Source organism: Scyliorhinus torazame, chromosome 5 (genome assembly GCF_047496885.1).
Source record: "Scyliorhinus torazame isolate Kashiwa2021f chromosome 5, sScyTor2.1, whole genome shotgun sequence".
In the NCBI taxonomy this organism is placed as follows: Eukaryota; Metazoa; Chordata; class Chondrichthyes; order Carcharhiniformes; family Scyliorhinidae; genus Scyliorhinus; species Scyliorhinus torazame.
The window spans coordinates 173048951-173261321 of record NC_092711.1 but is presented as its reverse complement, the minus strand read 5'-3'; the positions used below and the strand labels follow the sequence as shown (position 1 = coordinate 173261321).

General features: G+C 46.7%; 5 protein-coding genes and 3 long non-coding RNA genes across 10 annotated transcripts; 4 read left to right on the top strand and 4 right to left on the bottom strand.

Annotated features, from left to right (window-relative positions):
• Positions 1 to 6688: 6688 nt before the first annotated feature.
• Positions 6689 to 11931, bottom strand: LOC140422358 (uncharacterized). The gene is made up of 2 exons (XR_011947404.1): positions 11620 to 11931; positions 6689 to 7979 (listed from the first exon to the last, which is right to left on the bottom strand). It is a non-coding gene; the product is annotated as an uncharacterized lncRNA (long non-coding RNA).
• Positions 11932 to 30248: 18317 nt separating this feature from the next.
• On the bottom strand, positions 30249 to 138649 carry LOC140418046 (uncharacterized). The gene is made up of 4 exons (XM_072501473.1): positions 138575 to 138649; positions 134699 to 135471; positions 130556 to 130699; positions 30249 to 32990 (listed from the first exon to the last, which is right to left on the bottom strand). The coding sequence occupies exons 2-4, from the start codon at positions 135365 to 135367 to the stop codon at positions 32172 to 32174; spliced, it is 1632 nt and encodes a 543-aa protein (XP_072357574.1). The 5' UTR covers positions 135368 to 135471; positions 138575 to 138649; the 3' UTR covers positions 30249 to 32171.
• Positions 35974 to 54223, top strand: LOC140422326 (uncharacterized). 2 transcript variants are annotated; one of them, XR_011947386.1, is made up of 2 exons: positions 35974 to 36732; positions 53668 to 54223. XR_011947386.1 is itself a non-coding variant. In XM_072507354.1 (2 exons), the coding sequence occupies exon 2, from the start codon at positions 42029 to 42031 to the stop codon at positions 43382 to 43384; it is 1356 nt and encodes a 451-aa protein (XP_072363455.1). In that variant the 5' UTR covers positions 36001 to 36732; positions 41637 to 42028; the 3' UTR covers positions 43385 to 44346. The 2 variants fall into 2 exon arrangements, 1 of the variants encoding a protein (XP_072363455.1); XM_072507354.1 differs by lacking the exon at positions 53668 to 54223 and adding an exon at positions 41637 to 44346 and having other exon boundaries at positions 36001 to 36732.
• LOC140422329 (uncharacterized) lies at positions 64280 to 71005 on the top strand. Its single transcript, XM_072507358.1, has 2 exons — positions 64280 to 65038; positions 69343 to 71005. Exon 2 carries the CDS (start codon positions 69698 to 69700, stop codon positions 70955 to 70957), a length of 1260 nt encoding a protein of 419 aa, XP_072363459.1. The 5' UTR covers positions 64280 to 65038; positions 69343 to 69697; the 3' UTR covers positions 70958 to 71005.
• Positions 92852 to 94505, bottom strand: LOC140422348 (uncharacterized). The gene is made up of 2 exons (XR_011947391.1): positions 94316 to 94505; positions 92852 to 93216 (listed from the first exon to the last, which is right to left on the bottom strand). It is a non-coding gene; the product is annotated as an uncharacterized lncRNA (long non-coding RNA).
• Positions 94564 to 103764, top strand: LOC140422334 (uncharacterized). The gene is made up of 2 exons (XM_072507368.1): positions 94564 to 94660; positions 97405 to 103764. Exon 2 carries the CDS (start codon positions 97760 to 97762, stop codon positions 98849 to 98851), a length of 1092 nt encoding a protein of 363 aa, XP_072363469.1. The 5' UTR covers positions 94564 to 94660; positions 97405 to 97759; the 3' UTR covers positions 98852 to 103764.
• Positions 125086 to 131209, top strand: LOC140422370 (uncharacterized). The gene is made up of 3 exons (XR_011947417.1): positions 125086 to 126554; positions 129603 to 129698; positions 130610 to 131209. It is a non-coding gene; the product is annotated as an uncharacterized lncRNA (long non-coding RNA).
• A 13900-nt stretch (positions 138650 to 152549) lies between the features above and the next one.
• On the bottom strand, positions 152550 to 190689 carry LOC140422331 (uncharacterized). 2 transcript variants are annotated; one of them, XM_072507361.1, is made up of 4 exons: positions 190641 to 190687; positions 183948 to 184147; positions 181243 to 182294; positions 152550 to 155547 (listed from the first exon to the last, which is right to left on the bottom strand). In XM_072507361.1, exons 3-4 carry the CDS (start codon positions 181965 to 181967, stop codon positions 154899 to 154901), a joined length of 1374 nt encoding a protein of 457 aa, XP_072363462.1. In that variant the 5' UTR covers positions 181968 to 182294; positions 183948 to 184147; positions 190641 to 190687; the 3' UTR covers positions 152550 to 154898. The 2 variants fall into 2 exon arrangements, with proteins under 2 accessions (XP_072363462.1, XP_072363461.1); XM_072507360.1 differs by lacking the exons at positions 152550 to 155547; positions 183948 to 184147 and having other exon boundaries at positions 175857 to 182294; positions 190641 to 190689.
• Between the last annotated feature and the right edge of the window lie 21682 nt (positions 190690 to 212371).

Below are 212371 nucleotides of genomic sequence, written 5' to 3'. Positions count from 1 at the left end.
GGGTTGACAGGCTCTTTAACAGAAAGTGAGTCTCTCTGAGGTAATTGGCAAAGGAGCCAGAGGGGAGATGAGATTTTATTTTATGACACAGTGAGTTGTTCTGATCTGTCTGAAATCAGATTCAATTGTATATTTCCAAAGAGTAAATACTTGAAAGGGAAGAATTTGCAGGGCTGTGGGGAAAGGGCAGAGCAGTTGGATAAATCAGAGAGTCCTTTCAAAGAGATAGCAGGGACACAATGGGCTGAATGGACTCCTCCTGCAGTCTGTGAATCTGAGCCTCCTGCTTTTGTGCAGGTTAAAAGGGACAGATTTCATTGCAGCCTCTTCCCTGTATATGTATTTGAAGAGACGGGTTTCTCTTTAGCTCTGAGTGATCAATATAACAATTGGTTGGAGGCCCATTTCCCAGTCAGTCCTCCATTAGTGCGACATCCTTGGCAGTTTCTCAACTGGGGTGCAGGTCCCGTTATTCTCAGTTAAATTCAGTCCTCAGCTCCTGCCTGTCATTGACACGAGCAATAGAGACAGAAAGGTGCCCGAGGCTCAAATGGGAAGTTAAAACTTGTGTCTCTAAATCAACACTTCAACATTTGTCAGTCAAATATGTTATTTATACTGGGGTTTTTATTATTATATTTGGGCACTGGAGGCAAAGGGTGGGCGTTTAAAGGGTAACTTTCCCTTTCTAACTTTGAATTGTCGATAGAGCTGCCCACTGAGCCATGGCTGACACTAAGTCTAGGTCAGAAGGTTGTGGGATCAAATCCCAGTCCAGGCACCTGAAGACAAAAATCACATCCAACATTTCTCACCCCAGCACTGAGGGAGTGCTGCACTGTCAGAACAGCCTTCTTTCAAATAAGATGTTAAACTGAGGCCCTGTCTGCCCCTCTCAGGTGGGTGTAAAAGTTCCCACAGCCACTATTTTGAAGAAGAGCAGGGGAGTTATCCCCGGTGTCCTGGTCAATATTTATCCCTCAATCAACATCACCAAAAACACATCATCTGCTCATTATCACATTGCTGTGTGTGGGATCTTGCTGTGTGTAAATTGGCTGCTGCTTTTCCTACATTACAGCAGTGACACTTCAAAAATATTTAATTGACTGGAAAGCACGTTGGGATATCCTGTGGTTGTGAAAGGCGCTATAGAAATGCAAGTTTTTAAATTGAAGATTTTGGTTATCTGATCTTGTTTTCTGGAAATTAATTGTTTTCAGCCACACCACCCAACCTACCATTTAATAAATTAACCAATTAAGACTAAGGCAGAATTCTCTGGATAGTAGATTTTAAAATAGGTTTATTAAATAAATAAGGTTTACTGAACAAAAGACATTGACTTTTACAACTTCATGTGGGTGGTCAGTCTGTAGAAGCGTAACCCTCTCTGGCTCCTTTTTTGACAGTAATTTCCTTGGAACTCGGCCTCAGGAGTCTTCAGTAAAGGAGTCTCCAGCAAGGAAGACCTTCAGAACCTCTACTTTTATCCCCAAAGTGACCATTACCTCACGTCAGAGTTGGGCCTGTTGTAACATGACAATTGGTCAATTTGGTCACTGGATTAATTTAATTGGATCCCCAATTACTGACACCACCTTCTCTCATTATCTTAGACAGGAATACAATAGAACTGTTACATACTATCCCTTTATCTGATTCTATACAATCCCTTATTCATACAGTTTCAAATGTTGAGGCTAATCTGAGTTTGAAGGTCTCTCTTGCCAGTACATTTATCTTCATTTCGCATTTTTTACATACACAGCAATTAACCTTTGACATTTTTACAGCAAATGAGAATCAGGGCACAATCTCATGGCCACGATGCGCAAGGCGCGAATCCAAGTGCGCCAGTTAGATCGCAGGAGAGTCCGAGTCCCCATCGGTCACATGGACGCCGATTAGTATTGGCCCACACAGACATGGGCCAGGCATCACGGTACCTGAGGGGTTCCCGGGCCATTGGAGGCCCCTGAGTGGTCAGGGATAGGGCAGGGTGGCTCTCCAGCCCAGCCCCTGGAACGTGTGCACCTTGACACTGGCAGACTGGCACCTTGGCACCGCAAACCTGGGTATTTCACACTCTTCCCATTCATGAAGATCACTCATAAAGACTGAGTCTTGATTTTGTGTAACAACCATGTCTTTCTCTCCATTTCAAATCCCCCGTGAAAATCCAAACAGCATATCGTAAAATTATTCGATTTAAAACAGAACGAGTTGTTGGGATTCACTGCCTGACAAAGGTGCAGGAAGTAAATTCAACTGTAACTTTAACAAGGGAACTGGACAGATTCTGTAGAAAAAGAAACTCACCGGGCGATGGGACTAATTAGATAACTCATTCAAAGAGCTAGCATGGGAACAATGGACAGAATGGCCTCTTTCTGTGCTCTCTGAGACTCATTTGCATTTGAAGAAAGTGGGAAATACCTGGAAGCCACTTCCTATGATGCGGGTAGAAGTAGAGATGTTGGAATGTTTCCAAAGGGAAATTGGATGGGCTTTTGAGGGAAATAAACTGACAGGGATATGGGGATAGAACGGGGCAATGGTTTGATCTACAGAGATCTACAAGTTGTAAATCTTTGGAATTCTCTACCCCAGAGGGCTGTGGGAGCTCAGTCACTGTGTGTATTTAAAGCAGAGACAGATTTCTAAATACCAATAACACAAATGGATATGGGGATAGTGTGGGGGAAAAGACATTGAAGTGGATGATCAGCCATGATCGTATTGAATGATGAAACAGGCTCGACGGGCTGAATGGCCAACTCCTGCTCCTATGTTCCAATGATACAAAGATAGGTAGGAAAGTAAATTGTGAAGAGGACATATTGAGGTTACAAAGGTAGATGTTAAATGAGTGGAATAAGATCTGTCAATTGGAGAACGTGGGAAAAGGTGTGATTGTCCATGTTGGCCAGAAGAATATAAAAGCTTATTATCTAAATGGTGAGAGATTGCAGAGCTCTGAGATTCAGAGGGATCTGGGTGTCCAAGAGCATGAATCACAAAAGGCGAGTATACAGGTACAGCAAGTAATTAGGAAAGCTAATGGAATGTTATTGTTTATTGTGAGGGGAATTTAATACAAAAGTAGGGAGGTTATGCTTCAGTTATACAGGACATTGGTGAGACCACATCTGGAGCACTGTGTACAGTATTGCTCTCGTTTAAGGAATGATGTAAATGTGTTGGAAGCAGTTCAGAGAAGGTTTACTGGACTCATACCTGGAATTGGAGGCTGGTCTTATGAGGAATGATTGGACAGGCTGGGCTTGTGTCCGATGGAGTTTCGGTGACTTGATTGAACCGTGAAAGATCCTGAGGGGCCTTGACAGGGTGGATGTGGAAAGGATGTTTCCTCTTGTGGGAGAATCTAGAAATTGGAGTCACTTCAAAAGTAATAACTTGCCCATTTAAGGCAGAGGAGAACTTTTTTCTCTGAGAGGGTTGTGAGTCTTTAGAACTCTCTTCCTCAAAGAGCAGTGGAAACAGAGTCTGTGAATATTTTGAAGGCAGAGCTGGATAGATTCTTGAAAAGCAAGGGGGTGAAAATTTATCAGGGGTAGGTGGGAATAAGACCATAAGGAATAGGAGTAGGCCATTCGGCCCTTCCAGCCTGCTGCACATTTCAATCGGATCATGGCTGAAACCAACATTCCTCACGTTCACTTTCCTGCCCTTTCCTCGTAATCCTCGGTTCCCTGACTGATCAAGAATCTATCTCAGCTGGGCAACACGGTGACACAGTGTTTAGCACTGCTGCCTCACGCCGCCGAGGTCCCAGGTTCGATCCCGGCTCTGGGTCACTGTCCGTGTGGTGTTTGCACATTCTCCTCGTGTTTGCGTGGGTTTCGCCCCCACAACCCAAAAGATGTGCAGGGTAGGTGGATTGGCCACGCTAAATTGCCCCTTAATTGGAAAAAATGAATTGGGAACACTAAATTTACATTTTTTTAAAAATCTCTCAGCCTTAATATCTTCAGATTTTCTGAATGTGCTGCTATTACTTCCTCATTTATTCCAACATTTTTTCAATAATAAACGTTAAGCTAAAAAAAACAACAAATAAATAATAAATGTTAGGCTAATCGTCCTATAGTGTCTCATTTTATGCCTCCCTCCCATTCTGAATCGGGGGGTTGTCACATTGGCAGTTTTCCAATCCTCTGGTACTGCTCCAGAATCCAAGGATTTTTTTAAAATTACAATCAATCCACTATCCCTGCAGATCCGAGGATGCAGCCATCCAGGGGACTTATCTTATCCCCATTAGTTTGTCCAATACGACTTCTCCAGTGATGGTACTTAATTGCTCCCTCCGTATTCTTTAATATTAATGGGATATTCGAAGTATCTTGATGCATAATGTCTGTTTAACTCCTCGGCCATTTCCTTGTTCCCCATAACTGACACAGCAGCATGAAGGCACAGTGGTTAGCTCTGTTGCTTCACAGCTCCAGGGACCCGGGTTCAATTCCCGGCTTGGGTCACTGCCTGTGCAGAGTCTGCACGTCCTCCCCAAAACTGCGTAGGTTTCCTCCGGGTGCCTCCCACATGTCCCAAAAGACGTGCTTGTTAGGTGAATTGGACATTCTGAATTCTCCCTCTGTGTACACGAACAGGTGCTGGAGTGTGGTGACTAGCGGATTTTCACAGTAACTTCATTGCAGTGTTAATGTCAGCTTACTTGTGACAATAATAAAGATTATAATAATAAAGAATATTCTTACTATTTCCTCAGACGTATTTTCTAAGGGGCCTCTGTGGAGTTGAGGTTTCAATCAGATCAGCCGGGAACTTATTGAATGGTGGAGCAGGCTCGAGGGGCCGAGTGGCCTAGTCCTGCTCCTAATTCGTATGTTATCACATCCTTTATAATAGAATGTAGCATTTTCCCTCCTACTGATATCAGGCTAATGGGTTTGTGGTTCCCCGTTTTCTCTCTCCCTCCTTAAATAGTGGGGTTACATTTACCACCTTCCAATCTGCAGGAACCATTCCAGAATCTGTAGAATTGTGAAAGATGATCACCAATGTATCCACTATCTCTACAGCCGCCTCTTTCAACACTCTGGGATGGAGAGCAGCAGCTTTTGGAAATTTATTAACTTTCAACCACATTAATTTCTCCAGTACTACTTTCTCACTAATACTAATCTCTTTCAGTTCCTCCTGCTCACTGGTCCCTTGGTTCTCTGATATTTTTCAGACAATTTCTGTATCTTTCTCTGTGAAGACAGACACACATTGTTTAGTTTCTCTGCCATTTCCTTATTCCCCATTATAAACTCTCCTGTCTCTGCCTGGAATGGACCCACATTGGTCTTTGCTAATCTTTTCCTTTTCACATTCCAATAGAAGCTTTTCCAGTTCTCCCCAGTTTGCTCTCATATTCTATTTTCTCTTCATCAGTTTCTTGATCCTTTGCTGAATTCTAAAACAAGTTCCCAATCCCCAGGCTCACTACTATATTGCCTCCTCCATTGATCTAATGGAATCTTTAACATTTCTTGTTAGTCACGATAGCTTCATTTTGCTGTTTAATTTTTGCTTCTTAAAGGTATCTATATTTTATGTAAATAAAATGCGAGTGGTTGCCTGTCTATCGGCATTCAAAGAACAACAAAGAACAAAGGACAGTACAGCACAGGAACAGGCCCTTCGGCCCACCAAGCCTGCTCGGATCATGATGTCTGACTAAACTAAAACCTTCTGTGCTTCCAGGGTCTGTATCCGTCTATTCCTATTCTATTCATGTATTCGTCAAGATGCCTCTTAAACGTCACGATCGTACCTGCTTCCACCACCTCCTCCGGCAGCGAGTTCCAGGCACTCACCACCCTCTGTGTAAAAAAAACTCCCTCGCACATCTCGGCTAAACTTTGCCCCTCGCACCTTAAACCTATGTCACCTGGTAATTGACTTTTACAAACTGGGAAAAAGCTTCTGACTATCCACTCTGTCCATGCCACTCAGTTTTGTAAACTTTTATCAGGTTGTCCCTCAACCTCCGTCGCTCTAGTGAAAACAATCTGACTTTAATCTAACCTCTCCTCACAGCTAATACCCTCCATGCCGGGCAACATCCTGGTAAAACTCCTCTGTACTCTCTCCAAAGCCTCCACATCCTTTAGGTAATGTGGTGACCAGAATTGTAGGCAATATTCCACGTGTGGCCTAACTAAGGTTCTGTACAGCTGCAGCATGACTTGCCAATTTTTAAACTCAATGCCCCGACCAATGAAGACAAGCATGCCGTCTGCCTTCTTAGCTCCTTATCCACTTGCGTTGCCACTTTCAGTGATATGTTTCTTGTAATTTCCCAATCTACCACAGACAACTTGCCCCTCAGACCATGACAGTTTCCTTCTGCGAGAAACACCCAGATAAATTAGACAAAAGAACCCTGTAACCACCATAGCCCATCTTCATGGCAACATGGCTGCTTTGGGAACTAAATATCTTCCAACGTGCAAACACCTTTTCATTCTGTGCTCCTCGACAAACTTGGAACCAGGTAATCGCAACTAGCCTCAAAAATGATCAGCCCACCAGAGGCAGAGGTGTTAGACCGGCCAGTCCAGCAGAAAGAAACCCTCCAATCATCACCATTCACCAGATGTCAATGAGCAGAATGCAGTCCTGGATGTCAGTGAGAGCAGAAACAATAACAGCGGAGCCAACATCTGTAATTTATTGTGAACTTGTTGGAGTCACAAATCACAAAACCCCTCCCCACATTGAGAGCAGATGAATGGTCTCTCCCCAGAATTAACTCGCTAGTGTCTCCGGAGTTGGGACCGATCACTGAATGTCTCCCCTGCTCAGAGCAGGTGAATGGCTTCTTCCAGGTATGAACTCGCTAGTGTTCCTGCAGGGTGTATGGATATCTGAATACCTTCTCTCACGAAGAGCAGGTTAACACCTTCTCCCCTGTGTGAACTCGCTGGTGTCTCTGCAGGTGGGATAACCGAGTGAATCCCTTCTCACACTGAGAGCAGGTGAACGGCCTCACCCCAGTGTGAATTCGCTGGTGTATCTGCATGCTGGATAACCTAGTGAATCCCTTCTCACACTGAGAGCAGGTGAACGGCCTCACCCCAGTGTGAACTCGCTGATGTATCCGCAGGTTCGATAAAGCAATGAATCCCTTCTCACACTGAGAGCAGGTGAACGGCCTCTCCCCAGTGTGCACTCGCTGGTGTGTCAGCAGGTTCGATGAAGTGGTGAATCCCTTCTCACACTGAGAGCAGGTGAATGGCCTCTCCCCAGTGTGCACTCGCTGGTGTGTCAGCAGGTTCGATAAAGCAATGAATCCCTTCTCACACTGAGAGCAGGTGAACGGCCTCTCCCTAGTGTGCACTCGCTGGTGTGTCAGCAGGTTAGATGAAGTAGTGAATCCTTTCTCACACTGAGAGCAGGTGAACGGCTTCTCCCCGGTGTGAACTCGCTGGTGTGACTTCAGGGCGGATAACTGAATGAATCCCTTCCTACACACAGAGCAGGTGAACGGCCTCTCCCCAGTGTGACTGCGTCGATGAGCTTCCAGCTGAGATGGAGCACTAAATCCCTTCCCACAGTGCCCACATTTCCACGGTTTCCCCATGTTTTGGGTGTCCTGGTGTCTCTCCAGGTTTGACAATCAGTTGAAGCCTCGTCCACACACAGAACACGTGTACAGTTTCTCCCCACTGTGAATGGTGTGATGTCTTTTCAGGCTGTGTAACTGGTTAAAGCTCTTTCCACAGTCAGTGCTCTGGAACACTCTCACTCGGTTGTGTGTCTCTCGGTGCTTTTCCAGTCACACTGATGGTTAAAATCTTTTGAAGCCGACAGATTGAGCAAACATTTCTCCTTCGAGATTCAAAGTCCGGTGATATCCAGTTCCAAGGAATTAAGAGGCTCAGCCAGATTGAGACATGAAGTTTGAGATTTCTGTCTGTAATTCCTCCTCTTCTAATATCCTGTAAAAACAATTTACAAAAGACATCACTGTCAATACAGGATAGAAATTCAGAACAGACAATTCTAGTTCCTAGATAACATTCTTTCCTCTCTCATTCCCCAAAATCTCCATCCCACACACTCTCCCTCCATTCTCACCCTGCTGTATCTAATATTCACCCTCCCAATTCTCCTGAAGGTGCTCATTCAGGCTGATTGACAGATCCATGCTCACTGCTTCCTGTCCTGGGCACAGAGATCACAATAAATAGGAGCTGCAGTTGGCCATTTGGCCCATCGAACCTGCTCATTTATTCTGTGGGATCATTGGCCGATCTATGTCAGCGACATTCTCCGTGTTCTTGACCAGAGGCTGGGTGTGCTGACTCAATATCTGTCAGCTCAGGAGGCCGAGCTGAACAACACCATGAAGAGGCTCGACGATCCGGAAGAGAGAATCCTGAACATTGAGCGAGATGCCTCCTCGGAGGAGGCAAGAATTAAATCCTTGGAGAACCAGCTGAGTGGCGTGGGAGAAGCCTGGCGGACTTGGAGAACCGAGGGTCAGAGAAAGAACATCCGAGTCGTCAGCCTGCCAGAAGGTGTGGAGGGTGAAGCTCCCGTTAGGTTCTTCGAGGACCGGCTGCCACGTTTTCCCAAGCTGGATGTGAAGTCTGGGTGTTTCAAATTAGAAAGGGCATTGGATCCTGTCTTTGAGGCCGAAGGATAGTTTTCATCCCAGGCCTGTAATCATTCACTTCCACAACTTGAAAGACAGCAGTAGGTCCTGGAAACGGGTAAGATGAGGTGGGACCTGGCTGCATAAGGAATGAGGATTTTCCTTCTTCCAGGATTTTTCAACAGCAACGCAAACGAAGCATCGAGGCTTCGATGAAGTTTGAAGGGAACTGAAGGCTGCGGGAGTGAATTATGTCGCTTTACCAGCGACCCTGAAAATTGTATCCGACAACTCCGTCAAGACTTTCGATAATCCGACTACTGCCTTTGCCTTCATTAAATCCATGAAGCGCAAGGATTTGGAGGGATGGTTGCAGCTCAGACTAACTTGGGCTCTAATCTGGACTCTTTCCTTATCACTGTTTCGTTGTCTGAATTTGTTATCTTTTATCCTGGTGAAGGGAGTTGTTATTCTGTGAGCGCCATTGAATATCTTCTCCTCAAGTGTTGCAGGGACTCGGATTATCTTATCTCAGTTATGGTAGATGTGCCGTGTGCTTATTATCCGTTGTCTTCTATTATCCGAGCGTTAATCATGGCAAAACCGAGTGGCACCATTGTTGAAGGGTGGATGGTGGATGCAGGTCTTCACAGGTGGGTCTAAAATGCGGGAGGGACATTCGATCCCCATTCCCTTGTTGGCCCTTCTTTTCTTCTCATTTTGGAGAAGATGTCCTGAGGGTAACGACAGTCTGGCCGTGGGGTTAATCCTCCGGGTCCTCAGTCTTATTGAGGAATGTCCCCTTGGATCTATTGTGGTTGTGATTCTTTTGTATTTTTCTTATTATGGGAGGGTTTATGTGTTGTTGACTTTATCCTACTCTGGTACAGACGGGGCTTTTATCCGTGAAAGGAGCAGTTTGAGGAGACTTTGGTGCCTGTGGTGTAAAGTGAGTTGGAGGAGGGGGTAATGGAGCACGCCCGATTGTGGCGTGAAAATCTGTTCTTTTGTTCTCTCTGTCGCCTAACTAATGGCGGCAGTTAATCTATCTCAAATACATAGGCTCCAATTTGACTTACTTGTTCCTCCTGGGCTTTCCATGAGTGAATTCAATTTAACTTAGGCCCAGAGTAGGGCACAGTGGTTAGTACTGCTACCTCAGCGCCTGGGACCCAGGTTTAATTCCAGTCTTGGGGGGCTGTCTGTGTGGAGTTTGCATATTCGCCTCGTCTCTATGTGTGTTTCCTCCGGGTGCTCTGGTTTGCTCCCACAGTCCAAAGATGTGCAGTGAAAGTGGATTGATCACGCTAATTTGCCCCTTAGTGTCCAAGATGTGTAGGTTAGGTGGGTTGACCATGATCAATGCACCGGGTTACGAAGATAGGATGGGGCGTGGTCTAAAGTGAAATGCTCTTTCTGAGGCTCACTGCAGACTTGAAGGGGCAAATGACCTTCTGCACTATAGGAGTTCTATGTCATCTATGTTGTGTGATTCATATTAATTTGTAAAGATCTGTAAAGATTTAATCACCTGCTAATGGTCACATTCCAAGCATTGTTTGGCATCTTTGAATTTGTCTATATATATGTTTCTGGAACAGACCTCTTCATTCACCTGAGGAAGGAGCAGCGCTCCGAAAGCTAATGACATCGAAACAAACCTGTTGGACTTTAACCTGGTGTTGTAAGACTTCGTACCATATTAATTTGATTATGCTGTTAGTCTGTTTGTAATATTTTTGGGTTTACAAACTGAATTAGCACTGCAGCCTCGCGGCGCTGAGGTCCCGGGTTCGATCCCGGCTCTGGGTCGCTGTCCGTGTGGAGGTTGCACATTCTCCCCGTGTTTGAGTGGGTTTCGCCCCCACAACCCAAAGATGTGCAGGCTAAGTGGATTGGTCGGGCAGCACGGTAGCATTGTGGTTAGCACAATTGCTTCACAGCTCCAGGGTCCCAGGTTCGATTCCGGCTTGGGTCACTGTCTGTGCGGAGTCTGCACATCCTCCGCGTGTGCGTGGGTTTACTCCGGGTGCTCCGGTTTCCTCCCACAGTCCAAAGATGTGCAGGTTAGGTGGATTGGCCATGATAAATTGCCCTTAGTGTCCAAAATTGCCCTTAGTGTTGGGTGGGGTTACTGGGTTTGGGGGATAGGGTGAAGGTGTTGACCTTGGGTAGGGTGCTCTTTCCAAGAGCCGGTGCAGACTCGATGGGCCGAATGGCCTCCTTCTGCACTGTAAATTCTATAATAATCTATGAATTGTGATATAATCTTACGTTCTTTCCCCACTCACTACTTTAACCTGTTAACTGGTTGTTCAATTGATCTGGCATTTCATCACTCAAATATCTTGTTCCAAATTAATTCTGCAATGTGTTGCTTGGATTTATGTTGGCAATATCTCTTGTTCTGCTCTGTGCCCATTTCCCACAATTTTTTCTGTTACTCTGTTGCACTCAATGTTTCAAAACGAATTAAAACATAACAATTTATTAAAAATCTGTCCAACTCATCCGTGAATATATTCAATGACTCCCACACCCCACTGGTCCCCGTGGACTAATAACCGGAAATATATTACATAACTACAGTACAATATTACAAGGCTAGAAATAATAATAAATGTACGTTATTACATAACTATAAATAATATATCTAATCTCTACCATATAACAACAGGAGACATGTCTCTGTCTGATATTAATTTACTGTCCCCTTAAATGTCAGCCATTGCCTGGAGAAACCAGTCCTTTAATTGTGAACATTGGGAAAGAGACCATCCTTTTAGCCAGACAAATAAATGTGTCAAGCTGAGGGAGCAAAGGATGTCAATGTCTTTAAGAGGGAGAGACCTGGGCCAAGCTTTGCAGTCTGCACCCTCCCTGGATTCACTTCCTTTCCCTTCAGTTGCTGCAAGTCACCAATTGAAGGTCAGAATGAGAAAAGGAATAGAAAGGAGGAGAAAAGAAAGTGTTTTACTCACAGATGTTGGAGACAGGAGGACGTTTTTCATCTGTGAGGTCCCAGTTTTGCTCAGCGTCCAGCTTCTGCCTTCAGACAACGGGGGAGCTGATTGGATAGGGGATCACCAACTCTTCCGGCGCACGCAAAGGAATCCGCGGAGACGTCTCACGGTTCCAGTGCGCAGGTCCGGCGCGCGGACACTGCAGCTCCTCCCCACTCATTGTTCCCCCTCCTCGAGGCAAGGTTTCCAGGCAACCGCCTGACGGCTCCGGCTGACAGCTGCGGCGAGAGCGAGAAGCCTCTGGATGATTTCCCCTCCCCCTGCACGGGACTGCGCATGTCCAAGAGAGAGGAGAGGCTGCGCATTTGCGACAGAAGGCCCACCCCTGACCTTCCTGCTGAGGTATTGACCAATGGGAAGAATTAGAACCGGAAGGACTCTTGTTCTCCAGCCAATCAGCGCGCGTTTGTGTGAATGGAGACTGAGCTCACACAGACTAAAATGCTCTCCTGTCTTCAACATCTGTGAGTAAAACACTTTATTTTCTCATTCTCACCTTCAATTGGTCACTTGCAGTAACTGAAGGAAAAGGAAGTAATTACAGGGAGGGTGCAGACTCCGGAAAGGTTGGCCCAGGTCTCTCTCTAACACATTTACACCGTTTGCTCCCTCAGCTTGACACATTTATTTGTCTGGTTAAACGAATGGTCTCTTTCATACTGTCCACCATCCCAATATCCCCTGACGCTCTCAGTGCCATCGCAAATGGTTCTATAGCCAGGGCAAACAGCAGTAGGGAGAGCGGGCACCCCTGCCTCGTCCCCCCGTGCAGCCTGAAATAATCTGAACTCAATTGGTTTGTCGGTACACACGACACCGGTGCATGGTATAACAACCGGACCCAGTCCACAAAACACTGTCCAAATCCAAACCGCCCCAGGACCTCCCACAAATAGTCCCACTCCACTCGATCAAAGACCTCTGCATCCATGGCGACCACCACCTCTATCTCTCGTCCCTCTGGAGGTATCGTGATCACATTGAGTAGCCTCCTGATGTTGGCCGCCAGATGCCTCCCCTTCACAAACCCCTCTAGTTATCCCCTATCACCCCTGGGACACAATCCTCTATTCTCGAGGCCAAGATCTTAGCCAATAGTTTGGCATCTACATTTAGCAGGGAAATCGGTCTGTATGACTCGCATTGCCGTTCCAGCCTCCCCGAACAGGTGCCAGAATGTGGCGACTAGGGGCTTTTCACAGTAACTTAATTTGAAGCCTACTTGTGACAATAAGCAATTTTCATTTCATTTCATTGTTCGAGGTCCTTTTCCTGGTTCAAAATGAGGGCGATCGAAGCCTGCGACAACGTTGGGAGAGCACTACCAGCTCCCTTGCCTCGTTAAAATCCCTTACCACCCCTGGCCCCAATACCCCAGAGAATTTCTTATAAAATTTCACCAGGTACCCCTCCAGACCAGGGACCTTGCCCAGTTGCATCACCTCCAGTCCCTCTATCTATCACTTTCTGAAACCTATTTCCTTTACTTGCTTTTGCTAAATCGCCATCTTTCTTTTTTTTAAATCACTCAGTCATTTTATACTGTGTATTATAATTTGAAGAATTATCACAATTTGTAATTGAATGAAAACTCAACTACTGTATTTGCTAAAGACAATCAATCTGACCTAACCTTGTGTTGACAAACAAAGTTTACCAGTGGCACAAGCTGACAAAGTTCAACTGAACTTTGCCAAAAAGCACAGACTTGATCTCTGTTATTTGGGAACTAAGAAGGGATAACGGATATCCAGGATTCCGAATAGACACAGCGATCCATTAGGCTTCTATCTACGGGAAAGGCGCTGGGGCAGTTGAGAAGGGTAAGAAGGGTGGTGTATGAGTAGGGGGAGAAGGCGAGCAGGATGCTAGGGCACCAGTTGAGGAAGCAGGAGACTGCAAGGGAGACCGGGAAAGTGAAGGATGCTTCTACCAGTGCAATTGGGGCCCCCAGGGCCTCCACCTGCTCCTCTTCCATCTTCAGGAACTCCAACCCCTCTAAGGTCTGCCTCATCGCCCCCGCCCCGGCAGGGGGTTCTGACTCGTACAGCTTGCTATAGAAGTCCCAAAACTCCCCATTCTCACCCATCGGCTCCAAGACCATATTCCCTCCTACGTCCTTCACTTTCCCGGTCTCCCTCGCAGCCCCGGGATCAATGAGCCTCTTCATGGTGTTTTGCAGCTCGGCCTCATGAGCTCAATGAGAGGTATTGAATCAGCTCACTCAGCCGCTGGTCAATAACACGGAGAATGTCGGCAGTCGACCTCCGAGAGAGTCCCTGAGAGCGCGGGGTCGAGAGACCTCCTGAGGGTCAGGCCGCCATGTTGAAAAGGCAGCTCCATTTCCACTGAATCAACCTTCCCTCTTTTGTCGACGGATTTCTTAATCTTGCCTTACCTAATCCCAATGTCTTCCAGAGACATGAGAACAAATATTAATTCAAGGATCAGGTAGATGAGTGTCGGGCAATCGGGATAAATTACGGATTCTAGATGAGTGGCATCAGAATCTGCGGAAAAGCAGCTACTCCTGCACCGCATCACATGGTTCCCACCCAGACAGATTTCTGATGACGAGGGAGTCGAGGGTTATGGATAACAGGCAGGAAAATGGAGAGAAAGCAGAGATGAGGAGGGATTTCTTCACTCGTTGTGGAGCAGTGTGAGAATGGAGGGAGAGTGTGTGGGATGGAGATTTACAGCTTTTGCAGAGTGAGAGGGGATAAAATGTTACAGAGAAATAAAAATTGTCTGTTCTGAGTTTCTATCCTTTACTGACAATGATGTCTTTTGTAAATTGTTTTGACAGGATATTAGAAGAGGAGGAATTACAGACAGAAATCTCAAAAGTCACATCTTGATCTGCCAGAGTCGCTCGGTTTGTCGGGGCCTGAATATCATCGGCCTTTGAATCGAGAAGGAGAAATGTTTGTCTGTTCTGTTCGCTACAGACGATTTTAAACATCATTGTGACTGGAAAAGCACCAAGACACACACACCCGAGTGAGAGTGTTCCAGTGCACTGACTGTGGAAAGAGCTTTAACCAGTTACACAGCCGGAAAAAACATTCCTTCACCAAAGAGAAGGAATTGGTAGATGTTGAGTCTGGAGAAGGGGGTGTAGATAGCCTGGGTCACATTGTGATCCAAAAAGACGAGGTGTTGGGTGTCTTAAAAAATATTAAGGTAGATAAGTCCCCAGGGCCGGATGGGATCTACCCCAGAATACTGAAGGAGGCTGGAGACGAAATTGCTGAGGCCTTGACAGAAATCTTTGGATCCTCGCTGTCTTCAGGGGATGTCCCGGAGGACTGGAGAATAGCCAATGTTGTTCCTCTGTTTAAGAAGGGTGGCAGGGATAATCCCGGGAACTACAGGCCGGTGAGCCTTACTTCAGTGGTAGGGAAATTACTGGAGAGAATTCTTCGAGACAGGATCTACTCCCATTTGGAAGCAAATGGACGTATTAGTGAGAGGCAGCACGGTTTTGTGAAGGGGAGGTCGTGTCTCACTAACTTGATAGAGTTTTTCGAGGAGGTCACTAAGATGATTGATGCAGGTAGGGCAGTAGATGTTGTCTATATGGACTTCAGTAAGGCCTTTGACAAGGTCCCTCATGGTAGACTAGTACAAAAGGTGAAGTCACACGGGATCAGGGGTGAACTGGCAAGGTGGATACAGAACTGGCTAGGCCATAGAAGGCAGAGGGTAGCAATGGAGGGATGCTTTTCTAATTGGAGGGCTGTGACCAGTGGTGTTCCACAGGGATCAGTGCTGGGACCTTTGCTCTTTGTAGTATATATAAATGATTTGGAGGAAAATGTAACTGGTCTGATTAGTAAGTTTGCAGACGACACAAAGGTTGGTGGAATTGCGGATAGCGATGAGGACTGTCTGAGGATACAGCAGGATTTAGATTGTCTGGAGACTTGGGCGGAGAGATGGCAGATGGAGTTTAACCTGGACAAATGTGAGGTAATGCATTTTGGAAGGGCTAATGCAGGTAGGGAATATACAGTGAATGGTAGAACCCTCAAGAGTATTGAAAGTCAAAGAGATCTAGGAGTACAGGTCCACAGATCACTGAAAGGGGCTACACAGGTGGAGAAGGTAGTCAAGAAGGCATACGGCATGCTTGCCTTCATTGGCCGGGGCATTGAGTATAAGAATTGGCAAGTCATGTTGCAGCTGTATAGAACCTTAGTTAGGCCACACTTGGAGTATAGTGTTCAATTCTGGTCGCCACACTACCAGAAGGATGTGGAGGCTTTAGAGAGGGTGCAGAAGAGATTTACCAGAATGTTGCCTGGTATGGAGGGCATAAGCTATGAGGAGCGATTGAATAAACTCGGTTTGTTCTCACTGGAACGAAGGAGGTTGAGGGGCGACCTGATAGAGGTATACAAAATTATGAGGGGCATAGACAGAGTGGATAGTCAGAGGCTTTTCCCCAGGGTAGAGGGGTCAATTACTAGGGGGCATAGGTTTAAGGTGAGAGGGGCAAAGTTTAGAGTAGATGTACGAGGCAAGTTTTTTACGCAGAGGGTAGTGGGTGCCTGGAACTCACTACCGGAGGAGGTAGTGGAGGCAGGGACGATAGGGACATTTAAGGGGCATCTTGACAAATATATGAATAGGATGGGAATAGAAGGATACGGACCCAGGAAGTGTAGAAGATTGTAGTTTAGTCGGGCAGTATGGTCGGCACGGGCTTGGAGGGCCGAAGGGCCTGTTCCTGTGCTGTACATTTCTTTGTTCTTTATAACACCATTCACAGCGGGGAGAGACTGTACATGTGTTGTGTGTGTAGTCAAGGCTTCAACTGATTATCTGATCTGGAGAGTTACGACGAGACCCAAAACATGGAGAAACTGTGGAAATGTGAAGTCTGTGGGAAGAGATTCAGAGTCCGATCTAAGCTGGAGATTCATCGACGCAGTCACACTGGAGAGAGGCCATTTACCTGCTCTGTGTGTGGGAAGGGATTCACTGAATTATCCAGCCTGAAGTCACATGCAAGAGTTCACACTGTGGAGAAGCCGTTTATCTGCTCTCGGTGTGGGAAGGGATTCAGACATTCATCCACCCTGAAGTCACATCAGCGAATTCATACTGGGGAGAGACCGTTCACCTGCTCTCAGTGTGAGAAGGGATTCACTGCGTTATCCAGCCTGAAGTCACACCAACGGGTTCACACTGGGGAGAAGCCGTTCACCTGCGATCAGTGTGGGAAGGGATTCACTCAGGTATCCAACCTGAAGACACACCAGCGAATTCACATTGGGGAGAGTCCATTCACCTGCTCTCAGTGTGGGACGGAATTCACTGCGTTATTCAGCCTGAAGTCACACCAACGGGTTCACACTGGGGAGAAGCCATTCACCTGCTCTCAGTGTGGGAAGGGATTCACTGCATTATTCAGCCTGAAGTCACATCAGCGAATTCACACAGGGGAGAGGCCATTCACCTGCTCTCAGTGTGGGAAAGGATTCACTCAGTCACCCCACCTGCAGGCACACCAGCGGGTTCACAGTGGGGAGAAGCCATTCAACTGCTCTCAGTGTGGGAAAGAATTCCGAGATTTATCCACCCTGCGGACACACCAGCGAATTCACACTGGGGAGAGGCCATTCACCTGCTCTCAGTGTGGGAAGGGATTCGCTCAGTTATCCAGCCTGAAGATACACCAGCGGGTTCACACAGGGGAGAGGCCGTTCATCTGTTCTCAGTGTGGGAAGGGATTCGGTCATTCATCCACCCTGTGGAAACATGAGCGAGCTCACACTGGGGAGAAGCCGTTCGCCTGCTCTCAGTGTGGGAAGGGATTCAGTGATTCATCCCACTTGAAGCGTCACCAGCGAGTTCACACTGGGAAGAGGCCGTTCACCTGCTCTCATTGTGGGAAGGGATTCCGACATTTATCCACCCTGCAGAGACATCAGCGAGTTCACACTCCGAGGCCATTCACCTGCTCTGATTAGGGGAGACGTTGAATGATCCATCCCATCTGCTGAGTCACCAACAAGTTCACAATTGATTGCAGGGATTGGATTGTGCTGTTATTGTTTCTACTCTCCATTTCATTCGGACTGCAATTTATTCATCCTGTCAATTGGGATGATCGGGGTTTCTTTCTGCTGGAATGGCTGATCTCACAACTTTTCCTCCAGTGGGCTGATGCTCTTTGAGCTTTGTTGCGACTACGTGATTTCCAATTTCACAAGGGTTACAGAGTGAAAATGTGTGGGAAGTTAAAATATAGTTAATTCCTATTTCTGTTTGCAACCCCCCAAAGCATGCCACGTTGCCATGAAGATGGGATATGGTGGTTATATGTTTCTTTGTTTAATTTTTCTGGGTCTTTCTCAAAGAAGGAAATGTTGAGGTATGAGGGACAGGTTGTCTGTGGTAGGTTGGGAAATTACAATAAAAGGTTGGACAATAGGCAGACAATTGCTCGCATTGAAGAAATTATTACATATTTGCAACAAATACACATTCCTTTCAGGAACACAAATCCACAGGAAAGTGGTGCAGTAATTCTTCACACCTGATTACAGCTTTTGGATTCTGCTGTTACACAAGAGAACCAAGGGAGTAGTGAGCAGGAGGGACTGAAAGAGATTAGTATTCGTGAAAAAGTAGTACTGGAGAATTTATTGGATTAAAAATTAATAAATCCCCAAAAGCTGCTGCTCTACATCCCAGAGTGTTGAAAGAGGTGGCTGTAGAGATAGTGGATACATTGGTGATCATCTTACTAAATTCTATAGATGCTGGATTGGTTCCAGCAGATTGGAAGGTGGTAAATGTAACCCCAATATTTAAGGAGAGAGAGAAAACAGGGAACCACAGACCCATTAACCTGACATCAGTAGGAAGGAAAATGCTACAATCCATTATGACGGATGCAGAGCAGCACGGTAGTGCATTGGTTAGCACTGTTACCTCACGGCGCTGAGGTCCCAGGTTCAATCCTGGCTCTGGGTCACTGTCTGTGTGGAGTTTGCACATTCTCCCCGTGTTTGCGTGGGTTTCACCCCCACAAACCAAAGATGTGCAAGGTAGGTGGATTGGCCACACTAAGTTGGCCCTTAATTGGAGAAAATGAATTGGGCACTCTAAATTTAAAGAAAAAAATATTATGACGAACACGATAGCATACGGCTTAGGAGCAGGAGTAGACCACTCGGCCCCTCGAGCCTGCTGCACCATTCAATAAGTTCCCGGCTGATCTGATTGTAACCTCAACTCCACAGAGACAAGTTGTGAGGGGGATACACACAGTTTGCAATGAGATATTGATAGGTTAAGTAAGTGAGCAAAAAGTTGGAAAATGGAGTATAATGTGGGAAAATGTGAAGTTGATTTTGGAAGGGAGAACAAAAGATCAGTGTTATTTAAATGGAGAAAAACTGCAGAAAGCTGCAACACAAAGGGACTTGGGGGAACTTGTGCACGAAACACAGAAAGCTCGCAGACAGGTGCAGCAGGTAATCAGGAAGGCTAATGGAATGTTGGCCCTGATTCCAAGGGGATTGGAGTATAAGAGTCGGGAAGTCTTGCTCCAGCTGTGGACCAGAGGGACCCGTCTCAGAATAACGAGGTGCCTATTAAGACTGAGATACGGAGAAATTTCTTCACTGAGGGTTGTGAGTCTTTGGAATTGAGAGTTGTGGGGACAGAGTCTTTGTCCATATTTAAGGCTGAGATAGATTATTGATCAGCGAGAGAATCAAGCATTACAGGGAAAGGGCAGGAAAGTGGCCAAGAGAAATGTTGGATCAGCCATGATTGAATGGTGGGGCAGACTCGAAGGGCCGAATGGTCTACTCCTGTTCCTATTTCTGCTGCCCCACCCCCATCCGATAACCTTTCACCCCCTTGATGAACAGGAATCTATCCAGATCTGCCTTGAAAATATTCACAGACTCTGCTTCCACTGCCCTTTGTGGAAGAGAGTTCCAAAGACTCCAAACCTTCGGAGAGAAAAAAGTTATTCTCTGCCTTTAATGGACAAGTTATTACTTTTAAAGTGACTCCAATTTCTAGATGCTCCCACAAGAGGAAACATCCTTTCCACATCCACCCTGTCAAGGCCCCTCAGGATCTTATACGTTCAATCAAGTCACCTAAACTCCATCAGACACAAGCCCAGCCTGTCCAATCATTCCTCATAAGACCAGCCTCCAATTCCAGGTATGAATCCAGTAAACCTTCTCTGAACTGCTTCCAACACATTAACATCATTCCTTAAATGAGAGCAATACTGTACACAGTGCTCCAGATGTGGTCTCACCAATGCCCTGTATAACTGAAACATAACCTCCCTATTTTTGTATTCAATTCCCCTCACAAACAATAACATTCCATTAGCTTTCCTAATTACTTGCTGTACCTGTATACTCTCCTTTTGTGATTCCTGCTCTTGGACATCCAGATCCCTCTGAGTCTCGGAACTTTGCAAACTCTCGCTATTTCGATGAGAAGCTTCTTTTTCTTCCTGCCAAAATGAACAATTTCACATTTTCGCACATTGTTACCCATTTGCCAGATGTTATCCCATTCATTTCAAATATACTTTTTTAACCTCCTTATGTCTTCTTCACAATTTACTTTCTTACCTATCTTTGGCCATTCAGCCCATCGAGCCTGCTCCACCATTCAATACAATCATAGCTGATCATCCACTTCAGTGCCTTTTTACGCACACTATCACCATATCCCTTTGTGTTATTGGTATTTAGATATCTGTCAGTCTCTGCTTTAAACACACTCAATGACTGAGCTTCCACCGCCCTCTGGGGTGGAGAATTTCAAAGATTCACAACTTGTTGATCTATGTAGGTCAAACCATTTCCCTGTTCTCTCCCCGTATCCTTGTCGCTTTATGTCCCTCAAGTGCCCATCAAATTTCCTTTGGGAAACATTCCGTCATCTCTGCTTCTATCCCACACGACGGAAGTGGGTTCCAGATATTTCCCACTTTCTTCAAATGTAAATGAGGTTCAGAGAGCACAGGAGGCCATTCTGCCCATTGTTCCCTTGCTAGCTCTTTGGATTAACTATCAAATTAATTCCACCGCCCTGCAAGTTTATTTTCCTAGTTTATTTCCAAGTTTATTTTGAATCCCAGCTCACAACAACTCGTTCTGTTTTAAATCTAATGGGCAGAATGGCCTCCTGTGCTCTCTGCACAGCATATTGTGAAATTATTAGATTTAAAACAGAACAAGTTGTCGTTATTTGGGATTCTCTGCCTGACAAAGGTGCAGGAAGTAAATTCAACTGTAACTTTCAAAGGGGAACTTTACAGATTCTTTATATAGTCCCATCGCCCGGCAAGTTTCTGTTCCTACAGAATCTGTAAAGTTCCTGCACCTTCATCAGGCAGCGAATCCCAAATCACAACAACTCGTTCTGTTTTAAATCGAATGATTTACAATATGCTGTGTTTGGATTTTCACAGGGGATTTGAAATGGAGAGAAAGACATGATTGTTGCACAAAATCAAGACTCCGTCTTTATTCATGATTTTCATGAGTGGGCTCAGTTTGGGGACCAATACTTGTTTATAATTTTTTTTTTAAAATTCCCATTAAGGCTCAATTTAACGTGGCCAAACCACCTACCCTGCACATCGTTGGGTTGTGGGGGTGAGACCCATGCATACACGGGGAGAATGTGCAAACTCCACATGGACAGTCACCCGGGATCGAACCTGGGTCCGTGGCGCCGTGAGGCAGCAGTGCAAACTACTGTGCCACCTTGTTTAGGGATTAATTCTAAAAATAAATTATATTTCTATCGCATCTTTCATGATCACAGGTTCTCCTAAAGCATTTTACAGCCATTGAAGTACTTTGAGTACTTTTGACAGTACTGTTGTAATGTCAGAAACTGTAGGTATGCCTCAGTTCTAGGGGAGGGGGTGGCGTAGTGGTATTGTCAATTGATTACTTAACCAGAGACCCAGAGTAATGCTCTGGGGGACCCAGGTTCAAATCCCGCACCGCAGATGATGACATTTGAATTCAATAAAAATCTGGAATTAAAAGTCTAATGATGACCGTGAAACCATTGTTGATTGTCATAAAGACCCATCTGGTTCACCAATGTACTTCAGGAAAGGACATCTGCTGTCCTTACCTGGTCTGACCTGCATGTGATTTCAGACACATAGCAATGTGGATGACTCTTAACTGCCCCCTCAAGGGCAATTAGAGATGGGCAATGAATGCTGGCACAACCAACGATGCTCACGCCCCATGAACATATTAAAAAATGATATTTTGTTTTTAAAATCAATGACTCTTCAATGACAATCAATTGTTAAATGTAATAAGGTCAAGGAAGCCATGATAAAATCCAACATGTGACTGGACCTTTATTTTTAAAATTAATACTGTATCAACCAAAATGTTTCCAAAACTTGCTGAACTCGTGGAAATTGTTTAAACTAATATAGTTCCATAATTTTGTGAAGCTTTTGGACATCATATGTTGCTAAAGTCTGGCTCAAGTTCAATCCAATCAAGGTTCATAAGAAAGAAAGGTATTACCTTCCACAAAATAGTTTTTTTTAACTAATGTAACTTGTATTAATCAACAGTATTAATCAAAGATTACTGTATTAATTACCTACCAGTCAGTAACAGATGACTTAATAAGTAATGAACCTTAATCAAGTTACAATTAATGAATCAATAGTTGTAATGAAAGACTGAATTTTATTTGCTGTAAAAATATAAAAGCTTAATTGCTGTGTATGTAAAGAATGTGCAATGAAGATAAATGTACTGGCAAGAGAGACCTTCAAGCTCTTATTAGCCTCAACACTTGAAACTGTATAAATAAGGGATTGCTTGAATCAGATAAAGGGATAGTATGAAACAGTTCTATTACATTCATTGAGATAATGAGAGAAGGTGGTGTCAGTAATTGAAGACCCAATTAAATTAATCTAGTGACCAAATTGACCAATTGTCATATTACAACAGGTCCAACAGTGACGTGAGGTAATGGTCACTTTGGGGATAAAAGTAGAGGTTCTGAAGGTCTTCCTTGCTGGCCAAGTACTGAAGATTCCCGAGGCCGAGTTCCAAAGGAAATTACTGTCAAAAAAGGAGCCAGACTCCTGAGGCTGAATTCCACAAAAATTACTGTCAAAGAAGGAGCCTCAGAGGGTTACGCTTCTACAGACTGATCACCCACATGAAGTCATAAATGTTATATATTTGGGGTTATCGTTGTGTTGTTACGTGATCACTTTAAAAATCTAGTCACATGTATAGTTTGTAATGTCATTGGCTGCTTCGTGGGCTTTATCAAACTTCTAGATCAAACTTTTGTTGAGTTACGGGCGGCACGGTAGTACAGTGGTTAGCACTGTTGCTTCACAGCTCCAGGGTCCCAGTTCGATTCCTGGCTTGGGTCACTGTGTGTTTACAGAGTCTCCACGTTCTACCTGTGACTGTGTGGGTTTCCTCCGGGTGGTCTGGTTTCCTCCCACAAGTCCAGAAAGATGTGCTGTTAGGTAATTTGGACATTCTGAATTCTCCCTCTGTGTACCCAAACAGGCGCCGGAATGTGACAACTCTGGACTTTTCACAGTAACTTCATTGCAGTGTTAATGTAAGCCTACTTGTGACAAGAAAGATTAGTGTAAGATTATGATTATCTCTTCAATAAACCTGCGTTACCTGCATTCAACCCCACATGCTACAGCTTCATTCTTTTGCCCTGAGTGTGCAGAACATAAGATAAAAAGAATACTGGTGAAGAGAAATGGATTAAATTGTTTTCAAGCAAGAAAAGAAAATTGAAGCTTTCGATGTTGAGACAGAATTAACAGCAGGTCAGCCGATTTCACCTGGCATTGGATTTATCAGATGGTTGTGCAGAACAAATAATTAAAACAGGCCCCCCGAGGAGTTCAGGCTGCTGAGCTCACCACGTGTGCAGTTAGATTGAAATGAAAGTCACCGTCGCCCCAGAAGACCATAGGTTTCTCTCCCAGTTTGAGAGAGAGCTGACTGGCGGTGACTTAACCTGAGGGTCACCACACCAAGGATTGGATTCTCCGCGCCCCCGATGCCGGATTCTCTGCCCCACTGCCCCCCCCCCCCCCCCCCCCCCCCCACCCCCGGACACCAAAATCGCATTCGGTGATGGGGCGGAGAATCAGTTTTGGTGTCGAAATCGGGCCTGGCGCCGGTTTTTAAATTCTCCACCCCCCCCCCCCCCAATAATGGCTGTACTCGTGGAGTACGCCGCACCGAGAATCCACCGCCTGAGGCCCACCCCGTGATACTCTGTCCCCGACCGGCCAAATTCCCGAAGGCACGGGACTCTCATGGTCCCAGCCGTACAGGAACCTCGCGAGGCCGCTTTGGACTCAGTCCGGGGTCGCTGCAGTCGGGGAAGGGCCGATTGGCGGGCAGGGGAGTGTTGGGGGCAATGTGTGTGGGCTGTCCGTGGCGGCTGATGCGGGGCACAATTTTGTCGGTCCAGGCCCGCTGTCTGAGTTCGCCATGGAGCACGGCGCGGACGCTGCTGTGCACATGCACATCCTCTGACCCGGAAGTGCTGGGGGCCATATCGGCAGCTAGAGCTGCAAGCTCTATGACGACTGCCTGCTCGCCCCCAGCAAAACGGGGAATCTGTGGCCTTTTGACGCCAGTTTTCCTGGGGTAAAAGACCACAGTTTTCCCGACGGCATGGGGACATCGTCTCCAAAACAGAGAATCCAGCCCGAGGTGAGGGGCAAAGTTGAGAATGTTTATGAAAATGTTTTTATAAAAGTTTTATACAATACAGAATAAACAAATTTGTGCAGAGCAGATAGTTTGCAAAAACCCAACCTTGGAAGGAACCCCCCCCCCCCGAACCCCAACTCCCTAAACACCCCCAAACCCCAATTCCCTAAACACCCCCGCCTCTTCTTTTGATTATTTTGAAGGTTATCCTGAACCCGACAAGTCTGGTGCAAACCCAGAACACGTGGGCATGATTGGCCGAGCCCCCCTGGTAGAGTTCACATTTGTCCTCCACCTCCGGGAAGAACCTGCTCATTCTGGTTCTTGTCAGGTGTTCTCTGTGCACCATAAGACCATTAGACATAGGAGCGGAAGTAAGGCCATTCGGCCCATCGAGTCCACTCCACCATTCAATCATGGCTGATTTCAACTCCATTTACCCGCTCTCTCTCCATAGCCCTTAATTCTTCGAGAAATCAAGAATTTATCTTGATTTCTGTCTTAAAGACACTCAACGTCCCGGCCTCCACCACCTCTGTGGCAATGAATTCCACAGACCCACCACTCTCTGGCTGAAGAAATTTCTCCTCATCTCTGTTCTAAAGTGACTCCCTTTTATTCTAAGGCTGTGCCCCCGGGTCCTAGTCTCCCCTGCTAATGGAAACAACTTCCCAACGTCCACCCTATCTAAGCCATTCATTATCTTGTAAGTTTCTATTAGATCTCCCCTCAACCTCCTAAACTCCAATGAATATAATCCCAGGATCCTCAGACGTTCATCGTATGTTAGGCCTACCATTCCTGGGATTATCCGTGTGAATCTCCGCTGGACCCGCTCCAGTGCCAGTATGTCCTTCCTGAGGTGTGGGGCCCAAAATTGCTCACAGTATTCTAAATGGGGCCTAACTAATGCTTTATAAAGCTTCAGAAGTACATCCCTGCTTTTATATTCCAAGCCTCTTGAGATAAATGACAACATTGCATTTGCTTTCTTAATTACGGACTCAACCTGCAAGTTTACCTTTAGAGAATCCTGGACTAGGACTCCCAAGTCCCTTTGCACTTCAACATTATGAATTTTGTCACCGTTTAGAAAATAGTCCATGCCTCTATTCTTTTTTCCAAAGTGCAAGACCTCGCACTTGCCCACGTTGAATTTCATCAGCCATTTCTTGGACCACTCTCCTAAACTGTCTAAATCTTTCTGCAACCTCCCCACCTCCTCCATACTACCTGTCCCTCCACCTATCTTTGTATCATCGGCAAACGTAGCCAGAATGCCCCCAGTCCCGTCATCTAGATCGTTAATATATAAAAGAGAACAGCTGTGGCCCCAACACTGAACCCTGCGGGACATCACTCGTCACCGGTTGCCATTCCGAAAAAGAACCTTTTATCCCACTCTCTGCCTTCTGCCTGACAGCCAATCGTCAATCCATGTTAGTACCTTGCCTCGAATACCATGGGCCCTTACTTTACTCAGCAGTCTTCCGTGAGGCACCTTATCAAAGGCCTTTTGGAAGTCAAGATAGATAACATCCATTGGCTCTCCTTGGTATAACCTATTTGTTATCTCTTCAAAGAACATCTAAACAGTTTCCTGGCTACTTCGCGCAACACCACACACACAACCACTCAGAGTCCCCCAGTTTTACTGCTACTGAAGAGGAAGCTGAGAACAACATCTGATCAACATTTCCCCTGGAGACGTCTGAGACAGTGGAACACAATCAGCAGTCGCAAACCTGAAGAGAAGGTAATCCCAAAAGGTGCTTGATTGGACAAGGACAGCAAGTATTGGTGCACAGTGGTACCACCAGCGAGAAGTGGGTTCCTGTAACCGTATTGGCATATTACAATAATCATGGGTGACTTTGATATGCAGGTGGACTGCATATTGCAGTCAGGTTGGTAGCAGATCCCAAGAAAGGGAATTTTTGGAGCAGCTTGTGGTAGAGCCCACTGGGGAACAAGCAGTTCTGGATTTGGTGCTATGTAATGAGACAGACCTGATTAGGGAACATAAGGTGAAGGAATCCTTAGGGGGCAGTGACCAAAATATGAACAAATTTACCCTGCAGTTTGCGAGGAAGATGCTGGAATCAGATGTAATGGTATTACAATTGAATAAAGGTAACTACAAAGACATGAGCGAGGAGCTGGCCAGAGTTGATTGGAAGGGGAGCCTAGCAGGGAAAACAGTGGAACAGCAATGGCAGGGGTTTTTGGGGTTATTTAGGAGGCACAACAGAAATTCATTCCAAGAAGGAGGAAAGATGCTAAGGGAAGGATGAGGCAACCGTGGCTGACAAAGAAAGTCAGGGATAGCATAAAAGCAAATGAAAAGCATACAAGCTGGCGAGGGTTAGTGGGAAGCCAGAGGATTGGGATGCCTTTAAAAGTGAGTAGAGGACAACTGAAAAAACAATAAGGGGGCGGGGGGGGGGGGTGGGAGAAGATGAAATATGAATGTTAGCTAGCAAATAATATAAAAGAAGATAACAAGAGTTTTTTTACAATATATAAAAGGGAGCAGCGAGGCAAGAATAGACGTTGGACCACTGGAAAATTAGGTTGGAGACATAGTAACAGGAAACAAAGAAATGGCAGAGGAACTGAAGTTACTTTGTGTGAGTCTTCAAGGTGGAAGACACCAGTGGGATACCAGAACTTCAGGCGAATCAGGGGGCAGAGGTGTAGTGGCTATCACGAAGGAGAAGGTTCTGGGGAAAGTGAAAGGTCTGAAGGTGGATAAATCACCTGGACCAGATGGACTACACTCCAGGGTTATAAAGGAGATAGCTGAAGAGATTGTGGAGGCATTCCTGGTGATCTTTCCGGAATCACTAAAGGCAGGGAGGGTCCCAAAGGACTGGAAAATGGCCAATGTAACACCGCTGTTTAAGAAGGGAGGCAGAAGACGGGAAATCATAGGCCGGTTTCTGACTTCGGTCAGTGATAAGATTTTAAGAGTCCATTATTAAAGATGAGATTGTGGAGTATCTGGAAGTACATGATAAAATAGGGCTGAGTCAGCACAGCTTCGTCAAGGGGAGTCATGTTTAACAAATCTGTTAAGAGTTCTTTGATGATGTAACAAGGAAGTTAAACAAAGGAGAACCAGTGGACGAGATCTATTTAGATTTCCAGAAGGCCTTTGGCAAGATGGCGTATAGGAGGCTGTTAAATAAGTTAAGAGCCCGTGGTGTTAAAGGACAAATACTGGCATTGATAAGAGGATTGGCTGACTGGCAGAAGGCAGAGTGGATAAAGGGGTCTTTTTCAGAATGGCAGCTGATGACCAGTGGTGAGCCTCAGGGGTTTGTGCTGGGACCACAACTTTTCACAATATACATTAATGATCTGGAAGAAGAACTAAGGGCACTGTTGCTAAGTTTGCAGATGATACAAAGCTATGCAGAGGGACAGTTAGTATTGAGGAAGCAGGGGGCTGCAGAAGGACTTGAACAGGCTACGAGAGTGGGCAAAGAAGTGGCTGATGGAATACAATGTGGAAAAGTATGAGGTCATGCACTTTGGCAGGAAGAATGGAGGCATAGACTATTTTCTAAACGGAGAAATGCTGAGGAAATCAGAAGCACAAAGGGACTTTGGAGTCCTTGTTCACGATTCTCTTAAGGATAATGTGCAGGTTCAATTGCCAGTTAGGAAGGCAAATGTAATGTTAGCATTCATGTCGTGAGGGACACAATACAAGAGCAGGGATGTACTTCTGAGGCTGTATAAGGCTCTGGTCAGACCCCATTTGGAGTAATGTGAGCAGTTTTGGGCCCTGTACATAAAGAAGGATGTGCTGGCCTGGGAAAGAGTTCACAAGAATGATCCCTGGAATTAAGAGCTTGACGTATGAGGAGCGGTTGAGGACTCTGGGTCTGTACTTGTTGGAATTTAGAAGGATGAGGGGGGATCTTATTGAAACTTACAGGATACTGAGAGGTCTGGATAGAGTGGACACGGAGAGAATATTTCCCCCAGTAGGAAAAACTAGAACCGGAGGCCGCAGCCTCAGACTTAAGGGAAAATCTCTCAATACTGAGATGAGGAATTTCTTCAGCCAGAGGGTGGTGAATCTGTGGAACACATTGCCGCAGAAGGCTGTGGAGGCCAATTCACGGAGTGTCTTTAAGACACATAGGTTCTTGATTCATAAAGGGATCAGGGGTTATGTGGAGAAGGCAGGAGAATAAGGATGAGAAACATGTCAGCCATGATTGAATGGCAGACCAGACTAGATGGGCCGAATGGCCTAATTCTGCTCCAATGTTTTTTTTAATTCATTTACGGGATGCGGGCTGGTTGGGCCAGTATTTATTGCCCATCCCTAGTCTTATGGAAACTGACCCTGATTCCTATACTGTACAAACTGAACATTTTTTAAAATACAAATTTAGAGTACCCAATTCTTTTTTTTCCAATTAAGGGGCAATTTAACGTGGCCAATCCACCTACCCTGCACATCTTTGGGTTGTGGGGGTGAAATCCAGGCAGACACAGGGAAAAAGTGCAAAGTCCACACGGACAGTGACCCGGAACTGGGATCGAACCCGGGACCTCGGTGCTGTGAGGTAGCAGCGCTAACCACTGTGCCACCGTGCCCCATTGTACAAACTGAAGCCGAGCGAGTGTAGAGACAACACAGATCAGTTGTTAGTGACACCCATCAATGTGCCAGTACCGTGTGTGCTGGAACTACCTCAGGATGAACCGCCATCCATACTATCAGATCATGCGGCTGCGACTTCTGGTCAATCCGCAGAAACTGAGATTGCCAAAGAATTTATGAAAGGGAAATCATGTTTGACAAATCCACTAGAATTATTTGAGATGTAAGCAGTAGATTTTGTAAAAATAAATAAATTTAGAGTGCCCAATTCATTTTTTCCAATTCAGGGGCAATTTAGCATGGCCAATCCACCTATCCTGCTCATCTTTTGGGTAGTGGGGGCAAAACCCACACCAACACGGGGAGAATGTGCAAACTCCACACAGACAGTGATCCAGAGCTGGGATCGAACCTGCGACCTCAGCGCCGTGAGGTAACTAGTAGATTTGACCAGGGAGACCCAATGGATGTGGTTTATTTAGACTTTCGACAATGTCTCCCACAGCAGATTACTGTGTAAAGTTAAAGCATTTGGGATTGCGGGTAGTGTCTTGCAATGGATAGAAAGCTGGTTAGCAGACAGGAATCAAAAAGTTGGAATAAATGGGTCTTTTTCTGATTGGCAGGCAGTAACTACTGGGGTGCCACAGGGATCTGTGCTCAGACCCCAACTGTTCACATTATGTATTCATGATTTGGACGAGGGAAGTAAATGTATTATCTCCAGATTTGCAGATGACACAGTTGGCGGGGAGGGTGAACTGTGAGGATGCAGAGATGCGTCAGCGTGATTTGGACAGGCTGGGTGAGTGGGCAAATGTATCGCAGCTGCAGTCTAACCTGGATAAATGTTAGGTTATCCACTTTGGTAGCAAAGGTAGAAAGGCAGATTATGATTTGAATGGGTGTAAATTGAGAGAGGTGGAGATACAGCGAGAGCTTGGTGTCCTCAGGCATCAGTCACTGAAAGTAAGTGTGCAGGTTCAACGGGCAGTAAAGAAGGCAAATGGTATGTTGGGTGTCATAGTGAGAGGATTGGAGTATAGGAATAGAGATGTTTTATTGCAGTTGTATAGGCCATTGGTGAGGCCACATCTGGAGTATTGTGTGCAGTTTTGTTGTCCTTACCTGAGGAAGGATGTTCTTGCTATGGAGGGAGTGCAGCGAAGGTTTAACAGGCTGGATCCTGGGAACGGACTCTCATATGAGGATTTTGATTTGATTTATTGTCACATGTATACTATACAGTGAAAAGTATTGTTTCTTGCATGCTATACAGACAACGCATACCGTACATAGGGAAGGAAGGAGAGACTGCAGAATGTAATGTTACAGTCATAGCTAGGGTATAGAGAAAAGATCAACTTAATACAAGGCAGGGTCCATTCAAAAGTCTGATGGTAGTAGGGAAGAAGCTGTTCTTGAGTCGGTTGGTACGTGACCTCAAACTTTTGTATCTTTTTCCTGACGGAAGAAGGTGGAATAGAGTAATTATGCTGGCTGCCTTTCTGAGGCAGCGGGAATTATAGACAGAGTCAATGGATGGTAGGCTGGTTTGCATGATGGATTGGTTACATTCACAACCTTTTGTAGTTTGCTGTGGTCTTGGGCAAAGCAGGATCCATACCAAGCTGCGATACAACCAGAAAGAATGCTTTCAATGGTGCATCTGTAAAAGTTGGTGAGAGTCGTAGTTGACATGCTAAATTTCCTCAGTCTTCTAAGAAAGTAGAGTCTTTGGTGGGCTTTCTTAACTATAGTGTCGGCATGGGGGGCCCAGGACAGGTTGTTGGTGATCTGGACACCTAAAAACTTAAAGCTCTCGACCCTTTCTACTTGGTTCCCATTGATGTAGAGGGGCATGTTCTCCACTACGCTTCCTGATGTCGATGACAATCTCCTTCGTTTAGTTGACATTGAGGGAGAGACTAAGTCGGTTAGCATTATATTCATTGGCGTTTAGAAGAGTGAGAGGGGATCTCATAGAAACTTAGAAAGTTCCAACAGGATTAGACAGGGTAGATTCGGAAAGAATGTTCCTGATGGTGGAGGAATCCAGAACTAGGGGTCATAGTTTGAGGATAAGGGGTAAACCTTCTCGGACTGAGGTGAGGAGAAATTTCTTCACCCAGAATCTGTGGAATTCGCTACCACACAAATTAGTTGAGACAACAGCATTGTGTAATTTGATGAAAGAGTTAGTCAAAGCTCTTGTAGCTAAAAGAATATGGGGAGAAGGCAGGGTCAGGGTATTGAGCTTGATGATCACCCAGATCATAATGAAAGGGAGAGCAGGCTCGAAGGGTTGAATCGCCTCCTCCTGCTTCTATTTTCGATGTATCTATGTATGTATTTAGGAGATGGAGAGCTGACTGGTGGTGATTTAACCTGAGGATCACCACACCGCAGGCGAGGGGCAATGTTGAGAAGGCGGGGCTTTCATGGATGACCTCAGCCGGTACGGGAGTTGACCCGCACCGTTGGTGTCATTTCACATCATGAAGCAGTCGTCCAGCCAACTGAGAAAATTGGCCCCCTGGTAAATATGTAATAATTCCGTAAATATTAGCTATTCCCTGTCTCCCATCAGTTTCCCAGTTCACCTCAGACAACTTGCCCCTCATCCTCTGATTATTTCTCACAGACGAAAACACTTAAATAAGTTAAAGAAATAAACCATGTAACGACCATATCCCATCTTCATGGCAAGGTGGCATAATTTTAGGGGTTCCCAAACAGAAATGAGAATGAAATATCTTCTACTTCCAAACACCCCTTCACTCTGTGATCTTTGGTGAAATCTGAAACCAGGTTTTCTCAACAAGACAAAGAGCATCAGCCCACTGGAGGCAAAGTTGTGAGACCAGCCAGTCCAGCAGAAAGAAACCCTCCGACCCTCCCCATTGACCAACTGTCAGAATGAACAAATTGCAGCCCTGGATGTAATTCAGAACAGAAACAATAACAGCAGAATCCAACCCCTGTAATCACTTGTGAACATGTTGGTGTCTCAGCAGGCGCCATGAATCACGGAAACCCTTCCCACATGGAGAGCAGGTGAATGGCCTCTCCCCAGTGTGAAGTTGCCAGTGCCTCTGCAGGTGGGATGGATCAGTGAATCTCTTCTCCTACTCAGAGCAGGCGAATGGCATCTCCATGATGTGAATTCGCTGGTGTTTCCGCAGGTTGCGTTCATGCATGAATCCCTTCCCACATTCAGGACAGAGGAATGGTCTCTCCCCGGTGTGAACTCTATGGTGTGTCAGCAGGATGGATGAAAGAGTGAATCCTTTCCCACACACTGAGCATAGAAATGGCCGCTCGCCAGTGTGAACTCGCTGGTGTGTCTGGAGGGTGGATGAATCACTGAATCCCTTCCCACACTGAGAGCAGGAGAATGGCCTCCCCCCAGTGTGAACTCGGCGGTGTACCCGCAGGTGGGATAACTGAGGGAATCCCTTCCCACACTGAGAGCAGATGAATGGCCTCTCCCCAGTGTGAACTCGCTGGTGTATTCGCAGGCTGGATAATTGAGTGAATCCTTTCCCACACTGAGAGCAGGTGAATGGCCTCTCTCCAGTGTGAATTTGCTGATGTTTCTGCAGGGTGGATGAATGTCTGAATCCCTTCCCACACCTTGAGCAGGTGAATGGCTTCTCTCCAGTGTGAACCCGCTGATGTGTCTGCAGGGTGGATGAACGACTGAATCCCTTCCCACACTGAGAGCAAGTGAACGGCTTCTCTACAGTGTGAACCTGATGGTGCCTCAACAGGTGGGATGAATCACTGAATCCCTTCCCACACTGAGTGCAAATGAATGGCCTCTCCCCAGTGTGACTGCGCCGATGAGCTTCCAGCTCTGATGGGGCCCTGTATCCCTTCCCACAGTCCCCACATTTCCAAGGTTTCTCCATGCTTTGAGTTTCCTTGTATCTCTCCGTGTTGGACAATCAGTTGAAGCCTTAACTACATACAGAACACGTGTACAGTCTCTCCCCGCTGTGAATGGTGTGATGTTTTTTCAGTCTGTGTAACTGGTTAAAGCTCTTTCCGCAGTCAGTGCTCTGGAACACTCTCACTAGGGTGTGTGTTGTCTCGGTGATTTTCAAGTCGCATAAATGTTTAAAATGTTTTGAAGCCTACAGAGCAGTCAAACATTTCTTCAGGATTCAAAGGATGGTATTCGGGTCCCAAGGAATCAAGAGACTGTGTCAGATCTAGACATGATGTTTTGAGATTTCAGTCTGTAATTCCTCCTCTTCTACTGTCCTGTAAAAACATTTTGGAAAGGACATCACTGTCAGTACAGGATAGAAATTCAGAACAGACATTTCTAGTTTCTGTGGAATATTTTTCCCCCTCTCATTCCCAAAAACTGCAAGTCTCCATCCCACATACTCTCCCTCCATTCTCACTCTGCTGTATCTAATATTCATCCTCCCAATTGTCCTGAAGGTGCTGATTCAGGCTGATTGACAGATCCATGCTTCCTCTCCAGGATAGGGAGATCATAACAAATAGGAGCTGCAGTCAGCCATTAGGCCCATCGAACCTCCTCAACCATTTCATGAGATCATTGGCTGATTTACCTCAGCACCATTTTCCCACACTGTCCCCCACATCCCGTGATATCCTCAATATTTAGAAACCTATCAATCTCAGTCTTGAAAATACTTGGATGACTGAAGCTCCACAGTCCTCTGGGGTAGAGAATTCCAAAGCTACACCACATCCTCGAGTGAAGAAATCCCTCCTCCTGCCTGTTCCCCATAAACCTTAACTCCATTGTCAATCAGAAATCTGTCCAACTGATTCTTGAATATATTCAATGACTCCCAGACTCCTCTAGTCCCTTTGGAAGTGAATTCCAGAGATCAACAACCCCCTGAGGAAAGAGATGAATGCAAATATATAATGTAGCTACAGTACAATGTTACACAACTGGAAATATCAATATACTTTATTACAGAACCATGAATAATATTTGTAATCTGCACCTTATAACTAGACATATATCTCTGACCGATATTAATTTATTGTCCCCTTAAATGTCAGCCATCTCCTGGGGAAACCAGCCCATTAATTGGGAACATTAGGAAAGAGACCATCCTTTTAGCCAGACAAACAAATGTGTCAAGCTGAGAGCAAAGGCTATCATTGTCTTTGATGTGGAGATGCCGGAGTTGGACTGGGTGAGAACAGTAAGACGTCTTACAACACCAGGGTAAAGTCCAACATGTTTGTTTCAAACACTAGCTTTCGGAACCTGGGCCAAGTTTTCCAGAGTCTGCACCCTCCCTGGACTCACTTCCTTTCCCTTCAGTTGCTGCAAGTCACCAATTGAAGGTCAGAATGAGCAAATAAATGGAAAGGGGGAGAAAAGAAAGTGTTTTACTCACAGATGTTGGAGACAGGAGGACGTTTCAGTCTGTGTGAAGCCCAATCTCCTTTCACATAAAGCCCGCGCTGATTGGAGGACCAGCGTCCTTCCGGTCCTAACTCTATCCATTAGCCAACACCTCACAGGAAGGTCAGGGGCTGGGCTTTCCTCCACACATGCGCAGCTTCCCCTCACCCTTGGACATGCGCAGTACCTGATCACCCGCCCGTGCGGCGGATAGAGCGGGTTCCCCAGTGCGGGGGATTGTGGGAGCTACGGCCGACACTGTCCAAACTCCTGGGGTGAAAAGTGGAGGAGGCTTGGGCGGTTGTGTGCGAGCTTGGTGTCCGCCCCCGGGCCGATTCGAAAGGCAGGCCGCCTCTGGGAGCTTCCTGGATGGGGTGAAACAGCAACTCGGCGCCCATTGCTCCTGGTCCCCGAGGGAAGGGGAGAAGACCGGTTTCGGAGTACTGCGACCAGTCGTGTTTCAAGTCAGCGGTTGAGCTGCGGAGACGCTGCTTCGGACTGCGAGGTTTGCTGTCGGCGGTTTTGAGTTCGCCCAATGGAGGACGAAGGAATGGAGGAAGGATGGCAGCTGGATAGGCTGCTGGAAGCGGCGGGTCGGAACCGGGAGTGGATACCCGATGGGCGGCCCACGGCCTGCAGCCCGGGGTGGGTTGCTGCCGTTCCTGGGGTCTCCGGGGGTTCGCCCCCCCCTGGACGCCCTGTGGGCGGTTGGGACTGACTCTGGGACTTTCTTCCCCGTTGTCGACTGTTGCCAACATTGGAGCGACTCTGGCCGCTGCCATTGGAGGACTTTGAGGACATGTTGCTCCTTGTGAAATTTTGGCTGGAGCGCCGGGGTCATGATGTGGAACGTGCAAAATTAATGGACTCTTTTTTTATGGACTTTTCTATGAGTACTAAGGGATTTTGTTTTCATGTTTTCTTTGCTTTCGTTTTCTTTAGCAGCCTATGACATTCAACTCATTTCGGGTTTCCATGAAATGGTAATTAGAAATTGTGGTGGAACGCTAGTTGGTGTGAAACTGCTCTCCCTCCGAATGGTCCCGTGACTTTGGGCGGGGTCCAGGAGGGGGGAACCTTCTCTCCTCCGCCGCGCCCGGGTCTGGCTCTCCGGAGGTCTGTGCTCTTAGCGAGGAGGGGCCTTTCCCCCGGGGTGTCGGCTGCAGGGCGGGGTGAACGGGGGTGGGTGAGCGGGGATTAGTGTTCGGTGATTGATTCTATCCTGTTAAATCTTTTCTGGGGTGAATTGAGGCCTGGTGCCTGGTGATTGGGTTTGATATGACACTGTTAAAATGTATCGAGGCCCTGTGGGTCATATTTGATTCCGAAGCGGCCCTATTGTATCGGGGCCTTGTGCCTCGCGACTGCTTGTCTTATGTGTTTAGAGGTCGACACCTTGAAATGTACTCGTGTCTTGTGGTTTCTTGTTCTTTTTTTCTTTGGAATGGTCGTTGGGTTTCGAGGCCTTGTGCCTCACGACTGTTCGTGTTATGTGACTGTTCGATTGTTACTTGAACTATGCGTAGGGCCTGTGCGTTGCGGCTGGTTGTGATAAGTGACTGGTTAATTGGTATCTGGAAACGTATTTCGGCCCTGCGCCTTGCAGCTGTTTGTGTTCAATGACTGTTACAACGTTATTGTGAAATGGAATTGGGCCTTGTGCCTTGCAGCTGTTTTGTGTTAAGTGACTGTTTAATCGTCAATTTGAAGTGTAATGAGGCCTGGAGCCTTGTAAATTGGTTTCTGTAATAATTGTGACGACAATAAAAGAGTTACTCACAGATGTGGGAGACAGGAGGAAGATGCAGTCTGTGTGAAGCTCAATCTTCGCTCAGACACAGAAGCAGCAGCTTTGCTCATTGTCCAGCTTCCGCATTCAAACAATGGGGAAGCTTTAATTGGTTGGAGGAGCAGAGTCCTTCCGGTGCTCCCGATTTCCTATTGGTCAGTCCCCCGCTGACAGATAATGAGGGGCGGAACCCCACGTGGGGGTGGGAGTGACTTTTCCCTCCAGCCGCGCTGAGCTGGTGTCCAATGGGAAAGGCTGGAAGACCCGGACACACAATTGACAGTGCACCGCTTTGTCCCGGCCCCCAGCCAACCTGCACATGCGCATCACCCCCAAAATATGCGCGCGCCTTCAATTCAGAGCTTCTGCCCGGCTCAGGTCAAAGGGAAGACTTGTAGGACCGGAAGGACTCTGGTCCTCCAGTGAATCAGCGCGCGGGCTTTGTGTAGCTGGATATTGAGCTGCACACGGACTGAAACTCCCTCCTGCCTCTGTGAGTAACTCTTTTATTGTCGTCACAATTATTACAGAAACCAATTTACAAGGCTCCAGGCCTCATTACACTTCAAATTGACGATTAAACACACTTCAAATTGACGATTAAACAGTCACTGAACACAAAACAGCTGCAAGGCACAAGGCCCAATTCCATTTCACAATAACGTTGTAACAGTCATTGAACACAAACAGCTGCAAGGCACAGGGCCGAAATACGTTTCCAAATACCAATTAACCAGTCACTTATCACAACCAGCCACAAGGCACAGGCCCTATGCATACTTCAAGTAACAATCGAACAGTCACATAACACGAACAGTCGTGAGGCACAAGGCCTCGAAACCCAACGACCATTCTGTGGTAGTATGTATAGGGCTTCCAGTCCCACATGACCCCCAAATGTCATTGGCTGACAGATCCCGGGTCCTGGTTGGCCGTTGACCTCATGCTCCGCCCTGAAGGCGAAGTATAAGAAGCCGGTGCCTTCCCCCGCAGGCCAGTTTACTATCGGGCTGCTGGGGAACAGACACGCTTAATAAAGCCTCATCGACTTCACTCTATTCGTCTCACGGAGTCTTTGTGCGCCACACATTCCAAAGAAAAAAGGAACAAAAAACCACAAGACACGAGTACATTTTGAGGTAACGGCCTCTAAACACATAAAACAAGCAGTCGCGAGGCACAAGGCCTCGGAACCATACGACCACTCCAAAAGCGATGAAATAAAAAACCAAAAATAAAATCCACAAAACACAAGTACATTTCAAGGTGACGACCTCTAAACACATAAGACAAGCAGTCGCGAGGCACAAGGCCCCGATACAATACGGCCACTTCGGAAACAAATATGACCCACAGGGCCTCGATACATTTTAACAGTGTCATATCAAACCCAATCACCAGGCCTCAATTCACCCCAGAAAAGATTTAACAGGATAGAATCAATCACCGAACACTAATCCCCGCTCACCCACCCCCGTTCACCCCGCCCTGCAGCCGACACCCCGGGGGAAAGGCCCCTCCTCGCTAAGAGCACAGACCTCCGGAGAGCCAGACCCGGGCGCGGCGGAGGAGAGAGGGTTCCCCCCTCCTGGACCCCGCCCAAAGGCACGGGACCATTCGGAGGGAGAGCAGTTTCACACCAACTAGCGTTCCACCACAATTACTAATTACCATTTCAGGGAAAACCCGAAATGAGTTGAATGTCATAGGCTGCTAAAGAAAACGAAAGCAAAGAAAACATGAAAACAAAATCCCTTAGTACTCATAGAAAAGTCCATAAAAAAGAGTCCATTAATTTTGCACGTTCCACATCATGACCCCGGCGCTCCTGCCGAAATTTCACAAGGAACAACATGTCCTCAAAGTCCTCCAATGGCAGCGGCCAGAGTCGCTCCAATGTTGGCAACAGTCGACAACGGGGAAGAAAGTCCCAGAGTCAGTCCCAACCGCCCACAGGGCGTCCAGGGGGGCCAAACCCCCGGAGACCCCAGGAACGGCAGCAACCCACCCCGGGCTGCAGGCCGCGGGCCGCCCATTGGGTATCCACTCCCGGTTCCGACCCGCTGCTTCCAGCAGCCTATCCAGCTGCCATCCTTCCTCCATTCCTTCGTCCTCCATTGGGCGAACTCAAAACCGCCGACAGCAAACCTCGCAGTCCGAAGCAGCGTCTCCGCAGCTCAACCGCTGACTTGAAACACGACTGGTCGCAGTACTCCGAAACCGGTCTTCTCCCCTTCCCTCGGGGACCAGGAGCAATGGGCGCCGAGTTGCTGTTTCACCCCATCCAGGAAGCTCCCAGAGGCGGCCTGCCTTTCGAATCGGCCCGGGGGCGGACACCAAGCTCGCACACAACCGCCCAAGCCTCCTCCACTTTTCACCCCAGGAGTTTGGACAGTGTCGGCCATAGCTCCCACAATCCCCCGCGCTGGGGAACCCGCTCTATCCGCCGCACGGGCGGGTGATCAGGTACTGCGCATGTCCAAGGGTGAGGGGAAGCTGCGCATGTGTGGAGGAAAGCCCAGCCCCTGACCTTCCTGTGAGGTGTTGGCTAATGGATAGAGTTAGGACCGGAAGGACGCTGGTCCTCCAATCAGCGCGGGCTTCATGTGAAAGGAGATTGGGCTTCACACAGACTGAAACGTCCTCCTATCTCCAACATCTGTCTGTAAAACACTTTCTTTTCTCCCTCTTTCCATTTATTGTCTTCAATTGGTGATTTGCAGCAACTGAAGAGAAAGGAAGTGAATCCAGAGAGGGTGCTGACCCTGGAAAGCTTGGCCCAGGTCTCTCTCTCTCTCTCACTCAAAGACATTCACGTCCTTTGCTCCCTCAGCTTGACACATTTATTTGTCTGGGTTAAAGGATGGTCTCTTTCCTAATGTTCAAAATTAAAGGTCTGGTTTCCCCAGGAGATGACGGACATTTAAGATGACAGTAAACAGGGCAAATCCAACTCAGCCAATTACTTCTCTGTAGGTCTACTGTCCATCATCAACAAAGTGATGGAAGGAGTCATCAAAGTTGCTATTAAGTGGCAATTATTCTGCAATAACCTGTTCCTGGACGTTCAGTTTGGGTTCCGCCAGGGTCACTCAGCTCCTGACCTCATTACAGCCTTAGTTGAAACTTGGACGAAAGAGTTGAATGCCAGAAGTGAGGTGAGAGTAACTGCCCTTGACATCAATGCAGCATTTGACCGAGTATGGTATCAAGGAGCCCTAGCTAAACTGGAGTCAATGGGAATCTCCACTGGTTTGAGTCATACCTGGCACAAAGGAAGATGGTTGTCGTGATTGGAGGTCAATCATCTCACCTCCAGGACATCACTGCAGGAGTTCCTCAGGACAGTTTCCTCAGCCCAACCATCTTCAGCTGCTTCATCAATGATCTCCCTTCCATCATAAGGTGAGAAGTGGTGATGTTTGTGGATGACTGCACAATGTTCAGCACCATTCTCAACTCCTCAGATAATGAAGCAGTCCATGTCCAAATTCAGTAAGACCTGGACAATATCCAGGCTTGGCCTAATAAGTGGCAAGTTACATTCGTGCTACACAAGTGCCAGGCAATGACCATCCCCTACAAGAGAGGATCTAACCACCACCCCTTGACATTCAGTGGCATTTTCATTGCTGAATCCCCCACAACCAACATCCTGGGGGTTACCATTGATCAAAACTGAACTGGACTAACCATATTAATACTGTAGCTCCCAGGGCTGGGAATCCTACAGCGCGTAACACACCACCTGATGCCCCAAAGCTTGTCTACCGGACATCTACAAGCACAAGTCAGGAGTGTAATGGAATACGCTCCACTTTGCTGGATGAGTGCAGCTCCAACAACACTCAAGAAGCTGGACACTATCCAGGACAAAGCCGCCTGATTGATTGCGTCGCCTTCCACAAACATTCAAACCGTCCACCACCAACAAACAGTAGCAGCTGTGTATACCATCTACAAGGTATACTGCAATAACTCATAAAGGTTCCTCAGACAGCACCTTCCAAACCCACAGCCACTACCATCTAGAAGGACAAGAGCAGCAGATACCTGGGACCCCACCACCTGGAGGTTCGTTTCCAAGTTAGACACCACCCTGACTTGGAAATATATTGCCATTCCTTCACTGTCCCTGGGGCAACATCCTGGAATTCCCTCCCTAACAGCACAGGGGATGTAGGGCAGCATGGTGGAGCAGTGGTTAGCGCTGCTGCCTCACGGCACCGAGGTCCCAGGTTCGATCCCGGCTCTGGGTCACTGTCCGTGTGTAGTTTGCACACTCTCCCCTTGTTTACGTGGGTTTCGCCCCCACAACCCAAAGATGTGCAGGGAGGTGGGTTGGCCACGCTAAATTGCCCCTTAATTGGAAAAAATGAATTGGGAACTTTAAATATATAAAAAACAATATTTTTTAAAAAACAGCACAGGGGATGTACCTACACCGCAAGTACTGCAGCAGTTCAAGAAGGCAGCTCACCACTACTTCGGAAGGGAAACTGTGAATGGGCAATAAATGCCGGCCTAACCAGTATTGTCCACATCCCGTAAATTTATTTTAAAAAATTTAATATCGGACAGAGATATGTCTAGTGTTGTTATATGGTATGTATTATATATATTATTGATGGTTCTGTAATAAAAGACATGTATTATTATTTCTAGTTTTGTAAATAGTACTGTACCTACATTATATATTTCCAGTCATACAGTCATTGCAGCACTGACAGAATCCATTTGGGAACTCAAGTCAATGCTGACTCTCTGTACAGCGATCCAGTCAGTCCCATTCCCCCTCGATATCCCTGTTCCCCTGAAAGCTTATTTTCTTCAAGTGACCATCCTATTTTATTTTAATTTATTGATCATCTCGACTTCCACAACCCTTGTGGGCAGTGAGTTCCCTGTCATGACCACTCCATGACTAAATAAAATTCTTCCTCAGAATTTCCCCATCTCTAATCAGTAAATATACTTGTATGGAGATTCTCTACTCTTGTACACGTTTTAGTGAGTTTAGATTTGTTGATCAGCACCTTCAGGAAAATTGGGAGGAAAAGTAAGTGAATACAGTCTGTATATTACACACATTTTTCATCCAGTAATATAGACATATATCTGTCTGGCAGCCTGCATGAAGTTTTTCAGGTCTCTGTGACCAGGACAGGAAGCAGTGAGCATGGATCTGTCAATCAGCCTGAATCAGCACCTTCAGGAGAATTGGGAGGGTGAATATTAGATACAGCAGAGTGAGAATGGAGGGAGAGTGTGTGGGATGGAGATTTAGAGCATTTCAGGGAAAGAGAGAGGAAAGAATGTTCGATAGAAACTAGAATTGTCTGTTCTGAGTTTCTATCCTGTACTGACAATGATTACTATTGTAAAATCTGTTCACAGGAAGTTCGAACGAGAGGGGTTTGAGGCCAATATCTCAAACTAAATATCACGTCAAGAACTGACTGAGTCACTCAATTCTTGGGATCATTGGCCTTTGAATCTAGAAGGAGAAATGTTTGTCTATTCTGTCTGTTTCAAGAGATTTTAAACATCAGTGTGTCTGGAAAAGCACTGAGACACACATGCATACCCGTGTGAGACTGTTACAGAGCACTGACTGTGGAAAGAGCATTAACCAGCGACACAGCCTGAAAAAATACTTCACCATTCAGAGCAGGGAGAGACTGTATAGGTGTTCTGTGTGTGGACGAGGCTTCAACTGAACGTCCAACAATAGGAATTCGGTGTGTGGACGAGGCTTCAACTGATCGTCCAACGTGGCGAGAAGCAAAATGATCCGGACCACGGGGAAACCATGGAAATGTGAGGATTGTGGGAAGGGATTCAGAGCCCCGTGCGAGCTGGAAAGGCATCAACGCAGTCACACTGGAGAGAGGCCGTTCACCTGCTCTCAGTGTGAAAAGGGATTCACTGACATTAGCAGCCTGCGGAGACACAAACGAGTTCACACTGGAGAGAGGCCGTTCACCTGCTCTGACTGTGGGAAGGGATTCACTCAGTTATCCAGCCTGCAGGGACACCAGCGAGTTCACACTGGAGAGAGGCCTTTCACCTGCTCTCAGTGTGAAAAGGGATTCACTGACATTGGCAGCCTGCGGAGACATGAACGAGTTCACACTGGAGAGAAGCCTTTCACCTGCTCTCAGTGTGAAAAGGGATTCACTGACATTGGCAGCCTGCGGAAACACGAACGAATTCACACTGGAGAGAGGCCTTTCACCTGCTCTCAGTGTGAAAAGGGATTCACTGACATTGGCAACCTGCGGAGACACGAACGAGTTCACACTGGGGAGAGGCCGTTCACCTGCTCTGACTGTGGGAAGGGATTCACTCAGTTATCCAGCCTGCAGGGACACCAGCGACTTCACACTGGAGAGAGGCCTTTCACCTGCTCTCAGTGTGAAAAGGGATTCACTGACATTGGCAACCTGCAGAGACACGAACGAGTTCACACTGGAGAGAAGCCGTTCACCTGCTCTCAGTGTGAAAAGGGATTCACTGACATTAGCAACCTGCGGAAACACGAACGAATTCACACTGGAGAGAGGCCTTTCACCTGCTCTCAGTGTGAAAAGGAATTCACTCAAATTGGCAACCTGCAGAGACATGAACGAGTTCACACTGGAGAGAGGCCTTTCACCTGCTCTCACTGTGAAAAGGGATTCAATGACATTGGCAACCTGCGGAGACACGAACGAGTTCACACTGGGGAGAGGCCGTTCACCTGCTCTGACTGTGGGAAGGGATTCACTCGGTTATCCAGCCTGCAGAGACACCAGAGTGTTCACACTGGGGAGAAGTCGTTCATCTGCACTGTGTGTGATATGGGATTCACTCAATTATACAGCCTGCTGAAACACAATGTCACTCACACCAAGAGCAGGCCCTTTAAATGCTCTGACTGCAGGAAGGGTTTCAAAAGCTCTCAGCTACTGATGTCCCACCAGCGCGTTCACTCTGAGGAGAGACCGTTCAGCTGCTCTCACTGCACAAAGAGCTTTAGAACCTCATCCAACCTGATGAAACACGAGCGAGGTCACACCGGGGAGAGCCTGTTCACCTCTCCGACTGGGAAAAGATTAACTCGGTCATCACTTGCTGAGCCACAATGTCACTCACACCAATGAGAGACCCTTTAAATGCTCTGACTATGGGAGTGGGATTAAAAGCTCTCAGGTACTGATGTCCCACCAGCGCATTCACACTGAGGAGAGACCGTTCAGCTGCTCTCACTGCACAAAGTGGTTTCAAACATCATCCACATTGCGGAGACACCAGCGAGTTTACACTGGAAACAAGCCATTCACCTGCTCTCACTGTGGGGAGGGATTCACTCAGTCGTCCAACATGCTGAGACACCAAAGGGTTCACAAGTGATGACGGGTTGGATTCTGCTGTTATTCCTGCTGTTAATCACATCCAGGACTGAACCTGGAGTGGGTGGAGGGGTTTGCCTCCTCTTCAAATCCCTCCCTGGGCCTATTTTCTGGTGCGGCCGGCCCCTGAACACCTACTCCATCTTGAGTCAGGAGCGGCGTGCTAAAGAAGTCCCCCGCGCATGCACAGGATGGCGCGGCCCAACTGCGCATGCGTGGGTTGGCGCGGCACCCATTTGGCACCGCGAAAGGAGGCTGGAGCAGCGTGAACTGCTCGAGCGCCGTGCCGGCCCCTATGGGGGGCAGAATCGTACGTAACCGGGCCCGGTTTACGACGGCATTCATGATGGCGCGAACTCTTGGGCCCAATATTGGAGAATCGCCCCCAAGGTGTTCTGCATTAACCTTGCTTGTTGCTAAGGCTTTGCTACATTTTGTGAATGTTTCTGTTAAGGCTGCAAAACTTTTTCATTACGAGATGTATTTGTAGAACAACGGTTTATTCATTACGAGGGCTTTTATGCAACTTTTCTTGAAACCGTGTTAGATTCTGACACGTATTAAGTTGCTGTACAGCAATTCTCATATTTTTATCAGAAACAATGACTTTGCCTTGTGGATATTCCATTTTCTGTCTGTATGTATACTGAATTTAAGAATTATACTGCATTGATTCTTCAAGGTACCAATAAATCAGTGAAGCAATAAATCTGTCATCGATTAATGAGCCTCTTCCTTTGACCTAATGGAATCTTTACTTTTTCTTGTTAACCACGGTTGCGTCACTTTTCCTGTTGGATATTTGTTTCTTAAAGGAATCTATATTTTATGTAAATATGTGATAATTCTTTAAATGCAATTGTATCATTACAAATTTTATTGTAAGTTCCTAACCAACTGCAGACAACTTGCCCCTCATGGCTTGACAGTTTCCTTCTGAGACAGAACCATGTAACCACCAAAGCCTATCTTCATCTGAACTGCATGCTTTGGGGTTCCAAACAGGAACAGGAACTATCTGTCATCTACCTTCCAAACACCCTTTCACTCTGTGATCCTTGTGAAATTTGAAGCCAAGTATTTGCCACAAGGCTCAAGAGCATCAGCCCACTGGAGGCAAAGTCGTGAGACCGGCCAGTCCAGCAGAACAAAATCCCTCCGACCCTCCCCATTGACCAACTGACAGAATGAACACAATGCTGTTCTGGGTGTAATTGAGAGTAGCAACAATAACAGCAGAATCCAACCCCTGTAATCACTTGTGACCTTGTTGGTGTCTCAGCAGGTACAAGGAAACACAGAATCCCTTCTCAATTTGAGTGCAGGTGAATGCTCACTCCCCGGGGTGAACTGGCTGATGTCTCTGCAGGGTGGATAAATGTCTGAATCCCTTCCCACACTGAGAGCAGCTGAATGGCCTCTCCCAGTGTGAATGCGCCAATGAGCTTCCAGTGCAGATGGAGCTTTGAATCTCTTCCCACAGTCCCGGCATTTCCACTGTTTCTCCATGTTTTGGGTCTCCTTGTGTCTCTCCAGGTTAGACAATTGAAGCCTTACTCATACAGAGAACACGTGTACAGTCCCTCCCCGCTGTGAAGCTCTGTAACTGGTTGAAGCTCTTTCCACAGTCAGTGCTCTGGAACACTCTCACTCGGGTGTGTGTGACCCAAAGAATCAAGTGACTGTCAGATCAAGATGTGATGTTTGGGATTTCTGACCGTAATACCTCCTTTTCTAATATCCTGGAAAAACAATTTACAAAATACATCACTGCAAATACAGGATAGAAACTCAGAACAGACCGTTCTAGTTTCTCTGGAACATTCTTCCCTCCCTTATTCCCCAAAAGCTGTAAATCTCCATCCCACACACACTCCCTCCATTCACTGTATCTAATATTCACCCTCCCAATTCTCCAGAAGGTGCTGATTCAGGCTGATTGACAGATCCCTGCTCACTGCTTCCTGTCCTGGACACAGAGATCATAACAAATAGGAGCTGCAGTCGACCATTTGGCCCATTAAACTTGCTCAACCCTTTATTTGTCGTATGAGGAACGGTTGAGGACTCTGGGTCTGTACTCGTTGGAGTTTAGAAGGATCAGGGGGGGATCTTATTGAATCTTACAGGATACTGCGAGGCCTGGATAGAGTGGACATGGGGAGGATGTTTCCACTTGTAGGAAAAACTGGAACCAGAAGACACAATCTCAGACTAAAGGGAGGATCCTTTAAAACAAATGTGAGGAGGAATTTTTTTCAGCCAGAGGGTGGTAAATCTGTGCAACTCTTTGCCCCATTTGAGCTTTCCTCATTTGGGAAGGCCCACGTGCCTCGGACACCAAAGACATGGCCGGTAGCGACAAGCCCCACCATCAAGGTAACGGATTTAATTGGACATTATCGATCAAGGCCAAATCACTGAGTGTCTTTAAGACAGAGATAGATAGATTCTTGATTAATAAGGGGATCAGAGGTTATGGGGAGAAGGCAGGAGAATGGGGATGAGAAAATATCAGCCATGATTGAATGGCGGAGCAGACTCGATGGGCCGAGTGGCCTAATTCAGCACCTGTGTCTTATTAGTGTCACAAGTAGGCTTACATTATATTAACGTTGCAATGAAGTTACTGTGAAAATTAAGGCTGAACCAATCCAACCTTGGCTCCCTTACAGAATTGAAATCCGCACCACCCCCTCCCATAATCAGCTGGTGAGATTTGACCATTTTGAAGGCAGTGCTGGATAGATTCTTGATGAGCAAGGGAGTGAAAGGTTATCGGGGGATCGGTGGGAATGTGGAGTTGAGGTTACAATCAGATCAGCTGTGAACTTATTGAGGGAGCTGCTCCACAGTTTGGTTGTGGGATGCAGAATGTATTGATCCCATAACCCGACTCATTCCACTTCCCTTTCTCTTTCCTCTTTTTGGAGGTCATGTTTGGCTGATCCCACATGCTATTTACACTTATGAACCTTTTGGTGTTTGCTGCTACACAAAATCGGGCTGCCCTAAAATTCGGCCCCTTCAGTGAACCTCTGAGCACCTGGGACAAAACCGAATAGAACCGACCCCGCTAAAATTCGGCCGGTTAAGAAAGCCTCAATCACTGTATTAAGTTGATCTTTTCTCTACACCTTCCTACAACGTAACATTATATTCTGCAGTCTCTCCTTCCTTCCCTATTTACGGTATGCATTGTTTGTACTGCATGCAAGAAACAATACTTTTCACTGTATCCTAATACACGTGACAATAAATCAAATCAAATCAAAAAAACTACATTTACATCATGATCAAAACATATACACAAAAACAGGCAAAGAATTATACAGTCAATAGGAAAGACAATCGGGCGGGTGTCTATTCTGCACTGGTTGCCTGCTCACTTAAGGGATTTGGTTCTTCTTGACCTTGGATGTCCTCCCCGGGTCTTCAGAAGATGTCTCTCCCTTGGAAGGTGTTATCGTCTCTTTTGCAGAAGATTAGGAGCAGCAAGGGGTTCTTCAGCAATCTCGGTTTCTGCAGATTGACCAGAAGTTGCGGTCACATGATCGGGTAGTATGGATGGTGGTTCATCCTGAGGTAGTTCTAGCACACACGGTACTGGCACATTGATGGATGTCTCTAACAACTGATCTGTGTTGTCTCCACACTCGCTCATCTTCAGTTTGCACAATGTGGGAGACAGGGCCAGTTTCAGACAACACAGTTACAGGGACCCTCTTCTCGCTGGTGGAGCAGCTGCAGACCAAAACCTGCTCTCCTAGTCCAAAAAAGCATCTTTTGGAATTCCCTTCTCTTCTTCAGGTTTGTGACTGCTGATTGTGTTCCACTGTCTCAGACGTCTCCAGGGGAAATGTTGGTCAGATGTCGTTCTCAGCTTCGAGGTGCGACGATGCGTTTCCAGCACAGATGGAGATCTGAATCCCTTCCCAGCCACCACATTCTACGGTTTCTTCATGGTGTGGGTGCATTTGTGGCTCAGCAGGTTGGACAATCAGTTCAAATGTCATCCACACACAGAGCACATGTACGGTCTCTCCCCGCTGTGAAGGATGTGATAAATTTCTTCTGCTTTTTAATTAGTAAAAGCTCTTTCCACAGTCAGCGCTCTGGAACACTCTCACTCGGGTGTGTGTGTCTTGGTGCTTTTCCAGTCACACTGATGATTAAAATCTTTTGAAGCCGACAGAACAGAAAACATTTCTCCTTCCAGATTCAAAGGCCGATGATATTCCGGTCTCAAGGAAACGAGTGAATCTATCAGATCGAGGCACATTTGAGATTTCTGTCTGTAATTCCTCCTCTTCTAATATCCTGGAAAAACAATTTACAAAAGACATCACTGTCAGTGCAGGATAGAGATTCAGAACAGACAATTCTAGTTTCTCTGGAACATTCTTTCCTCTCTAATTCCCCAAAAGCTGTAAATCTCCATCCCACACACTCTCCCTCCATTCTCACTCTGCTGTATCTAATATTCACCCTCCCAATTCTCCTGAAGGTGCTGATTCAGGCTGAGTGACAGATCCCTGCTCACTGCTTCCTGTTCTAGACACAGAAACATGAAAATTTAAATGCAGGCTGCCAGACAGATATATGTTTATAATTACTGGACTAAAAACTATAGAATCTACCGTGCAGGAGGCCATTCAGCCCACCGAGTCTGCACCGGCCCTTACAAAGAGCACCCTACTCAAGCCCACGTCTCTACCCTATCCCCGTAATCCATAACCGAGTAACCCCCACTTAATCTTTTTGGACACTAAGGGCAATTTAGCATGGCCAATCCGCCTAACCCACACATCTTTGGACTGTGGGAGGAAATCGGAGCACCCAGAGGAAACCCACGCAGACACGGTGAGAACGTGCAGACTCCGCACAGACAGCGTTTGGTTCATTGATCTGAAAAGGAAAGTCACATAAAGTCAGCACAATTGGGCACAGTTGGGAATGTTTGCAACCAATCCCTTTGCAAACAAACATAGAACATAGAACATAGAACAATACAGCGCAGTACAGGCCCTTCGGCCCACGATGTTGCACCGAAACAAAAGCCATCCAACCTACACTATGCCATTATCATCCATATGTTTATCCAATAAACTTTTAAATGCCCTCAATGTTGGCGAGTTCACTACTGTAGCAGGTAGGGCATTCCACGGCCTCACTACTCTTTGCGTAAAGAACCTACCTCTGACCTCTGTCCTATATCTATTACCCCTCAGTTTAAAGTTATGTCCCCTCGTGCCAGCCATATCCATCCGCGGGAGAAGGCTCTCACTGTCCACCCTATCCAACCCCCTGATCATTTTGTATGCCTCTATTAAGTCTCCTCTTAACCTTCTTCTCTCCAACGAAAACAACCTCAAGTCCATCAGCCTTTCCTCATAAGATTTTCCCTCCATACCAGGCAACATCCTGGTAAATCTCCTCTGCACCCGCTCCAAAGCCTCCACGTCCTTCCTATAATGCGGTGACCAGAACTGTACGCAATACTCCAAATGCGGCCGTACCAGAGTTCTGTACAGCTGTAACATGACCTCCCGACTCCGGAACTCAATCCCTCTACCAATAAAGACCAACACTCCATAGGCCGTCTTCACAACCCTATCAACCTGGGTGGCAACTTTCAGGGATCTATGTACATGGACACCTAGATCCCTCTGCTCATCCACACTTTCAAGAACTTTACCATTAGCCAAATATTCCGCATTCCTGTTATTCCTTCCAAAGTGAATCACCTCACACTTCTCTACATTAAACTCCATTTGCCACCTCTCGGCCCAGCTCTGCAGCTTATCTATATCCCTCTGTAATCTGCTACATCCTTCCACACTATCGACAACACCACCGACTTTAGTATCGTCTGCAAATTTACTCACCCACCCTTCTGCGCCTTCCTCTAGGTCATTGATAAAAATGACAAACAGCAACGGCCCCAGAACAGATCCTTGTGGTACTCCACTTGTGACTGTACTCCATTCTGAACATTTCCCATCAACCACCACCCTCTGGCTTCTTTCAGCTAGCCAATTTCTGATCCACATCTCTAAATCACCCTCAATCCCCAGCCTCCGTATTTTTTGCAATAGCCTACCGTGGGGAACCTTATCAAACGCTTTGCTGAAATCCATATACACCACATCAACTGCTCTACCCTCGTCTACCTGTTCAGTCACCTTCTCAAAGAACTCAATCAGGTTTGTGAGGCATGACCTACCCTTCACAAAGCCATGCTGACTATCCCTGATCATATTATTCCTATCTAGATGATTATAAATCTTGTCTCTTATAATCCCTCTTATAATCCCCTCCAAACAGAGAAGTTAACCCTTTCCACTGACAGCACGGTGACAATTTGCATTTTAAAGATTTGGCTTTATCCCATTTCTTATCTTTCAAAACAGGGTGTTTGAGAACGGGAGATATGGGAGTTATCTCCAAACTGATTTCAAATACTTGTGTCTCTGATATACAAAGACAATATTGTGTGAATGCAATTACTATTGGACAGTAAAGTTTCTCCAGGACTCCTGAATGAGACTGATAATAATTAATAGGATGGCCCACTTAGAATAAGATAAAGAGAAAATCACATCACCCAATGGGAAATGGGATAACTCACCCTGGGGAGAGTTCAATAGAATAGAACGATGTTATATCGATGTACATTCTAGTGAAAATCAGTGTAGATCAGACAAATAAATTGATAACTTTCTCTTGGAGATAAATATGTCCCTGCCTCTGAACTTTAAAAGATAAACTGAATTGATTGGCCATTGACTGAGGCATTGGAGCCATGCAGGGAGAGAGAAGTACAGATCCTCCGACAGAGACCCCACCCCCCCACCCCCCCCACCCACCCCCCCCCCCCCCCCCCCCCCCCCCCCCCCCCCCCCCCCCCCACCCCCCCGGGCCAGACTTTTCAGTGAGAACACCTGAAAGGCCAAGAGTGACGTGTATGGCACATGGAGCCTGATACTGGGATTCCAGGGTGGGTGTGCAGATGTGGAAATGCATGGTGAAGCTGCACTGAAGAACGGGTCCCAGACATACTCAGCTATTCGATAACAGAACAACATCGAGCGATTAATGTGATCAGTAGAATGAGACAACATTTTAAATCATTATGATATTGACTCATATTCCACTGGAAAACTGACTTTAAAACAATCAGAATATAATTATACACACTTATATCTGTCAGAGGGAGTGAAATTAAAGTGAAGAGGGACCTAGAATCTGGATTTAGAAAATATCCACAAGGTGAAGGTAGCTGAACAGAGAGCTGGAGAATCTTTAAAGTCCGTGCATGAACTTCTGTTTGAAGCTGATGTATTTTCAACATGCCAATAATTTGGAATGGTGTGAGATGCTCTGCAGCTGGGAAAGATGAATCTAAGTGAACAGTTATCACAATTTACTGGAAAGGTTTTTACTTTTATTCTTGGCGGCAGCTCAAGCATTTGTGTTGCTGATTCTGATAACTTTAGCAGTTTTAGTATGTTATCTAAGTGTGTTATCGATGTAATCAAGAAATTATGAAAACAAGCTTGTAGTGTAGAAATAGGTGGGTTGATCAGAAATCAGTTGAGAGAAGTCAATAAGGATATTCACTTCTCAAGACGGGAAGATTTGTAAGAAATAAATGATAAAATATTAAGGCATTTATTGAATATTATAGGAATAGCTCACTTCCTTTCTCGCCTGTGAAGAAATCTCCCACAGCAGCTTGCTGGGTGACAAACACAGGACAGACCTGTTCTTTCTGCCCAGGACTGGTCTCTAACACAGGCTCTTAAATTGACATTTCTAATCCTGATATGATTGGATCTCAGGATCCATCCGCAAACCATTTGTCTGTGTAAAGGTTAAAACAGGAAGAGATTTCTAAAAAGATCCATACTGGCTTCACCCAACACCCACACTGGCTCACAGCAGTGAACCATCCAGAGGAGACTGCAGCCACTAGTAATGGAGACCAGTACTCATTCTGCATCATCCGTCTGTCCTCTGGGACTGGGAAATCATTCTCAGGCTGTATGATGTTTTGTGTGTCCATTATGCATCATTTTTAAACTGTTTCTTAATAAACCAGCGTAATATCGCATATTAGCTTGGTCCCATTTTTGGGGTTATCTGTGACTCTTGGATCAAGTATCTCACCGATCACTGCATGCTGTTCTGGTCACGATATTATAAAATGATACCGAGGCACTGAAGAGGGTGCAAAGAAGATTTATAATTGTGAAACCAGAAATGTGTCGGTACATATAAAATATCAGGAAAGGATTGACAGGCTGGGTCTCATCTCTCCTTCGAAATGAAGGCGGAGGGGATAACCTAATAGAAATCTTTAAAATAATGGAAGGTTTTGTGAGAGAGGATATGGAGAGAATGTGGGGAAGAGCGTAACTAGAGAACATCAATACTTTATACACATGATATGGAGACACCAATCCATATCGACATGTGTTCCAGATTTTAATGTAATTGTCCAATACAGAAAACACAGTATTTTGTGTCTGTGTGGGTCTCACCCTCAAACCCAAGGAAGTAATAAGGTATGAGAATTGAAATAATCTAGAGTTAGAAAGGAGAAAAGTCCAAAAAATGGAGCAATCTGTGACAGGACACAAATTAGTTGCCTCTTATCCTGGAGAAATTAAGGACCCAACAAAGTGTGTGTCTGAAACATTAATTCATTTGACAAATATCAAAATATTGAGCTCCAACTGGTAACAGGGATTATTATCAGCAGAAACAAACTCCAGCTGTCAGAATGAACATGGTTCAGTCCTGGATGTGATTAACAGCAGCAATAACAGCAGAATCCAACCCCTGCAGTCACTCGTGAAGTCTCTGGTGTCTCAGCATGTGGAATGACCAAGTGAATCTCTCCCCACACACAGAGCAGATAAACGGCCTCTCCCCAGTGTGAGTGCGTTGGTGTTTCAGCAGATCAGATGTAGTTTACAGCTCTTCTCACAGTCAGAACATTTAAAAGGTTTCTGATCACTGTGAACAAGTTGATGTGTAGCAAGGTTCCATAAGTGAAGGGATCTCTTCCCACACTCGGAGCAGGTGAACGACCTCTCTCCAGTGTGAACTCTCTGGTGTCTCTGCAGGTTAGATAAATGATTAAATCTTTCCCCACACACAGAGGAAGGGAACAGCCTCTACCCAGTGTGAACCTGCTGGTGTGTGAGCAGGTTGGCTGACTGAGTGAATCCCTTCCCACACTCTGAGCAGGTGAATGGCCTCTTTCCGGTGTGAACTTACTGGTGTCTCAGCAGATCCATTTCACTTTTGAAGCTCTTCTCACAGTCAGAACATTTAAAAGATCTCGTATTACTGTGCACAAGTTGATGTTTCATAAGGTGTGCTGACTGAGTAAATCCCTCTCCACACAGGCAGCAGGTGAATGGTCTCTCCCCAGTGTGACTGCGTTGATGAGCTTCCAGCAGGGATGGAGATTTGAACCCCTTCCCACAGTCTCCACATTTCCACCGTTTCTCCATGGTGCCGATGACCTTGTGTCTCTCCAGATTGGAGCCTCATTCACACACAGAACATCGTGTACAGTTTCTCTCTGCTGTGAATGATGTGATGTTTTTTCAGGCTGTGTAACTGGTTAAGGCTCTTTTCACAGTCAGCTCACTGGAACACATTCACTTGCGTATGTATGTGTCTCGGTGCTTTTTCCAGTCACACTGACCTTCCCACAGATAGAAGACCAACATTTCTCTTTCCACATTCAGGGGCCGATGATATTCATATCCTGACAAATCAAAAGGCTCTCAAACTTTGAGTTTGCTGTCTGTAAGTCTTTCCATTCCGATACCCTGTAAAAAGAATCAAAGTAGAATGAAACTCAATAGACAGCACAAAAACAGGTCATTGTACCCAGTGTCAGTGTATATATTCCCCATGAGCCTATCACTTCTCTCTGTCTGTAGGTCTTTCTATTCCTTTCTCTCTTGTGTCTGCAACTTGCTAAGTGCATTCATGTTGTTTTCCTCAACCAGTCCCTGTGGCAGCAAGTTCCACACCCTCTGGATAAAGACATTGAATCTAACCAGTACTATCCTGTGTGGCCGCAGAGCAATGCTGCCTCTTTTCTCAATTTCCTGCAGAGGCTGAAAAAGCGTTGAGCCCAGCAGCATTACTCTTGTCTGATCATCTCTGGAAAGCAGGCGTACCAGAAAAGTCAGCTCAGCCTTCACAACACTCAGAATAAAGCCGATACCTTGTCAAGGAACTGCAATGAACCACAAACAACTATTTGTAGGAATCCCTGTCTGCCTATCCTCCGGTAAAACATCTTGAGATGTTAGTGGCGATATGTGAATAAGATGAGGTGTTTCTTCATTCAAGTTTCTCAATTGGAATTCGACACCCTTGAAGGCTGTGGATGCTCAGTCGCTGAGGATATTCAAGACTGAATTCAAGAGATTATTGGATACAGAGGGAAAGAAGGAAAATGGCGACAAGGAGAAAAAGTGGAGCAGGCTCTATGTCCTCCAACTGCTCCTGTTTATTCTGCTCTTAAGTGGCCCCTGATGGACAGTGTCCTCTTTACATTTAGTAAAATGACCAATAACGATTTCGGATTTTGTTTTGGTTCCATTCAGGTTCCGAGAATCGTAGAGGTGCATTGCACAAGAGGGGGTGGTGGGGGTTGTTCAGCTCATCTTTCCTGTGCTGACTTTTAGAAAGAACGGACTTGTTCAGTCCCTCAGTCCAGTTTCATGTCCCTCGCCTTGCACCTTCTCATCCTCAGGTAACTATCCACCTCTCTTTTAAAATTAATTAGTGAATCGTATCGCTGCCTTTTCAGGCAGATCCTGGAACTCACTGAATTTTGCTCAACTGCCATTGTGATACAGGTAGTTCAGTGAAGGTTTTGCAGTGGGCAGTACGAGAGTATTTCAAAAATATCAACAGAAAAATATGTTTAAATATGAAAATTATTGGATGGGAGGGTAGAGCTGGTCCAGGGTTCAGAATGATTTTTCTCCTGGTCACTGGGACCCTGAAGCCTCCACTTCCTGTTCCCTCACCAAAATGGCCGCACATGCGCCGTTTTTACCAAGTTTCTACTTTGTTTCTACCAAGATGGCGGCCGGTCACCCTGGGTCAGTGGGCCGACACTAGACTCTGGACACTTTGGGAGCAGAAGGGGACAAATAGAAGTGGAGAGGCAGGAGGTAAAGGAGACAAATTTTATACAACTACAACTTGAACAATAACTTTGACAGAATCTCAAACCCCCAACTTTCCCAAAGTAAGAGGTGTATATGAAAACCACCACCTCCAATTCACACATCGTCCTGACTTGTCTGACATCCAGAATTGGGTGAACAGACATTTCCTCCAATTAAACATTGGAAATAGTGAAGTCATTGAGTTTGCACATTCTCCCAGTGTCTGCGTGGGTTTCATCCCCACAACCCAAAGATGTGCAGCGTAGGTGGATTGGCCACGCTAAATTGGAAAATAATAATTGGGAACTCTAAATTTATTTTAAAAAATAAATAGTGAAGCCATTGTCTTATGGCCCTGCTACAAACTCCATTCTCTAGTCACCATCCACCTCCCTGGAAACTGTTTATTTTATCCTTTCACAGGGAGTGGATATTGCTGGGAGAAATCATTGCCCACTCCTAATTGCCCTCGAGAAGATGGTGGTCAGTTGTCTTCTCAAACTGATGTAATGCATGATCTGTAGGTTGAGCCACAGTGTGACCAGGGTGGGAGTTCCAGGATTTTCACCCAACAACAGTGAAGGAACAGGGACATAGTTCCAAGTCAGGATGTTGTGTGGCTTGGAGGGGAACCTGCAGGTGATGGTGTTCTCATGTGTCTGCTGTTCTTGTCGTATGAGGCGGTCACAAGTTGAAAAGTACTGTCCAAAGAGCCTTGTTGAGTTGCTGCAGTGCATCTTGTAGGTGGTACGCGCACTGTGTGTGACTAATGCAGATTTCAATGTCATATTTGACCAGAAGATGAGCTTTTGACTACATATTTGCACCATCACTAAGACTGTTTATATCCAGCTCAATAATATTGCCTGAACTAGCCCACACCTCAGTGTATCTGCTCTGAAACCAACATCTATGCAACTGTTATCTTTAAACTTGATGATTCCAACACACTCCTGAACAGCATCCCAACCTTTATCATCTGTAAACTTGAGATCATTTGCTGCCCATTTTCTCACTCTTACCAATTCACTTTTCACTTGGCGCAGTCTTATCAACTGGTTGAACTGTTGATTACCAGAGGCAGCAGCAACACATCCAGCTCTACCTGGCCCTGCTCGCCTCTGCCTAAACTGATCACTATTTCTGGATTGTTCCTGGAAGCAAGGACAACCCAGATTCTGTTCTTCATGATCATCTTCTTAAATCTCTCTCCTGACTTCGAACAAGTGCAAGGAGCTCATTGATTTCTTTGTCACTGACACTGAGATCATCCGTTCAGCTGAATCTACTCCCAAAAGTTATTTGTGAACTCGCCTGTGTCTCATTAGGTTTTGTGACAGCGTGAATCCCTTCCCACACATGGAGCAGTTGAAAGGCCTCTCCCCGGTGTGAACTCGCTGGTGTGTTAGAAGGTCAGATGAATTAGTAAATCTCTTCCCACACTTGAAGCAGATGGGCGGTCTTTCCCCAGTGTGACCACGCTTGTGTTTCAGCAGGTGTGATGAACTGCTGAATCCCTTCATACACACAGAGCAGATGAATGGCCGCTCTCCAGTGTGAATTCGCTGGTGTGTGCGAAGGTTGAACAATCGATTAAACTGTTTCCCACACATGGAGCAGGTGAAAGGTCTCTCCCCTGAGTGACTACGCAGATGAGTTTCCAGTTGGGATGGAGATATGAATGCCTTCCCACAGGCCCCACATTTCCATGGTTTGTCTATGGTGTGGATGTCCTTGTGTCTCTCCAGGTTGGACGATTTCACACCTGTAAATTTCAAATTTCCCATAAAAAGAGTTTATGAACATCATCATTGTCAATACTGAATAAAAATGAAGGACAGACAATTCTCGTTTGTATGGAACAGGTTTTCTGCACTTCTTTCTGTGAAACAGTAAATCCTCATCACATCCATTCTCCTTCCTCCCTATGCTGGAATCCAAACCCCAGGGTGACAAACCAGCCCACATTTTATGGGCCATATTTGAATCCACTGAGATTTGCTGCTTGGGTGTCTGACTCGTCAACTGGACCTATGTAGAACTCTGTTCCAACCATTCTGGCAGCCAACCACCCCCTCCCTGGCCTCACATTTCTGTCAGCAGCCCACCCAACACCGCCCACCTCTTCACACAGACCCATGCAGGCTTACCTTTAATTTTCACCATGAGAGTTTGTCAGTCTGCCAAATCTTTCAAACCACCTTCAAAATTCCATTCCTTACAGTTTACCCGCTCCCTCCACTCTGGCTGGGTTCAGTTCTCAAGTCCCTCTGTGCAGTGAGAATAAATCGGTAATTTTCTCTCCTGGTCACTGGAATCCTGATGCCCCGCCCACTCTGTTGTTTCACCAAGACAGCCGCAGCTGAAGCAAACAAGCACCGGGAGCTGCAAAATCAGGATCTGCGGGTTCTTCTTGGTGGGTTGGGGCCCCCAGCGGGTGTTTGTGAATCCTCCCTGCGCACCTCCCAGGGTTTCCTTCCTTTCCAGAGATCAGAGTCCTCATTGAATTGAGTGCGGTGTGAGCTCTTATTTATTGTCCCCCCTCCCCCATCTTCTGATGTGAACCATCCTCCAGTCGCTGAAGCTCGATGGTGACCGTTAACCTGGGCTTGTTCGCAGGAGGGAGAAGCCCCGCAGCTGCAAACCAGGGAGCTGACAATGATTGTGAAGGGTTTGCGGATCCTCCCTCCCACCGCCTGATGCTAACTTTGCTTCCCCGGGACAAAGGACTCTCCTCCAGACGAACAATAGCATTGCACCTGCGCGCTACTGTCTCACCTCAGCAACCGCACTGCGCATGCTCCAGATCACAATGCCCAGGGGAATGATTGACGGCGGCTCAGGACCACGAATAATAGGGGGCAGGACTGGAGGACCGAACGGTTGCGGCTGGTCCTACAACCAGTCGGAGCGAATGAGGGGCAGTGAATGAAGCATGCGCAGTGCGGGAAATGGTGAGGGGTGGATGCTTTTTTTCTCGGATCCGTAATTTGTAAGCGGAAAATCACAGATCGGAGCGTATGATGGAACCGGCGTGTGGACGGGAAGATTTCTATACAGATTGTGTGATCTACAAACTCCCTCAAAAACTCATCAATCGCATTTGTACTGAGCGGGGCCAAAGATCCCTTAAATCGTCCCGGTTAATGATCACCATCTTTATTGGGGGCAATGTGCAGCACTGAGCATGTGCAGCCGCCATCACGCTGGGGGCATTATTTTCATAGCTGGGTGGAGCTTGTCCCCCATTGTTTCGAATAGAGACAACCTGTCCATCAAACTGGGTCACCCTTTGAGTCCCAGTGTCTTAATGTGAGACAGGGTGGAAGCAGGGAAGGAAAGAAAAGGATGTAAATCCTGCTCTCTGGATCCTACTACCTCAAGGGACGTCCTGCCTTTTGTGCCCAAAAATCTGTGGCGAAAGTACCCTAAAACATATGGAATTATGTTCACTACTCCCAAAATGTTCCCCTACTGAAACCTCAACCACCTGTCCAGGCTCATTCCCCAATACCAGATCCACTGCCCCTTCCCTCGTTGGACTATCTACATATTGCACCAAGAACGAACTGCTGACAATGTCATGGGGTAAAGTTAAGTTCAGTAGGGCACACGAGTGGTCATCCTAAGTTAGAATTATATTCACACCCAAAGATGTGCTGGTTGGGTGGATTGGCCACGCTAAATTGCCCCTTAATTGGAAAAGAAATATAATTGGCTACTCTAAAATATTCTTTAAAAGTTAGAATTATAGAATCCCTGTTTCTGGAAGGGCAGTTTACGAGCTTTGAGGGGCTGACTGACATGTTTGGGTTGGCATGGGGAGAATGTTTTAGGTATATGCGGGTGCTGGACTTTGCAAGGAAGGTCTTCCTGACCTTCCGAATAGTGCCTGTCTCGTCGCTGTTGGAGGCGGTGCTGTCAACGGACAGGGGGAGGGGAGGGGAGGGGGGGGTGGTGTCATCTCGGTGATTTACAGGAGGGTTTTGGAGGAGGATGGGGTGTCCATGGAGGGGTTAAGGTGAAGTGGGAGGAAAAGCTGGGTGTGGCACTGGAGGAGGGTGTGTGCTGCGGAGGCTAAACGCCTCAACTTTGTGTGCGAGGCTGGGGCTGATACCACTGAAGGTGGTGTACAAGGTGCACCTTACAATGTCTTGTGGTCTTGGCACCTTCAGATGATGCCACCTAAGACAGAGTAAATAAAATTAGGAATACTCAGGAAGTATCAATTCGAGGAGCATAGATCTCTCAGAGATAACAAAGGAATAGATCAGAGTTTTAGCAACAGATGCTCTGAGCCTTGGCTGGAGTCAGGCAATGTTACTGAGGTGGAATCCAGTCTTCAAGATGATGTAAATATGTGGTTGGGTGCAAGTCATAGGGTCAAATATCACACCAACCATTTGGACAATCTCTTTCAATCTCAATCTCAAAACAATGACCAGGGTGAGGGATGGAGTCAGTGGCTAATAAAGGAGTTTGTTACAGGGGCTGAACGCAATGTCTTCCCAATGTTGAAGTGGAGAAAGTTTCTGCTCACCCATTACTTACTGTCAGAACTGTGTGTGCCTTGGAGGGGAACCTGGATGTGATGGTGTTCACAGACCCGATATCCTGGTCCTTCAAGGAGGCGGAGGTTGAGGGTTTGGGAGATTCTGTCAATGTTCTGGTTAGATTTTGGAAAGAGAAATTCCCTCTCCTTCTCCGCCTCTGCTCTCAATCTTTTCTCACTCTTCTCCCCCCACAGAGGCCTGAAACTTTTCTGGCCCAGACCTGTGGAAGGTTCCCTTCCCTGAACTACATCAGTGAATCGGTTGTTGTTTTGTGAAAATCTGGCAGTTTTCAAGGTTACCTTTTCCTAGTGCCGGCCTCACAAATGACCAGATTTCAGCTCAATTTCACAATCCACCTTTGTGTTTTTCTGGATTTTCCCTCACTCCTTTTTTTCTGTCTAAACTGATTTCACAGGATATTGGAAGGGGAAGCTTTGCATTTGGGAAACATCACATCAGGATCTGACGGAGTCGCTTAAGTTATCGTTACTGAATATCAACAGGTTTTGAACATAATATAAGAACATAAGAACTGGAAGCAGGAGTAGGCCACCTGGACCTTCGAGCCTGCTCCGCCATTCAATGAGATCATGGCTGATGTATTGTCGACTCAGCTCCACTTTCCCGCCAGAACACCATAACCCTTTATTCCTTTATTCTTCAAAAAACTATCTATCTTTATCTTGAAAACATTTAATGAAGGAGCCTCAACTGCTTCACTGGGCAGGGAATTCCATCGATTCACATGAAAGGAAAAAACACTGTTCACAGTGGAGAGAAACCATACATGTGTTGTGTGTGTGGACGAGGTTTCAACTAAACTTCTGGCCTGTCAAGACACAAGCGCATTCACACTGGCGCGAAACTGTGGAAATGTGGGGATTGTGAGGCGGCATTTGGTTTCCCGTCTGAGCTGGAAACTCATCGACACACTCACACTGGGGAGAGACCATTCATCTGCTCCGTGTGTGGGAAGGGATCTACTTGGTCATCAAACTTGCTGACACAACAGCGGGTTCACACTGGAGAGAAGTTGTTCACCTGCTGTGTGTGTGGAAAAGGATTGACTGATTCATCCAAGTGGCTGAAACAGCAGCGAGTTCACACCGGGGAGAGACCATTTGCCTGTACTGAGTGTGGGAAGGGATTCACTCATATATCCACCCTGCTGAGACAACAGCGAGTTCACACTGACAAAATACCTTTTAAATGTCTAGACTGTGGGAAATGCTTTAAAAGCTCTGGAAAACAGATGTACCATCAACATGTTTACACTGATGAGAGACCTTTTAAATGCCCAGCCTATGTGAAATGTTATGAAGGCTCCTGGGAGCTGATGTCCCACCAATATATTCATATAGACCGTTCAGGTGCTCTCACTGCGGGGCTGGGTTCAGGCGATCATCTAAACTCACTGTCCACCAGCGAATTCACACTGGGGAGAGGCCATTCATCTGATTGTGGGAAGGGATTTGTCCACCTGGCTGAAACACTAGTGGGATCATATTGGGGTGATACAGTAGCACTGTTGCTTCATAGCGCCAGGGTCCCAGGTTCGATTCACAGCTTGGGTCACTGTCTGTGCGGAGTCTGCACGTTCTCCCCGTGTCTGCGTGGGTTTCCTCCGGATGCTCCGGTTTCCTCCCACAAGTCCCGAAAGAGGTGAACATAGAACAATATGCAAGAGCAGCATGGTGGCGAGTGGTAGCACTGCAGTCTCACGGCACCGAGGTCCCAGGTTCAATCCCAGCTCTGGGTCACTGTCCGTGTGGAGTTTGCACATTCTCCCCGTGTTTGCGTGGGTGTCACCCCCACTACCCAAAAGATGTGCAGGTTAGGTGGATTGAACATGCTAAATTGCCCCTTAATTGCAAAAGATGAATTGGGAACTCTAAATTTAAAAAAAACCCAGAACAATACACCACAGGAACAGGCCCTTCAGCCCTCCAAGCCTGGGTCGATAATGGTACCTGCCTAAACTAAAACTGTCTGCACTTATGGAGTCCATATCCTTCCATTCCCACCCTATTCATATATTTATCTAGTTGTCCCTTAAATGCCGCTACCGTACCGGCTCCCACCACCTCCCCAGGCAGCACGTTCCATATATTTCCCACCCTGTGTAAAAAACCTGCTTTGCACATCTGTTCTGAACTTTTCCCCGCGCACTTTAAACCTATGTCCCCGAGTACTTGACTCTCCTACCCTAGGAAAGAGCATCTGACTATCCACTCTGTCCATACCACTCATAATCTTGTAGACCTCTATCAGCTCGCCTCTCAACCTCCGTTGTTCCAGTGAGAACTGACCAAGTTTATCTAACGTGCTGTTGGGTAATTTGGACATTCTGAATTCTCCCTCCGTGTACCCGAACAGACGGCAGAATGTGGCGACTCGGGGCTTTTCACTTCATTGCAATGTTAATGTGAGCTTACTTGTGACAATAGAGATTATTATTATTAAAGACAGACCTTTCAAATGTTTAAACTGTGGGAAATTCTATACAACGTCCGGTGAACTGATGTCCCATCAGCTTGTTCACACTGATGAGACCGTTCAGGTACTCTCACTGTGGGACTAGATTCAGCAACTCACTGTATACCGGCGAATTCACACTGGGGAGATCCAAACTTTCCTCATAGTTAAAATTCTCCATCCCTGGTAACATCATCATAAATCTTCTCTGCAACGGACAGCATTAGGTACCAGGTTCGATCCCGACTCTGGGTCACTGTCCGTGCGGAGTTTGCACATTCTCCCCCCGTTTGCGTGGGTTTCGCCCCCACAACACAAAGTTGTGCAGGGTAGGTCGATTGGCCACAATAAATTGCCCCTTAATTGGAAAAAATTAATTGGGCACACTAAATTTAAATAAATAAATCTCCTCTGCAGTCTCTCTCGGATGATCACATCCTTCCTGTAATATGGCTGTGGTCTAACTGGTGTTTGATGCAGTTCCAGCACAATCTCCCTGTTCTCATAATGTCAGCCCTCGGCTACCAAAGGAAACTATCCCACCTGCCTTCCTAAGCACTGAAGAGAGTGAGAGGCAGCTGAGAGAGACAGAGAGGAAGCAGAGGGAGTGAGAGGCACCAGAGAGAGAGAGGAACACCAGAGACTGAGAGAGGCAGGAGAGAGAGAGGAGAGAAGAGAGAGACAGTCTAGTCAATAACAAAAATAAGTAATGGAATTGAGATCAGATACGAATCTGCATGAACTGACACCAGTTTATTGACAGATTGACAAGGTAGTCACTGTACTTGAATCAATGTTATTCACTTTTGAAATTGAATGAACAAAGGGTCAGATTAACTATATCACAATCACCCAGTATCAACTAGGTCTGTTTAATACAGAACAGGATTAAACCCAGTGTCCAATATTACAGGTGTCTGTGGCTGTTTGATGCCTGGTTTCATTGTACAGCTGACAAGCCCACAGCTTCAGTGAACTCGTCTATCCAGGGTCTCTTTCTAAACCCTCATCACAACATAATACCGGGTTAGCTATTTATATATGGTCAGTCTGGTTGGACAGCTAACACAAAGCTCAACCAGAAACTATAGTTCTTCTTTCAACTGATTCCAGCTCTGACAAGGGGTCACAGCAACTCCAGCCTTCAGCTCTGTTACTGGGCTGTCATTGACATGAGCAAGAGAGAGAGAGCATGTTGCCTGAGGCTTAAATGGGAAGTTGAAACTTGTGACTCAAAACCAACTGTGTAAGATCTCTGAAAAGATCAGGAATTTTAAAAGATAAATTCTAAACCCAGTGAACAAATTAATGAGTCATAAGACAAAAACTTCAGGTTTTATGACTTTACTGCAACAAACTAGAAGCAACAATGCCTAAACACTATTTTTATAGGGAACGTATCCCTTAAACTACAAATAGAGTGTAGCCCTTTTACTTTTAAGACAATCAAAAATCACACTCCATGGTTACGTCGCTGAAGTTGTCACTCAATTCTCCTGGAACCAGCCCAATGTGATTCTTCGTTCCTGTGTTTACTTCCATTCTGTTCCTTTGCCTGACTGGCAATCCTTAACCCCAGAAGTGTCTTTTGCAGTGATGGTTCTCCTGATGATATTCAGGTCCCGATAAACCAAGTGACTCTTCCAAATCCTGAAGTGGCGTTAGGTTTTTCTCTGCAAATCTTCATCTAATATCCAGTAAAAGGAATGTACAAATGGAAATTGAGAACAGGCAATTCTAGTTTCCATCCAACACTCTGCCCCATTCTCACTCTGCTGTAATATTCATCCTCCTAATTCTCTAAAGGTGCTGATTCAGGCTGACTGACAGATCCCTGCTCCCCGTTTTGGAGAGGCCTGTAAATCTCCATGCAGACTGCCAGACCGAAATATGTCTATGTTACTGAACTCAAAATGTGTGGAACATACAGACTGGATTCACTTCCTTTCTCTTCAGCTGCTGCAAGTCACCATTGTCCCCTCAGAATGAGAAAAGAAATGGAAAGATAAAGTAGACTTGGAGCGGCTGCTGCCTCTTGTGGGGCATTCCAGAACGAGAGGTAATAGTCTTACGATAAGCGGTAGCAAATTCAAAAGTTTAAATTAAAAAATATTTTTTTTAAGAGTACCCAATTTTTTTTTTTCCAATTAAGGGGCAATTTAGTGTGACCAATCCACCTACTCTGCACATCTTTGGGTTGTGGGGGTGAAACCTACACAGACAGTGGGAGAAAGTGCAAATTCCACACAGACAGTGACCCGGGGCCGGGATCGAACCCAGATCCTCAGCGCCGTAGGCAGCAGTGCTAACCATTGGGCCACAGTGCTGCCCTATTCAAAGCAGAGTTGAAGAGAAGCTGCTTCTCCCAAGGGCTGTGAATCTGTGGAATTCACTACCCCAGAGTGTGGAGGAGCTGGGACAATGAGTAAATTTAGGGAGAAGTTAGACAGATTTTTAATTGGGTTGAAGGATTCTGAAGAACTCTCAGGACGGTGGAGATAAGGCCAGGATGAGATCAGCGATGACCGAATGGCGGAGCAGACTCGATGGGCCAAATGGCCTAACTGTTCTTATATCATATGAACTTCTGAAAGGGGCAGACATTGATTTGCTCCCAGATGTTTCCCAGAGGAGGACGTTTTAGTCTGAAACCAATTGTTCAACCTCCACATTGTGACATCACAAAGGTGCTCATCCTCTAAATCAGCCAATAGGAATCCACTCGCTCCGCGGTGACGTCACTGCATTAGTGCGCACACGCTGGCGCGCGGACACGCGAGCACCGCCCCCACCCTCTGTTCCGTCTCCCCCAACACATCCTCGAGACGGTTTCCAGCAACCGGCTGACAGTTCCGGCCTTCGTTGATCTCCCCCTTCCCTGATCCGGGACTGCGCACGTCTCAGGGAGAGGGACTGCTGCGCATGTCTCAGGGAGAGGGACTGCTGCGCATGCGTAGGGGAGCTCACTTCCGCTGACCTTACCTCTCAGGTGTTGACCAATGGGAAGAGTTGGAGGACCGGAAAGACTCTGCCCCTCCGCCAATCAAAGCTCCCCCGTTGTCTCGATGCGAAAGCTGCACATGGAGGTTTCTGCCGAGCAAAGCTGTTGTTCCCCCAACCCTGAATAAGTTTGAGCTGCACACAGACTCCTGTCTCCAACATCTGTGAGTAAAACACTTTATTTTCTCCCCCTTTCCATTTCTTTTCTCATTCTGACCTTCAATTGGTGACTTGCAGCAACTGAAGGGAAAGGAAGTGAATCCAGGGAGGGTGCAGACTCTGCAAAGCTTGGCCCAGGTCTCTCTCTCTCTCTCTCTCTTAAACACATTGACATCCTTTGCCCCCTCAGCTTGACACATTTATTTGTCTGGCTAAAAGGACGATCTCTTTCCTAATGTTCACAATTAAAGGGCTGGTTTCCCCAGGAAATGGCTGACATTTAAGGGGTCAGTAAACAGGCTAAATCTAACTCAGCCAATTACTTCTCAGTAGGAATACTCTCCATCATCAGCAAAGTAATGGAAGGGGTCATCAAAGGTCCTATTAAGTGGCACTTATTCTGCAATAACCTGCTCCTGGACGCTCAGTTTGGGTTCCGCCAGGGCCACTCAGCTCCTGACCTCATTACAGCCTTGGTTCAAACTTGGACAAAAGAGCTGAATGCCAGAAATGAGGTGAGAGTGACTCTCCTTGACATCAAGGCAGCATTTGACTGAGTAGGGCATCAAGGAGCCCCAGCTAAACTGGAGTCAATGGGAATCAGGGGATAACTCTCCACTGGTTGGATTTATACCTGGTACAAAGGAAGATGGTTGTGGTGATTGGAGGTCAGTCATCTCAGCTCCAGGACATCACTGCAGGAGTTCCTCAGGGCAGTATCCTAGGCCCAACCATCTTCAGCTGCTTCATCAATGATCACCCTTCCATCATAAGGTGAGAAATGGTGATGTTTCTGGATCCGCGGGAGAAAGCTCACACTGTCCACCCTATCTAACCCCCTGATCATTTTGTATGCCTCTATTAAGACTCCTCTTAACCTTCTTCGCTCTTAACGAAAACAACCTCAAGTCTATCAGCCTTTCCTCATAAGATTTTCCCTCCATACCAGGCAACATCCTGGTAAATCTCCTCTGCACCCGCTCCAAAGCTTCCACGTCCTTCCTATAATGAGGTGACCAGAACTGTACGCAATACTCCAAATGCAGCTGTACCAGAGTTTTGTACAGCTGCAACATGACCTCATGACTCCGGAACTCAATCCCTCTACCAATAAAGACCAACACTCCATAGGCCGTCTTCACAACCCTATCAACCTGGGTGCCAACTTTCAGGGATCTATGTACATGGACACCTAGATCCCTCTGCTCATCCACACTTCCAAGAACTTTACCATTAGCCAAATATTCCGCATTCCTGTTATTCCTTCCAAAGTGAATCACCTCACACTTCTCTACATTAAACTCCATTTGCCACCTCTCAGCCCAGCTCTGCAGCTTATCTATGTCCCTCTGTAACCTGCAACATCCTTCCGCGCTGTCGACAACACCACCGACTTTAGTGTTGTCTGCAAAATTACTCACCCACCCTTCTGCGCCCTCCTCTAGGTCATTTATAAAAATTACAAACAGCCAACGGCCCCAGAACAGATCCTTGTGGTACGCCACTTGTAACTGAACTCCATTCTGAACATTTCCCATCAACCACCACCCTCTGTCTTCTTTCAGCTAGCCAATTTCTGATCCACATCTCTAAATCACCCTCAATCCCCAGCCTCCGTATTTTCTGCAATAGCCTACCGTGGGGAACCTTATCAAACGCTTTACTGAAATCCACATACACCACATCAACTGCTCTACCCTCATCTACCTGTTCGGTCACCTTCTCAAAGAACTCGATAAGGTTTGTGAGGCATGACCTACCTTTCACAAAGCCATGCTGACTATCCCTAATCATATTATTACTATCTAGATGATTATAAATCTTGTCTCTTAAAATCCCCTCCAAGACTTTACCCACAACAGACGTGAGGCTCACCGGTTGCAGGGGTTGTCTCTACTCCCCTTCTTGAACAAAGGAACCACATTTGCTATCCTCCAGTCCTCTGGCACTATTCCTGTAGCCAATGATGACATAAAAATCAAAGCCAAAGGCTCAGCAATCTCTTCCCTGGCTTCCCAGAGAATCCTTGGATAAATCCCATCAGGCCCCGGGACTTATCTATTTTCAGCCTGTCCAGAATTGTCAACACCTCTTCCCTACGTACCTCAATGCCATCTATTCTAATAGCCTGGGTCTCAGCATTCTCCTCCACAACATTCTCTTTTTCCTGAGTGAATACTGACGAAAAATATTCATTTAGTATCTCGCCTATCTCTTTAGACTCCACACACAACTTCCCATCCCTGTCCTTGACTGGCCCTACTCTTACCCCAGTCATTCTTTTATTCCTGACATACCTATAGAAAGATTTTGGGTTTTCCTTGATCCTACCTGCCAAATACTTCTCATGTCTCCTCCTTGCTCATCGTAGATCTCTCTTTAGATCCTTCCTCGCTACCTTGTAACTATCAAGCGCCCCAACTGAAACTTCACACCTCATCTTCACATAGGCCTCCTTCTTCCTCTTAACAAGAGATTCCACTTCTTTGGTAAACCACGGTTCCCTCGCTCGACGCCTTCCTCCCTGCCTGACCGGTACGTACTTATCAAGAACACGCAGTAGCTGTTCCTTGAACAAGCTTCACATATCCAGTGTGCCTAACACTTGCAGCCTATTTCTCCAACCTATCCCCCCCCCCAAGTCATGTCTAATGGCATCATAATTGCCCTTCCCCATGCCTCCTGATGCCCCAAAGCCTGTCCACCAGACATCTACAAGCACAAGTCAGGAGTGTAATGGAATACACTCCACTTTGCTGGATGAGTGCAGCTCCAACAACACACAAGAAGCTCGACTCTATCCAGACAAAGCAGCCTGATTGATTGCATCGCCTTCCACAAACATTCAAACCTTCCACCACCGACAAACAGTAGCAGCCGTGTATACCATTTACAAGATACACTGCAGTAACTCCGAAAGGTTCCTCAGACAGCACCTTCCAAACCCCCAACCACTACCATCTGGAAGGACAAGAGCAGCAGAAACCTGGGAAGCCCACCACCTGGAGGTTCTCCTCCAAGTTACTCACCACCTTGACTTGGAAATATATTGCCATTCCTTCACTGTCCCTGGGGCAACATCCTGGAATTCCCTCCCTAACAGCACAGGGGATGTAGGGCAGCATGGTGGAGCAGTGGTTAGCGCTGCTGCCTCACGGCTCCGAGGTCCGAGGCTCCATCCCGGCTCTGGGTCACTGTCCGTGTGGAGTTTGCATATTCTCCCCGTGTTTGCTTGCGTTCACTCCCACAACCCAAAGATGTGCAGGGTAGCTGGATTGGTGACGCTAAATTGCCCCATAAGTGTAAAAAATGAATTAGGTACTCTAAATTTATAAAAAAACAAATGAAAAAAAAAAAAACAGCACAGGGGATGTACCTACACCTCAAGGACTGCAGCAGTTCAAGAAGGCAGCTCACCCCTACTTCGGAAGGGCAACTGGGGATGGGCAATAAATGCTGGCCTGACCAGCATTGTCCCCATCCCGTAAATTAATTTTTAAAAATGTAATATCGGACAGAAATATGTCTAGTGTTATATGGTATGTATTATATATATTTTTGATGGTTCTGTGATAAAATACATCCATTATTATTTCTAGTTTTGTAAATAGTACTGTACCTACATCATATATTTCCAGTCATACAGTCATTGCAGCACTTCAGAATCCATTTGGGAACTCGAGTCAATGCTGACTCTCTGTACAGCAATCCAGTCAGTCCCATTCCTGCTCGATATCCCTGTTCCCCTGCAAGTTTATTTTCTTCAAGTAACCATCCTATTTTATTTTAAATTATCGATCATCTGGACTTCCACAACCCTTGTGGGTAGTGAGTTCCCTGTCATGACCACTCCATGACTAAATAAAATTCTTCCTCAGAATTTCCCTATCTCTAATCAGTAAATGTACTTATATGGAGATTCTCTACTCTTGTGCAGGTTTTAGTGAGTTTAGATTTGTTGATCAGCACCTTCAGGAAAATTGGGAGGGAAAGTAAGTGAATACAATCTGTATATTACACACATTTTCCATCCAGTAATATAGATATATATCTGTCTGGCAGCCTGCATGAAGATTTTCAGGTCTGGAGGAAACAGTGAGCTTGGATCTGTCAATCAGCCTGAATCAGTACCTTCAGGAGAATTGGGAGGGTGAATATTAGATCCAGCAGAGTGAGAATGGAGGGAGAGTGTGTGGGATTGAGATTTCGAGCATTTCAGGGAAAGAGAGAGGAAAGAATGTTCGATAGAAACTAGAATTGTTTGTTCTGAATTTCTATCCTGTACTGATATTGTAAAATCTGTTTGCAGGCAGTTCGATCGAGAGGAGTTTGAGGCCGATATCTCAAACTAAATATCACATCAAGAACTGATTGAGTCACTCAATTCTTGGGATCTTCGGCCTGAGAATCTAGAAGGAGAAATGTTTGTCTATTCTGTCTGCTTCACGAGATTTTAAACAACAGTGTGTCTGGAAAAGCACTGAGACACACACACCCGTGTGAGACTGTTATAGAGCACTGACTGTGGAAAGAGCTTCAACCAGTGACACAGCCTGAAAACATACTACACCATTCACAGCAGGGAGAGACTGTGCGGGTGTTCTGTGTGTGGACAAGGCTTCAACTGATCGTCAAACGCGGTGAGACGTAAGATCACCCGGATCATGGCGAAACCATGGAAATGTGAGGATTGTGGGAGGGGATTTAGAGCCCCACACGAGCTGGCAACGCATCAACGCAGTCACACTGGCGAGCGGCCTTTCACCTGCTCTTGGTGTGAAAAGGGATTCGCTCACAATGGCACCCTGCAGAGACACAAACTAATTCACACTGCGGAGAGACCGTTCACCTGCTCTGACTGTGGGAAGGGATTCCCTCAGTTATCCCAGCTGCAGACACACCAGCGGGTTCACACTGGGGAGAGGCCTTTCACCTGCTCTCAGTGTGAAAAGGGATTCACTCAAATTGGCAACCTGCATACACACCAGCGAGTTCACACTGGAGAGAGGCCTTTCACCTGCTCTCAGTGTGAAAAGGGATTCGCTCACAATAGCGCCCTGCAGAGACACAAACTAATTCACACTGCGGAGAGACCGTTCACCTGCTCTGACTTTGGGAAGGGATTCCCTCGGTTATCCCAGCTGCAGACACACCAGCGAGTTCACACTGGAAAGAGTCCTTTCACCTGCTCTCAGTGTGAAAAGGGATTCGCTCAAATTGGCAGCCTGCGGAAACACGACCGAATTCACACTGGAGAGAGGCCTTTCACCTGCCCTCAGTGTGAAAAGAGATTCAATGACATTGGCAACCTGCGGAGACACGAACGAGTTCACACTGGGGAGAGACCGTTCACCTGCTCTGACTGTGGGAAGGGATTCCCTCGGTTAGCCCACCTGCAGAGACACCAGCGACTTCACACTGGAGAGAGACCTTTCACCTGCTCTCAGTGTGAAAAGGGATTCGCTGACAATGGCAGCCTGCGGAAACACGAACGAGTTCACACTGGGGATTATCCATTCAACTGCACTGTGTGTGATAAGGGATTCACTGATATTGGTAACCTTCGGAGACACGAACGAGTTCACACCGGGGAGAGGCCATTCATCTGCTCTGTGTGTGATATGGGATTCGCTAAATTATCCAGCCTGCTGAAACACAATGCCACTCACACCAAGAGCAGGCCCTTTAAATGCCCTGACTGCAGGCGGGGTTTCAAAAGCTCTCAGCTACTGATGTCCCACCAGCGCGTTCACTCTGAGGAGAGACCGTTCAGCTGCTCTCATTGCACAAAGAGCTTTAGAACCCCATCCAACCTGATGAAACACGAGCGAAGTCACACCGGGGAGAGCCCGTTCACCTCTCCGACTGGGAAAAGATTCACTCGGTCATCACTTGCTGAGCCACAATGTCACTCACAGCAATGAGAGATCCTTTAAATGCTCCGACTGTGGGAGTGGGTTTAAAAGCTCTCAGGTACTGATGTCCCACCAGCACATTCACACTGGGGAGAGACCGTTCAGCTGCTCTCACTGCACAAAGAGATTTCAAACATCAATCACGTTGTGGAGACACCAGCAAGTTCACACTGGAAAGAAGCCATTCACCTGCTCTCACTGTGGGGAGGGATTCACTCAGTCGTCCAACATGCTGAGACACCAAAGGGTTCACAAGTGATGTTGGGTTAGATTCTGCTGTTATTCCTGCTGTTAATTACATCCAGGACTGAACCTGGAGTGGGTGGAGGGGTTTGTCTCCTCGTCAACTCCTGGTGCTCGGATGTGGCGACCCTGGCGAACTACTGCTCCCCTGACCTGGAATACCCGACTGAAGTACCGTCCATACTACCTTCCACGGAGTTCACTTCTGCCATCATCACGGCGATCTACATCCCACCCCAGGCGGAAGTGAAGACGCTGCTTGATGAATTGTACACCGCTATAAATAACAATGAAGCAGAATACCCGGAGGCCTTGTTCATCGTGGCCGGAGACTTCAACCAGGCCAACCTCGAGTGTACTGCCAAAATTCCACCAACACCTCTCCTGTCCCAACAGGGGCCCCAACATCCTTGACCACTGCCACACAAACATCAAGGGCGCCTGATGATCCATCCACTGGCTGCACTTCGGAAAATCGGACCACAAGACGGTGCTCCTTCTCCCGGCGTACAAGCAGAAACTTAAGCGGGAGAATCCGGTTAAGAAATGCTGGTCTGAGGCAACAGAAGAGCTCCTGTGCGACTGGTCCATATTCAAGAACTCGGCAGCTAACCTAAACGAGTATGCCAGCACCATCACAGACTTCATCAGCAAGTGTGTAGAAGATTGTGTGTCAAAGAAGGTAGTTCGTACGTTACCCAACCAGAACCCATGGTTTAATCGGGAGATTCAAGGCCATGTCTGAGGCGTTCAAGTCAGGCAACCCTGACCTATACAAAATAAAATCTAGGTACGACTTCTGCAAAGCCAACAGGGTTGCCAAGAGAAAACTGAAGAGTTGTCCAGACTGAGCTAGAATCATGGACTCTCATCGATTGTGGCAAGGCTTAAACAACATAATGCGCTCAGCTGAGTAGGATCTTTAGCAACAGCGCACCCCTTCCCGACAAACTCTAGCATTCTATGCTTATTTCGAGCAGGAAACCAACAAACCTTTGTCATCTGCCCCAGCAGCCTTGGGCACACCCGTGCCCACCGTCACAGCCTCCAAAGTCAGATTGGCCTTCTTGAAAGTGAACTCTCGGAAAGCGGCGGGTCCTGACGGAGTCCCTGCCACGCACCCAGATCCTGCGCGGACCAACTGGCAGGTGTGTTCGCGGACATCCTCAACCTCTCCCTACTCCGTTCTGAGATTCCCACCTGCTTCAAGAAGACCACCATCATACCGGTGCCAAAGAAGAACCAGGCAACGTGCCTCAATGAATACCATTCGATGGCCTTGACATCGATCATTATGGAATGCTTAGACCACAGCTGGAGTAATGTGTGCAGTTTTACTTAGGAAAGGTCTTGCCACAGAGGAACAGCAACAAAGTTTGACCAGACTTGTCCCGGGTATGGCAGGACTGTCCTATGAAAGCAGATTGGGGAAACTGGGCCTCTTTTCTCTAGAGTTTCAAGGAATGAGAGGGGATTTCATTGAAACTTACAAAATCCATAAAGGAATAGACCGGGTGGGTGCAGGTGAGATGTTTCCCCGAGTTGGAGAGTCTGGAACCAGGGGACACAATTTCAAACTAAGGGAGAAGTCACTTAATACGGGTCTCGGAGGAGACATTTCTTTACTCCGAGGGTTGTGAATCTTTGGAATTCTCGACCCCAGAGGTCTGTGGAAGCTCAGTCACTGAGTGTGTTTAAAGCAGCGACTGGCAGATTTCTGTTTCTTTGTTTAATAAATTATGTTTTTCTAATTAAGGGACAGTGAGCTTTGGACTGTGGGAGGAAACCGGAGCACCCGGAGGAAACCCACGCACACACTGGGAGAAAGTGCAAACTCTGCGCAAACTCTGCACAGACAGTGACCCAAGCTGGGAATTGAACGTGGGACCCAGGAGCTGTGAAGCAACTGTGCTAACCACTGTGCTACCGTGAAGTGGATGATCAGCCACGATCATATTGAATGGCGGCACAGGCTCGATGGGCTGAATGGCCATGTTGCCAGAAGGAAAAAAAGGTTTCTGATCTGAATAGTAAGAGATTGTAGAGCTCTGAGACTCCGAGGGATCTGGGTGTCCAAGAGCATGAATCACAAAAAGGGAATTGAATACAAAAGAAGGGAGGTTCTGCATCAGTTATACAGGACATTGATGAGTCCACATCTGGAGCACTGTGTACAGTATTGCTCTCATTTAAGAAATGATGTCAATGTGTTGGAAGCAGTTCAGAGAAGGTTTACTGGACTCATACCTGGAATTGGAGGCTGGGCTTATGAGGAATGATTGGACAGGCTGGGCTTGTGTCCGATGGATTGAATTGATTTGATTGAACCGTATCAGATCCTGAGGGGCCTTGACAGGGTGGATGTGGAAAGGATGTTTCCTCTTGTGGGAGAATCTAGAAATTGGAGTCGCTTTAAAAGTAACAACTTGCCCATTTAAGGCAGAGAACTTCTTTCTCTCAGGGTTGTGAGTCTTTGGAACTCTCTTCCTCAAAGGGCAGTGGAAGCAGAGTCTTTGAATATTTTGAAGACTGAGTTGAATAGATTCTTGATAAGCAAGGGGGTGAAAGGTTATCGGGGGGAATGTGGAGTTGAAGTTACAATCAGATCAACTTATTAAATGGTGGAGCAGGCTCGAGGGGCCTACTCCTGCTCCTAATTTGTATGTTATCACATCCTTCATAATAGATTGTAGCATTTTCCCTCCGACTGATGTAAGGTTAATGGGTCTGTGGTTCTCCGTTTTCTCTCTCCCTCCTTAAATAGTGGGGTTACATTTACCACCATCCAATCTGCAGGAACCATTCCAGAATCTATAGAATTTTGAAAGATGATCACCAATGTATCCACTATCACTACAGCCGCCTCTTTCAACACTCTGGGATGTAGAGCAGCAGCCTTTGGGGATTTATTAACTTTCAATCCCATTAATTTCTCCAGTACTACTTTTTCACTGATACTAATCTCTTTCAGTTCCTCGTGCTCACTGGTCCCTTGGTTCTCTGTTTTTGGGACGATTTCTGTATCCTCCTCCATGAGACAGACACACATTGTTTAGTTTCTCTGTCATTTCCTTATTCCCCATTATAAACTCTCCTGTCTCTGCCTGGAATGGACCCACATTGGTCTTTGCGAATCTTTCCCTTTTCATATTTTACAGGAACTTTTCCAGTCAGTTTTTATGTTTCTCGCCAGTTTGCTCTCATATTCAATTTTCTCTTTATGAGTTTCTTGATCCTCCTTTCCTGAATTCTAAAACAAGTTTCCAATCCTCGGGGTTCCACTTATTTTGGCAACTATGTGCGATGAGATCTCTTATTTTATCTTCAAAAATTAGCCCAAGATCTGGTTGATTGGAGGTGTCCAAAAATGCAACTTTATTGCTAATTATCCACCTTGATTCTCTTACTTAAAAATAAATCAAAATTCAGATGAAATAATACATCAAAACATAATAAAGAGAGTTGCACAAAAACATAAGACAATATTAGGAAATCAATAGATGGTTAAGAATTTCTTAAAGCATGAATACAGAACAAACTTTAGTCATGAAACTTTATTCTTAAATAAATTCTTATCAATGGTCTAACCCCTTATTGGTTTCAAATTCTCAGCTGAGGCTTCCTGATTTATTCAAATAACTCTCTTGTCACTTGGAGCATGATTTGTTATCCAGGCATTGGTCATTACTTAAGATTCATTAATGTCTATCAAATTAATTAAATGTCTACATGCTCCCGCCACATGTACCAATCCTCTGAAGATAAGGCGTTCTGCATCAACCTTGTTTGTCGCTAAGGCTTTGCTACATTTTGTAAATGTTTCTGTTGCTAAGGCTGCGATACTTTTTCATTACTAGATGTATTTGTAGAACAATGGTTTATTCATTACGAGGGCTTTTATGCAACTTTTCTAGAAACCGTGTTAGATTCTGACATATTAAGTTGCTGTACAGCAATTCTCATATTATTATCTGAAACAATGACTATGCCTTGTGGATATTCTATTTTCTGTCTGTATGTCTACTGAATTTAAAGAATTATACTGCATTGATTCTTCAAGGTACCAATAAATCAGTGAAGCAATAAATCTGTAATCGATTAATGAGCCTCTTGGAATCTTTAATTTTTCTTGTTAGTCACGGTTGCGTCACTTTTCCTGTTGGATTTTTGTTTCTTAAAGGAATCTATATTTTATGTAAATATGTGATAATTCCTTAAATGCGACTGCCTGTGTATCATTACACATTTTATTGTAAGTTCCCAATCAACTTGGCCCTCATAGCTTGACCGTTTCCTTCTGAGACAGAACCATGTAACCACCAAAGCCTATCTTTATCTGAACTGCATGCTTTGGGGTTCCAAACAGAAACAGGAACTATCTGTCATCTACCTTCCAAACACCCTTTCACTCTGTGATCCTTGTGAAATTTGAAGCCAAGTATTTGCCACAAGGCTCAAGAGCATCAGCCCACTGGAGGCAAAGTCGTGAGACCGGCCAGTCCAGCAGAACGAAACCCTCCGACCCTCCCCATTGACCAACTGACAGAATGAACACAATGCTGTTCTGGGTGTAATTGAGAGTAGCAACAATAACAGCAGAATCCAACCCCTGTAATCACTTGTGACCTTGTTGGTGTCTCAGCAGGTACAAGGAAACACAGAATCCCTTCCCACATTGAGTGCAGGTGAATGCTCACTCCCCGGGGTGAACTGGCTGATGTCTCCGCAGGGTGGATAAATGTCTGAATCCCTTCCCACACTGAGAGCAGGTGAACGGCTTCTCCTCCGTGTGAATGCGCCGATGAGCTTCCAGTGCAGATGGGGCTTTGAATCCCTTCCCACAGTCCCGGCATTTCCACTGTTTCTCCGTGTTTTGAATCTCCTTGTGTCTCTCCAGGTTAGACAATTGAAGCCTTACTCATACAGAGAACACGTGTACAGTCCCTCCCCACTGTGAAGCTCTGTAACTGGTTGAAGGTCTTTCCACAGTCTGTGCTCTGGAACACTCTCACTCGGGTGTGTGTGTGTCCCAAAGAATCAAGTGACTGTCAGATCAAGATGTGATGTTTGGGATTTCTGACCGTAATACCTCCTTTTCTAATATCCTGGAAAAACAATTTACAAAATACATCACTGCAAATACAGGATAGAAACTCAGAACAGACAGTTCTAGTTTCTCTGGAACATTCTTCCCTCCCTTATTCCCCAAAAGCTGTAAATCTCCATCCCACACACACTCCCTCCATTCACTATCTAATATTCACCCTCCCAATTCTCCTGAAGGTGCTGATTCAGGCTGATTGACAGATCCCTGCTCACTGCTTCCTGTCCTGGACACAGAGATCATAACAAATAGGAGCTGCAGTCGACCATTTGGCCCATTAAACTTGCTCAACCCTTTATTTGTCGTATGAGGAACGGTTGAGGACTCTGGGTCTGTACTCGTTGGAGTTTAGAAGGATCAGGGGGGGATCTTATTGAATCTTACAGGATACTGCGAGGCCTGGATAGAGTGGACATGGGGAGGATGTTTCCACTTGTAGGAAAAACTGGAACCAGAAGACAAAATCACAGACTAAAGGGAGGATCCTTTAAAACAAATGTGAGGAGGAATTTTTTCAGCCAGAGGGTGGTAAATCTGTGCAACTCTTTGCCCCATTTGAGCTTTCCTCATTTGGGAAGGCCCACGTGCCTCGGACACCAAAGACATGGCCGGTAGCGACAAGCCCCGCCATCAAGGTAACGGATTTAATTGGACATTATCGATCAAGGCTAAATCACTGAGTGTCTTTAAGACAGAGATAGATAGATTCTTGATTAATAAGGGGATCAGAGGTTATGGGGAGAAGGCAGGAGAATGGGGATGAGAAAATATCAGCCATGATTGAATGGCGGAGCAGACTCGATGGGCCGAGTGGCCTAATTCAGCACCTGTGTCTTATTCGTGTCACAAGTAGGCTTACATTAACGTTGCAATGAAGTTACTCTGAAAATTAAGGTTGAACCTATCCAACCTTGGCTCCCTTACACAATTGAAATCCGCACCACCCCCTCCCATAATCAGCTGGTGAGATTTGACCATTTTGAAGGCAGTGCTGGATAGATTCTTGAGAAGCAAGGGAGTGAAAGGTTATCGGGGGGTCGATGGGAATGTGGAGTTGAGGTTACAATCAGATCAGCTGTGAACTTATTGAGGGAGCTGCTCCACAGTTTGGTTGTGGGATGCAGAATGTATTGATCCCATAACCCGACTCATTCCACTTCCCTTTCTCTTTCCTCTTTTTCGGAGGTCATGTTTGGCTGATCCCACATGCTATTTACACTTATGAACCTTTTGGTGTTTGCTGCTACACGAAATCGGGCTGCCCTAAAATGTGGCCTCTTCAGTGAACCTCTGAGCACCCGGGACAAAACCGAATAGAACCGACCCCGCTAAAATTCGGCCGGTTAAGAAAGCCTCAATCACTGTATTAAGTTGATCTTTTCTCTCCACCTTGCTACAACGTAACATTATATTCTGCAGTCTCTCCTTCCTTCCCTATTTACGGTATGCATTGTTTGTACTGCATGCAAGAAACAATACTTTTCACTGTATCCTAATACACGTGACAATAATAAATCAAATCAAATCAAAAAAACTACATTTACATCATGATCAAAACATATACACAAAAACAGGCAAAGAATTATACAGTCAATAGGAAAGACAATCGGGCGGGTGTCTATTCTGCACTGGTTGCCTGCTCACTTAAGGGATTTGGTTCTTCTTGATCTTGGATGTCCTCCCCGGGTCTTCAGAAGATGTCTCTCCCCTGGAAGGTGTTGTAGTCTCTTTTGCAGAAGATTAGGAGCAGCAAGGGGTTCTTCAGCAATCTCGGTTTCTGCAGATTGACCAGAAGTTGCAGTCACATGATCGGGTAGTATGGATGGTGGTTCATCCTGAGGTAGTTCTAGCACACACAGTACTGGCACATTGATGGACGTCTCTAACAACTGATCTGTGTCGTCTCCACACTCGCTGATCTTCAATTTGCACAATGTGGGAGACAGGGCCAGTTTCAGACAACACAGTTACAGGGACCCACTTCTCGCTGGTGGAGCAGCTGCACACCAAAACCTGCTCTCCTAGTCCAAAAAAGCATCTTTTGGGATTCCCTTCTCCTCTTCAGGTTTGTGACTGCTGATTGTGTTCCACTGTCTCAGACGTCTCCAGGGGAAATGTTGGTCAGATGTCGTTCTCAGCTTCGAGGTGCGACAATGCGTTTCCAGCACAGATGGAGATCTGAATCCCTTCCCAGCCACCACATTCTACGGTTTCTTCATGGTGTGGGTGCATTTGTGACTCTGCGGGTTGGACAATCAGTTCAAATGTCATCCACACACAGAGCACATGTACGGTCTCTCCCCGCTGTGAAGGATGTGATAAATTTCTTCTGCTTTTTAATTAGTAAAAGCTCTTTCCACAGTCAGCGCTCTGGAACACTCTCACTCGGGTGTGTGTGTCTTGGTGCTTTTCCAGTCACACTGATGATTAAAATCTTTTGAAGCCGACAGAACAGAAAACATCTCTCCTTCCAGATTCAAAGGCCGATGATATTCCGGTCTCAAGGAAACGAGTGAATCTATCAGATCGAGACACATTTGAAATTTCTGTCTGTAATTCCTCCTCTTCTAATATCCTGGAAAAACAATTTACAAAAGACATCACTGTCAGTGCAGGATAGAGATTCAGAACAGACAATTCTAGTTTCTCTGGAACATTCTTTCCTCTCTAATTCCCCAAAAGCTGTAAATCTCCATCCCACACACTCTCCTTCCATTCTCACTCTGCTGTATCTAATATTCACCCTCCCAATTCTCCTGAAGGTGCTGATTCAGGCTGAGTGACAGATCCCTGCTCACTGCTTCCTGTTCTAGACACAGAAACATGAAAATTTAAATGCAGGCTGCCAGACAGATATATGTTTATAATTACTGGACTAAAAACTATAGAATCTACCGTGCAGGAGGCCATTCAGCCCACCGAGTCTGCACCGGCCCTTACAAAGAGCACCCTACTCAAGCCCACGTCTCTACCCTATCCCCGTAATCCATAACCGAGTAACCCCCACTTAATCTTTTTGGACACTAAGGGCAATTTAGCATGGCCAATCCGCCTAACCCACACATCTTTGGACTGTGGGAGGAAATCGGAGCACCCAGAGGAAACCCACGCAGACACGGTGAGAACGTGCAGACTCCGCACAGACAGCGTTTGGTTCATTGATCTGAAAAGGAAAGTCACCTAAAGTCAGCACAATTGGGCACAGTTGGGAATGTTTGCAATCAATCCCTTTGCAAACAAACAGAGAAGTTAACCCTTTCCACTGACAGCACGGTGACAATTTGCCTTTTAAAGATTTGGCTTTATCCCATTTCTTATCTTTCAAAACAGGGTGTTTGAGAACGGGAGATATGGGAGTTATCTCCAAACTGATTTCAAATACTTGTGTCTCTGATATACAAAGACAATATTGTGTGAATGCAATTACTATTGGACAGTAAAGTTTCTCCAGGACTCCTGAATGAGACTGATAATAATTAATAGGATGGCCCACTTAGAATAATATATAGAGAAAATCACATCACCCAATGGGAAATGGGATAACTCACCCTGGGGAGAGTTCAATAGAATAGAACGATGTTATATCGATGTACATTCTAGTGAAAATCAGTGTAGATCAGACAAATAAATTGATAACTTTCTCTTGGAGATAAATATGTCCCTGCCTCTTAACTTTAAAAGATAAACTGAATTGATTGGCCATTGACTGAGGCATTGGAGCCATACAGGGAGAGAGAAGTACAGATCCTCCAACAGAGATCCCCCCGCCAGATTTTTCGGTGAGATCACCTGAAAGTCCAAGAGTGACGTGTATGGCACATGGAGCCTGATACTGGGATACCAGGGTGGGTGTGCTGATGTGGAAATGCATGGTGAAGCTGGAAGCTGCACTGAAGAACGGGTCCCAGACATACTCAGCTATTCGATAACAGAACATCGAGTGATTAATGTGATCAGTAGAATGAGACAACATTTTAATACATTATGATATTGACACATACTCCACTGAAAAACTGACTTTAAAACAATCAGAATATAATTATACACTCTTGTATCTGTCAGTGGGAGTGAAATTAAAGTGAAAAGGGATCTAGAATCTGGATTCAGAAAATATCCACAAGGTGGAGGTAGGTGAACAGAGAGCTGGAGAATCTTTAAAGTCCGTGCATGAACTTCTGTTTGAAGCAGATGTATTTTCAACATGCCAATAATTTGGAATGGTGTGAGATGCTCTGCAGCTGGGAAAGATGAATCTAAGTGAACAGTTATCACATTTTACTGGAAAGGTTTTTACTTTTATTCTTGGCGGCAGCTCAAGCATTTGTGTTGCTGATTCTGATAACTTTAGCAGTTTTAGTATGTTATCGAAATGTGTTATCGATGTAATCAAGAAATTATGAAAACAAACTTGTAGTGTAGAAATAGGTGGGTTGATCAGAAATCAGTTGAGAGAAGTCAATAAGGATATTCACTTCTCAAGACGAGAAGATTTGTAAGAAATAAATGATAAAACATGAAGGCATTTATTGAATATTATAGGAATAGCTCACTTCCTTTCTCGCCTGTGAAGAAATCTTCCACAGCAGCTTGCTGGGTGACAAACACAGGACAGACCTGTTCTTTCTGCCCAGGACTGGTCTCTAACACAGGCTCTTAAATTGACATTTCTAACCCTGATATGATTGGATCTCAGGATCCATCCGCAAACCATTTGTCTGTGTAAAGGTTGAAACAGGAAGAGATTTCTAAAAAGGTCCAGACTGGCTTCACCCAACACCCACACTGGCTCACAGCAGTGAACCATCCAGAGGAGACAGCAGCCACTAGTAATGGAGACCAGTACTCATTCTGCATCATCCGTCTGTCCTCTGGGACTGGGAAATCATTCTCAGGCTGTATGATTTTTTTGTGTCCATTATGCATCATTTTTAAACTCTTGTTTCTCAATAAACCAGCGTAAAATCACATATTGGCTTGGTCCCATTTTTGGGGTTATCTGTGACTCCTGGATCAAGTATCTCACCGATCACTGCATGCTGTTCTGGTCACGATATTATAAAATGATACCGAGGCACTGAAGAGGGTGCAAAGAAGATTTATAATGGTGAAACCAGAAATGTGTAGGTACATATAAAGTATCAGGAAAGGATTGACAGGCTGGGTCTCCTCTCTCCTTCGAAATGAAGGCAGAGGGGATAACCTAATAGAAATCTTTAAAATAATGGAAGGTTTTGTGAGAGAGGATATGGAGAGAATGTGGGGAAGAGCATAACTAGAGAACATCAGTACTTTATACACATGATATGGAGACACCAATCCCTATACATGTGTTCCAGATTTTAATGTAATTGTCCAATACAGAAAACACAGTATTTTGTGTCTGTGTGGGTCTCACCCCCAAACCCAAGGAAGTAATAAGGTATGAGAATTGAAATAATCTAGAGTTAGAAAGGAGAAAAGTCCCCAAAATGGAGCAATCTGTGACAGGACACAAATTAGTTGCCTCTTATCCTGGAGAAATTAAGGTTCCAGCAAAGTGTGTGTCTGAAACATTAATTCATTTGACAAATATCAAAATATTAAACTCCAACTGGTTACAGGGATTATTATCAGCAGAAACAAACTCCAGCTGTCAGAATGAACATGGTTCAGTCCTGGATGTGATTAACAGCAGCAATAACAGCAGAATCCAACCCCTGCAGTCACTCGTGAAGTCTCTGGTGTCTCAGCATGTGGGATGACCAAGTGAATCTCTTCCACACACACAGAGCAGATAAACGGCCTCTCCCCAGTGTGAGTGCATTGGTGTTTCAGCAGATCAGATGTAGTTTTATAGCTCTTCTCACAGTCAGAACATTTAAAAGGTTTCTGATAGATAGTTTTTTGAAGAATAAAGGGATTAAGGGTTATGGTGTTCGGGCCGGAAAGTGGAGCTGAGTCCACAAAAGATCAGCCATGATCTCATTGAATGGCGGAGCAGGCTCGAGGGGCCAGATGGCCGACTACTGCTCCTAGTTCTTATGATCACTGAACAAGTTGATGTGTAGCAAGGTGCCATAAGTGAAGGAATCTCTTCCCACACTTGGAGCAGGTGAACGACCTCTCTCCAGTGTGAACTGTCTGGAGTCTCTGCAGGTTAGATCAATGATTAAATCTTTCCCCACACACAGAGCAAGGGAACAGCCTCTCCCCAGTGTGAACCTGCTGGTGTGTGAGCAGGTTGGCTGACTGAGTGAATCCCTTCCCACACTCGGAGAAGGTGAATGGCCTCTTTCCGGTGTGAACTCGCTGGTGTCTCAGCAGATCCATTTCACTTTTGAAGCTCTTCTCACAGTCAGAACATTTAAAAGATCTCTTATTACTGTGCACAAGTTGATATTTCATAAGGTGTGCTGACTGAGTAAATCCCTTTCCACACAGGGAGCAGGTGAACGGTACCTCACCAGTGTGACTGCGTTGATGAGCTTCCGGCAGGGATGGAGATTTGAACCCCTTCCCACAGTCTCCACATTTCCACCGTTTCTCCATGGTGCCGATGACCTTGTGTCTCTCCAGATTGGAGCCTCATTCACACATAGAACATCGTGTACAGTTTCTCTCTGCTGTGAATGATGTGATGTTTTTTCAGGCTGTGTAACTGGTTAAGGCTCTTTTCACAGTCAGCTCACTGGAACACATTCACTTGCGTATTTATGTGTCTCGGTGCTTTTTCCAGTCACACTGACCTTCCCAGAGATAGAAGACAAACATTTCTCCTTCCACATTCAGGGGCCGATGATATTCATATCCTGACAAATCAAAAGGCTCTCAAACCTTGAGTTTGCTGCCTGTAAGTCTTTCCATTCCATACCCTGTAAAAAGAATCAAAGTAGAATGAAACTCAATGGACAGCACAAAAACAGGTCATTGTATCCAGTGTCAGTGCATATATTCCCCATGAGCCTACCACTTCTCTCTGTCTGTAGGTCTTTCTATTCCTTTCTCTCTTGTGTCTGCAACTTGCTAAGTGCATTCATGCTGTTTTCCTCAACCAGTCCCTGTGGCAGCAAGTTCCACACCCTCTGGACAAAGACATTGAATCTAACCAGTACTATCCTGTGTGGCCGCAGAGCAATGCTGCCTCTTTTCTCAATTTCCTGCAGAGGCTGAATCATTGTTGATGAAAAAGCGTTGAGCCCAGCAGCATTACTCTTGTCTGATCATCTCTGGAAAGCAGGCGTACCAGAAAAGTCAGCTCAGCCTTCACAACACTCAGAATAAAGCCGATACCTTGTCAAGGAACTGCAATGAACCACAAACAACTATTTGTAGGAATCCCTGTCTGCCTATCCTCCGGTAAAACATCTTGAGATGTTAGTGGCGATATGTGAATAAGATGCGGCGTTTCTTCATTCAAGTTTGTGAATTGGAATTCTACACCCTCGAAGGCTGTGGATGCTCAGTCGCTGAGTATATTCAAGACTGAATTCAAGAGATTATTGGATACAGAGGGAAAGAAGGAAAATGGCAACAAGGAGAAAAAGTGGAGCAGGCTCTATGTCCTCCAACTGCTCCTGTTTATTCTGCTCTTAAGTAGCTCTTGATGGACAGTGTATTCTTTACATTTAATAAAATGACCAATAACGATTTCGGATGTTATTTTGGTTCCATTCAGGTTCCGAGAATCGTAGAGGTGCATTGCACAAGAGGGGGCGATGGGGGTTGTTCAGCCCATCTTTCCTGTGCTGACTTTTAGAAAGAACGGACTTGTTCAGTCCCTCAGTCCAGTTTCATGTCCCTCGCCTTGCACCTTCTCATCCTCAGGTAACTATCCACCTCTCTTTTAAAATTAATTCGTGAATCGTATCGCTGCCTTTTCAGGCAGATCCTGGAACTCACTGAGTTTTGCTCAACTGCCATTGTGATACAGGTAGTTCAATGAAGGTTTTGCAGTGGGCAGTCCGAGAGTATTTCAAAAATATCAACAGAAAAATATGTTTGAATATTAAAATTATTGGATGGGAGGGTAGAGCTGGTCCAGGGTTCAGAATGATTTTTCTCCTGGTCACCTTGACCCTGAAGCCTCCACTTCCTGTTCCCTCACCAAAATGGCCGCACATGCGCCATTTCTACCAAGTTTCTACTTTGTTTCTACCAAGATGGCGGCCGGTCACCCTGGGTCAGTGGGCCTACACTAGACTCTGGACACTTTGGGAGCAGAGGGGGACAAATAGAAGTGGAGAGGCAGGAGGTAAAGGAGACAAATTTTATACAACGACAACTTGAACAAGAACTTTGACAGAATCTCAAACCCCCAACTTCCCCAAAGTAAGAGGTGTATATGAAAACCACCACCTCCAATTCACACATCGTCCTGACTTGTCTGACATCCAGAATTGGGTGAACAGAAATTTCCTCCAATTAAACATTGGAAATAGTGAAGTCATTGAGTTTGCACATTCTCCCAGTGTCTGCGTGGGTGTCATCCCCACAACCCAAAGATGTGCAGCGTAGGTGGATTGGCCACGCTAAATTGGAAAATAATAATTGGGAACTCTAAATTTATTTTAAAAAAGAAATAGTGAAGCCATTGTCTTATGGCCCTGCTACAAACTCCATTCTCTAGTCACCATCCACCTCCCTGGCAACTGTGTTTATTTTATCCTTTCACAGGTAGTGGATATTGCTGGGGAAAATCATTGCCCACTCCTAATTGCCCTCGAGAAGATGGTGGTCAGTTGTCTTCTCAAACCGCTGAAACACATGATGTGTAGGTTGAGCCACAGTGTGGCCAGGGTGGGAGTTCCAGGATTTTCACCCAACAACAGTGAAGGAACAGGGACATCGTTCCAAGTCAGGATGTTGTGTGGCTTGGAGGGGAACCTGCAGGTGATGGTGTTCTCATGTGTCTGCTGTGCTTGTCGTATGAGGTGGTCAAGGGTTGAAAAGTACTGTCCAAAGAGCCTTGATGAGTTGCTGCAGTGCATCTTGTAGGTGATACACGCACTGTGTGCGACTAATGCAGATTTCAATGTCATATTTGACCAGATGAGCTTTTGACTACATATTTGCACCATCACTAAGACTGTTTATATCCAGCTCAATAATATTGCCCGCCCTAGCCCTCACCCCAGTGTGTCTGCTCTGAAACCAACATCTATGCAACTGTTATCTTTAAACTTGATGATTGCAACATACTCCTGACCAGCATCCCAACTTTTATCTGTAAACTTGAAGATAATTTGCTGCCCATTTTCTCACTCTTACCAATTCACTTTTCACTTGGCGCAGTCTTATCAACTGGTGGAACTGTTGATTACCAGAGGCAGCAGCAACACATCCAGCTCTACCTGGCCCTGCTCGCCTCTGCCTAAACTGGTCACTATTTCTGGATTGTTCCTGGAAGCAAGGACAACCCAGATTCTGTTCTTCACGATCATCTTCTTAAATCTCTCTCCTGACTTCAAACAAGTGCAAGGAGCTCATTGATTTCTTTGTCACTGACACTGAGATCATCCATTCAGCTGAATCTACTTCCAAAAGTTATTTGAACTCGCCTGTGTCTCATTAGGTTTTGTGACTGCGTGAATCTCTTCCCAAACATGGAGCAGTTGAAAGGCCTCTCCCCGGTGTGAACTCGCTGGTGTGTTAGAAGGTCAGGTGAATTAGTAAATCTCTTCCCACACTTGAAGCAGATGAACGGACTTTCCCCAGTGTGACCACGTTTGTGTTTCAGTAGGTGTGATGAACTGCTGAATCCCTTCATACACACAGAGCAGATGAATGGCCGCTCTCCAGTGTGAATTCGCTGGTGTGTGTAAAGGTTGAACAATCGATTAAATTGTTTCCCACACATGGAGCAGGTGAAAGGTCTCTCCCCTGAGTGACTACGCAGATGAGTTTCCAGTTGGGATGGAGATATGAATGCCTTCCCACAGGCCCCACATTTCCATGGTTTGTCTATGGTGTGGATGTCCTTGTGTCTCTCCAGGTTGGACGATTTCACACCTGCAGATTCCAAATTTCCGATAAAAAGAGTTTATAAACATCATCATTGTCAATACCGAATAAAAATGAAGGACAGACAATTCGCATTTGTATGGAACAGGTTTTCTGCACTTGTTTTTGCGAAACAGTAAATCCTCATCACATCCATTCTCCCTCCTCCCTATGCTGGAATCCAAACCCCAGGGTGACAACCAGCCCACATTTTATGGGCCATATTTGAATCCACTGAGATTTGCTGCTTGGGTGTCTGACTCGTCAACTGGACCTATGTAGAACTCTGTTCCAACCGTTCTGGCAGCCAACCACCCCCTCCCTGGCCTCACATTTCTGTCAGCAGCCCACCCAACACCGCCCACCTCTTCACGCAGACCCATGCAGGCTTACCTTTAATTTTCACCATGAGAGTTTGTCAGTCTGCCAAACCTTTCAAACCACCTTCAAAATTCCATTCCTTACAGTTTACCCGCTCCCTCCACTCTGGCTGGGTTCAGTTCTCAAGTCCCTCTGTGTAGAGTGAGAATAAATCGGTAATTTTCTCTCCTGGTCACTGGAATCCTGATGCCCCGCCCACTCTGTTGTTTCACCAGGACGGCCGCAGCTGAAGCAAACAAGCCCCGGGAGCTGCAAAATCAGGATCTGCGGGTTCTTCTTGGCGGGTTGGGGCCTCCAGCGGGTGTTTGCGAATCCTCCCTGCCCACCTCCCAGGGTTTCCTTCCTTTCCAGAGATCAGAGTCCTCATTGATTTGAATGCAAAGTGTGAGCTCTTATTTATTGTCCCCCCTCCCCCATCTTATGATGTGAACCATCCTCCAGTCGCTGAAGCTGGATGGTGACCGTTAATCTGGGCCTGTTCCTAGGAGGGAGAAGCCCCGCAGCTGCAAACCAGGGAGCTGACAATGATTGTGAAGGGTTTGCGCATCCTCCCTCCCACCGCCTGATGCTAACTTTGCTTCCCTGGGACAAAGGACTCTCCTCCAGACGAACAATAGCATTGCACCTGCGCGCTACTGTCTCACCTCATCAACCGCACTGCGCATGCTCCAGATCACAATGCCCAGGGGAATGATTGACGGCGGCTCAGGACCACTAATAATAGGGGCAGGACTGGAGGACTGAATGGGAGTGGCTGGTCCTCCAACCAATCTGAGCGAATGAGGGGCAGTGAATGAAGCATATGCAGTGCGGGAAATGGTGAGGGGTGGATGCTTTTTTTCTCGGATCCGTAATTTGTAAGCGGAAAATCACAGATCGGAGCGTATGATGGAACCGGCGTGTGGACGGGAAGATTTCTATACAGATTGTGTGATCTACAAACTCCCTCAAAAACTCATCAATCGCATTTGTACTGAGCGGGGCCAAAGATCCCTTAAATCGTCCCGGTTAATGATCACCATCTTTATTGGGGGCAATGTGCAGCACTGAGCATGTGCGGCCGCCATCACGTTGGGGGCAATATTTTCATTGCTGGGTGGAGCTTGTCCCCCATTGTTTCGAATAGAGACAACCTGTCCATCAAACTGGGTCACCCTTTGAGTCCCAGTGTCTTAATGAGGAGGCAGGGTGGAAGCAGGGAAGGAAAGAAAAAGATGTAACTCCTTCTCTCTGGATCCTACTACCTCAAGGGACGTCCTGCCTTTTGTGCCCAAAAATCTGTGGCGAAAGTACCCTAAAACATATGGAATTATGTTCACTACTCCCAAAATGTTCCCCTACTGAAACCTCAACCACCTGTCCAGGCTCATTCCCCAATACCAGATCCAGTACTGCCCCTTCCCTCGTTGGACTATCTACATATTGCACCAAGAAGGGACTGCTGACAATGACAAGGGGTAAAGTTAAGTTCAGTAGGGCACACGAGTGGTCATCCTAAGTTAGAATTATATTCACAACCAAAGATGTGCTGGTTGTGTGGATTGGCCACGCTAAATTGCCCCTTAATTGGAAAAGAATCCCTGTTTCTGGGAGGGCAGTTTACGAGCTTTGAGGGGCTGACTGAGATGTTTGGGTTGGCGTGGGGAGAATGTTTTAGGTATATGCGGGTGCTGGACTTTGCAAGGAAGGTCTTCCCGACCTTCCCAATAGTGCCTGTCTCCTCGCTGTTGGAGGCGGTGCTGTCAGCGGACCAGAGGATGGGGGTGGGGGGGGGTGGGGGGGGGGGTGGTTAGGGCTGGACAGGGGTTTGTCTCGGTGATTTACAGGAGCGTTTTAGGGGTTAAGGCAAAGTGGGAGGAAAAGATGGGTGTGGCGCTGGAGGAGAGGGTGTGCTGCGGAGGCTGAACGCCTCAACTTTGTGTGCGAGGCTGGGGCTGATACCACTGAAGGTGGTGTACAAGGTGCACCTTACAAAGTCTTGTGGTCTTGGCACCTTCAGGTGATGCCACCTAAGACAGAGTAAATAAAATCAGGAATACTCAGGAAGTATCAATTAGAGGAGCATAGATCTCTCAGAGATAACAAAGGAATAGATCAGAGTTTTAGCAACAGATGCTCTGAGCCTTGGCTGGAGTCAGGCAATGTTACTGAGGTGGAATCCAGTCTTCAAGATGATGTAAATATGTGGTTGGGAGCAAGTCACAGGGTCAAATATCACACCAACCATTTGGACAATCTCAATCTCAATCTCAAAACAATGACCAGGGTGAGGGATGGAGTCAGTGGCTAATAAATGGAGTTTGTTACAGGGGCTGAACGCAATGTCTTCCCAATATTGAAGTGGAGAAAGTTTCTGCTCACCCATTACTTACTGTCAGAACTGTGTGTGCCTTGGAGGGGAACCTGGATGTGATGGTGTTCACAGACCCGATATCCTGGTCCTTCAAGGAGGTGGAGATTGAGGGTTTGGGAGATTCTGACAATGTTCTGGTTAGATTTTGGAAATATAAATTCTCTCTCCTTCTCCTCTGCTCTCAATCTTTTCTCACTCTCCTCCCCCCACAGAGGCCTGAAACTTTTCTGGCCCAGACCTGTGGAAGGTTCCCTTCCCTGAACGACATCAGTGAATCAGTTGTTCTTTTGTGAACATCTGGCAGTTTTCAAGGTCACCTTTTCCTAGTGCCGGCCTCACAAATGACCAGATTTCAGCTCAATTTCACAATCCACCTTTGTGTTTTTCTGGATTTTCTCTCACTCCTTTTTTTCTGTCTAAACTGATTTCACAGGATATTGGAAGGGGAAGGTTTGCATTTGGGAAACATCACATCAGGATCTGGCGGAGTCGCTTCAGTTATCGTTACTGAATATCAGCAGGTTTTGAACATAATATAAGAATATAAGAACTAGGAGCAGGAGTAGGCCACCTGGACCTTTGAGCCTGCTCCACCATTCAATGAGATCATGGCTGATGTATTGTCGACTTAGCTCCACTTTCCCGCCAGAACACCATAACCCTTTATTCCTTTATTCTTCAAAAAACTATCTATCTTTATCTTGAAAACATTTAATGAAGGAGCCGCAACTGCTTCACTGGGCAGGGAATTCCATCGATTCACATGGAAGGAAAAAACACCGTTAACAGTGGAGAGAAACCATACATGTGTTGTGTGTGTGGACGAGGTTTCAGCCAATCTTCTGGCCTGTCAAGACACAAGCGCATTCACACTGGCACAAAACCGTGGAAATGTGGGGATTGTGAGACGGCATTTGGTTTCCCGTCTGAGCTGGAAACTCATTGACACACTCACACTGGGGAGAGACCATTCATCTGCTCCGTGTGTGGGAAGGGATCTACTTGGTCATCAAACTTGCTGACACAACAGCGGGTTCACACTGGAGAGAAGTTGTTCACCTGCTGTGTGTGTGGAAAAGGATTGACTGATTCATCCAAACGACTGAAAAGTAGCGAGTTCACACCGGGGAGAGACCATTTGCCTGTACTGAGTGTGGGAAGGGATTCACTCATATATCCACTCTGCCGAGACAACAGCGAGTTCACACTGACAAAATACCTTTTAAATGTCTAGACTGTGGGAAGTGCTTTGAAAGCTCTGGAAAACAGATGTACCATCAACATGTTCACACTGATGAGAGACCTTTTAAATGCCCAGCCTATGTGAAATGTTATGAAGGCTCCTGGGAGCTGATGTCCCACCAATATATTCACACTGATGAGAGACCGTTCAGGTGCTCTCACTGCGGGGCTGGGTTCAGGCGATCATCTCAACTCACTGTCCACCAGCGAATTCACACTGGGGAGAGGCCATTCATCTGATTGTGGGAAGGGATTCGTCCACCTTGCTGAAATACTAGTGGAATCATATTGGGGTGATACAGTAGCACAGTGGTTAGCACTGTTGCTTCATAGCGCCAGGGTCCCAGGTTCGATTCACGGCTTGGGTCACTGTCTGTGCGGTGTCTGCATGTTCTCCCTGTGTCTGCGTGGGTTTCTTCCGGGTGGTCCGGTTTCCTCCCACAAGTCCCGAAAGAGGTGAACATAGAACAATATGCAAGAGCAGCACGGTGGTGCAGTGGTAGCACTGCAGTCTCACGCCACCGAGGTCCCAGGTTCAATCCCAGCTCTGGGTCACTGTCCGTGTGGAGTTTGCACATTCTCCCCATGTTTGCGTGGGTGTCACCCCCACAACCCAAAAGATGTGCAGGATAGGTGGATTGAACATGCTAAATTGCCCCTTAATTGGAAAAGATGAATTGGGAAATCTAAATTAAAAAAAAACCCAGAACAATACAGCACAGGAACAGGCCCTTCGGCCCTCCAAGCCTGCGTCGATAATGGTACCTGCCTAAACTAAAACCGTCTGCACTTATGGAGTCCATATCCTTCCATTCCCACCCTATTCATATATTTATCTAATTGTCCCTTAAATGCCGCTACTGTACCTGCTCCCACCACCTCCCCAGGCAGCACGTTCCATATATTTCCCACCCTGTGTAAAAAACCTGCTTCGCACATCTGTTCTGAACTTTTCCCCGCGCACTTTAAACCTATGTCCCCGAGTACTTGACTCTCCTACACTAGGAAAGAGCATCTGACTATCCACTCTGTCCATACCACTCATAATCTTGTAGACCTCTATCAGCTCGCCTCTCAACCTCCGTTGTTCCAGTGAGAACTGACCGAGTTTATCTAACGTGCTGTTGGGTAATTTGGACATTCTGAATTCTCCTTCCATGTACCCGAACAGACGGCAGAATGTGGCAACTCGGGGCTTTTCACTTCATTGCAATGTTAATGTGAGCTTACTTGTGACAATAGAGATTATTATTATTAAAGACAGACCTTTCAAATGTTTAAACTGTGGGAAATTCTATAAAACGTCCGGGGAACTGATGTCCCATCAGCTTGTACACACTGATGAGACCGTTCAGGTACTCTCACTGTGGGACTAGATTCAGCAACTCACTGTATACCGGCGAATTCACACTGGGGAGATCCAAACTTTCCTCATAGTTAAAATTCTCCATCCCTGGCAACATCATCATAAATCTTCTCTGCAACGGGCAGCATTAGGTCCCAGGTTCGACCCCGACTCTGGGTCACTGTCCGTGGGGAGTTTGCACATTCTCCCCGTGTTTGCGTGGGTTTCACCCCCACAACACAAAGTTGTGCAGGGTAGGTCGATTGGCCACAATAAATTGCCCCTTAATTGGAAAAAATTAATTGGGCACACTAAATTTAAATAAATAAATCTCCTCTGCAGTCTCTCTCGGATGATCACATCCTTCCTGTAATATGGCTGTGGTCTAACTGGTGTTTGATGCAGTTCCAGCACAATCTCCCTGTTCTCATAATCTCAGCCCTCGGCTACCAAAGGAAACTATCCCACCTGCCTTCCTAAGCACTGAAGAGAGAGAGTGAGAGGCAGCTGAGAGAGACAGAGAGGAAGCAGAGGGAGTGAGAGGCACCAGAGAGAGAGAGGAACACCAGAGACTGAGAGAGGCAGGAGAGAGAGAGGAGAGAAGAGAGAGACAGTCTAGTCAGTAACAAAAATAAGTAATGGAATTGAGTTCAGATACGGATCTGCATGAACTGACACCACCTTATTGACAGATTGACAAGGTAGTCACTGTACTTGAATCAATATTATTCACTTTTGGAATTGAATGAACAAAGGGTCAGATTAACTATATCACAATCACCCAGTATCAACTAGGTCTGTTTAATACAGAACAGGATTAAACCCAGTGTCCAATATTACAGGTGTCTGTGGCTGTTTGATGTCTGGTTTCATTGTACAGCTGACAAGCCCACAGCTTCTGTGAACTCGTCTATCCAGGGTCTGTTTCTAAACCCTCATCACAACATAATACCTGGTTAGCTATTTATATATGGTCAGCCTGGTTGGACAGCTAACACAAAGCTCAACCAGAAACTATGGTTCTTCTTTCAACTGATTCCAGCTCCGACAAGGGGTCACAGCATCTCCAGCCTTCAGCTCTGTTACTGGGCTGTCATTGACATGAGCAAGAGAGAGACAGCAAGTTGCCTGAGGCTTAATTGGGAAGTTGAAACTTGTGACTCAAAACCAACTGTGTAAGATCTCTGAAAAGATCAGGAATTTTAAAAGATAAATTCTAAACCCAGTGAACAAATTAATGAGTCATAAGACAAAAACTTCAGGTTGTATGACTTTATTGCAACAAACTAGAAGCAACAATGCCTAAACACTATTTTTATAGGGAACGTATCCCTTAAACTACAAATAGAATGTAGCCCTTTTACTTTTAAGACAATCAAAAATCACACTCCATGGTTACGTCACTGAAGTTGTCACTCAATTCTCCTGGAACCAGCCCAACGTGATTCTTCGTTCCTGTTTACTTCCATTCTGTTCCTTTGCCTGACTGGCAATCCTTCACCCCAGAAGTGGCTTTTGCAGTGATGGTTCTCCTGATGATATTCAGGTCCCGATAAACCAAGTGACTCTTCCAAATCCTGAAGTGGCGTTAGGTTTTTTTCTGCAAATCTTCATCTAATATCCTGTAAAAGGAACTTACAAATGGAAATTGAGAACAGGCAATTCTAGTTTCCATCCAACACTCTCCCTCCATTCTCACTCTGCTGTAATATTCATCCTCCTAATTCTCTAAAGGTGCTGATTCAGGCTGACTGACAGATCCCTGCTCCCCGTTTTGGAGAGGCCTGAAAATCTCCATGCAGACTGCCAGACAGAAATATGTCTATGTTACTGAACTCAAAATGTGTGGAACATACAGACTGGATTTACTTCCTTTCTCTTCAGCTGCTGCAAGTCACCACTGTCCCCTCAGAATGAGAAAAGAAATGGAAAGATAAAGTAGACTTGGAGCGGCTGCTGCCTCTTGTGGGGCATTCCAGAACGAGAGGTAATAGTCTTACGAAAAGCGGCAGCAAATTCAAAACAGTTTTAATTTAAAAAAAATAAAATTTAGAGTACCCAATTATTTTTTTTTCCAATTAAGGGGCAATTTAGTGTGACCAATCCACCTACTCTGCACATCTTTGGGTTGTGGGGGTGAAACCTACGTAGACACGGGGAGAAAGTGCAAATTCCACACAGACAGTGACCCGGGGCCTGGATCGAACCCAGATCCTCAGCGCCGTAGGCAGCAGTGCTAACCATTGGGCCACAGTGCTGCCCTATTCAAAACAGAGTTGATGAGAAGCTGCTTCTCCCAAGGGCTGTGAATCTGTGGAATTCACTACCCCAGAGTGCGGAGGAGCTGGGACAATGAGTAAATTTAGGGAGAAGCAGACAGATTTTTAATTGGGTTGAAGGGTTCTGAAGAACTCTCAGGACGGTGGAGGTAAGGCCAGGATGAGATCAGCGATGGTCGAATGGCGGAGCAGACTCGATGGGCCAAATGGCCTAACTCTTCTTATATCGTATGAACTTCTGAAAGGGGCAGACATTGATTTGCTCCCAGATGTTGCCCAGAGGAGGAAGTCTTAGTCTGAAACCCATTGTTCAACCTCCACATTGTGACATCACAAAGGAGCTCATCCTCTAAATCAGCCAATAGGAATCCACTCGCTCCGTGGTGACGTCACTGCATTAGTGCGCACATGCCGGCGCGGGACACGCGAGCGCCGCCCCCACCCTCAGTTCCGTCTCCCCCAACACATCCTCGAGACGGTTTCCAGCAAACGGCTGACAGTTCCGGCCGTCGGTGTTCTCCCCCTTCCCTGACCCGGGACTGCGCATGTCTCAGGGAGAGGGACTGCTGCGCATGCGTAGGGGAGCTCACTTCCGCTGACCTTACCTCTCAGGTGTTGACCAATGGGAAGAGTTGGAGGACCGGAAAGACTCTGCCCCTCCGCCAATCAAAGCTCCCCCATTGTCTCAATGCGAAAGCTGCACATGGTGGTTTCTGCCGAGCAAAGTTGTTGTTCCCCCAACCCTGAATAAGTTTGAGTTGCACACAGACTCCTGTCTCCAACATCTGTGAGTAAAACACTTTATTTCCTCCCCCTTTCCATTTCTCATTCTGACCTTCAATTGGTCACTTGCAGCAACTGAAGGGAAAGGAAGTGAATCCAGGGAGGGTGCAGACTCTGCAAAGCTTGGCCCAGGTCTCTCTCTCTCTCTCTCTCAAAGACAGTGACATCCTTTGCCCCCTCAGCTTGCCACAATTATTTGCCTGGCTAAAAGGATGGTCTCTTTCCCAATGTTCACAATTAAAGGGCTAGTTTCCCCAGGAAATGGCTGACATTTAAGGGGTCAGTAAACAGGCTAAATCCAACTCAGCCAATTACTTCCCTGTCGGAATACTCTCCATCATCAGCAAAGTAATGGAAGGAGTCATCAAAGGTCCTATTAAGTGGCACTTATTCTGCAATAACCTGCTCCAGGACGCTCAGTTTGGGTTCCACAGGGTCACTCAGCTCCTGACCTCATTACAGCCTTGGTTCAAACTTGGACGAAAGAGCTGAATGCCAGAAATGAGGTGAGAGTGACTCCCCTTGACATCAAGGCAGCATTTGACTGAGTATGGCATCAAGGAGCCCCAGCTAAACTGGAGTCAATGGGAATCGGGGGATAATTCTTCACTGGTTGGATTTATACCTGGCATAAAGGAAGATGGTTGTGGTGATTGGAGGCCAGTCATGTCAGCTCCAGGACATCACTGCAGGAGTTCCTCAGGGCAGTATCCTAGGCCCAACCATCTTCAGCTGCTTCATCAATGATCTCCCTTCCATCATAAGGTGAGAAATGGTGATGTTTGCGGATCCGCAAACATGTTCAGCACCATTCTCAACTCCTCAGATAATGAAGCAGTCCATGTCCAAATTCAGTAAGACCTGGACAATATCCAGACTCGGGCTGATAAATGGCAAGTTACATTCGCGCTACACATGTGCCAGGCAATGATCATCTCTGACGAGAGGATCTAACCACCACCCCTTGACATTCAGTGGCATTCCCATCGGTGAATCCCCCACAACCAACATCCTGGGGGTTACCATTGATCAGAAACTGAACTGGACTAGCCATATTAATACTGTAGCTACCAGGGCAGATCAAGGGCTGGGAATCCTACGACGAGTAACACGCTTCCTGATGCCCCAAAGCCTGTCCACCAGACATCTACAAGCACAAGTCAGGAGTGTAATGGAAAACACTCCACTTTGCTGGATGAGTGCAGCTCCAACAACATACAAGAAGCTCGACTCTATCCAGACAAAGCAGCCTGATTGACTGCATCGCCTTCCACAAACATTCAAACCTTCCACCACCGACAAACAGTAGCAGCCGTGTATACCATTTACAAGATACACTGCAGTAACTCCGAAAGGTTCCTCAGACAGCACCTTCCAAACCCACAACCACTCCCATCTAGAAGGACAAGAGCAGTAGAAACCTGGGAAGCCCACCACCTGGAGGTTCTCCTCCAAGTTACTCACCACCTTGACTGTGAAATATATTGCCATTCCTTCACTGTCCCTGGGGCAACATCCTGGAATTCCCTCCCTAACAGCACAGGGGATGTAGGGCAGCATGGTGGAGCAGTGGTTAGCGCTGCTGCCTCACGGCTCCGAGGTCCCAGTCTCGATCCCGGCTCTGGGTCACTGTCCGTGTGGAGTTTGCACATTCTCCCCGTGTTTGCTTGCGTTCACTCCCACAACCCAAAGATGTGCAGGGTAGCTGGATTGGTGACGCTAAATTGCCCCATAATTGTAAAAAATGAATTAGGTACTCTAAATTTATAAAAAACAAATGAAAAAAAAAACAGCACAGGGGATGTACCTACACCTCAAGGACTGCAGCAGTTCAAGAAGGCAACTCACCACTACTTCGGAAGGGCAACTGGGGATGGGCAATAAATGCTGGCCTGACCATCCCGTAAATTAATTTTTAAAAATTTAATATCGGACAGAAATATGTCTAGTGTTATATGGTATGTATTATATATTATTGATGGTTCTGTGATAACATACATGTATTATTATTTCTAGTTTTGTAAATAGTACTGTACCTACATTATATATTTCCAGTCATACAGTCCTTGCAGCACTGACAGAATCCATTTGGGAACTCAAGTCAATGCTGACTCTCTGTACAGCAATCCAGTCAGTCCCATTCCCCCTCGATATCCCTGTTCCCCCGCAGGTTTATTTTCTTCAAGTAACCGTCCTATTTTATTTTAAATGATTGATCATCTCGACTTCCACAACCCTTGTGGGCAGTGAGTTCCCTGTCATGACCACTCCATGACTAAATAAAATTCTTCCTCAGAATTTCCCTATCTCTAATCAGTAAATGTACTTGTATGGAGATTCTCTACTCTTGTGCAGGTTTTAGTGAGTTTAGATTTGTTGATCAGCACCTTCAGGAAAATTGGGAGGGATAGTAAGTGAATACAGTCTGTTTATTACACACATTTTTCATCCAGTAATATAGACATATATCTGTCTGGCAGCCTGCATGAAGATTTTCAGGTCTCTGTGTCCAGGACAGGAAGCAGTGAGCTTGGATCTGTCAAACAGCCTGAATCAGCACCTTCAGGAGAATTGGGAGGGTGAATATTAGATACAGCAGAGTGAGAATGGAGGGAGAGTGTGTTGGATTGAGATTTAGAGCATTCCAGGGAAAGAGAGAGGAAAGAATGTTCGATAGAAACTAGAATTGTCAGTTCTGAATTTCTATCCTGTACTGACAATGATTACTATTGTAAAATCTGTTTGCAGGCAGTTCGAACGAGAGGAGTTTGAGGCCGATATCTCATACTAAATATCAGGTCAAGAACTGACTGAGTCACTCAATTCTTGGGATCATCGGCCTTAGAATCTAGAAGGAGAAATGTTTGTCTATTCTGTCTGCTTCACGAGATTTTAAACAACAGTGTGTCTGGAAAAGCACTGAGACACACACACACCCGTGTGAGACTGTTACAGAGCACTGACTGTGGAAAGTGCTTCAACCAGTGACACAGCCTGAAAACATACTACACCATTCACAGCAGGGAGAGACTGTGCAGGTGTTTTGTGTGGACAAGGTTTCAACTGATCGTCAAGCGTGGTGAGACGTAAGATCACCCAGATCATGGAGAAACCATGGAAATGTGAGGATTGTGGGAAGGGATTTAGAGCCCCACACGAGCTGGCAACGCATCAACGCAGTCACACTGGCAAGAGGCCTTTCACCTGCTTTCAGTGTGAAAAGGGATTCGCTCAGATTGGCAAGCTGCAGAGACACGAACGAGTTCACACTGGAGAGAGGCCTTTCACCTGCTCTCAGTGTGAAAAGGGATTCGCTCAGATTGGCCACCTGCAGAGACACGAACGACGTCACACTGGAGAGAGGCCATTCATCTGCTCTCAGTGTGCAAAGGGATTCACTGAAATCGGCAGCCTGCGGAAACACGAACAAATTCACACTGGAGAGAGGCCTTTCACCTGCTCTCAGTGTGAAAAGGGATTCACTGAAATGGGCAGCCTGCGGAAACACGAACGAATTCACACTGGCGAGAGACCGTTCACCTGCTCTCAGTGTGAAAAGGGATTCACTGACATTAGCAACCTGCGGAGACACGAACGAGTTCACACCGGGGAGAGGCGGTTCACCTGCTCTGACTGTGGGAAGGGATACACTCGGTTATCCCACCTGCAGAGACACCAGCGAGTTCACACCGGGGAGAGGCCTTTCGCCTGCATTCAGTGTGAAAAGGGATTCACTGACAATGGCAGCCTGCGGAAACATGAACGAGTTCACACTGGGGATTATCCATTCAACTGCGCTGTGTGTGATAAGGGATTCACTAACATTGGTGACCTGAGGAAACACGAACGAGTTCACACCGGGGAGAGGCCATTCATCTGCACTGTGTGTGATAAGGGATTTGCTCGATTATCCACCCTGCTGAACCACAATGTCACTCACACCAAGAGCAGGCCCTTTAAATGCTCTGACTGCAGGAGGGGTTTCAAAAGCTCTCAGCTACTGATGTCCCACCAGCGCATCCACTCTGAGGTGAGACCGTTCAGCTGCTCTCACTGCACAAAGAGTTTTAGAACCTCATCCAACCTGATGAAACACGAGCGAGGTCACACCGGGGAGAGCCCGTTCACCTCTCCAACTGGGAAAAGATTCACTCGGTCATCACTTGCTGAGCCACAATGTCACTCACAGCAATGAGAGACCCTTTAAATGCTCCGACTGTGGGAGTGGGTTTAAAAGCTCTCGGGTACTGATGTCCCACCAGCGCATTCACACTGAGGAGAAACTGTTCAGCTGCTCTCACTGCACAAAGAGATTTCAAACATCGTCCACATTGCGGAGACACCAGCGAGTTCACACTGAAAGGAAGCCAATCCCCTACACTCACTGTGGGGAGGGATTCACTCAGTCGTCCAACATGCTGAGACACCAAAGGGTTCACAAGTGATGATGGGTTAGATTCTGCTGTTATTCCTGCTGTTAATTACATCCAGGACTGAACCTGGAGTGGGTGGAGGGGTTTGTCTCCTCGTCAACTCCTGGTGCTCGGATGTGGCGACCCTGGCGAACTACTGCTCCCCGGATCTGGGATACCTGACTGTGAAGTGCCGCCGATACTACCTTCCACGGAGTTCACCTCTGCCATCAACACGGCAGTCTACATCCCACCCCAGGTGGAAGTGAAGAAGGCGCTTGATGAATTGTAACCGCTATAAATAACAATGAAGCAGAATACCCGGAGGTCTTGTTCATCGTGGCTGGGGACTTTAACCAGGCCAACCTCGAGTGTACTGCCAAAATTCCACCAACACATGTCCTGTCCCGACAGGGACCCCAACATCCTTGACCACTGCTACACAAACATCAAGGGGGCCTGATGATCTATCCCGCCTGCACTTCGGAAAATCGGACCACAAGACGGCGCTCCTTCTCCCGGCATACAAGCAGAAACTTAAGCGGGAGAATCCGGTTAAGAAGGTTGTGCAAATGCTGGTCCGAGGCAACTGAAGAGCTCCCACGTGACTGGTCCATATTTAAGAACTCAGCAGCCAACCTAAATGAGTATGCCAGCACCATCACAGAGTTCATCAGCAAGTGTGTAGAAGATTGTGTGTCAAAGAAGGTAGTACGTACGTTACCCAGCCAGAAACCATGGTTTAATCGGGAGATTCACTCCTGACTGAAGGCCACGTCTGAGGCGTTCAAGTCAGGCAACCCTGACCTATACAAAAAAATCTAGGTACGGCCTCATCAAAGCCAACAGGGATGCCAAGAGACAACAGAAGAGTTGTCCAGACTAAGCGAGAATCATGGACTCTCATCGATTGTGGCAAGGCTTAAACTACATAATGCGCTAAAAAGCAAAGCTGAGTAGAATCTTTAGCAACAGCGCACCCCTTCCTGACATACTCAATGCATTCTATGCTTATTTCGAGCAGGAAACCAACAAACCTTTGTCATCTGCCCCAGCAGCCTTGGGCACACCCATGCCCACCGTCACAGCGTCCAAAGTCAGATTGGCCTTCTTGAAAGTGAACCCTTGGAAAGCGACAGGTCCTGACGGGAGTCCCTGCCATGCACTCAGATCCTGCGCGGACCAACTGGCGGGTGTGTTCGCGGACATCCTCAACCTCCCCCTACTCTGTTCTGAGATTCCCACCTGCTTCAAGAAGACCACCATCATACCGGTGCCAAAGAAGAACCAGGCAATGTGCCTCAGTGAATACCATCCAGTGGCCTTGACATTGATCATTATGAAATGCTTAGACCACAGCTGGAGTAATGTGTGCAGTTTTACTCCCCTTACCTTAGGAAATGTATTGCCAAAGAGGAACAGCAACAAAGTTTCACCAGACTTGTTCTGGATTTGGCAGGACTGTCCCAGGAAGAGAGATTGGGGAAACTAGGCCTCTTTTCTCTCGAGTTTCAAGGAATGAGAGGGGATTTCATTGCAACTTACAAAATCCATAAAGGAATAGACAGGGTGGGTGCAAGTGAGAGGTTTCCCCTGATTGGAGAGTCTGGAACCAGGGGATGCAATTTCAAACTAAGGGGGAAGTCACTTAGGACGGGTCTCAGAGGAGACATTTCTTTACTCAGGGGGTTGTGAATCTTTGGAATTCTCTACCCCAGAGGGCTGTGGAAGCTCAGTCACGGAGTGTGTTTAAAGCAGAAACTGACAGATTTCTGTTTCTTTGTTTAATAAATTAGTTTATTCTTATTAAGGGGCAGTGTGGCGAGGTCAATTCACCAATGCTGCACAACAAGTTCGGATCTGAGACCCACAAGGCACTCGGAGAATGTGCAAACTCCACATGGACAGTGACCCGGGGCCAGGATCGAACTCAGGTTCTTGGTGCCGTGAGGCAACAGTGCTAACCAGTGGGCAACCGTGCCACCCAACTGACAGATTTCTAAATATCAATAACACAAATGGATATGGAGATAGTGTGGGGAAAAAGACATTGAATCATAGAATCATAGAATTTACAGTGCAGAAGGAGGCCATTCGGCCCATTGAGTCTGCACCGGCCCTTGGAAACAGCACCCAACCTAAGTCCACAACCCCACCCTATCCCAGTAACCCCACCCAACCTTTTTGGACACTGAGGGCATTTTAGCATGGCCAATTCACCTAACCTGCACATCTTTGGACTGTGGGAGGAAACCGGAGCACCCGGAGGAAACCCCACGCAGACACAGGGAGAAAGTGCAAACTCCGCACAGACAGTGACCCAAGCCGGGAATCGAACCTGGGACCCTGGAGCTGTGAAGCAACTGTGCTACCGTGAAGTGGATGATCAGCCATGATCGTATTGAATGGTGGTGCAGGCTCGATGGGCTGAATGGCCAACTCCTGCTCCGATGGTATAAAGATAGGTAGGAAAGTAAACTGTGAAGAGGACATAAGGAGACAACAATGGATAGAGATAGGTTACGTGAGTGGGAAAAGATCTGCCAAATGGAGAATAATGTGAGAAAATGTGAAATTGTCCATGTTGCCAGAAGAATAAAAAAGTTTCTGATCTGAATAGTGAGAGATTGTAGAGCTCTGAGACTCAGAGGGATCTGGGTGTCCAAGAGCATGACTCACAAAAAGGGAATTGAATACAAAAGTAGGGATGTTAGGCTTCAGTTATACAAGACATTGACGAGTCCACATCTGGAGCACTGTGTACAGTATTGCTCTCATTTAAGGAATTATGTCAATGTGTTGGAAGCAGTTCAGAGAATGTTTACTGGACTCCTACCTGGAATTGGAGGCTGGTCTTGTGAGGAATGATTGGACAGGCTGGGCTTGTGTCCGATGGAGTTTAGGTGACATGATTGAACCGTATCAGATCCTGAGGGGCCTTGACAGGGTGGATGTGGCAAGGATGTTTCCTCTTGTGGGAGAATCTAGAAATTGGAGTCACTTTAAAAGTAATACTTGCCCATTTATGGCAGAGGTGAACGTTTTTCTGTCAGAGTTGGGAGTCTTTGGAACTCTCTTCCTCAAAGGGCAGTGGAAGCAGTCTTTGAATATTTTGAAGATGGAGTTGAATAGATTCTTTATAAGCAAACTTATCGGGGGGTGGTGGGAGTTGCGGTTGCAATCAGATCAGCCGGGAACTTATTGAATGGTGGAGCAGGCTCGAGGGGCCGAGTGGCCTACTCCTCCTAAATCGTATGTTATTACATCCTTTATAATAGATTATAGCATTTTCTTCCTACTGATGTCAGGTTAATGGGTCTGTGGTTCCCCGTTTTCTCTCTCCCTCCTTAAATATTGGGGTTACATTTACCACCTTCCAATCTGCAGGAACCATTCCAGAATCTATCGAATTGTGAAAGATGATCACCAATGTATCCACTATCTCTACAGCCGCCTCTTTCAACACTCTGGGATGGCGAGCAGCGGCTTTTGGGGATTTATTAACTTTCAACCACATTAATTTCTCCAATACTACTTTTTCACGAATACTAATCTCTTTCAGTTCCTCGTGCTCACTGGTCCCTTGGTTCTCTGTTTTTGGGACGATTTCTGTATCTTCCTCCATGAAGACAGACACTCATTGTTTAGTTTCTCTGTCATTTCCTTATTCTCCATTATAAACTCTCCTGTCTCTGCCTGCAATGAACCCACATTGGTCTTTGCGAATCTTTTCCTTTTCACATTTTGCAGGAACTTTTCCAGTCGTTTTTTTATGTTTCTCGCCAGTTTGCTCTCATATTCTATTTTCTCTTTATGAGTTTCTTGATCCTCCTTTGCTGAATTCTAGAACAAGTTTCCAATCCTCGGTGTTACACTTATTTTGGCAACTATATGAGTGATAAGATCTTTTATTTTATCTTCAAAAATGAGCCCAAGATCTGGTTGATTGGAGGTGTCCAAAAATGCAACTTTATTGCTAATTATCCACCTTGATCCTCTTACATAAAAATAAATCAAAATTCAGATCAAATAATACATCAAAACATAATAAAGAGAGTTAAACAAAAACATAAGAAAATATTAGGAAATGAATAGATGGTTCAGAATTTCTTAAAGCATGAATACAGAATAAACTTTAGTCATGAAACTTTAGTCTTAAATAAATTCTTATCAATGGTCTAACCCCTTATTGGTTTCAAATTCTCAGCTGAGGCTTCCTGATTTATTCAAAAAACTCTTGTCACTTGGAGCATGATTTGTTATCCAGGCATTGGTCATTACTTAAAATTCATTAATGTCTATCAAATTAATTAAATGTCTACATGCTCCCGCCACGTGTACCAATCCTCTGAAGGTAAGGTGTTCTGCATTAACCTTGCTTGTTGCTGAGGTTTTGCTACATTTTGTAAATGTTTCTGTTGCTAAGGCTGCAATACTTTTTCATTACTAGATGTATTTGTAGAACAATGGTTTATTCATTACGAGAGCTTTTATGCAACTTTTCTAGAAACCGTGTTAGATTCTGACACACATTAAGTTGCTGTACAGCAATTCTCATATTTTTATCTGAAACAATGACTTTGCCTTGTGGATATTCCTTTTTCTGTCTGTATGTGTACTGAATTTAAGAATTATACTGCATTGATTCTTCAAGGCACCAATAAATCAGTGAAGCAATAAATCTGTAATCGATTAATGAGCCTCTTCCTTTGACCTGATGGAATCTTTAATTTTTCTTGTTAGTCACGGTTGCGTCACTTTTCCTGTTGGATTTTGTTTCTTAAAGGAATCTATATTTTATGTAAATATGTGATAATTCCTTAAATGCGACTGCCTGTGTATCATTACACATTTTATTGTAAGTTCCCAATCAACTTGGCCCTCATAGCTTGACCGTTTCCTTCTGAGACAGAACCATGTAACCACCATAGCCTATCTTCATCTGAACTGCATGCTTTGGGGTTCCAAACAGAAACAGGAACTATCTGTCATCTACCTTCCAAACACCCTTTCACTCTGTGATCCTGGTGAAATTTGAAGCCAAGTATTTGCCACAAGGCTCAAGAGCATCAGCCCACTGGAGGCAAAGTCGTGAGACCGGCCAGTCCAGCAGAACGAAACCCTCCGACCCTCCCCATTGACCAACTGACAGAATGAACACAATGCTGTTCTGGGTGTAATTGAGAGTAGCAACAATAACAGCAGAATCCAACCCCTGTAATCACTTGTGACCTTGTTGGCGTCTCAGCAGGTCCAAGGAAACACAGAATCCCTTCCCACATTGAGTGCAGGTGAATGTTCACTCCCCGGGGTGAACTGGCTGATGTCTCCGCAGGGTGGATAAATGTCTGAATCCCTTCCCACACTGAGAGCAGGTGAACGGCTTCTCCTCCGTGTGAACTCGCCGGTGGGACGTCAGGCTGGCTGATTGATTGAATCTCTTCCCACACTGAGAGCAGTTCAATGGCCTCTCCCCAGTGTGAACCCTCTGGTGTGTTTGCAGGGTGAATGACTGACTGAATCCTTTCTCACACTGAGAGCAGCTGAATGGCCTCTCCCAGTGTGAATGCGCCAATGAGCTTCGAGTGCAGATGGGGCTTTGAATCCCTTCCCACGGTTCCGGCATTTCCACTGTTTCTCCATGTTTTGGTCTCCTTGTGTCTCTCCAGGTTAGACAATTGAAGCCTTACTCGTACAGAGAACACGTGTACAGTCCCTCCCCGCTGTGAAGCTCTAACTGGTTGAAGCTCTTTTCACAGTCAGTGCTCTGGAACACTCTCACTCGGGTGTGTGTGACCCAAAGAATCAAGTGACTGTCAGATCAAGATGTGATGTTTGGGATTTCTGTCTGTAATTCGTCCTTTTCTAATATCCTGGAAAAACAATTTACAAAATACATCACTGTCAGTACAGGATAGAAACTCGGAACAGGCAGTTCTAGTTTCTATGGAACATTCTTCCCTCTCTCATTCCCCAAAAGCTGTAAATCTCCATCCCACACACTCTCCCTCCATTCACTCTATCTAATATTCACCCTCCCAATTCTGAAGGTGCTGATTCAGGCTGATTGACAGATCCCTGCTCACTGCTTCGTGTCCTGGACACAGAGATCAAAACAAATAGGAGCTGCAGTCGGCCATTTGCCCCATTAAACTTGCTCAACCCTTTATTTGTCGTATGAGGAACGGTTGAGGACTCTGGGTCTGTACTCGCTGGAGTTTAGAAGGATCGGGGGGGGATCTTATTGAAACTTACAGGATACTGCGAGGCCTGGATAGAGTGGACATGGAGAGGGTGTTTCCACTTGTAGGAAAAATGAGAACCAGAGGAGACAATCTCAGACTAAAGGGACGATCCTTTAAAACAAATGTGAGGAGGAATTTCTTCAGCCAGAGGGTGGTGAATCTGTGGAATTCTTTGCCGCATTTGAGTTTTCCTCATTTGGGAAGGCCCATGTGCCTCGGACACCAACGACATGGCCGGTAGGGACAAGCCCCGCCATCAAGGTAGCGGATTTTGTTGGACATTATCGATCAAGGCCAAATCACTGAGTGTGTTTAAGACAGAGATAGATAGGTTGTTGATTATTAAGGGGATCAGGGATTATGGGGAGAAGGCAGGAGAATGGGGATGAGAAAATATCAGCCATGATTGAATGGCGGAGCAGACTCGATGGGCCGAGTGGCCTAATTCGGCTCTTATGTCTTATTAGTGTCACAAGTAGGCAGACATTAACGCTGCAATGAAGTTTCTGTGACAATTAAGGCTGAACCTATCCAACCTTGGCTCCCTTACACAATTGAAATCCACACCACCCATTCCCATAATCAGCTGGTGAGAATCCAAATCCTAGATTTGACTATTTTGAAAGCAGTGCTGGATAGATTCTTGATAAGCAAGGGAGTGAAAGGTTATCGGGGGAGCCGGTGGGAATGTGGAGTTGAGGTTACAATCAGATCAGCTGTGAACTTATTGAGGGGAGCCTGCTCCACAGTTTGGTTGTGGGATGCAGAATGTATTTATCCCATAACCCGACTCATTCCACTTCCCTTTCTTTTTCCTCTTTTTGGAGGTCATGTTTGGCTGATCCCACATGCTATTTACACGTATGAACCTTTTGGTGTTTGCTGGTACACAAAATCGGGCTGCCCTAAAATTCGGCCCCTTAAGTGAACGTCTGAGCACCCGGGACAAAACTGAATAGAACCGACCCCCCTAAAATTCGGCCGGTTAAGAAAGCCTCAATCACTGTATGGTTGTGTTAAAAGATGGCAGTGTTCGAAGACAGTTTCCGACCACTCCAAGCCTCAGCCATTATCAGGCTTTTTGTTTTCTTTGAAATAAGAACAAAAAGAAAGGGGTTTACACATAGTGACACTATAAAATGCAGAGATTAAGCATCAGATAATAACAGAAATGATGCTTGATCTCCCCAGGGCACCAACGGACGACGACACAGGATGAAACCTGGTATTCTCATCATTCTCATCACCGGACTCAAAACGCAGGACATTGTGAACCTTTTATACCCCGGCTATCTGTGGTTTTCTCCACCTGACGCAGGGAATGTGAGGATGGTGGGCAATGGATACACCCGAATAAGAGTATTATGTTCGGGTGTTTAGCACATGGCTAAATCGCTGGCTTTTAAAGCAGACCAAGCAGGCCAGCAGCAAGGTTCAATTCCAGTACCAGCCTCCCCGAACAGGCGCCGGAATGTGGCGACTAGGGGCTTTTCATAGTAACTTCATTGAAGCCTACTTGTGACAATAAGCGATTTTCATTTCAATAATCAGAGGCTTATTTACCAAAAGCCAAAGAGGACCTCGGATGAATGCTGTCTGAGTGTCACCACAAAAGGGGATTGGTGGGGATTTTCAAATAATGGGTGTCCTGAAATTGGATGTCTTGCTTATAGCCTCGAAAAAGGATTAGAACTTGGACAAAAGTGCCCCGGGACACTCCTCGAGGGTCATTTCACTCTAGGTGAGATCAGGACAGGACTAAAGCCAGCACGAGACAATAAATTAAACCCCCGACCTGAGGAAGTGCACTAGATTCGGTTAAAATTGGCTTTTACACAAAAACTTCACTGAAGTGATCCGATTAACCCAGGAGGTAACAAGGCAGATTAAGACAAGTGGAGCCACCATGTGGTGGGATGAGGTTTTGGACTCGGATGTACAGTTACACTCGAGCATTCACCTCATTTTACCCCTGGCTGCAATCCTGATCCTGTTCACACTAATGTACCTCATCATCCTCACAGTCCAATTCCGTAGGTGGGAAGCCAAAATAGCCACACATCGGGACTTGGGACCCATGTTTGTGACACGGGCCCCCCAAATAGCACCAAATTAGAGGACCCTCTGGTACTCCTACTTGTTAGCACCAGTAACTGGAATTACTGTATTTACTTGAATGTGTATTCGTGTACTTGTTTTTTCGTTTTCCCTCTGTTTGTATTTTGTACGGGCATTTTTCATGTTTCTATAACTGCCTGCAGCGCCCCCATACCATCCATCACCTCCCTCAGCCCTGCCTGCATCACCCCCATACCATTCATCACCTCCCTCAGCCCTTCCTGCATCACCCCCACACCATACATCACCTCCCTCAGCCCTGCCTGCATCACCCACATACCATCCATCACCTCCCTCAGCCCTGCCTGCATCGCCCCCATACCATCCATCACCTCCCTCAGCCCTGCCTGCAGCGCCCCCATACCATCCATCACCTCCCTCAGCCCTGCCTGCATCACCCCCATACCATTCATCACCTCCCTCAGCCCTTCCTGCATCACCCCCACACCATACATCACCTCCCTCAGCCCTGCCTGCATCACCCACATACCATCCATCACCTCCCTCAGCCTTGCCTGCATCGCCCCCATACCATCCATCACCTCCCTCAGCCCTGCCTGCATCGCCCCCATACCATCCATCACCTCCCTCAGCCCTGCCTGCATCGCCCCCATACCATCCATCACCTCCCTCAGCCCTGCCTGCATCACCCCCATACCATCCATCACCTCCCTCTGTCCAATTGGGGCCCCCACTCTGAACCAGCCCCTCCTCCACTTTGGGAAACTTGAACCCATCCAGGAACCGCCGCATCCCCTCCTCTCCGTTCGGGTGCTCCGACTCATAGAGCCTCCTCTCAAAAGTCTCAAACACCCCATTCACACCCTCCCGGGTCCATCACCACCTGATCCTTATCATCCCTCACTCTACCACTCTCCCTCGCTGCCTACCGCTTTCTCAGCTGATGGGCCAACATCCTGCTCTCCTTTTCCCTGTACTCATACACTGCCCCTCTGGCCCTCCGCAATGGTCCCATTGCCTTCCCCGTGGAAACTAGCGCAAACTCCATCTGCAGCATCTGCCTCTCCTTCAACAGACCTGCCTCCGGCGCCTCCGAATATCTCCTGTCCACCCGCAAAATCTCATCCAGCAGCCTTGCACTCTCCTCCCGCTCCATTTTCTCCCTGTGCGCCTGAATTGATACAAACTCCCCCCTGATTACAGCCTTAAGTGCCCCCTACAGCATGGTGGCTGTGACCTTCCCCGTGTCTTTCAGCTCCACATAGCCCCAAATAACAGCCCTCACCCCAGTCAATCCGGAGTATACCGAGTGCACATGGGAGAAGTATAAAATCTCCGTCGCTCTCGGCCTCCAAAACCTCCAGAGGTCCCCCCTCCCCTCCCTTCCTCCCCAGAAACCCCCTCAGCTTCTTGGCCACTGTCGACACCCTCGACGACTTGGGATTTAACAGGTCCAAGCTCTGATCTATGACCACAATTTAAATCACCCCCTTAATCAACCGACGGGAGTCCGGAACCTTCCCTGACATCTGCCTCAGAAAATCCACGACATCCCAATTCGGGGCATAAACGTTACCAGAACCACTGGCATCCCTGCCAACTTCCCGCTAATCCTCACATATCATCCCCCCCCCCCTCCGGATCGTCTACAATACTCCCCACCTCGAACACAAACCTCTTATTAACCAATACTGCCATCCCTCTCGTCTTCATATCCAGACCCGAATGGAACATCTGCTCCACCCACTCCTTCCTCAGTCTTGTCTGGTCCCCAGTTTCAGGTGCGTCTTCTGCAAAAAAAGCCACGTCCGCCTTCAGATTCCTCAAACGCATGGACACACGCGACCGTTTCACCGGCCCATTCAACCCCCTCACGTTCCACATGACCAGGAAAATCGGGAGGCTCCCTGCCCCTTTCCCCTGCCGATCAGCCATATTCCTTTTTTGGGCCAGTCCCCAGCCCATATCACGCACCCCTCCAGGCCGTCGGATGTCACCGCCATTCCTTCCCAACTGCGGCAAACCAACCACACCCATGTCAGCAACGCTCCCCCCCCCCCCCCCCCCAAAACAAAAAAAACAACCCCATCCCCCCCTCCCACGCCATCCCCCTACTTCACTCCTACTAACTGGTCCGCCCAGCTAGCATGGCGGCCCCCGCCCAAAGCCTCCAACCACCCTGCCTCCCTCCAATTCCCCTCCCCTCGACCATCTCACCTGTCAACCCCTAAAGAGTAACAAAAGGCACACTCACCATCACTGCCCTCCTGCCAAGACCTGCCCCAGAATACCCACCCCCAGACACTTCAGAAACCACTCACAACTCCTCCAAACTTCAATATCCTCGCACTCCCCTCAGTCCATAGCCTCTCATAAATTCTATCTCTTCCTCTGGCATGTCGAAATAAAGCTCTCGTTCTTGGAAAGTCACCCACAGGTGGGCCAGGTATAATACCCCAAACTTCACCCCCTTTTCAAAGACGGCAGCCTTAATCCGATTAAACCCGGCCTTCCTCTTCCCTAGCTCCGCACCCAGGTCCTGGTACACCTGCAGCTCAGTCCCTTCCCAGGTACATTTTCTGGTCGACCTCACCCATTAAAGGATCTTCTCCTTCACCAGAAAGCGGTGCAACTGCACCAGCATTGCCCTCGGTGGCACGACTGCCTGCGGCCTCCTCCTTATGGCCTGTGCACTCGGTCCACCTCCAGAGGCCATTCGAAGGCCCTCTCCCCCATCCAGAATCCTTGTCACATACACCGCGACCTCTGCACCTTCAATGCCTTCAGGCATCCCTTAAATTTTGCCTGCTAGATTGATTCTTCAGATCCTCCACCTTCTCCCTCAGCCTCTTCAAACTCTCCAGCAACACTCCCATCTCCGGCACCAATGAGGCCAACTGCTCCTCGTGCTTCCCCCACCGTCTCCTCCACTTTCTGGTTCGCCTGGCCCTGGGACTTCAGCCTTTGCTTAACTCGCTCGATCCCAGATCTCAGCAGTTCCATCACCTTGGCCAGGTCTTTCCTCTGTTGTAGGAACTTATTGGTCAGAAACTCTACCAACTGCTCCGTCGACCGCTGGGCAGGCAACGCGCCCCACTTGTCCTCCGTCATCTTTTCCTGTGGCACACCACACAGACTCTCCTGCACCACTCCTTGTCCACAGATTCATCCACCAACCACACCAGAGGAGTATTACCTTCCTCCCGGGCACTCCTGTACCTGTTGCCTTCAAATAACAAGCCCTTCAAGCAGGAAAAGACAACAACAAAAAAATCTTGAGTGGGAGCCACCAAATGTGTGACCACTCATTCCATGGCCTCCATCGGATGCCCCTGGTTGGAGATTCTAAACCTAAGGGCCATATTCTAAAAATTAGGGCAAGACCGTTCAAGAGAGATGTTAGGAAGCACTTCTTCACTCAAAGAGTTGGAGAAGTTTGGAACTCGCTCCCATAAACTGCAGTTGAACATAGATCAGTTGTTAATTTTAAATGAGACAGATAGATTTTTGTAAATCAAAGATATTAAGGGATATGGGCCAAAGGCAAGTATATGGAGTTCAGTCAAAGATAAGCCATGATCTCATTGAATAGCGGGGCAGGCTCCAGGGGCTGAATGGCCTACTCCAGTTCCTATGTTCCTAAAAGTTGTAAATCTCCATCCCACACACTCTCCCTCCATTCTCACTCTGCTGTTTTTAATATTCACCCGTCCAATTTTCCTGAAGGTGCTGATTCAGGCTGTTTGACAAATCCATGCTCCCTGCTTTATAATAATAACCTTTATTGTCACAAGTAGGCTTACATTAACATTGCAATGAAGTTACCGTGAAAAGCCTCGAGTCGCCACATTCCAGCACCTGTTTGAGTACACGAGGGAGAGTTCAGAATGTCCAAATCACCTAAGAGCACGTCTTTCGGGACTTGTGGGAGGAAAAAGGAGCACCCGGAGGAAACCGTCGCAGACACGGGGAGAGTGTACGGACTCCGCACAGACAGTGACCCAAGCCAGGAATCAAACCTGGGACCCTGGAGCTGTGAAGCAACGGTGCTAACCACAATGCTATCATGCGCTTCAAGACAGAACAAATAGGAGCTGCATTTGGCTCATCAAGCCTGCTCAACCATTCGATGAGGTAATTGGCCCCTCCACCTCAGCACCATTTCCCCAGTGTTATAAGGCCAAAGGATCTGCAACCTCACATTCCCTCAGGCCTAACCCGAGTACAATCTACCTGGATGAGGGGGGGGGGGGGGGCAGAGCTACCCCCTTAACCTTTGCGACATAATAACCTCGGCTCAAGTGTGGGTCGGGGACAGGATAACCTTAAGGTGACCGCCGGGGCAAGCACATTGGAACCACCCAGGGGCTCGGTCCAAAAGCCTGGTCCCACTGTCTGTGCGCCGTCTGCACGTTCTCCCCATGTCAAGCTGAGGGAGCAAAGGATGTCAATGTCTTTCAGAGAGAGAGAGAGAAAGACCTGGGCCAAGCTTTCCAGAGTCTGCACCCTCCCTGGATTCACTTCCTTTCCCTTCAGTTGCTGCAAGTGACCAATTGAAGGTCAGAATGAGAAAATGATGTGGAGATGCCGGTGTTGGACTGGGGTGAGCACAGTAAGAAGTCTTACAACACCAGGTTAAAGTCCAACAGGTTTGTTTCAAACACGAGCTTTCGGAGCACTGCTCGTTCCTCAGGTGAAGGAAGGAGCAGTGCTCCGAAAGCTAGTGTTTGAAGCAAACCTGTTGGATTTAACCTGGTGTTGTAAGACTTCTTAGAATGAGTAAAGAAATGGAAAGGGGGAGAAATGAAAGTGTTTTACTCACAGATGTTGGAGACAGGAGGAGGTTTCAGCCTGTGTGAAGCTCAATCTCGCATTTACACAAAGCCCGCGTACTGATTGGCTGGAGGCCCAGAGTCCTTCCGGTCCTCCAAGTCTTTCTATTGGTCAATATTCCATCTAGACGGTCAGGAGGGGGGGCGCTCAGCCGCACATGCGCAGTCCCGGGACGGGGGAAGGTCACTGACTGGGTTGTCCCCCCCCCCGTTAGACCCGCAGCACCGACCGGCGACACCGAGCAGTGAGTCCCGAGGCTCTCGGCAGCTTGACCAGGCTGCACGGAAAGAGCTGAAGCGGCTCCCTGTCGGAAGGGAAGCCGCGCACCTCCCGCCAGACACCCGCAAATGTAAATATTTTTATTACTTTTCTTTTCACCATTTTTCAAACAATGAAAGCAGCAGAAAAACTGGCGGGAAATGGGCCCAGAGAACAAGAGATATTGCCGCAGAAATACAACCAGACATTGAGAATTCATTCAGAACAGGATATCTGAGGGAGCACAGCCTCCAGATCAAATGTCAGCAATTCAACAACCAGTCAACATGTCCACATAGTGAGTGGGGAAAGAGGGTTAGATTCTATAAAAACAGGAGGATAACAATGCAGCTCACACACCCCAAAGTATTGGGGAACTGACTAACAACATAGTCAACTTGAAATGGATAAATTGAATTCGCTCATGGAAAGCCCAGGAGGAGCAAGCCAATGAAATTGAAACATCTGAATCTGAGGTTGGGGTCTCGTGTTACAGAATGGGGAGGGCAAATTTAAAAAAATAAGACAGGATCTGTACAAAAGCAACTTGGAACCGCCACTTGTCAAAAAATCTACATTAGAGCAGTGGGATTCATTCAAAAAGGAAATAGGGAGCACACATGGCGGAACAGTAGCACGGTGGTTAGCGCTTTGGTTCACAGCTCCAGTGTCCCAGGTTCGATTCCCGACTTGGGTCACTGTCTGTGCGGAGTCTGCACGTTCTCCCCGTGTCTGCGTGGGTTTCCTCCCACAGTCCAAAGATGTGTTGGTTGGGTGGATTGGCAATGCTAAATTGCCCTTCGTGTCCAAAAAGGTTAGGTGGGGTGACGGGGATAGGGCAGAGGTGTGGGGTGACGGGGATAGGGCAGAGGTGTGGGCCTCAGTGGGGTTCTCTTTCCAAGGGCCGGTGTAGACTCGATGGGCCAAATGGCCTCCTCCTGTACTGTAAATTCTGTGATTCTATGTTCCCATGATAGTGAAGGATGGGAGCAATAAGTCCAGGGAACCCTGAATGTCAAGGGATATCCAGGGTTGGATAAGGAATTAAAGTGTCTTAACACAGATACCGAGGGCTCAAAGCGGAAGTTCTAGAGGAACATAGAAAGTGTAAAGGATTAATTAAGAAAGGAATTAGGAGAGAAAGAGGGAGCATGGAAAAGCACTGTCGGGTAAAATAAAGGAAAATCCAACAATGTTTTATAAGTATATTTGGAGCAGGAGGTTGACCAGGGTAAGACTACAGACCAATGTGGCAATGTGTGCATGGAACTGGAAGATACAGGTGAGGTTTTAAATGAGTACTTTGCATCTGTGTTCACTACGGAGAAGGGTGATGTAGGTAAAGAAATCATGGAGGCACATTGTGATTTGCTTGAATAACAACATTGAGAGGGAGAAAGTATGAACAGTTTCACCAGGTCTGAAAGTGAATAAATCCCCAGGGCCAGATGAGATGTGTTCCATGCTGCTGTGGGAGGCAAGGAAGAAGATTGCAGAGGCTCTGACAATTTTCAAATCTTCTGTGGCCACAGGAGAGGTGCCTGAGGACTGGAAGACAGCTAATGTGGTGCCATTATTCAAGAAGGCAAGTAGGGACAAACCAGGAAATTACAAGCCAGTGAGTCTAACTTCACTGCCAGCGAAGCTACTGCAATACATTCTGAGGGACAGAATTAATCTCCACTTGGAGAGGCAAGGATTAAACAAGGGAGAGCATGTCTTGCAAATTTGATTGAATTTTTTGAGGAAGTGACTAGGTTGTAGATGTAGGTAGTGCGGTTGATGTAGTCGACATAGACTTTAGTAGGGCTTTTGACAAACTCCCACATGGGAGGCTGATGCAGAAGGTACGAGCCCAGGGGATTCAGGGCAATTTGGCAAACTGGATCCAAAACTGGTTTAGTGGTAGGAGGCAGAGGGTGATGTTTGAAGGTTGTTTTTGTGCCTGGAAGCCTGTGTCCAGCGGTGTTCTGCAGGGATCAGTGCTGGGTCACTTGTTTGTAGTACTCATTAATGATCTGGATGTGAATGTAGGAGGTATGATTAGGAAGTTCACAGATGACACAAAAATTAGTGGTGTAGTAAATGGTGAGGAACAAGGCCTTAGATTACAGGACAATAAAGATGGGCTGGCTAGATGGGCAGAAGAGGGGACAGCAGGGTGGTCCAGAAACTATCCCGGACACATTGCAGAAATTCACTCCCTTTCTGACAGGTGCTTGTCTGCCTCTCCTAATCTGTGTGTCAGTTATAATCCCCCATTAATACTCGTCTGCCTTTGCAACACACTTGCTTAATTTCTGACTTTATACAATCTAGCGCCTCAGAACTGCGACCAGGGGGGGTCAATACACAACACCCATTACAGTTTTAGATTTCTTTTTCTTCCTCAGTTCCACTCCTATGGTCTCCACTGGATGTTTTCCCCTCATTGTTTCCTCCCTCACCATTGAGGTGATAGTATTTCTGATCAGTAAGGCTACTCCACCCCCTCTGCCATATTCTCTGTCCCCCCCTGTAAACTTTATAACCGGTATATTTAGTTCCCAGTCCTGACCATCCTGCAGCTAAGTCTCTGTAATAGCGACAACATCATAATCTTCAACTTGCATTTGCGCCTGCAGCTCGTCTAGTTTATTCCTTACACTCCGTGCATTTGTCTACAGAACTCTTAATCGGACTGTTCCCCCTGACCGCTCCCTCAGCACTGCTTCTTTGTTATTTGCTTCTTTGTTATTTGCTTGTTTGTTATTTGCTTGTTTGTTATTTACTTGTTTTTTACTTTTCACTTTTGCTTTAACCAGTATAGAATCACAGAATTTACAGTGCAGAAGGAGGAGAAGACGACACTGGTCCCAGATTGGTTCAGCAGGAGACCGTCCCAATGGTACAGATCCCTCCTGTCCCAATACTGATGCCAGTGCCCCATGAAATGGAACCCCTCTTTCCCACACCACTCCTTTAGCCACGTGTTTACCTCCCTAATTTTCTCATCCTGATGCCAATTTGCACGTGGCTCGGGGAATAATCCAGAGATTATAATCCTTGGGACCTGTTCTTTAATTTTGTTGCTAGTTCCTGATAATCACCAAAAAGGTCCTCTTTCCGAGTCTTGCCGATGTTGTTTGTCCCAACGTGGACCCCAACAACTGGATCCTCCCCCTCCCTCTCCAATATCCTTTCAAGCCGATTAGAGATGCCCCTCACCTTGGCACCGGGCAGGCAACAGACCATGTGGGACTCTCGGTCCTGCTTCCAAAGGATGTTATCAGTTCCCCTAATTATAGAAACCCCGACAACTACCACTTCCTCCCCCCCGCTTGAATGGCCTCCTGTACCAGGGTGCAGTGGTCAGCCAGCTCATCCTTCTACAGTCACTGCTCCGATACCCTGTCCCTCGGGGCCTGCTCCCTGGAGACTCGGCTGCGAATCCCCGAGATAAGGTTTCTGTACTCACAGCTCCGAAACTCTATCCCTCCGAGTCCACTCCCTGGAGACTAGGTATGGGGAATAGGTATTGGAGATGAGGTATTGGGGAATAAGAGGAAGGAATGTTCCATAGAAACTAGAATTCTCTGTTCTGAATTTCTATCCTGTACTGAGTGTTGACTTTTGTAAACTCCTTTTACAGATATTACAAGAGGAGGAATTACAGACAGAAATCTCAATTGTCACGTCTCGGTCTTACAGACTCACTCGATACCTTGGGATCTGAGTATCATCGGCCTTTGAATCCAGAAGGAGAAATGTTTGCCCAATCTGTCGGCTTCAAAAGATTTTAAACACCAGTGTGACTGGAAAAGCACCGAGTCACGCACATACCCGAGTGAGAGTGTTCCAGAGCACTGACTGTGGAAAGAGCTTTAACCAGTTACACAGCCTGAAAAAAACATCACACTATTCACAGCGGGGCTGTGTGTGGACGAGGTTTCAACTGATTGTCCAAACTGGAGACACACAAGGAGACCCAAAACATGGAGAAACCGTGGAAATGTGGGGATTGTGGGATGGGATACAGATCTCCATCAGAGCTGGAAACTCATCGACGCAGTCACACTGGGGAGAGACCATTCACCTGCTCTCAGTGTAAGAAGGGATTCTCTGAGTTATCCAGCCTGAAGAGACACCAGCGAGTTCACACTGGGGAGAGGCCGTTCACCTGCTCTCAGTGTGGGAAGGGATTCACTGAGTTATCCAGACTGAAGAAACACCAGCAAGTTCACACTGGGATGAGGCCATTCACTTGCTCTCAGTGTGAGTAGGGATTCACTACTTCATCGAACCTGCTGATACACCAGCGAATTCACACTGGGGAGAGGCCGTTCACTTGCTCTCAGTGTGAGAAGGGATTCACTACTTCATCGAGCCTGCTGACACACCAGCAAATTCACACTGGGGAAAGGCCGTTCACTTGCTCTCAGTGTGAGAAGGGATTCACTACTTCATTGAGCCTGCTGACACACCAGCGAGTTCACACTGGGGAGAGGCCGTTCACCTGCTCTGAGTGTGAGAAGGGATTCACTACTTCATCGAGCCTGCTGATACACCAGCGAATTCACACTGGGGAGAGGCCGTTCACCTGCTCTGAGTGTGAGAAGGGATTCACTACTTCATCGAGGCTGAAGAAACACCAGCGAGTTCACACTGGGGAGAGACCGTTCACCTGCTCTCAGTGTGAGAAGAGATTTACTACTTTAAAGAGCCTGCGGATACATCAACGAGTTCACACCAGGGAGAGGCCGTTCACCTGCACTGTGTGTGATAAGGGATTCACTCACTTATCCCCCCTAAAGATACACCAGAGCGCTCACACGGGGGAGAGGCCATTCATCTGCACTGTGTGTGATAAGGGATTCACTCAGTTATTCAACCTGCAGAGACACCAGCGAGTTCACACAGGGGAGAAGGCGCTAACCTGCTCTTAGTGAGAGAAGGGATTCAGATATCCATACACCCTGCAGGAACACGAGCGAGTTCACACCTGGAAGAGGCCATTCGCCTGCTCTGAGCAGGGGAGACATTCAATGATCCATCCCAACTATGGAGACACTAGCGAGTTAATTCTGGGGAGAGACCATTCATCTGCTCTCAATGTGGGGGGGGGGGGGGGGTTGTGATTCATCGCACCTGTTGTGACTCCAACAAGTTCACAATAAATTGCAGATGTTGGCTCCGTTGTTATTGTTTCTGCTCTTACTGACATCCAGGACCGAATTTTGTTTATTCTGACATCTGGTGAATGGTGATGATTGGAGGGTTTCTTTCTGCTGGACTGGCCGGTCTAACACCGCTGCCTCCGGTGGGCTGACCATTTTTGAGGCTAGTTGCGATTACCTGGTTCCAAGTTTGACGAGGAGCACAGAATGAAAAGGTGTTTGCACGTTGGAAGATATTTAGTTCCCAAAGCAGCCATGTTGCCATGAAGATGGGCTATGGTGGTTACAGGGTTCTTTTGCCTAATTTATCTGGGTGTTTCTCGCAGAAGGAAACTGTCATGGTATGAGGGGCAAGTTGTCTGTGGTAGGTTGGGAAATTACAATAAACATATCACTGAAAGTTGTAACGCAGGTGGATAAGGAGCTAAGAAGGCAGACGGCATGCTTGTCTTCATTGGTCGGGGCATTGAGTATAAAAATTGGCAAGTCATGCTGCAGCTGTACAGAACCTTAGTTAGGCCACACGTGGAATATTGCCGACAATTCTGGTCACCACATTACCAAAAGGATGTGGAGGCTTTGGAGAGAGTACAGAGGAGGTTTACCAGAATGTTTCCTGGCCTGGAAGGTATTAGCTATGAGGAGAGGTTGGATAAACTCGGATTGTTTTCAGTAGAGCGACGGAGTTGAGGGACGACCTAATAAAAGTTTACAAAATTGAGTGGCATGTACAGAGTGGATAGTCAGAAGCTTTTTCCCAGGTTGGAAAAGTCAATTAACAGGTGACCTAGGTTTAAGGTGCGAGGGGCAAAGTTTAGAGGAGATGTGTGAGGGAGGTCTTTTTACACAGAGGGTGTTGAGTGCCTGGAACTCGCTGCCGGAGGAGGTGGTGGAAGCAGGTATGATAGCGACGTTTAAGAGGCATCTTGATGAATACATGAATAGGATGGGAATAGACGGATACAGACCCTGGAAGCACAGAAGGTTTTAGTTTAGACCGACATCATGATCCAAGCAGGCTTGGTGGGCCGAAGGGCCTGTTCCTGTGCTGTACTGTCCTTTGTTCTTTGTTGATCTATGTATGATGATAGACAATAGACAGGCAACCGCTCGCATTTTATTGACATAAAATATAGATTCCTTTAAGAAGCAAAAATTAAACAGCAAAATGAAGCTATCGTGGCTAACAAGAAAAGTTAAGGATTCCATTAGATCAATGGAGGAGACTCAAAGTGGCTAAAATATTTGTGAGCCTGAGGATTGGGAACTTGTTTTAGAATTCAGCAAAGGACCAAGAAACTGATAAAGAGAAAATAGAATATGAGAGCAAACTGGGGAAAAACATAAAAACCGACTGGAAAAGCTCCAATAGGAATGTGAAAAAGAAAAGATTAGCAAAGACCAATGTGGGTCCATTCCAGGCAGAGACAGGAGAGTTTATAATGGGGAATAAGGTAATGGCAGAGAAACTAAACAATGTGAATCTGTCTTCACAGAGGAAGATACAGAAATCGTCCTAAAAACACTAGAGAACCAAGGGAGTAGTGAGCACGAGGAACTGAAAGAGATTAGTATTAGTGAAAAAGTAGCACTGGAGGAAATAATGGGATTGAAAGTTAATAAATCCCCAAAAGCTGCTGCTCTACATCCCAGAGTGTTGAAAGAGGCGGCTGTAGAGATAGTGGATACATTGGTGATCATCTTTCACAATTCTGTAGATTCTGGAATGGTTCCTGCAGATTGGAAGGTGGTAAATGTAACCCCACTATTTAAGAAGAGAGAGAAAACGGGGAACCACAGGCCCATTAGCCTGACATCAGTAGGAGGGAAAATGCTACAATCTATTATAAAGGATGTGATAACATACGAATTAGGAGCAGGAGTAGGCCACTCGGCCCCTCGAGCCTGCTCCACCATTCAATAAGTTCACGGCTGATCTGATTCACATCTCAACTCCACAGAGGCTCCTTACAAAATAAATCTTGAGAGAGCGTAATAATATTCTTTATTATAATCATCTTTATTAGTGTCACAAGAAGGCTTACATTAACACTGCAATGAAGTTACTGTGAAAATCCGCTAGTCGCCACACTCCGGCACCTGTTCGGGTACACAGAGGGGGAATTCAGAATGTCCAATTCACCAAACAAGCATGTCTTTTGGGACTTGTGGGAGGAAACCGGAGCACCCGGAGGAAACCCACGCAGTTTTGGGGAGAATGTGCAGACTCCGCACAGACAGTGACCCAAGCCGGAAATTGAACCCAGGTCCCTGGAGCTGTGAAGCAACAGTGCTAACCACCATGTGCCTCCATGCCGCTGTGTCAGTTATGGGGAACAAGGAAATGGCAGAGGAGTTAAACAGATATTTTGAATATCCCATTAATACTAAAGAATACGGAGGAAGCAATTAAATACCATCACTGGAGAAGTTGTATTGGACAAACTAATGGGGATAAGATAAGTCCCCTGGATGGCTGCATCCTAGGATCCTAAAAGAAATGGCTACAGAGATAGTGGATGCATTGATTGTAATTTTCCAAAAATCCTTGGATTCTGGAGAAGTACCAGAGGATTGGAAAACTGTCAATGTGACAACCCCCCGATTCAGAATGGGAGGGAGGAAAAAATGAGACACTATAGGACGATTAGCCTAACATTTATTGTTGAAAAAATGTTGGAATCAATTGTTAGGAAGTAATAGCAGCACATTGAGAAAATCATAATCTAATCAAGCAGAGTCAGCATGGCTTTGTGAAAGGGAAACCGTGTCTGACTAATTTATCAGAGTGTTTCGAGGAAGTCTCAACCAGAGTGGATAGAGAGGGACCAGTAGATGTGTTGTATTTAACCTTCCAGAATGCCTTTGACAAGGTACCTCCCAAAACATTACGTCATGAGATAAGAACCCATGGAGTTGGCCTGGATAGAGAATTAGCTAATGAGCAGGAAACAGCGAGTGGGAATAAGGGGTTCTTTTTCAGGTTGGTGACCTGTAACCAGTGGGGTTCCACAGGGGCAGTGTTGGGACCGCAACTGTGTACAATTTATATTAATGACTTGGAGGAAGGAAGCGAACGTACTGTGCCCAAATTTGCAGACAACACAAAAATAGATGGAAAGGCAAGTTGCGAGGGGGCTACAAACAGCTTGCAAAGAGATATTAAGAGGTTAAGCAAGTGGACAAAAAGTTGTCACATGGAGCATAATGTGGGAAAATGTGAAGTTCATTTTGGAAGGGAGAACAAAAGAACAGTATTATTTAAATGGTGAAAAACTGCAGAAAGCTGCAGCACAAAGGGACTTGGGGAACTTGTGCACGAAACACAGAAAGCTAGCAGACAGGTGCAGCAGGTAATCAGGAAGGCTAATGGAATGTTGGCCCTGATTCCAAGGGGGTTGGAGTGTAAGTCGGGAAGTCTTGCTGCAGCTGTACAAGATACTGGTGAGACCACATCTGGAGAACTGAGAGCAGTTTTGATCCCCTTATGTCAGGAAAGATATTATTTTATTGGAGGCTGTTTAGAGAAGGTTCACGAGGATGATCCCAGGTATGGAGGGTTTGTCTTGGGAGCAAAGGTTAAACAGGTTGGGACTCTACTCATTGGAATTTAGAAGAATGAGAGGTGATCTCATTGAAACATCCAGGATTCTTAAGGAGCTTCACAGGGTAAATGCGGAGAGGATGTTTCCCCTCGTGGGAGAGTTGACCAGAGGGCATAGTCTCAGAATAAAGAGATGTCAATTTAAGACTGAGATGAGGAGGAATTTCTTCTGAGAGTCTTTGGAACTGAGAGTTGTGGGGACAGAGTCCTTGTGTATATTTAAGGCTGAGATAGATTCTTTTTTTTTTTGTTTTGTTTTTTTAAAATGGAAATTTAGAGTGCCGAATTCATTTTTTTCCAATTAAAGGGCAATTTAACGTGGCTAATCCACCTACGCTGCACATCTTTGGGTTGTGGGGGCAAAACCCATGCAAACACGGGGAGAATGTGCAAACTCCACACGGACAGTGACCCAGAGCCGGGATTGAACCTGACCTCGGCGCTGTGAGGCAGCAGTGCTAACCACTGCACCACCGTGTTGCCCAGCTAAGATAGATTATTGATCAGTAAGGGAACCGAGGATTCCGAGGAAAGGGCAGGAAAGTGAACGTGAGGAATGTTGGTTTCAGCCATGATCCTATTGAAAGGTGGAGCAGGCTGGAAGGGCCGAATGGCCTACTCCTATTCCTTATGGTCTTCGTGTGGTCTTATTCCCACCTACCCCGATAAACCTTCACCCCCTTGATTTTCAAGTATCTATCCAGTTCTGCCTTAAAAATATTCAAAGACTCTGCTTCCACTGCCCTTTGAGGAAGAGAGTTCCAAAGACTCCCAACCCTCTGAGAGAAAAAAGTTCTCCTCTGCCTTAAATGGGCAAGTTATTGCTTTTAAATTGACTCCAATTTCTAGATTCTCCCACAAGAGGAAACATCCTTTCCACGTCCACCCTGTCAAGGCCCCTCAGGATCTTATACGGTTCAATCAAGTCACCTAAACTCCATCGGACAGGAGCCCAACCTGTCCAATCATTCCTCATAAGATCAGCCTCCAATTCCAGGTATGAGTCCAGTAAACCTTCGCTGAACTGCTTCCAACACATTTACATCATTCCTTAAATGAGAGCAATACTGTACACAGTGCTTCAGGTGTGGTCTCGCCAATATAGAACATAGAACATACAGTGCAGAAGGAGGACATTCGGCCCATCGAGTCTGCACCGGCCCACTTAAGCCCTATCCCCGGAACCCAATAAGCCCTCCTAACCTTTTTTGGTCACTAAGGGCAATTTATCATGGCAAATCCACCTGACCTGCACGTCTTTGGACTGTGCGAGGAAACCGGAGCACCTGGAGGAAACCCACGCATACACGGTGAGAACATGCAGATTCCACACAGACAAGTGACCCAGTGGGGAATTGATCCTGGGACCCTGGAGCTGTGAAGCCACAGTGCGATCCACTTGTGCTACCATGCTGCCGTGTACACCTGAAGCATAACCACCCTACTTTTGTATTCAATTCCCCTCACAATAAACAATAACATTCTATTGGCTTTCCTAATTACTTGCTGTACCTGTATACTCGCCTTTTGTGATTCATGCTCTTGGACACCCAGATCCCTCTGAATCTCAGAGCTCTGCAATCTCTCACCATTTAGATAATAAGCTTTTTTATTCTTCTGGCCAACATGGACAATTACACATTTTCCCACGTTCTCCATTTGGCAGATCTTATTCCACTCATTTAACATATACCTTTTTAACCTCCTTATGTCCTCAGCACAATTTCTTTCCTCCTTATCTTTGTATCGTTCGAACATAGGAGCAGGGGTTATCCATTCAGCCCATCGAGCCTGCTCCACCATTCAATAGGATCATGGCTGATCATCCACTTCAATGCATTTTTCCCCACACTATCCCATATCCCTTTGTGTTAGAACAAAGAACAAAGAAATGTACAGCACAGGAACAGGCCCTTCGGCCCTCCAAGCCCGTGCCGACCATGCTGCCCGACTAAACTACAATCTTCTACACTTCCTGGGTCCGTATCCCTCTATTCCCATCCTATTCATGTATTTGTCAAGATGCCCCTTAAATGTCACTATCGTCCCTGCTTCCACCACCTCCTCCAGGCACCCACTACCCTCTGCGTAAAAAACTTGCCTCGTACATCTACTCTAAACCTTGCCCCTCTCACCTTAAACCTATGCCCCCTAGTAATTGACCTCTCTACCCTGGGGAAAAGCCTCTGACTATCCACTCTGTCTATGCCCCTCATAATTTTGTATACCTCTATCAGGTCTCCCCTCAACCTCCTTCGTTCCAGTGAGAACAAACCGAGTTTATTCAACCGCTCCTCATAGCTAATGCCCTCCATACCAGGCAACATTCTGGTAAATCTCTTTTGCACCCTCTCTAAAGCCTCCACATCCTTCTGGTAGTGTGGCGACCAGAATTGAACACTATACTCCAAGTGTGGCCTAACTAAGGTTCTATACAGCTGCAACATGACTTGCCAATTCTTATACTCAATGCCCCGGCCAATGAAGGCAAGCATGCCGTATGCCTTCTTGACTACCTTCTCCACCTGTGTTGCCCCTTTCAATGAACTGTGGACCTGTACTCCTAGATCTCTTTGACTTTCAATACTCTTGAGGGTTCTACCATTCACTGTATATTCCCTACCTGCATTAGACCTTCCAAAATGCATTACCTCACATTTGTCCGGATTAAACTCCATCTGCCATCTCTCTGCCCAAGTCTCCAAACAATCTAAATCCTGCTGTATCCTCCGACAGTCCTCATCGCTATCCGCAATTCCACCAACCTTTGTGTCGTCTGCAAACTCACTAATCAGACCAGTTACATTTTCCTCCAAATCATTTATATATACTACAAAGAGCAAAGGTCCCAGCACTGATCCCTGTGGAACACCACTGGTCACAGCCCTCCAATTAGAAAAGCATCCTTCCATTGCTACTCTCTGCCTTCTATGGCCTAGCCAGTTCTGTATCCACCTTGCCAGCTCACCCCTGATCCCGTGTGACTTCACCTTTTGTACTAGTCTACCATGAGGGACCTTGTCAAAGGCCTTACTGAAGTCCATATAGACAACATCCACTGCCCTACCTGCATCAATCATCTTAGTGACCTCCACGAAAAACTCTATCAAGTTAGTGAGACACGACCTTCCCTTCACAAAACCGTGCTGCCTCTCACTAATACGTCCATTTGCTTCCAAATGGGAGTAGATCCTGTCTCGAAGAATTCTCTCCAGTAATTTCCCTACCACTGAAGTAAGGCTCACCGGCCTGTAGTTCCCGGGATTATCCTTGCTACCCTTCTTAAACAGAGGAACAACATTGGCTATTCTCCAGTCCTCTGGGACATCCCCTGAAGACAGTGAGGATCCAAAGATTTCTGTCAAGGCCTCAGCAATTTCCTCTCCAGCCTCCTTCAGTATTCTGGGGTAGATCCCATCAGGCCCTGGGGACTTATCTACCTTAATATTTTTTAAGACACCCAACACCTCATCTTTTTGGATCTCAATGTGACCCAGGCTATCTACACACCCTTCTCCAGACTCAACATCTACCAATTTCTTCTCTTTGGTGAATACTGATGCAAAGTATTCATTTAGTACCTCACCCATTTCCTCTGGCTCCACACATAGATTCCCTTGCCTATCCTTCAGTGGGCCAACCCTTTCCCTGGCTACCCTCTTGCTTTTTATGTATGTGTAAAAAGCCTTGGGATTTTCCTTAACCCTATTTGCCAATGACTTTTCGTGACCCCTTCTAGCCCTCCTGACTCCTGAATAATGCCCTTCCTGTTATCGGAATTTAGAAATCTGTCAGTCTCTGCTTTAAACACACTCAATGACTGAGTTTCCACAGCCCTCTGGGGTAGAGAATCCCAAAGATTCACAATGTGAATAGATCTGTAGATCAAACCATTGCCCTGTTCTATCCCCGTATCCCTGTCAGTTTATTTCCCTTAAAAGCCCATCCAATTTCCCTTTGGTCACATTCCAACATCTCTGCTTCTACCTGCATCGTAGGAAGTGGCTTCCAGGTATTCCCCACTTTCTTCAAATGCAAACGAGTCTCAGTGAGCACAGAAAGAGGCCATCCTGCCCATCATTCCCATGCTAGCTCTTTGAGTGAACTATCTAATTAGTCCCATCGCCCGGCCAGTTTCTTTTCTGACAGAATCTGTCCAGTTTCCTTTTGAAAGTTACAGTTGAATTTCCTTCCTGCACCTTTGTCAGGCAGTGAATCCCAACAACTCATTCTGTTTTAAATCTATTAATTTCACAATACGCTGTGTTTGGATTTTCACAGGGGATTTGAAATCGAGAGAAAGACATGGTTGTTGCACAAAATTAAGACCAGTCTTTATGAATGATCTTAGTGAGTGGGCAGAGTGTGAAATACCCAGATTTGTGATGCCAAGGTGCCAGTTTGGCAGTGCCAAGATGCACACGTTCCAGGGGCTGGACCAGGGGGGCCACCCTACCCTAACCCTCACCACTCATGGGCCTCCAATGGCCCGGGAACCCCTCAGGTACCGTGCCGCCTGACCCTTGTCTGTGAGGGCCAATACTAATCGGTGTTCATGTGACCAACTGGGGAGTCGCTTAAATCAAGGGAGGCCTTTAGATAGGGGGTCCTTCCAGTTAATGCGATGGAGATTGGCCTTAATTGTATCCAGATCTCGCCAATGGGAATAGACTGGTTAGGTTGGAAACCGATTGGTGCTTAGTGCGGTGCCCGATTTCCGACTTCTGCGATCTAACTGGCGCACTTGGATTTGCGCCTTGCGCATCGTGGCTGTTAGATCGTACCCTGATTCTCATTTGCTGTAAAAATGTAAAAGCTTCATTGCTGTGTATGTAAAGAATGTGCAATGAGGATAAATGTACTGGCAAGAAAAACCTTCAAACTGTGATTAGCCTCAATATTTGAAACTGAATAAAGGATTGTATAGAATCAGATAAAAGGATACTATAAAACAGTTCTATTGTATTCCTGTCTCCGATAATGAGAGAAGGCGGATGCAGTAATTGGGGATCCAATTAAATTAATCTAGTGGCCAAATTGACCAATTATCATGTTACAACAGGCACAACTCTGACGTGAGGTTATGGTCACTTTAGGGATAAAAGTAGAGGCTCTGAAGGTCTACCTTGCTGGCCAAGTACTGAAGACTCCCGAGGCCGAGTTCCAAGGAAATTACTGTCAAAGAAAGAGCCAGACTCCCGAGGCTGAATTCCACAAGAATTACTGTCAAAGAAGGAGCCAGAGAGGATTACGCTTCTGCAGACTGATCACACACAGAAAGTTCTAACGGTCAATATCTTCAAGTTGTTCAGTAAGCCTGTTTCATTTAATAAATTTATTTTTAAATTTACTATCCAGTGAATTCTGCCTTTGTCTTAATTGGTTAAAGTCTTGTCTGAACCAAAGTGAATTTATTAAGTGGTAAGTTGGGGGTGGCTGAAATAAATTAAGTTCCAGATAACAGAAATCTTCAATTAAAAAACTTGCATTCCTAGAGCACCTTTCATAACCACAGGACGTCCCAAAGTGCTTTACAGCTAATAAAATATTTCTGAAATGTAATCACTGTTTTAATGAAGGAAATTCAGCAGCCAATTTACCCACAGCAAGATCCCACACACAGCAATGTGACAATGAGCAAATGTTCTGTTTTTAATGATGTTGATTGAGGGATAAATGTTGACCAGGACACCGGGGATAACTCCCCTGCCCTTCTTCAAAATAGTGGCTGTGGGAACTTTTACATCCACCCGAGAGGGGCAGACAGGGCCTCGGTTTAGCATTTTAGGGGCTGGTTTAGCACAGGGCTAAATAGCTGGCTTTTAAAGCAGACCAAAGCAGGCCAGCAGCGCGGGTTCAATTCCCGTTGTCATGTAAGAGTACTCTTTAAGAAATGGGTGTTTAAGAAAAGGAAGCGGGTTTGGTGATAAACCTAGCCAAAAGTGAATTTGGAAAAGCCCAAATCACTTTCCTTGAGGGGTTTTCAATACCCTCGACACGAAGGGAAATTATGCGATTTCTTGGCATGAGTGGATTTGATCGAACATTTGTACAAAAGTTTTGTAGCGTGATTGCTCCACTGATGGACTTGCTTAAGAAACGTCAAAAATTTCAATGGACAGCGGAATTTCAAGAGGCATTTGACTGCCTGAAAGCTGTGATACCCAATGCTCCTGCGTTGGAGTATTGCAAGGGACTCTGTGATCAGATTGTATCTGACTTTAAAGAGAAATGCTGAGGTGTAGAGCAATGGATGGATCGTGCAGAGACCTTCTTGTTCAAAGAGACTGTCAATCGAGACGTATTTCAGTTGGAGAAAGAAGAATGAAAAACAACATGGGACTATATTATACCTGTTTGCGTGTGTTGTTTTTTGAAATGATAAAGTATATTTACTGTGTGCATTTCTTAAAGGATGGTGAAAAGGTGGAAAATGAAACCATCTTGAAGTTGATGGTTTATTTTTTTTTCTTGGGGGAGGGGGGAGGTGTCATGTGAGAATACCCTTTAAGAAATGGGTGTTTAAGAAATGTACCTTTAAGAAATGGAGCTGCTCATGTTACTGGAGTGATGTCAGAGTGTGGGGGGAGCTGAGCTATACTTCTGCTTTTTAGTTTCAGTTTGAGAAAGCTTGGGTGTGTCTGTGTTTTTCAGTGAGCTGAATCTGAAGTTAAAAATGAGCTGCACTGCTATGATCTCTGCCATCCAAAGACTATCTATGGATCATTTGGTGAACTCAGAATTGTAAAATGGTCTCAGTATTAAATGTAAACCTAATGTGTTCCTGTTTGAAAGTTTGTCAAGTCTTTTGGGTGTAGACAGCATACAGGTTACTTAGTGTTGTATTCTTTGGGGAGGGGTGTATTAGATTTACTGGTTGCTAAGATATTCACTGTTTGTTTTAAAAATGTTAACTTGAGTTCACAGAATAAACATTGTTTTGTTTTAAAAAAAACACTGGTCCATTTTCTGCTGTACCATACCTGTAGAGTGAGCCGTGTGCTCCCCATACCACAATCTATTAAATGTTGTGGGTCAGGTGAACTCCATGATACACTTTGGGATTCTCTAAACCATGGCCCGAAACACCGAAACAGCCTCCCCAAACAGGCGCCGGAATGTGGTGACGAGGGGCTTTTCACAGTAACTTCATTTGAAGTCTCACCCACTTTCTCTAAAATGCATCAATCTTAACTTGAAAAGGCCAAAAGTTCAAATATTTTTTACAGATAAATGTTTATCAATGAAACGGGACATGGTTAAAAAAACAGAAAATGACTTGAGATTCAAAGACAACCAGAGTAAAAGGATGTTCACAATGTTCTGGACCCAAGTGGTTTCTCTTTAATTCATCTGTAGCCTGTTCCCTGCCTTCTTTGTGGAACACCTCCGCTCAGTCCACATGCATGACCCTGACCTTCCACTTGCTGCCATTAGAATTCACCAACTTAGGGCAGCACGGTAGCGCAGTGGTTAGCACTGCAGCCTCACAGCACAGAGGTCCCAGGGTTCATCGCGGCTCTGGGTTACTGACCGTGTGGAGTTTGCACATTCACCCCGTGTTTGTGTGGGTTTCGCCCCCACAACCCAAAGATGCGCAGGGTAGGTGGATTGGCCACGTTAAATTGTCCCTAAATTGGAAAAAATGAATTGGGTACTCTAAATTAAAAAAAGAAACACAAGCTGGACGAACAGCCCCTCATCTTCCAATGAGGCACTTTACAGCCTTCTGGACTCAACATTGAGTTCAACAACTTCACGCCCTGAACTCTCTCCTCCATTTTGATTTGTTTTTTTGCCGAGTGCCAGTCTGCACCTTGTTTACCTGTTTTTTTTACTTCCAGACAGAGCTGTCCTTTATTCTGCCATTAACACTTACTCAAAAAATGCTTTATTTCTTTGTTTTTACATTTTTTTCAGAATTCCCAATTATTTTTTTCCAATTAAGGGGCAATTTAGCGTGGCCAATCCACCTACACTGCACATCTTTGGCTTGTGGGGGTGAGACCCACGCAGACACGGGGAGAATGTGCCAACTCCAGACGGACAGTAACCCGGGGCCGGGATCGAACCTGGGACCTCACCGCCATGGGCAGCAGAGCTAACCACTGTGTCACCATGCTGCCGCAATGCTTTGTTTCTTTACTGCAACCAGTACCTCGCCCTTTGTCTTTTGTTCCAGGACACTTTTGTCTATTAATCTCACCCATCCTCTAATCAATCCCTGACTTTCTCTTTTGTTCTACCTGACCCTCCCCCTTTCTCATCAGCATCAAACCCATCACATTTTTCCCTCTCTTTAGTTCTGAAGTAGAGTTACATTGGACGTGAAACATTATCTCTGTTTCTCTCTCCACAGATGCTGTCAGACCTGCTGCGTTTTTCCAGTTCTTTCTGAATTTATTTTCGATCTATGAGGACTGAGATTTGGAGAAAGTTCTTCAACCAGAGAGCGGTGAGTCTGTGGAACTTTCTACCACAGGAAGCAGTTATGGCCAAAGCATTGTATGTTTTCGAGAAGGAGTTAGATAGAGATCTTGGGGTTAAAGGATCAAAGGACACGGGGGGAGGGGGAACAGGTTACTGAGTTGGGTGATCAGCCATGATCAGAATGAATGGTAAAGAATGCTTGACGGGCCGAATGGCCTCCTCTTGCTCCTATTTTCCATGTTTCCATTTCAGTGGAAATTTTCACTCCTGTTCCGATCCCAGTTGACGTTATAACGGAACAGGAAGATCCCATAATGGAACCCTGGCTCAAAAGACTTTAACTTTTTTAAATTAAACAGAGTCACGGGGCTACTGATTAGTTTATCAATAAGAAAAAAATGAAACATAAAAATGGATTATAATACAATCCTCCTTTACACCTCCTTCCGCTTCACCAATACACACAAGTTTTAAGACTAACATGGATGACAAAATACATTTGAAGCCCCAATTGGCACAAAGTTAGTATTTCCGGATTTCTCCTTAGAATCCCCCCAGATGGTTGTCATTCGAAAGTTTCCAAACTTCACTCCCAAAATAATTTTTATAATATTCCCTTATAAGAATACCTTTACTTAGTGATCCACATTCCAAAATCCAATCCAACTTTTCCAAAGGGCCCTTTTGACTCCATTTTTAGCAGTACATCCGTGCCAGGATTTTGGATCAACCCATTTATGATTTCACTGCTTTCATTGACTTTCACTGTTACTCAAATTCTGATATCCAACCAATACTTTGCAATTTGTTCATAGACGGTATTAACACATTTTAACAGTGAGGATTATTTTTAGGAAACGTTTGTCTTGTATTTTCACTAACCAATTCCTTCTCAGCGTTGTCTGATTCTTGAACAGAATCCTGTTCTCTTTCCAGGTTTTCAGACCCAGCTATCCCTGAGTTTCCTCGGAATCTTCTTTCCTGCACATTACTCCAATGTACAGCTTTGCTTTTCTTATAGCAAAGCTGAGAGGTTTTTTCAAAGGTTTCAAAGCTTTCAAAGGTTTATACCAACAAAAAGGAAGGACGGTAAAAAGAGGGAAAATCGACCGTGGATATCTAAGGAAATAAGGGAGAGTATCAAATTGAAGGAAAAAACATACAAAGTAGCAAAGATCAGTGGGAGACTAGAGGACTGGGAAATCTTTAGGGGGCAACAGAAAGCTACTAAAAAAGCTATAAAGAAGAGTAAGATAGATTATGAGAGTAAACTTGCTCAGAATATAAAAACAGATAGTAAAAGTTTCTACAAATACATAAAACAAAAAAGAGTGGCTAAGGTAAATATTGGTCCTTTAGTGGATGATAAGGGAGATTTAATAATGGGAGATGAGGAAGTGGCTGAGGAACTGAACAGGTTTTTTGGGTCGGTCTTCACAGTGGAAGACACAAATAACATGCCAGTGACTGATGGAAATGAGGCTATGACAGGTGAGGACCTTGAGAGGATTGATATCACCAAGGAGGTAGTGATGGGCAAGCTAATGGGGCTAAAGGTAGACAAGTCTCCTGGCCCTGATGGAATGCATCCCAGAGTGCTAAAATAGATGGCTAGGGAAATTGCAAATGCACTAGTGATAATTTACCAAAATTCACTAGACTCTGGGGTGGTCCCGGCGGATTGGAAATTAGCAAACGTGACACCACTGTTTAAAAAAGGAGGTAAGCAGAAAGCGGGTAATTATAGGCCAGTGAGCTTAACTTCGGTAGTAGGGAAGATGCTGGAATCTATCATCAAGGAAGAAATAGCGAGGCATCTGGATGGAAATTGTCCCATTGGACAGATGCAGCATGGGTTCATAAAGGGCAGGTCGTGCCTAACTAATTTAGTGGAATTTTTTGAGGACATTAACAGTGCGGTAGATAAAGGGGAGCCAATGGATGTGGTATATCTGGATTTCCAGAAAGCCTTTGACAAGGTGCCACACAAAAGGTTGTTGCATAAGATAAAGATGCATGGCATTAAGGGGAAAGTAGTAGCATGGATAGAGGATTGGTTAATTAATAGAAAGCAAAGAGTGGGGATTAATGGGTGTTTCTCTGGTTGGCAATCAGTAGCTAGTGGTGTCCCTCAGGGATCAGTGTTGGGCCCACAACTGTTCACAATTTACATAGATGATTTGGAGTTGGGGACCAAGGGCAATGTGTCCAAGTTTGCAGACGACACGAAGATAAGTGGTAAAGCAAAAAGTGCAGAGGATACTGGAAGTCTGCAGAGGGATTTGGATAGGCTAAGTGAATGGGCTAGGGTCTGGCAGATGGAATACAATGTTGACAAATGTGAGGTTATCCATTTTGGTAGGAATAACAGCAAAAGGGATTATTATTTAAATGATAAAATATTAAAACATGCTGCTGTGCAGAGACCTGGGTGTGCTAGTGCATGAGTCGCAAAAAGTTGGTTTTCAGGTGCAACAGGTGATTAAGAAGGCAAATGGAATTTTGTCCTTCATTGCTAGAGGGATGGAGTTTAAGACTAGGGAGGTTCTGCTGCAATTGTATAAGGTGTTAGTGAGGCCACACCTGGAGTATTGTGTTCAGTTTTGGTCTCCTTACTTGAGAAAGGACGTACTGGCACTGGAGGGTGTGCAGAGGAGATTCACTAGGTTAATCCCAGAGCTGAAGGGGTTGGATTACGAGGTTGAGTAGACTGGGACTGTACTCGTTGGAATTTAGAAGGATGAGGGGGGATCTTATAGAAACATATAAGATTATGAAGGGAATAGATAGGATAGATGCGGGCAGGTTGTTTCCACTGGCGGGTGAAAGCAGAACTAGGGGGCATAGCCTCAAAATAAGGGGAAGTAGATTTAGGACTGAGTTTAGGAGGAACTTCTTCACCCAAAGGGTTGTGAATCTATGGAATTCCTTGCCCAGTGAAGCAGTAGAGGCTCCTTCATTAAATGTTTTTAAGATAAAGATAGATAGTTTTTTGAAGAATAAAGGGATTAAGGGTTATGGTGTTTGGGCCGGAAAGTGGAGCTGAGTCCACAAAAGGTCAGCCATGATCTCATTGAATGGTGGAGCAGGCTCAAAGGGGCCTGATGGCCTACTCCTGCTCCTAGTTCTTATGAGAGAGTTGGTTTCTCTCTCCAGCTTCTCTGAGCAGAGTTGGGAGCTGTTCACTGCTCTGTTACCTGATTCCAACTGCCTGCAACGACTGCTAGCTTTCATCTATAAACTAAAGAACAAAAGAATGCTGTTTGCTACTTTACAGGGCCTCTCTAGTTGTTAATCAATTATCTTTCCTTTATGCGGAGCTATCTAAACACAATAGTATCTCAGGATGAAGCTAACCCCCACGCAGACAGCCTTTAACATCTAACTACAGCTCCCTTCGAGGCACAAAACTATAACTTTTTTCTAATGTTTATCCATACAAAAATAAATCCCTTAAAACTACCTTTGGTTACCTAATACTCTCAGTCTCAAAGAGCATCAGCCCACTGGAAGCAAAGTTGTGAGACCGGCCAGTCCAGCAGAGAGAAACCCTCCGACCTTCCCACTTCACCAAATGTCAGAATGAACATGGTTCAGTCCTGGGTGTGATTAACAGCAGCAATAACAGTAGAGTCCAACTCCTGTCATCACTTGTGAATTCACTGGTGTGAAGAACTTTCTCCTAATCTCAGTCCTCAGTGGTTCACCCCGTATCCTCAAAATCCGCTGGTGTTTCAATAGATTGGATGACCGAGTGAATCCCTTCCCACAAACCCTTCCCACAGGGCTACTTCCTGGTGTGAGTGCACTGATGTTCCATCAGTACCAAAGAGCTTTCAAACCCATTCCCACAGTCAGAGCATTTAAAGGGTCTCTCATTGGTTTGGGTGACATTGTGTCTCAACGGGTTGGGTAAATGAGCGAATCCCTTCCCACACTCAGAGCAGGTTAATGGCCTCTCCCTGGTGTGAACTCGCTGGTGTCTCATCAATTGGATTGCAGTAGTGAATCCCTTCCCACACTCAGCAGGTAAATGGTCTCGCCCCAGTGTGAACTCGCTGGTGGATCAGCAGGTCGGGTGACTTAGTGAATGCTCTGTCTTACTTGCTCAATCCAGTTGCTCTTTTCCTTTTTATAAGTTTGTGGAAACTTTTGCTGTTGTTTTTTGATGCACGCTTTCTCTCGGACTCCAATTTCCAAGACATTTAATGATTTTGGAGAGGAAAGGGAGGTTGAAGATGGGGAGGCAGTTTGCACAGAGGGTGGGATCAAGGGCTGGTTCTTCATGGAGAGGGTGATGTTAGCAGTTTGCAGAGTGAGATAGGAAGTGAGGGAACAGTGAAAACAATCAGCTCACATGGGGAACATGTCTGCTCAGTAACTTAGTGAGGATACGGTCAAGGGAGCAGGAGGTGGGTCTCGTGGACAAGGTGAGCTCAGAGGGCAAGAGGAGAGATAGGAGAAAAACTAAAGAAAGGTGGGAGGTCAAGGCTCAGGGAAGGATGAAGTTTCGAGACAGTTTGAGCCGGTGGGTTAGTGGGAGGGAGGCAGCTGATCGATTGTCTCAGTCTCAGTGACAAAGAAGCACCACGAGCTCCTCACACCTGGGGGTGAAGATGGAGGAGACAGGAGAGGGACAGCACTTCAAACTTATGTTGGAGACATTAAAAAGACATGTCACACTACGTTTAACATAAAGCTGATTTATTTATCCTTTATCCAGAATATTAACCCCTAATTGAGCAGGAGTATATTAGCATCAGCAGAAACAGACCCAATGAACACAATTGCATCCTGGATGTTATCCACTGCAGAATCCAATCACAGTAATTACATGTGAACTTGCTGATGTATTAACAGGCTGGACAAACAATCAATCCCTTCCCACACACTGAGGAGGTGAACAGCCTCGCTCCAGCATCAGCACACTGGTGTGTAGTGAGTTGAGGTGATCGCCTGAACCCAGTCCCGTATGAGAGCACCTGAACGGTCGCTTGTCAGTGTGAACACGTGGATGGGATATCAGTTCTCCTGAACCTCTACAGCACTCCCTGGAGGTGAGCGTTCAAACAGGTTATCAGTGTGACTGCGCTGGTGTTTCCGCAGTTTGGATAAATGAGTGAATCCTTCCCCACACTCGGAGCAGGTGAACGGCTTCTCCGCAGTGTGACTGCGTTGGTGTTTCCGCAGGTTGGATAAACGAGTGAATCTTTTTGCACACTCGGAGCAGGTGAACGGCTTCTCCCCAGTGTGAACCCGCTGGTGCGTCAGCAGGTTGGATGAATGAGTAAATCCCATCCCACAGTCAGAGCAGAGGAACGGCCTCTCCCCGCTGTGAACTCTCTGGTGGTTCAGCAGGTTGTATGAATGAGTGAATCGCTTTCCACACTCAGAGCAGATAAATGGCCTCTCCCCGGTGTGAATTCGCTGATGTGTCACCAGAGTGGATGACTGAGTGAATCCCTGCCCACACACGGGACAGTTGAACTGCCTCTCCCCAGTGTGATTGCGCTGATGAGCTTGCAGTTCAGATGGGTATCTGAATACCTTCCCACAATCCCCACATTTATATGGCCTCTCTCCAGTGTGAATATGCTTGTGTTTCAACAGGCCAGAAAATCGCCTGTAGCCTTGTCCACACTCCGAGCACGTGTACGGTTTCTCCCCATTGTTAACGGTGCTTTTTCCTTCCATGTTCAAAATCTGATGATACTGACTTTACAATGAATTGGGCGACTCGGTCAGATCCTGATGTGAGGTTCAAGTTTCCCGACTGCAAATCCTCCCCTTCGAACACCCTGTCAAATTGATTTAAAACAGAAAAAAAGGGAGTGAGAGAGAACCCACAAAAACAGAAAGGCAGGTTGTGAAATTGAGCTGAATGAATCTGGTCATTTGTGGGGCCGGCACTAGGAAAAGTGACCACGAAAACTGGTGGATTGCTATAAAAACACAACTGGTTCACTAATGTCCTCAGGGAAGGGAAGCTGCCACCTGGTCTAGGCCGTGAGAAGACTCTGGGGAGGATAGAGGGAGGTGGAAGACATTTTTAAAATATAAATTTAGAGTACCCAATTCATTTTTTCCAATTAAGAGGCAATTTAGCATGGCCAATCCACCTACCCTGCACATTTTTGGGTGGTAGGGGCGAAACCCACGCAAACACGGGGAGAACGTGCAAACTCCACATGGACGGTGACCCAGAGCCGGAATTGAATCTGGAACCTCAGTGCCGTGAGGCAGCAATGCTAACCACTGCGCCACCGTGCTGCCCCAGGGAGGGGGAAGACTTGAGGGAGTGGATTTTATATATCTTAAACTCGACCAGAGCTTTTATGTTACATCCAAAACCCTTCACCTGGAGGTTATGTGAATGCTATCATCTACAAGTGTCCCTCCAAGTCAGAAAACTTCCCGAATTGTCTGACTCAGTACTGGATAAGCAGAAATGCCCTCCATTTAAACATTGGGAAGAGGAAAGCAATCATCTTCAGTTTCTGTTACAAACCCCACTCCCTAGTTATTCTCTCGATTGCAACTCTGAGGCTGAACCAGTCTGTTCATAATCTGGTTGTCAAATTTCATCCCAAATTGAGTTTCTGACTACACAGCACGAACATTGTCTATTTCCACCTCAGTAACATTGTCCCGATTTGCTGCTGCCTCATCCCATCAGCTGCTGAAATTCATTCATTCCTTTGTCACCTCAAACCTTAACTACTCTAATGTTCCCCTTGCCAGCCTCTCAGATTCAACTCCACATAAGGTCACACCAAACTCTGCTGCTTGTGTGCGTATTCACACTAATACCTGTTTATCCAGCACCTGGAGTGACCAACTCCAATGGAGAAACATAGAAAATAGAAGCAGGGGGAGGCCATTCGGCCCTTCGAACCTGCTCCACCCTTCATTATGATCATGGCTGATCATCAAGTTCAATACCCTGATCCCACCTCCCCCCCCCCCCCCCCCCCCCCCCCCACCCCACCCATATCCCTTCAGCCCCAAGAGCTCTATCTCATTCTTTTTTCAACATTTCACAACGTTTTGGCCTCAACTATTTTCTGTTGTAGCGAATTCCACAGATTCACCACTGCCTGGGTGAAGACATTTCTCATCTCAGTCCTAAAAGGTTTACCCCTTATCCTCAAATTATGAACCCTACTTCGGTCTCCCCCACCATCCGGAACATTCTGAATCTATCCTGTCTAATCCTGTTAGAATTTTCTGAGTTTCTATGAGATCCCCTCTCACTCTTCTAAACTCCAATTAATATAATCCTAACTGACTTATTCTCTACTCATATGAAAATCCCGCCATCCCAGGAATCGGCCTGGTAAACCTCCGCTGCTCTCCCTCCATAGCAAGAACATCCTTCCTCAGATAAGGATACCAAAACTGCACACAATACTCCAGGTGTGGGCTCACCAGTGCCCTATACAATTGCAGTAAAACATCTCTATTCCTACACTCGAATCCTCTCGCTATGAAGACCAACATACCATTTGCCTTCTTTACTGCTTGAATGCCTGCCACTGCCTTGCGAGGTGGGGTAGATGGTGGGAGGTCTTAATGACGAAACCTTTGACAGGTGGAAATGGGAAAAATCTCTTGAGACTGGACTGTGGAAGGATTGTGGAAACTGGAGCCATGAGCGTTTTAGGGGTGCCAAGTGGATACCATTTACATGGTGGAGGAGGCCAAAGAGTTGTCCAAAAACAAAAATATACTCTTGTAACATTCCAGATATAAATATTTGACTTACACTCTGCCTATTCTACCTGCCACCTGCCAACAGTGTGCACACAGCTCCATCGGACCTCATGCCGTTCCCAGACACTCCATGCTGGTCCCCAACATATAAACACTAAACCTCTGTCCAGCTCCACTCCCCTGAACCCTACCTCCCTAACCCTAACTACCTTTGCACAGTCAGAAGTCCCTCTCATCAAACTTCCTCCCCACTCACTCAGAAGCCCTTCAAACCCCCTCCCCTTCTCACTCAGAGGTTCCTCTCTTCAGAAGTGCTCCCCCACTCACTCCAACTGCCCCTGCGCGCTCACAATCTACTTTCCCCAATCTTTGTACCCCATTCCCTGTGGCTATTATTTAGATCCAAAACATTAACTGTTTCTCTCCACAGATGATGCCAGCCCTGCTGAGTTTATCCAGCATTTTGTGTTTTTATTTCACATTAGGGCAGCACAGTAGCACAAGTGGATAGCACTGTGGCTTCACAGCGCCAGGGTCCCAGGTTCGATTCCCTGCTGGGTCACTGTGCGGAGTCTGCACGTTCTCCCCGTGTCTGCATGGGTTTCCTCCGGTTTCCTCTGACAGTCCAAAGACATTCAGGTTAGGTGGATTGGCAATGATAAGTTGCCCTTAGTGACTAAAAAAGGTTAGGAGGGGTCATCGGGGTACGGGGACAGGGTGGAAGTGAGGGCTTAAGTGGGTCAGTGCAGACTCGATGGGCCGAATGGCCTCCTTCTGCACTGTATGTTCTATGTCCTATTACCAACATCTGCAGTATTTTGCTTTAATTTGAACCTTCTGGGCAACCAATAAAGGCAGTGAAAGGCCAATCTGGGCAGTGGAATGTTCTCCAGCTGGCTCTTTCCAGCTGTTTCGTTCTGAGGGTTGTCATCATCCGGGTTCGCTGGCCCCTGAAGCCCCGCCCACTCTTCCCGCAAATCCGCGCGTGCGCATTGCTGCCCACCGAAACAAGATGGCGTGCGCTAACTCGGGCCTGTTCCCGGGAACAAAGCCCTGCAGTAGAAAGTACGGGATCTGCAGGCTTCTTCCGGGTCTTGCAGCCTGAGCGAGTATTTTATAAAGCCTCTGCTCCCTCCCCACCCGGACTCGGTCTCCATTCCTCCCTCCGCCACACCGACTCTCACCTACCGAAAAATCTATCTACTTCATCCGCAGGGTTCCGAGCAAAGTGACACTGCGCATGCTGTCGATAAAGCCTCGCACTGCGCCTGCGCACAGGGCTCCAGTGGGCTGAATAGGGCACATTCACATACGCCGGGGATGCTGGGTAATAACAACACCATTGAAACCCCGAATCGGGAGTAGAAAATGTTACCTAATTGAATTAATTCTGCTATCTTCTATTTTCCAATGTAATTTAATTGGCTGCTCTCCTAAGAGAGTACATTGAGCTTTTAAAGGTTTCCCTCGGCTCCCCTCCACCGCAAAGTAATGAGTCTCGCTGCATTCAATATCAGAATAACTGGTTCCTCTCCTTATTCCTTGATACTGAATATTTTTTCAAAGCACCTCCCAAAGTCACCACCTCCACTACCTAGAAGGACAAGATGTGGAGATGCCGGTGTTGGACTGGGGTGAGCACAGTAAGAAGTCTCACAACACCAGGTTAAACACGTTTGTTTCAAATCACTAGCTTTTGGAGCACTGCTCCTTCCTCAGGTAGAAGGACAAGGGCGGGAAACACATTGGACTTGCAATTTAACTCCAAGCCACACACCAAGTTCCTTCCCTGTCGCTGGGTCAAAATCCTGGCACTCCATCCTAACAGTCTGTGCTTGTACCTTCACCACATACACTGCAGTGGTTCAAGAAGGTAGCTTGACAACATCTTCTCAAGGGCAATTAGGGATTGACAATTTAAAAAACTGGCCTGGCCAGAGATTCCCACACCCTGTGACAAAATAAAAATAATTCACTGCCTTAAAGAATGAGGCAGCATAGATGGAAGTTACTTGGCTATCATGTCTGTGCCAGGTCTATGGAAGATCTATCCAATTAATTCCACAACCTAGCTGTCACTGTCAAAACAATATATCTCGCTGTAGCAATGAAAATTATGGAAACGTTTTTTCAATTGGATACTTCTCAGACACACTCACCCCTGTGTATTAAGCAGAAATCAAGGGTTCACTGCTTAGTTGTTTTTTTAAATTTAAGAGTATCCGATTATTTTTGTCCAATTAAGGGGCAATTTAGCATGGCCAATCCACCTAACCTTCACATCTTTGGGTTGTGGGGATGAAACCCACGCAGACACGGGGAGAATGTCCAAACTCCACACAGGCAGTGACCCGGGGTCAGAATTGGTCCCGGGTCTTCAGCGCCGTGAGGCAGCAGTGCTAACCACTGTACCACCATGCCGCCTGTCTAGTTACTTAAGCATACAAAGTACTTGGTCGAGCTTAATTCAATAATTCTTCAAACCACACATACCATAGTGATATAATGAAGGGCCAAGTAAAGGGAGTGACAGAATAGATTAATTATGGAGTTACAAAGCACATACCATTCAAGTAGGGGCAGCATAAAGACAAGTGGTAGTTGTAGGGAATTCTATAATTACGGGATAGAAAGCATCCTTTGAAAGCAGGATTGAGAGCCCCACATGGTATGTTGCCTGACCGGTGCTAGGGTGAGGGACATCAATAACCAGCTTGAAGACTTCCGGGTGCGGCGATGACCAGCTAAGTCGCACGTTTCGGCAGCTCCCGGTGGAACGGACGTTTGGGCTCTTAATAAGAGCCCCAACGGCAATTTTAACGGCTAAAAGTACTGTGCGGTAAACCAGAAGTGAATCCCCCCTGGATACGGATGGAAAAAGGAGAGGAAAGTGGCCGGATTGCGGTGGATCCTCGAGAGCAGCGGCAAGGAAGGCAAGCAAAAACCAAGATGGCGTCGGAAGGTGGCAGTTTAATATGGGGCCCTGAACAACACGACTTTATGAAACGCTGCGTGGAAGAGCTTAAAAAGGAGATGAAGAAGGAGCTGTTGTTGATTCCCAAATTTCTTTCTCTGTCAGTCTGGCCTCAATAAAAGTTGAGATGGATTCGCACGTAAAAAGAAGTTATTTATTTAGCTTGCAAGCTTGATTCATTTCATAGAAATATAAGAGACATCCAGTTTCCTATATCCCAGAAAGCGAATGAACAAAGAAACAAAGGGATCTCTGCAAATCAATTCAAATGGTATCAAGTTTCACATACTCGACGCCCATAGGACAGCCTATATCCCTCCTGACCTGTTTGATCTATTCTGATTGGCTCACTTCCAATCCCTTTCTCTGGCCCCTATCAATGCAGCATCACTCTCATAGACACACCTCTTCCTGCTTTTTCCATGCGGTCTCAAATCCCTTTCTCCCTAACTGCCAGAATCAAAGTGGCTTATTTCTACATTACATTAACTAGTATCTCTAAAGTAACTATTTTATATCACATTCGTCATTCCCTCCTTTTATCATTCCATGATAACCAAACTATCCAATCCATAGCTACGGTTCCTCATCTAAAAGATCCGTCGCTGCATTTCCAATTCCTGTCTTAGCCCCCCTTCATCTGCCTCACCCTCATGGATTTTAACAGTTAAATTTTTTTTCGGTGATTGGAGCGGTGATCTGATCCAGTGCACCCCGCATTCTACCCATCACACATTTAAGGATGGCCAGGCCCACAAAGATGCAGCCGATAGCTACCACTAGATACATGGCCATATTTATCAACCAGTCCTTCCATCTTCCAAATCCCCAGTTACCCCAAGAGCCAGGATCCTGCATCCCGTCCAAGTGATCCCGTATGCGATCCATAAATTTAGTAATGTTAGCGGTCAAGTCCTGAACACCCATGATACACTTGCCCTGTACTATGGCGCATACGCCACCCTCACGGGCCAGAAGATAGTCAAGAGCATACCGGTTCTGCATTGCAAACAACCGTAGCTGAGACAACTCCTTGGTTATTGCCCCGAGGGCTCCCAAGGTTTACTACCCGGGTTTTCCTCAGTTTGGCCTTTAACTAACTTAAGTGTATCTCCCGGTAACCTACGTTCTAGCTGTACTTCCCTTCTCATACGCCCCGTCCTCTCTCTAGTCCCTTTCTCTTTCTCATAGCCTCTTCCTACACTCTTCTGACAGCCTGATTTTACCTTTATTGTACCACTCTTAACACATCCAAAATCAAATTTACATGTATTCCAAAAACAAGGCAATGTCCATATAATGTTCCCTTCCTATCGCCGGGACCGGTGCAACTGCTTCATGACTCCTGCATTCTCCTTAACTTTGATGACCTTCCATGAGTCGATACCATGTCCTCTTATATGGGGGCAGCGAAGAACATCACCTTTGCATAGGTGATGTATCCTTGTAGATTGGTTGGGGCTACACAGATACATAATATTCCCCTTTTCCATGTCCATCGCCAATAACACGCCAAGCGAAGTGAGGCCAAATATCAGACAGACGATGCGTAGCCACTCCATCATGCTCCACACCTGTAAAATAGCACTGGAGAAGGGAGGCAGGTTAGTATCCGACCTTTTACAGTAGTGGAGATGGACTCAATTTACAGTGATGTAGGTGGACCCAAGAACTTCGCCCCTCCACTTTAACTGCTGTGGGGGTGGTAAGGAGAACTTGGAAGGGCCCGTCCCATCGCGGCTCCGACCCCTTCCTAGTCCAATTTTTGACCATGACATAACTACCGGGCTGGACTGAAAGTGAGCTAGGTACTGGGACAATGGCTGGTGAGCCGCGCGGACTTGGCCATGGAGTTCCTTGAGCACTTGCGTAAGGGCTAGAACATAGGCGGTCATTTCTTCAGTCATCTAATGGAACTGAACCAGTCTGGGAACCTGCAGGCTCCAGGGAGTTCTAAGAGGCCTGCCATAAAGAATCTCGGCGGGAGAGAGCCGGGCCGGTCCCGCAGGTGTAACCCGCAGCTGGAAGAGGGCAACGGGGAGCAACTTAAGCCATGTCAGTCCCGTGTCTGCTCTTAATTTAGCCAATTTAGTTTTGAGGGTCTGATTGTGTCTCTCAACCACCCCGGCCGCCTGCGGTCTGTAAGCACAGTGTAACTGCTGGCGTATGCCCAACTGGGAGCAAAACTCCTTGTTAATTTGTCCAATAAAATGAGGCCCATTATCAGAACTTAACTGAGCTGGTATACCGTACCGGGGAATGATTTCCCTCATCAAGACTTTAACCACATTGGCAGCTTTATAATCGATAGTCGGATACGCCTCGACCCATCTGCTGAACACATCCACAATGACCAAAACATATTTGTAACATTGACACCTTTCCAACTCAATGTAATCCATTTGGAGCGTCTCAAAGGGACCACTGGGCAACGGGGTTTGCCCCTTCCCACAAGGGATCCCTTTTCCGGTGTTATATTGCTGACAAATCAAACACCGATTACTGATACTTTGGGCCAACCCCTGCATTTTAGGGTGCCACCAAGTGTCCAGCAACAAATCACTAGTCCCTCGAGCCCCACAATGAGTTGCAAAGTGTACACATTCAATGACCCATAAAGCCAGCACATCAGACATACAAGTCTGATGTGCAGGCGTGGTCCATAAAGAGGAAACAGAATCATATGTACAACCTAACCGTTTCCACATTTGTTTATCACTCTCAGGAGCGTCCTCCTGTAACCTTATGACGTCTTGGATGGTTGGCATTGACTTGTCAGAAGCAGACATATTTATAGTAGATCGTTTAGTCTGACTTAACATCTTAGGCACCATCACTTGCTGAATTTGCGCGGCTGTCCGCGATGCACAATCTGCTCGTTCATTACCAACGTCAACTGGGGTTGTACCATTCATATGGGCAGCGCATTTAATAACGGAAATCTGCGCGGGCATAAGGAGGGCCTGCAGTAGGTCATTAACTAAACCCCGGTGGGATATTTGACCACACATAATCATGTCAGGTTGTTCTGACGAAATGTCACTCAAATCGCCCCTTATTGTGGTAGTTTCCTGAATCAAGGCTAAACAGTCGTGGCCAGGTGCGTCTTCATGGACAGGGGACCACTAAGAAAACAGGCTGGATTGATAGTGGTACAGTATTTAAATGTCAGACGTGGATTGTTCAAAAGGTATATCTCATACCTATTCTGACGAGCTGCGGTAAGATGCTGAGTCTGCAGTTGCCTCAGTAGTGCGATGACCGAGTGGGAGCTATACACCGTAATATCCTGTTGGAGGGTGAGAGCATATAACGGCTATGCGATGGCATTGATTGAACGTAAATCCTGTACTAATCGGTACTGGTCTGGTTTGGCTGGTTTAGGCACAGCAAGTATGGGGGTGTTACATTCTGATTGGCAAGGGACCAAAATACCCTGTTTCAACAGCTCTTGAATTAATTTATCTATTGATGGAGCAGCTTGAGATTTCAGGGGGTATTGTCGAATGGAAGGTAGCTTTACATGATCCTTAATCATCACCTTAATAGGTGTAACATTTGTCTTTCCCACTTGTGATGGGTATTCCGCCCAGACCTGTGGATTGACATATTCCAACACATCATGTCCCCTGTGATGCTGCAGTCGAGTGTTAATCGTTTCAGGGACCTCAAAATATTTTATGGTAGTGCCGTCCGGCATGACTTGAAGTGCGTAGTCTGTTGGATCCGAATGATCCACTGCCCTCCTGACCATTCGCCCCATATCCCTGGCATGGTACTGGTCATGGACCTGACGTGTAATATGAGGGCTTACCGAAGCTGACTGTGGCCATAAATGTGGTGATATTGTAACAAAATCGGCTGTACCTTCTTTTCCCGTGACTGTGGCTGTAACCTTGACTGGCCATTCGGTCTCAAGTAATGGCCGATATTTGTCCTCCAACTCCCTGTTTCGTCCAGTTCTGTCATAGGCCAGGGTAACGTGATGCAGTGACTGTTCAACGTCTAACGTCCACCACTGGGGGGTGATAGAAATATAGCACTGTTGTCTCATCCTCCTCTTCGCTGATCCACCCACCCAAAGTCACTATATTGGAGCTCCTGCTGGTAAACTACCATTTCTGCCGCTTGTTGGGGTCGCAGATCATCCTTTTTCATTACATACTCAGTCTTAACCTTTGTAACTGAGCCTCCTTCTTGGCCTACACCCTCCTTCCAGTAAAATCTGACTGCCCTTGCCATCTGGGAAGGGCCGTTCTCTGTCCAATTCATGTTATTACATTTCACAGCAGTAACCACAGAAGATGGTAGGCAATGCATTAACATAGCACAGTATTGAGGGGAATTCTGACCATTTTGATACAGCAAATCGCCTGACTGCCCCCGGTAGATTTCATTAAAACGCTCCAGAAATTCCTCTGGCTCTTCAATCTTCCTAGGTTTTAGGTCTAAGATAACAGAAAGATTTATGGGCCTTTGAAATGTGCTATTCAACGCATTCAAGATCTGTGTCCTTCTTTTCTCTATTTGCTCTCTCTTTTTTTTTTAAACTTAAAAATGTTTGAAAATTCAAATTGAATTACTGCAACTTGCAAGCTTAGCTCTGATCTCAACTCAGAACTAAATTTACAATTTGCTTAACACAAACTTGTATAACATTTACAACTTAATTATTTCTTTATCTTAACAATTTTTCTTTTAACAAGTTTTTTTTTTCTTTTACATACACATAAGTATTAGCAAAATCAACTATCATCTCCAGATTGACACTTTTTAAAATGGTGTCCATGATCTTCTTTAAGTTTCTATTAATCTCCAGATAAAATGAGATAAACCTTATTTCAAGTAAGTAAAACTTAAGATTCTGGCAATTTCAATCAATTGCTTTCGAAAATAATAACTTTTATCAAAGAGGTGGAGAAACCCACTGATTTCCTTTAATTAATTCAAAACGTAACTTTGCTGGTGTTCACTGACTCAAAGGAAAGGTATCCGATTACACTACGGCTGCTGCTGTTATCTCAAAGCCTGAGTGAGAAGCACTGTCTGTTTTCAACTCCTCCTGCTGCTGTTAACCCTTTGAGAGACTTCTGCTTCAACCAATATGCAGCATTCCTCACAATCTCAACTAGACCTCGGAACTGCGTTTTTCCGCCAATACAGTCCAAGGAGACAATTTTAGCTTAATCAACTATATATTTAAAACACTCACATATAGAGTTGAACCATCTTCAGATTTAAAAACAGTTATACTGGACTGAACCTTCATTAATGAAGTCACATCAGCCTCTGAACCCTTATACTTGGAATTGAATCATCATTTGAGATGTCCCATCAACCCAAAACCCTAACCCAAGCCGAAACAACAATATGAAATCCCATCAATTAAATTGCTAATCCCCAGACTGACCTGTGATTTCGTCGAGGCGGTCTTTCTGTGCCAACCGCGAGTGACCAGACTAATCAGACGATAAGAAGAGGGGAACAATCAATGCGCGGTCGTTTTCCAGTTCTACATTGATGGCCCTTTGTTCCCCATCCTCCTGTTCATAATCAGTCTAATTCTGATTTCGCAGTTGGATCAGGATCGCCCTGAGAAATCCCGGTTTTCGGCACCAAATGTTGATTCCCAAATTTCTTTCTCTGTCAGTCTGGCCTCAATAAAAGTTGAGATGGATTCGCACGTAAAAAGAAGTTATTTATTTAGCTTGCAAGCTTGATTCATTTCATAGAAATATAAGAGACATCCAGTTTCCTATATCCCAGAAAGCAAATGAACAAAGAAACAAAGGGATCTCTGCAAATCAATTCAAATGGTATCAAGTTTCACATACTCGACGCCCATAGGTCAGCCTATATCCCTCCTGACCTGTTTGATCTATTCTGATTGGCTCACTTCCAATCCCTTTCTCTGGCCCCTATCAATGCAGCATCACTCTCATAGACACACCTCTTCCTGCTTTTTCCATGCGGTCTCAAATCCCTTTCTCCCTAACTGCCAGAATCAAAGTGGCTTATTTCTACATTACATTAACTAGTATCTCTAAAGTAACTATTTTATATCACATTCGTCACTGTTGGCCCCGATATTACAGGTGATTGAAGGGCTAAAAGATGAGCAAAAGACCCAGGAGCGGGAGCTTCGGGTCGTGAAGGCAAAGGCTGCCGAGAACGAGGACGATATACAGGGCCTGGTGGTGAAGACGGAGATGTACGAGGCACACCATAAACGATGTGTGGAAAGGCTGGAGGTGCTGGAGAATAATGCGAGGAGGAAGAATTTAAGGATTCTTGGTCTTCCTGAAGGTGCAGAAGGGGCGGACGTCAGGGCATATGTGAGCACGATGCTGCACTCGTTAATGGGAGCGGAGGCCCCGACGGGTCCGTTGGAGGTGGAGGGAGCATACCGAGTGATGGTGCGAGGACCGAGAGCAGGAGAAGCTCCCAGAGCCATAGTGGTGAGATTCCTCCGTTTCAAGGACAGAGAGATGGTCCTCAGATGGGCAAAGAAAACTCGGAGCAGTAGGTGGGAGAACACGGTGATCCGCGTATATCAAGACTGGAGTGCGGAGGTGGCAAGAAGGAGGGCGAGCTTTAATCGGGCCAAGGCGGTGCTTCATAAAAAGATTAAATTTGGAATGCTGCAGCCGGCAAGACTGTGGGTCACATATCAAGGGAAGCACCACTACTTTGAAACGGCGGATGAGGCGTGGACATTTATTGTTGAAGAGAAATTGGAATAAACGGGTTATTAAAAAAGAACGTTTGAGACAAAGTGGTGGGGCGAATATGGGGGGCGTAGAGGGGGGAAAATGCGGGGAGAGATGATTTTTATGTTGTTAATCCTGCGACCCGGTAACTTTTCTCTCTTCCACAGGTTGTGGGGGAGGGAGGAAGGGAGGTGGAGGAGCTGGGGCATAGGCCATTGGGGGCGGGGCCAAAAGGGAAGCGCGGGCTTTGTTCCCGCGCTCTGATAATTATGGCGGGAATAGGGAAGCAGGAAGGAGGGGGCATCGCACGGTGCAAGCTGAGGTCGGCCAGAGTTTGCTGACTTCTGGGAGCAACATGGGGGGTGTAACTACGCTAGTGGGGGATGTAGCGGGGGGGGGGGGTGGGAGGGGGGATTTACTGGGTTGCTGCTGCTGGGGAGAAGGGGGAGCTGATATGGGGTGGGGTGGGCGGGGCGGGAGGGCACCGCCTGGGGGGGGACACAGCTGCGTGGGAACCGGGTGAGGAGCTGGATAAAAGGGGATGGCTAATCGACAATGGGGTGGGGGGGGGGGGTAAAGAGCCCCCCAACCCGGCTGATCACGTGGAATGTGAGAGGGCTGAACGGGCCGATAAAGAGGGCACGGGTACTCGCACACCTTAAGAAACTTAAGGCAGATGTGGTTATGTTACAGGAGACGCATTTGAAACTGATAGGCCAGGTTAGACTACGCAAAGGATGGGTGGGGCAGGTGTTTCATTCGGTGCTAGATGCGAAAAACAGGGGGGTGGCTATACTAGTGGGGAAGCGGGTAATGTTTGAGGCAAAGACCATAGTGGCGGATAGTGGGGGCAGATACGTGATGGTGAGTGGCAAATTACAGGGGGAGGCGGTGGTCTTGGTGAACGTATATGCCCCGAACTGGGATGATGCCAACTTTATGAGGCGTATGTTAGGACGTATCCCGGACCTAGAGGTGGGGAAGTTGGTAATGGGTGGAGATTTTAACACGGTGCTGGAACCAGGGCTGGACAGATCGAGGTCCAGGACTGGAAGGAGGCCGGCAGCAGCCAAGGTGCTTAAAGACCTTATGGAGCAGATGGGAGGAGTAGACCCATGGAGATTTAGCAGACCTAGGAGCAAGGAGTTTTCGTTTTTCTCCTATGTCCACAAAGTTTATTCGCGAATAGACTTTTTTGTTTTGGGAAGGGCGTTGATCCCGAAGGTGAGGGGGGACGGAGTATACGGCGATAGCTATTTCGGATCACGCTCCACACTGGGTGGACTTGGAGATAGGGGAGGAAAAAGAACGGCGTCCAACCTGGAGAATGGACATGGGACTAATGGCGGATGAGGGGGTGTGTCTAAGGGTGAGGGGGTGTATTGAAAAGTACTTGGAACTCAATGATAATGGGGAGGTCCAGGTGGGAGTGGTCTGGGAGGCGCTGAAGGCAGTGGTTAGAGGGGAGCTGATATCTATTAGGGCACATGAAGGAAAGCAGGAGAGTAGGGAACGGGAGCGGTTGCTGCAAGAACTTCTGAGGGTGGACAGGCAATATGCGGAGGCGCCGGAGGAGGGACTGTACAGGGAAAGGCAAAGGCTACACATAGAATTTGATTTGCTGACAACGGGTACTGCAGAGGCCCAGTGGAGGAAGGCACAGGGTGTACAGTACGAATATGGGGAGAAGGCGAGCAGGTTGCTGGCCCACCAATTGAGGAAAAGGGGAGCAGCGAGGTAAATAGGGGGAGTGAGGGAGAGATGGAGCGGGGAGCGGAGAGAGTGAATGGAGTGTTCAAGGCATTCTATGAAAGATTATATGAAGCTCAGCCCCCGGATGGGAAGGAGAGAATGATGTGTTTTCTGGACTAGCTGGAATTTCCTAAGGTGGAGGAGCAGGAGAGGGTGGGACTGGGAGCACAGATCGAAATGGAGGAAGTAGTGAAAGGAATTAGGAGCAGGCAGGCGGGGAAGGCCCCGGGACCGGATGGATTCCCAGTTGAATTTTACAGGAAATATGTGGACTTGCTCGCCCCGCTACTGATGAGAACTTTTAATGAGGCGAGGGAAAGGGGACAGCTGCCCCCGACTATGTCAGAGGCAACGATATCGCTTCTCCTAAAGAAGGAAAAAGACCCGCTGCAATGCGGGTCCTATAGGCCTATTTCCCTCCTGAACGTAGACGCTAAGATTCTGGCCAAGGTAATGGCAATGAGGATAGAGGATTGTGTCCTGGGGGTGGTCCATGAGGACCAAACTGTGTTTGTGAAGGGGAGACAGCTGAATACGAATATACGGAGGCTGCTCGGGGTAATGAAGATGCCCCCACCAGAGGGGGAAGCGGAGATAGTGGTGGCGATGGATGCCGAGAAAGCATTTGATAGAGTGGAGTGGGATTATTTGTGGGAGGTGTTGAGGAGATTTGGCTTCGGAGATGAGTATATTAGATGGATACAGCTGCTGTATAGGGCCCCGATGGCGAGCGTGGTCACGAATGACGGGGGTCTGCGTATTTTCGGCTCCATAGAGGGAGGAGGCAGGGATGTCCTCTGTCCCCATTATAGAGCCCCTGGCAATAGCATTGAGGGGTTCCAGGAAGTGGAGGGGAGTACTCAGGGGAGGAGAAGAACACCGGGTATCTCTGTATGCGGACGATTTGTTGTTGTATGTGGCGGACCCGGCGGAGGGGATGCCAGAGATAATGTGGATACTTGGGGAGTTTGGAGAATTTTCAGGATATAAACTGAACATGGGGAAAAGTGAGTTGTTTGTGGTGCATCCAGGGGAGCAGAGCAGAGAAATAGAGGACTTACTGCTGAGAAAGGTAACAAGGGACTTTCGCTACTTGGGGATCCAGATAGCCAAGAATTGGGGTACATTGCATAGGTTAAATTTAACGCGGTTGGTGGAACAGATGGAGGAGTACTTCAAGAGATGGGACATGGTATCCCTGTCACTGGCAGGGAGGGTGCAGGCGGTTAAAATGGTGGTCCTCCCGAGATTCCTCTTTGTGTTTCAGTGCCTCCCGGTGGTGATCACGAAGGCTTTTTTCAAAAGGATTGAGAAGAGTATCATGAGTTTTGTGTGGGCCGGAAAGACCCCGAGAGTGAGGAAGGGATTTTTGCAGCGTAGTAGGGATAGGGGGGGGGTCTGGCACTACCGAGCCTAAGTGAGTACTACTGGGCCGCCAATATCTCAATGGTATGTAAGTGGATGGGAGAAGAGGAGGGAGCGGCGTGGAAGAGATTGGAGAGGGCGTCCTGCAGGGGGACCAGCCTACAAGCTATGGTGACGGCGCTGTTGCCGTTCTCACCGAAGAAATACACCACAAGCCCGGTGGTGGTGGCTACTCTGAAAATTTGGGGGCAGTGGAGACGGCATAGGAGAAAGACGGGAGCCTCGGTGTGGTCCCCGATAAGAAATAACCATAGGTTTGCTCCGGGGAGAATGGATGGGGGATTTGGAACATGGCAAAGAGCAGGAGTAACACAATTGAGAGATCTGTTTGTAGATGGGACGTTTGCAAGTCTGGGAGCACTGACCGAAAAATATGGGTTGCCCCAGGGGAATGCATTCCGGTATATGCAACTGAGGGCTTTTGCGAGGCAACAGGTGAGGGAATTCCCGCAGCTCCCGACGCAGGAGATGCAGGACAGAGTGATCTCAAAGACATGGGTGGGGGACGGTAAGGTATCAGACATATATAGGGAAATGAGGGACGAGGGGGAGATTATGGTAGATGAGCTGAAAGGGAAATGGGAAGAAGAGCTGGGGGAGGAGATTGAGGAGGGGCTGTGGGCTGATGCCCTACGTAGGGTAAACTCATCGTCCTCGTGTGCCAGGCGAAGCCTGATACAATTTAAGGTGTTACACAGGGCGCATATGACTGGAGCACGGCTCAGTAAATTTTTTTGAGTAGAGGATAGGTGTGCGAGATGCTCGAGAAGCCCAGCGAATCACACCCACATGTTCTGGTCATGCCCGGCACTACAGGGGTTTTGGGTGGGGGTGACAAAGGTGCTTTCGAAGGTGGTGGGGGTCCAGGTCGAACCAAGCTGGGGGTTGGCTATATTCGGGGTTGCAGAAGAGCCGGGAGTGCAAGAGGCGAAAGAGGCTGATGTTTTGGCCTTTGCGTCCCTAGTAGCCCGGCGCAGGATACTGTTGATGTGGAAGGAAGCCAAGCCCCCGGGTGTGGAGACCTGGATAAATGACATGGCAGGGTTTATAAAGCTGGAACGGATTAAGTTCGTCCTAAGGGGATTGGCTCAAGGGTTCACCAGGCGGTGGCAACCGTTCGTCGAATACCTCACAGAAAGATAGAGGGAATGGAAAAGAAGAAGACAGCAGCAGCAACCCAGGGGGTGGGCGGGGGGGGAGGAACCAGAAGGACTCTCGGGGATGTTAGTGTATAAGTATAATATGTATAGGTTGTTGTTATAGGTAATTGTATACTGGACGGCTGAATTGTATTTTTTTTTTTGGAGGGTATTTATTTGGGACAAGGCAGTTGCCATTTAGTTTTGTTTTTTTATAATTTTGATGTTGTTTATATATTATTTATTTCTTGTTTAAAAAACTGGCCATTGTTATTTATATTGTTATATTACTGTGTGAAAGATACACAATGTACTGTTATGGTTGGCCAAAAATTTTGAATAAAATATATTTGAAAAAATTAAAAATAACCAGCTTGAAAGGATATTGGAGAAGGAGGGGGTGGATCCAGTTGTTGTGGTCCACGTTGGGACAAACAACATAGGCAAGACTGGGAAAGAGGACCTGTTGGGGGAATATCAGGCACTAGGAACTAAATTAAAACAAGTCCTCAAGGGTCATAATCCCTGGATCACTATCTGAGCCATGTGCAAATTGGCATAGGGATTAGAAAATTAGGGAAGTAAACACGTGGCTGAAGGAGTGGTTCGGGAAAGAGCGGTTTCATTTCATGGGGCACTGGCATCAGTATTGGGACAGGAGGTATCTGTACCATTGGGACGGTCTCCACCAGAACCGGTCTGGGACCAGTGTCCACGTGGAAAAGATAAATAGGGAGGTCACAAGGACTTTAAACTAGCTAGTGGGGCGGGTAGTGAAACGGGAAGTAAATGGTTAATGGAAAGCAAAGCAGCAGGTTAGCACATGGGAAGGTGGGTTAAACTACATCGAACGGTATGACAAAAGATAAAGGGAAGAACTCAGATGTTATTAATGGGAGGTGCCTCAAAAATACGGTATTACAACTAGCATTCAAAACAAGACAAATGTGTTGACGGCACAAACCATCGCAAATGAATATGATTTAGTGGCCATTACAGAGACACGGCTGCAAAATGCTCATGACTGGGAGTTAAATATTCAGGTGTATCAGACTATTCGGAAGGACAGACAGGAAGGTAAGGTGTAGCTCTGATATGTAAGGATGGCATCAGGGTGGCAGTGAGAGATGATATAGAGAAGGTTGAATCCATTTGGATAGAAATTAGAAAATAATAATCTTTATTATTGTCACAAGTAGGCTTACATTAACACCGCAACAAAGTTACTGTGAAAATTCCCTAGTCGCCGCACACTGGCGCCTGTTCGGGTACACAGAGGGAGAATTCAGAATGTCCAATTCACCCAACAGCACGTCTTTTGGAACTTGTGGGAGGAAACAGGAGCATCCGGAGGAAACTTATGCAGACCACAGAGAGAACGTGCAGACTCCGCACAGACAGTGACCCAAGCGGGAATTGAACCTGGGACGCTGGTGCTGTGAAGCAATAGTGCTAACCACTGTGCCACCATGCCGCCCATAGTAAGGAGTAAGGCGAATAGTAAGGAGAAACGTTCACTGATAGGCGTAGTCTATAGGCCACCAAATAATAACATCACAGTGGGATGGGCAATAAACAAAGAAATAACCAATGCATGTAAAAATAGGACGACAATTATCATGGGGGATTTTAATCTACATGTCGATTGGTCAAACCAGTCGGCCGGGGCAGCCTTGAGGAGGAGTTCACCGAATGTATCCGCGATAGTTTTCTCGAACAGTATGTAATGGAACCTACGAGAGAGCAAGGTATCCTAGATCTGGTCCTGTGTAATGAGACAGGATTGATTAATGATCTCATAGTTAGGGATCCTCTCGGAAGGAGCGATCATAGTATGGTTGAATTTAAAATACAGATGGAGTATGAGAAGGTAAAGTCAAAAATCAGTGTTTTATGCTTAAACAAAGGAAACTACAATGTGATGAGGGAGGAGTTGGCTAAGGTAGACTGGGAGCAAAGACTTTGTGGTGGGACAATTGAGGAACAGTGGAGGACTTTCAAAGAGATTTTTCACAGTGCTCAGAAAAAATATATACCAGTGAAACGGAAGGGCTGTAGGAAAAAGGAAAATCAGCCATGGATATTTAAGGAAATAAAAGAGGGTATCAAATTGAAAGAAAAGGCATACAAAGTGGTAAAGATTAGTGGGAAACTAGCGGACTGGGAAATCTTTAACGGTCAACAGAAATCCATGAAAAAAGCTATAAAGAAAAGTAAGATAGATTAGGAGAGTAAACCAGCTCAGAATATAAAAACAGACAGCAACGTTTCTCCAAATATATAAAACAAAAAGAGTAGCTAAGGTAAGCATTGGTCTTTTAGAGGATGAGAAGGGGGATTTAACAATGGGAAATGATGAAATGGCTGAGGCATTGAACATGTATTTTGTGTCAGTTTCCAGGCATAATCTCATTGAATAGCAGAGCTGGCTCGAGGGGCCAGATGTCCTACTCCTGCTCCTAGTTCTTATAGGTGGGCCTTATATCCAGGTAGACATGCTGATTAGATATCATTTAGACTCCAAACTTCATTCTATCTTGAAATTAAATATACAATTAAAGTAAAGCCATTTTAAAATTCTTTTTTTTTTTTAAAACATAAATTTAGAGTACCCAATTTTTTTTTTCAAAGTAAGGGGCAATGTAGCATGTTCAATCCACCTACCCTGCACATCTTTGGGCTGTGGGGGTGAAACCCACGCAAACACGGGGAGAATGTGCAAACTCCACACGGACAGTGGCCCAGAGCCAGGATGGAACCTGGTACCTCGGCGCCGTGAGGCAGCAGGGCTAACCACTGCGCCACCGTGCTGCTCACCATTTTCAAATTCTAATATTCTCAACACTTTCCTGGGACATTGGAAACCAAAAGTCGAACCACTTTCAGCAGAGCAGCCTTTCCGCTTGTCGACACAGTCTTCCCAGTCAAATAACCTGAGGCTCCCTTTAATCATGAACCAATCAGGCCACTTCAGGTTTGATAGCAGCAAAATTCAGAGAAGGTCACGTGACTCCCCCTTAATTCCTCCATTTTAATCAAAATTAAAAACAGTTGTACAATATAACAATCTTAGAACACATCACATTTGTCAGTCAAATACATATTATTTATACTGGGGTGTTTATTATGAGATTTAGGCACTGGAGGCAAAGGGTGGGGGTTTCAAAGAGTAACCTTCCCTTCCTAACTCTGTATGTCTATAGTGTCAGCCGTGGCTCAGTGGGTCGCTCTCTGACTTTGGTGTCAGAAGGTTGTGGGTTCAAATCCCAGTCCGGGGACCCGAGGAGAAAAATCAAAACCAATTGTCTGAGTGCCATCACCGAGGGAGTGCTGCACTGTCAGATGGTCTTATGAATGCGTTGTCAAGCAGAGAATCCATCTGCTCTCTCAAGGGGATGTTAAATAAATCACGGAGCCAACATTTTTGACTTGTCGCCAACTATCAGAATGAACAAGTTGCAGTCCTAGATGTGATTAACAGCAGCAGGAACAGCAGAATCCAACCCCTGTCATCACTTGTGAACTCGCTGGTGTGACAGCAGGTGGGATAACTGAGTGAAGCCCTTCCCACATTCAGAGCAGGTGAATGGTCTCTCCCCAGTGTGAACTCGCTGGTGCCTCAGCAAGTGGGATGAATCAAGGAATTGCTTCCCACATTCAAAGCAGCTAAAAGGCTTCTCCCCAGTGTGGATTCGCTGGTGTGTTCGCAGGTCAGATACCTGAGTGAAACTCTTCCCACACTCAGAGCAGGTGAATGGCCTTTCCCCAGTGTGAAATCGCTGGTGTGTGAGCAGGTTAGATGAATCAGTGAATCCCTTCCCACACTGAGAACAGATGAACGGTCTCTCTCCAGTGTGAAGTCGATGGTGTCTCAGCAGGCTGGATGACTGAGTGAATCCCTTCCCACACTCTGAACAGGCGAATGGCCTCTCCCCCGTGTGAACTCGCTGGTGTTTCCGGAGGGTGAATGAAACACTGAATCCTTGCCCACACTGAGAGCAGGTGAATGGCCTCTCCCCAGTGTGAACTCGCTGATGTGTCTGCAGATTGGAAGATGTACTGAATCCTTTCCCACAGGTGGAGCAGGTGAACGGCCTCTCCCCAGTATGAACACGTTGATGTGTTTCCAGGTTAGATAGGGATTTAAATCCCTTCCCACATCTGGAGCAGGCGAACGGCCTCTCATCAGTGTGACTGTGTCGATGTATTTCCAGCACAGATGGGGATCTGAATCCCTTCCCGCAATCCCCACATTTCCACTGTTTCGCCATGTTCGGGTGCCCTGATGTCTCGCCAGGTTAGACAATCAGTTGAAATCTCAAACAAAACATGGGTACGGTCTCTCTCAACTGTGAATGGTGCGATGATTTTTCACGCTGTGTAACTGGTTAAAGCTCTTTCCACAGTCAGTGCACTGGAACACTCTCACTTGGGTTCCTGTGACTCAGTGCGTTTCCAAACACACAAATCTTTTGAGACAGGCAGAACTGACAAATATTCTTCCTTCTAGGTTCAAAGGCGATTATATTCCGTTCCCGATTGTGACACTGTCAGGAGGTGATATTTTGTTTGGAAATTCTCGTCTAATATCCTGTAAAAGGAGTTTTCAAAATTAATTCACTGTCAGTACAGGATAGAAATTTAGAACAGACAATTCTAGTTTCTGCTGAAGATTCTTTCCTCTCTCATAAATCACCATCCCACACACACTCCCTCCATTCTCACTCTCCTGTATCTAATATTCACCCTTCCAGTTCTCTTGAAGGTGCTGATTCAGGCTGATTGACAGATCCCTGCTTCCTATCCTGGACACAGAGACCCGAAAATCTTTGCGCAGGCTAGCCAGACAGATATATGTCTATATTACTGGACTAAAATGATTAATGTATAGAATTGTTTCAGCTGGTTGAGATACAGGGATTGTCATTGATCACGACTTTGAAGTTGTTGCCTATGAGGATAGTCAAGCAAAGACGATCAATAATTTCCCAATTAAATTGGATGGTCGATACAAGGTTGCAGAATGGGGCCCACTCGAGACTGACAGAATTGCTTGACAGAGTTGGCATCGACTCGAGGTGTGCAATGGACTTCTTCAATTACTCTATAACTGGAAATATATAACGCAGCTACAGTACTATATTACAAGACGAAATAATAAATATATTTTATTACACAACCATAAATATCTCATTTGTACAATATAACACTGGACATATCTCCGTCCAATATTGATTTACTGTCCCCTAGGTAAGGTTCTGGGTTTAGGGAGATAGGGCGGGGGGGGGGTAGGTTTAGGTAGGGTGCTCTTCATTGGGTCCGTGCACACTCGATGGGCCAAATGGCCTCCTTCTGCACTGTAGGAATTCAATGGTTCTGTTCTATTCTATCTCCTGGGGAAATCAGCCCTTTCATTGAACATTAGCAAAGAGATCATCCTTTTAGCCCAACAAATAAACGTGTCAAGCTGAGGGAGCAAAGGATGTCAAATTCTTTAAGAGAGAGAGAGAGACCTGGGCCAAGCTTTGCAGAGTCTGCACCCTCCCTGGATTCACTTCCTTTCCCTTCAGTTGCTGCAAGTCACCAATTAAAGGTCAGAATGAGAAAAGAAATGGAAAGGGGGAGAAAAGAAAGTGTTTTACTCACAGATGTTGGAGACAGGAAGATGTTTCAGTTTCTGTGACACATTCGCATTCACACAACGTCCACGTTGATTGGCTGGAGGACCAGAGTCCTTCTGGACCTCCAACTTTTCCCACTGGTGAAGACCTCAGCAGAAAGATCAGGGGTGGGCTAATACCTGCACATGCGCAGCTTCATCCCTGCCTTGGACATGCGCATCACTGCTTCTGGGCTGGGACACGAGTGCGCAAGCGCTGTTGTCGAATTGTTTGGATCATGCACATTGGGCCTGTTCGTCCCGGACAAATCGAAGGACAGCGGCGAGGTGGGTGGGAGACTTTGGAAACAGTTCCGCAAAAGCAATTTAATAATTGGCAACTTCCTGGTTCGCAGCTGCGGGGTTTCTCCCACCCGGTACCAGGCCCAGGTTAACAATCGCCATCTTTATTCAGCGAACGGAGGATGACGGCTGGGAATAAACAATGTCGAAACGTCTCGCCCCTCATTCACTCTGATTGGCTGGAGGACCAGCCGCCTGATTTAGTCCTCCAGGCCCACCCCTCCGTCCTATTGGTCCAGATGGGGGAAGGGAACAAACAACCAGGTTTCAGCCTAAAACTTCCTCCTCTGTGCAACATCTTTTCTCCCCCTTTCCTTTTCTCTTAGTCTGGGAGGACATTGGTGACTTGCACAACTGAAGGGAAAGGAAGTGACTCCAGGTGTCATGATATTCAAACACACACATCATGATGGACACACTAACAGGCAAATCAGAGTACACAACACCACAACCAATCACAGACAAGAACACCAACCACATAAAAAGCACGAGCACGACACCTGGAGGTCAGTAGGTCTGGGGAGAAGGAAGCATGAAAGAGCTGTTGAAACACCACAAGCAGGGAGCCCCCCACGTGCAGAGTGCAAAGACCAAGTTGTAAATAGTGAGTTTAAATAAACAAGTGTTGTACCATATGCAACTGTGTTGGCTCTTCTGTGTGTTAGAACACCCAACACCACATGGTACAGGAGTGGATCGATACCTGCCTACCAACCTGCCATTCTGGACATGGACCACACCGGCAAACCGCAGCCGATGCAAGTCACGGGGAACCTAGGCACCAACTGGAAGCTCTACAGGCAGCGATTTGACCTGTACATCCGTGCCACCGAAAAACAGAATGTCTCGGATGATTCGAAGATTGCAATGCTCCTCTTCTACGCAGGCCCCCACCCAAATGATGTCTTTAATTCACTGGTGTTCGAGGAAGGCGAAAACCAGGCCAAATATGACACGGTCATCCTCAAAATGGACCAGCACTTTCAAACTGAAGTAAACGAAACTTTCGAAAGATACATCTTTCAGCAACGCCTGCAAGGTAAGGAGGAGCTTTTTCAACCCTTTTTGACGCACCTCCGGATTCTAGCGCAGTCCTGCGGTTACGGCACCACCACAGAGTCCATGATCAGGGACCAGATTGTTTTTGGCGTTGCCTCCAGTGGCCTACGCCAGCAGCTTCTTAAAATAAAGAGCCTCACCTTAGCGTCTGCTGTGGAAGCCTGTGTCCTCCATGAAAATGCGACCTGCCGTTTTGCCCGATTCCAGGCGTCCGAGTTGGCACGGAGGGGGTCCCCAGCCGTCGAATCGGCAAGCCAGGCCGCCCACGACGTTGAACGCATCCAGGCCGTCGATTTCTTCCCGCCCCACGGCCCGGACGACAGCGGCCGCTTCCCGCGCTTTTCGCGGTCTCCCGCGCAGGTGCGCGCCAAGAATAACGGCCACAACGAGGGACGCACTGCGCAGGCGCGCCCACCGCAAGATCGCACTGCGCATGCGCAGTGGCGCAACGAACGCCGTGACGTCATGACGTGCAGCAAGTGTGGAGGTCTACACTTAAAAGGGCAATGTCCTGCAAAATACCAACAGTGCAACAGATGTGCCATGATAGGCCACTACGCAGCCCGCTGTCGTGCGGCTCAACCCATGGATCCGGCGCATCCTCGACAACCTCGCACACGAGTCAGGACCGTCCAGCCCACGCATCAAGACTTCCAGTTAAGTGATGCAGATGACCAGGATGACTTCAGAGTTGCCGTCATTGATGTCAACAAGGTCAATGCCATCAATCCAGACGATGAGTGGTGTGCCACCCTGACGGTCAACCGATCGCGCGTCGCCTTCCGTCTGGACACCGGCGCATCCGCCAACCTGATTGCTTACTCTGCAGTCCAGGCCATGAAGGTCAAACCACTCATCACACCATCCCGGCTTAAGATGGTTGACTATAACGGGAACGTTATCCCGTCCGTAGGATCTTGCCAGCTACAGGTGACTCACAAGGGGTACACGGCCACACTCCCCTTCGAAGTTGTGGGCTCATCAAAGGACTCGTTACTGGGCGCACAAGCGTGTAAGGTCCTTCACCTGGTACAGCGCATCATGTCTCTCTCTCCAGATGAGATATCCGACTTCCCGGATGCTGAGTTCCACGCGAATCTCCATTCCCTCCTCGCTCACAACCAGGAGGTTTTTGAAGGCATGGGGACATTGCCACACACGTACAAGATTCGACTCAGACCGGACGCCATCCCTGTCGTTCACGCACCTCGCAGGGTTCCTGCGCCTCTCAAAGACCGCCTCAAGGCACAACTGCAGATTCTTCAGGACCAAGGGGTCCTATCCAAGGTCACGGAGCCCACGCCATGGGTCAGCTCCATGGTCTGTGTAAAGAAGCCCTCTGGCGAGCTCCGTATATGTATAGATCCAAAAGATCTGAACAACAACATCATGCGGGAACACTATCCCATCCCAAAACGAGAAGACCTCACCAGCGAGATGGCGCGAGCCAACATATTCACTAAATTGGATGCGTCCAAAGGATTCTGGCAGATCCAACTGGACCCGGCCAGCCGAAGACTATGCACATTCAACACCCCTTTTGGCAGATTCTGCTACAACCGGATGCCATTCGGCATCATTTCGGCATCTGAAGTATTCCACCGCATTATGGAGCAGATGATGGAAGGCATCGAAGGGGTACGTGTATATGTGGACGATATCATCATTTGGTCCACCACTCCGCAGGAACACATGCATCGTCTTCGACGTGTCTTCACCCGCATACGGCAAAATGGCCTGCGTCTCAACCGTGCGAAGTGTGCTTTCGGCCAGACGGAGCTGAAATTCCTCGGGGACCACATCTCAAGGTCCGGGGTCCGTCCCGATGCAGACAAGGTTAGCGCCATCACAGCCATGCCACGACCGGCTGACAAGAAGGCTGTCTTAAGATTCCTGGGCATGGTCAACTTCCTTGGGAAGTTCATTCCCAACCTGGCTTCTCATACAACAAACATGCGCCATCTCGTAAAAAAATCGACGGAATTCAACTGGCACCAGTCGCATCAGCAGGAATGGGAGGAGCTCAAGCACAAACTGGTCACGGCACCAGTGCTGGCCTTCTTTGACGCGACTCGCCCTACAAAGATCTCAACAGACGCCAGCCAATCTGGTATTGGAGCGGTACTCCTGCAAAAAGACAGCACGTCATCATGGGCCCCGGTTGCGTATGCCTCACGAGCCATGACCCCTACCGAACAGCGCTACGCGCAAATCGAAAAAGAATGCCTGGGCTTGTTAACTGGACTGGACAAGTTCCACGACTATGTGTATGGCCTGCCACGATTCACGGTCGAAACTGACCACCGCCCCCTGGTCAACATCATTAACAAAGACCTGAACGACATGACTCCTCGCCTCCAGCGCATCTTACTCAAACTCAGGAGGTACGATTTTGAACTGATCTACACTCCGGGGAAGGAACTCATAGTGGCGGACACTCTTTCCCGAGCAGTGAGCACACCACCAGATGCGGAGGGGTTCGTGCGTCAAATTGAGGCACACGTGACTCTGACAGCAGCAAATATGCCAGCTGATGATCCTTGTCTGGCCCACATACGCGCAGAGACGGCGACTGACCCTCTGCTGCAGCGAGTGATGCGCCACATGACGGAAGGGTGGCTAAAAGGGCAGTGCCCCCAGTTTTACAATGTGCGAGATGATCTCACCAATATAGACGGGGTCCTTATGAAATCGCATAGGATCGTCATTCCACACAGTGTGCGCCAGATGATTCTTCGTCAACTACACGAAGGCCACTTGGGTGTCGAAAAATGCAGACGAAGGGCCCGGGCGGCGGTATATTGGCCGGGTATTAATGAAGACATAGCCAACATGGTGCTCAACTGCACAACCTGTCAGAGGTTTCAGCCGGCGCAACCTCCGGAAACACTTCTACCACACGAGATGGTGACGTCCCCCTGGGCGAAGGTGGGTGTTGACCTATTTCACGCGCTCGGCAGAGATTACATTGTTATTATAGACTACTTCTCAAACTACCCGGAAGTCATGCCTCTCCATGATCTGACGTCGTCCGCAGTCATTGGGGCCTGCAAGGAAACGTTTGCTCGCCATGGCATTCCAAGGACTGTCATGTCAGACAATGGACCTTGTTTTGCCAGCCGTGAATGGTCGTCCTTTGCCGCAGCATATGGTTTCACTCATGTGACATCCAGCCCTCTGCATCCACAATCGAACGGGAAGGCTGAAAAGGGTGTCCACATCGCAAAGCGGCTCCTGTGCAAGGCGGCTGATGCCGGATCGGACTTTAACCTTGCCTTGCTGGCCTATCGATCGGCCCCGTTATCCACGGGCCTCTCGCCAGCGCAGCTACTAATGGGTCGCTCCCTCAGGACGACGGTACCTTCCGTCCTGGCACCGACAACAGACCATGAGGCGGTTCTTCGGGACATGCAACTGCAGCGTGATCGCCAGAAAGGTCGGTACGACACACGAGCGACGGACCTGCCCCCCCTGTCCTCCGGAGACAAAGTACGCGTCCATCAACCGTATGGTGGCTGGTCAGCACCGGCCGAAGTCCTCCGACAAGTGGCTCCCCGCTCGTTCCTGGTTCGCATGCCGGATGGTTCCGTGCGTCGCCGCAATCGGCGCGCCCTTCGCCGACTTCCACGTTCACAGCCACACAACACGCCAGATCCTCAACAGGCTTCCGAGGATGACTTTGTGGAGCTGCCGCACATCACGCCCTTTCCATCGCCACCCATGGCCATGCCTGCACAGCAGCCGGTGGTTCTTGATCCACCCTTAAGGCGGTCAACCCGAATTCGTCGCAAACCCATTAGAATGGACTTATAATACAGTTCATATGTTTAATAAGTTGGACAATTTTACATGATAACCTGTTGTTGTTTATCGTTCCAGATGTCGTCTGACTGGACAACTGTTCAAAATTTTTTTTCTTCTTCTCTCGTTCGCATTTCTGTTATGTTATGGTACAACTGGATTCATGTGACGCACTCGACATCGCCCCATGTACATAGTTCCGTCATAGACACATGCTGCACACGACACACACACACTCTTAGATGCACTCACGTCACGATCATATTTATTACCACGTAGGCACATATCTTTGTAAAAAGGGGGGATGTCATGATATTCAAACACACACATCATGATGGACACACTAACAGGCAAATCAGAGTACACAACACCACAACCAATCACAGACAAGAACACCAACCACATAAAAAGCACGAGCACGACACCTGGAGGTCAGTAGGTCTGGGGAGAAGGAAGCATGAAAGAGCTGTTGAAACACCACAAGCAGGGAGCCCCCCACGTGCAGAGTGCAAAGACCAAGTTGTAAATAGTGAGTTTAAATAAACAAGTGTTGTACCATATGCAACTGTGTTGGCTCTTCTGTGTGTTAGAACACCCAACACCACACCAGGGATGGTGCAGACTCTGGAAAGGTTGGCCCAGGTCTCTCTCTCTCTTAAAGACATTGACATCCTTTGCAGTGTTCCATAGTTACTAGAATAATCTGTTCTGAATTTCTATCTTGCAATGATAGAGATGGTTTTGGTAAACTCCTTTTACAGGATATTAGAGGGGGAGAATTTACAGACAAAATGTCAAGATGTGACAGAGTCACTTAATTGGTCACTGTGCAGAGTCTGCACGTTCTCCCTGTGGCTGCGCGGCTTTCCTTCGGATGCTCTGGTTTCATCCCACAAGTCCCGAAAAATGTGCTGTTAGGTGAATTGGACATTCTGAATTCTCCCTCTGTGTACCCAAACAGGTGCCGGAGTGAGGCAATTCGGGGATTTTCTCAGCAACTTCATTGCGGTGTTAATGTAAGCCTCCTTGTGACAATTATCAAGATTATTATTAGATTATTATTCTTGGGAGCTGAATATCATCGGCCTTGACGCACAAGGAAGAAAAGTTTGTCCTCTTCAAATGGCTTGAAACATGGTGTTAATGGAAAAACATGAGATAATGAAAAATGAAATGAAATGAAAATCACTTATTGTCACAAGTAGGCTTCAATGAAGTTCCTGTGAAAAGCCCCTAGTCGCCACATTCCAGCGCCTGTTCGGGGAGGCTGTTACGGGAATTAAACCGTGCTGCTGTCTTGTTCTGCATTACAAGCCAGCTGTTTAGCCCACTGTGCTAAACCAGCCCCTGTGCTAAACCAGAATATGCTCTGGGTGGGGTACTTCAATGTCCATCACCAAGAGTGGCTTGGTAATACCACCACAGACCGAGCTGGCTGGGCCCCAAGGGTCATAGCTGCTAGACTGGGACTGCAGCAGGTGGTGAGGGAACCAACAAGTGGGAAACACATACTTGACCTCATCCTCACCAATCTGCCTGCTGCAGATGCATCTGTCCATGACAGTCTCGGTAGAAGTGACCACCACACAGTCCTTGTGGAGACAAAGTCCCGTCTTCACATTGAGGATATACTCTCCATTGTGTTGTGTGGCACTACCACTGTGCTAAATGGAATGGACTTTAAACAGATCTAGCAACTCAAGACTGGGCATCCAGGAGGTGTTGTGGGCCATCGCCAGCAGCAGAATTACATTCAGCCACAATCTGCAACCTCATGGCCCGGCTTAGCCCCCACTCTACTGTGATGATCCTTGTGTAGTCCTCCTAGATGACTAAAAGTCATAGTGTTGACAAAGAACATCAGACTATGTATTTGAAACAAAACTAGTTTACTTTACACTACTTCAAATGGTTCCCACACTTTACTAAGTGTACACACTTTACAATAGCTAATAAAACAACGGTATTAAATCTATGCACAGAAATCTATATCTTTCTAATACAGCTAACACACTACCTCGACCTTTCACTAACCTTCTCAACCTTCTCCCAGAATTCCTGGCGATACCGCCTTTTATATGACTTCTCTGGTGCCATCTAGTGTTGAGATACATGAACATCATCTTGTTAACCCTTTACACTCCTTGCATATCATTACAACATTAACCCAGGATTTTAACCCTTACTGCACCAAATACCTATATTACAATATATCTGAAATACACTCATCACTGGGCTCATTGTCCCAAGTGTCGAATTGATTTATAGAAATCCTGTGGTGTTCTCACTGGGACAGGCACCTATTAATATGTTTTGAAAAATAAACTACTTGTTTATGTTTTCGCAGTGGCTTCAAAAGCTTGCAACACAGTTAATGAAATGGGCACAAACTGTAACATAGCCTTAAACTAATACAGAAATTACAGTCATTTCAGATTAAAATTTATCATCCGTGTGTATAAATTCAGTGCATAAAGATGATCAGGGTGTAAATGTTGAGAGAGCAAATTACAGCATGACACATTCAATGAATACATGTTTGTAAGTAATAGGAGTTAAAATAACTAAAGAACTATGAAAACTGACTGGAGAACTTAAACTCTTTTAAGTTCAGTGAATACAGTGAATGGTAGAACCCTCAAGAGTATTGAAAGTCAAAGAGATCTAGGTGTACAGGTCCACAGGTCATTGAAAGGGGCAACACAGGTGGAGAAGGTTGTCAAGAAGGCATACGGCATGCTTGCCTTCATTGGCCGGGGCATTGAGTATAAGAATTGGCAAGTCATGTTGCAGCTGTATAGAACCTTAATTAGGCCACACTTGGAGTATAGTGTTCAATTCTGGTCGCCACACTACCAGAAGGATGTGGAGGCTTTAGAGAGGGTGCAGAAGAGATTTACCAGAATGTTGCCTGGTATGGAGGGCATTAGCTATGAGGAGCGGTTGAATAAACTCGGTTTGTTCTCACTGGAACGAAGGGGGTTGAGGGGCGACCTGATAGAGGTCTACAAAATTATGAGGGGCATAGACAGAGTGGATAGTCAGAGGCTTTTCCCCAGGGTAGAGGTGTCAATTACTAGGGGGCATAGGTTTAAGGTGTGAGGGGCAAGGTTTAGAGGAGATGTACGAGGCAAGTTTTTTACGCAGAGGGTAGTGGGTGCCTGGAACTCGCTACCGGAGGAGGTGGTGGAAGCTGGGACGATAGTGACATTTAAGGGGCATCTTGACAAATACATGAATAGGATGGGCATAGAGGGATACGGACCCAGGAAGTGTAGAAGATTGTAGTTTAGTCGGGCAGCATGGTCGGCACGGGCTTGGAGGGCCGAAGGGCCTGTTCCTGTGCTGTACATTTCTTTGTTCTTTGTTCACAAACCAAAGGTGGTTATATACTGTGACAGAAAGTGACTGCTTCTTTCCAGAAACTACAAGTTAAAAGTTAAACTAATTTAAGTCACACGGCTGAAGGTTTGAAACCTCACAGTTGTTTTCTTCATACAACAGGGCCTCGAACTGAAGTGTAACTTAATTTTCAATGGCTGGGGAGCTAACGGTTCCAGACCTTAGCTCATCCAACCTTTATGGGATTTGCAGCAGTTGCTCTGTAATTAGACCGTTAAAGTGTAACTTTGTCCTGGTCTCAAGCCATGTGATGTATTTCACTTGTCCACTTTGGCAAGAAGAATAGAAAATCAATATTCTTGTGATCTTATGAGACGAAGTCCCACCTTCATACGGAGGATACCCTCCATTGTCCTGTGTGACACTATCACTGTGCTAAATGGGGTAGATTCAGAACACATCTCGATAAAAACAGGGTACCCATGAGGTGCTGTGGGCCATCAGCAGCTTAATATTCAATCACAACCTAACCTTATAGGCCGGCATATCCTTCACTCTACATTGGGAGCACACGAAGCAAGTGTGGAATACAAGGGAAGTAGAAAGAAACTTAAGCAAGGAGTCTGGAGGGCTAAAAGGGGTCATGAAAAGTCATTGGCCAGCAGGATTAAGGAAAATCTCAAGGCTTTTTAATTTTAATAATCGTCATTGTCACAAATAGGCTTACATTAACACTGCAATGAAGTTACTGTGAAAAGCCCCCAGTCACCACATTCCGCGCCTGTTCGGGTACACAGAGAGAGAATTCAGAATGTCCAAATTACCTAACAGCACATCTTTAGGGACTTGTGGGAGGAAACCGGAGCACCCGGAGGAAACCCACGCAGTTTCAGGGAGAGCATGCAGACTCCGCACAGACGGTCATCCAAGGCGGGAATCGAATCTGGGACCCTGGCGCTGTGAAGCCATAGTGCTAACTACTATGCTACCATGCTCCCCATATATTATACATATATAAAGAGCAAAGGGGTAGCCAGGGAGAAGGTTGACCCACTTAAGGACAGGGGAGGAAATCTATGCGTGGAGTACTTTGCTTCAGTATTCACCAAAGAGAAGGACTTGGTGGGTGATGAGTCTGGGGAATGGTCTGTAAATAGTTTGGGTCATATTAAGTTCAAAAAGGAGGTACTGGGGTCTTGAAAAACATGATGGTAGACAAGTCCCTAGGATCTGATGGGATCTAACCCAGAATACTGTGAGAGGAAGGGAGGAAATTGCTGGGGCCTTGAGATAAATCTTTGTATCCTCACTGGCTAGAGGGGAGATCCCAATGGATTGCAGAATAGCCAATGTTGTTCCTTTGTTTAAGAAGGGTAGCAAGGATAATCCAAGTAATTACAGGCCGGTTTGCAATACGTCAGTGATAGGGAAATTATTGGAGAGGATTCATTGGGATACAATTTATTCCCACTTGGAAATAAGTGGACGTATTGGTGGGAGGCATCATGGTTTTGTGAAGAGGAGGTCATGTCTCACGAACTTGATCGAGTTTTTCGAGGAAGACAAAGATGATTGCTGAGGGTAGGGCAGTGGATGTTGTCTACATGGGCTTCAGTAAGGCCTTTGACAAGGAACCTCATGGCAGATTGGGACAGAAGGTGAAGTCGCACGGGACCAGAGGTGAGCTGACAAGATGGATACAGAAATGGCTCCATCATAGAAGGCAGAGGGCAATAGTGGAAGGGTGCATTTCTGAATGGAAGGCTGTGACTAGTGGCGTTCCTCAGGGATCAGTGCTGGGACCTTTGGTGTTTGTAATTGTATAAATGATTTGGAGGAAAACGTAACTGGTTTGATTCGTAAGTTTGCGGATGACAAAAGGTTGGTGGAATTGCGGATAGCGATGAGGACTGTCAGAGGATACAGCAGGATATAGATCAGTTGTAGACTTGGGCGGAGAGATGGCAGATGGAGTTTATTCCGTACAAATGTGAGGAAATGCATTTTGGAAGGTCTAATACAGGTGGGAAATATACAGTAAATGGCAGAACTCTTAAGACTATTGATAGGCAGAGGTATCTGGGTGTACACGTACACAGGTCACTGAAAGTGGCAATGCAGGTGGAGAAGGTAGTCAAGAAAGCATACAGCATGCTTGCCTTCATCGATCGGGGCACTGAGTTTAAAAATTGTGAAGTCATGTTGCAGCTTTATAGAACCTTAGTTAAGCCGCACTTGGAATATAATGATCAATTCTACCAGAAGGACGTGGAAGCTTTGGAGAGGGTACAGAAAAGATTTACCAGGATGTTGTCTGGTATGGAGGGCATTAGCTATGAGAGGTTGGAGAAACTTAGTTTGTTCTCACTGGAACGACGGAGGTTAAGGGGCGACCTGATAGAAGTCTACACGATTATAAGGGGCATGGACAGAGCGGATGGAAGTTTTTTCCTAGGGTGCAAGGGTCAATTACGCGGTGGCATAGGTTCAAGGTGCGGGGTGCAAGGTTTAAAGGAGAGGGACGAAGCAAGCATTTTGAACAGAGTGTGGTGGGAGCCTGGAACTCGCTGCTGGGGGAGGTAGTGGAAGCAGATACGATAGTGACATCTTAAAAAATACATGAATAGGATGGGAAGAGGGATATGGTCCCCGGAAGCACAAGGGTTTTAATTCAGATGGACAGCATGGTCAGTGCAGGCTTGGAGGGCCGAAGAACCTGTTCCTGTGCTGTAATTTACTTTGTTTTTATAAGACTGGAGGAGCCGGGGATGTTCCTCATGTTTAAATCTCTCAGCAAAAGGCAGTGAAGCCCACACATGAACTGAGGAGTCCACAGTTTTGAGGTCTTAAAGGAAAGTTTTTTTTCAAAAATATTTTAATTACAACAAGCTGCAGCCCCTCTCCCCACCTCACTCCGTTCACGAGCTGAAACTTTACAGCTAGCAAAGGTAACCCCCACCCACGGTGTATGCTCAAAGAACAAAAACAAACTACGCCTTCCAACCCATACAGGCTACGGATGAGCAACCAAAACCCAACACCCTGACAACACTTAAACTCCCCCAGGGGATCATATATTCCCCATTCCGTTGCCCTGCTCCCCGCACCCCCCCCCCACCCCGACAACCATAGCCACCTCAATCCCAAACATACAACAGATACAAACTGCAGCCCCTCTCAAACCAACCCCTCCTAACCATCCCCAATAAAGTCCCAATCAAATCAATTTAATCAAGTCCCAGTCCAGGGACCTGAGGACAGAAATCACATCCAATACTCCTCGGGTCAGCACTGAGGGAGTGCTGCACTGTCAGAGCTTCTTTCAAATAAGATGTTCAACTGAAGCCCTGTCTGCCCCTCTCAGGTTCTGTAAATTTCCCACAGCCACTATTGTGAAGAAGAGTTGGGGAGCTATCCCCGGTGTCCTGACAAATATTTATCCGTCAATCAACATCACCAAAATCAGATCATCTGCTCATTGTCACATTGCGGTGTGTGGGATCTTGCTTTGTGGAAATTTGCTGCTGCGTTTCCTAAAACAGTGACGACACTTCAGAAACACTTTGGCACATGCTGTGGTTGTGAAAGGCGCGACAGAAGTGAAAGTTTTAAATTGAAGATTGATGTTATCTGATCCTTAATAGATTTCAGCCATCCCCAATTGACCATTTAATAAATTTGCTTTGGTTCGGACAAGAATTATAACCAATTAAAGAAAAGGCAGAATTCTCTGGAAATTAAATTTAAAAAGTTTATTAAAAGAAAAAGTTTTACTGAACAACTTGAAGACACGTTTACAACTTCATGCAGGTGATCAGTCTGCAGAAGCGTAACCCTCCCTGGCTCCTTCTTTGACAATAATTTCCTTGGAACTCGGCCGCGAGAGTTTTCAGTACTTGGCCAGCAAGGAAGACCTTCGGAACGTCGACTTTTATCCCCAAAGTGACCATTACGTCATGTCAGCGTTGGGCCTGTTGTAACATAACCATTGGCCAATTGGGCACTCGTTTCATTTAATTGGATCTTTAATTACTGACACCATCTTCTCTCATTACCTTAGACAGGAATACAATAGGACTGTTTCATACAGTTACTTTAATTCCTTATTCATACAGTTTCAAATGTTGAGGCTAATCAGAGTTGGAAGGTCTCTCTTGCTGCTACATTTATCCTCATTGCACATTCTTTATATGCACAGCAATTTTACATTTTTACAACAAATAAAACTCAGGCTGGGGACTTCCGGTTGCGGCGAGGATGAGCTAGCCGCATGTTTCGGCGGCTCCAGCTCCGACAGATCTTCGGGCTCTTTTAAGAGCCCCAACGGGGACTTTGCCGGCCGAAAAACCCGGTGTGAGGTGCGTGGGAAGGGAGTCCCCCCCGAGCGACGGAGGGAAAAACCGGCGGCGGCGGCTGCAGCCCGAAGAATCTTCAACCACAAGGTCAGAGGGAGTGGAGAACAAAATGGCGGCGGAGAAATCGCAGGCGACATGGGGGCCTGAGCAGGATAAAGTAGTGAGACGGTGCGTGGATCTGCTGAAGAAGGAGGTACTGACCCCGATGTTACAGGCAATTGAGGGGCTTAAGGAGACTTTAAAGACCCAGGAGACTGAGCTTCGCATGGTGGAGCAGAAGGTGTCAGGTATTGAGGACGAGGTCCTGGGCCTGGCGGTTAAGACTCAGACGCACGAGGCACTTCATAAAAAGTGTGCTGACAGGATTGAGGCCCTTGAAAATGGAGTGCGAAGGAAGAACCTTAGGATACTAGGTCTCCCTGAGGGTGTGGAAGGAGTGGACTGTGGAGCGTACGCAAGTAAGATGCTGAGCTCACTGATGGGTGCCGAGGCCCCTGCGGGCCCCATGGAGGTGGAGTGGGCAAATCGGATCCCGGCGAGAAGACCAAAAGCGGGAGAACCACCGAGGGCGATAATCGTGCGATTCTACCGCCTTAAGGACAGAGAAGAGGTCCTGAGATGGGCTAAAAAGGTGCGGAGTAGCAGATGGGAGAATGCTGTGGTAAGGATATACCAGGATTGGAGTGCGGAGGTGGCGAGAAGGAGGGCGAGCTTCAACCGAGCCAAAGAGGTTTTGCACAAAAGGAAGGTGAAGTTTGGGATGCTGCAGCCGGCAAGACTATGGGTCACGTATCAGGAGAGACACTATTATTTCGAGAAGGCGGAGGAAGCATGGTCCTTCATCAATGAAGAGAAACTGGACCGGAACTGAGGGACTGATGCTGCAGGGAATTGTTATTGTTGTTATTGTTATTGTTTTTGTTAATGTGATGGTGAAAGTTAATCGAGAAGTAAACAGGGAAGGGGGGGGACACTGGGGAAATGTGGGCGCCGGTGAGGGGGGAAAGGCGGGACATAGTCGAAGAATAGGGAAGGGGAGGGGGAGGGGAAAGGGATCTGCGCCATAAGAGGCGGGTCAGGTAAAGGGATGTTCCCGCGCCAGAAAGAATAAGGCGGGAAAATAGGCGCAAGGCGGATGGGAGTTCCCTCACACCGGGGGGGGTCGAGGAGTGAGCAGGAGTAGCCGGGGTCAGTTGAAGTCAGCTGACTTACGGAAGTGATATGGGGGGAGCAATCAAGCTAGATAGGGATCTAGCGGGGGGGGGGGGGGGGGGGGGAGGGGACAACTGGGTTGCTGCTGCGGAAATCCAAAAGGAAATGGCTAAAGAGTGGGTGATCGGGGGCGGAGTGCGACGCTGGGGGAGCGAGCGGGAGCGCGGAGGCGGGATATGGGACTGGCCTAGAGAAGGTAATGGCTAGTCGACACGGGAGGGGGGCAGGTAGCCCCCTAGTGAGGCTGATCACGTGGAACGTGAGAGGCCTGAACGGACCGATAAAAAGGGCCCGAGTGCTCGCGCATTTGAAAGGACTAAGGGCAGACGTGGTTATGCTCCAAGAGACGCACCTAAAGGTGGCGGACCAAGTTAGGCTAAGGAAAGGATGGGTGGGACAGGTGTTCCACTCAGGACTGGACGCAAAGAACAGAGGGTTGGCCATTTTGGTGGGGAAACGGGTAGCATTTGAAGCAAAGAACATCGTAGCAGATAGTGGAGGTAGATATGTAATGGTGAGTGGTAGGCTGGAGGGAATGGAGGTCGTGTTGGTTAAGGACCTGGAGGCAGGAAATTTGATTTTAGGAGGGGACTTCAATACGGTGCTGGACCCGGGGTTAGATAGATCCAGCTCAAGGACCGGAAGAAGGCCGGCAGCGGCCAAGGTACTTAAGGGGTTTATGGACCAAATGGGGGGAGTGGATCCATGGCGATTTCTTAGACCCAGGGCCAGGGAGTATTCCTTCTTCTCCCACGTCCATAAAGTATACTCCCGGATAGATTTTTTTGTTTTAGGAAGGTCGTTGATCTCTAGTGTGGAAGAAGCTGAATACTCAGCCATAGCGGTTTCGGACCATGCCCCACATTGGGTGGGCCTGGAAGTAGGAGAGGACAGGGAGCAGAGAACACTCTGGCGATTAGATGTGGGACTGATGGCGGATGAGGGAGTGTGTGCAAGAGTGAGGGGGTGTATTGAGAGATACCTGGAGGTCAATGACGACGGCGAGGTCCCTGTGGGAGTGGTCTGGGAAGCACTAAAAGCGGTGGTCAGAGGAGAGCTGATTTCTATTGGGGCCCACAAAAGGAAAACAGAGGCCAAGGGAAGGGATAGATTACTGGGGGAGATTTTAAGGGTGGACAGGGAATTTGCAGAGACCCCGGAGGAGGAGCTGTACAGGGAGAAGAGACGACTCCAGACCGAGTTTGACCTTCTGACCACCAGAAAGGCAGAGGTACTGTGGAGGAAGGCACAGGGGAGGAGGTATGAATATGGAGAAAAGGCTAGTCGCCTGTTGGCGCACCAACTGCGAAAGAGGGCAGCAGCGAGGGAGATAGGAGGAATTAGGGATGAAAGGGCAGACACTGTGTGAAGGGCAGGAAAGATAAATGAGGTGTTTAAGACCTTTTATGAGGAACTGTATAGGTCTCAGCCCCCAGAGGGAGAGGAGGGGATGCGGCAGTTCCTGGACCAATTGAGGTTCCCGAAAGTGGAGGAGCAGGCGGTGGCAGGCCTGGGGGCGCCGATTGAGGTGGACGAGGTTATTAAGGGACTGGGAAGCATGCAAGCAGGGAAGGCCCTGGGGCCGGACGGGTTCCCGGTGGAATTCTACAGAAAATATGTGGACTTGTTGGCCCCGTTGTTGGCGAGGACGTTCAATGAGGCCAGGGAAGGGGGGACTCTACCCCCGACGATGTCGGAGGCGACGATATCGCTAATTCTGAAGAGGGACAAAGATCCGTTGCAGTGCGGGTCCTATAGACCTATTTCACTACTGAACGTGGACGCCAAATTGCTGGAAAAGGTGCTGGCATCGAGGATAGAGGACTGTGTCCGGGGGTGGTGCACGAAGACCAGGCAGGGGTCGTAAAAGGGAGACAATTGAATGTTAACGTGCGACGACTATTAGGGGTGATAATGATGCCCTCAGTGGAGGGGGAGGCAGAGATAGTGGCGGCAATGGACGCAGAGAAGGCATTTGATAGGGTGGAGTGGGAGTATTTATGGGAAGTGTTAAGGAGGTTTGGGTTTGGAACGGGTTTATTCGCTGGGTTAGACTACTTTATGGGGCACCAACGGCAAGCGTAGTTACAGGTCGACATAGATCGGAGTATTTCCGATTATATAGGGGAACAAGACAGGGATGCCCGCTGTCTCCATTGTTGTTTGCATTGGCAATTGAACCTCTGGCCATGGCGTTGAGAGACTCCAGGAAATGGAGAGGGGTGACTAGAGGGGGAGAAGAACACCGAGTCTCGTTATATGCAGATGACCTATTGTTATACGTGTCGGACCCAGCGGGGGGGATGATAGAGGTTATGCGAATTTTGAGGAGGTTCGGGGAATTTTCGGGGTATAGGTTAAACATGGGGAAGAGTGAATTATTTGTGATACATCCAGGGGACTAGAGTAGAGAGATAGAAGGCTTACCGCTAAGGAAAGTGGAAAGAAACTTCCGATACTTGGGGATTCAGATCGCTAGGAGCTGGGGAACCTTGCACAGACTTAATCTGACATGGCTGGTAGAACAAATGGAGGAGGACTTTAAGAGGTATGACATGCAGCCTTTATCGCTGGCGGGCAGGGTGCAAGCAATTAAGATGATGGTCCTCCCGAGGTTCTTATTTGTATTTCAATGTCTCCCTATTTTAATCACCAGGACCTTTTTTAATAAAATAGATAGGAGCATTACGAGCTTTGTGTGGGCAGGGAAAGTTCCGAGAGTAAGGAGGGGGTTCCTTCAGCGCAGTAGGGACAGAGGAGGACTGGCACTACCGAACTTGGGAGATTATTATTGGGCCGCCAATGTGGCAATGATACGTAGATGGATGATGGAGGGTGAGGGAGCGGTGTGGAAAAGGCTGGAGAGAAGGTACTGTAAAGGGACGAGTCTAGAAGCGCTGGTGACGGCACCGCTACCGCTCTCACCTAAAAAGTACACCACGAACCCGGTGGTGGCGGCAACACTGAACATATGGGGACAGTGGAGGCGACAGAGAGGGGTGCGGGGAGCCCTGGTGGGGTCCCCTATCAGGAACAACCATAGGTTCGCCCCAGGAAGAATGGATGGAGGATTTCAGAGCTGGTACCAGTTGGGAATTAGGAAGGTGGGAGATTTATTCATAGATGGGACTTTTGCGAGCTTGGGAGCACTGGAGGAAAAGTATAAGTTACCCCGGGGAAATTTCTTGAGATATATGCAGGTGAGGGCGTTTACTAGACAACAGGTGAGGGAATTTCCACGGCTCCCGACACAGCGGATACAGGACAGGGTGCTTTCAGGGGTGTGGGTCGGAGAGGGCAAGGTATCAGAGATTTACAGAGAGATGAGGGAAGAGGGGGAGGATTCGGTGGGCGAACTAAAAGGAAAGTGGGAAGAACTAGGGGAGGAGATAGAGGAGGGTATGTGGGCTGATGCCCTAAGCAGGGTAAGCTCCTCTTCCTCATGCGCCAGGCTTAGCCTGATTCAATTTAAGGTGCTACATAGAGCACACATAACGGGGGCAAGATTGAGCAGGTTCTTTGGAGTGGAGAACAGATGTGGGAGGTGTGGCGGGAGCCCGGCAAACCACGCACATATGTTTTGGGCGTGCCCAGCACTGGTAGGATATTGGAAGGGAGTGACGGGAGTGACCTCGCAGGTGGTGAATGCCCGGGTCAAACCAAGCTGGGGGTTAGCTCTATTTGGAGTTGCAGAAGAGCCGGGAGTGCAGGAGGCGAAAGAGGCCGATGTCGTGGCCTTTGCGTCCCTCGTAGCCCGGCGCAGGATCCTACTCATGTGGAAGGAGGCGAAACCCCCCGGACTGGAGGCCTGGGTAAACGATATGGCGGGGTTTATTAAACTGGAGCAGATAAAGTTTGCCCTGAGAGGATCGGCTCAAGGGTTCACCAGGCGGTGGCAGCCATTTCTCGACTACCTAGGGGAACGTTAGAGGGAAGACAGATGACCAGCAGCAGCTACCCAGGGGGAGGGGGGGAGGAGGTTTAGTTGAGTATAGGTCAATAGAGTATGAGGTTTTGTTACTTGTGTATTATTATTATTATTATTGTTAAAAATTTCTGTTTTGTTATTGTTATCGTTTCGTTTGCTTTGTAAGCGGGAAAAATGTTGTTCAGGAAAACATTTTCAATAAAATATATTTTTTTAAAAATAAAATAAAACTCAGGCTTTTACTATAACTACTGGTTCATTATTGTTTCATTAATTGTAACTTAATTAAGGATCACCACGTATTTCATCATCTGTTGCAGACTCATAGCTAATTAATATAATATTTAATTAATGCAAGATACACTGGTTCTCTACTGAGTACCACACTCCGTATACTTCACCCAGTGTCTATGTCTGTGTATTGAATGTCCTGTTTTTTTCATGTATGGAGCAATCTGTCTGGACTGCACGCAGTACAATACTTATCACTGTACCTCGATACATGTGACAATAAATCAAATCCAATCAAAGAGACAGTTTCTTACTCGTCTTCAGATTGAACAATGAGCCTTCTTAAAACTTATTCATTCATGGGAGGTGGGTGTCACTGGCTGGGCCAGCATTTATTGCTCATTCCAATTGCCCTTGAACTGCATGTCTTGCGAGGCTATTTCAGAAGGCACTTACAAGTCAACCACAACATTGCAGTGGTTCTGGAGTCACGTGTAGGCCAGGCCATGTAAAGAGAGCAGATTTCCTAAAGAACATGAGTGAACCAAACGGCCTTTTACAACAATCGCCAATGTCAACATTAGACTTTTAATTTGAGGCTTTTATTCAATTTCAATATCTGTCGTAGCCAGATTCGATCTCAGATCCCCAGAGCATTAACCTGGGTCTCTGGATTACTAGCCCAGTAACAATACCATTACACCACTGCCTAGCCCACATAGACTTGGCAGAATATGTCGTCTTATAAATTCTCAAAATTATAAAGTAATTTATTTTTTCAAACAAATTCTGATAGCTCTGCAGTTTCTGGAAACATTTTGGTCGATGGTGTTATTTTTTGAAACAAAGATCTAGTCTTTACAATATAATTAATTAATATACCAATTCACTAATGATAATCAATGTTCACTACTGAATAATCATTAATTTAATTATTGTTTTTTGCTATGAAATCAATACATAGTCAATATAGAAAAGGTACAGAAGGTGAAATGGCTGCAGGAAGCCACGTGTTAGATGTATAAAAGGGCTGTCTTGACCTTGTTACTAATGACAGTGAATACACTATGAAAATAACAATTTTGAAACTAAATGTGATTACAGCTTCCTACATTACAACAGTGAATATGTTTCAAAAGTACTCCATTGGCTTTAAAACACTTTTGGAGGTCCAGTGGTAGTGAGAGTTTTATAGAAATGTACACTTGTTCTAATTGTCTGCAATCTCGGATATATTACACTCGGTGTCCTCACCAAAATCATTGATAAAGATTGAGTCTTAATTTTTTGTAATAACATCGTTGACACCATTTTGATACTCTGTGAAACCCAGACACATCATATGCACAGCTTTTGTTGTGAAACACAGCGTGTTGTGACTTGGAATGCACTGTCTATAAATTGTGCTGAAATCTTATTGCACTGTAACTTCCAAAAGGGAATTTGATGCATTCTGAAAAAAAAAAATCGAACAATGAGATTAAATGGATCGCTGTACAAAGAGCTGGCATAGGGAGAATGGGCCAAATAGACTCCTCCGTGCTCTAGGAGCCTTGTGTACATGTAAAACGAGTGGTAACGACCTGGAACCTACTGCCTATGAGGGTGGGAGATGCAGAAATGAGGAAAGGATTTCAACAGGAAATTGGATGGGCACTGAGAGAAATAAACCTATAGGGATTCGGGGACAGAACGGGGCAATGGACAGACTGGCTTGCTCCACAGAGAGCAGACATGGTATCAAAGGGCTGAATGGCCCCATTCCCCACCGTCCAGATGCTGTGATCTCAGGAGAGAAATTCAGCTGCTCCAGTCGCTCCAGCTAACTGGAGTCCCTCATCCCTGGTGCCATTCTTGTAAATTTTCACACTAACTTCATTGCAGTGTTAATGTAAGCCTACTTGTGACAATAATAAAGATTATTATTGTAAATGTCCTCCACAATCTAAGAACTTCACATCTTTCCTAAAGTGTGGGGCCCAAATATAAGGTTCCATTCCGAGGGATAGAATTGAAAAACACGGAGGAAACGTTCAACCTGTTTAGAGCCAGGGTTAGACTGCACTGGGAGTCTCTGTCAACATTGGTCATCTCCATTAGAAAAAGGAAATAGAGGCACTGGAGAAGGTGCAACAAAGGTTCAAAATATACAGAACTGAGAGCATTTAACACTCAAGAAAGGATGGGGCTGCTTTTTTCTGGAAAAGAGAAGACTGATGGGTGACCTGATGGAAGTCTTTAAGATTGTGAAGGGATTCAATAATCCAACAGGAATTTCAGTAGAAACCTCTTTACAAAGCGAGTGGTGAGAATGTGCAACTTGCTACCCCAGCGAGTGGTTCAGGTGAACAGCATGAATCCATTGAACAGGAAGCTAGATACATACATGGGGGAGAATGGAATAAAAGGAGATGCTGATGGGAGAGATGTAGAGGGGTGGGTGGAGGATTATGTGGAGCATAAATACTGACACAGACCATGGCTAACCTCAGCCGGTATGGGAATTTAACCTGTGCTGTTGGTGTCACTCAGCACAAACCAGACATCCAGCCAACTGAGCTAACCGATCCCCGTGTAAATCTGTAATAATTGCTTAAATATTACTGATTGTCTGTCTCACACCATACTATTTAATGTAGTTTCCCAGTGCACCTCAGACAACTTGCCCCTCATACCCGGATAGTTTCCTTCTGTGAGAAGCACCAAGATAAATTAAACAAAAGAACCATGTAACCACCATAGCCCATCTTCATGGCAATGTGGCATAGATTTTGGGGTTTCCAAACAGAAATAGTAATGCAATATCTTCTAATCTCCAAACACCCTTTCACTCTTTGATCCTTGTGAAATGCGAAACCAGATATTCGCAAGAAGGCTCAGAGAGAATCAGCCCACTGGAGGCGAAGTCGTGAGACCGGTCAGTCCAGCAGAAAGAAACCCTCTGACCATCCCCATTGACCAACAGAATGAATAAAATGCAGTCCTGGATGTAATTGAGAACAGAAACAATAACAGCAGAATCCAATCCCTGTAATCAGTTGTGAACTTGTTGGTGTCTCAGAAGGTGCGATGAAGTGGGCAGCATGGTGGCGCACTGCTTAGCACTGCTGCCTCACGGCGCCAATGTCCCAGGTTCGATCCCGACTCTGGGTCACTGTCCGTGTGGAGTTTGTACATTGTCTCCGTGTGGAGACAACTTCTCCCCGTGTTTGCGTGGGTTTCGCCCCCACAACCCAAAGATGTGTAGGGTAGGTGGATTGGCCACGCTAAATTGCCCCTTAATTGGAAAAAAATAATTGTATTCTTTAAATTTATATATTTTAAAAAAGTGCGATGAATTACAAAACCCCTTCACACATTGAGGGCAGGTGAATGGCCTCTCCCCAGTATAAACTCCCTGTTGTGACTGCAGACGGCATAACCGAGTGAATCGCGCAAACAGACATAAACGGGTGTGAGATAATCGGGATTGTGGAGACATGGCCCAAGGGTGACCAGGGATGGGAACTGAATATATTCAGTATTTTGGAAGGACAGACAAAAAGGAAAAGGCAGTGGAGTGGCAGAGGAAATTAATGCAATAGTGGGGTAGGATATTAGCACCAATAATGTGGAATCTGTATGGGTAGAGCTGAGGAACACCAAGGGGCATGGAAATTAATGGGCATCGTATATAGACGCCCAAACTGCAGTGGTGATGTTGGGAATGGCCTAAAACAGGAAATTAGGCTGACTGTAAATGTTCCTACAGGTACGTCAAGAGAAAAAGATTGGGGAAGTCAAATGTAGGTTCCTTACAGTCAGAAACAGGAGAATGTATAATAGGGGACAAAGAAATGGCTGAGCAAATAAATACATATTTTGGTTCTGTCTTCACAAATGAGGGCACAAATCAGACACCAGACATGTTGGGGAACGCAGGATTTAGTGAGAGGGAGGAACTGAAGGAGATCAATATTAGTAGAGAAATGGTGTTGGGGAAATTGATGGGATTGAAAGCTGATAAATCCCCAGGGCCTGATAATCTGCATCCCAAAGTACTTAAAGAAGTGGCTCTAGAAATAGTGGATGCATTGGTGGTCATCACCCAGGATTCTATAGACTCTGGAACAGTTCCTGCAGATTGGAGGTTGGCTTATGTAACTCCACTATTTAAAAAGCGAGATAGAGAGAAAAAAGGGAATTATAGACCAGTAAGCCTGACATCGGCAAAATTCTAGAATCCATTATCAAAGATTTTAAAGCAAAGCACTAAGAAAACATGGCATGATCGGGCAGAGTCAGCAAGGATTTATGAAGGAGAAATCATGCTTGACAAATCGACTGGAATTCTTCGAGGATGTAACTAGCAGAGTTGATGAGGGGGAGCCAGTGGATGTGGTATATTTGGACTTTCAGATGGCTTTTGACAAAGTCCCGCGTAAGAGATCAGCGTGTAAAATTAAAGCACATGAGATTAGGGGTAGTGTGTTGAGATAGGTAGAAAATTGGTTGGCAGACAGGAAACAAAGAGTAGGGATTAATGGGTGTTTTTCAAATTGGCAGGCAGTGACCAATGGGGTACTGCAGGGATCGGTGCTAGGACCCCAGATATTCACAAGATATATTAATGATTTTTTTAAAAAATTTAATTACCCAATCTTTTTTTCCAATTAAGGGGCAATTTATCGTGGCCAATTCACCTACCCTGCACATCTTTGGGTTATGGGGGTGGACTCACGCAGGCACGGGGAGAACTTGTCTCCACACGGACTCATAACAAGAAGGCAGACTATTAGCTGAATGGCCGTAAATTAGGAGAGAAGAATGTGCAACGAGACCTGGGTATCCTTGTACACCAGTCACTGAAGGTATGCATGCAGCTACAGCAGGCGGTAAAGAAGGCAAATGATATGCTAGCCTTCATTGCGAGCGGATTAGAGTACAGGAGCAGGGATATCTTGCTGCAATTATACAGGACCTTGGCGAGACCATACCTGGAATGTTGTGTGCAGTTTTGGTCTCCTTATCTGAGGAAGGATGTCGTTGCTCTAGAGGGAGTGCAGCGAAGGTTTACCAGACTGATTCCTGGGATGGTGGGACTGATGTATGAGAGATTGAATCAGTTAGGATTGTATTCGCTGGAGTTCAGAAGAATGGGGCATCTCATAGAAACCTAAAATATTCTAACAGGACTTGACAGGGTAGATGTGGGAAAGATTTTCCCGATGGTGGGAGTGTACAGAACCAGAGGTCGCAGTCTGAGGATACGAGGTAGACCATTTAGGACAGAGATGAGGAGAAATTTCTTCAACCAGAGAGTGGTGAGCCTGTGGAATTTGTCACCACGAGAAATAGTTGAGGCCAATACATTGTATGCCTTCAAGAAGCAGTTGGATATAGCACTTAGGGTGAAGGGTATCAAAGGATATGGAGGGGAAAGCGGGATTAAGTTATGGAGTTGGATGATAAGCAATGATCAGAATGAATGGCAGAGCAGGTGCTAAGGGCCAAATGGCCTCTTCCTGCTCCTATTTTCTATGGTTCTGTGTAATGCCTTCCCACACTAAGAGCAGGTGAATGGTTTCTCCCCAGTGTGAACTCGCTGGTGTCTCAGCAGGGTGGATGAATCAATGAATCCCTTCCCACACTGAGAGCAGATGAATGGCCTCTCCCCAGTGTGAACTCGTAGGTGTGTCTGCAGTTTGGACGAATCAATGAATCCCTTCCCACACTGAGAGCAGGTGAATGGCCTCTCCCCAGTGTGAATGCGCTGGTGTGTCTGCAGGCTGGATAACTGACTGAATCCCTTCCCACACTGAGAGCAGGTGAACGGCCTCTCCCCAGTGTGAACTCGCTGGTGTCTCAGGAGGGTGGATAAATCAATAAATCCCTTCCTACAATGAGAGCAGGTGAATGGCCTCTCCCCAGAATGAACTCGCTTGTGTGTCTGCAGGTTGGATAACCAAGTGAATCCCTTCCCACACTGAGAGCAGATGAATGGCCTCTCCCCAGTGTGAACTTGCAGGTGTCTCCGCAGGGCGGGTGAATGAATGAATCCTTGCCCACACTGAGAGCAGGTGAATGGTCTCTCCCCAGTGTGGACTCGCTGGTGTGTCTGCAGGCTGGACAACCGAGTGAATCCCTTCCCACACTGAGAGCAGGTGAATGGCTTCTCCTCAGTGTGAACTCGCTGATGGATCCGCAGGGTGGATGAATCAATGAATCCCTTCCCACACTGAGAGCAGGTGAATGGCCTCTCCCCAGTGTGAACTCGCTGATGTCTCTGCAGGGTGGATGAATCACGGAACGCTTTCCCACACTGAGAGCAGGTGAACGGCCTCTCCCCAGTGTGAATTTGCTGATGTCTCAGCAGGGTGGATGAATCACGGAACGCTTTCCCACACTGAAAGCAGGTGAACGGCTTCTCCCCAGTGTAATTTTGCTGATGTCTCTGCAGGCTGGATAATTGAGTGAATCCTTTCCCACACTGAGAGCAGGTGAATGGCCTCTCCCCAGTGTGAACTCGCTGGTGTCTCTGCAGGTTGGATGAATCAATGAATCTCTGCCCACACTGAGAGCAGGTGAACGGCCTCTTCCCAGTGTGAATGCGGCGATGAATCTCCAGCTCAGATGGGAATCTGTATCCCTTCCCACATTTCCATGATTTCTCCATGTTTTGGGTCGACTCGTGTCTCTCCAGATTGGACATCAGTGGAAGCGTTGTCTACACACAGAATATGTGCATTGTCTCTCCTCACTGTGAATGGTGTGATGTTTTTTTAGGCTGTGTAACTGGTTTAAGCTCTTTCCACAGTCAGTTCACTGGAACACTCTCACTCGGGCGTGTGTTGTGTGCTTTTCCAGTCACACTCACGTTTAAAATCTTTTGAAGCCGACAGATCGGACAAACATTTCTCCTTCTTGCCGATGATATTCAGAGCCCGATGATATTCAGATCAGAAGGAATCGAGTGAGTTTGTCACATCAAGACGTGATGTTTGAGATTTCTGTCTATAATTCCTCCTCTTCTGATATCCTTTAAAAACAATTTACAAAAGTCATCATTGTTATTACAGGATAGAAATTCAGAACAGACAGTTCTAGTTCCTATGGGACATTATTTACACTCTTGTTCTCCAAAAGCTGTAAATCTCCATCCCACACAATCTCCCTCCATTCTCACTCTGCTGAATGTAATATTCACCCTCCCAATTCTCCTGAAGGTGCTGATTCAGGCTGATTGACAGATCCAAGCTCAGCTCACTGCTTCCTGACCAGCACCCAGCGATTAGAATAGGAGCAAGAGTAGGCCATTCAGCCCACCGAGTCTGCTCAACCATTCAATGAGATCCTTGGCCGATCTACCTCAGCACCATTTTCCCGCACGATCCCAATATCCCTCGATATATTCAATATCTAGAAACCTATCAATATCTGTCTTTTCTTTTAACAAACAATTTTATTGAGGTATTTTAGGCATATAGAAAAAGTGATATTGTATAGTACAAAAAAAGTCAAGACACAAATTAAACATAGTGCAAACCACGGTTCTGTTCACACAAGGACCTGCCTCAATATCCCCCTACTCTACTCTAGCCCCCACCCCACCCGACGCTTAATCCTCTGCGAAGAAGTCAATAAATGGCTGCCACCTTTGGGCGAACCTTTCAAGGCGTACTTGACTTTCTCTAGGCCAAGAAAGTTTGTCATGTCCGATAGCCATACCTCAGCCCTCGGGGGCTTTGAGTCCCTCCATGCTAACAGTATTCATCGCCGGGCTACCAGGGAAGCAAAGGCCAGAGCGTCGGCCTCTCTCTCTTCCTGGACTTCCGGATCCTCCGAAACCCCAAAGATTGCCACCTCCGGGCTCATTGCCACCCCAGTTTTCAATACCCGGGACATGACATCTGCGAATCCCTGCCAATACCCCCTGAGTTTAGGGCACAACCAGAACATGTGTACATGGTTAGCCGGCCCTCAGGCGCATCTAGCACACTTGTCCTCCAGCCCGAAGAATTTGCTCATCTGGGCCACTGTCATGTGGGCCCGGTGCATGACCTTAAACTGGATCAGGCTGAGCCTGGCGCATGTGCGGTCGTATTTACTCTGCTCAGGGCTTCTGCCCAGATACTGTCCTCCATCTCCCCCCACACCCCCCGAGCTCCTCGTCCCACTTAAGCTTCAGGTCCTCGGTCTGCTTATCCTCAGCTCCCATTAGATCCTTGTAGACGTCTGAGACTACCCTCTCCCCTAGAAACTACCCTGTCCTGCCTCCCCTTCGGCGGGATATGTGGGAAGGACGGCACCAGTCTGCGTAGGAAATCCCGCACCTGTAAGTATCGAAAGTCGTTCCCTCTCGTCAGCCCAAACTTCTCCTCCAGCGCCCTCATGCCCGGAAAGCTCCCTTCCAGGAACAGATCCCCCATCCTCACAATCCCCGCCCTCCTCCACAGTCGATACCCCCCGTCCATGTTCCCCAGGGCAAATCGGTGGTTGCCGCAGATTGGGGTCCACACCGATGCTCTTACCTCCCCTACATGCCTCCTCCACTGGCCCCAGATCCGAAGAGCCGCCACCACTATCGGGCTGGTGGAGTTCCGTGCCGGCGGAAGCTGCAGAGGCGCCGTGACCGGGGCTGCTAAGCTAGTGCCCCTACACGAAACAGCATCAATATCTGTCTTGAACATACCTGATGACTGAGGCTCCACATTCCTCTGGGGTAGAGAATTCCAAAGCTTCACCACATCCTTGAGTGAAGAGATCCCTCCTCATCTCAGCTTTCACTCTATTTTCCTACCTGTTCCCCATAACCCTTAACTCCATTGTCAATAAAATTTCTGTCAAACTTGTGCTTCAATATATTCGATGGCCCCCAGACTCCACTGGTCCCTGTGGAAGAGAAATCCAAAGACTAACAACCCTCTGAGGGAAGAGATGACTAGAAATATATAACGTAGCTACAGTCTTATATTACGAGAAATAACAATACATTTACTTTATTACAAAACAGTAAATAATATATCTAACCTGTACCATGTAACAACACTGGACATATCTCTGTCCATTATTAATTTAATTGCCCTGAAATGTCAGCCATCTCCTGGGGAAATCACCCCTTTAATTATGAACATTAGGAAAGAGGCAATCCTTTTTTGAAAAAATTTAGAGTAGCCAATTATTTTTTTTCCAATTAAGGGGCAATTTAGCGGGGCCAATCCACCTACCCTGCACATCTTTGGGGGGAGACCCACGCAGACACGGGGAGAATGTGCAAACTCCACACGGACAGTGACCCAGGGCCTGGATTCGAACCCTGGTCCTCAGCGCCATAGGCAGCAGTGCTAACCACTGTGCCACGCCCCTCCCCAGAGAAACAAGAATTGTCTGTTCAGAATTTCTATCCTGGATTGACAGTGAAGACTTTTTTCTTAAATTACAAAAAAATTAAATTTAGACTACCCAATTCTTTTCCCCCCCCTGATTAAGGAGTAATTTTAGCGTGGCCAATTCACCTACCTGCACATCTTATTGGATTATGGGGGCCAGACCCACGCAGACACGGGGAGAACGTGCAAACTCCATACAGACAGTGGCCCGGATCAAACCACTGAGCCACCGTACCTGCCCCTACAGTGATGACATTTGTGAATTCCTTTTACAGGATATTACAAGGGGAGGATTTACATATGGGAACTCAAATCAAACTTCACATCAAGATTTAATAGAGTCACTTCATTCATCAGGACCTGAATATCATTGGCCTGTGAATGGTGAAGAAGAAATGTTTGTCTGTTCTGTCTGTAGGAAAAGATTTTCAAGATCAGTGTGACTGAAAAAAAACCCGATACACACACATCTCGGGTGAGAGTGTTCCAGTGAACTGACTGTGGAAAGAGCTTTTAACCAGTTACACAGTCTGAAAAAACATCACACCATTCCCACAGCGGGGAGACCGTACACGTGCTTTCTATGGGGATAAGACTTCAACAGATCGTCAAACGTGGAAAGCAACAAGGACACCAGCAGCATGCTGAAACCATGGAAATATGGGGACTGTGGGAAGGGATTCAGATCCGCATGTGAGCTGGAGACTGATCACCATCGTCATACCGGCGAAAGACCATTCACCTGTTCTGAGTGTGGGAAGGGATTCACTCAGTTATTCCAGTGAGGGTTTATCCTCGAGGTGGGCAATATCATCGTTCTTTTTCTTTTTGTGCTGAGAGGGGTTGCCCTGCCAGAAGTGAGCTGGTGAATGAGAGTGAGATGGGGGCTGCAGTTGTTGAACCAGTTTTGGCTGGTTTTGTCTGGGTCAGAGCCGGGGGGGGCGGGGTTTGGTTTCAATTTGTGCATCTGGGTGGGGCGTTGGCAGGAAATGGGGGTGGGACAGAGGGGTTAGCTTGCTGGTGATGACTTTAGAACTGTTTTTGTTTTACTCTCAGGGTGTGTGTGGCAACCATCTTGTGTGGACCCTTGGCCTGTACTTTTTGAAGATTTACTTGATCGTCCCTCACGGTGGAAATGGCTGATTCCATGTTGGGGAAGTGGGGGTGGGAGACCCCGGATTTGGCTGGTCACCTAGAATGTAAGGGGATTGGGTGGAACAGTAAAGAGGTTGAGTGTTTTTGCTCAATGAAAGAATCTAAATGCTGGTGTGGTGTTCTTGCAGGAGACTCACTTGCAGGTTAGAGATCAGACCAGGGTGGCATGGCAGCGCAGTGGTTAGCACTGCTGCCTAACAGCACCGAGGTCCCAGGTTTGATCCTGGCCCCGCATCATTGGCTGTGTGAAGTTTGCTCATTCTCCCCATGTCTGCATGGACTTCGCCCCACATCCTAAAGCTGTGCAGGTTAGGTGGATTGGCCACGTGAAATTGCCCCTTAATTGGAAAAAAAAAATAATTGGGTACTCTAAACATGTAGAAAAAAAAGAGATCAGACAAGACTGCGGAGGGGTGAGCCAAGTGTTTCACTCGGGCTTTGACGAAGGGCTCGAGCTGCTGCAATTCTAATTAATAAACAGATTCCTCTTTCGGCCATTGGGCTTGTTGCGGACACTAATGGGAGATACATGGTGGTCAGCGGGTCTTTGGCGTACATTTCGTGGTCTATGCCCCTAACTGGGACGATGGGCGGATGGTAGCCCAGTGGTTAGCACTGTTGCTTCACAGCGCCAGGGACCCAGGTTCAATTCCCGGCTTGGGTCACTGTCTGTGAGGGGTTTGCACATTCTCTCCGTGTCAGCATAGGTTTCCTACGGGTGTTCCGTGGGTTTATTATTGTGGCAATAATAAAGATTATTATTATGTGGCATTTGTGAAAAAATTGTTGGGATCCATCCCAGACCTGGATACAGATCAATTGATTCTTGGAGGGGGCTTCAATTGTGTTCTGGATCCTAAATGGACTGGTCCAACCCCATTCAACCTCTACAATATCACAGAAAAAGGAATGAAACCAGGCGGACCATCCGACATCGACCCAGGCACCAGAAACGACAATGGGAAACCCAGCAAAAGATTTTTAAAAACTGTTCCCATCAGCAAATTGTAAAAGGATTACAGGACACAGATTTAAGGTTGTGAACAAGATCTACAGGGGAGATAGGAGGTAGTCATTTTGTACAGATCTGGAACTCAATGCTTACACACAAAGATTGATAATCTCCAGGTCCTGATAACTCGAATGGTGGTGTCAGAATTTGATGTGAGGATTGGTTGTGAGTTTCCTGTCTGCAAATCCCTTTCTAATCCCCCATGAAAGAAGTTTACATAGGCATCACTGTCAGTCCAGAAATGTAATTCAGGAAAGATAAATATTTCTCCTGGTTTGAATTTGCTGTGTGTAAATCCTCCCCTACTAATCCCCTGTAAAAGGAGTTTCCAAAATTAATCACTGTCAGTCCAGGAAAGAAATCCACTACATTCTGCCCTCTTGCTCCCTGGTCCACAATGACCACTCATGCTCCCCTCTGTACACTGACCCGCGTTGTCATCAGCAGTCCCCTGATTTGAGGGTGATGTTGACTCAGGGTTGCGAGTTGCTGCCCTGGGTCTTCATGTGACGGAACAGAGCCGCAGAGCTTTGGACACATGGGTCAGGATGTCCAATGATGTGAAGTGCATATGTTTTAATGCAAGGAGCATTACGGGTAAGGCAGATGAACTTAGAGCTTGGATTACTACTTGGAACTATGATGTTGTTGCCATTACAGAGACCTGGTTGAGGGAAGGGCAGGATTGGCAGCTAAACGTTCCAGGATTTAGATGTTTCAGGCGGGATAGAGGGGGATGTAAAAGGGGAGGCGGAGTTGCGCTACTTGGTCAGGAGAGTATCACAGCTATACAGCGAGAGGACACCTCAGAGGGCAGTGAGGCTATATGGGTAGAGATCAGGAATAAGAAGGGTGCAGTCACAATGTTGGGGGTATACTACAGGCCTCCCAACAGCCAGCGGGAGATAGAGGAGCAGATAGGTAGACAGATTTTGGAAAAGAGTAAAAACAACAGGGTTGTGGTGATGGGAGACTTCAACTTCCCCAATATTGACTGGGACTCACTTAGTGCCAGGGGCTTAGACGGGGCAGAGTTTGTAAGGAGCATCCAGGAGGGCTTCTTAAAACAATATGTAAACAGTCCAACTAGGGAAGGGGCGGTACTGGACCTGGTATTGGGGAATGAGCCCGGCCAGGTGGTAGATGTTTCAGTAGGGGAGCATTTCGGTAACAGTGACCACAATTCAGTAAGTTTTAAAGTACTGGTGGACAAGGATAAGAGTGGTCCGAGGATGAATGTGCTAAACTGGGGGAAGGCTAATTATAACAATATTAGGCGGGAACTGAAGAACATAGATTGGGGGCGGATGTTTGAGGGCAAATCAACATCTGACATGTGGGAGGCTTTCAAGTGTCAGTTGAAAGGAATACAGGACAGGCATGTTCCTGTGAGGAAGAAAGATAAATACGGCAATTTTCGGGAACCTTGGATGACGAGTGATATTGTAGGCCTCGTCAAAAAGAAAAAGGAGGCATTTGTCAGGGCTAAAAGGCTGGGAACAGACGAAGCCTGTGTGGCATATAAGGAAAGTAGGAAGGAACTTAAGCAAGGAGTCAGGAGGGCTAGAAGGGGTCATGAAAAGTCATTGGCAAATAGGGTTAAGGAAAATCCCAAGGCTTTTTACACTTACATAAAAAGCAAGAGGGTAGCCAGGGAAAGGGTTGGCCCACTGAAGGATAGGCTAGGGAATCTATGTGTGGAGCCAGAGGAAATGGGCGAGGTACTAAATGAATACTTTGCATCAGTATTCACCAAAGAGAAGGAATTGGTAGATGTTGAGTCTGGAGAAGGGGGTGTAGATAGCCTGGGTCACATTGTGATCCAAAAAGACGAGGTGTTGGGTGTCTTAAAAAATATTAAGGTAGATAAGTCCCCAGGGCCGGATGGGATCTACCCCAGAATACTGAAGGAGGCTGGAGAGGAAATTGCTGAGGCCTTGACAGAAATCTTTGGATCCTCGCTGTCTTCAGGGGATGTCCCGGAGGACTGGAGAATAGCCAATGTTGTTCCTCTGTTTAAGAAGGGTGGCAGGGATAATCCCGGGAACTACAGGCCGGTGAGCCTTACTTCAGTGGTAGGGAAATTACTGGAGAGAATTCTTCGAGACAGGATCTACTCCCATTTGGAAGCAAATGGACGTATTAGTGAGAGGCAGCACGGTTTTGTGAAGGGGAGGTCGTGTCTCACTAACTTGATAGAGTTTTTCGAGGAGGTCACTAAGATGATTGATGCAGGTAGGGCAGTAGATGTTGTCTATATGGACTTCAGTAAGGCCTTTGACAAGGTCCCTCATGGTAGACTAGTACAAAAGGTGAAGTCACACGGGATCAGGGGTGAACTGGCAAGGTGGATACAGAACTGGCTAGGCCATAGAAGGCAGAGGGTAGCAATGGAGGGATGCTTTTCTAATTGGAGGGCTGTGACCAGTGGTGTTCCACAGGGATCAGTGCTGGGACCTTTGCTCTTTGTAGTATATATAAATGATTTGGAGGAAAATGTAACTGGTCTGATTAGTAAGTTTGCAGACGACACAAAGGTTGGTGGAATTGCGGATAGCGATGAGGACTGTCTGAGGATACAGCAGGATTTAGATTGTCTGGAGACTTGGGCGGAGAGATGGCAGATGGAGTTTAACCTGGACAAATGTGAGGTAATGCATTTTGGAAGGGCTAATGCAGGTAGGGAATATACAGTGAATGGTAGAACCCTCAAGAGTATTGAAAGTCAAAGAGATCTAGGAGTACAGGTCCACAGATCACTGAAAGGGGCTACACAGGTGGAGAAGGTAGTCAAGAAGGCATACGGCATGCTTGCCTTCATTGGCCGGGGCATTGAGTATAAGAATTGGCAAGTCATGTTGCAGCTGTATAGAACCTTAGTTAGGCCACACTTGGAGTATAGTGTTCAATTCTGGTCGCCACACTACCAGAAGGATGTGGAGGCTTTAGAGAGGGTGCAGAAGAGATTTACCAGAATGTTGCCTGGTATGGAGGGCATAAGCTATGAGGAGCGATTGAATAAACTCGGTTTGTTCTCACTGGAACGAAGGAGGTTGAGGGGCGACCTGATAGAGGTATACAAAATTATGAGGGGCATAGACAGAGTGGATAGTCAGAGGCTTTTCCCCAGGGTAGAGGGGTCAATTACTAGGGGGCATAGGTTTAAGGTGAGAGGGGCAAAGTTTAGAGTAGATGTACGAGGCAAGTTTTTTACGCAGAGGGTAGTGGGTGCCTGGAACTCACTACCGGAGGAGGTAGTGGAGGCAGGGACGATAGGGACATTTAAGGGGCATCTTGACAAATATATGAATAGGATGGGAATAGAAGGATACGGACCCAGGAAGTGTAGAAGATTGTAGTTTAGTCGGGCAGTATGGTCGGCACGGGCTTGGAGGGCCGAAGGGCCTGTTCCTGTGCTGTACATTTCTTTGTTCTTTGTTCTTTGTTGATGCAGTGAAATCCGGAGAGCAGGATTTGCTTCCTTTTCTTTTCATCTCTGCCAGCGCTTTGCATCAAGAAGACATTGGGACTCAAAGACGAATGACGTTTGATGGACAAGTTGTCTCCATTCTGAACAATGGGGAACAAGCTCCTCCCACTCATTGAAACATCGCCCCCAACAAAGACGGCAAACGCGCATGCGCCCTGATGCACATCCAATAAAGATGGCGGCCGTTAACTCGAGCCGAAATGAGGAGTTGCAGTTCTGCTCGGTACAAACTGGGTCCCAGAAATGTTTTCCGCGGTTTGCGGCTCACAACAGCTTTACACAACGTTTCCGCCCACTCCCGCGATCTGTCGTTCCCTCATATTGTTAAACGCCTCTTACCAATTTACGATCTGAAAAAGACGTCCTTCTCCTTCGCCACTACCCACACTGCGCATGCTTCAATCACAGCCTGGCCCCGCCCCTCATTCACTCCGATTAGTTGGAGGACCAGCCGCCCTCACTTGGTCCTCCAGTCCCGCCTCGTCTTCCTATTGGACGGGACCTACCATCAATCACCCGGATATTGTGACGGTGATAGACGGTGAGAGCGGCCACAGGCTCAGGCTGACTGGCTGATTGTTCCTGTCTCTGCCTCCTCCCCAGTCCTGCTGCCCCACCCTCTGTCCTCCCACCCCTGTGCCTGAGGTGGGAGTGGGACCGCCTGAGACTGCAGACCCTGCCCTCTGTCCTCCCGCCCCTCTGCCTGAAATGGGAGTGGGACCACTTCATGCAAAGTAAATAATGTAAATCGCTTATTGTCACAAGTAGGCTTCAAATGAAGTTACTGTGAAAAGCCCCTAGTCGCTACATTCCGGCGCCTGTTCGGGGAGGCTGTTACTGGAATTGAACCGTGCTGCTGGCCTGCCTTGGTCTGCTTTCAAAGCCAGCGATTTAGCCCTGTGCTAAATGTTTTTCCTACCAGTACAGGCAGATCTAAAATAAATACATTTGTCTCTTTGGGAAAGATGCATCATCAATGGGTGCACACTCTCCCCGTGTCTGAGTGGGTTTCCTCCGGGTGCTCCGGTTTCCTCCCACAAGTCCCGAAAGACGTGCTTGTTAGGTGAATTGGACATTCTGAATTCTCCCTCCGTGACCTGAACAGGTGCCGGAGTGTGGCGACTCGAGGCTTTTCACAGTAACTTCATTGCAGTGTTAATGTAAGCCTCTAATAGAGATTATTATTAAAGAAGGAAGTAAAGGATTAAACTGAAAGTGCTGTACAAATCTGAAAAGGTTTGTGTTCGGTCAAAGGTGGGACCGATTTTAAGAAGCAGCAAAAAATGACCAAAAAAAAATAAAGAGGTAGGAAGGAAGTGGAGCCTGAGGGCAAACTAGCTCGAATATATAAATAGATAGAATCAGATGTGGCATGATTTATACAGTTGGGAATTAAGGTCAGTACTTCAGCTTGGAACTGCCAACAAACAGCCTCGTCCATAGTACTTGAGGAAAAGGACAGTCACATTGCTGGGTGTTTATTGTAGACCACCAGATAGTTAGCGGGAAATTGAGGAGCAACTATGTGCACAATTCATGGAGGTGTGTAAAAATAATAATAGGGTAATTATATAAGGTGATTTCAACTTTCCCAACATTAATTGGAATAGTCATCATGTTAAGAGTTTAGATAACTTTTATTAATGTCACAAGTAGGCTTACATTAACACTGCAATGATGTTACTGTGAAAATCCCCTAGTCGCCACATTCCGGCTCCTGTTCAGGTACACAGAGAGAATTCAGAATTTCCAATCCACCTAACAAGCAGATGGAGTAGAGTTCTGAAAATGTATGCAGGAGAACCTTTTAGCTCAATATGTAGAGGGTCCAACAAGGGATGGTGCAGTGCTGGACCTAATTCTAGGGAATGAAGCCGGCAGGTGGTTGATGTGTTGGAGGGGGAGCATTTTAGTGATAGCGACCACAACTTGGAGCAAAATAAAATGGACAAGTTGCAAAAAAAGGTTGTGTATTGGGGGAGAACGGATTTTAGTAAAATAAGGCCAAGGAAGGGCAAGAGTTACTTGTGGGGAAATCTACAGAAGAGCACTGGGGCATTCAAAAAGGAAATGGGGAGGGTATAGGCCAAACATGTTCCCTCAAGGGTAATAGGAAGGAGTAACAAGCACAGAGAACCATGGATGGCCAGAGACATTCAGGATACGATGAGAAGGGAAAGAGAGGCTTTTAGCAAGTACAAGGGGAGCAATCAACAAAGGCATTAGTGGAGCACAGAAAGTGCAGGATGGAGTTTAAGAAAGCAATTAAGAGAGCAAAGAGGGGACATGAGAAAGTTCTGGCTGGTAAAAGTAGGGAAAATCCCAAGATGTTCTGTAAGTATATCAATAACCGGGGAAAGAGTAGGGCCCATTCGGGACAAGGGGGGATCTGTGGGTGGAGCCAGAGGACATTGGCAGGATGTTGAGCAAATTCTTCACATCTGTCTTCACCCAAGAGAATGAGGAGGTAGACGTGGAACTCGGGGAGAGAGACTGAGGTTCTTGAGCAAATAGGGAATGACAAGGTATTGGAGATGTTGCAGGCTTAAAAGTGGACAAATCTCCATATGCAGATGATGTGTGTCCCAGGATGCTGTGGGAGGGAAGGGAGGAGATTACAGGGACTCTGCCCCAAATTTTTAATTCCTCTCTGGCCACAGAGGACTGGAGAACAGCTAATATGATCCCACTATTTAAGAAAGATTGTAGAGATAAGCCAGGGAACTACAGAACAGTGAGTCTCATGTCAGTGGTAGAGAAACTATTGGCGAAAATTCTGAATCTATTTCCACTTGGAGAGGCAAGGATTGATCAGGATTAGTCAGTGACGAATGTGATATAAAATAGTTACTTTAGAGTTACTAGTTAATGTATGTAGAAATAAGCCACTTTGATTCTGGCAGTTAGGGACAAAGGGGTTTGAGACTGCATGGAAAAAGCAGGAAGAGGTGTGTCTATGAGAGTGATGCTGCATTGATAGGGGCCAGAGAAAGGGATTGGAAGTGAGCCAATCAGAATAGATCGAACAGGTCAGGAGGGACATAGGCTGACCTATGTCCGTCGAGTATGTGAAACTTGATACCATTTGAATTGATTTTGCAGAGATCCCTTTGTCTTTTAGTTCAGTCGTTTTCTGGGGTGTAAGAGGCTGGATGTCTCTTACGTTTCTGTAAGATGATTCAAGCTTGCAAGCTAAATAAATAACTTCTTTTTACGTGCGAATCCATCTCAACTTTTATTGAGGCCAGACTGACAGAGAAAGAAATTTGGGGATCAACATTTGGTGCCGAAACCCGGGATTTCTCTGGGCGATCCTGATCCAACTACGAAATCAGAATTAGACTGATTATGAACAGGAGGATGGGGAACAAAGGGCCCTCAATGTAGAACTGGAAAACGACCGCTCATTGATTGTTCCCCTCTTCTTATCGTCTGATTAGTCTGGTCACTCGCGGTTGGCACAGAAAGACCGCCTCGACGAAATCACAGGTCAGTCTGGGGATTAGCACTTTAATTGATGGGATTTCATATTGTTGTTTCGGCTTGGGTTAGGGTTTTGGGCTGATGGGACTTTAATAATGAAGGTTCAGTCTATTATATGGGTTCAGAGGCTGATGTGACTTCATTAATGAAGGTTCAGTCTATTATATGGGTTCAGAGGCTGATGTGACTTCATTAATGAAGGTTCAGTCTATTATAAGGGTTCAGAGGCTGATGTGACTTCATTAATGAAGGTTCAGTCTATTATATGGGTTCAGGGGCTGATGGAACTTCAATAGATGGAGGTTCAGTCCAGTATAACTGTTTTTAAATCTGCAGATGGTTCAACTCTATGTGTGAGTGTTTTAAATATATAGTTGATTAAGCTAAAATTGTCTCCTTGGACTGTAAAGTTCCGAGGTCTAGTTGAGATTGTGAGGAATGCTGCATATTGGTTGAAGCAGAAGTCTCTCAAAGGGTTAACAGCAGCAGGAGGAGTTGAAAACAGACAGTGCTTCTCACTCAGGCTTTGAGATAACAGCAGCAGCCGTAGTGTAATCGGATACCTTTCCTTTGAGTCAGTGAACACCAGCAAAGTTACGTTTTGAATTAATTAAAGGAAACCAGTGGGTTTCTCCACCTCTTTGATAAAAGTTATTATTTTCGAAAGCAATTGATTGAAATTGCCAGAATCTTAAGTTTTACTTACTTGAAATAAGGTTTATCTCATTTTATCTGGAGATTAATAGAAACTTAAAGAAGATCATGGACACCATTTTAAAAAGTGTCAATCTGGAGATGATAGTTGATTTTGCTAATACTTATGTGTATGTAAAAGAAAAAAAACTTGTTAAAAGAAAAATTGTTAAGATAAAGAAATAATTAAGTTGTAAATGTTATACAAGTTTGTGTTAAGCAAATTGTAAATTTAGTTCTGAGTTGAGATCAGAGCTAAGCTTGCAAGTTGCAGTAATTCAATTTGAATTTTCAAACATTTTTAAGTTTAAAAAAAAAAGAGAGCAAATAGAGAAAAGAAGGACACAGATCTTGAATGCGTTGAATAGCACATTTCAAAGGCCCATAAATCTTTCTGTTATCTTAGACCTAAAACCTAGGAAGATTGACGAGCCAGAGGAATTTCTGGAGCGTTTTAATGAAATCTACCGGGGGCAGTCAGGCGATTTGCTGTATCAAAATGGTCAGAATTCCCCTCAATACTGTGCTATGTTAATGCATTGCCTACCACCTTCTGTGGTTACTGCTGTGAAATGTAATAACATGAATTGGACAGAGAACGACCCTTCCCAGATGGCAAGGGCAGTCAGATTTTACTGGGAGGAGGGTGTAGGCCAAGAAGGAGGCTCAGTTACAAAGGTTAAGACTGAGTATGTAATGAAAAAGGATGATCTGCGACCCCAACAAGCGGCAGAAATGGTAGTTTACCAGCAGGAGCTCCAATATAGTGACTTTGGGTGGGTGGATCAGCGAAGAGGAGGATGAGACAACAGTGCTATATTTCTATCACCCCCCCAGTGGTGGACGTTAGACGTTGAACAGTCACTGCATCACGTTACCCTGGCCTATGACAGAACTGGACGAAACAGGGAGTTGGAGGACAAATACCGGCCATTACTTGAGACCGAATGGCCAGTCAAGGTTACAGCCACAGTCACGGGAAAAGAAGGTACAGCCGATTTTGTTACAATATCACCACATTTATGGCCACAGTCAGCTTCGGTAAGCCCTCATATTACACGTCAGGTCCATGACCAGTACCATGCCAGGGATATGGGGCGAATGGTCAGCATCTTACCGCAGCTTGTCAGAATAGGTATGAGATATACCTTTTGAACAATCCACATCTGACATTTAAATACTGTACCACTATCAATCCAGCCTGTTTTCTTAGTGGTCCCCCTGTCCATGAAGACGCACCTGGCCACGACTGTTTAGCCTTGATTCAGGAAACTACCACAATAAGGGGCGATTTGAGTGACATTTCGTCAGAACAACCTGACATGATTATGTGTGGTCAAATATCCCACCGGGGTTCAGTTAATGACCTACTGCAGGCCCTCCTTATACCCGCGCAGATTTCCGTTATTAAATGCGCTGCCCACATGAATGGTACAACCCCAGTTGACGTTGGTAATGAACGAGCAGATCGTGCAGCGCGCACAGCCGCACAAATTCAGCAAGTGATGGTGCCTAAAATGTTAAGTCAGACTAAACGATCTACTATGAATATGTCTGCTTCTGACAAGCCAATGCCAACCATCCAAGACGTCATAAGGTTACAGGAGGACGCTCCTGAGAGTGATAAACAAATGTGGAAACGGTTAGGTTGTACATATGATTCTGTTTCCTCTTTATGGACCACGCCTGCACATCAGACTTGTATGTCTGATGCGCTGGCTTTATGGGTCATTGAATGTGTACACTTTGCAACTCATTGTGGGGCTCGAGGGACTAGTGATTTGTTGCTGGACACTTGATGGCACCCTAAAATGCAGGGGTTGGCCCAAAGTATCAGTAATCGGTGTTTGATTTGTCAGCAATACAACACCGGAAAAGGTATCCCTTGTGGGAAGGGGCAAACCCCGTTGCCCAGTGGTCCCTTTGAGACGCTCCAAATGGATTACATTGAGTTGGAAAGGTGTCAATGTTACAAATATGTTTTGGTCATTGTGGATGTGTTCAGCAGATGGGTCGAGGCGTATCCGACTATCTATAGTAAAGCTGCTCCTGTGGTTAAAGTCTTGATGAGGGAAATCATTCCCCGGTACGGTATACCAGCTCAGTTAAGTTCTGATAATGGGCCTCATTTTATTGGACAAATTAACAAGGAGTTTTGCTCCCAGTTGGGCATACGCCAGCAGTTACACTGTGCTTACAGACCGCAGGCGGCCGGGTTGGTTGAGAGACACAATCAGACCCTCAAAACTAAATTGGCAAAATTAAGAGCAGACACGGGACTGACATGGCTTAAGTTGCTCCCCGTTGCCCTCTTCCAGCTGCGGGTTACACCTGCGGGACCAGCCGGCTCTCTCCCGCCGAGATTCTTTATGGCAGGCCTCTTAGAACTCCTTGGAGCCTGCAGGTTCCCAGACGGGTTCAGTTTCATCAGATGACTGAAGAAATGACCACCTATGTTCTAGCCCTTATGCAAGTGCTCAAGGAACTCCATGGCCCAGTCCACGCGGCTCACCAGCCATTGCCCCAGTACCTAGCTCACTTTCAGTCCAGCCCGGTAGTTATGTCATGGTCAAAAATTGGACTAGGAAGGGGTCGGAGCCGCGATGGGACGGGCCCTTCCAAGTTCTCCTTACCACCCCCACAGCAGTTAAAGTGGAGGGGCGAAGTGCTTGGTTCCACCTACATCACTGTAAATTGAGTCCATCTCCACTACTGTAAAAGGTCGGATAATAACCTGCCTCCCTTCTCCAGTGCTATTTTACAGGTGTGGAGCATGATGGAGTGGCTACGCATCGTCTGTCTGATATTTGGCCTCACTTCGCTTGGCGTGTTATTGGCGATGGACATGGAAAAGGGGAATATTATGTATCTGTGTAGCCCCAACCAATCTACAAGGATACATCACCTCTGCAAAGGTGATGTTCTTCGCTGCCCCCATATACGAGGACATGGTATCGACTCATGGAAGGTCATCAAAGTTAAGGAGAATGCAGGAGTCATGAAGCAGCTGCACCGGTCCCGGCGATGGGAAGGGAACATTATATGGACATTGCCTTGTTTTTGGAAGACATGTAAATTTGATTTTGGATGTGTTAAAAGTGGTACAATAAAGGTAAAATCAGGCTGTCAGAAGAGTGTAGGAAGAGACCATGAGAAAGAGAAAGGGACTAGAGAGAGGACGGGGCGTGTGAGAAGGGAAGTACAGCTAGAACGTAGGTTACCGGGAGATACACTTAAGTTAGTTAAAGGCCAAACTGAGGAAAACCCGGGTAGTAAACCTTGGGAGCCCTCGGGGCAATAACCAAGGAGTTGTCTCAGCTACGGTTGTTTGCAATGCAGAACCGGCATGCTCTTGACTATCTTCTGGCCCGTGAGGGTGGGGTATGCGCCATAGTACAGGGCAAGTGTATCATGGGTGTTCAGGACTTGACCGCTAACATTACTAAATTTATGGATCGCATACGGGATCACTTGGACGGGATGCAGGATCCTGACTCTTGGGGTAACTGGGGATTTGGAGGATGGAAGGACTGGTTGATAAATATGGCCATGTATCTAGTGGTAGCTATCGGCTGCATCTTTGTGGGCCTGGCCATCCTTAAATGTGTGATGGGTAGAATGCGGGGTGCACTAGATCAGATCACCGCCCCAATCACCGGAAAAAGAATTTAACTGTTAAAATCCATGAGGGTGAGGCAGATGAAGGGGGGCTAAGACAGGAATTGGAAATGCAGCGACGGATCTTTTTAGATGAGGAACCGTAGCTATGGATTGGATAGTTCGGTTATCATGGAATGATAAAAGGAGGGAATGACGAATGTGATATAAAATAGTTACTTTAGAGTTACTAGTTAATGTATGTAGAAATAAGCCACTTTGATTCTGGCAGTTAGGGACAAAGGGGTTTGAGACCGCATGGAAAAAGCAGGAAGAGGTGTGTCTATGAGAGTGATGCTGCATTGATAGGGGCCAGAGAAAGGGATTGGAAGTGAGCCAATCAGAATAGATCGAACAGGTCAGGAGGGACATAGGCTGACCTATGTCCGTCGAGTATGTGAAACTTGATAAAATTTGAATTGATTTTGCAGAGATCCCTTTGTCTTTTAGTTCAGTCGTTTTCTGGGGTGTAAGAGGCTGGATGTCTCTTACGTTTCTGTAAGATGATTCAAGCTTGCAAGCTAAATAAATAACTTCTTTTTACGTGCGAATCCATCTCAACTTTTATTGAGGCCAGACTGACAGAGAAAGAAATTTGGGGATCAACATCAGCATGACTTTGTCAGAGGGAGGTCATGCCTAATTCATTTGATTGCATTTTTTGAGCATGTGACCAAGTGTGTAGATGAGGGTAGTGACGTTGATGCTGTTTATATGGATTTCAGCAAAGCCTTTGACAAGGTCCCACATGGGAAACTTATTAAGAAGACAAATGCACATGGGATACAGGGTAACTTGATAAGGTGGATTCAAAGGTGACTTGACTGCAGGAGACCAAGGGTGATGACAGACGGCTGCTTTAGTGACCGGAAGCTAGTGTCCAGTGGTGTCCCACAGGGATCTGAGCTGGGTCCCCTATTGTTCATCATTTATATAAACAACATAGATGACGATGTGGGGGGTACGATCAGTAGGTTTACAGATGACACAACGATTGGCCGGGTGGTTAACATTGGGGTTGAGTGTGTTGGGTTACAGGAAGATACAAACGGGATGGTCAAGTTGGAAGAAAAAAGGAGATGGAATGATACACTTTGGAAGTTGAAATTTGACTAGGAAGTATTCACTGAATGGCCTGACAGTGGGAAGTTCCGAGGAACAAGGGGACATTGCTGTGTTTGTCCATAGATCTCTGAAGGCAGAAGGGCAGGTTAATAGGGTGGTGAAAAGAGGCATATGGGACACTCGCTTTTATTAATTGGGGCATTGATTACAAAAGCAGGGAGGTCATGTTGGAGTTGTGTAGAAGTTTGGTGAGACCACAGCTGGAGTACTGTGTACAATTCTGGTCACCACATTATAGGAAGAATGTGGTTGTACCGGAAAGTGGAGCTGAGTCCACAAAAGATCAGCCATGATCTCATTGAATGGTGGAGCAGGCTCGAGGGGCCAGATGGCCTACTCCTGCTCCTAGTTCTTATGTACTGGAGGGGTGCAGAGGAGATTCACCAGGATGTTGCCTGGGATGGAACATTTTAAGTTGTGAACAGAGGTTGGATAGGCTTGGGTTGTTTTTGGTGGAGCAGAAGAGACTGAAGGGCAGCATGATTGCACAGTGGTTAGCACCGTTGCCACACAGCGCCAGAGACCTGGGTTCGACTGTGTGGAGTTTGCACGTTTTCCCTGTGTCTGCATGGGTTTCCCCCGCGTGCTCCAGTTTCCTCCCACAGTCCAAAGATGTGCAGGTTAGATGGATCGGCTATGCTAAATTGCCTCGAGGTGGGGAATTGGGCCTAGGTAGGGTGCTCTTTCAGAGGGCCGGTGCAGACTCGATGGACTGAATGGCCTCCTTCTGCACTGTAGGGATTCTATGACCTGATCAAGGTGTACAAAATTATGAGTGGCATGGACAGGGTGGATCCAGGGTGGACAGCAGCTGTTCCCTTTATTTCAAAGGTCAGCTACGAGGGGACAGAAGTTCAAGGTGAGGGGCAAGAGGCTTAGGGGGATTTGAGGAATAACATTTTTACCCAGAGGGTGGTGACAGTTTGGAATGCACTGCCAGGGAGGGTAGTAGAGGCGGGTTGCCTCACATCCTTTAAAAAGTATCTGGATGAATACTTGGCATGTTCTAACATTCAAGGACCAGGTGCTGGCAAATGGGATTGGGGAGGCAGGTCAGGTGTCTTTCATGCTTCGGTGCAGACTCTGATGGGCTGAAGAGCCTCTTCTGCACTGTATTATTCTGTAAAGATCTGGATGAAGGTTTTGAACTTCGATCGCTTTAATTGATGGGCGGGGGGGGGGGGGGGGGGGGGCGCTGGAAAGGACACTCGCTGGAAATCACATGAGAGAGGAAAACAAACTTCAATCGTCAACTTGCTCAGTTGTGAAGGCAGTGTCATTGGGGAACAAGCTGAGGAAGGAAGGCTATGTTTGCTGGCTCTCTCTCTCTGCCTTGTCTAAAATTGTGTGTGGCTCTCACCCTGCAGTCAGAGAACTCTCAGTGTGACTGGTCTGCATTTAAACCTGCAAAGCTGGGACCAGTTGGTGATAAATCCCAGATTTATTCACCTGGACCAGCTTTACACGGGAAACCCCAGGTCAACAGCCTGAAGACCCTGCAAACGTTATCCTTTGTTTTGTAACAGCCTCTGAAGCGAGACTCTATCTGTTTGTTGTTTGTTTGTCTATGCGTGTACTAGAGGAATTCTTCAGGAAGACATTGATAGTTTTACTTCCCAATTACAACCGTGCGTTTATCAATGCTTGCAACTTGCTAAAAGTACTTTAATTAAAAAAAATATATATATATTTTATTCAAGATTTTTGGCCAAACATAACAGTACGTAGTGTTTCTTTTACACAACAATAAAGCAATATAAATAACAGTGGCCAGTTTTAAACAAATAGATAAATAATATATAAACAAAAACAAAAACAAAACTGAATGGCAACTGCCTTGTCCAAAATAAATACTCTCCAAAAATACAATCCAGCAATCCAATATACAATTACCTATAACAACTACCTATACATATTATACATATACAATAACATCTCTGAGAGTCCGTTCGATTCCTCCCCCCCCCCTCCCCCCCTTCCCCCCCCCCCCTCCCCCCTGGGTTGCTGCTGTTGTCTACTTCTTTTCCATTCCCTCTATCTTTCTGTGAGGTAATCGACGAACGGTTGCCACCGCCTGGTGAACCCCTGAGCCGAACCCCTTAACACGAACTTAATCCGTTCTAACTTTATAAACCCTGCCATGTCGTTTATACAGGTCTCCACACCCGGGGGTTTGGCTTCCTTCCACATTAACAATATCCCGCGCCGGGCTACTAGGGACGCAAAGGCCAACACGTCAGCCTCGCTCGCCTCCTGCACTCCCGGCTCTTCTGCAACCCCAAATATAGCCAACCCCCAGCTTGGTTCGACCCGGACCCCCACCACCTTCGAAAGCACCCTTGCCACCCCCACCCAGAACCCCTGTAGTGCCGGACATGACCAGAACGCGTGGGTGTGATTCGCTGGGCCTCTCGAGCATCTCGCACACCTATCCTCTACCCCAAAAAATTTACTGAGCCGTGCTCCTGTCATTGCGCCCTGTGAAACACCTTAAATTGTATCAGGCTTAACCTGGCACACGAGGATGATGAGTTTACCCTACGTAGGGCATCAGCCCACAGCCCCTCCTCAATCTCCTCCCCCAGCTCCCCTTCCCACTTCCCTTTCAGCTCATCCACCATGATCTCCCCCTCGTCCCTCATTTCCCTGTATATGTCCGACACCCTACCATCCCCCACCCATGTCTCTGAGATCATTCTATCCTGCACCTCCTGCGTCGGGAGCTGCGGGAATTCCCTCACCTGTTGCCTCGCGAAAGCCCTCAATTGCATGGACCGAAATGCATTCCCTTGGGGCAACCCATATTTTTCCGTCAGCGCTCCCAGACTCGCAAACGTCCCATCTACAAACAGATCTCTCAGTTGTACTACCCCAGCTCTTTGCCATGCTCCAAATCCCCCATCCATTCTCCCCAGGACGAACCTATGATTGTTTCTTATCGGGGACCGCACCGAAGCTCCCGTCCTTCCCCCATGCCGTCTCCACTGCCCCCAATTTTTCAATGTAGCCACCACCACCGGGCTTGTGGTGTATTTCTTTGGTGAGAATGGCAACGGTGCTGTCACCATTGCTTGTAGGCTAGTCCCCCTGCAGGACGCCCTCTCCAATCTCTTCCACGCCGCTCCCTCCCCTTCTCCCATCCACTTACACACCATTGAAACATTGGCGGCCCAGTAGTGCTCACTTAGGCTCGGTAGTACCAGTCCCCCCCTGTCCCTGCTACGCTGCAAGAAAACCTCCTCACTCTCGGGGTCTTCCCAGCCCACATAAAACTCATAATACTCTTCTCGATTCTTTTGAAAAAAGCCTTCGTGATCACCGCCGGGAGGCACTGGAACACAAAAAGGAATCTCGGGAGGACCACCATTTTAACCGCCTGCACCCTACCTGCCAATGACAAGGACACCATGTCCCATCTCTTGAAATCCTCCTCCATCTGTTCCACCAACCATGTTAAATTAAGCCTATGTATTGTCCCCCAATTCTTGGCTATCTGGCTCCCCAGGTACCGGAAGTCCCTTGTTACCTTCCTCAACGGTAAATCCTCTATCTCTCTGCTCTGCTCCCCCGGGTGCACCACAAATAACTCACTTTTCCCCATGTTCAGTTTATACCCTGAAAAATCCCCAAACTCCCCAAGTATCCGCATTATCTCTGGCATCCCCTCCGCCGGGTCCGCCACATATAGCAACAAATCGTCCGCATATAGAGATACCCGGTGTTCTACTCCCCCCCTAAGTATTCCCCTCCACTTCCTGGAACCCCTCAGTGCCATGGCCAAGGGTTCAATCGCCAGTGCAAACAATAACGGGGACAGAGGACATCCCTGCCTCGTCCCTCTATGGAGCCGAAAATAGTCAGACCCCCGTCCATTCGTGACCACGCTCGCCATCGGGGCCCTATACAGCAACTGTACCCACCTGATATACCCGTCCCCAAAGCCAAATCTCCTCAACACCTCCCACAAATAATCCCACTCCACTCTATCAAATGCTTTCTCGGCATCCATCGCCACCACTATCTCCGCTTCCCCCTCTGGCGGGGGCATCATCATTACCCCTAGCAGCCTCCGTATATTTGTATTCAGCTGTCTCCCCTTCACAAACCCAGTTTGGTCCTCATGAACCACCCCCGGGACACAATCCTCTATCCTCATTGCCATTACCTTGGCCAGAATCTTAGCATCCACATTTAGGAGGGAAATTGGCCTACAGGACCCGCATTGCAGCGGGTCTTTTTCCTTCTTTAGGAGGAGCGATATCGTTGCCTCTGACATAGTCGGGGGCAGCTGCCCCCTTTCCCTCGCCTCATTAAAGGTTCTCATCAGTAGCGGGGCCAGCAAGTCCATATATTTCCTATAGAATTCAACTGGGAATCCGTCTGGTCCCGGGGCCTTCCCCGCCTGCATACTCCCAATCCCTTTCACCACTTCCTCCATCTCAATCTGTGCTCCCAGTCCCACCCTCTCCTGCTCCTCCACCTTGGGAAATTCCAGCTGATCCAGAAAGCACATCATTCTCTCCTTCCCATCCGGGGGCTGAGCTTCATCTAATCTTTCGTAAAATGCCTTAAACACTCCATTCACTCTCTCCGCTCCCCGCTCCATCTCTCCCTCCTCATCTCTCACCCCCCCTATCTCCCTCGCTGCTCCCCTTTTCCTCAGTTGGTGGGCCAGCAACCAGCTCGCCTTCACCCCGTATTCGTACTGTACACCCTGTGCCTTCCTCCATTGTGCCTCTGCCTTACCCGTAGTCAACAAGTCAAATTCTACATGTAGCCTTTGCCTTTCCCTGTACAGTCCCTCCTCCAGTGCCTCCGCATATTGTCTGTCCACCCTCAGAAGTTCTTTCAACAACCGCTCCCTTTCCCTACCCTCCTGCTTTCCTTTATGAGCCCTAATAGATATCAGCTCCCCTCTAACCACTGCCTTCAGCGCCTCCCAGACCACTCCCACCTGTACCTCCCCATTATCATTGAGTTCCAAGTACCTTTCAATACACCCCCTCACCCTTAAGCACACCCCCTCATCTGCCAATAATCCCATGTCCATTCTCCAGGGTGAACGCTGTTGTTTTTCTTCCCCTATCTCCAGGTCCACCCAATGTGGAGCATGATCCGAAATGGCTATAGCCGTGTACTCCATCCCCGTCACCTTTGGGATCAGTGCCCTTCCCAGAACAAAAAAGTCTATCCGTGAATAAACTTTGTGGACATAGGAGAAAAACGAAAACTCCTTACTCCTAGGTCTACTAAATCTCCAGGGGTCTACTCCTCCCATCTGCTCCATAAAGTCCTTAAGCACCCTAGCTGCAGCCGGCCTCCTTCCGGTCCTGGACCTCGATCTGTCCAGCCCTGCGTCCAGCACCGTATTAAAATCTCCACCCATTATCAACTTCCCCACTTCTCGGTCCGGGAGTCGTCCTAACATACGCCTCATAAAGTTGGCATCATCCCAGCTCGGGGCATACACGTTCACCAATACCACCACCTCCCCTTGCAATTTGCCACTCACCATCACGTATCTGCCCCCACTATCCACCACTATAGTCTTTGCCTCAAACATTACCCGCTTCCCCACTAGTATGGCCACCCCACTGTTTTTTGCGCCTAGCCCCGAATGAAACACCTGCCCCACCCATCCTTTGCGTAGTCTGACCTGGTCTATCAGCTTCAGATGCGTCTCCTGAAGCATAACCACATCTGCCTTAAGTTTCTTTCGGTGTGCGAGTACCCGTGCCCTCTTAATCGGCCCATTCAGCCCTCTCACATTCCACGTGATCAACCGGGTTGGGGGGCTCTTTACCCCCCCCCCCCCTTGACGACTAGCCATCTCCTTTTCCAATCCAGCTCCTCACCTGGTTCCCACGTAGCTGTATCTCCCCCAAGCGGCGCCCCCCCGCCCCGACCACCCCCCCCCCCACACCAGCTCCCCCCTTCTCCCCAGCAGCAGCAACCCAGTTAACCCACCCCCCACCCCCCCCGCTAGATCCCAAACTAGCGTAATTGCACCCCCATGTTGCTCCCAGAAGTCAGCAAACTCTGGCCGACCTCGGCTTCCCCCCGTGACCTTGGCTCACACTGTGCAAGGCCCCCTCCTTCCTGTTTCCCTGTTCCCGCCGTGATTACCATAGCGCAGGAACAAAGCCCGCGCTTCCCTTTTGGCCCCGCCCCCAATGGCCGGCGCCCTCAGCTCCTCATCCTCCCTCCCCCACGACATGGGGAAGAGAGAAAAGTTACAGGATTAACAACTTGGGAAGTCATCTCTTCCCTCTTTTCCCCCCCTTCATCCCACATATTCACCCCCCCACTTTGTCCCAAACGTTCTTTTTATGGCCCGCTCTCTCCAGTTTCTCCACGACAATAAATGTCCACGCCTCATCTGCCGTTTTGAAGTAGTGGTGTTTCCCTTGATGTGTGACCCACAGTCTTGCCGGTTGCAGCATTCCAAATCTAATCTTCCGTTTGTGCAGCACCGCCTTGGCCCGATTAAAGCTTGCCCTCCTTCTCGCCACCTCCGCACTCCAATCTTGATATACGCGGATCACCGCGTTCTCCCATCTACTGCTCCGAGTTTTCTTTGCCCGTCTGAGGACCATCTCTCTGTCCTTATATCGGAGAAATCTCACCACTATGGCTCGAGGAATTTCTCCAGCCCTCGGTCTTCACGCCATAACTCGATAGGCTCCCTCCACCTCCAGCGGACCCGTCGGGGCCTCCGATCCCATTAACGAGTGCAGCATCGTGCTCACATATGCCCCGACGTCCGCCCCTTCTACACCTTCGGGAAGACCAAGAATCCTTAAATTCTTCCTCCTCGCATTATTCTCCAGCACCTCCAGCCTTTCCACACACCTTTTGTGCTGTGCCTCGTGCATCTCCGTTTTCACCACCAGGCCCTGTATGTCGTCCTCATTCTCAGCAGCCTTTGCCTTCACGACCCGAAGCTCCTGTTCCTGGGTCTTTTGCTCCTCCTTTAGCCCCTCAATCGCTTGTAATATCGGGGCCAACAGCTCCTTCGTCATCTCCTTTTTGAGTTCTTCCACGCAACGCCGCAGGAACTCTTGTTGGTCAGGGCCCCATATTAAACTGCCTCCTTCCGACGCCATCTTGCTTTGTGCCTGCCTTCCTGGCTGCTGCTCTAGAGGATCCACCGCAATCCGGCCACCTTCCTCTCTTTTTTCCATCCGTGCCCAGGGGGGATTCCCTTCTGGATTACAGCAGTGTTTTTTGCCGTTAAAATTGCCGTTGGGGCTCCTATTAAGAGCCCAAAAGTCCGTTCCACCAGGAGCTGCCGAAACGTGCAACTTAGCTGGTCATCGCCGCACCAGGAAGTCCAAAAGTACTTTAATAAGTACTTTATAATAAACAGTAGTTTATTGAAAGAAGCCTTGGTAAAGACATTTTTTGGGGAGATTGGGTGAGAAGTTGAACCGTTGGTCATTTTGGTGAGTAAATTGAAGCTTTAGGTGAATGGTACAACCTGCGGAGTTGTGGGGCGAGATACTACTCACACTCCTCCCATCCTGATCGGAACAATTTGAAGAGGAAAAGAGTAACTAAAGCTGGCATTTGTCCTCTAGAGAGTGAGTCTCGGGATTTGAGTGGAAAACAACAAAATGGAGGAGGCTTTAAACAGGTATTTTGTGGGAGAAGCCTTAAAAAAATTCAGAAAGGTAATTGAAAATCAAGAGGTGATAGAGAAGGATGAACATCGAACAATCACTGAGAAAAGTTCCCAGAAAACTATTGGACCCAAAGGCTGACAAGTCCCCAGGGCCAGATGACTTGTATCCTAGGGTTTTAAAAGTAGTGGTGGCACAGAGAGTAGATGCATTGGTTATAATCTCCCAAAATTCCTCAGATTCTGGAAGGGTCCCAGTGATTGGAAAATAGTGAATGTAACACCTTCATTCAGGAAAGAAGGGAGGAGAAAGCCGGAAACCATAGGCCAGTTAGCCTAACATGTGTGTCATAGAATCATAGAACATACAGTGCCGAAGGAGGCCATTCAGCCCATCGAGTCTGCACCGATCCACTTAAGGCCTCTCTTTCACCTTATCCCCGTAACCCAATAACCCACGGGGCAGCACGGTAGCATTGTGGATAGCACAAATGCTTCACAGCTCCAGGGTCCCAGGTTCGATTCCGGCTTGGGTCACTGTCTGTGCGGAGTCTGCACATCCTCCCCGTGTGTGCGTGGGTTTCCTCCGGGTGCTCCGGTTTCCTCCCACAGTCCAAAGATGTGCGGGTTAGGTGGATTGGCCATGCTAAATTGCCCATCGTGTCCAAAATTGCCCTTAATGTTGGGTGGGGTTACTGGGTTATGGGGATAGGGTGGAGGTGTGGACCTTGGGTAGGGTGCTCTTTCCAAGAGCCGGTGCAGACTCGATGGGCCGAATGGCCTCCTTCTGCACTGTAAATTCTATGAACCCCTCATAGAAATGTTACAGCACAGAAGGCCATTCAACCCATCTTGTCCGTGCTAGCCCGAGGATGCCCAGGTGCCCTTTCTAATCCCACCTTCCTGCACCCGGTCCATAGCCCTGTAGCTTAGAGCACTTAAGGTGCAGGGCCAGGTACTAAGAGTTTAGGGTCTCTGCCTCCTCCTCCAACTCGCACAGCGAATTCCAGATTCCCACTAACTACCCTCTGCATAAAAAAAGTTCTTCCTCATATCCCCTCGACACTTTCTGCTTCTTATCTTGAATATATGTCCCCTGGTTCTAGAATTCTCCACCAAGGGAAACAATTTTATCCTATCCACTCTATCTCTCCCCCTCATAATTTTGTACGCCTCAATTAAGTCATCCATCAGCCTTCGTTGTTCCAAAGAAAATAACCCCAAACTATCCAATCTCTCCCCGTAGCTACAAGTTTTTCTAGGCCCAACAATATGCGTACTTGTACACCAAGATCTCTCACTTCATCTACCCCTCTTTGTATATTCCCATTTATTGTGTCCTCCCTACAACTGTTTGACATCCCTAAATGCATGACCTCACACATCTCGGTGTTAAATTCCATCTGCCACTTTATCACCCACTCCATCAATCCATCTGTATCATTCTGGAGATTGTATCTATCCTCTACACAGTCCACCACTCGGCCAATCTTTGTGTCAACTGCACATTTCCCAATCATGCTCCCACGTTCACGTCCACATCGTTAATCTATAACACAAACAGTAAGGGTCCTAAATCCGATCCGTGTGGAACACCACTTGAAACAACTTTCTAATTGCAAGGGAAGCCATTGACCATTACCCCTTGTTTCTTGTTACTAAGCCAACTTTTTATCCAGTTTGCCACATTGCTCTATATCCCATGGGCTTTCACTTTCTTGACCAATCTGCCAATTGGGACTTTGTCAAACGCCTTGCTAAAATCCATGCACACTGCATCCACTGCACTACCTTCATCTACCTTTCTTGTTTGTCACTTGCTCAAAGAATTCAATCAAATTTGTGAGGCAAGACCTTCCTTTAACAAATCCATGCTGACTATCCTTGACTAGTCCATGCCTTTCTATGTGACAGTCAATCCTATCTCTCAGGATTGATTCTAGTAATTTGCCCACCACTACATAAGACTAACTGGCCGAAAATTGTTTGACTTTGTGATAGGGAATGTCTGAGAATCCATTATTAGGAGGTTATAGGATACTTAGAAAATCATAATGTCATCAGGCAGAGCCAACATGGCTTTGTGAAATGGAAATTGTGTGTAACTAATCTGTTTTGTCATGCAATAACATTCAAGGTGGATAAAGGGGAACCGGTAGATGTGGCAGACTTCAAATTCCAGAAAGCATTTGATAAGGTGTCACATCAAAGGTTACTGCCAAGATAAGATGACATGGTGCGGGGGGGGGGGGCGGACATATTTACACGGATACAGGATTTGTTAGCTAACAGGAAGCAGAGAGTAGGAATAAATAGATCCATTTCTGATTGTCAAGCTGTAACTGGTGGAGTGACACCGGGATCAGTGCTGGTTCCTCAAATATTTACAATCTACATCAATGAGTTAGATGAAGAGATCAAATATATGAAGGTTAAATTGAGCAATGACACCAGGGTAGAGAGGAAAGATGTCACCAGGAGGTGGAGATTCTGCAAATGGATGGGGCCAGGTTCAGTGAGTGAGCAGACATCTGGCAGATGGAGAATAACGGGAGTAAATGTGACCTTGTCTGTTTTGGCAGGAGGAATGGAAAAGCTGTATATTATTCAAATGGAGCGAGATTGCAGAACTCTGAGGCACAGAGGGATCTGGGTGTTCTGGTACAGGAATCACAAAAGCTTAGTGTGCAGGCACAGCAGGTGATTGGGAAGGGAAATGGACATTTATTGCAAAGGGAAAGGATTACAAAAGAGGGGAGTTTCACTGCAGCTGTACAGGGCCTTGGTGAGACCACATCTGGAATACGGTGTACAGATTCAGTTTCCGTATTTGGGAATAAAGATATAATTGCTTTAGAATCAGTTCAGAGAAGGTTCACTTGACCCAATCCTGGGATGAGGGGCTGATTGGATGAAGAAGTTGAATAGGTTGGGCCCAATCCCACTGGAGTTTGGAAGAATGGGAGGTGATCTTATTGAAACATGGAAGATTCTGAGGGGACTGGACAAGGTGGATACCCAGAAGATGTTTCCTCTTGTGGGGGACAAGGGAACTCAGAGGCAGATTTTAAGAATAAGAGGTTTCCCGTTAAAGACAGAGATGATGATTTTTATTTTGTGCCTCAAGAGGGTGATGAGAGTGGAATTCTCTTCCCAGACAGCAGTGGATCATTGGCTCACTGAATCTACTCAGGGCTGAGTTCCACAGATTGTTGACAGACGAGTCCAGGGTTATGGGGGTGGGAGCAGACAGGAAGGTGGAGCCAAGACCACAGTCAGATCAGCCACGATCTTATTGAATGGTGCAGCAGGCTTGAGGGGCCGAATGGCCTACTCCTGCTCCGAAGTCCAATGTTCCCCTGTTGCTTTGCAAACTTCAAACTACCATCAGGTCACCCTTCAGTCTTCTCTATTCTAGGGAAAAGCCCCAGCTTTTCCTGAGGGTGAAATGCTCTCAGTTCTGCTATTATTCTTGTGAATCTTTGTTACACCTTCTCCAGTGCCTCGATTTCCTTTTTCTGAATGGAAATCATAAATGTTGTCAGTGCTCCCAGTGTAATCTAACCCTGGTTCTAAACAACATAACCCTGCTTTTCAATTCTCTCCCTCCAGAATGGAACCCTATATATGGGCCCCGCATCGCAGGAAAGATGTGAAGTTCTCAGAGAGATTGCAGGGAAGATTGACGAGAAAGGCACCAGGGATGAGGGACTTCAGTGAATTGGAGAGACTATAGAGGCTGAAATTTTCTCTTTAGATCAGAGCCATAAGGACAGAGAAGGAGGCCATTTGGCCCATCAAGTCAATGCCAAATTTCTGTAGCGCCAACCAGTCAGTCCCACTGCTCCATTCTCTCCCCCAGCCCCACAAAGTGAAATTGAGTGAGGGGCCGGAGAGAGAGTTTCCCTCCCTCTCGAGGTGTGGGCTGTAAAAATCCTGGGGGAAGCCCTACTTCAGGTTTTCTTGCTAATTAGCGAACATTAAATTAAATTCTATGACTGGCTGGATTTATTATGAATTTGATTGTTACACTTCTCCTGTTTTTATTCCTGTTGTGATTACGCTCTGGGTAAGGATGGTTGACAGGTGACAGGATGGGAAATTGTGGTTTGGGTCTTCACTGACCAAATGTTTTATTGATCTGAACTGTGTAAAAGGGACCAAACTGCAGCAGAAATCGAGCAGAGCTGAGAACAGACGACTTGCTGTGTGGGAACAGGGAGATAAACAGCTCCCAGAGGACAGAGAAAACAAGAGTGCCTGGAATCCTAGACAACACCTGGGTATCAAGGCCATCATGTTTTCACTGCTTGGCATGGGAATGCTGACTCCCCGTACCGGGGACGGAGCGTGGGGAAGACAATTGTTTGAGAGTTTGACGTGGTTTGGGCGGGTACAGACGGTTCAATGACAGGCTTTATAATTGGTCCGTTCAAATGTTAGCTCAGCAATGATTGGGTTAAATCTGTCTCCATAGACTTTGTGATGTAATAAAGTACAAGAAGGGATTCCCCGGGCACAGAGATTTGTTGAGGTTTTACATATTCCACTGGCTGGGACCATGGCATTTGGGGCAGAACAGGGAGCATTAACCTGGAGATGGTGCTTCCACCCAGAGTGTAATGGGAATGCTGCTGCACTTTGATACTTCTGCTCAGACATTAGCATGTGTCAGCTCTTATTTATACTGAATAACATCTAACCACTGTCACCAATAAGGGTTATCACTGTGAATCATTTCAGAGTTTGGGGAAGCGGGTGTTAAGGGTCGATACATACAAATTAGGAGAGGTGGGCCATTCGGCCCCTCAAGCCTGCTCCACCATTCAATAAGATCAGGGCTGATCTGATTGTGGTCCCAACTCCACTTTTCTTTCTTCACCCTTTCACTCCCTCGTCAATCAAGAATTTATCAAACTCAGCCTTAAAACCTATTCACTGCCCCTGCCCCTCCACTCTCTTGGGAAGAGAGATCCACAGTACCAGGGCCCTTAGGAGAACAAATATCCTCATCAGCATCTTAAATGGGAACCCCCTTGGGCTGGATTCTCCGCCTTGCCAGCAGCGCACCCATGCTGGGGATTTCCTGGCGGCATGGGGCTGCCCACAATGGGAAACCCCATTGTCCGGCTGGTGAGACGGAGAATCCCGCAGCCAGCGGGGCGCACTGCACCAGAAAACTGAATCACAGCCCCGGTTTTTAAACAGTGTCCCCGAGTTCTAGTCTCTGCCACAAGGGGAAACATCCTCCCAGCATTCTCTCTGTCAATTCCACTCAGGACCTCGTGTTTCAAAAGATCCTCTCTCATTCTTCTCAACTGCAATGGATACAGTCCCAACCTGTCAAACCTGAGGATAACCCCCTCATTCCAGAATCTGGGGGTCAACCTCTTATGAACTGCTTCTAATGCAACTATCTCATTTCTGAAATAAGGAGACCCAAACTGTACGCAGTGCTCCAAATATGGTCTCTCCAAGGCCCTGTACAACT

Excerpts from the sequence above, each read along its gene's own strand:
- LOC140422329 (XM_072507358.1), top strand. The coding sequence starts at position 69,698 with ATGGCGAAACCATGGAAATGTGAGGATTGTGGGAGGGGATTTAGAGCC.
- LOC140422326 (XM_072507354.1), top strand. The coding sequence starts at position 42,029 with ATGATCCGGACCACGGGGAAACCATGGAAATGTGAGGATTGTGGGAAG.
- LOC140422331 (XM_072507361.1), bottom strand. The coding sequence starts at position 181,967 with ATGTCCAATCTGGAGAGACACGAGTCGACCCAAAACATGGAGAAATCA. Across the intron at positions 155,548-181,242 it reads AGGCCATTCATCTGCTCTCA|ATGTGGGAAGGGATTTAAAT; the intron begins GTGTGGGAAGGG and ends CGCCTGCTCCAG.
- LOC140422334 (XM_072507368.1), top strand. The coding sequence starts at position 97,760 with ATGGAGAAACCATGGAAATGTGAGGATTGTGGGAAGGGATTTAGAGCC.
- LOC140418046 (XM_072501473.1), bottom strand. The coding sequence starts at position 135,367 with ATGGAAGGAAAAAGCACCGTTAACAATGGGGAGAAACCGTACACGTGC. Across the intron at positions 130,700-134,698 it reads CTGTAGAGGTTCAGGAGAAC|CTTTGCTATAAGAAAAGCAA; the intron begins TGATATCCCATC and ends AAAACCTCTCAG. Across the intron at positions 32,991-130,555 it reads ACAACGCTGAGAAGGAATTG|TCCAACACGGAGAGATACAA; the intron begins GTTAGTGAAAAT and ends TTCAACTGATTG.